General features: G+C 53.4%; 3 protein-coding genes, 1 long non-coding RNA gene and 1 pseudogene across 21 annotated transcripts in view; 2 read left to right on the top strand and 3 right to left on the bottom strand.

Moving 5' to 3' along the window:
- Window positions 1–124,703, top strand: part of SHANK2 (SH3 and multiple ankyrin repeat domains 2) — a 469,020-nt gene extending 344,317 nt beyond the window's left edge. For both annotated transcript variants that reach the window (XM_067037810.1, XM_067037811.1), the window contains 9 exons: window positions 94,780–94,915; window positions 95,516–95,597; window positions 95,873–95,892; window positions 97,283–97,303; window positions 103,064–103,194; window positions 104,601–104,712; window positions 105,542–105,562; window positions 106,996–109,405; window positions 119,195–124,703. In XM_067037810.1, coding sequence (XP_066893911.1) covers window positions 94,780–94,915; window positions 95,516–95,597; window positions 95,873–95,892; window positions 97,283–97,303; window positions 103,064–103,194; window positions 104,601–104,712; window positions 105,542–105,562; window positions 106,996–109,405; window positions 119,195–119,765 — 3,504 coding nt within the window. In that variant the 3' untranslated portion in view covers window positions 119,766–124,703. The remainder of the gene's footprint in view (window positions 1–94,779; window positions 94,916–95,515; window positions 95,598–95,872; window positions 95,893–97,282; window positions 97,304–103,063; window positions 103,195–104,600; window positions 104,713–105,541; window positions 105,563–106,995; window positions 109,406–119,194) is intronic.
- Window positions 111,636–112,523, bottom strand: LOC131759165 (ferritin heavy chain pseudogene; annotated as a pseudogene).
- Window positions 124,704–140,929: 16,226 nt separating the features above from the next.
- CTTN (cortactin) lies at window positions 140,930–174,102 on the bottom strand. Of its 4 annotated transcripts, none has more exons than XM_059067869.2 (18): window positions 173,979–174,100; window positions 170,136–170,232; window positions 167,692–167,778; window positions 167,482–167,555; window positions 165,336–165,465; window positions 161,589–161,699; window positions 160,484–160,538; window positions 159,367–159,477; window positions 157,081–157,191; window positions 156,424–156,534; window positions 155,565–155,675; window positions 154,277–154,332; window positions 150,546–150,615; window positions 148,332–148,471; window positions 145,590–145,679; window positions 143,512–143,653; window positions 142,630–142,701; window positions 140,930–142,180 (listed from the first exon to the last, which is right to left on the bottom strand). In XM_059067869.2, the coding sequence occupies exons 3-18, from the start codon at window positions 167,776–167,778 to the stop codon at window positions 142,044–142,046; spliced, it is 1,608 nt and encodes a 535-aa protein (XP_058923852.1). In that variant the 5' UTR covers window positions 170,136–170,232; window positions 173,979–174,100; the 3' UTR covers window positions 140,930–142,043. The 4 variants fall into 4 exon arrangements, with proteins under 4 accessions (XP_058923852.1, XP_066893909.1, XP_058923850.1 ...); XM_067037808.1 differs by lacking the exon at window positions 173,979–174,100 and adding an exon at window positions 173,801–173,889; XM_059067867.2 differs by lacking the exon at window positions 155,565–155,675 and having other exon boundaries at window positions 173,979–174,102.
- Window positions 174,103–174,152: 50 nt separating this feature from the next.
- LOC136794479 (uncharacterized) lies at window positions 174,153–181,010 on the top strand. Its single transcript, XR_010841313.1, has 4 exons — window positions 174,153–174,499; window positions 176,745–176,880; window positions 179,235–179,446; window positions 180,905–181,010. It is a non-coding gene; the product is annotated as an uncharacterized lncRNA (long non-coding RNA).
- Window positions 181,011–187,072: 6,062 nt separating this feature from the next.
- PPFIA1 (PTPRF interacting protein alpha 1) lies at window positions 187,073–272,290 on the bottom strand. Of its 14 annotated transcripts, XM_067037807.1 has the most exons (32): window positions 272,173–272,290; window positions 270,655–270,918; window positions 237,555–237,656; window positions 236,872–237,036; window positions 236,373–236,447; window positions 235,917–236,018; window positions 235,482–235,703; window positions 233,009–233,155; window positions 231,475–231,609; window positions 230,559–230,633; window positions 230,102–230,185; window positions 227,872–228,003; window positions 226,607–226,669; window positions 225,449–225,528; window positions 222,580–222,715; window positions 219,557–219,780; window positions 217,177–217,453; window positions 214,550–214,579; window positions 211,780–211,916; window positions 210,703–210,875; window positions 210,197–210,290; window positions 203,231–203,312; window positions 202,938–203,138; window positions 201,416–201,478; window positions 200,880–200,906; window positions 196,123–196,298; window positions 195,927–196,024; window positions 193,831–194,006; window positions 193,044–193,112; window positions 191,653–191,818; window positions 189,151–189,219; window positions 187,073–188,477 (listed from the first exon to the last, which is right to left on the bottom strand). In XM_067037807.1, the coding sequence occupies exons 2-31, from the start codon at window positions 270,916–270,918 to the stop codon at window positions 189,161–189,163; spliced, it is 3,834 nt and encodes a 1,277-aa protein (XP_066893908.1). In that variant the 5' UTR covers window positions 272,173–272,290; the 3' UTR covers window positions 187,073–188,477; window positions 189,151–189,160. The 14 variants fall into 14 exon arrangements, with proteins under 14 accessions (XP_066893908.1, XP_066893896.1, XP_066893898.1 ...); XM_067037795.1 differs by lacking the exon at window positions 230,559–230,633 and having other exon boundaries at window positions 196,123–196,301; window positions 272,173–272,289; XM_067037797.1 differs by lacking the exon at window positions 230,559–230,633 and having other exon boundaries at window positions 272,173–272,289.
- Window positions 272,291–284,349: the final 12,059 nt, after the last annotated feature.

Here is a 284,349-nt window from a genome sequence, read left to right as displayed (position 1 = left end):
TGGTCCTTTCCCCGCGTCCCCCGGGAGAGCGGTAGGACGTGCACCCACCTCACGGAGACTCGGGGCCGGAGAGAGAGATGCTGCAAGTGACGGGCCGCCCCCCGCCACGTCCATCCATCCATCCGTTCTCAGCGCTGGCGGCTGCACGTCCTCCCGCGAATGCCCCCAGCCTCGGCCCCTCCTGAAGCCGGGAAGCCTCCTGGAGGGGGTTGGGGGCCGCCTGCAGGTCCCGGGGTGTTGGGTCCCGGGAGGTCCTGGGCAGGCTGAGGCCGGCCTCTCCTGTCCCACACCCCCAGGGCACACCAGGGCCTCCTGCTCTGAGGTGACCACACTCGAAACGGCTCCTCCCCTTGCAGGGCCAGAGGTCCCGGCAGTTCCCACTTCCAGGATGTCTTCTGCGTTCTCGGCATCGGGTCCCGCTGTACAGCCGCTTAGGACCGAGGCTGGGGACCGTCCCCCCTCCCAGCCGTGTCTTCCCCACGTCCAGCCTGGGAGGGATCTCCTTGCTACCCTGACAGCCTCTACTTCTCTCTGGTTCATTGATCCGGAACAATGTGGTCCAGCAGAACTTTCTAGAAATGTCCCATCCGCCCCATATGGTACCACTGGCCACACATAACTGTTGACCACGTAAACTGTGGCCAGGTGACTAAGGAACTGAATTTTTATTCAGTCTTTAGCAGTTTAAACTTAAGCATCCACAGGTGGCTGGGTCATCATATTAGACTGCCATCGCCATCCACTTAGAAGACTCCCCAGCGGCTCCTCCCTTCCTCCCTTTCTCCCTCCCTTCCTTCCTTCATTCCCTCCTTCCTTCCTGTCAGTCTCTTCCCAGCACCTGCACGTGCCCCGTCCACACCTAGGCCTGCCGGGCTTCTGGGCCGGGAGGTGGGTCGGGCAGTAATAAATGAACAAGAGCACATGCTCCGAAGGACCTAAGCCAGAGGGACATGGTAGAGGCCAGCCAGGGGGTCAGGGCCACCTCTCTGAGGAGGTGAGCGGGGAGCTGGGAGCAGAGAAGCCGAGGCTGGCAGCACCCCCCCCCACCCCCTGGCAGTGGGAATGGCTGCAGGAAGGCCCAGAGGTGGAGACTGGCAAGAGCCTTGGGGACAGGAGGTCCAAGTGATGGGACAGAGGTAGGGCGGGTGGGAGAGGCAGGCACAGGCCCCAGAGGACGCGGTGCGGAATTCAGATTTTATTTCCAGGGCCACGGGGTTTGGGCTAGGCAGGAACACGGCGGTGGGGGAGTGCGACCCCTCCTGTCTGGCTTCCACGGGAAAAATGCATTGGAGGGTGCAGTGGGTTACATCGTGCCCCCGTCCAAATCTCACTCCATCAGCAGCCTCGTCTGGAACTAGGGTCTTTGCAGGTGTAATTATAAGGATCTTGAGATGAAATCATCCTGCATTCGGGGCCCCAAATCCAATGACCAGTGTCCTTCCGGCAGGAGGGGAGACACAGGAAGTTGGGAGGAACCCCCCGGCAGAGCTGGGAGGGAGGCTGCAACAGATGCTTCTCTGCGCCTTCAGGAGCTTCGGTTTGGGGCTTCTGGCCCCCTGAACTGTGAGAGAATAGGTTTCTGTTGGTTGCAGCCGCCAGTGTGTGGTACTCAGTTGTGCGGGCCCAGGAAATTCACTCAGGGGACAGGAAGACCCAGAGGAGGCCCAGGGTCCATCCAGACGTTGGGGTGGAGAGAAAGAGTCAGACCGGGGGTGTGTTCCGAGGCTAGAGCTCACAGATGGGGGGATTCTGGTTTTCTTCACATCCAGTGGGGCGGCCGTGGGGCCCTCTGGGATAGACAGCTGGGGTTGGGGTGGATGGAGAGCCCCGCTGTGCCCTGGGAAGGTGAGATGCCCGCTAGACCCCCCCACCTCTGGGTCCAGAAGGTGCCAAGGAGCCGTCGGCCAGCTGTTCTTGTCGGCTGGCCCACTGACAGCCCCAGTGACATGCTTTTACCCTGACTCACCTCAGGGACAGCCCGACAGAGCAGCCAGGGCCCCTCCTTGTGGGGGACCGGGCTCAGCTCTGGGAGCTCCCAGCAAGGTGTGGACAGAACCGGGAGGTTTGTTTTAGCTCAGAGAAACCAGAGCTCAGAAGCCTGTCTTCTCCTGGGTTGAGGGAAGGGGCCGCAGGTGGCCTTGGGCATGGGGTCCCACCCCTCAAAGTCCTTCCCCCTGCCTTGAAGCCATAAATCATGTGTTTCTCAGCTTAGTTTACCGATGTCGCCGGGAAAGATTCATAGCGGTGGTCCTCATCCATCTCCATCCTACCTCTTAAATTCTCCTTGCCCATGTGCACCGGCGAAGTCTCCTCCCTCCGAGATGTTCACCAGCCCGGGCTGCTTGGGGACGCCGCAGTCCAGACCCGCCCCGGGCTGGAGCCGGGTCTCTGGATTCAGAAGGCCTGGGTTTGAGCCCCACTCCTCCACATATTCCCGCTTGTCAGCTCCTGCCTCAGTTTCCTCGGCTGTAAAATGGGGATCAGGACAGAGGGACATTGTGAGAATAGGTGCCTCAGTGTGAGTAAAGCATTTAAAACTCCTGTTGGACGTGCAGAGCCCCAGAAATGGGGCCACCCGGGGAGGTCATCAGCAGACTCTTTCGCTCCACCCCAGTATTTGCATGGAAGCTTCCTATGGGTCTCCCTGCCCTGCTGTGTGGTCACTCAGAGGGGAGACTGGAAGGTTTAATGCCCCTGTAGCCTTGGAGCAGGTGCTGTTCCCATCCCCCTTACAGATGGGGAACTGAGGCCCGGTGGGTGTCACACTTGCCCCTACAAATGTCTTCGTCAGCACAGGTTGCCATAGGCTGGCAGCTTAAACAACAGACATTTATTTCTCCATGTCCTGGAGGCCGGACGTCCAAGATCAAGGTGCAGGTAGATTCAGTTCCTGGTGAGGGGGCCTCTTCCTGGTTTGCGTCCTCGAATGACAGGGAGAAACGGGGAGAACACGGCACTGGTGTCTCTTCTTATAAGGACGCTGACCCTATCAGATCAGGGCTCCACCCTCATGACCTCACTTAACCTTGATTACCTCCTTAAGTGTTCCACCTGCAAAGGCAGGCACATTGGGGGTTGGGACTTCAACACATGAATTTGGGGTGGGGGGGACACACGTATTCAGTCCGTAACAACAGACTTTGCACTTGGCCTGCGGGCAAGGCAAGCATGGATGAACAGCCCAGCTAGTGATTTCAGAGCAGATGGGAAGGAAGGACCCCACGATGGAGTCTCTGGAGGGAAGGAGGACAGGAAGGGGCATCACCTCTGTGCCCACAGGTAGCAGCCGCTTTGACCAGAAGAGTCAGCTCTCCGAGTTCCTGGTGATCCTGATGGGGTTACCTGATCTATCTACTTAATTAAGTCCTTCACTGACAGCCCCTGAAATCTGCATTTCTCCCAATCCAGTACAGGCTTTTTTTTTTTTTTTTTTTTTGTGGTACACGGGCCTCTCACTGTTGTGGCCTCTCCCTTTGCGGAGCACAGGCTCCGGACGCGCAGGCCCCAGCGGCCATGGCTCATGGGCCCAGCCGCTCCGCGGCATGTGGGATCTTCCCGGACCGGGGCACGAACCCGCGTCCCCTGTATCGGCAGGCGGACTCCCAACCACTGAGCCACCAGGGAAGCCCAGTGCAGGCTTCTTAAAGGCAGAACAATTATGTTTTTGTTACGATGAGGCTGCAGCAGGGAGATGCTGCTTCTGCCGTGGGAAATATTGAACCATGTCTCAATTAGGCTAATATGTTAGGCTCCCGGGGTGCCAGGCACCGTGGGAAGAGCTTAACTTGCATTCTCACCCTGAAACTCCACACCCGCCCCATGGCACCTCTGGGGAAGCCCAAGTAGAGAGGTGGGCGTGGAGTGGATGCACCTGTGACCCTAGGGGGGTGAGTACCCGTTTCCACCCAAGTGTGGAGACCAGGGCAGAGCAAAGCGAAGGCACACGTGTTCTGGACCAGGCAGATCCTCACAGTAGGGAGTGTGTTGACATCCATGGACCAGGGCCAGCCCAAGGGTGAGTCCCCGCCAAGATCAGCAGCCTGGGCCAGCGCCGTGGGGTCCCTGGGCTGTGACCTCCCCTCCAGGCCCAGGGTCCTCCTGATGGAAGGGCAGCGTCTCCCTGTGCTCGGCTGAACCACAGTCCCCAAGACATCCACATCCTACTCCTCCCGACCTGTGTGTGTGTTGCCCACCACAGCAGAAGGAACTCTGCAGATGTGATGGAGCCAAGGATGTTGAGTCGGGAAACTATCCCGGATGATCCAGGTGGGCCCGGTCTCACGGCAAAGCATCCTTACGAGAGGGAAGCGGAGGCAGATTTGCATACAGGTGGGGAGCAGGCAGAGGTCGAGGTGTTGCAGCCACAGCCAAGGGACAGCTGGAGCCCCCAGAAGCTGGAAGAGGCAGGAAGGGTCCTCCCTCCGCTGGAGCTTCCAGAAGGAGCACGGGCCCTGCCCACACCCTGACTTCACCCGACAGTTGAACCCGCAGAGCTGTGAGATAAGTTGGTGTTAAGCCACTGAATTTGTGGTCATCTGTTACAGCCGTAATAAGAAGTCTAATACACTCGCATCTGGGTCTTCAGGCTTAAGTGATTAAAACACAGGAAGTGCTTAGAACGGTGCCTGGGGGCGGGGCTGGGGGCTGCCCTGAGGGAAGCCTGAAGAGGCAGGATAACGGATGATGAGCAGGTGGGCGGAGACTCCCCCTCATTCATCTCCTGGCTGCTTTTGGGGTGTCCCTGGTCCCCACGGAGCTCACCACCCTTTGACGTAACTCTCACGATCGGTGGCTCTGCTCCACTGTCACGTGTAGGTCCTGGAGAGCCAGCCTCCGCATTTGCAGACCTTCCCTGCCCAATTTCCCAGGCCCGGGTTTGTTTTCAGCACATTCCGCGTGGTGTCGGCCTTTAGCCGTGGGCTCGTGTAACCCAGAAGTTTGGTCCTGCCCTCCGAGTCGGTGTGAATCGCCCCAGATCACGGTATTCATAAGCCACGTGCTTTGCAGTTCTCTAGGCAGCCAGCCTTGTGCTGGGACTGACTTACTGAGGGCCAGCCGCACACCTGGGGCTGGGTCACGGGTCCTGCTGCTTATGGGATTCTAGTGGGGGGACTGCCGAGGAATCGTGCGCCTCTGTCCTTGCAGAGGGAGGCGGGGGCGTGAGTACCTGTTAACACGGGACTTGGGTCCGAAGGCCCAAGGACTTTTCCCTCTGGGTTCATTTTCACCTTCTGAAATGGCCTCCTCCGTGCATTACGCTGTGAACACAGGAGTTAAAATAGCCCTGTCATCTAGGAAGTCAAACTTACACGTGCCTGACACGGTCGGCATCCCTCAGGAGTCCCGTTTTCAAACTTAGGTCGTGTTTACTGGCGGCAGACCCCACCCTGCTACTGATCATCTGGTCTCCATTCCTGCCACCCTCTCAGTTTCCAAGTCCATCCTGAACTTGAACTTGCTCCGGGGCTGGTGGGTCCGGGAAACCCGAGGGGCTACTGTGTTGCCTCTGGTTGTAGATGCTATGTCTCCCTTTTTACCCAGCCCCCCAGGAAGCCCGGAACTAAATTTGCATCCTAACCAGAGTACACTTGTGGTCTGTCCCGGCAACCCCTGGTTTTGACAATCCACTCAGGGTCTTCTTACACCCAGCTCTTTGACGATTTTCTCTTTTATAGCAAGTCTGGCAAACTATGGCCAAATTTGACCCACCAACTGTTTTGATGCACCCTGCAAGCAGACAGGTTCTTACCTTTTTAAAGGGTTATACACACACACGCACATGCACGCGCACACACACGGGAGAATCTGTGACCTTGACCCTAAAATCTCTAAACTCTGGCCTTCACAGGTGACGTTTGCCATCCCTCTTGCATGACGGCAGGTGCATGTTCAGGAGGTTGGCTGCTCACCTGTGGGCCGTGTTAGGTGGCGGGCTTGACAGAAGGCCTGCCTGGGATGCAGCCAGGCTCTGGGCCTTCTTGGGCCTGGAAACGCAGCCTCAGCCTCCCTCCTGCCAGCCCAGCACCCTCCTCAGGTGTCAGGTCCCTACCTGGAAAGACTTGCCCAGGACCCAGAGCTGGGCGCTGGAGACCAGGTCCTGGGCCTGGAGGAAGCGGCGCCCAGCTCCACCCCGGGGCCTGGTCCTGCCTCCTGTCCCTTCTCCCTCCACCCCAGCCTCTCCCGCTAGTACTCAGATACTGTTCCTCTTCTGAGCTCACCCTCCAGGGCTGTGGACGGCCTCCTCTTGGGGTCCCCCGAACTCACTCACCCTCACGTCACCACTGACCCGAGGGCGAGCCAGACCAGGGAGCAGGAGAGGTGGGGACAGAGACCTCCCTGACTGCTCCCAAAGCCAGCGCTGGTCCATGAAGCTGAGCTCTGTGGGCGGGGCGGGCTGCTGGTACCGAGCCCAGAACTGGACCAACCAGTCGAACAGCTGCCACCCAAGGAGCCAGTGCCCGCCACGGAGGGCAGATGGGGGCTGCCACAGGCAGAGGTGCTCCGGCCCCACTTCCCCTCTGAGCCCACCTGGTGGTGGGCCATTCCTCGCCCGCCCCTCGGGCTCTGGGCCCGGAGAGAGGCTGAGGGCATCAGGCCCTCTGAAGGCCTCATCTGCAAAGTGCTGCGGGTAGCACGTGGTTAACGGGTCCGCGCACAGTGTGGATTAAAGGAGGTCGTCTTTCTTTCCTCCCCTCAGCCTCACCAGACCTCCGGGAGCACAGTCGCCCAGACACAGGAGCAGAAGGCTGCCCCTTCCCTCTCCCATCTTAGAAGCATCTAAACACAGGGGTGGGAAGTGCAGTCCTTCCTGTTGCTAAGATGAAGTGGTGGAATCGGGCGGCTGCAGGGCTGTGTTGAGGAGTCCAGTGTTCACCCCGTGCTCGGGGGACGTGCACACAGCCTCGTGGATCTGTGGAGGGCTTTGGCCGCCCTTGTTCTCACAGTGATGAACTGAAGACCTGTTTGGTCACGAGACAGTGGCTGGGCTGGAGGGCGGGCGGGGGAGGACCTGGAATGCTGCTTGTATTAGTGTCTTAGCGGCTATAAGAAAGTACCACAGCTGGGGGCTTAGAACAACGGAAATGTATTGTCTCATGGCTCTGGATGCTACAAGTTCCACATCAGGGTGTCAGCAGGGCCTCGCTCTGCTGAGGCTCTAGGTAAAGATGCCTCCTTGACTCTTCCAGCTTCTGGGGGCTGCCAGCAAATCCTTAGCTGGCAGCTGCTTCCCTCCAACTCCACCTCTCTTGTTGCATGGCCTTGCCCCTCTGTCTGTATCTGTGTCCACATTCCCGTCTTCTTATAAGAAGAGTCGTTTTGGATTAAGGACCCACCCTAACCCAGTACAGCCTCATCTTAACTTACATCCTAATTATATCTGCTAAGACCCTATTTCCAAAGAAGGCCACATTGACAGGTGCCCGGAGGTAGGACTTCAGCGTAGCTTTCCAGGTGGGACGCACCTCCAGCTATAGCACTGCTGCACAAAGCCAGGCCTTCCAGAGCCTTTTCCAGTTTCAACACTTGGTTTTTGGAAGGATACATTGAAAAAAACCCCAAGTTGCAATTTCGTTGGAAAACAATTATCATTGTCCACAAAAACTGAAAATGCACCAACTGTAAAAGCAGCGGTTCACTCTGGGACACGCACCCCCCCCACTGCCACCCCTTGCCAGACTCACGAGCGCTGGGGACACATACAAGAAGGTTCCGAGCCGCTCTTCTCCCAGTGGCAAGAAACTGGGAATGACACGAGTAAGTACCTATTAACAAGAGAAATGATCAGGAAACTGTGACGCGTTCGAAGAAGGGATGCTATCCAGCAGCGGGAAAATGAACGAATGTCAGCCACGCACATCAGCGCGGATAAATGTCAGAAGGGGTGTGGAGGGAAAACTGTAAGCTGTAGAGGAAGGCATAAAGTGTGGTTACAATTTATGTCAAGTTCCCTAAGAAGGAGGCAGAGTGAATCAATGGATTGTTTAGGGGTGTGAACGTGTAATAAAACACAAATGCAGGATCCCAGTTACTTTGGGATAGAGGTGGGGTTGGCACCTGGTGGCCTCGGCAGTGTCGTAGCCCTCTGATATATATATATATATATATATATATATATACACTCCTGGGATGATGCTTCATTAAAAGTATGATTCATCTAAATACACTTATATAAAGAAGGAGAGAAATATTCGAGAGGACATTTGCATGTGTGTGCATAAGCGAAGAAAAACATTTGAGGGGCCACGGACAGCCCCTGCAGGCATCAGAACAAAGACCAGGCTGGCCTTTCCTTGGACACCTGGGAACTGAAGCGATGGCCCGAGCCCTGGTGGTGGCGAGGCAAGCAGGGTCCCCGGAGCCGGGGTCCTGAGCTCACTGGGGCTTTTGATTTGCACCCATTTCGTCGCGCTTTTCCACGGGCATGTGCCCAGGCAGCAGCCATGTCCCGGGAGTGTGGAAGCTGCAGCTGAGCTGTTTGGTCCTTTTCCTCGTCACCTGAGCTCCCACTTGGGGCCTTGTCCTTGGGGAGACCACCCCCCGCCCCTGCCCCGGCCAGGGCTGCTGCCTGGGCTTCTTGCAGTGAGAGGCTGGGAAACCCGCAGAGCTGGCCCGTGAAGCACACCTGGGAACACCTGAGCGGGGCCCGCATCAGGACACCCCATGTGCAAGACGTACGGCGGGGGCGGGGGGGGTGTCCAGGGCTCTGTGTGGGGGCGGCCCCGGGACCCAGCTGCCCCAGGCTCCCCTGGCTCCAGGCCTGTTCTTGGTGAGAAGGTGCATCTTCCAGACCCTTCTTGCTCTGGCCTGAAGCCCCACCTGGAGACACGGGCCTGGTCAGCTGGATGCCAGGCGTTCACCTGTCCTGCGGCAGTCTTGAGCTGTACCACCGACGTCAGAGGCGGGGTGTTGTAGGTGGGCTTCCGTGGCTCTCTGGGTGGTCCTCGCCAGCCCCGCCTTGCCTGCTCTCGCGCTCAGAGCCCGTGTGTGCAGGCAGGAGGGGGCACCTTCAGGGCCCTTATTAGAACACGCACCTCCACAGGTGACCCTCAAAGGCCCCCCTGACCCGGCACGGAGCCCGGGGTCCCCAGGCTCCCCCTACGACGGTCTCAGTGCTCACGACCCCCAAGGGCTGCCGTCCTTGGCAGCTTGCAGACATATTTGGGATGAGGCTTTTGGGTCCCTCTCAGCAGCAGCGTAGTTTCATGATCCTAAGTGCCTGGGAGAAGAACTTAGGCAATAAAATTGCCTCTTATTGCCATTTTCAGTAGAAATGAAGACAATTCTCTAAACTCCTTTGTTCATCCTGGAAGGCCCATCCTGAGGGCCTGGCTACCTAGAAATTCTCCCTAAACAGTTAAAGGAACAAAGAATTCTCAGATGACACCTCCCCCAGGACGCCCTCCTGGATTGCCCCTGGCCAACAGGTCCCTGCCCTCTGTGAGTTTTTAACCTTTCCAAGACCATGGTTTGATGCAGGGCTGAGGTGAAGCACGGGAAGATAAACAAATGCAGAAATGCCCTCAGACCTGAACTCCTCTGTCTCTGTCCCATGTCACTCTGCCCTGTGATATAGCCCAGGGGTGGGGGGATCCATGAAGGATGAGATATAGGTGGTAGGTGGTGACCAAGTGCCTGGGGCTGCTGGGGGACCGATGCAGGAATGATAAAGGAAGGGGAGGTGGGGAGCAGCCAGGGGCTCCAGTCGGACCTGTGGAGTCGGGGGTGACGATTCTGTCTGGACCCGCCTTGGCCTGCCTCACCGTCCCCTCCGAGAGCAGGACCCCAGCTGACCGGCACCTGTGAACTTGCTCTTTGCAACCTTCGTGAAGTTTCCATCGGGGACTTCTGTGAGAGAACCCTTTCCTGCACTGTTTTAGCACCAGCCCTGGGAAGTGGCATCTTTGATTTGAGAACCTCAGAGCTCTTTTTAAAAGGATGCCGCTTCTAATAAATTCCAAAGCCTCGGCATTTGTGGGTAAGCACGTCTTGGGTTATAGAAATCTGGAAAGCCTAATAAGTTTGCCTATCAGTCACTATGGCGACAGGTTCAACATCCTCAGGGTGCCCAAAGGTTCCATCCGGAAGCGTTCATCTTTAAAGGACCATTTGTTTTTCAAAATCAAGGCATTTCAAGATGAGAGAGATTTCCGTCGTTCTTGGCACAAGTCCTGTGGATCCCCACGGGTCCTCTCGCCTGACACTGGGATATAAGAGCCGCTTTAAATATTCAGAAAGCCTAAAGGAGCTGGAAGCACTGCCTGGGTACCCCGTGCACGCCAGCACTGTGTCACATTTACGTCTGGGCTAAAATCACATCCGCTAACTCACAATTCTCCGGACCTGTTCTGTCCGCTGGCACCAATCAACAGCTCTGTCTGGCAGTTACATTCATCTTTCATTAATATAAAATGGAAAATTAATTGTTACTTCACAAATGCAGGCTGCCTAGAAGACCACCATCCTCAGAATCAGTGAACAAAGGGAATCCTCGGAGCCCAGTTCCAGCTTCCGTGTTTGCCTTTGAGAAGCCCAAGGCTTCGAGCCGGACGGGGACTGGCCCGAGGTTACAGGGCGTGACTTCTGCCACCCCCCGGACCCTCTGGCAGAGTGGCAGCAAACCAGACTCAGGCATGAAGTAATTCTTTGCCGGTCAGGCCGCAGGCGGGGCCTGGAAGCTGAGCACAGAGGCCATCGGTGTTAGAGGCAAACGTGCCCACTTTCCAAATCTAAGAATGGGTTAAGCGGATGGAATTTCAGGGGGCACTGAAGCACCCCTCTGAGGCCCTCGTTGGTCCTGTAACTGTTTTTCACTTGTGATAAAATACATATAACATAAAATTTACCATCTTAACCATTTAAAAGTGAACAACTCGGTGGTACCAAGTGCATTCACAATGTGATACCGCCATCAGCACCATTCAGCTCCAGAACCTTTTCATCCCCACAAAAGGAAACCCCATTCCCATTAAGCAACTCCCCCGCCCCTCCCCCTAGGCCCCAGCAACCACCAATCTGATCTCTGTCTCTGGATTTACCTATTCTGGACATTTCGTATAAATGGAGCCGTGCACTGTGGGACCTTCTGTGTCTGGCTTCCGTCACCAAGCAGAATGTTTTCAAGGTTCGTCTGCATGGTAGCGTGTATCAGTGCCTCGTTCCTTTTTTTTTTTTAATATATATATTCCCATCTTATTCTTTTATTTATTTATTTATTTATTTTATTTATTTATTTTTTGCGGTACGCGTACCTCTCACTGTTGTGGCCTCTCCCGTTGCGGAGCGCAGGCTCCGGACGCGCAGGCTCAGCGGCCATGGCTCACGGGCCCAGCCACTCCGCGGCACGTGGCATCTTCCCAGACCGGGGCACGAACCCGCGTCCCCTGCATCGGCAGGCGGACTCTCAACCACTGTGCCACCAGGGAAGCCCTTTTTTTTTTTTTTTTTTTTTTAATTTTTAATTGAAGTAGAATTGATTTACAGTGTTGTGTCCATCTCTGCTATACAGCAAAGTGACTCAGTTATACACGCCTATATGTTCTTTTTTATATGCTTTTCCATGATGGTTTATCCCAGGCTACTGAATAGAGTTCCCTGTGCTCTACAGTAGGACCTTGTTGTTTATCCACTCTCAGTGTAATAGTTTGCATCTACCAACCCCAAACTCCCAGTCCATCCCTCCCTCTCCCCCTGCCTTGGCAGCCACAAGTCTGTTCTCTGTGTCTGTGAGTCTGTTTCTGTTTTGTAGGTAAGTTCATCTGTGCCTTGTTCCTTTTTATGGCCAAATAACGTTCCGCTGTGTGGACGGACCCCCTTCTGGCTTCTCCGTTCTTCTGGTGACATGTGGGTTGCTTCTCCCTTTTGGCAGTTGTGAATCATGCAGTTCTGAACATGGGGGTACACGTGTGGGGACGCCCATTTTGGGTTCTTTGGGGTGCATCCCCCAGGGGTGGGGTCCTGGGTCCTAGGGTGACTCTGCAGTAAACTTATGGAAGCCTTGCCAGACTGTCTCTGTACCCATCGCCGGGTCCCATGCCCTCGGTTACGTCTCTCTGGGGGCCCGACTTGAATAGATAGGGCAGCCTTCTGGGAACTCACATCCTCTCTGCCGCCGGGTCTCCCAGGTTCCTCTTCTCTTCTTCCACTCAGAAAATATCTGCCTTCGAAGGCACTCCAGATGCCCTTTCATTTCTTTATGTGCATGTGTGTGCGGCAAATGCTCTCTGAGCCTCTCCTCCTCCCGGGGCCGAGGGCTGAGGAGTGAGCAGACGGCCCGGGCCCTCTCAAGCTGGTCCAGCGGCCGGGCCCTCGCACAGGCAGGGTCTTCTTGATTGAGACCCACTGCCCCACAGCTGCCCAGGCAAGCGTCCTCTCCAAACAGTGAACTTCATTGGCATCAGTTTGTGTTTCCATTATCTCATATTCAAAACCAGGCAGCATCCTTCCAGAGAATTCCTGGGGTCTGTGTTGTGAGGGTTATTTATAGCCATCCAAGTGAGGTTCTGCGTAATAAACCGCATTGAGCCGAGTGGCTTGTAACTTGAGATCAAGTTCTATCATCTGCTGTAGACACACGAGACTAAATAGGACTTTCCGTCGTGAATGGGCCTCTGTGTGGCGGGGGCCCGTGCCCAGGTGGTTGTGTGGGGAGCTGAGTCCTGCAGCGAGAGGCCGGGACAGAGAAGTGCCCCGTTGCTGACCACTGAGGACACGGCCAGAAGGAAGAGGCAGAGCAGCCCTCACTGGGGCCCTCTGCTGAGCGTGGGCTGGACGCTAACCCTTCCATTAACCCATTTTCCAGATGAAGAAACTGAGGCTCAGAGAAAGCATGGGTGGTGTCGACTGACATAAAAACCAGACGGCGTGAGAGCTGTGAGTTTCAGTGTTACTCAGGGACGTACTGAGGACTATAGCCCGGGAGGCAGCCTCTCAGAAAGCTCGGAGGAACTGCTCCAAAGAGGTCGGGGGAGAGGCCGGTATAGATGTGATTTTGGCCAAGGGGATACGTGCCATCAAGCACAAGTCTCCGTAGAAGGTTGCTGCTGGTCACGAGGAACAGACATCTCAGTTAATTATTTTAGTGCTTTTCCAAGTATGGGTAGATGCAAGAATTCGGGTTCGTAAAAACTTTTTCCTGAAATGTAATTATCTAAGGGGCTCTTTTGCCTGTTTTCCCAAAGCACAGAGTCCCCCGTCCTGCCCTTCATCCGGAACTCCCTTCAGGGTGTATCGTAGGTCAGTGACTTGATCCTTGCAGAACCAGACGGGAAGTGACGTTCCTTGCTTTGCACTGACCTGCCTGGACTCCCAGGTCTCAGAGCTACAGGGCTGTGATTGAACCCAGCCTGCCTCTCAGGCCCATGGGCCCACTCCCCAGGGGCTGAGATTTCCCTGGGGGCCCCCTACCTGTCCGACTAAGTCAGTCCCCACGCATCCCAACCAGTGACTGAAAAACTTCTCACAAACAGAGGCAAGAAAAAGACCCTCCTTGCATGTCAGGAAACATTTCCAGCAAAAGCGTCTCGGGAAACCTGCCTGTTTCTTCTGCAGAAAACTTGATGGGAAGTGGTCCGGAGACCTGGTGCTGCCTTTCCTGTGTGACCCTGGGGGAGTCACTCAGCCTCTCTGGTCAGAGTCAAGCAGATGACAGGCAGCTGCTCACCCTGCCCCACAAGGACAGACCGGAAGTAGATTCTTCTCGCTACGAGAGGGTGGGGAAGAAGGGGTTCAGCCCTGTCCAACAACAAGAACACTGGGTGACCTCCTCTCCACCCCAGCTGGCCGGGACCTCTTGCCCTCACCCCTGGCCCTCTCTCTCTGGACAGCACACTGGCTTGCTAAGGGACAAGCCAGCCTGGAGCCAGACAGCACGGCTGCTTCCAAACGATGTACACCGGCCAGTGCCTGGCCGCGGGCGTGGTGGCAGGCCCACATGGGACCCTGGTGCCACTTTCCCCTTGGGCAGGACAGAGGAGTGTGAGAGACACCAGCCCCTCCCTCCTCCAGGCCAATACGCTTGGTCCCCAGCGAGCAAGTGTTTTAGGTTGGGGGTGGGGGGTGGGTAGCACCAGATGGGAGCGCCAGGAGGGGGAGTCTGATGGTGACCAGGACCCTGGGTCCTTGGCTTCTGCTGGTGGGACACCTCTGACCTTCCAGGGAGGCCTGGCCCGGAGTTTAGCCCAGAAACCACTTCACGCGATAAAATCTCCCCAGGCCTGTGGTATGAGGCTTGGGCAAGTTGCAAATACCCCAAGCCTGGACCACTTCTTTTCAGGCTTGAGGAGGGCCCATCACCTTGTTAGTTTCCGGGGGTGAGGCTGGGTGCTTCGTGGCAAGTTGCGTCCCTCTGAGGGGCCTCGGATCCTAGCATGGGTTTGAGGCCCGTCTGACCCCAGCTCTGTGGAGAGGCAGGAGCAAGAGTGCGGCCCTCGCTGCCTGCGACCCCACCCAGGTGCCTCGTCTCGGAGCTGAGACACAGGTATCGTGGCAGGGGCCTGGGGGTCAAAGTGACGGCTGGGACTCGGCATGGCCCTCAAGGACAGGGGGAGGGTCCGTGTGTCACAGGTAACTGTGGTGCAGCGTGGTCTGGGATGCACGAGGATGTTTGCAGGCAGGTCAGTGGAAGAATGGAGTAGTCAGGGCTCTAGAACATCAGACTCCAAACAAGGCTCTGGACCGCCAGCCTCCGCATCACCCGGGAGCCTGTCTGAAGCGCAGGTCTCGTCTCCACCCAGCACCTGCCGAATCCTCCTACTCTGAATCCTAACAAGATCCCAGGCAATTTCCTTGAACGTTAAGGTTGTAAATGCAAACTAGGATTTTAAGAGAGTGGGTAGGAGGAGTCTCTCAGATGGAAAAGGTGGGGGAAAGATGTCCAGAGGAGTCGAGAGCATGTGCAAAGGCACCGAGGCAGGAAGTAGCTGGACTTGCTAAAAGGCTGTTTCTATGAGATCCTCAGTCCCAGTGGAGAATAAGGAGACGGTTTCCAAGTAATGGGATGGGCTGATTTTCAGATGGGTCTTTGATGGTGATGGGGTAGCTCAGAACATTCTTTGGGTGCTCTGGACCAAGAATACTCCCAGGCAGTGGGGCTCTGAGAAACAGCCCCAACTTGCTGTGGCCCATCTGGGGGCCCAAAGCCCTCTGGTGGTTTTTCCCCAGAGTTCCTGCGTGATGATATTTCGCAGCATCTTTTTATTCCAGGGAGGGAGGGAACAATAAATTATTTCAGAGGGATCATTTCAATCCTGTGTGTCCTCCTGGTGTCTCCATGCTTCCTGCAGAGGACGTGGAGAGAGGTGAAATCACTGAAGCAGCAGCTGCATTTCTCTTCAGTCCTGTTCCAAATAGGAATGTGGCTTTGGTGCCAGGCTTACAGCTCGGCTGCCGTGGTGACCGCGGACCAGAGCCAGCCTGCCTGCCGTCTTGGGGCTGGTTGCCATCAAATTTCCCAGGTTCCCTTTGCTCTGGCACCAGGAGGAGAAACATAAGAAATGGGTTGGAAATTTATATCTGTAACTCGCTTTTGTGCAATGGGTCCAGGGAACTGTTGGGTGCAGTTTTGTACCCCTTGCCTCCATCCGCCTCTGGAAGAAAGTATGAGATGGAAAAAGTTCCTGATATGTTTGCACTTTCACTGAGCAGTAACTGGAGTGGAAATTGCTAAAAATAAGGTGACTGAAGGCCTCGGGCCATTAAGAACTTGGCAGGAGCTCGCGCCACGCTGGAAGGTGAGGGACCAGCTGCATTAGGAAAACTCAAGGGTCAAAAGTTTGACCTAAAAATGAGTGGTAATGAGAGGCCATCCCAAGAAGGGGCCCTTGCCGGGCAGATGGCAGACACACAGCTCACCCTTGGGGGTGTGCCGAGCTCGGCTGCCCCTGGGGCTGCCCTTCTCACTGTGGGTGTGCCCGCCGCGAGGCGCACGACCGTGTGACCCTGTGACCCTGTGACCCCAGAGCAAGAGCTTCTTCCCAAGGAATCGCTCTCAGTTAAGATCTGGAGTAGCCGGGAGGACTTTTTTTTTTTTTTTAGTGGTACGTGGGCCTCTCACTGCTGTGGCCTCTCCCGTTGCGGAGCACAGGCTCCGGACGCACAGGCTCAGCGGCCATGGCTCACGGGCCCAGCCGCTCTGCGGCACGCGGGATCCTCCCGGACCGGGGCACGAACCCGCGTCCCCTGCATCGGCAGGCGGACTCCCAACCACTGCGCCACCAGGGAAGCCTGGGACATTTTTATACACAAAGAAATGCAGCCTGATGGAAGGGGCCATCTGGGGTGGAAACACTGCTCGTCATTAAATGTGTCCCCTCCATGGAGGGCTGCTGCAGGCCTCCGGCCTGGCCCCACCCAAGGTCAAGCCCCAGCCCCTGGCACCAGGACCGCTCTGTGTGTGTGTGGCTGTGTTGCATCGTGTATCTGTGTGTGTGCACACGTGTGGCAGCTCACGTGGCACACACAGTGCGGGGGAGGGTCTGCCACCCCTGCTGGCAGTGGCGTCATCGTCCTTACGCAGCGACCACTACCCCTTCCCGGGCTGCGGGTCCACGTCCACAAGGTAGGTGTGAGGATGGTGCCCGCCCCGGTCCAGAGTGCGGGCGCCACCTCTCCCAGGCCACCTCCAGCCCAGGGCCCACTGGACTCACCGTCCAGACCATTCAGAGGGCAGAGGGGCCTGTGGGCCCCCGAGTAGCTGTGCATGTCGGGGGTCCCCAGTCGCTGTGTCCAGACTGGACAGGGGTGCAGGGAGGACCCAGGGAGGGCGTTCAGGGCCGGGCGCCAACCGGTGGACAGTCTTCACGAGGCTCCCTCTCCCGGGAGAGCTGGCCGCTCAGCGAGCCCCCCGAGGCCCTGCACGTCCTTCTGTCCCACGACCCCCTCCTCTGGAAGTGACCGCTGCCCTGGGGTCAGGCCGGACAGCCCCCCGGGAACACTCAGAGCCCCACACCCGCCTCCCTGACTGTTAGGTCAGCCAAGGTCACAGATGTGTGCTCGCTCGGTTCACTTTTGTCCGGTTGCTCTGAAGCCCCCTCCCCCCGCCGTGGGTGGGAGAGCCATTTGGGGATATTTATTAAAGGAGGGAGAAGAAGAGTGGAGCAGGAGCCCGGGAGTCCCCACGTAATTATACCGGGTTGTCCTGCTTCCCTGATCCTCTCTGCTGGGCGCTGACCCCCACCTGCTCACATCACTGTGGCCACCAGCATCCAGGTGGGTCACTGCATGCCCCCTGGGTGGGGGGAGGCTCCTTATAAGCGGAGGGCTCCGTGGACATCTCCTCACCTGCCAGTTAAGCTGGGAAAGGGGCACGATGAGGGAGGCAGTCCGGGGTCCGACCCCCACCTGTCCCGTCTTCTTCCAGGGCCTTTTGAGTTTTTGTGAAAGCACCAAAGCTTGTGGGTTAGAGGAGGGGTTGGGAATTGGAGAAGGACTGGCTCAGGAAAGGACTGCCCAGCATGGAGGAGGCCACTTGCCCAGATCCCAGCTCTGTGGCTGTGTGACCTTAGGCAAGTTACTCAACCTCTCTGTTCCCTGGTGTCATTATTATCTTTAGTGGTTCATCTGCTCAAGAGTATTTGTGTTCCTCCTGAGTAAAAGTTCTACTGGACCCTGGGTTCACGACAGAGACAAACATAAATATTTCCCATACTTAGCTTGTCGTTCAAGGAGACAGAAAATAAATAAGGAAGGAAAACTGTTTACAAACTGTGAGAATGCCATAGGTGGCAGGCAGGCTGTGGTGACAGTAATGCAGGGGACCTGGATAATTTGGGCAGGTGATCCTGGGGGCCTTCCTGGAAGAGGTGACACTTCAGCAGTAACCTGGGTAATGGTAGAGCCAGGCGGTACCCAGAGAGGAGCATCGCAGGCGTGGAGGAGGGAGGCCTGGACCCCTGTGCTGTAGGCTGACCTGTGGCCCTGAGAGACCATGAGGTTGCCATGGAGACCGTGGGGGGGGGTGATGCGTGAGGCAGCCACCGCTTTTTGTTTCCAGGGCCATTTTGATGGGGAGTTTGGGAGATGATGTTGGTCTCTGCCATCGTGTGGGTGTCCACTCTCCTGTTGGCGAATGCTGGGCGGCCTCCTGGCTTTTGTGGCTGTATCCAGGGCAGCTGTGGATGGGCCGGACCAGCCGCTGGATTGGATCTGGTGGGGGGGGGGTCAGGTTGAGGAGAGTACACAGGACATAGGTTTCTCCTTCAGGTAGTGTGGTGGGGGTGGGGTGCCTGTACAGAAGAGGGAGGGCAGGAAGAAGCATCTGGAGGGCAGTGAAGGGTGTGGCTAGGCGAAGCTCTCAACGGAAGTTTGCAGCCCCCTGCCTGCTCTTTGCCTGGAGTGACACGTGTGGCCTGAGCTAGGGTCCCTTGCTGTCCAGGACTGGACTAGTCTGGTGGACGTCGCCCGTCAGTGGCAGGTTCTGTCCTACGTGCCTTCATCCTGGAGTCAGCAGGGAGATGCTGGCCTGAGCCCAGGGACCGTTTACGGGGACAGCAGGGCCCTTGGCTATGAGCTGTCTCCCTGCCACTGCTTCTGGGTTCCCTTTGTGGCAGGCTACCTGCGTTTTTTGTTTTTTTTTTAAATTGAAGTATAGTTGATTTACAGTATCGTGTTGGTTTCTGGATGGCTACCTGCGTTTATATCACAGACAGAGCTTACTCTTGCCTGCTTCCCAACTTTACGTAAGTGGAATTTGGGCATCTAGATTCTTGGATGACCTGCTTCTTTGGCTGTCGTGATGCATTTGAGGTTTACCCTCAGAGAAGTATGTGCCTTCTTTATGTGCTTTCCCAGGAAATGTAAAGGATTCCACTTAAGACCAGACTTAGTTCCACTTAGGGCCTCATCCAGAGCCCATGGGGCCAGGTTCGTTTCAGAGCAACGGTGATAAAATAAATATGCATTATGTGTATATTTTATACTATAAACTAAATTTTACAAAATATAAGGTTCTATTATATTTTCTATAATCCCAGTGGGTAGCACCATGTAATCAAGCATATTGATTTTTCCGCATCAGAATATCTGGATGTTCACACAAAGTGGGATAAGTGTAGGTGATTAATGCCTTCTTCGCATCTGTTGTGACCAGGTTTTGCCACCAATCAAACACCCCCAAAAAAAGGAGAAATGCTCTTCGTTTCCAGGGCCATTTTGATGGGGAGTTTGGGAGATGATGGTGGCCTCTGTGGTCGTGTGGGTGTCCACTCGCCTGTTGGCGAACGCTGGATGGCCTCCTGGCTTTTGTGGCTGTAGCCAGGGCAGCTCTCCCAGGGGCTGGCACAGAGCTTTTGGTAGTGGCCGTTCCGGTTGCCACACACACACCCCCCCCACCGCACCCCAGCCCATCACGCTGGGAGGCAGGTCTCAGAGCTTCGCAGCTATTGCCCAGACCTTGTGGTTTTTGCCAGCCTAAGGGCATTCAGTGGTTTTTCATTGGCATTTCAATTCGTATTGCCTGCCTACCAGCCGCACTCTCTGGGGCATCTTTTCATACGTTTAAGAACCATTTGGGGTTCCGTTTCTGGGAAATGCTTGTTTTCCTCTTTTGCCCGGTTTTCCCTGGGGTTGTTTATCTGTTTCTTACTGATTTGTGTTCTTTGTATGTTCCGTTTGCTACTCCTTAGCTTGCCTCTTCCTTCTTTTTGATGAGAAGCAGTTCATAATGTAATATAGATGAATTTATCCAACGTTTCTTTAAGGGCTTGGGCTTTTTTGTGACTTATTTAAGAAATTCTTTTCTACCAAGAGGTCATAAAGATATTTTCCAGTCTTACTTTCTAGGAATTTCATAAGTTTGCCTTTCACATCTAAGTCTTTAATCCAGGAATTTGTGTGTGTGTGTATGGCGTGAGGTAGGGACCCAATTTCATTTCTTCCCCACCCCCACCCCGAGGTGGAAAAACCCTTTCTTCCAGCATCATTTGGGGAGTAAGACACTTTTCTCCAAGTAATGCAGTGCTGGCTCAATCATAAACCAAGCGTCCACGGGGATGCGGGTCTGTTTCTGGGCTGGGCATTGGTGCCTTTGTCCCGAACACTTCTCCCTTCCCCCACCCAACCCACCTGTTCCCCTTTAGGATTATTTTAGCTATTTTTGGATCTTTACTCTCCCATATACTTTTTTTTTCAGTGAATCAAGTTACACCAAATAACAAACAAAAAAACACCCTGTCGGGATTTTTATTAACATCACGTTGACCCAAAATAGACCAATTTGGGGAGAATCCACACCTATGCTGCCATATCATCTTCCTCTCCAAGAACATAACTGTTTCTCCATCTGTTAAGGTCTCCTTTCGTGTCATTCAGAAAGATTTAATAATTGTCTCCATAAAGAGCTTAAAGGCGACGTTTTTAGATTTATTCCTAAGTAGTTTCATCTTTTGTCGTTTCATGGTATGTTTTTTTAAATTACATTTGCTGATTGTTGCAGGAGTGTAGAAATGCAGCTGACTTAAGTATATTGATTTTTTATCCTGCTACCTTGCTAAAATTCTCTTATTAATTCTCATCTTTTATCTGTTGGTTGGATCTTGTATTCTTTTCTCTCTCCGCTGAGTAGGACCCACCCGCCATAAAATATTGAATAGAAGTGGTGATAGAGGGCATACTTGTCTTGATCCTAAAAGAAATGCTTTCAAAATTTCTGTTGACTCCAGGTGTTTTTGGATGCACAGTTTATCAAGTTAAAGTATTTCATTCTCTCCCCAGTGTGCTGAGGGGTTTTGGTTTAATTACAAATGGATATTGAATTTTATCAAGGGCGTTTGCGTAGCACTTGATAAAATCGTGTGGCTTTTCCCCTTTGCTAATTAATTACATGAATCGATTTTCGAAGAGACCCGCCTTAGGTTCCTAGCATAACCCAAGTTGCCATGATGAAGTAATCTTTTTAATACATCGCTAAATTCCATTCGCTAATATTTCATCTAGGCTTTTTGCATCTAAGTTCATGAATGAGATTTCCTGTAATTTTCCTTTCTGATACTGTCCTTTTCTGATCTGAGAGTCAATTCAGGCTCACAAAACAAGCTGGGGAGCGGTGTTCTCTCATTTTACCTCTGGAAGACGTTATTCGGGTTAGAATCATTTGTTCCTTCCGTGCTGGGTTGACAACAGAGAGAGAGCCAACAGAGCCCATATTTTCCTGGTGAAAAGATGTGTAACCGCTGGTGTGATGTCTTTCATGGTTACCGGACTATTCCGGTTTTGACGCCTTCTTGAGTGATTTGTGCTAACGTGGGATCCATTCTAAACCCCTTCCCCAGATATTTAAGGCCCCCGAGCCTACATTTCCAGCCTCTTCCCCTGCCTTCTCCACCTTCAAACACCCTACACTCCAGCCGAGCAAAGCTGTGTGGAGCTCCACGCACGCGCCCTTCATTCATCCGACAGACTCGTATCAAACGCCTGCTGCAGCCTTCCTGCCCCTCCTCCTCCTGCAGCGGCCTCGGGCTCTGCTGGCCCCCGACTCCATGGTTGGGGGGGGAGGTGCGGACGGGAGATGGATAGGGGCTCATTCACTGCCAGATCCCAGCCAGGCCCCGCCGGTGCCGGAGGGAAAGGGCAGGTATCCGGGTGGGCTGCTCCGGGTGGGCTGCTCCCGGATGGGATGCCGGAAGGCATCTCTTGGGAGGTGACATCTCAGGTGGGACCTGCAGGGGCAGGGTGACTGTGACAGGTGAGGAAGCTCTCTCGTCCCGACTGTGGCCAGCTGCCACAGGTGACCTTTCACACGGCTTTTCCAGCAGGCCATGGTGAAGGCTGGGAGGGGCTGGGGCACAGCACGGACACAGTCCTAGAGGTGGAGGGCTGCGGGGAGCTGAGAGAAGATGGAGGGAGACGCGGCCAGACCTCACCCAGACCCATGGTGAGGTCCGGAGAATACTACCCCTGGGCTCCTTGGCCTCCAGGGTCTTCTGGAGCCATAGCTCTCCCGTCTCCCAGTCTGAGTCCTCGAGTCGTGGGTGCTCTGGAAGGGACAAGCCCCAAGAAGGCAGAGGGGCAAGAGTGAAGCCAGAGCAGGGCACGGGGCGGGAGCCAGCAGCCTCGTGCCCCTTGTGTGCCCAAACCTGCCCCCAGCGCCTCACTGCTGCTGCCCACCTGGCCCGAAGGGAACGGCCACACCTGGCAGCAGGTGCATTTCATACTCGGCTTTCTCCAGAGGGCCCTGCGGGGGGGGGGGGGGGGCCTGTTCAGGGCTTTCGAGATGGATATAAAATACAGGTGCAGACAGGTCTCACTGACTGGGGCGTGGGGGGAGCTTGTATACGTCCACGGCCATCAGAAGACTGAAATGAAATAAACTAAAAGATTCACAGAGCGTAGGGGCTGAGTGGTGGCCCCTAAAATTCATGTCCACCCAGAACCTGTGAATGTGACCGTATTTGGGGAAAAGGTCTTTGTAGGTGTAATCAAGGTAAGGATCTCAAGACCAGGTCCTGCTGGATTACCCGGGGTGGGGACGGGGCTCTAAAGCCAGTGAGTGGTGTCCTCATAAGAGACAGAAGATGCCGTGCGACGACGAGGCAGAGGCCGGGCGAGGCGGGGCCTTGACCCCAGATTGCGGAGGCTCCTGGGATAGCCGGGTGGTGGACCCCAGGGTCACGACCACACAGGAGCCCCCTTGTCCCAGGCGGTCCTCCTGTCACGTCACTCTTGAGTGTGAGCTCCCCCAGCAAGACCTCAGAGAAAGGGCCAGGCCCTCCCCGGGCCACCCTCTGGCCGTGGTGGCAGAGGTCAGCGGTTAGCGTCGGTTGCGGGTAGGCGCTCTCCGCCTGTCCCACCGTGGCCGGACGAGACACGCATCGCCCACTGCCCCCGGGATGAAGCCCGTGGCAGGACGGCCGCGTCTCCCTCCATCTTCTCTCAGCTCCCTGCAACCCTCCAGCTCTAGGCCCGTGTCCGTGCTGTGCCCCAGCCCCTCCCAGCCTTCAGGCTGCACTGTGGACCCCACTTCCTCCTCTGAGGAGCCTCCCGTGACTCCCCGAGTCGGGGTGAGGGCCCAGCTCTGGCGCCCCCAGTGCCCTAGACACACCCCATCAAAGCACCCGTGCCCCTGGGCTAGGCGAGTTGTCTGTGGGGCCATGGCACAGGGCGCCTGATGAATGTTTGCCGAGGGGAGGCACGGGGCGGGAGTGGAGAAGCGGTGGCTGCCCGGCGCCGGCCCCTTGACCCACCGGCCCCGCTGCCTGGGCAGCGCCCGCTGGACCCCCAGAGCCAGGACCCAGGTCACGGCTCTGGGTCACGGCGCTTCTCCCGCCCCAGAAGCTAGAACCCCCGAAGGCCCTTGCCCTCGCTCCCACCCAACCCCAGCTCATCTCAGAAGCCCCCCCCTACCCCCCGTGGCCTGTGGTTTCTTCTGGAACCGCCTGGCAGACGTGCCCCCGGCCCTTTGGTCCCCACACACCAGGTCGGCCAGGAGGAGGGCAACGAAGTGTCCAGTTCGGCCGTGCGCGCCTCAGGCCGTCCATAGATTTGCGGCCGGTGCCTCCCGTGTGCCGGGGGCTTTTGTCAGAGCACAGGGCGGGGAGCTGTCCTTGGAGCGGGGGTGGTCCACGTCCCATGGCAGCCGGAACAGGTGACCACACACCGGGCTCCTTTAACCACACAAACTGACCCTCCCACCGTCTGGAGGCCAGAATCCCAAGATTAAGGTGCCAGGAGGCTTGGTCTCTCCAAAGGCTCCAGGGGAGGGTCCCTCCTGCCTCTTGCAGCTTCTGGGGGCTCCATGTTTCCCTGGGCTTGTGGCCGCCTCCCTCCAGGCCCTGCCTCTGGCATCCCATGGCCACCGCCTCCGTGTTTGTGTATTTTCTCCTCCTATAAGGACACCAGCTGTAGGATCAGGGCCCACCCTGACCTCATCTTAACTGATGACATCTGCGGAGACCCCATTTCCAAATGAGGTCACATTCTGAGGCTCTGGGTGGACATGAATCTTGAGGGGACACCATTAAACCCAGTACGGGGTTGGGGGGGACCCTTGGCCTGGGAAGGCCTGCGGGTCCCACCTCTCCTGTGACCAGGGGGTGGAGTCTGGGCCTGGGGCTGGGGGTTTTCTCCTCTGGCTTCATAGACATGTCTGAGGCTGCTGGGTGACAGAGCAAGTGGGCCGGGCGGAGAGAGCTCGGTGCCAGGCTGGGTGCTTCCCTAGGTGGGCACGGCTCCCTCTGGGCCTCCGAAGCCCCATCTCAGAGATGAAAGTTCATCTTTAAAAGAAGTGTCAGGGCTTCCCTGGTGGCGCAGTGGTTGAGAGTCCGCCTGCCGATGCAGGGGACGCGGGGTCGTGCCCCAGTCCGGGAAGATCCCACGTGCCGCGGAGCAGCTGGGCCATGGCCGCTGAGCCTGCGCGTCCGGAGCCTGTGCTCCGCAACGGGAGTAGGCCACAAAAAAGTGAGAGGCCCGCGTACCACAAAAAAATAAATAAATAAATAAAAATTTTTAAAAAAAGAAGTCTCAGTCGCATTATAAAGAAATTTATTCAATTAAATGGTGCTGCACGCGGTGCTGTGGATTTTGAACAAATGGGCACAGACTCCTCTGGCTGCGGGGAAGGCCGGGGAAGGCGGGGCTGGCGCGGGGGCCTCCGGGCCAGCCAGGCCTGCAGCCCTCCCCTGACCCGGCCCCGGGGCTGGTGCCAGGGCCGGCCTGCGGTTCCGCCTGGGCTGTGTGGCCAAGAGCAGGAACAGGAGGGGCCTCAGGCTGCAGTTAACAAAGCTGTAGCAGCCGGGCACCCTCCCTCGGGCACAGCCCGTCCCGGGAGCTGCAGGGGCAGTCGGCCCCTCCCCAGCTGCCCAGGGAGCGGGGAGCGGGAAGTGAGTGGCGTCCACGAGAAATGGGCTCCCTGAGGAGGACCCAGCCCATCAGGCTTGAAGCCTTTCTCACTCATCGTCAGTTCAAGTTCACTTTGAGGTGAAGATTAACTATTTCAAAGTGTCCAATTCGGTGGCATTCACTGCTTCCACAGTGTCCCGCAAGCACCACCTCTAGAAGGTTCCAGAACATTTTCATGCCCCCCCCAAAGGAAGCCCTGCACCATCAGCTGTCACTCCCCTCTCCCTCCCCCCAGCCCGGCAGCCACTCGTGGAGTTTTGGTCTCTGTGGATGCTGGACGCCTGTTCTGGATGTTTCATGCACATGAAACCACACAGGATGTGACCTTCTGAGTCTGGATACATTCACTTAGAGCAGAACGTCATGGAAGGTCATCCACGTGGCGGCGTGTGTCATGGCTTCGTTCCTTCTTGTGGCTGAAAAACATTCCCCTGCATGGGTGGACGTACATGTTTCGTTCACCCATTTGTCCATCAGTGGTGTTTGATGGGTGTCAAACTCCCTCTTTAAAGGGACCTGTTTTCTATTGACACAAAGCGCTCATGGCCCTGAAGAATATTCTTTCTGTCTGGATGGGCAGCGAGGCAGGGCCAAGCCTCTGAGGACGGGGGAATTCGGGTAGGACAGTGTCACGGGGCCTTCCTGGTCTTACCCGGCTGACCACAAGGTGCCAGGGGTGGCCGCGTGTGTCAGGCCCGTGGTCACAGCCAGGGTGGCCTGGGAAGGTCAGCTGCAGGCTGACCTCACTGCCACCAGGTGGGTCCAGACCACGCCTGACACCACAGCCCTGCAAGGGTGTCCTCGTCGCTGTATCAGAGGGGCCAGCGCGGTGTCTGCCGTGTGCTTGTTGAATGAATGAATGAATGAACTAGTGAAGGAATGACGACAGCTGCACAGACCCCCCGCCCTCCAGCTCTGTGTCTGCCCCCTCCCTTCTCGCATCGGCAGTGACCTTGGGCTGCGAGGCTCCGGGGGCCTGCCCCCCCTCCAGGAGGTGGACAGGCTGTGCGGGGACCCCCGTCACGGGGTGCGAGGGGGGAGTGCCCGTTTCCTCTTGGCTTCTCACGTTCTTTCCTTCGCGGCGGGAGCTGGGAGGATGCTTGCGTCTGTTCTCGGCCTGTTGGGGAACCTTGGAGGGAAGCTTGTGTTGGAACGGCCTTTCTGTCTATGGAGGATTGGAAAAGGGGACCCCGGTGGCCCCCACTGTCTCCGTCTGGCCTGGGCGCCTCCCAACAGCCGGGGGAGGGGGACTGCCAGCCAGCAGGCTCGGGGGCTGGTTGAAGGGACAATATCGCCCCTTTGTCCCTTCAGCAGGTGAACACGCTTTGCTTGGTCACCGAGAACCACGTTCCCGAGGCTTCCCGGCCCTTAGCCCTCATTTGCTCGCTCAGTCATTCATTCATTCATTCGACAGATCAGTCGTGGACGCCCGCTGCCTGGCGATGTTGTAGGAGGGCGCCTTCTGAGCACTCCGGTGTTTGCGGAATCTTCTCCTCGGCAGCCCCACGGGGCAGGTGGGCGGAACAGCCACCAGGCCCAGTGAGGAAGCGGAGGCTGGGGGAGGGGGTGGTGGCTCGGCACCGGCATCCTCCAGGACCCCCTTGCCAGGGGCCGAGAGCTCACGAGCTTTGCCGAAGCAAAGAGATGGAGAAAAACCACTCTGAGGCTCCAAAACTTGAAAAGATAAGGAAACCATTTAAATGAGTAAATATTTAATGAAGTTTGTATCCAACGTCATTTACTCTTACGTGGAGTGTTCGCGTTAAACTAATTTGTAGGTGAGATCTCCCAGTGGGCAAGAAATCCCAGAGCCACCTGAGGAAGGAGGGCTGAGCAGGTACGGTCCGTCCCCAGCAGAGGACCCGCCCAGCCAGACGGCCGCAGAAGCAAAAGCGTACAAATGTCTTCCGATATTTCACAGCCAAGAAAAGTTACACTTGCTGGACTGCATATGCACTGATGTTTGAAATAGTGTTGGGGGCAGGGGCTTCACAAGGCAGCAGAGGTGGCCCGGGCCTCCCCTGGGCTGTGGGCACCACGCATGGTCCTGGGCGCGAGCGGTCTGTGATGTGGGGTGAGAGCCCCCTGGCTTCCACTCACGGCCAGCACCCCAGAAAGCCTCCGGCTTCCCGAGTGACTCTGCCTTCCTTTCACCCAGGGCCTGCTGAGCACCTGCTTTGTGGCAGAGGCCGGGCTGGGGGGGGATGGCTGGACGTTGATTGTTACCACAGTGAGGTGGACATGCCCGGGCTCCCTGGGTGGGAAACGGGCGCCCGGAAGGTCCTCGTTTCAGGCAGGTGTGAGTGATCGAGGCTGCAGCCACGTAGTGAGTCCCGGGCAGACGTCAGCCCGTGGGGAGATGGTGTGCAGAAATGCGGGGAGGGGCGTGTGGGAGGACGCCGTGGACCCGGAGACACGGGCCAGGGAGCTTGCCCAGCAGCCTCAGCCAGGGTGCACGTAGCTTCCACTAGAGAGGATGGGTTCCCGGCCACAGGGCTGTCCACGCTTGGTGGAGGGTTCGGAGTGTGTCCCCCCCCCCCCCCCAGCCAGCCAGGCCCTTCTGCCTCATTATCCAGCCCAGGCCTCGTCCCCTCTTGAGGCAGCCGGAGACCAGGGTCCCCAGCGCCCAGCTCTCCCCCCAGTGTCCACCTGACTGGTGGTCTGTGCACGATGAGGGAGACCACCCCTCACTTCTTAGCTGGCACTTATTGGTGTCCCCATGACCCAGCCTGTGCTAACGCCCAACAGGGGTGACAGAGGGACAAGCCATTGAGCACAGGACAGTGTCTGGGAGAGAAAGGGTGATGTGACAGAGGAAGGTGAGCCTTGAGGTTTTTCGGTGGACTGGAGTGTGCCCCCCTAAATTCACATGTCGGAGCCCTGACCCCACGTGAGGGTGTTACAAACTCGGGTCTGGCTGCTCACAGCTCGAAAGCCGATACTCAAGAGACAAGTGCTGGCAGGAAGGAAAGTTTGCTTTGTTCAGGAGGCCGGCAACCTGGGGAGAAGGTAGACTCGTGTCCAAGAACCAGTCGGGGGGCAAGAGCTTTTAGAGGGGAGTTTCAAGGGTGCACAGGCGGAGGGAGGGGCTACGTGCAGAACAGCACAGTCAGCCCTGGCGGTCGTCCTGAAATTGCTCGTGTATGGCCTGATCCGCGTCATCTTGATTGTTTTAAATACAGTTAATCTTCAGTTCCAGGGTCGGTTTGTTGCCATTTCCTGGAGGCCAGTCCTCAGAATTGTGTAAGATGGAGCAGCTTATGTCATGGCTACGATTGGGTTATCGTGCAGTTAACTTCCTCCACCTGGTGGGGATTTCAGTAGCTACATAACAGCTCCAAGGGTACCGCTCAGGATATTAGCTACAGCCCTGGCGGAGGAACTAAAGGTCCTTGACTTTGTCTGATGGCTAAACTATTATTATTTTGTCTTGTTTGACTGCTTTTCTTTACTTCTGCGTTTTTTCAATTCTCTGGATAAGTTTATTCTTTGAGTAAAGTTTTTCTACAGACAAGAGGCAGGCGAAGGACATGGGTGGTTGGGGGAATGGGGTGCATGTGTCCTGGGAAAGCCCTGTAGGCTCCTGCTTAGTTCCAAGGGTATTTGGAGGTGGGGTCTTTGGGAGGTAGTTAGGGTTAGACGAGGGGGGAGCCCCCATGATGGGATCAGTGTCCTTACAGGAAGAGGAAGAGACCAGAGCTCTTTCTGCCCTGTGGGGGCACAGAGAGAAGGCAGCTGTCTGCAAGCCAGGGGAGAGGGTCCTCCGCAGAGCCTGACTCTGCTGACACCCTGACTTCTAGCCTCCAGACTGTGAGATGATCGACTCCTGTTGTTGAAGCCCCAGTCTAGTGTTTTGTTACAGCCATCCGAGCTGACTTATACGAGGTCTGAAAGAGCCGGGTTCAAAGCCCAGCTCTGCAGGGGCCTAGTCAATGACTTGCCAATGACTCCTGACCACACATCTGGTGTGGAATCCCAGATGGGTATAGATCCTGCCTCGCCCTCCGGGTGGGGACTGGTGATGGCATCCCCTCCCCAACTGGCCGAGAATGGGTTCCCTTCACCTGCGCTGCTAGCTCACCTGTGATCACCGGTGCCGGCATGCCCCGGGGTTGGGCCCCCTTTCCCACCCTTGCTTCTTTCTTCTCTGTCTTCTGGTTCCCATCCCATCCTAGTTCTGGACCTTCTCTTTCCCTCCAGCTCCCTGGCTTTTCCTTCTTAAGACTTAACATCTGTCAGGGGCAGAGACACGACTTAAAAGAGGGATTATTCAAAGGGCAAGGGTCCTGCACCCGAGACCACCCCCATCAGCCCCAGATGCCCCTGGCTCTTGTTTTCTCCACAAACACCTTTTCTCTCTGAAATATGGACTCGTCACATTCTCCACTGTAACCTGCCCTTTTTCAGACAACGCAGGGAGACCATTTTTCTGCATCAGTTAAATACCGACGTCTGTGATCTTGATGGCTGCACAGAATCCCCCAAACCAATGTCGTCTCCCTGGCTCTCACTGCTAGGAACGTTCCTGCGACGATGGTGCCGTTTCGGGGCATTTCCCTAGGGTCTCCTCGCCTCCCCTCCTGCCGCCCGGTCTCTGGCCTGGTAGGACTTGCCTACTGGGGGGGGTTTCGATGGCCAGTCTGCCTTTAGAGGGCGTTTACAAGAGGGGCAGGGAGGTGTGCTGTTTGATCCTCTGGGTGATTTGTGCGGTGTGATGTCCCTGGACGGCTGAGGGAACTGCCTTCATAAACCCCAGCACAATGCTCCGTGGAATACGGTGCAGCCGTGAAACACAATGCCAGAAATCCAGCGTCCCAGCCAAGACAGCCAGGTGATGGGAGCACGCTGCAGGAGCCACAGACTCGGGAGTGACCCCATTTTATTAAAAAGGACACCTACGTGTTTCTGTAGTTGTACAAGCGTCTGAAGAGGCATGTTTGCAGTGCTCCCGGGAAGGGTATGATGCCGTTGGCGGGGTGGGGGGAGGGGGGACTTTTACTTTTCTATGATATTCAGTAGCAAAGCATTCTGGGACAACGTAGCTTAAGCACCACCCCCACTCTGATAGGTGAGGCTCTCACCTGTCCCAGGTGGAAGCCTCCAGAACACACTCCCACAGACAGCACCGGCTATGAGCTGTGCTCCCTGCATCATTCTCCTGGAAGAAGGGAGTCCGGCAAAATAAACAAGAGGAGGGAGATGCCTTGTTCAAACATTCAGGTGCCTTGTGACCAGTCCTGCCAGCTGGTTTTCAGGAGATGGTGCTCCAGCCCAGCAGCGGATGCTAAGGGTCCACACGTGTCCCCTCCACGTGCCACTTGGCCAGCCGCACAAGATCCCCATGGAGATCCGTGTGTCACACTGCCTGGCTCTGAGTGACCCGCTGGGCGCCAGGACCACCTGTGCTGCTGGTTCCTGGCTCTTCCCTAAGAGAAGCAAAACCGACAGACAAACACAGTGACCTTCTAACAGCATCCCCACCCCGGGTGCTTGCCCCCCGCCCCCCATGCCTGCAGGGGTCTCTCTAAGATACCCAGCTGATTGTGCCCCAGACGCTTCCACCGAGGACGAGCCCCTCTCCTCTGGCTCTCCGGCGTCCCATATTCTGCCCAGAATGCTTCGTTACTGCACACGTAAATAAGGCAGAAAAGTAAAAGACCCCCTTTTCGCTGCCCCAGTCTCACCTGCCAGCCCCGGGCACCAGCCAGGTCTGGTGGACGCGTGCTTAGAAAAGGCTTTTCTGACCTTGCTTGATTAGAATAGCCCTCACTGTGTTACTCACCCCCAGGGCAGGCACCTGTGCCACCCTCCGTGATCCTTCGCACTCTGGTTAATTGTTCGTTCAGTGCTCCTGCAGGCTGGGAGCTCCATGGGCCAGGGTCAAATCTGTCTTATTCCTTACTGTCTCACTAGGGGAGGTAGTTCAAATCGCTGTTGGAGGGAAGGATGGATGGATGGCTGAATAGATTGATGGATGGATGGAGTGCTGGATGGATGGAAGGATGGATGAAAGCACACCTGTACTTATTAGCAACAAAGAACAGGGACAGAGTCTGGCCAATTTTTTAATGACACTTAGGGTTGGGCGGGTGGAGCGTATTGTAGGACAGTGTCCTTTGGGAGTCGGAGCCTGGGGGCCTGGGGCAGCTTTACAGACTGGATACTGTCCCTGTCCCTCCCTCAAGCTGTCCCAGCTCCTCTCTGCTAGTCTGTTCTACTACCACTGGCCCCGAATTCTCTGATTCTAAAAGTAGCCAGTCCATCCGGCTCTACAGGTCATCTCCACTCCACTGGGCAATGACTTCTGCATCAGACCTTGACAGTGGCCCCTGGCCAGACAGTGGATGAGCCATGCCTGGGTCAAGTCCACTCTTGGGTCAGTGGGGCTGCCAACGCACAGAGTATGGTGCACTGTCCGAGCTGAGGTGGGGTGGGGTGGCCTGGGTAGATCCAGCGAGGAGGGGCTGTGAGGTGGCATTCACCATGCCTCCCGCACAAAATCCAGGACAACCTCTACAGCACCTAAATCAAGACCCAGGCCCAATGCTGCCCCAGGGGTGGTGGCAGTGAGGCTCCAGGGCTTGTCCTCCAACCCTCTGACCTCCACGTCTCTGCTGACCGTCTGGACAGGCACCAGCTCGAGTTGCAAATGGGCGGAGCCACGAAGTGGATGGTCTGGGCAGTAAGCCGGCGATGATTGATTGCTAGAGGGCGATGATTGCTAGAGGGCGGCCGGGAGAGGGGCGGTGGTGGCATTCAGTGCGGTGGTCAGGGCTGCTCAGCACGAGGGGAGAGAGGGAGCTGTGTGGGTGTCTGGACAACATCCGTCCAGACCCCGCGAGCCGTGCCTAGAAGCTGGAGGAGAGCAGGGGGCGCTTGAGGCTGGGCTGAGTGAGCCGGGAGAATGGCTGGTGGTGACATAAAGGGCATGGCTGGGCCAGGCCGCAGGGACCTCATTGGCCACTGTGCAGGGTTTAACTGCCTACGTTTTGTGCGCTGGGCAGGCAGATCTTCTTCGGCCGCCTGGTTGAGAATAGACTGCAGGGGGGCGAGGGCAGCTCAGAGGACCAGTTCTGAGGTCCCTGCCCGAATGCATGTGAGAGGGTCCTGGCAGTGGGCGTGTGGGGTGGGCGGACTCAAGGTCGACGTTGGAGAAGGTGGGTGCTGGTTTGCTGGCGGTGGGGTGGAGGGCCGAGGAGGGCCCCCAGGAGGACTCCAGGGTTTTATCCTGAGCGACTCAGCACAGAGGAGGCCAACGCTGGGGACCTGGGGATGCGAGTATCCGAAGCGTCCGTCCCCTGCTCCGTTTGCCTGGGCCCCCTGGCGCTGCCCCTCTGTAGCCCGGAAGTCAGCTGGCCCCTGGCAATTGCTTGACCTGGCTGAAGGAGACCCCTGCTGGTATTTGCCAAGCACTCACTCGGTGGCGTGACTTAACACAACCTGGGGGTCTCTGAGCACTGCCTTCCCTCCCCATCACCGGCTCCCGTGCTCCCGAGCACCCCCCCTGCCCGGAAGGCGTCCTTCCCACTCCTTGCATCAGTTGGGGTGACACTGCTGGGCCATCCGGAGTCCCCCGGGGGTCCCCTCCTCCAGAGACGCCCCTGTCCCCTGGTCTCCACGGCTCCCACACACCCCGCAGAGGAAGCCCCTCGTCCCTCCCCCAGGGCCAGGCAGAATTCGGAACCCCCCACTGTCCCCTGCCAGACGGCCCCCCAGGTCGGCACCCAGCACCAGCCCTGACCGGCCAGCAGGTCCTTCCCCGGCACCGAGCACCAGCCCGTCCACACGGCAGCACCCGTATCCGACACGCACACCCCGCTCACTGACCCCAGCCCAGACCCACCAGCTCGGATCGTCTGGGGACAGGGCCCAGGGTTCCACATTTCTCCAAAGCCCCCCTCCCCACTGGCTCCGAAGAGCCACCGGCTCCCTGCACGGCAGACTCAGTGACCCCTCTGGCTGTGACCTCTGGGCAAAGCCTCTTCAGGAACCCCCGCTGCATCCAACACCAGGCTGGGGGTCCTCAGGACCAGTAGCACTCAGGGGGCCACCCTTGATTTGCCAGGAACGTGGGGACGCGTTTGCCTGGCCTCCAGCTCCTCCAGCCTCATCAGACCAGAGTGGGGTCCTGTCCGTATCGTCTGTGTTGTCTGCTGCTTCTGTGCAGAGCACAGGGGTTCCAGACGTGAAGGAGGAGGAGAGGCTGAGTGTGGCGAGCAGATAAAGTCTCACCCCAATGCTCGCCGTGTTCAGACCTGTGTTCACACGCTAACTGGATCTGGGGCCGGGCGTGGCGGGCTCCGCGGAGATCAGCACAGATGGAGTTGAGCGGCTTGGGGGGACGGGATGCCGAGGGTGCCACCTGGGGGCTGACCCCCACCCAGGCCCCTCCCATCGCACGGACGCCGGCACTGGGTGTTGCCTTCCCTTTGTTTGGCACGAGCTCTCTGGACGCCTCAGGAAGCAGCCCGGGCGGCTGCCCCGTCCCCATCTGCTCTCTCCTTGGGCCGAGCCCTCCCCTGGCGCCGGCTCTTTGGCTGAAAGGAGAGACTGGGCCGGGAGAGACATTGCAACCCCACCCGCCTCAGCCCGAGAGATGGCGTGGGGACCTTCTCTGTATGGGAGATGAAGCGAAAGCCCAGAGAGGTCAGATGGTTTCCGAGGGTCACACGGCTCGGAGATGGCACAGCAAGGATGGAGGCAGGTTCCTTCCGTGAAGACGCCGGGCTTGTTATACTTCCCGTGCTGCCTCTGAGCTCCAGCCAGCCCCCAGATTCGTTCTTTGCCCTCAGCTTAAAAAATACAGTGGGGCTTCCCTGGTGGCGCAGTGGTCGAGAGTCCGCCTGCCGATGCAGGGGATGCGGGTTCGTGCCCCGGTCTGGGAAGATCCCACATGCCCCGGAGCTGCTGGGCCTGTGAGCCATGGCCGCTGAGCCTGCGCGTCCGGAGCCTGTGCTCCACAACGGGAGAGGCCACAACAGTGAGAGGCCCGCGTACCACAAAAAAAAAAAAAAAAAATACAGTGAACTGGTGCTGTCAGTCAGAAGTAAAACTATACAAATAAATGAAAAGAAAGCCCAAGCAGCCCTAATGTAACGCATAATGTGTTCTTCAGATAGAAAGGTGACCTCTGTGGCTCGACAACAGGCCTTTCCTAATTTAGAGGAATAACTGATTAGTTGGTGGTTTTATTTCAGTGACCACAAAAGCTTTTCCTCCCCTGCCCCCCGTGCAAAGGAACTGATTTCCCCACTGCGTCCCTCCCCCCCAAGGTCCCCGTGGACGACTCGTCTGCAGGAAAGGGAGGACCGTGAGCCTGTGTTGACCCCTTAATTCAGGCTCCTCTTGTCCCTGGCCTAGCATCTTCCTCCCTGAGGCAGTTTAACCCAGGACGGACGGGGGCTGATGACAGCAGAAAGGGGTTGGGGGCCCCACGAGTGCCCTGGACACGGCGGGCTCTGTGACAAGGCAGGGCGACGGGGGGGGGGGGCGGGCGCTCCTGGGGTTTACAGAGGGGCTCAAAAACCAGCAGACCAGCCCCCAGGCCCGTCCTCGCCTGCCCTGCGTGTGTCGGCCGCTGCAGGCAGCACGGTGCCGAAGGCTCCTGCCGGCACACAGACTTGGTGCTGCAACCAGGCCCGCCGGCCTCGCTCCTGCCCGTGCCAGGTTCTCTCTGGCTGTCTCGGGAAGCCAGGCCGGGCGGCCGCCGGTGGGGCTGCAGGTGGACTGGGGCCCGGAGAGTGGGGAGGCCGCTCGCGTGCATGGTCTCGAGGCGCCACGGCTGAGGAGCTGTCCTTGGTCCCGGCGGGGGGCCGGCCCCCTCCTCTCCATCTTGAGCCCCCGTTGGCGGCCACAGTGAGCGAACCCCAGCGTGCCCAGAGCGAGGCTGTGTCACCAGCAGCCCAGCCTGCTGACCCTCGCCGCACACCAGCGGCTGGACTTCCTTTTGCGGGTGGGCGATGGATGGGGTTGAGCGTTCTGGAGGCTGTGACAGCGAGGGCTGCTCGGAGACGGCCCGCTGGTGCCACGTGGACACGGGGGGAGTTTCGGGGAGCAGAGCTGAGTGCCGCCGCCTGCCTGTGGAGAGGCATTCAAGCACAGTCGGTCCCCGCCAGCGTGCAGCCCCACAACCGGGAGGGGAGGAGCTGGTCTGGGAAGACACCCCCTGCTCCGCCGTCAGCCCTCAGCCCGGTCCCCTGCGGCTCACCCCGCCCCGGCCTCTGCAGAAGCCAGCTGGACCTGCGTATGTGTTCCCTGCGGCTGCTGTAACACATGACCTTGTATGTAGTGGCTTAAAACAGCCCACGTTTATTATCTTGGAGTTCTGGAGGTGAGAAGTCCAAAGTGGTCTCACAGGGCTAGAACCGAGGTACCGGCAGGGCTGGTTCTTTCTGGAAGCTCCAGGGGAGGATCCATTCTTCGTATGTTCTTGCTGGGTCTTCGGGGAGGTGATGCGGCGTGGGGAGCCGTCAGGACAGACGGCACACACCGTGGCTCTCAGCCAGTGACTGCTCCCCGTCCCCCCGATTCTGTCCGCACTCCAGACGCCCAGGTGCCCCCCATCCCCATAGCTCTGGCCCCCCTGCCCCCCAGTGGAGCTGTTCTTCGCTCTCCTCCTTCCCGGCGCCAACGCCCCTGCCCCCACTCCCCAGGATCCGCTTTGCTGCTCTACGCGCTGTGCCCGCCCAACCCCTAGCACATATCACCAGGTGCACGCGGCTGTCCCCCCTGCCGCGGTGCGGCCGTGGCCCTCTCCTTCCCCATCGTGTCCCGGCCTGGACACAAGTCTGGCACAGAGGCCCCGAGGAGAACGTGTGGAATGAACGTTGACAGCAGAGGGTCCCGGGCCACAGGCCAGGCCGCAGAGGTGGGTATCACATCGTACTTCGAAGCCCTCTGCATCTTTCTGGGCGACTCTGGGGGTCTCCTCTGTCTGGCACAGGCTGGGGCTGGTTGTGAGGTTTTGCCAAGGGAGCCGCAGCGCCCGGGTGCAAGCCTTCGCCTTGCAGGGCTCGGGGGTCCCCCAGACGCCGCCTTTTACACAGGACAGTCGGCTCAGCAGCAGATCCTGGTCACGGCCACGCAGCACCGTTGAAGGGCCAGCCCAGGTGCCCTTCAGCCCAGCTGCCACGTGGCGGAGGCGGGTCTGTGCCGACAGGTGGCCGTCACGGATCAGTCTCCAGGCAGTGAGCAGGGCCGATCGAGTCTAGGTTGGGGTGCCCGGGCCTGGCACGGAACCTACGCATCCCTGCTGCCCCGTACAGGCCAGTTCCTTCCCTCCAGGGCTCTGCTCGGTGGGCTCACCCGGGTTCCCTGGGATTGTAGACACGGGCCAGGGTCTCGCAGGGGCCTCCTTCAAGTAAGCCGCATTTAAAGCCTGCCCAGCCGTGGATGCCCCCGGGCAACGGCTCCCACCCATCTGTCCTCTCCGAGCTGTGTGGGGGCCGTCACGGGGACCACGCCGGGGCTGCTTCTGTTTCAGCAGGAAGTCGCACCACTGTTGTTCGTTTAGACGCTTGGTCATGCCTCATGGGCTCACTGGCTGGGAATTATGGTCCTGAACGGTAGAAAGACCTCACCACAACTGGTACGGAGCGGGGCCGGGCCGGGGCAATGTCCACACCCTCTGTGTCTTCACGCAGCAGTGATGGGGCGGGTGCAGAAGTTACAGAAGGACCTACTTTTTTTTCTTTTCCATGATGGTTTATACAAGATAGTGAATAGAGTTCCCCGTGCTATGCAGTAGGACCTTGTTGCTTATCCGTTTTACATATAGTAGTTTTTACCTGCTAATCCCAAACTCCTAATTTATCCCTCTCTCCACCCTTTCTACTTCGGTAACCATAAGTTTGTTTTCTATGACTACTGTGATTCTGTTTCCGTTTTGTAAATAAGATCTTTTGTATCATATTATATTCCACATGTAAGTGATATCATATGATTTTTGTCTTTCTCTGCCTGACATACTTCACTCAGTATGATAATCTCTAGGTCCATCTATGTCGCTGCAAATGGCATTATTTCATTCTTTATTTCATTCTTTTTTTGAATCCATTTATTTATTTTATTTATTTTTGGCTGTGTTGGGTCTTCTTTGCCGCGCGCGGGCTTTCTCTAGTTGCGGTGAGCGGGGGCCACTCTTCGTTGCGGCGCGCGGGCTTCTCATTGCGGTGGCTTCTCTTGTTGCGGAGCACGGGCTCTAGGCGTATGGGCTTCAGTAGTTGTGGCTCGCGGGCTCTAGAGCGCAGGCTCAGTAGTTGTGGCGCACGGGCTTAGGTGCTCCGTGGCACATGGGATCTTCCCGGACCAGGGCTCAAACCCGTGTCCCCCGCATTGGCAGGTGGATTCTTAACCACTGCGCCACCAGGGAAGCCCCTTCGTTCTTTTTTGTGGCTAGTACTGCATTATATTTCTATATATTATACATACATATATATATATTGCCACATCTTCTTTATCCCATTCATCTGTCGATGGACAGTTAGGTTGTTTCCATGTCTTGGCTATTGTGAATAGTGCTGCTATGAACATAGGGGTGCATGTATCTTTTTGAATTAGAGTTTTGTCCTGATATATGCCCAGGAGTGGGACTGCAGGATGATATGGTAGCTCTAGTTTTAGTTTTTTAAGAAACCTCAATAACGTTCTCCATAGTGGCTGCACCAATTTACACTCCCACCAACAGTGCAAGAGGGTTCCCTTTTCTCCACACCCTCTCCAGCATTTGTTATTTGTAGACTTTTTAATGATGGCCATTCTGACCGGTGTGAGCTGGTACCTCACTGTAGTTCTGATTTGCATTTCTCTAGTAATTAGTGATGTTGAGCATCTCTTCATGTGTCTGTTGGCCACCTGTATGTCTTCTTCGGAGAAATATCTATTTAGATCTTCTGCCCATTTTTTGATTGGGTTGTTTGGGTTTTTGTTATTGAGTTGTATGAGCTGTTTGTATATTTTGGACCTCGTCGGTCACATCATTTGCTCTTAGGTTGTCTTTTTGGTTTGTTTGTGGTTCAGTCCATAGGTTGTCTTTTTGTTTTGTTTGTGGTTTCCTTCGGTGTGCAAAAGCTTATAAATTTGATTAGGTCCCATTTGTTTATTTTTGCTTTTATTTCTATTGCCCTAGGAGACTGAACTAAGAAAACATTGGTACAGTTTATGTCAGAGAATGTTTTGCCTGTGTTCTCACCTAGGAGAGATGTTGTATGGCGTCATGTCTTACATTTAAGCAGGACTTAACTTTGAATAAATCAGAGTAAGAAGGATATTTAACCTAGTGTTTACACTCGCCTGTATTCGGCAAAGGCTGGAAAGAAACGGCGGATGTGAGACCCCCGCTGACACTGCTGTGGGCATGGGAATGCCACCCATCCTGGGTCAAGGCAAGAAACAGGCTGAGAATCGCCACAGTAGATGATGTCTGAGCTCATGGCATCCCAAGGGTCTAAACCATCACCAATGAGCAAGCTTTTCTTGGAAGGAACAGTCATTTCCACTTGAGAAGAAAATCAGTTCCTTAGTTATCTCTGAGCTGGGCTAAGATCCTTTGGCTGGCTGTTCTGATTGTTCCAATACTGTGGAAATCAGCAGGTGGAATCATGTAACCACGTCGCCTGCCTTCAGGCACGAGGCCACCCCTTGGCTGGTAAGCCCTGGTGTGTGAAATAACGGCTCAGCCTGTGACCCACCCGGGCCCCTCGGGCCGTGGCCACCATACCCTCCACCTTCCTGGGGACACGCTGTTGCCATCACTGTGGCCAGACCACCGTTGTCGCCCCATGGGAGTGAGCACATGGGGGCCCTGGGACGTAGGCCAGGAAGTCTGTGTCCTCTCTGTGCATCTCCCGTGCCCGCTGTGGGAAAGGATGGTGTGTGCCACCTGCGACCTCGTGGGCTGTGTGTGATGTCACCATCCTCGGGTGAGCAGAGAGTGAAGCCTCCTGGAAACTGGCTCGTGTGGAGATGAGGTACAAGGTCAAGAGCAGTACCTATCCCTCCTTCCCTCAGGAGGCAGGGGCCCCGGCCCTGGCAGCCTGTTGTCATTCTGAGAATCACGAATGCATTCTGCAGACAGAGGAAGGTGGGGCCTTGCAGGGTGAGGTGGGGCTCTGGGCGCCAGCCTGCCAGGTGCCATACACCTCTGTGCGTCCGTTTCCTGCTCTGTGAAATGGGTACAGAGCGTCTAAGCATCGACAGGACAGTGCACTTACCACGTGTATAAGTTTGCTCAGGCTGCTGCCACAGGGTGCCAGAGACAGGGTGGCTTAAACAGCAGAAATTATTGTCTCCAGTCCTGAGGCTGGAATCCGAGGTCCAGGAGCGGGCAGGGCTGGGTCCTCCTGAGGCCTCTCTCCTCGGCGTGTAGACGGCCGTCTTCTCCCTGTGTCCTCACGGGGTCGTCTCTCTGTGTGTGTCTGTGTCCTGACCTCCTCTTATAAGGACACCAGTCCTGTGGGATTAGGGCCCACCCTAGTGATCTCGTTTTACCTTCATCACCTCTTCAAAGACCCCATCTCCAAACATAGCCACATCCTGAGGTGCTGGGGCCAGCCTGTAAGTGTATTCTGGGCACACCGGTCAAGTACTTCACATCCCAGCCGTGAAGCTCCCACAGCCCTGGGAGGGTGAACTGGTTGGAGGCCTGGGCAGCTGACCTCTGACCTCTTCTCCTCCAGACCTGCCCAGCCCCCAACCTGTGCACTCTCCGCCCCCTACCAGGCCCTCCCCAGACCTGATGTCCTCCTCGTTCTCAGAGGGGCCGCCCTGAGCCCACCGCCCCTGGCCCTTCCCCAGCATCCTGAGCCCTTGCAGTCCTGACATTCCCTCCACCCTCCCCACCCCTACCCCGAGGCAAGAACCCACGCCGCTCAGGCATCGAGATCCAAGTCCAGGCACCACTTAGGTTGCTGCTTGTCGCTGGCCCCAAACTTCTCTTCCTCTTGGTTTGGGGTCTCTGCCAGGGTCAGAGGAAGGACCCTGGTGACACAGGCCGTGTGGAGGCCCATCTGTGTCTCTGGGGCAGCCACCGAAACAGCAGGTCCTGCGGAGCTTCGGGGTGGGGGCTGCGAAGAGAGCCTTCTGGGAGATGGAAGGTTCTGGAACAGAGCTCCTGACCGTGGATGGGCCACCGAGGGGAGTTGGGCCCGGAGCCCCATCGCCGTCCTCGCCGACCACTTGTCCTGAGATGCGGTGCTGGTCAGGGCTCCCGGGGGCTGCGGCGCTGGCCGCGAGCGGGCGGGGGGTGCTGGGCTCCTGTGCGCACGTGCCCTGTGCCGGGAGCGGAGTGGCGGGTCGGCGTCCGTGCTGCCGGCCACGGCCCAGGTCCCACACGCCCGTCACCCGGCTTCATTCTCGAAACTGGCCTGTGCACTTTGGGTCCCTGTTTATGATGAAGTGGGGGCTCTGGGAGGCTGTGTGGCCCCCTCCCCCCGAGCCTCAGTGGTACTGCCCGGGGGTCCGAGCCTGGCCCGTCCACCGTGGCCATCCTGCAGGGAGCCGGACAGCCACAGCAGGGGTCTGGGACACTGACAACCCCCTCGTCGTGCTTCAGAATGTCAGTGGTCACCCCAGGCGTGGTTTTTTCCTTTTTCTAATGGGGTGGGAACTACCAGTGCCCCGGGGGCTTCTGGGCTCTGCTTTGTCACGGTTTCCAGACTGAGGGAAGAGGGTCCTTGGTGACACAGGCACGGGGACGGGGCGGGCAAGCACTGCTCATGCTGCCCCGAGAGAGGGGGAGCGGGGAAGGGGCCTGCAGTCTAGGCCGCTGAGCAGCAGGTAGAGGACCAGCGTACCTGGGCAGCCGTGTCTTGGGCCCATGTAGCGATAATGACCGTCCCATCCGCGAGCTGCATGACTGTGCTTACTTCTAGGGGGCTGACGTTTGCTGGGTGTCCACGGCCTGTGGACTGTGTCCTGGTCCGAGTCATCAACCATCCCTCTGGGGTAGCGGCTCTGCTGCCCTGTTTCCCAGTGAGGCCTCAAGAGAGGATGGCTCACAGGTGCTTTCAGGGACCTCCGCTGAGCCTCCCAGCGGCCGTGGGCATCCCGATCGTGTAAAGGAGAAAGTGAGGCTCGGGGAGGCTGTGGCCCCTCACTCAAGGGGCTAAGAGCAGAGCTAGGCTGGGAGTGTGCTTTCCCGACCCCGGGGCCGCTGCTTCTTCCACTGGCGGGGCCGCCTCCCAGGAAGTGCGGGGCCCACACACCGCCCACTTTCCCTCTCAGGCAGGGCTCAGCGCTGGACCCGCACCCCACCCCCCCGGGAATGAGAATTCTCGTCCAGCCTCACCCCACCCCATCCCCACCCCATCCCCACCCCCACCCCGCCCCGCCCCATCCCCACCCCACCCCACCCCACCTCACCCCATGAGGAGCTCTCGGTGGGAACAAATGGCTCAGAGATTCCACACGCCTGTTCTCAGACTCCATGCCCCACGAGACACTCCACCAAACGCCTGCCTTCCCAGGCTGGGGAGGGCGCCTAGTGTACCGACCCCGGACACCCTGAATGCCCCACGGAGTCAGTCAACAGCTACTGAGCCCCCGACACCACCAGGCTGCACACAGCCAAGCTCCGGGGATCTGATGTGGGCGCTGGGAAAGAAACGCCCGGCCCCAGCTCTCAGGAGCCTGCCTTCCATCACTCTGTCCAGCCCGTGTTCCCGATCCCCTGCACTCGCCACTCAGCCACGGGCCAGGTTTTCTAGAAACATGTCCGGCAGTGCTCTGAAGCCCTCAAACCCCTGACCTTCTCCGACCTTGCACCCCCAGTGTCTGTGTGTCTGTTTATGTATCCACACACTGGGGTGCACGCACCCCTTATCAAGCCAGCCCCCCCCACACACACACACTCCCTGCCCGGGGTGGGGGCCAGGAGCGCATGCTGAGTGGGGGAAGGGCAGGGGGTCCCGTGAGCCAAGCCCCCCTCGAGAGCAGAGACGATGACCAGAAGCTCCTGTTAGTGCAAACGTGTGAGCATGGGAGGAACCAGGGCCCAGGAGTCAAGTACTTGATTGATGAGTGAGTGAATGAATGAATGAATGGAGATGTCAGGCGACGGGTCCAAAGATGCAGCGTGAGGGAGGGGCAGAGGTAGGCACCAAACCAGCCTGTCCTGCCTCCAATGGCCCCCCACCCTCCTAGTACCGTCCACCGTGGGGAGGTGGGGCTTTGACATCCTACGATGTTAGTTCCAGAGGGGTGTGTGTGGAGCACCCAGCCCCGTGCGCCAAGATGTTCCCAAGAGGCCGGCACAGCCTGGGACCTGTGACACCGCCCCAGCAGAAAGGCCCCAAACAAAACGTGAGCTGGAGATTGATCGGCTGGGGTAAACCCAGGCAGGATCTAGCGGGATGGGGCCGGGGGCTGCTGTGGGTACCGTGGGCCGTGAGGTCATACACAAGGGGGGCACTTGCTGGGTTCTCCGTCCGTGCCAAGCTGGGGGGCACGGCTGCGCCTGGGCCCTGGCCCAAGCAGACCAGACTGGGCAGAACTGGGAGATCTGGGCTGGGCGCAGAGCTTTGGGCGGGAAAAGGGAAGCGCTGATGGCCAGAGAGAGCCTGGCGTAGCAGGGCCAGCCCCGGGGAGCGTGCAGAGACCAGGGCTCTGCCGGGACACCATCGAGGTCGGCCCAGGCCCTGCGGCAGGACGAGGAGCGGCCCCACTGTCACGGGGGGGGGGGGTGCGCCCCCAAATCCTCAGGCTGAGAAGCACTTTGCAGCCGCGAGGACAGCATATAGAAATGGTCTTTCCTGAACTGACGTGCGGGGTTTGGGGCAGGAGTGTCAGTTAGGGCCCCATTTCCTGTCCTCACCGCAGGAGCGGTAGGGCTGGCGGAGGACATGGGTTCGGACAGCATCTCCCAGAAATTTGAAACGTTGGAGGGGCCGTGGCGAGGTCACGTTCGCGTCTTGGTCACCCTCTTCAGTATTTTCTTCACACTGAATGCCGTTTCCCCACGCGGGGCAGCCTCTCTGGTGACCTCCCGCAATATGGTGTGAGGATTTTTTTTCCCAAAGAGCTTGACTGAGGTATCGATATAATCAATTTACAAGAAACTTCAGATATTTAAAGTGTACAGTTTTCTGAATCTTGACCTATGTGTACCCTGGTGAAGCCGTCACCGAGTTCAGGGTAATAAACACATCCGTCATTCCAGAAGTTTCCCATGGCCCTGTGTCACCCCGCCTCCTACCGGCCACCGTCACCCAGCTTGCTGCTTCTGCAGAGTAGTTTGCTTTTTCTAGAGTTTTACATAAGTGGGATCACACCGTCTATGCTCTCCTTTCGGTTTCTTTCGCTCAGCGTAATTATTTCAAGATTTGCTTGTGCCGGCCGTTCCTTGCCCCGTGTTGCCGAGGGAGGGTCCCGTCTAGGATGGCCCCCTGTGCGCTTGTGTACTCACCTGCTGATGGGCATTGGACGGTTTCCACTCGGCTGCAGATAACACTGCTGTGAATATTCACGTTCAGGTCTTTGCTCAGATATGTGTTTTTGTCTCTTGCATAAATACTCAGAAGGGGAAAGGGCTGGGTCACGTGGTAGATAAATGTGTAACTTTTTAAGAAATTCACAAACTGTCTTCCAAAGCGCCTGCACCATTTTGTGTTCCCGCCAGCCACGTGTAAGGGTTCCGGTTCCTCCACACCCTCACCTACGCTTGCTGTGGTCGGTCCTTTTCATTCTCGTTGTGGTTTTAACTTGCATTTCTCTTACGACCCACAATACTGCACTTACTGGCCAGCTATGTGTCTTCTTTGGGACCAGAACTAGGAAGTTGTGGGCAGCACACCAGGCTGGGGGCGTCTCCTTGTCCTATTCTCTCTCTCTCTTTTCCTCTCTCCCTACCCCTTCGCTTGGCACCTACATCTTTGGTTGTGTGACAGGCAGGGTCTGTGTCCCTGGAACCACACCGATAGCTCCAAAAAGGGCGCTGCATTTGAGGCCCCGATGGATGTGGGCCTGAGTGGGCACGAGTTTCTGGGTGCCCCCACCACCCTGGTCCCCACTCCAGGCCTCCCCACGTCCTACAGCCCCTCGGCTGAGAGAGGCCCCCTCGGTGTTCCCTCTCAAGAAGCCAGCCTGGAAGGAGGCTTGGATCCAGGAAGGAGGCGGCACTGTCTGAATCTGGGCCCACAGGCGGCATTAGGCTTTCAGCAGAGCAGGCGAGGTGCCAGCCCTGCCCACAGAGAGGCGTGGGGTGCAGGCTGCTTCCAGGGTAAGGCCTCCACGAGGAGGCGGGTGATGGGACGGGGGTCCGTATCCCCAGAAGCAGGCTCGGGGGTGCCCTCGGGGGTCCCCAGCTTCTAAAGAGAACCAGACAGCGCCCCTGCTGGGTCAGGGCCACCTAGAGAGCATACCCCAGGGAGGTTCTAACATTAGGAATTTGAAATACCTTTTTTTTTAGACAGCTCGTCAAGGACAGGAGTGCTCTGTGCCCCTCATGAACCCCATAAGATCTAAAAGAAGGAAGGGCTTCAAAGGGCCAGGGCAGAGTGCAGTTCAGCATAGCAACCAGCTGAATCCATTTTTATTCTGGGCTCTTTCAACTTTGAGTGATACAAGTCCCCTCTCAATAGTGGAAGCTGCCATTTTTTTAGGTCAAAAAACAGTCAGATAGCGACAGCTTACATGGTCCAACTGAATAGCTGAGGTTCAGTTGGCAACTAACGTGCAGGTGACTGAACAGTTAGGAGGTGGGTCCCCAGGTGCTTGGCTGGATGCAGAGGTCCACAGTGGTACCCCACTCTCTCTCTCTCTCTGTATCTCTGTCTCTTTCCTCTCTCTTTGTCTCTCTGTTTTTCTGTCCCGGTCTGTCTCTGTCTCATGCTCTGTATCTCTGTCTCTGTCTCTCTGTGCCTCTCTATCTCTCTCTGTCTCTGTTTCTGTCTCTCTATCTGTATCTCTCTGGCTCTGTCTCTATCTCCCTCTCTCTCTGTCTCTCTTCTGTTGACCTGCTGCCCTTCCAGGGGCTGGCCTGTCTTTCCCACTGCTGAGGACCCCCTTCCCCGTTCACACACCCTCTCAGCACTGCCCCCCCCCAAAAAAAAAACCAGACCACCTTCCCCAGGAGATCTGGCAGAATCCAGGTAGGATTCTGATTGGCCCGACTCGGGTCACATGACCCTCCCTAAACCAGTCACTGCGGCCTGGGAAATGGGGAGCTCTGATTGGCCAGGACTAGATCATGTGGGTGTTCCCATGACCAGAGAGGGCTGTCCTCCCATTGACAGTGTGTGGGGACCACATGGGGAGGCCGGGGAAAGAAAAGGGCTGCAGTTACCAGCAGAAGGGAACTGGGGAGCCACTGGACGAACAGAGCTAGGACCCCCATCACCAGCACCTAGGCCTCTTCTCCCTCCGGGGGTCTCCTCCCTGTGTCAGCCCACCAGCCACCCCTGCCCAGGGCAGGGACCAGGGACTTTCCTCCTGGGCCTTCACAGGGATCCAGGCCCTGCTGCTCCAGCCTCCGTAGCCCTGGGACCAGTCAGGCTGAATTCCCTGCCACACCCTGCCTGGAGACCAGGGAACAGGACGTCCCACTGGGGAGACAAGCAGAAGAGAAACCAGGCACAGCTGAGCAGCCCCGCCCCCCAGGCCCCCCGCAGGCATCCACCACGGAGGCTCAGCGGGGTAGCCCTGCGCACCCTCACTCGGCACTGATGTCTGCTCAGAGGGCAGGGACCCCAGAGCTGGACTCACCTTCCCCTGGCCATTCTAGGGTAAGAGGAGGCAGTGGAGGCCATGCCGTGTGTGCCCAAAGCTGAAGAAAGGGCAGACGGGGAGCTTAGAGCTTCCTCGGGGAACGGGAACCGTGGCCTGGCTGTGGCTCTGTCACTCACCATCCAGGGCTTCCCAGGCATCTGGTAACCAGCTGGCATGGGAGTACCAGGGGCTCGAGTCCCCAGGAAGGAAGGGAGGAAGGGCGGGGGGAGGGCACTCTACAATGAGGATGATGTCAAGAACAAAAGCCTTGGAGGCCGCACTTTGCCAACAAACCCGGCTTTGCGCCCGCTTAATTGCCTCCAGACCAACACTCCACCTGGATGAACCACACCCAGACCGCTCCGTTCTGCCTTTCATTCACTGCTTTCCCGAAGAGAACAAAGCCCTCCCCTCCCGGAAGAAGTGGGCAGGCCAGCAACAATGTGCTGCCCACACGGGGAAGGAGGTGCCGAGTGGCCCCGTCCTCCAGGAGGAAAGCTGGCTGTCTTCCACAGTAAGGTGGCTTTGGGGAAATGCAGGCACTTTCCCTCCAGCCAGAGGTTCTACCCAGAATGAGAAGTTCCCCAGCTCCCCGAAGCTCTGAGAATTTCAGCCGCCTCCAAGAATCCATCAGGTGCGGTCTCCAGGATCATTTTTAGTGCTTTTTCTGGGTTATGAGGCTGAGGAATTCCCGCAAGGGCCTTTCGGGGAACTGAGAGGGGGAAGGGGACTTAGCTCTCTGCGTTTCTTTCATGGCACTACCTTTTACTGAATTCTTAAGCTCTTGGCCGGGATGTTTTCAACGAGGAAGTCGGGATCCGTCCTGGGGCTGGAGACAGCTCCTCCTCTAGCAGGGTCCCCACCTCCAGCTTCCCCCGGTGACTGTCTCCGTGTAAGGGGTGACAGTTGCAGTTACCAGAGGAAGCTGACCTCTAGATTCCTACTGTTGGGAAGTCTCCTCTGACCCCTTAGCGGAAAACACCCCAGCCAGGATGGAGGCCAAATTCCAGCCACCTACCCCAGCCTCGCAGCCCTCCGTGAATGCACCCCCAGACCGCTGTTGACCATGAACTAACTGCCTGGACATCTCACTTCTAGGGTCATTATTCAGTCTTCTGGGGCCTCTCTCTTCACTGTGTTTAGGTTTGAATTACCCCGTCCATTTTAAGCTGCTTACGTCGGAAGATACTCACTCAGCATCCGCAGTCTCCCGGCCATCTCTCCGGCCAGCACAGGGCTTAGCACCTGTCTTAGCTCGAAATGCCATAGGCAGACACCACAGACTGGGTGCCTTAAACAACAGAAATTCATTTTCTCACAGTTCCGGAGGCCGGAAGGGCCAGTTTCCTCTGAGGTGTCACTCCCTGTCTTGCGCACGGCCGCCCTCTTCACACGGCCATCTCTCTGTGCGGGCACAGCCCTGGGGTCTCTTGGGGTGTCCCAGTTTCCTCTTACAAGGACACCAGTCAGGTTGGATTAGGGCTTTTACCCGACCAGCCTCACTGTCACCTCTTTAAAGGCCCAGTTTCCAAAAACAGTCACGCTCTGAGGCACTGGGGGTCAAGACTTTAAAATATGAATTTGGAGGGGACACAATTTAGCCCATCACAGCGGCCCTATAAAAGATGCTCTGCAGACCACCTTTTCCTCAGTCGTAGCCAAGCGTGCCTGGCGTAAGGTGGAAGGGCGGCGCCCCTTGCAAGAGGGGTGGCACTCAGAAGCCTTGTGCCTCTATGAAGGGGACCGTGCATCCTGCTAACAGAGGAATCGAGGAGTCAATCAAGCCAGGCGGGGCTGCTTCGATCGTGGTTAGCAGATGTGTGGCTGAGTAGAGATACTTCCTTCCTTCTGTCCAGGTAATTAGCGAGCAATTTCAAAAGCTGGAGGCTTTCCTGCTCAAATCAATTATTCAGACTGATGCATCCAAAGGTCCCCAAACAGGAAATAGAGAGAAGAGAGGTTGCTAAGTGGTTATGATAGAGACTAAATGACTTACTTGTCAGTGGCCCGCGCCAGATCTCACAGCATCTGTGAGCTGCTGTAGCAGCTAGGTGCCCGCAGCCTGCCAGTGCTGGAGGGGCAGGGCGAGTGGGGGTAGGCTCGGGCTCTCAGGAGTACCAGTAATTTCTTCCTTTATCCAGATCAGTGTTCACCTGTGTCTTCATCGGTTGTGATCACGGACCCCAGGATGAGCCCAAGTGGATATAACCTCGGCGTTCATTCTGGCATTCGGGCTGCAGGCGCCCCCTCGCCTGCCTGTGAGCCTGGGGTCAAGGGCTGGTGAGGGTCTTCTCAGCCCTGAGCTGGGGTCAGGGGGTGAACAGTCACTGTCCAGGGCTGGATGGCAGTGTCACTTTTCCACTCCCACTGGGGGTCAGCCTACTACACAGTGAGAAGCAAAGTGGTGTGGATTCAAGGCAGGGAAGTGTGATTTTGCTTCGTGAGAATAATACCATGAATCAGATGATTGTGGAAGTTTCAGGAAAGGCCGTAGGGTTTCCCGTGGTACTCTTCTTTCCTTTTGTTTATGTTTGCAATTTTCAAAAAAGAAACTTAGACATTAAAAAATAATAATCACGCTTACTGCTAAAGCTATTTCTACTTGTGGCCGTGATGGGAAAACAGAGGCCAGATTTACCTTTCCGCAGGAAACAACCAAAGCTCAGAGAATATAGGAAACGATAGATTTAAGACCAGGCATTGGGCAACAAATGACAGTGATCCCTGAAAGGTGGGAAACAAAAGAGATTGTTACTGAACTCAGGTTTGGCTGCTCATCGCTCAAGAATCCAATACTGAGAGACAAGTGTTGGGTAAAAGGAAAGATAGCTTTATTGAGGAAGCCAGCAGTCCTGGGGAGAAAGTGGGCTCATGTCCCAAAGAACCAACTCCCCATTGCTGATCAGGGAGCAAGAGCTTTTAAAGGGGAGTTTCAGGGGTGCACATGCTGGGGACAGAGGGAAGGGGCTACATGCAGAAACAGCACGGTCAGCTCTGACAGCCGTCTTGAAATTGGTCGTGCGGTGGTCTGACCAGCGTCATCTTGATTGTTTTAAGTACAGTTAGTCTTCACTTCCAGGGTCGGTTTGTTCCCAGTTCCTTGAGGCCAGTTCTCGGAATTGTGGCAGCGTATGTCCTGGCTACAGTCTGGTCGTCACATAGTTAACTGCTTCCACCTGGTAGGGGTTTCAGTATCTACAAGACGGCTCACAGGATACGGCTCAGAATATGATCTAGAGCCCTTGAGGAGGAACTAAAGGTCCTTGACTTTGTTTCATGGCTGAACTATTATTATTTTGTCTTGTTTGACTGCCTTCCTTAGTCTCTGCATTTTCTCACTTCTCTGATTAAATTTGTTCTTTGGAACATGGGGAAGGCCTAGGAGGCTAAAGTTTTTCTACAGACAAGAGACAGGCGGAGGACATGTCTCTTGTCCTCAAGGCCCCATAGGGCCCTGTTCCATTACGAGATGAGCCCTCTGACCACCCAGCTTCCTGCACCGAGAATTTCCAGGCTCCGCTCACAGAGTGAGAACCCCAGCAGAGGCTGGAGGGGTACTCCAGGAGAAAAAATGAGCTGAGAGCCAGTGGGTGGTGGTGGGGGGCACGGCAGCTCAGTTTGCAGGCTAGAGTGCCAAAGGAGGCTGCCCTCCAGAATTCAGCAGAGCACTGATTAGCACGTGTGTGAGGAAACTACCAGAAGCTGGAGAGAGTATCGCCCAAAGGATTAGAGAACCAGTATCTGGCACTCACTCAGGATGGGGGCAGTACCTCTTCCCACCCCCCAGACTGAATTCATGGAGCATCAGGAAGAGTCCTCAGAAGGTTCTTGCCTCCATACTGGAGAATAATTAGCCTTAGACTAATCATGGATCTGGTCTCACCTAACAGATCTTAAAATCAAGGCCTGGGGCTTCCCTGGTGGCGCAGTGGTTGAGAGTCCGCCTGCCGATGCAGGGGTCACGGGTTCGTGCCCCGGTCCGGGAAGATCCCACGTGCTGCGGAGCGGCTGGGCCCGTGAGCCATGGCCGCTGAGCCTGTGCGTCCGGAGCCTGCGCTCCGCAATGGGAGAGGCCACAACAGTGAGAGGCCCGCGTACCACAAAAAAAAAAAAAAAAAAAAAATCAAGGCCTGAAAGAATCAAACTCTTTGCAGGTAATTTAGCCACACCCAGAACCAAGCTCAGGAATATCTATAAGAATATAAAAATATCCAGTACCGGGCTTCCCTGGTGGCGCAGTGGTTGAGAGTCCGCCTGCCGATGCAGGGGACGCGGGTTCATGCCCTGGTCCGGGAAGATCCCACATGCCGCGGAGCGGCTGGGCCCGTGAGCCATGGCTGCTGAGCCTGCGCGTCCGGAGCCTGTGCTCCACAACGGGAGAGGCCACAACAGTGAGAAGCCCGCCTAGCACAAAAATAAAAATAAAAATAAAAAATATCCAGTACCCACAAAGTGAAATATGCAATGTCTGACATCCATTCAGAAATTCCTGGATATGCCAAGGGCAGGAAAATACCACCTGTAATGAGGAGAAAGTTCACTTGGTCAAAACAGACCAGGGACACAAATGTTAGAACTGGCAGGCAAGGATGGTAAGGAATCATTATAACTATATTCCATATGCTCAAAACGTTAATATAGACATGGTAGATTTTTTTTTTAACTCACTGAACTGTACACTTAAAAATGCGTAAGGTGACAAATTTTATGTTCTGTGCATTTTACCACAAATAAAACTTTTTAAATTTTAAAACTCAAATCAGACTTCTGGAGGTGAAAATTGCAATCAGTGTCTGAGATGAAAAATACAAAGGGTAGGGAACTTCCCTAGTGGTCCAGTGGTTGAGAATCTGCCATCCAATGCAGGGGAATTGGGTTCCATCCCTGGTCGGGGAGCTAGGATCCCACATGCTGCAGGGCAGCTAAGCCTGCGCGCTCTAGAGCCCGCACACCACAACTGGAGAGAAGCCCACGCGCCACAACAAAAGATCGCACATGCCGCAACTAAGACCCGACACAGCCAAATAAATAAATAATTTTCTTTTAAGAAAAGAAGTTTGTTTAAAAAAAAGAAAGAAAAAGAAAAATACACAGGGTGGGATTCATGGCAGATCAGATGCTGCAGAAGAAAAGAAGAGTGAGCTTGCAGAAGCATTAGAAACTACCCAAAGGAAACACAGAGAGAAAAAGGTAGTGTCATTTTAAAAAATAATAAGAAGAAAAGAACAGAGTTTCAGTGAGCTGTAGAACAACTCCAGGCAGCCTAATATGTACATGTGAGTCCATGAAGTAGAGGGGATTGAGGTGAGCAAGAGAACAAAGAGAATATTTGAAGAAATAATGATGGAAATGTTTCCAAATTTGCAGTGGTCTGTGAACTCCCAGATCCAAGAAGCTCCGTGAATCCCAAGCTCAAGACACATAGGGAAAAAATATACACCAAGGCCCATAGTTTTCAAATTGCTCAAAACCAGGGATAAAGGTAAAAATCTTAAAAGCCACCAGAGAGGGAAAAAAAGATGCATTACCTACAAGAAACAAAGACAAGCATGACAGCAGATACATTTTCAGAAACAATCAAGTGAGAAGACAGGGCAGAAATGTCTTTTAAGAGCTGAAAGGGAAGAAAAAAACAGCTATTTCAAAAACAAAGGTAAAATCAAGACTTCTTCAAAATACGAAAGCTTTGATACTCCATCACCAGCAGACCACACTATAAGAAATGTTAAAGGATGTCTTTCAGGTGAAAGGAGGATGACCGGAGATGGAACTACTCAGAGGAGTGAGGGGCACCAGAAATGTTAATTCTGCATGAATATGTTAAGGGGATTGTCTTACTATTTAAGTCCCTCCAGAAGTCATTGACATGAAACAGAAATGACAACAATGTACTTTGTGGATATAACATGGAAAGGTAATATGTGTGCTCCCAATAGCACAGAGGCTGGGAGGAGAGGAGCGGAAAGGTTCTTACCCTGTATGCAAAGTTGGAAAACATCACTTGATTAAAAGTGAAGGATATACACCATAAACCCTAAGGCAACCACTAAAATAACCAAATAATTACAGCTAATGAGCTGACAGAGGAGATAAAATGGAATCATAAAAAATACTCAACCCAAGAGAAGGCAGAAAAAGAGGGAATGGGGGGTTACACACAGGACAAATAAAAATTAAATGGAAATAAGACAGAGCTAAACCTAGCCATATCAATAATCCTATTAAATATAAATAGTATAAATTCTGCCCAATTAAAAGGCAGAATTATCCAGTTGGATGAAACAGCAAGACGCTTGCCTCCAGGGGACACACTTCAATTACAGAAATGCAAATATGTTAAAAGTAAGAGGGTGAAAAGAATATACCACATTAACACTAATCAAAAGAAAACTGGGATGGCTATGTTAGCATCAAAGTAGATTTCAGAACAAAGACTGTCAACAGAGTTAAAGAAGGTTACTTGGTAATGATAAAAAGGTCAGTTCTGTAGAAGGACATAAGAACCCTAAGCACCTAATAACAGAGCCTCAAAATACAGGAAGCAAAAACTGCAAGGAGAAATAGACAAATCCACAATTATAATCAGATTATTTCAACACCCCCTCTTTCAATAACTGATGGAACAAATAGACAGAAAATCAGTGGATAGAAAATTTGAACAACACCAACTAACTTACCTAACTGATGTATATAGACCTCTTTATGCTTTCTTTTCAAATGCACTTGGAACAGTTATCGGATAAACCATATTCTGATTCATAAAACAAGTGTCAATAAACTCAGAATCATTCAGGTCATACAGATGTGTTCTCTAACCACAAGGGAATCACATTAAGAACCAAATAAGAGAAAGGTCTCTGTAAAATCCCCAAATATTTGGAAACTAACGAATACTATTTTAAATAATGCATGGGTCAAAGTAGAAATCCAGTGGGAAATTAGAAAGTATTCAAGCTGAGTGAAAATGAACACACGACATATCAGCATGTGTAGGGTTGCCACTAATGTGGTTCTTCTTGAGGAATTTATAGCGCAGAATGCGCCTCTATTAGAAAAAGAGAAAGCACTCAAATCAGTGACCTCAGCTCCTATTCTTAGAGGCTAAAAGAAAAAGCAAATTAAAGCCAAGTAAGCAGAAGAAAGGCAGTAATGAAGATTACAACAATTGATGAAATAGAAAAACAATACGGAAAAATGATGACACCAAAAGCTGGTTCTTTGAAAACATCAATAAAATGGATAAACCTCTAGCCAGGCTAACCCAGAAAAAAGAAAGAAAGGAAAAGAAAAAGGTACAATCTACCAGTAGCAGAAGTGAAAGCAGGGGCTACAAGTCCTTTCTCCACTGAATTGCCTTTGTCTTTGTCAAAGACCAGATGTTCACATGTGAATGCAGGTCCAGTTCTGAGCCCTCTTCTGTTCCATTTTCTGTTTGTCTGTCCTGGACCACTGTCTCAATTACTACCTCTCCATGATAAGTCTCCAAATTGGTTGCATTAGTTCTCCAACTTTGTCTTCTTTTTCATGACTGTTTTGGTTATCCTAGATATTCTGCATTTCCGTGTGAATTTCACAATCAGCTCATCATTTTCTATGAAAAGCCTGCTGGGATTTTGACTGGGATCAAGTTGGGGAGAACGGACATCTTAAGACAATACTGAGTCTTCTGCCTCAGAGTCGTGGGGAATCGCTCCTTCAAGTCCAGTCTTTCATATCTCTCAGCAGTGTTTTTGTTTGTTTTTCTGTTTTTTGGTTTTTTTGCAATGTTAATACTCAACTTTATTTCATGTGCACTGGTTGAATATCAGCTGGAGAAGTATTTCATTTACAACAAGAAGTCAGGATTCTGGGTCATAAGACACAGTCTGGGTCATAAAAACACACATCAAAAGAAAAATGTGGCTTAATTTATTACCTCAATTTTGTGCCCAGATCTCCCTTGCTATTGTTCTTTTTATTAATTTTATGATTTTTATGGTTTACTTTTAAGCAGAATGCTGTCCCCAAATGGAAGAACCTGTTTACTAGTAAACTGTAAACACTGCTATAAAATAAAGCAGTGTTTTTAAACTTTACTTTTTAAAAATTTTATTTATTTATTTGTTTGTTTGTTTTGTTTTTGGCTGCATTGAGTCTTTGTTGCTGCACACGGGCTTTCTCTAGTTGCGGTGGGCGGGGGCTACTCTTCGTTGTCATGCATGGGCTTCTCATTGCGGCGGCTTCTCTTGTGGAGCACAGGCTCTAGGCACGTGGGCTTCAACAGTCGTGGCTCACGGGCTCAGTAGTTGTGGCTCGCGGGCTCTAGAGCACAGTCTCAGTAGTTGTGGCGCACGGGCTTCGTTGCTCCGCGGCATGTGGGATCTTCCCGGACCAGGGCTGGAACCCGTGGCCCCCGCATTGGCGGGCGGATTCTTAACCACTGTGCCACCAGGGAAGTCCCTCTCAGCAGTGTTTTAAAGTTTTCAGTGTGCAGGGCTGAACATCTTTTGCCAGATTTGTCCCGAGCTATCGTATTTTTTGAGGATACTGTAAAGGTATTTGTAAATTTCTGTCTTGATTGTTTGTTGCTGTTATACAGAATTACACTGATGGTCCCCACAGGGTCCCACGGTTTTTGCCAACTAGGTACACAGCCCCAGGGCATGGGTGGTCCCCGGTGGGAAGAGAGAGGGCCCATCTGTCTCAAGACCCTTTTATAACGTCCTTCTGTCTACTGTTTGGGCAAGAGCGGGGTGGGCAGAGTTGCTTCCTTACCTTTTGGGGAGAGGTTACCTGGACCCAGGGCCCCTTGGTGGATGGCCGGGCCCTGCGATGTGAGCGCCACAGAGAGTAGACCCCAGCGCCTCTGTGGTGTCGCCCCGTTTCCTAGCTCCATGCGGCATTTCTTTGCTTGAAAGATGAAGGGTGATAGAGTTCCTGGTGGCATTTTGTCTCTATCGGTATTTAATGTATTGGCCAAGCCTGTCATCTTGACGAGGGAAATGTTCAAATAGCAGTGACTCAGACCCCGGCTCCGCATCCTGGTCTACCGGCCTCCGTCTCTCCACGGGGGGGGGGGGGGGGGGGGGGGGAATGTGTGATGGGCACCCTTCCCCCACTGGGAACACAGGCAGCGGGAAGTCCAGCCTCCGGTCCAGGGTGGGTGCTGCTCCCCTTGGAATCACCAGGCAGCTGGGTGGCCACAGGAGCTGCCTGCCCACCTGGGAACTTCCAGGCCCGGCTTCCCTGGCATCACTAGGGACTCGGCACCAGGAGGGGTGCCTGGTCTGAGGGGGGAGGGGGGTGGGCCGGGCGGAGTGGGGCTTTCCGCTTTGGGGGGGCTGTGACGAGTGGGCTGCCAAGCATGTGGGATGTCGGGGGCCATGGCTGGAAGAGCAGGGGCTTCTCACTGCCCCCGTGCCTGCAGCACCGCGGGCCTCCACACCGGCTTCCTGCCCTCATCCCACCAGCACCCCCATACCTCGCCCCTCGTGCTGCTGGCCTGGCCTCTACTCCATAGAGAGCTCACCCACACGCAGCCCCCCAGGGCCGCATCAGGCCTCAGAGCCAAGGCTGCTGACCAGGTCCAGGGCTCCCTCACCCACAGCTCCTCCAGAACAGGCTTCCAGAAGCTTCCACGTGGAACCCCTGAAATGTCAGTCCCTCCCTTCAGGGTGACCAGCAGGGACTTTGGGGCGGGGGCAGGCCTGGGGACTCACTCTATGTCAGTACGTTTGTTCGCTTTCTGTCTGTAACTCACGCGAGCCTGAGACGGGTCAGCTGCCCTGTCCCCAGCCCTCAGACGGACCTGCCTGCAGGAAGCACGCGGTGAATGTAGTGTGAAGAAGGAAAGCTTTTAGTGCAATGCCTGGTATGTGATAAGCAGTTGGAATATGGGAACTGTGAGGACCACAGGAGTCACAGCCGTGATGCCAAGACATTTGTGGCTGTGGCTTTGTATAAATACAGTGAGGCTCCGCGTGAGGATTTATAGCGACTTCATTCATAACCAACCAAAACCTGGAAGCGACCAAGACGTCCTTCAGTAAAAGTGTGGTACATCCATTCAGTAGAATATTATTTGGTGATGAAAAGAAACGAGCCACCAAGCCACAAAAAGACATGGAGGAGCCTTAAGGGAAATAAGCCAATCTGCAAAGGCCTCGCACTGTGTGATTCCAAGGTATGGCATTCTGGAAAAGGCAGAAGTATGGAGACGGTGAGAGCATCAGTGTTTGCCAGGGGCTGGGGAGGAGGGGGGTGAATAGGTGGACCACAGAGGATTCTTAGGGCAGTGACCCTGTTCTGTAGGATGCTGGAACACAGGTGGATACGTGACAGTATTCATTTGTCAAAACCCGTAGAACCTACATCAGCGAGAGTGAACCTTCATGTAAACCGAGGACTTTAGTTAATAATAACGTTTCACTATCGGTTCACCAGTTGTAACAAGTGTAACACGTCAATGCCAGCTGTTAATAGTAGGGGGACTGGGCTGGGGGAAGGGGGTCCATGGGATCTCTTTGTCCTAAATGCTCAATTTTTCTCGAAACCTAAAAATGTTCCAAAATATAAATTCTTAATTAAAAGAAAACGTGACCACACGCACACCCTCCCGAGTTCTTACCTGTGGCGGAGAGAGTGGGATTCTTAGGGAACCCGTCACCCAAAGAGGACAGAAAAGAGAAGCAGCCCTAGAACCTCTGCAGAACCCCACGGGGCTGATGACCAGAGTGTGTCACTGGCCTTCCAGTCTACCTGAGGGGCGACTCCCCGCGATCCCATCAGAGCTGAGGTCCAGGGAGGAGAGCGGGGTGTCCGGAAGTGGCTGGCGGGTCAGGGAGGTGTGTGTGATTTCTGATCGGGGGACTTCGGGGCAGGGTTGCAGATGTGGCGTTTTCTCCTCCCCGGGGAGGCTCCTGTGGAACCAGGAGTCCCTGGCACTCGAGCACAGGCGGATAACGCCCTCCACTTCCTTCCCAAAGAGAAATCATTTTGAGGCCATCACCCACATGGAGGACATCCTGCAGCCAGAGGTCCCCACCCCTCAGTGGCCCCAGGCTGTTTCAGGTTCTCCTGCACAACTTTATTCAAATCACAACCCCCTGCCGTGCACCAGCTTGCGGTCCACTAGGTGCACAGCCTCTTCTTCTGGGGCACACAGCTCGACACCGCTGCCCAGGTGCCCGTGTTCTGCGGTCAGGCTTGCCCGTGGGTCTGAGCTCTCATTCTGTGGCCAGAGCTCCGTGTATCACCTCACACTCTCCATCCGTCCACCTCATGGATGCAGATGGGCCCCAGGCCCAGAAGCTCCCTGTTGACAATGGCATTCCCTGGGGCCCTGAATCACTCCTTGGAAGCGAGCTGCCACTGCTCATCACCTGGATGAGAAATAACTTGCAATGGGACTGAGCTCTCTTACTCATTAGGGAGCGTTGGTTTTAGCAATGGGTGTGAACTAGTTCAAGGACACAGCACACATCCTGACTTCGAACCCAAGTCACCCAGATGACCCCTGAAACCCAACTGCAGCAGAGGCAGAAGCGACCTTAATATTGTCCAGTTTAGCCCACTCAGTTCCCCAGAGAGGGGACATGTCTTTCCAAAGATCACAAAGCCATGTGTAAAAGGGCAGGGTGCCGGGGGTCCCGACCCTGATTCACTGCCCTTCCCCACACATCACTTGGATGTGACCTCCAGCACCGAGGGGTCAAGAGAGGAGCTAGGGTGAGCAGTCAGGATGAGAAAAAAATTGTTGCGACTTCCCTGGTGGTCCAGTGGTTAAAACTCCATGTTCCCAGTGCAGGGGGCGGGGGTTCCCATCCCTGGTGGGGAGCTAAGATACTGCATGCCGTGAAGTGCAGCCAAAAAAAAAAAAAACTGGGGACTGTCATAGGCTGAACTGTGTCCCCCAAATTCATATACTGAAGCCTTAACCCCCAGCACCTCGGGATGTGGCTGTATTTAGAGGTGGGGCCTTTAAAGAGGTGATTAACATAAAATGAGGTCACGAGGGTGGGTCCTCATCACGCAGGACTGGTGTCCTTATAGGAAGAGGAGGTCGGGACACAGACACACACACAGAGGAACGACCCCGTGAGGACACAGGGAGGAGACGGCCGTCTGCACGCCGAGGAGAGAAAAGAAATTACCCTCCTGGCACCGTGATCTCAGATTCCAGCCTCCGGGACTGGGAGAGACGTTCCTGTAGTTTAAGCCGCCCGGACTGTGGGACTTTGTTCTGGCAGCTGGGCTGACTCACCCAGAGATTGTTGGAACTGGGTCCAGGTCGAGGTCAGGTGGGCCCCTGATCATCCTCTGTCTTAAAACCCGTGCGTAATGGAAAAAACATCCCAGTCCTCGGGCACTTGGCTGGCCCCTCGCTTGTCTTGCATTATGAGGGCGTCCGCTCTCTGGCCGCTCATCCAACGGGACCCTTGGGGCCACAGGTTTAATTAACACCCAGCGATGGGCCCTGGGGCCGCCCAAGTGACCTACTGTTTGCCCAGAGGCAGCCGCCACCCTCGTGGGCCCGGGTGGGAAGTGATGAACTGCCTTCCGGGACGTGCGCCCGGAGACCGGTACCTCGGAAACGAGGCACCTCATCCCCTTTGAGAGTTGATCGTTTGCTTCGGGGATTAGTTTTTCAGTTGCTGCCTTCAAGTTGACAAACTCGATAAATCACTCGTCGTGATGTGGGACACGCAGGAGCTCAGCTGAGCTATAAATCTCCTGGGTGCCAGAGCCCAGCCTCCGCCCACGTTCCTTCCAGGAGGTCCTCACGCGCGCACGCAGCTGGGACACCGGCCGACAGATGACGCCTGTCCGGGGCTCTGCTGGGCCAGCCCGAGCCGGCCTCATGCCCTCGGCCTGGGCTGGATACCCCCGGCGGGTTTTACTGCATCCCCTTGTCCTGGGAAAGGCCAGCACAAAACAGCCAGGTTAGGGGGCCGAGTGGTGGGCGGCACCGTGTACCTTACAACACCAAGAAAGCAGGAGGTACCACGGCCTTAGGACCTGTGGGCCAGCCGGCTCCTGCCCACGCCCAGGCAGGTGAGGGCAAGGGGGTCTTAATCCCCTGACAAAGGCTGCATTTTCCATCACTGGTCCCCCCTTCCCCAGGCCTTGCCGGGGTCCTTCCGCTAAAGACCGCGAGTGTTTTCCACCACCTTAGCTGTGAGCCCGTGTCAGCCTCCAGTCGGCGGGTGAAGCCTTCTCTTAGAAAAGGAAAAGTCAAGTCCCGGGTTTGGGCTCATCTTCGGCCACCCCCGTACCCCATCAGCCAATGGGCTGAGAACTGAGCGATGTGGGTGGCCCTGGTCCCAAATCAGGGACAGATTTGGGGAGGGGCTCAGCAGAGATCAGGGAGCCCAGGTCCTGCGTCCTGGGTGCACCCCCACAAAGGAGGGGCAGCTGCCACTGTAATCAGAGGCAGAGGCGAGCCCGAACGCTGGCGGCGATAGGTATTCTACTGTCTCCCCGGCCGAGATTGCGTGCGGTTCCATGAGCCTGTGTCCCGGGTCTCGGTGGGCGGGTCCTAAGAATGTAATCTGCAGGTGCCATCAGGAGAGGCCGGCTTCGCTCTCCTGCCAGAATCGGCTGAGAGCCGGACTGGGGCTTCTGGGTCTTTGCAAGCCTGTACCTGCTGGGGAGCCTGGATTTCGAAATGTCGTGAGAAAAACGCATAAAATGCAGCGCTGTGTCCTTGACCCGTGCCTGTTGGTGTTGACAATGGTGGAAATGGATGGCCTTCCAGAGGCATGATTTTCTAAGGAACTCCTGGAGGGTCAACCACTCTGAGACCGTTCCCCTGTTCGCCTTGGTTGAAGCAGCCCTGTGCTAGGGGTTCCATGGCATGGGGGTCCCATTCACGCCGCCCCACTCCCCGGCCGGCGACCACGGGCGGCTCTCGCCCCGGCGGAGCCCCGGCTCCTGAGACGGAGTGACAGCCCCAGCTGCCCTCCACCCAGGGGACAGCGGCCACGGACTCGCTTTGTGGCGTCAGCAAGGGTCATCCTCGCGGCCTGGTGTCCGGCACCTCAGAGGGGCGGGCGGCTTCCAGGTCGTGAGTAAACAGGGCGCCTTTCTGGGCCATCGAGTCCCCGGTTTTCAGGGGCACACGTTGTGGACTTGGTGTGAGAGAACCCCCCGAATAAAGTCGAAAGGGCAAGTGAGGGCTCAGTCCTCTGAAGCTGCCGGCTAGGAAGAGTTTTCCTCCGCCTTCTAGGGACCCTGGCTGGGTCTGAAAATTAAACTGACAAAGATTAACAGGAGGAAAGTATACAGATCGTACGGAATTCTTACAAGCACGTGGGAGCCTTCCCGAGAGAACGAAGACCCGAAAGAAGTGACCGGAGCCGGAAGGTTTTATATCTTTTAGACAAAGAAACAATGAATGTGTGAAGAATTGACAAGACAAAGGGTTTGGGGTAGAGTCAGTGGTGAAGGAGTAACTGGGAGATAAGGGTTAGTTTGACAAGGTTGGTTTGTCCAGATTTCTCGGCCAGAGGCTCTGGGGGAGCGTCCTTCCTGCCTCTTCCAGCTTCTGGGCTCCAGGTGTCCCTGGGATGTGGCCGCATCACCCCAGGCTCTGCCTCTGTGGTCACACAACCTTCTTCCCTGTGTGTGTCCAAGTTTCCCTCTTCTTATGAGGACATCAGTCATTGGATTAGGACCCGTCGCAATGCCCTCATCCTGACCCAACTGCATCTGCAAAGACCCTGTTTCCAAGTAAGCTGTAGTTAGAACGGGGACACACCTTTTTGGAGACACGCTTTTCACCCACAATGACCCCTGATCCCAGAACCCAGGGTACAGCACCGTAAGCCCCTCCTGTGGGCCACACCCAGAGCCCTGCAGGGACACAGCTCATCTGGACGCTGGGAGTCCCCACCTGCCACCGCTGCAGGGAGAGCAGCGTGAGAGGACTGTCCACGCTGGTTGGAGGCCAGGCCCTGAGGACGCTGCCACCAGCCCCGCTGAGTCCTCTGAGGCCAGCAGGAGAGGGCAGGCGTGTCCACTTCTAGGAGTGCATCCCGGCCTGAGTCGATAACAAACTGTCTCCCCTCTAGTGCCTCGGAGCTCAGACCTGGGCTCCCAGGGGCTTGATGAGAGCTTCTGAATTCTCTGTTTTCATTCTCATTGTCCGCGTAAACCGTTAGGAGGACAAAGCTTCCCTCTAGCAGAGATCATTTGCAGCAGGAAGACAGTTACCTCCAATAAGCGCTGTCTTTCAAGTCGCTTATGCCAGCTGGGGTCTCCTGGAAGTTTTTCTTTTCCAGGTGGGTCCGTTCCTTCCTCATGGCTGAGGAGTAGCGGTAAAACGCAGGCGTGCACTCCGGCCAGGCCCCGTGTGGGACAGGGGCCGGCGCAGAACCAGCTGAGGCAGATTTGAGCAGAAGGTTCCAGAGCTGCAGGGACCTCAGGGCCTGCAGGAGAGGTACCTGCTCTGTGCTCACTTGGCCGGACCAGGGAGGGGCCTGGAGCAGCCCACCGGCTGCAGAGGCCGGCGGCGCAGCGGGCGGACCCCAGGCGGACTCCGCCTGGTCCAGCAAGGGTCTCTGCCAGCCCCGCCCCAGGGAGGGGCTCAGACAGAGTCACCCAAACATGGAGTGATGGGGGGCCGAGAGGGGTTCATTCTGAAGGAAGGACTGCAGAAGGGGGCAGCGTATCTTGGGCAGGTGACAGCTGTGACGTGATAAAAAATAAACTTGGTCTATGTCCTCAGTTCCCGGCACAGAGCTCCTGAAAGCCTTGGGATTTACTGTCTTTTGTACGCTAAGGAGACGACTCTGGTGTGCGTGGCAGGAGGAGGGTTCCTAGAAGGCTTCAGGACGGGGGGCGGGGGCTGGTGCCAGAAAAACCCTCCTCTGGGGAGGGTGGGGCGAGCGGAGATGGGCTCAGTCACCATGGGCCAGTGATTCCGTGTCATCCCTGCATAATGAAGCTCCCTCTAAAACTGAAACAGCAGGCTGGGGGAGCTTTGGGATTCTGGGAGGGTGGGCCCCAAGAGGGTATGGAAACAGCCCCCGTACTATGTCCTGTGCATTTTTTCCATCTGGCTGTTCCTGAGTCAGGTCCTTTAAAATAAACAGGGGCTTCTCCGGTGGTGCAGTGGTTAAGAATCCGCCTGACAATGCGGGGGACACGGGTTCGAGCCCTGGTCCGGGAAGATCCCACATGCCGCGGGGCGGCTGGGCCCGTGCGCCACAACTACTGAGCCTGCGCTCTAGAGCTCACGAGCCGCAACTACTGAGCCCGCGTGCCACAGCTACTGAAGCCCGTGCGCCTAGAGCCCGTGCTTCGCAACAAGAGAAGACACCGCAGTGAGAAGCCCGCGCACTGCAACGAAGAGCAGCCCGCGATCGCCGCAACTAGAGAAAAGCCTGCGTGCAGCAACGAAGACCCAATGCAGCCAAAAATAAATAAATAACAATTTTTAAAAAAACTTTAAAATAAACAGGTAGTCTATTATAGTAAGTAAAGCACTTTCTTGAGTTCTGTGAACCATTCTGTCTAATTACTGAACCCGAGAAGGGGACCATGTGAACCCCTAATTCCTAGCCAGTGGGTCAGAAGTGCGTGGGGCCCGGTCGGGCGATGTCAGAGCTGGGAGGGGCCGTCCGTGGGACCGAGCCCTCCCCCGTGCGGTCTGCGCTGACTTGGGATTGAGTTATAGTGTGTGGGGGGCTGGTGCAGGAATGATGGATGTATTTGGTGTCAGAAAAAACACAGAAGAACACTAATGGCTGCTCCTGGAGCACCTGCCTCGCGCCAGGTGCTAAGGTGTTCTGTGCATGGTCCCCTCTCGGCCCCCCGGCAGCCTTGCGAGGTGGACACAGACACTAAGCCTCGTCGGGGGGTCGGAGGGGAGGGGGACTGAGGCCGAGAGGTTGGGACTCAGCTCTGCAATGGGCTTCAGGCAGAGGCTGCACAGGAGGGCAGCGCAGGGCTTCTGGGGCCCATCCGTGCCCAGGGTCTGTGCCCGGGACGCCGCAGAGACCGAGGCCCCAGGCCAGCAAAGGCCGCAGGGGAGCGGGGGCGGCGAACGGCCTCTGGCGCGGGAGCAGGGAGCTCATTAAGAGGATGACACACGCGGGGAGAAGCCCATCAGCCACGCGGGGCGGCGCGAGACGAGCCGGATTAGTAACGCAGACGGCGCGCTCGGGGACCTGGGAGGCCGCGTCCAGCCCCGTGCCAGGCACCCTGATCGGGGAAGCACAGCACACGGACCCGCCTGCAGCACCCATCACCGCAGACTCTGCTTGCCCTCCGCCCGCTAAGGCTCGCCATCCGGGATCGGCCTTTGCTCCGCTGGTGCTGGAGAAGCTCCTCCAGCCCTGCGGCCCCCTTCCTCTTGGGGCCACTGCCATCCTGGAAGCAACCCCGTGGCAGCTCTTAGGCTAGGCAGCCCCGCGGCGCCTGGCATGCCCGTGCCCGCTCCCCTTGGTCTCCAGGGCTCAGAAGGGCACAGCCCCTGCAGGGCTCCGGCAGGGACACGGACCAACAGAGGTGACGGCCTTGCCCATGACTCACCCACACCTGTGCCTCGAGGGCTCCCTCTGGACTCAGAAGCCAGGTCGCGGTCTTGGGCCGGGGCCCCCGTGGCACTCGATCCTTTGTTGCCGAACAAGCTCAGGGCAGGCTGAGGTCACCCTTTCAGGCAGGATGAAGCCTAAGTGCTTGGTCCTTGTCCTCAGTGACTGGCACAGGGCTCCTAAAACTCCTGGAATGTAGGTCACTGGGGCAGTTGGCGCCCAAGTCACTGCAGGGGTGGTCTGTTTGAGCCCTTGACATAGACCCCGCCTGTAGGGCCGTCCTGACTCCAGCGGCTGCCTTGCCGGTCCCGGCGAGGGGCGGAGGCCCCAGGGGGCCTTGTCCACCGTGGACTCAGGTGGAGGCAGCCCCCTCCTGCCCTTGCCTGGGGAGGGCCTCTTCCCGGCTTGCAGATGCCGCCTTCTTTCTCACCGTGTGCTCAGGTGGCAGGCGGGACACGGCGACATGCTACTCCTGTCCGGTCGGGGCCCCGCCCGCGTGACACCCTGTAACGCTGATCACCTCTCGAAGGCCTCGCCTCTAAGCGCCGTCCCGCCGGGGGTTAGGGCTTCAACCCGTGAGTTTGGGGCACACAAACGTTCCGTCTGTAACTAGCGGCGGTCGTCGCCAGCTGGCGCAGGAAGGTCCCCAACGTGAGGGCTCCGCCTCCGGGGCTCGTTCTGCCCTCACGGCAGCTCTGAGATACGGGCTCCGGGGTCGCCCCATCTTACAGGCGAGGAAACCGAGGCCCGGAGCCGTACCACGGCCCCAGGCCTCTCCACTGGACGTGGAGGGTGTGGACTTGAACTGGCCTCTAGTCCTCAGCCTGGGCGCCCCTCTTGGGCTGCTGCAGAGTGGGTACCAGGCTGGATTTCCCTATGGGCTTGTTTCTAGGCTTCTTCCAAGAAGGGGTCCTGCCAGGCGGAGACTTGTTTGCTAACTGCCTCCCTCTGACTACGAATTGGGCACCCAGTCCCTCTGCGCCTTCCTCTGATCTAAGAGTCTCCCCACGTCACACGCTGCGGTTCCCCATCCGACCGCCCTGGGGGAGCTGGGCCGGCATCCCCACCGGGCCAGTTGAGGGGTCTGGACGGGGTCCAGCGCAGGCTCCCTGCCCACCCGCCCACCTGGCTCCAGTATTACAAAGGGGACTGGTCAGCCGTCCTCGGGAAGCCCCCTCCCAGCTGATCCTGGAGGACAGTCAGCCCAGGAGACACTGGAGAAGGCCCTCCCCAGAACATCCCCTCCCACTCTCCCTGGCAGCAGGGAAGCTGAGTCCCGGGTGCACGGGGGAAGTAGCGAGAAGGCTCGCTGGACGTGCCGACGGGTTCGGTCCGTGTGATCAGAGTTCATCATACGGAACGGCTTCCGTAGGAAATGGTTTTCCGGGGGTGATGGTCCTGGGCCACTGTCGTGGTGGGAGAGGGTCCTGCTCCAGGGAGCATCCAGGAGCTGCAGGGCAGAGCGGAGGTGCTGGGGAGGGTTTTCACAGACGCTGGAGGGGGCGGGGGTCAGGAGCGCCCCGGCCTGTGCACTGCGCCCCACCCCCGGAGGCAGCGCTGAGTGAAGAGTCTGTACGAGTCTCCTGGGGCGAGTTTCCTGGGGCGGCCGTAACAGAGGGTCACCAGCTGAGTGGCTTCAAACAACAGACATCCCTTCCCTCCCAGTCCTGGAGGCAGGAAGTCTGTGATCAAGGTGCGGGCAGGGGCCCCGCTCCCTCTGGAGGCTCGAGGGGAGGGTCCTTCCTGCCCCTTCCAGCTTCTGGGGCGCCAGGTGTTCCTGGCTCGCGGCCACATCCCTCCGTCGTCACACGGCCTCTCCTCTCCCTGTGTCTCTTCTCTTCTCCCTTATAAGGACACCGATCATTGGATTTAGGACCCATCCCGATAATCCAGGATGGTCTCATCTTAAGATCTTTACCTTCATTACATCCACAGAGACCCTATTTCCAGATAAGGTCACGTTCACAGGTAACTGGGTTAGGACGTGGACAGATCTTTTTGAAGGCCACCATTCAACTCACCCCATCACAGTCTGTCCTCATAACCTCCCTGCCTCCACCACCCACCGAGGGAGGCCCGGGCATCCAGTGGTGCTCAGAGGCTGCCCCGTGACACTGCCCTGGACTCGGCGGCCCTTGCACAGAGGAGCTGGATGGATCCCGGGTGGTAAATCCCCTCGGCCGCCGTCACCAGGGCGGGCGGGGGCCTCTCTCTGTGCAGCTGCCTCGGGGACTGCCAGGTGCCTTCCAGCATGGCCGCCCTCAGCCCCAGAGTGGCGGCAGCCTCAGCACCGGGGCGCTCAGGGCCAGAAAATGCTCTGCTGCGGGGCCGTCTTGTGTGTTGTAGGATGCGCTTAGCGGCATCCGTGGCCTCTACCCGCTAGATGCCCGCAGCACCCCCCCCAACTGTAAATACCGCAGGTGTCTCCAGACATCACCAAATGGCCCCAGGGGTGGAGGCACGGTTGCCCCTGCTGAAAACCACTGCCTTAGACTACAAACTGGGCTCTTGAAGCCGCCCGTGGACAGCAAACCCAGAGCCCTGGACCAGCCTGCCGCCCCCATCCCTGCCAACCCAGAAACCTCTCAGGCTTAGTCCGCAGCTGCCCTGCAGTACTACTCCTCAGCTGACCCTACGTTGGCCCACTCGCAGCCTGCCGGCCCACCCCCTCGGGTGCAGAGGTGACCAGGTCAGAGGGCATGCCGGGGACCCGCCCGGAGGACCAGAGCCACCGTCAGTTTTCTTGACGAAGCCAAGGACCGCTGGTCTGGGGCAGGTGGATATTGATTCCTGCCCTCCGGTGATGGAGTGCAGGAGATTGAGGGCTGCAGTCAGGCTCGATGGGAAGGACAGGTGTCCTCAAATAAAGAGCCGGCCCTGGCCTGAGTGTCCATCCACAGGTGAATGGACAATTAAGATGTGGTCTGTTCATACAGTGGACTATATAATTCAGCCTTAGAAGGGAAGGAAATTCTGGCACTCGCTACAACAGAGGTGAACCCTGAGAACACTTACTGAGTGAAAGAAGCCAGTCACAAAAGGACAGATACTGTACGATTCCACTTCTAGGAAGTCCCTGGAGTCACCAAGTTCACAGATACAGACAGTAGGACGGTGGGGACCAGGGACTGGGGAGGGGGAGGGGGGGCGAGTGTTTAATGGAGACGGAGTTTCAGTTATTCAAGATGAAAAGTTCTGGAGATCTGTTTCACAACAATGTGAATATACTTTAACACAATAGAACTATAGATTTAAAAATTGCTAAAGTGGTCAATTTTAGGTTCTATGTATTTTTACCACAATAAGGAATCAACAAATGAAAGCGCCGGCTCTGGGATATGTCTGCAGGGGTGAGTGGAACCGTGTCAGGGCCTCTGCAGCATTTGCTTCTCCTCCGGTTACGACTTGTAAAGCTTGTGTGAGCCGTGTGTCAGACTCTGCACTGAGCACAGCACGCGTGTGAGGTGGGTGCCCCGCAGCCTATAAGGAGAGTCTTAGGGTGTCACCCTCCTCACCCCGACTTCACGGAGACGGGAGCCCACCATCTGAAAGCAGCAGAGCTGGGAGCTGACCCAGTCTCTCCGGTGCCAGAGCCCCATCCATGCCCTCGTACCACCTTGGCCGAACCGTTCCCCGAGGCCGTGGTGTCCCCTGGCTGGTCTCGTCCTCCCCCTTCTCACCGAGAAGGAGGAGACCGGCCCTGCCCTTCGGGGGGGTGTTGAGACAAGCACGTCCACACCTCACTGAGGCGGGCTGAACAGTGTCCCCCAGATTTGTGCATCAAAATCCTAGCTCCCCCAGAACCTCAGACCGTGACCTTGTTTGGAGATGTGATCAGTCATGGTGAGGTCCCAGTGGAACCGTGCGGTTGGGGGGGGGGGTCCTTAATCCGATAAGACTGTGTCCTTATAAAAAAGGGAAATTTGGACACAGACACGGGGAGGGCGCTGAGATCAGCTGATGCCTCTACCAGCCTATGAATACCAGCAACGGCCAGAAAGCACCAGAAGCTGGGGGAGGGGCCTGGACCACATCCTGCCCTGAAGCCCCTGGAAGGAACCAGCCCTGCCGACACCTTGACTTTGGGCTTCTGGCCTCCAGGCCCCACAGTGCTGCTGGGTAAGCCGCCCGGGCCGTGAGCTCTGTTTCCCAGTCCTGGAAACTCAAATCCTGGAGCCAGAACAGGGCCCTGACTCAGGCCCACACTCTCCGGGTCTAGCTCCGGGTCCTCGTGGGCCCTCTGTGTTTTTGGCCTCCTGCCCGTGGGCTTGACCGCCCAGCCTTTCCTCCCGCTTGGTTTCCTGCCTCTCCCCTGTGATCAGGGACCCGGGAGAGCGCGTAGGCTCTGAGGCGGGGACGGAGCCGGCTGCTAGGCAGGCGTGTGCATCGGCCTTGGTGACGTGGCGGGCGGCTCAGGACCTTCCTGGCTGGCAGAGGAGTGGCTTGCTGGGGCGGGCGGGGCTGAGCAGCCCCCGGGACGGCCCCCACACTCAGGTGGACGGTTCTGCTCCAGTCCGGCTTCTGCCTAGAGTCCGGCTGTGCCCAGGTGGCTGTCCTCACGGGGGCTGACGGGTCTCATTCCCACGGCCCCCACCCCCACCCCCATCGCCGGAACCGAAGTGGCCTGGCTTCCTGCTCCTCCGTCTGTTTCTTGCTTTGGAAATGCCGCTCCGGGTCCCTCTTTCTGTCCCGGCTCAACGCCGACTAGGGCCAGGAGCCCGGTCATCTCATGGGAGAGTAAGGGGGCCGGGTCGGCTCCCCCAGGGCCCCAGTGAGCTGCCCACCGTGCTCGCCCCGTCCTGACCCGGGCACAGCGGCCCCACGTGCCGTCCGGGAGAGGCCTGAGCCGGTGGCTCTGCGCCCCTGGGTGTCCCGGGCCCGGCGCCTCGGGACAGACTGTGGCCCCGGACGCCCCGACCCCTCGGGCCACAGCCGAGCGTCCCGGGAAAGGATGGGAGAGGCCGTTTGGGGCCTGCTGGCTGTGTCCACAGGTGGAACCATCGGATCCTGTGGGGCGGGGGCTGACACTGGACCCCGGCCCAAGCCCAGGCCTCCGCCCAGTGGAGACGAGGGGTGGGGGGAACACACTGATCCCTGCCCCCCACCTTTGCGCTGTCCTTCTCCTGCTCGTGGGTGGCTGCACGCGGGACCAGATGGCTGAATGAGCGCTGGGGGGCAGCGCAAACCTGAAGTGAGTCAGCCACTTGGAAATATCCCTCTTTCAGGAGCCTCTGGAGCCCTTCACTTGCCCTCTAAGCTTAAAATCCAACTGAGCAGGTAACTCACCTGAGAGTCACACGGTGGCTCCCGGACCCGGGGTTGGGACCCAGCGCGCCGGCCCCACCCCTCCCCAGTCCCTGCTGCCCAGGGAGCCCCCTCCCTGCCCCGAGCTGGCCGGGGTCTCTGCGGGAGCCCGTTTCTTCGCTTCATTCGGCGTTAATGTGTATGAGTGTCCTGGAGCTGCCCCAGCAAAGGACCACAAACCGGGCAGGCCGCTACAGACAACAGGAGTTTATTCTCTCCCAATCCTGGAGGCCGGAAGTCCCAAATCAGTTTCACTGGGCTGAAATCTAGGTGTCGCAGGGCTGTCTCCCTCCAGAGGCTCCAGGGGAGGCTCCTTCCTGCCTCTTCCAGCCTCTGGGGGCTCCAGGCGTCCCTGGGCTGCGGCCGCCTCCCTCCAGCCTCTGCCTCCGCCTTCACACGGCCTCCTCCCCTGCGTCTTCTGTCTCAGAGTACTTCCGCGAGTAGATTTAGGGTCCACCCGAGATCCAGGGTCCTCTCATCTTGAGATCCTTATCTTAGTTACATCTGCAAAGACTCTTTTTCCAAATAAGGTCCCGTTCACGGGTTCTCCCGTTAGGGCACAGATGTGTCTTCTGGGGAGACCCCTGCAAGGGGCTTCCAAGCAGGGATGCTCGGGGGACACCCGGGGGCAGGGCTGCTGCCTGCTGAGGTTGGAGAGCTCAGACTAGAAAGAAGCTCAGGGAACCTGCTGCTCTCCTTCCTGGTCTACTGCATTGGTCCTAGTTCCGTTCTTCTTCCTCGGGCCCCCTCCTTGTCCACTCTGCTGTCACCCTGTCTGCCCTGGAAACGCTGCCCATCTGCCTGCCGCCCCCAGGACAAGCGTCCAGGCTCCTCGTCCCCAGCTTCTGAGGGACCTGGCTGCCCCAGTCCAACTGCTTCTGGCCCTGCTGAGGCTTGGTCTTCACTCGGAATGCTGCCCCACTCTCCCCAGCAAGGCTCCCCCTCCAGTGCCCACTCTTCCCCGCCAGGCTGCCCCTCTGGCCTTCTGTGTCTTCATTGCCTTCCCCTGGCACTGGGCACACATCTTGTCTGCTTCCCCCATGGACCAAGTTGCAAGCAGGTCCCTCCTGGGCAGTCACTTAGCAAATGTGTCCAGTGTGGAACACCTGGCCCAGCTGTGCCGGCCGCATCCTGGGGGGCTGCAGAGAAGGGAATGTGTCCGCACGGAGCCATCACTTGGTTTTCCTAATGGAGGAAGCGGGAGAGAGATGCAGACAGACTGGCCCCAGCTTACACCTCATGTCCCCACCTATCCCGAAGGGCTGGGTTTCCTCTCCTGGCTGAGGAGAAGAGAGAGCCCAGCGTTCCTGAAGAGCTGGGTTTCGTAGTGATTGATCCTTCTGGCTCCTTATCGGGGCTATGGGCATAATGTCACAAGAGAGCAGGACCCAAGGGCACAGGGACGTGGAACCTCTGAGTGGGACAACACTTTATTATCAAGTTTCTCAGTTAGGGACTGGCTTCCACTTTAAAGGTAACCAAATTAAACAGCAGCTTTAAAAGAAACTGAAGGTTATTTGATCTTTAAATCTGTAGGTCAGTAGTTACAGGCATTAGTTCAACAGGCCAAGGATCCAATAGTTCAAATTATCTTGGTCATCACCTCATTGTCACAAAATGGCTGCTGAAGGTCCAGCCTTAGCAGCCACATTCCAGTCAAGAAGGCCAATGGCAATGACAGATTAGCACCTATATTAGAAAAGCCAAACTTTCCTAGAATTCCCAGGAGATTCGCACCTGCATCTCATTGGCTAGAACTCTGCTGCACATCTCCCGCAGTTTCAAGGGAGACCGGGAAATTATTCACTTCAGAATCTGGGAGCATTGCTGCCCCAAACAACATCAGGATTACAGCAAGATGGAAGAATGGGGCCCCCTGATGGAGGGAGAAGAGGGTGAACAGACCAAGCTGCAGCCCCTCCCCAGCCTCATCTGGGGAGCGCCTCTTCTTGCTGGGGCACAGCCCGGAGCCCCACACTCAAAGGGGCTCAGGAAGGGCCATGTTTGTCTCCTTGTGGGAGAAAGCAGCCTCTGCTCTGTTCTGCCCCCGTGGCTCCCTGGCACAAGAAGTCAGAGCCAAGTCAGGGGTGCCTGCTGGCTCCCAAGCCACGCAGAGAGGCATCCACAGGCTCCAGCCCCAGTGCTCGTGGGGGAGACTGTGTATGGGAACCAGGCCCCGAGCAGGGCATCCTTGCGTCCACCGGACACATGGCCTCCGGGCTTGGGGCCGGCTTCTCTGCCCTCAGGCTCCCAGGAAGTGGCACCTGGGCTCCAGGGGGACCGCTCAGCTGGCCTGGTGGCGACTGGCCCGGGGCCACACAGCAGCACACCGCCTGTAGCCCCCAGCCGCTGTGCAGCGGCCTGCAGCCTGAAGCACCAGCCCACACACTGACGCAGCTCCGGTTTTATTTTAGACCAAGTCTCAAGCTCAGCACAGTCCAACAGATTTGAACTTTAACAAAAAAAGAAGAAGTATGACGGGCCCAGCCACGCCCTGCCATTTACAGCTGGCCCAGCCCCCCGGCTTCCGGCCACGTGGGGACGGCTCATCATGACGCCCGGCGGAGGCAGGGACACCGGGAGGTCTCCTAGGCTGATGTCCAGGCATGGGTGGCCTTCAGCCCAGGTGACCAGCCCCGGGAGGGCAGGTGTGGCGATGTCTGATGGCCTGGAGCTGGGGGTGCTGGGTGTGTCCGCATGGCCCCAGAGGGCGTGAGGGTGTGTGTCTGCAGAATCGGGCCCAGCGCCCCCCAGCCCACCTCGGTCACGCAGCCTCATTCTGGTCCACACTCCTTTCCTTGGGTCCCTGGCTAGTATCCTTGTCCTCCCCTGGCTTTCCAGGGCCCGAGATCCCTGTCCATTCTTCTCAGGCTTTGAAGCTCTTTGAGTACCAGGGCCCTGCCCCCTGCCAGCAGGCGGCCCTGGGCTGCTGCCTGGATCTCCCTACAGGATTCAGGGACCTCCCCCAGCCCTGCAGGGGGCACCGCCCTGCTGCAGCGCCGGCCCAGGCTGCTGCTGGTTGGCCATCCTCATACGGTATACGTTTACAGTGTGTCACACAGTGCTTGACCGAACAGACCTCAGCTGGACCAGTGGATGGAAGGATGGATGGATGGGAGTTAGGGTGGACGGATGCGGGGACAGAGGGAGAACAGGAGGACAGGTAGATGGATGGACACTGCATAGGTGGACTGACGGATGGATAGTGGGAGGGAGGGAAGGAGGGAGGAAGCATGTTTGAGGGAACTTTCTCCGGCTGTAGCATCGCTCGGGGACCCTGCCTTTTGTGTGGTGAAGCTGGTCTTCCCCCGTTCAGCGAGCCAGGGAAGGGAGGGTGTGGGCGCCGAGGACCACCCTGCCTATAGGGCCCTGGAGTCACTCGTCTGTATGTCACCCGGCCCCCTGCCCCCATGCACAGGGGTCCAGCTCCCCTTCCTGTAGGTGTGAAACCTGGCAGCCCCGGCCCCGTCGGCTCCCATACACGAACGCGGACGGTGACCGGACCTGCCTCCCGGGCACAGCGAGGATCCAGGGGCTCCTGCCCCCCCACCGCCGGCGCAACACCCGGCAAATGCTGGCTCTTCTTTTTCCTTCTCAAAGAGACGGAGCAGGCAGACCAGCCACGCACGGGGGCTCCCGCGAAAGCACATGGGGAGTCCCCGTGGTGGAATATTACTCGCCCGTAAACAGGAACAAGGCACGGCCACACACTGCAGTGTGGATGAACTGTGAAAAACATGGTGCTGGTGAAACAAGACAGGTACAAAAGACCACATTTTGTATGATTTCATTGGTGTGAGATGTCCCGGAATGAGCAAATCCAGAGAGACAGAAAGTAAATTAGTGGCTGCCAGGGGCTGGGGCAGGGGAAACGGGTGGGACAATGGGCAGTGAAAATGTTCTGGAAGCAGCCGGGGGCGGTGGTTGTCCAACACCGTGAATGTACTAAATGCCACTAATTAGGAAGGGTGACTTTTACATTATGTGAATTTCACCTCGACTTTGTCTGCATGTTCCAAACCAAAAAGGCTTGTGGGAGCAGGGAGGCGCTGGGGGTGGGGGCTGGTGCAAAGAATCCTGGGGGGCGCGGGGCGGGGGGAGCTGGGCAATGGCGGGGCCAGAGCCCGTGGGCCCCGGGCCCTACGCGGAGCTGGGCAGGAGGCTTGAGGAGCCTGGGCGGCTCTTTCTTTGACTCCCTTGGCTTCAGGGCAGAAGTGGGCCACAGGAGACCAGGGTCCCTCCCTCAAGGTCTCCCCCAGGCAGCTCACCTGGCGTTGACATCTGCTCTCCCGGCCACCCTGGCTCCAGGTGGGCCACCCAGGGCCACGTGCCGGGGGCCGGGGGGTGTCACCAGCGGCTCGGCCCCGGGGTTGAGGCCTGGCTTTGGTGGCAGGAGAGACAGGAGCAGGTGGCGGGAGCTGTGACAGGCGGCCAGACGCTGCCTGACCTGGGGACCAGGGACGCCCCCTCCTACTACCTGATGGAGGCGGCCAGATCGGGGGGTGTTGAAAGCCCACGTTTTTGTTTGTGTGTGTTTTTTAATCCCAAGAAGCACGTGCAGAGCTCCAGAGCGACTGCTCGTGTCGACTTCAGTTTCTTTCTTTTTTCCCCTTTGTCTCCTCCGTGTGACGAGGACCCCAGCGCCGGGAGAGCGTGCCTGGCGCTGGGGTCCTCGGAGGGGCCTGTCCGGGTGCCCTTGATGAGGGACCGGCCGGGGCAGGTGAACAGGCTCTGCTGTGTGTGCTCACAGGGGCCTGGCGTCTGTTCTGTGCTCCTCAGGGAAGCACTTGCCTGAACGTTGTGTCACTTCGCCGCCCTGAGCCGGGGGGTCATGGTGGCTCCACATGTAGGTCAGTACGCAAAACTGTCCCCGAGCCAGCGACTTCCCGGAGACCTTGTGAGGACGAGACAGAACCACGTTCTTACGGGCTGAACGGTGTCCTCCAAAAAGATGCTGGCATCCTGACCCCTGAAACCTCAGAATGTGACTATATTTGGAAAGAGTGTCTTCAAAGAGGTGGCGAAGGTAAAATGAGGTCACTAGGGTGGCCCCTAATCCAATGTGACTGGTGTCCTTATGAGGAGGGGAGAAAAGCACACAGACACCCACAGAGGGACGACCCCGTGAGGACACAGGGAGGAGACGGCCGTCGACACGCTGAGGAGAGAGGCCTCAGGAGGACCCAGCCCTGCCCACGCCTCGGTCTCGGCTTCCAGCCTCCCAGACTGGGAGACAGTGAATGTCTGTTGTTTAAGCTGCCTGTGGGGCTCTGTCACGGCAGCCGGAGCTGACGAACGCACAGGCCTTGACCCCCAGCTCCTGACTTGGGTCCCAAGAGGGAGGCTGTGTGAGCGGCACGTCTGGCCTGGTACTGGACGCACTGCCCCGGAAGTCCTCACACCCCAGGGCCCCGGCTTCCCGGACCCAGGCGGATGAAGTGTCCCCAGGCCCTCCCTCCAGAGCTGAGGGCCCTTCTACGTCAACACAAAAAGCATCAATTCACACTGATAAATTGTAATTTGAAGGTAGCCGTGGCAACCACCCACCGGGGGGCTTGCTGCTTCCTGTGGGGGCTTAGGGTTTGGTCTTTATAAGGCCAGACCCTGCATCTCGCGCCTGTGGGTTCTCCCCAAGGATGAGCGTCTTAGGAGAGACCAGCTTCCCTCTGTCTTCGGGCCCAGGGAAGGATAAGGGTATCTGCCTAAACGCTCACTTTTTTTTTCAAACGAGGTGAAACTCACATAACATAAAATTAGCCATTTTAAAGTGAACCGTTCAGTGCGTTTAGTGCCTTCATCGTGTTGTACAACCGCCACCTCTCTCTAGTTCCAGAACATTCTCACCACCCCCGGGAAGAATCTCTGAGCACTCGCTCCCCGTCTCCCCTCCCCCGGCCCTGCAGCCACTCATCTGCTTTCCGTCTCTGTGGATCAGCCTGTTCTGGACGTTTCATGGAGGTGGAATCACACAATATGAGGTTATTCGTGTCTGCTTCTTTCATGCAGCAGAACGTCTTCAGACCTCGTCCACGCCGTAGCTCGCGCATATCCGCGTGACATTCCTCTTTACGGGTGAATGATGTTCCACCGTGTGGACAGACCACAATCTGTTTCTCCATCCATCGTGCATCTGCTGATGGACGCTTAGGCTGTTTCCACCTCTTGGCTATTGTGAAAACGCTGCCATGGGCGAGGCTGTGCCTATACCTGTGCCAGCCCCAGGCACGTCCTACATACCTAGGGGTGGAATTGCTGGGTCAGGTGGTCCTTCTGTGTTTCACTTTTTAAGGAACCTTCAAACAGTTGTGCACGTCCGCTGCCCATTGTCACATTCCCGTGAAGTGCTCACTTCGTTGCATAGGACGTGGACCGTGTGGGGTGCGGCCTTCGTTAGGACGGGCCTCCTTCCCTCGTGGGGGGCCTCTCCACCTCCATTTTAGAATCTGACGAGGACCGGGGGCCCTCCCCCTAGGAAGACGCACACAGATCCACAGTGCTGCGCACAGCCTCAGGGCAGATTGGAAGAGGCCCCCCTTGGCGGGGCGGGGGCTGGTCGCAGCGAGGCGAGCAGAGGGCAGGCTGGACACGAGCGCCACCCAGCGGGCGCGCTCACGCAGTGAACAGCCCGCACCGTCGTCCAGGGCAGCCCCGACCGCTGACCTGTGGAAGTGCATTCATCCCCTCGTGGAGTGGAGGCGTTCCCGAGAGCAGCACCGCGGTGGAAATGGCTGTTCGGCAAACTCAGTCCTTCTCCGACGGCCAGAGGCGTCCGGGAGCGGCGTTCTCCGCTCTCCTGCCCAAGTGCCGAGAGCTGGAGCGGGGACGCCCGGGAGGGGGAACGTGCTTGGAGGCCCACGCCTGGCCTCCGCCCTAGAGACGGGAGCTCGGGACCCAGCACGGGGCAGCCCGGCTTCCAGGGCTACGAGGCCGGAGAGAGACGCACAGGTGGACGGCAGGGCTGAGGGGCCTCTCGGGTCAGCGTGGCGCCAGCCGGCGAGTGACCGAGAGTGGACGAGCTACTGCCAGCCCCGGGCGACGTGCAGGCGGGGCTCCCTGGGGCTCAGCCTCCTCTTCCGAGCTCTCACCTGAGCACCACACCGGCCAGGAGGCGCTGCCGGCCCCTGCAGGTGGGGGGGGCAGAGCTGCGGCACAGTCCCCGCCGCCCCACGCAGGGCCTGGGGGACGCGGGTGGGATCTCGGCCTCGTACTCATCCCGAAAGCTGTGCTCCATCCCACGGGACCCTGGCCCGCCCTCCAAGGGGCCCCGGCCCTCCCGCTGAGTCAGGGGAGAGAGCGTCCATTCACGGGATGGCAGCCACCAGTCACCCCCGTTGACCACGCCCCTGCCCCAGGCTGGGGCCAGCACTTTGCGGGCATTTACTTGGTCCTCTGGGACCCCGTGAAGTGACCCACCGTGGCCCAGAGAGCGGCTCCCAGTGGCCAGTGCGGGGCATGGAACCAGGACTGGGTTCCTGGACCTCAGGTTAACCCTTTCCCTTTTTTAAAAAATAAAAATAAAAAAATTATTTTTAACTGTGGCAAATACACATAATGTGGAATTTACCGGCCTAACCATTTTTAAGTGTGTAGTTGAGTGGTGTTAAGTGCATTCATCACGTGCAGCCATCCCCAGCATCCATCTCCAGACTCTCTGTGGTCCCAAACTGAAGCTCTGTCCCCATGAAACACTCCCTCCCCTTCCCCTCCCCCAAACCCCGGCCCCCACCACCCTGCTGTCTTTCTCTATAAATGACAACTCTTGGTCCTCTTACGGGGGGAATCACACAAGACTGATCTCTTCACGTCCGGCTTCTTTCACTGAGCACCGCGTCCGCGAGGCTGGTGTCCTCGTGTGGCAGGCGTCGGAATTCCCTCCCTTTCTCAGGCTGAGTGACAGTCCCTTGTATGGATGGCGCACACCTTACCTGTTCATCCATCCGTGGACCCTTGGGCGTTTCCACGGTTTAGCTGTTGTGAATCGTGCCACCACGAATGTTGCACACAGGCATCCGTTCAAGTTCCTGCTTTCAGTTCTGTTGGGCACATACCCAGAAGGGGGGTTGCTGGATCGTTCGGAAATCCCATGTTTAAGTTTTTTTTGTTGGTTTGGGGGTTTGGTGGGGGGGATTTTTGGCCACACCATGCGGCATGTAGGTTCTTAGTTCCCCAATCAGGGATCGAACCCGTGCCCCCATGCACTGGAGGTGCGGAGTCTTAACCCCTGGACCGCCAGGGAAGTCCCCTGTGTGTAAGTCTTTGAACGAGCACTACGCTGTTCTCCACAGCGGCTACCCCGTTTTGCATCCCCACCGAGCCTTTTCCTTTCCATATGAAGTCCGGCCGTGCTCCGTGGACGTTTACTTAAGACCAGGTGACGGGTGAGTTACTGATGGAAGGACAGGTGCGCTAGGTCCTGAGCGTGTGTCTCTGGCCGGAACCTGGAAGCGTTTGCGTGAACTTTTTTTTTTTTTTAATACATTTATTTTATTTATTTAATTTTTGGCTGCGTTGGGTCTTCGTTGCTGCACGCGGGGGCTTTCTCTAGTTGCGGTGAGACGGGGCTGCTCTTCGTTGCGGTGTGCGGGCTTCTCACTGCTGTGGCTTTTCTTGTTGCAGAGCACAGGCTCTAGAGCACAGGCTCAGTAGTTGTGGCCCGCGGGCTCAGTAGTTGTGGCTCGCGGGCTCTAGAGCGCAGGCTCAGCAGCTGTGGCGCATGGGCTTAGCCGCTCCGCGGCATGTGGGGTCTTCCCAGACCAGGGCTCGGACCTGTGTCCCCTGCATTGGCAGGCGGATTCTCAACCACTGCGCCACCAGGGAAGCCCGTTTGCGTGAACTTTAACCCCAAAACTCCACTGCTCCAATGTTGCAGATGCAGATACTTGATATGAAAGGCTTACACACGCTCAACATCATTCGTCGTTAGGGAACCCCAAAGCAACCCACAGCGAGATGCCACCGCTCACCAAGAGGATGACTAAGTAAAAAGACAGTAAGGGGTGTTATTGCAGGGAGACCGGAACCCTCATCCGCTGCTGGGGAGACGGTTTGGAAGATGCTCAAAAGTTAAACTCAGAACCACCATACGACCCAGCAATTCCACTCCTAGGCGTGTACCTGACCACCTGGTTCCACCATGCGCTCGCGGCCACCACTACAGGCGCTGTGGCTTTGGGCAAACTGCTCACCTTCTCTGGGCCCCAGTCGCCCATCTATAAGATGGGGATAATAATAGCGTCTGCTTACCAAGCTGCCCAGAGGATGCAATGCCAGTCCGCACACGACACGCTAGCCCCGTGCTGGCTCGCAGCAGGCGCTGTCATTGTGTTCTTGCGTGACCTGCAGGGTCGGGGGGCCGCCTTGGAGCTCGGATCGCTTGACTCTGAGATGCCAGGCCTGGGGCCCAGGGGCTGCCGTGATGCCAGCCCGGCTCTTCCCCCCCGTGCTGGGCACCCGCCCTGGGACTGGGCAGGTGGCACTGGCGGGCGGACACCTGCACCGTGGGCTTCAGCCGTGGGGCTCAGCCTGACCCGTGGAGGGGGAGGGGCCTGGATTCTGAGGGCTGCCCCCCACCACCCGGAGCGGGCTCAGCTGGTCCTGGAGGTCTGGGGGTCACAGGCCAGTTCTCCCAGGCCGTCCGGCGCCAGCACGGACAGGCAGCCGCAAGGCCAGGCACGCAGCTAGAGGCCCTGCCGGCCTCCTTGTGACACCCTGCAGGGGACTCAAGGTTTCCGGGGAACCTGCACAGGTACTGAACTGCCATCAAGGCTGGTGGGGCAGGTCCTGACCCACGATGATTCTCCTCCCGGGTGTCCCCCGGGGGCCGGCACGCGCCAAGGCCCGGCGCAGACGCTGATGTCCTACCCCCTCGAGTCAGACGTTGATGGGGACCCTGGAGCATAAGAGCCAGGGTGGGATGTCGAGGGGAGGCGGCCGAGGCCCCACCTGAGGGGACCGGCTGCCCAGCCCTCGGAGGTGAGGCGGGCGCTCCGTCCAAGGGGACGAGAGGAAAGGTGGCTTCTGAAAAGAGAGCCGTCCTGCCCAGGGCCCGGGAGTGGAGGAGCCCCTCCCTGCCCCACGTCCTGGCCCCTGGACCTGGTGTGTGCCCAGCCTGTCGCGGTGGGTCCCACCCGGTCCCGCCGGCCCTCTGGACGTGCCTGGTCCCGGGGATCCTGTTTGCATCTGCCAACGAGGCCAACTCCCTTCATTTCTCCACATGCTGTTTTCTCTTGCTGCTGTCTCAGTATAACTAATGCTCCAGACAGAAAGTGGGAAAACAGGAGGAAGCGGCATATCTCCCCCCACCCCCCGCCACACGACCTGCTGGCCTGGGGCTTACAGGGGGGGAGGAGCTGTCCTGGGTGCTGCACAGCCCTAGCTCCCGGGCGGCCCCTTTGCGGGGTTTGGGGCCGGCATGGAACTAACCGAGGCGTCTGATGAAAGGGTGGCACCACTGCCTCCCCGCCGGTGAGTCTTGGCGGGTGGCACCCCCGCTCTGGCCTCAACCCCCCGAGGCCCCTAGTGAGCCAGAGGGTGTTTCCCAAGGGGAGAAGAGTCCTCCGCAGAGAAGGGTGTCGGTCTGCTCCGGGCGCCCGAGCTCTGTGCTCTCGGGATGGCCCATGCAGCCTCCCCTTTGTCACAGGGCCGCTCTCAGCATCACTGGAGCCCCCCGACAGCGCGGCCACGCGGCCGAGGGGCCTGCCCTGCGGCCTGGGACTTGCTGCGGACCGTCCACACTCTCACCCCGGTCCCCGCTCGGCGCCGGCCTCACGGAGGGCTTTGTAGGCATGTGGGGAACACACGCTGCCTCCAGACTCCAGAAGGGCTGCCGGGCCTCGTGCGTGTGCACGCGTGCCCGTGCGTGTGGGGTCCTAACGCGTTCCAGGCCACGGAGGCCCAGAGCGTCTCAGAGATGACGGCCCCTGCGTTTTTGTGGGGCTCACCTCCCGCCCTCCCGTTTGCGTGTAAGGTGTCAGGAGCCCTTGCTGCTTCCCGCTCACCAGACACGATCCCCACGACGTCATCCGCGCAGGGGCCGCGAGACGCTTCGTGGCAAGTCGGGCTGGCCGGCTCTGCAGCCGTGTTTCGGCAGAGTCAGACCCGGCATAGCCCCGAGGCCAGGCCGTGCGTGTGGGCCGCTGGCGTACTGCCTGCGGGATCCAGCGACATAGCCGAGGCAAGTCCCCAGCACAGGGACACTCCACAGGTGCTCACTCGATGTTCGCTCTGGGTTTGGTTTGCTAGCAACGCTGCGGAGACGGCCTGGCCCCTCCGTGTTCCAGGAACCACGCCTGGGCCTCTGGGTCCTCTCGCCTCATGTGGGCCTCGGAGCTGGCCCCCCGGGCCTCTCTGAGCAGGGGCAGTGGGGAGGATACGGGAATGAAGGACACCGTGATGTAAGGTCAGCCTGCTTCCCCACTCGGCCTCCATCCAACACTCCTCCACTGCCTTGACCTGAAATGCTGGATATGCACCTGGAGAAAGACAGTGTAATGGGCGGAGAGCCCCCTCAAGCCTCCGATTCATGCCCAGCTCGGCCCCAGCTTTGCCTCCGACACAGGAAGTGGTGAATGTCTGGATGCCGGCATACGGGGACACGGGTAGAACAGCCGAGAAGGAGAAATGGCTGGAGACAAAGCCTGCCCGAATGAGAAAGGCTGGCCTGCGAGCCTCCCATGAGAGAAGCCATTTAGGGGGTGTCGGGGGGCGGGGAGGAGACCTTTTCCTGGAAGAGCCGAGCCTCAGCTTTGCCGACACTGATGTCACCCACCCACCCACGTCGTGTCCTTGTGGAGACGGGTGGGACTCGCTCTCCCGGTGCTGCCACCGGAGCTTCTGGTCTCGAAGCCCCATCCAGGATCACTGTCTCGCTTGGAAAACAGGAAGCTGGAACTTGAACCCGGCGTTCCGACCCCCAGGTTTTCCCACCTTCCCAAATATTTATTGGGCACCTGCAGTTGTGCGGTGCTGGGAATCTGTATCTGTAACGGCCCCGCCAGCATGCTGCACGCTGAGGTGTGAAGCTCAGCCCAGGACAGGCCCTCCATGCGTGCACAGCCACACGCCAGCCTGAGTGAACGCAGACACATGCCCACGGCACTGCCACGTGCCTCGCTGCTCGGCGAGGGCAGGAAGGAAGCGGCCGGCTCTGAGCCCACGCGGGACGCTGGATCCTTGGGCTCGCTGGTACCAGGAAGCCCTCTGGCCCCCATCTGGGACCCTGCGTGCAGCATCTTTAAAGGGGGTGTGACCGGACCACCGCCGCACGTTGCCAGGAGCCACTGTGGCTGCTGAGAGGCGGGCCATGGCATTTGGGGGCCAAAGCTCCTGACCAGCCTGGGGGCACCTCCTCTTCTCTCGAAGTGGTCCCAGGAGTGATCCACCCGGTCGGGCAAAGCAGACAGTTACCCTGGAGGAGGGGGATGGTGCCTTTCTCCCTCCCCTCTCCGGGTCCCACCACAGTGGTACAGCTGAGGGAACAGCACACGCTCACGGATGCCAAGGGCAAGGTCAGGGCACCCTTGGAAGAACACAGCCGTCGGAGCCTGAGCGGGGGCCACGCCTGGAGCTGGGGGAGGGGCCCAGATCTGGAGGGACCGCGTTCTAATCAAGAGGGAACAAGACCGGGGCTTGAATAAACGGTGGTTTGAGGCAAGCTAGGAATTAATTATGGCCCGAACTCCTGCACAATGCTCACACAGCCCCGCGAAGGACGCACGAGACGTGGCGCGCGGGGAGGGCAACGGCCCGACCGCAGTGGGGAAGTCTGTCCGCTGGCGCCTTGAGAGTTGTGTCCCACGTGCAGCTTTCCCCGTAGAGGACTTTTCAGGGACCTGATTGGCGACGTCCGGTTAGACAGCTGCTGAGGGCCGCACCTGCACTGTTTTCTTCTGAAGTGTAAACCACCCAAAGCAAGGGGGTGAAAAGCCGGCAGGAACAGGATTTTGGAAGCCTGATGGCACGCAGACTTAGAGACCCCAGAGTGTAGGATCCTGGGCTGCGGTGGGGAGAGCCAGCTGAGGTGGAGCTACCCCGCGGGACCCCCTCAGGCCAAGGCCTGGCAGCACCCGGGTCCTCTGGAGACGGAGGTCACCTGGGGCCCCAGCAGATGAGGGAACCCCAGGGATTCCTCCCAGCGGCGGACCAGAGTGCTGGCAGGGATCAGAGCATCTCTGCGCGCTGCCCGGCACTGCCTCCAGGGCTCATTGTCAAGAAGGCGTGAGGGCGAGAGAAGTGTGATCAGAAGAGGGGAGCGGACACACACGTGTACACACCCATGCAAGCGCATATACACGCATACAAACATAGAAATGTACGTATCGCTCGTACACGTGCACACACACGCGCATGTGCGTGGACACGCGTATACAGGCCACACACAGGTATTTTCTCGTTTCTTCTTTTTAATGGAAGGATAATCCACACACAGAAATGTTTTTTTAATTTAATGTTGCCTTGGGGGTAGAGCACAGGAAGAGAAAGAAAAGACTTTTCTGAATACAAATTGTTGTAGATTCGATTATGAAATTGGGTGAATACTTCACAATTAAATCGACGTTGAAAAAAATCAAAACCAAAATAATAGAAATGGACAGAACCACAAATCAAACTAATGGCATTAGCGGAGAAATTATTTCAAGTGACAGTTTGTGTATCACTGCACAATGAAATCTTAAGCTCTTTTCAGTAATTACATTGTTAGTAATGATAATGATATTGTTAGCCTGAAACTATCTAATGATTGTAATGATAGATATGATAGAAGACAGATAAATGATAGATAGATAGATAATAGATAGGTGGTAGATGGACAGATAGATAGGTGATAGGGGATGGATGGATGGATGGGTGGACGGACAGACAGAAAGACAGATAACAGGGCAAGAAAATAAGTCATTACCTTAATGTCAGTCATTAGGAACCCAGATTTTTAGCACAGAGAAAAGGATACAGATATAAAATCAAAGAAGGAAAACCCCTGCTATTCTAACCTCCGGCTAAAATTATCTATAAACTCACAAAGAGCCTTGAACACGTTGTGTCACCAGCAAGCAAGGACGGTATTGAAGACGTTCACAGTCACATAAAAGGGTCTCAGGAGTGGCTGTGAAGGGGCCCCACTGAGCACATGTGGGATAATGGAGCATAAAAGGAACAGGAGCCCAGGGCCTCTTGCGGGGCCGGAAAGAAAGGAAGTGGTGAAAAAACAGAGGAAGGAGGCAGGCCTCGGGGACTCAGCAGCTCCCGACGGCACGAGCCCGAGGAATCTGAGTGACCAAGTAAAGCAGTACTGGCTGCTAATCCACGAGTCCTGCTGACAGAAGTAAACAACTGAATAATACATAAGGAGAAGGGACAACTCTCCCTGCAGAAGAATCCCTAAAACTGATATGGACAGTCAGCCCTCAAAGAGATGGGCCTTAACTGCCCAGCCCTTGGGGGGAGGCTGTGCACGGTGACTTCCTTGCAAAGAGGACCGGTGGGAAGGAGGAGAGAGACTATAGCTTCACAGGAGACAACGTGACAAGCAACCCTCAGCGTGCAGCAACGCAGGGGTCGGCCGTGTGCCCTGACACGACGGGATGAGAAGGCGCTTCCTCCCCGTCGTTGGGGAGAGTCCCCAGCAGACTGGAGAGTCCGCAAGACACCTGACGGGCACTCAGAACGGTCAAGGTGATCAAAAACAAGGAAAGTCTGAGCTGTCACAGCCCAGAGGAGCCTAAAGGTCATGTGCCATCCTGGGGCAGAAAAGGACACTGGGTAACAATTAAGGAAATCTGAATAAAATGTGGGCTTTAGTTAACAACAGTGTATCAACATTGGTTCATTGATTGTGACAAAGGTACCATCTTAACGTAGCGTGTTCCTAATAGGGGAGACCGGGGGCAGGCATATGGGAATTCCCCGTGCTAGCTTCACAATTTTTCTGTAAATCTAAAACTATTCTAAAACTTAAAAGTTTGGGGACTTCCCTGGTGGTGCAGTGGTTAAGAACCCGCCCGCCAATGCAGGGGACACGGGTTCGATCCCTGGTCCGGGAAGATCCCACATGCCACAGAGCAACTAAGCCCACGCGCCACAACTCCTGAGCCCGCGTGCCCTAGAGCCCGCACGCTGCAACTACTGAGCCCGCATGCTGCAACTACCGAAGCCCGCATGCCTAGAGCCCGTGATCCACGACAAGAGAAGCCACCGCAACAAGAAGCCCGCGCACTGCAACGAAGAGCAGCCCCCGATCGCTGCAACTAGAGAAAGCCCGCGCGCAGCAACGAAGACCCAATGCAGCCAAAAATAAATAATAATTTTTTTACATTAGACTCCACATATGAGTGCTGGCATATGATATTTGTCTTTGTCTGACTTACTTCACTTAGTATGATCATCTCTAGGTCCATCCACGTTGCTGCAAATGGCATTATTTCATTCTCTTTATGGCTGAGTAATATTGCATTGTCTATATGTACCACATCTTCTTTATCCATTCATCTGTTGATGGACATTTAGTTTGCTTCCATTTCTTGGCTACTGTAAATGGTGCTGCAGTGAACTCTGGGGTGCGTGTATTCTTTCGGATTATGGTTTGCTGCGGATACATGCCCAGTAGTGGGACTGCTGGATCCTATGGTAGCTCTGTTTTTAGTTTTTTTAGGACCCTCCGTGCTGTTCTCCATAGTGGCTGTTAACAGTTTACATTCAAGAACAGGTCACTCCTGAAGTTTCATTAATCTGAAAGCCGGTGAATCCAAAGAAAGAATGAAGCATGCCTCTTGCTCTTCTTATAGAGACTGTCCCTCAGGGCAACCAAATAATTGAGGAGGGAAAGCTTCTCTTTACAAATTATTCCAAATAATACAAAATGGAGAAGCAACAACAGAAGTAGCATGTCACCAGTTTACAGCCCCCGGGCAGTAAACGACCCAGGCAGCGGCCATCAGTGGTAGCTAACAATGTCAGTGACCGGCTAACGGGTAGCGGTGACCATGCCCGAAGCCCCCCATAAACCTTAACATCGCAGAAAACCACAAGCAGCAGGCACGTGGGGGCTCTGACATGGGGGCACACAGCCCCACCTGTGACGTCCGCCTGCCACAAACCGAACCTGAACCAGGTGCCAGCCTCCAGCCAGCAGCGGATGGCAAAACAGAGGACAGAGGCACCCGGCAAACAAAACCAAGGGGGTGCGATGGCTTTTCTGCTTCAGCAAATGGGCTGCAAGGGAATAAAGGAATGGGGAAGCCCACAGAGTAAAAAAGACGCATGCCAACAGACACCACGCGTGGCTTGTATTCAGGTCCTGATTCCGGTGAACCAGCTGTATACTTGGGGACAGTTACGAGACAGTCAGGAAAACTCCAGCCTGATGGAGTATTTGGTGATATGAGGATTGAGAGTTACCTTTTAGGTGTGATCGTGGTATCGTGACTGTGTTTTTAGTGTGAGACTTTGTCTTTTAATACAGAGCAGCCTGGATTGCTCTCGGACCCATGGCGGGGCGGGGCGGTGGGGTGCGTAGCGGCACCGGAACTGCTCCAGCTGAAGATGCTGGCGCTGGCTGACAAGCCCGCGGTGGTCCAGAATAATGGTCTCTCTGCTCTTGGTTATTTGTGGGACAATTTTCCATAATAAAATACTGCAGAAATGAGCTTCCTTTTTAATGAACAGACTTTATTTTCTGATCGTTTTAATTTACAGGAAAAAAATAGAGTGAAAAGTACAAGAGTTCTCACATACTCCCTAATCCCTCCCCACCTACCCATTTCTGTATTTTTAACATCTTGCTCTTGCGTGGTACATTCGTTACAACTGATGAACCAATACTGATATATTATATAATATTGATAACATTATTATTAACTAAAGTCCACAGTTTACATTAGGGTTCCCTCCTTGCATTGTACATTCTATGGATTTGGACAAATGTATGATGTCATTCATCTACCCACCATTACAGTATCACACAGAATAATAATTTCATGGCTCTAAAAATCTGCTGTGCTCCACCTTTTCCTCCCTCCCTCCCCGCAACCCCTGGGAACCACTGATCTTTTCACGGTCTCCATAGTTTTGCTTTTTCCAGAATATCATGTCGTTGGCATCATACAATGTGTGTCCTTTCCACATTGGCTTCTTTCACTTAGCAGGGTGCACTTAAGGTTCCCTCATGTCCTTCAGTGGCTTGACAGCCCATTTCTTTTTATCGCTGAATAACAGTCCCATTGTCTGGACGTCGCACAGTTTATTTATCCACTCACCTATTGAAAGACATCTTGGTTGTGTCCAAATTTCGGCGATTATGAATGAAGGTGCTGTAAACATTCCACGTGCAGGGTTTTGTGTAGACACAGGTTTTCCCTTACTGGGGTGAATGATCACCAAGGAGCCTGACTGCTGAGTCACACGGAAACAGTATGTTTAGTTTTGTGAGGAACTGCCAAACTGTCCACCAAGTGGCTGTGCCGTTTTAGCGTTTCCACCAGCAACGAATGAGAGTTCCTACTGCTCCGTCCGGGTCCTCGCCAGCACTTGGTGGTGTCAGCGCTCTTGACTTTGGCTACTCTACTAGGTGTACAGTGGTACCTCGTTGTTGTTTTAATTTGCATTTCCTTAATGACATGATATTGATCATCTGTGTATCTTTTTTGGTGAGATATCCAGATCTTTTGCCAAATTTCTATTTGGGTTGTTTTGTTTCCTTATTGTTTTAAAGAGGAGTTCTTTGTGTATTTTGGATGCTGGTCCTTTATCTGATACGTGTTTTGCAAAAACCGTCTCCCCACCTGTGGACTGTCTTCTCATTCTCTTGACAGCGTATTCTGCAGAGCAGTTTTTCATTTTAATGGACTGTTTATCAATTTTTTCTTTTATGGATAGTGCTTCTGGTGTTTTATCTGAGAAGTCATTGCTAAACTCAAGGTCACCTAGATTTTCTTTTACATTATCTTCCAGAAGTCTTATAGTTTTGTGTTTTACCTTTAGGTCTGTGACCCATTTGGGCTTAATTTTTGTGAAAGGTGTAAGGTCTGTGTCTAGTTTCTTTTTTTTTCTTTTTTTTTTTTTTGCATGTGGCTGTCCCATTGTTCCAGCACCGTTGTTGAAAAGATTATCTTTTGTCCATTGAATTGCCTTTGCTCCTTTGTCAAAGATCAGTTACAGTATTTGTGTGGGTCTATTTCTGGGCTATCTGTTCTATTCCGTTGATCTATTTGTCTGTTCTTTCACCAATACTTGATTAGTGAAGTTCTGTAGTCAAGTCTTGAAGTCAGGCAAAGTCAGGCACCTGACTTCGTACTTCTTCAATACTGCATCAGCTATTTTGGGTCTTTTGCCTTTCCATGTGAAGTTTAGGATCAGTTTGTCAGTATTCACAAAATAACTGGCTGGGAAAGAAATCAGCTCTTTAGGGGTCTTCCTTAAATATGACATTGATGAAGGAATTGATATGAAAGAGAAAGCCCAAAAGAAACATACTGTGGAGGAGAAAAAGGAGGAAACATTATGCAGGGAGAGTAAGATTATGAAAAGACATTATTAATATGATCAGTGAGATAAAAGAAGGTATTGCATCCTTGCAACAAGGACAAAATGCTCTTTTTTTAAACTAACAGAGAACAAAATAAGTAAGAGCTCTTGAAATTAAAAATACAGCAGATATGAACATTTTGATAGACAGATTGAAAGATAAATTGAAAAGAATCTCCCAGAAAGAGATGTGGAAAGTTGGAGAGGAAAGATAATTAGAGGGCCAGTCCACAAGGTCCACCATGTGCTAAGTAAGTGTACCTCAAAGAGAAAATGAGGGACTTTCTTGGCGGTCCAGTGGTTAAAACTCCATGCTTCCACTGCAGGGGCGCTGGTTTGATCCCTGGTTGAGGAACTAAGATGCTGCATGCTGCGCAGTGAGGCCAGAATTTTTTTTAAAAGAGAGAAAGAGGGCTTCCCTGGTGGCGCAGTGGTTGAGAGTCCGCCTGCCGAGGCAGGGGACGTGGGTTCGTGCCCCGGTCCGGGAAGATCCCACGTGCCGCGGAGCGGCTGGGCCCGTGAGCCGTGCACGGCCGCTGAGCCTGAGCGTCCGGAGCCTGTGCTCTGCAACGGGAGAGGCCACAACAGTGAGAGGCCCGCGTACCGCAACAAAAAAAAAAAAAAAAAAAAAAAAAAAAAAGGAGAGAGAAAATGAAAGAAATGTTCAGGAAATAACTGAAGGAAACTTTCTAGAATGGAGGAATGCAAGTTTCCTGATGGAAAGGGATTCATGAGTACCCAGTATAAGAGATGAAAACAGAGACACACCAGGGCACATCAGCAAATTTCAGAAAACCTGGACCAAGGAAAACACGTTCCTTCTCCGTCTAGCTGTTTCATCAATTTGAGACAGGGGCATTAAAATTTCCTACTATGTTTGCAGAGTTGCCTATTTCTTTAATTCTGTCGAATTTGGCTTCCTTATATTGAGGCTCTGTTATCAGTTGCATAAATGTTTATGACTGTTATGTCCCCCTTATGAATGACCTCTTGTATCATTATGAAATATCCCATTTTATTTCTGGTAATGCTCTTTTCTTTAAGTCTCTTTTTTTCCAGCTTTGCTGATACATAAATCACATACCATGAAATTTCAAGCTCTTGAATTACACAGTCCAGTGGATTTTAATATAGTCAGGGTTGTGCAACCACCACTCGTCTAACTTGGGAACAGTTTGTCACCCCAGAAAGGCATCTCATGTCCATCAAGGGGCTCAGTCCCTCCAGCCCCCTTTTTGGCTACTCTGAATAATGCCGTTACGAACTCCTGTGTAAAGGTATTTGCGGAAGCATATGTTTTCACTTCTCTTGGGAATATACTTGGAGTGGAGTTTCTGGATCCTAACTCCGTGTTTAACTTTTTGAGGAACTGCCAAACTGTTCTGCAAAGTGGATAAAGTCTATTTCGTCAGATATTAATACAGCCACTCCATCTATGGGAAATCGTTTTTCCATTGATTTACTTTCAGTCTCTCTGTGTCAAGTGCACAAACAGCATATTTAGGTCTTTTTTAAAATCTGTTTTTATAGCTTCTGCTTTTTAACTGGAGCTCTATCCCATGAATTTAATTATTGACGCGGTTCAGCATAGGTGTATCCGTTTGGTTTGTTTCTCTCCAGATTTCCTCTGTTCTCCCTTTTCTGCTTTATTTTGGATTATCTGACTATTGTTAGAACTCCATTTTGTCTGCTTTCAGCTGTAGTTCTTTCCATTCTCTTTAGTGGTGGCTCTAGGGTTACAGTACACATCCTTAACTCTTCCCTCCACTTAGAATTCACACTGCACTCTTCACGTGAAGTATAAAAAACTTGGCACCCGTACACAGGTGTATCTGGCCTCACTCCTGCCTTCCTTTATGCTACATCTGTCTAACGTATTGCATCCATTCACATTATAGACCCCAAAAAACAACAGCATTTCTGCCTAAAACAGTCGTATCTATTTTTTAACGGGAATGAAAATAATCTTTTACATTTTGCCCAGGCATTTATCATTTCTCACATCTTTCATGCCTTCTAAAGATTCTTCATCGTTTTCCTCCAGCTTAAAGAACTTCCTTTAGCGTTATTTTGTAGTGCAGATCTGCTGGCAACAAATTCTCTTGGTTATCATTTATTTCCAGAGGTCTTTATTTTGCCTTCCTTCTTTATATTTTCAGTGGTGATAGAATTCTAGGTTGACGATTATTTTACTCTTAACAGTTTTTTTTTTTTTTTTTTTTTTTTGCGGTATGCGGGCCTCTCACTGTTGTGGTCTCTCCCGTTGCGGAGCACAGGCTCCGGACGCACAGGCTCAGCGGCCATGGCTCACGGGCTTAGTTGCTCCGCGGCATGTGGGATCTTCCCGGACCGGGGCACGAACCCGTGTCTCCTGCATCGGCAGGCGGATTCTCAACCACTGCGCCACCAGGGAAGCCCCTCTTAACAGTTTTAAAACGCTGTCCCAGGCTCTTCTTGTCTCCATGGTTTCTGATGTGAGGTCCACAATAGTTCAAATCACGGTTCCTATGTAAGTAATATGTCCTTCTCTGGCTGCTTTAAGATGTCTCTGGCTTTCAGCAGATTGACTATAATACGCCCAGGCATGATATTCTTGGTGTTTATCATACTTGGGAATCACTGAGCTTCTTGAATCTGTTCATTAAGGTCCTTCACCTAACTGGGGAACTTTTCTCCGCCATCATATTTTCTGACCCATTTTCTCTCTCTCTCTTCTGGGACTCTGATTATTCTCCCCTTCTGGGCCTCTGATTATCGTTATGTTAGACCTTCTGACATTGTCCCGCAAGTCCTTAACACTGTGTTCACTTCTGAAAATCTTTTCTCTCTTCATATTGGATAAGTCCTGTTTCTGTACTGAAGTTCACTCTTTGCGCTGTCATATTATCCATTCTGCTATTAAACCCATCCAGTGCTTTTTTAAAAAATTTCAGATACTGTGTATTTTTAGCTCTAACGTTTCTCATGGTTTTTTCTCCCTTTGCTGAGATTTCCTATTTTTCATGCATTAAGAGTATATTTTCTTTTACCCAGTTGAGTATTGTTGTAATAACTGTTTTAAAGCCCTCGTCTAATAATTCCAACACCTTGGTCATCTGTGGATTCTTCAGGCAAGTTTGTATAGTATCCTGAATATTGTGAATGTTATGCTGTGGCAACTCTAGATTCTGTTGCACTTCTTGCTTGAGTGCGGAAGTTTCTGTGTTAGTTGGCAACTACCTTGGTTAGACTTGAGCTGCAAACTGTCCAGCCTCTACTGCGGCGGCTGCTCAAATATCGGTTCAGGTGTTTCAGCCTTATCTGCACAAGCTACTCTGAGTGGGCCCTTGTGCACACGTAGTTCAGATGTCAACCACAGACTTGGGAAGAGTTTACACACACACAACACGGAACTACTCCTCTCTGGGATTCTCCCCTCACTTTGGCAGCTGTGGACACAAAGGGCTGGCTCTGTCCTCTGATTTCTCAAACCAGAAAGGCTTCGGTTTCTACCAGAGCATCAGGTAACTCACACCACTCTGTGTCCATGGCCCAGAGCTTCCGATTTCCCACTCCCACCCAAAATCTGCCTACCTTTGTTCATGTTCCAGAGCTTTCAGGGAACTGTTTTTGTTGGTTTGGGTTTGAGGATGAGGGACTATATTCTGTCCAGACTTTACAGTTGTTACCTGCAGAAGAGTTAGTCTTAGGAGCTTACTTTACCTCACCCTCCAACCTCAAATTTCATACCCAGGCAAGCTACTATTTAAGTGTGCAGGTAAAGCCATCTTCAAATAGACAATGTCTTAAAAAAAAAAAAATCACCTCCCAAACTCCTTTTATTGGAAAACTACTGGAGAATGTCCTCTACCAAAAATGAGGTTTTGAATCAAATAAATACATACATGTGGTCTAGGGTTCAGACGATCTAACGCAAGACAGAATCCTGAGGGTGGCAGTAATGGGGTCACAGGCCAAGAGAACACTGAACCCACACTGTTAGAGAAGTCTTCAGGAGTGATCTGTTCAAGAAGACAGACTTAACAAGACATCCAATGTACCTGAAGAGTTGGAAAAGAGATTTACATAATTAAGGAAGTGTTTGGACTTGAATTACTGTTAAGTACCCAGAAAATTAAACCAGTCTAAAAACACCAGAAAATTATTTCACTCCAGGGAAAACAGAACGCCCTGGAAAAGGCCAAGTAATCATAGTATACCACGTGGTTTACCTGTAGACAGATGTTACGGTCACGACGTAAACCCTGAATGTTGATCTGGTTAAAACTACTATGTAGGGCTTCCCCGGTGGCGCAGTGGTTGAGAGTCCGCCTGCCAATGCAGGGGACGCAGGTTCGTGCCCCGGTCCGGGAGGATCCCACGTGCCGCGGAGCGGCTGGGCCCGTGAGCCGTGGCCGCCGCGCCTGCGCGTCCGGAGCCTGTGCTCCGCAACGGGAGAGGCCGCAACGGTGAGAGGCCCGCGTACCACAAAAAACGAAACAAAACAACACAACTACCATGTTAACTATCACCCGAGGATGGAAGTCCTGGAAAACTGGTGGTACGGGGAGGCGGGGGTGAAGAGAAAGAGCTAAATTCGTAGTTCTCAGCCTTCGCTGAGGGTGACTTCGACCTCCCAGAGGACAGCTGGCAATGGCTAGAGACACTGCTGGTGGTCACTTTGTGGGGGAGTGGATTGCTGGACCTGGGGGGTAGAACGCAGGAACGCTGCTAAACATCCTGCAGTGCACACGCCAGAACAAAGAATTGATTGGTCCAAGACTGCAGTAGTGCCACAGCTGAGAACGCTGAGCTAGATCATCATTTTCAGTAGTGGTGTGTCAGCAGATGACATCTAAAATTACAGCATCAAGTAGCAGCACGGTGAGAGATGCAGTGATGGATATAGAAAGAATTGGCTGAAGGCTTTGGGGATGAGAAGTGGGGCCTTGTGGTGAGGTCCTGTTGGCTCTGTAACAAGCCTTGTAGAATTCTGCCTCTTTAAACTATGTACACATACACGCTTGATATTTCAAGTTAACAATTTAAGTGGAACTAGAGAATTATTTAGAAAGATACGAAAGTGTGTAAAGGAAGGCAGAAGTTCCCTGAACCAAGGTGGTGGCCAGGCTGATATTCTTGCCCTCTGCCAGGATGTGGCCATGCTTTAGTCCCTGCATGAAGTGCACCGGGTCTGTATGTAAGAATGATGTGATGGAGAGAATAGCACTCTCTCTTACAGGTAAGTAGACCCACTCCAAGGCTGTAATCTTTAGGACCTGGCTTAAGCTGTAAATGTGGTGGGTGATTAAGGCACACACCTCCTGGTGGCGGCATGCCAGAATTGTAGGCCCGGTGGTGTGTGTGTGTGTGTGTGTGTGTTTTTGCTTTTGTTTTTGAGGGACCATGAAAGTTCAGTGGGCAGTTGAGGAAAGAGCAAGCATTTAACTTACTCAGCCTCTGAGGCTCCTGTCACCACATGAGCAATTTGGAGCATCTGCTTGAAGGATGGTAGCTGGCTCCACAGTCCCGTTCTGGTTAAACTGAAGTTTCAGTCTGTTAAAAGGCTGGGAAACTGAAGTGCGGCTCTGCTCTTTGCTCTTCTGTCCCTCTGTGCTGCAAGGAGGATGGAGCCGCGTGTTCCCATCCTGCCTCGCCGGTCACGGGCTTACTGATTCCAGGTTGAATTGTGTCGCTGGTGTTTCTGTGCCTTCGTGGAAGAGGGTATTCATATGCGTCACAGCACAGCCACTTGACACCTCCATGCTGTCACCACTGAAGTGCCACCTGGGCAGCAGCAGCTGATCCACAAAAGCCCACGCAGCCCGCAGCTCTGGCCTTGGTATGCGTCTTGCTCTGGGGGCCGGACTTCATCCAGAGCTTCTTTACTTGCAAAGCAGCGTGTGAACTTAAGTTGGGTGTGGCTGAGCGGAGACAGAAGGGGAAAGAGGAGCAGGAGGGGCCCACGGTCGTGGGGGGGTTGCTCCGTGGCAGGGGCTGCTACCCACTGTGGGCTTGAGAAGCTGATCCTTCTGTCTGGAGCAGGTGTCACACTCGTCCTTGAGGGGAGGGGGTCTTTGAGCACCCCCCATCCATGCCTGCACTGAACCATCACGAATAGGGCAGGGGCCCGCCCGTCGGCGGCGGGGTGCAGTCCTCCTCTTGGCCTGCCCTCCTCGCACCGGGCTGGCCGCCGAGGCCTGGAGGGTGGGCGGCCGGGGGCCATCTGTGCTGCAGGCATCTCACCAGGGCCTCGGGCAGCTCCGTCCCGCACAACCCACGTCGCCGCGCCCCGTGGTTCCAGACCGGAGCGGGTCTCCGTAGCCCTCCTGCCTCCCTCCGGTCCACGCGGGCCCTCCTCCCATCCCGAGTGACTGACGCTCCTGAAACATCAATCCCTCTCTCATGTTCAAAACCTGAGGTCTCAGCTGGCACTCGAGGCTCCTCTGATTGGGCCTTGGGCCTCCCGGAACCCAGGCTTTTCTTCTACCCGCTCCTCGCTGGGTTCACACAGCTCCGGCCCCCTGGCCATCTTGCTGTCCCACGGACGTGCCAGGCTCGCGCTCACCTCAGCGCTCGGCCCTGGCCACGCCGGCTGTCCAGTGCCCCATCACCACGACCCAATGTGTGTGCACAGCGCCTGCCCCTCTCTCTTGTTGGCCCTGCTTTCTCTGGTGGCACTCAGCACAGCTGAGATGACATTTGTTCACTGACTTCCGTGCCGTCCGACTCCCCCATGAGAATGTAAGCCCCCGGAGGGCGGGGACGGGCCGTCCACCCCCGTACCTCCTGGATTTGGTGGGCCCTCAGAGCAAGAGTGGTGGCTGGAATGAACGAATGAGCACTGCTGTCTCGGCGCACTTGTGGGAGGAGAGACGCAGAGGGCGGAGATCAGTGTGCCTCAGGCTGCGTGTCGCGCGCATCTGCGGTCTGGCTGAGCTGGGCCCGTTGCTTCCACCCTGGCGAGCTCGGGGACAGCCGTCCCCTCTCCTGGCCCAGCTCTCCACCGCCCTCTCTTCCTCCACCCAGCTTCTTTACTTCCTGAATTCATCTGGCTCCCTAAGCACACTCGGAGAAAATCAGTGAAAAGGAGAGCCGCTAGGAGTCACTGCAAAGACTGCGGCTGCCGCCCAGACCGCCCTTCCCTGGTGGCCAGCTGTCTGGTTGGCCCACCCAGGCCTGAAGGGGTTCCCGGGCCCCGGGAGAGTCGGGGTGAAGCAGACCGCGCTGGCCTGGCCCGCAGAGGTGATCAGACCCGCTCGCCTGGGTCCTGGTCGTCAGAGCCGGGCACCGGGTGCGTCCGCTGGGGTCTGGTTACATGGGGTGCTGGATGTGTGAAGGCTCACCAAACCTTGCGGACTCTTCTGTTTGTGGCTACACTGCACTCTGACGGTTTTTAAGGAATCCACGGCAGGAGAAAGAAGCACAGCAAAACGTGGACTGGCGATGGCAAGCCTGAGCAGGGTTTCAGGTGCTTCTTCTCAGTTCTCGATCGTTAGGGCAAAGTTTTTCTTTCCTCGAAGACGGTGCTTGCAGCCGTCAGGAACTCCACCTCCTGTGGGTTCGCTCTCTGTGCCACCCTCCGTGCCCGGCACTCACACCAGGGGCTGGGGGGACAGCAGGTACCAGAGCCCACCTGGGAGGGGACAGGGGCCGGGCCATCAAGGGAGGCGTGCGTAGCTCGGGGGAAGCTCGCTCTCCCTGCTCCGAGCCCGGTCCGCCTTTCCCGAGGCAGCCGCGGCGACATTCACTCCCGGAAGGCGGCCCCCGGCCGCCGACCAGCTCTGGGCTGCGGGAGGCCCGGCCTCGCCCTCCAGGCCGCACAGCTTCTGCTCGGTTTCCCCGAAGGCGCCTCCCCTCCTGCGTGGGGCCCCCCCTCCACGGCCGGGCGCTGGGTCCCCCTTAGCTCTCACCGCGCTGCCCCCTCCCCCCACAGGTGAACGACGAGAACGTCGTCAAAGTCGGCCACCGGCAGGTGGTGAACATGATCCGCCAGGGAGGGAACCACCTCGTCCTCAAGGTGGTCACGGTGACCAGGAATCTCGACCCAGACGACACGGCCAGGAAGAAAGGTGCCCTCCCAGCCGCCAGCCCTGCCCGAAGGATGGGTGGGGGGCAGGGCTCCTTCCCCCCAGCCCCCTGTGCTCAGGTGCTTGCGGGGTGTGCCCCATCTCCTGCCACTGGGGGGGGGGGGTCCCGTTCCCCCTGCCCCAGAGTAGGAAACAAGTCAGAAAGGGAGGTTAGGAGGGGACTCGGGCCAGGGCTGTGCTCAGCAGACAGGGGCCTGGGGGCTCCCGCTCCAAACTCACCTGCATCGGTCACTGTGATGGCATGCAGCCCGGGCCCGTGGAACGGAGAGGTCCTCGGGCCCACCCTCCTTCCCAAGGGAGGTCACAGCTGGGGGACACTGGGGCTGAGCAAGGCCTGCAGAGGGGCGCCGGAAGCAGGCCAGAGCCGCTCCCCGGCAGGAAAGAGACTGGAGAAGCACGTCGGGACCTCCGGTATTTCAGCACTGCCGTGACCGCTGCCAGCTTCCCCACCCTGGGGGAGGCCCCATCTCAGCCTTCCCAGCAGGTTCAGGGGCCCCACCTGCCGTTTGTTCTGGAAGGGGCAGGGGGGTGGCGGCACTGGGGCCCGGCTCTCACCTCCATCTCTCCTGTCCGCCCCCCAAGCTCCTCCACCTCCAAAGCGTGCTCCGACCACGGCCCTCACCCTGCGCTCCAAGTCCATGACCTCGGAGCTGGAGGAGCTCGGTAAGTGCCACGTCCGGCCCGCCCCAGCCCTGCGCCGTCGCCGGCACCCGGCACGCCAGCGGGCCGGCCTCGGCGAAGCCCCAGCCTCTGCATGGCCCTCTGCTTGCTTGCTCGCCCCGCTCCTGGCCCCGACACCCGGAAAGGGGTCAGGAAACGCCCCCGTGTGTGGCGCTCCCACGCTGGCCCGCTGGGGCCCTGCCGGCTTCGGGGGTGGTTAGTAGTTTCGCCTAACCTCCTTTTGGTTCGTCTAACATTGTTTTGTTTTGAATTTTTGGGCCTCTCACTAGTGGATAAAGGTAAGCTGCCCCACTGTGCCCCCCGCCCCAAGCAGCCCCCCTTGCCGTCTAGGGTGCCCCCCGAAATCTCTCCCACCGTGTGTGGCTCAGACCAGAAAGCTGCAGCCCTGGCGTCTGGCATAGATAGCAGAGGGGCTGGCGGGCCCGGTGGGCTGCAGGCCAAGTGGAGGGAGTTCCCGGTGCCTTCTCGAAAGGACGGCAAAGGACACAGGGCTGTGGCCACTGGGCCCCACCACATGGCCTGGGGAAGGATGTGCAGAGCAACGTGAGCGTCTAGTGGCCACGTGGCTGATGAAGAGGGAGGACACTCCGGGCGCTGGTCAAGCGTCACACTGGGGTGTCACCATGGCGCCCAGGGAAGCCTCCAGGAGGAGGTCGCTCTGACCACACGGGAGTGGGCGAGTGGACTGATGGCGTACTCCGCTGAGAGGGCTCGGGGGGCAGGGCGGGGAAGCATCTGTGAGCTCTGCCCAGGGCAGGTTAAGGGGGCACAAAACAAATCGTCAGGCCCAGCTGGTCCAGGGGCTGGGAGTCCGGGCATCCTCACTGGTCTGCGACTTGCTGTCGCTGCCACCTGGTCCCAGCCTTCAGGGGGAGACCCTTTCCTTTGGCCCTTCCCACCAAAAGAGTACAGAGCGGCCCCTTCTTCCTTGCAGCTCCTTTGGGAGGGTCTCCCACACTCTGTCCTCCCCAGGCCCAGGCCGTCTCCCAGCGAGGGCCCCCTCGCCTGTCACCGTGTCCTGGGTCTAGAATCTGCAGCTCAGCTGGAGACCTAGGTCTTCTAGGAAAGGGCAGCACTGCTGTGGGGCTCCCCACCTCCACCCAGAGCCACGAGTTCGCCCGGAGCCCCTTTCCTCTGACCCCTCCTTGCCCACACCTTGTCTGTCCAAACAAGACTCTCCAGGAAACGCCCCCTGAACCCCAGGCCTGGCCCAGCCCCCGACAGGGACAACAATGTGAATTATCACCCGTGCTTCTCTAAAGCCAGGCAGCATGTGCCACATGGGCTCCTCCAAGGCGCCTGTGGCGGGCTCCCCCCCCCACCCCCGGAGGGCCCACGGGCAGGTCACCTTTAAGGGGGCTCAGCTCAGGGCGCTGTGAGGGTCCTTCCTAAGAGCTGCCTCAGCTCACACGGTCCAGTTTGGCGGGGTGCCAGGAAGGGGCGGGTGCGAGTGAGAGGAAAGCCCCTCGTCCCCGTGGGAAGCGGGTTTGCCGGAGGGCAAGTCAGAAAAGGCAGGCCACCTGCCGGCAGATCCCAGGAGAGCGTAGACAGTGCCTCCCTGCCCACCCACGTGTGCCCCAGAGCCAGGGGTGCGCGCGGTAGGGCAGCCAGCCCCCAGCGAGGCAGCGGCGCCGCCACGGGACTCACACTCCCCTTTCTGTTTGCAAGCCTCCGTCCGGAAGAAGAAGGGTAAGGGGCGACCCGGTGTCTGTCTCAACCCCCGCACGCACGCCTGTGGCCCTCAGCGTCGAGTCTAGAACGTGCCGTGACCTTGTAACTGTCTCCTCCCTGCTTGGGGTCCTGTAGGGGGCCCGGCCCCAGGACGCGTCCCGTTTCAGTCTGTCACACCTGCCCCACCCCTCCCGTCTGTGGTGCCCCAGCGTGTTCTGCGTCTCCCCAAGTCGTGTCCACGTCACCGTGACTGTGGGGACCCCACACCCTGTCACAGCTGGGCCTGCCCAGGGCGGGGGGGGGGGTGGGCAGGCAGGCAGCCTCCGTGGCTGCTGGCCAGGCTGCAGGCCAGCAGGGCCCCTGGCAAAGGGACCCCTGAGCGCCCTCTGCCATGGGTGGCGGCTGCCGCCTCCCTTCAGCTCCAGAAACCCGCACCACCACCCGCTCTCCAGCAGGCCTGCTCTACATGTGCAGAAAGACTGCCCATGAGCTGGGGGCAGCTGCAAGGCCATGCCACTCCCTGCCCCTGCCCCAGGCCGGCGTGGAGACAGAGGACCCAACCTCTGTGCCGTGACAGCTAAGACACCAGCCCCACAAGCCCAGCAGCCGGGCCCCGATCGGCCCCTCCCGCAGCAGTGCCCACATCTGGGGGGTTTTCCACCTAGTAGCTGGAGACGACTACCCCAGCGACTCAAAGCAGCACTGCCAGTTCGGGGGGCAAGCGGTGACCCTCTCACAGGCCCTAGGCACTACCGCTAAGACAACACGGTACCCGAAACGCTGATGGGGAGGCGGGTCTCGGAACCTGGCAGGGTCGCGGGTCCTGGGGCACCGGGAAGCGCCTCGCGCCTCCTCTCTCACCCACGGTCTCCCTGGAGGCAGGCTAACCCTCGCAGCCTCTCTCTGGAGCAGTCCTGGGCCTCCCCCCCACACCCAGGGGCTGCCCGGGAAATTCCCAGTGGGCTTTCTAGGATGGGTCACTGTGGTGGACGCCCAGGGCACAGGAGGTTCCCCGGGATTACCTCTCCCCCTGAACCCCACTTTGATCCAGCGCCAACGCCAAGGAACAGCCCCCTCCATCCACCGTAACTTCCAGAAGAGGCACCGCACCAGGGGCTGCAGGAGCCCCGTGGCCACAACGGGGCTAGCCGTGAAAGTCTGTTGTCAGGGGGAGCAAGCAGCTCAGACTCGGAGCTGGCCCAGCCTTGGGGGCGCGTGTGGCCTGCCCCCACCGCCGCCAGGGGCCCCAGCAGCCAAACACCCCGGGCTGTGACAAAAGGATGGAAGTCGTGTTCCGCACGGCTAGCCTGGGCCAGGGCAGAGTCGCACAGAGGACAGGCCAGAGTCCTGGAGAGGGGGACCCACCTTCCTTCGGAGAGTGGAGAAAACTGGATCCGAGTTTGAGCTCAGACGCCTCGAGTATTTCCTGAGGACCTGCTCTGGTCCCCAGACACCATGCTCACGGGCACCAGGGGGCGCAGGACCACCACGAGGGCCACGCTGGCCCAGGGCGACTCCAGGCCAGAGCTGGTGGGACTGGCTTCACCACGGCTCCCAGGCCCCGCGGGGACCTCTGGCTGCTCCCGCGGGCCCGTCCCTTGGAAGGCGTGTGACTGGTCAGGGCCCACAGGCTAGGGACAGTCTGCTGGGGTCAGAGCGCCCACCCCCATTCCCACACAGCCTCCTGGGATGATTAAGCAAGAGACAGGCAGCTGGCAACAGCTGCTGCTTCGGCACGAGCAGCCCATCGTGTGTGCCGTCGGTGCCGTCGGCAGTGCCGTTGGCCCTCGGCTTTCCTCTTGGAAGCTGTGTCGTGGAGGAAATCCTGTGCCGTGCCCTCCCACCCCGAGACGGGGCGAGGCTGGCCCTGCCCCCCAGAGATCCCGGCAAAACAAGCTGTTCAAGGTCACGAGGAGGGACAGGCTTGCTGGACGCCTCCGGGATTAGGACACATTCCAGGGAGCCGACTGCCCGAAAAGCTGAAGGGGATGAGAATCCCAAGAGCGGACTTGCCGGAAGTTTCTGGAGCACCTGGGATGCTCTCCCGACGGTTCTGAGGAGCAGGGGTGCTGGGGCCAGCCCAGCACGTGGCCACAGGCGGATGGGGGTGACGGAGTCTCTGCGGCGGGTGCCCCGCTGGCTCCCCTTGCAGCCCAGGGGGCAGCCTCGGCTTCCCCAGCTCGCCCCGATCTCGGGGGTTTTTTTCAGTCCACGATTTGATGCCTCCCTCCTGCAGAGCCGGCGGCGTCTGCCAGACGAGCTGGGATCTCTCCCGCGGGAGGGCTCAGACACGCGGGTGACCCTGCCTGTGGTCAGGGGAAGGCCCCGGGTGGGGGCTCCGGTGATAGGCAGGAGTTCCCCCCCACCTGTGCTCTGGTTCCCAAGAGACACGTGGCTGCACATGACCCACCCATGCTTGACATCCACCACCCGCCCTCCCCACCCAGGAAGTGTGCAGCCTGTGGACAGTGGGCACCAGACTGGTCGTCTGCTTAGAAAGTTAAAATACAGGGGTCACTTCCAGAGTGTTTCCATCAACTCCCTACTAGGTTGTTTCTGAAGAGTTGACAGCTTTCCAGTCGGCCTGCAGGACTGCTTTCGGCCTCCGAGTGCTTCATTTTAAGACCGCAGGGGGCTGGACTCACTAATCCTCTTCATCTGGAATCCTTGAATAGAGACACAACTCCAGGCTTTTACAAACCGTGCATAATAATCCTTATGAGCCCAGAAAGACAAGCAGGAACCCAGTCTCACAGCTTTTCTTAAAAGCCTTCACGTGAAAAAAAAAAAAAAAAAAAAAAAAAAAAAAAAAAAGCCTTCACGTGCAGGCAAACAAACCCTCCAACACAGGGGCTTAGCAGAGTCTCGAGGCAGGCCACCAGGCTTCCTTTGAGACGAGGGCCAGGAGGGGACGCGGGCCCCCGGGAGGGAAGCGACGCACGGTGGCCTTCTGTATACGAACCACACAAAACCGCACTAACTAGCTGTCACTGAGGACAGAACAATAGCCCCTGACACAACCCCACAGACCAAGATGCTCTCAATGCGTGCTGGTTCTAAAGAATGCTTAGGTGGCATGGAGACCAGAGGGCAAAGGCTTAAACAAAGACCAGGACGTCCACTGCGAGGTCGCCGTGGCTCTAGGGGATACACCTTCAATTACACCCCAGACCCGATGTGGATGTGGCGTGACTGTGCGGGCATGGCGCCCTGACTTTTCGGTCAGCTGGACCAGGCGGACCGTTCCGACGGCAACCCATCGGATGGCCGCCGTCCGCCAAGGCTCGGCACCCTGGCCCCGGGGTGGACACGGGGGCCGGGTGACCTGGACTGGAGCCCAAGCTCCCACCTGCTCCCAGAGCTCCACCTGCATGGATGACCTTAGGCACCCCAGATCCCCGGTTGTTCTCTCTGCCTAACGGGAATGACCCCTCCCTCCCCTACGGCCAGGTTCCTGTTAGAATGAGAAGCAGGGTGAAGGTGCCGAGAATTTCCACGGGGTCGGGGACTGCTGTCGCTAACGACGGCACCTTTGCCTCACCTGTGCACACCCACCATCGAGGTGTGTTTGGGGGGGGTGCCTGCCACATGCCTGGGGCCCCAAGCGTGCTGGGGGTGGGGGCAGACCAGACATGGACTCGCAGGGCCCAGCTGGAGATAGGAGCCTCTAGAAGGTCCAGCTGGTGTAACTCTCCATCCCAGGAGAGCCCCTCGGCCCTCGCCCCGTGCTGTGCCCCGACGTGGCCAGCTGCACGGCGGCCGAGCTCCCCACCTGCAGTGCCCCCCATGGGAGAGTCGCCCTTTCCCTAACTCAGTGGCATCCCCTCCAGGCCCACGTTCCTGGAGGCCCCAGGGAAGGGGGGGAGCCTAGCGGAGCTGCACAGGCTGAAGCTAAGGCTGGGCCTGAGAAGACGACCGAACCTGCGGACGAAGGTCCCGACGCGGGAGATGGACCTGACTCCCCGCCGTCGTTGGAGAAAGAGCTGCACCTCGGCCGAAGCAAAGCCGCCGGCCGCCGGGAGGTGCCCAGCTTCCAGGAGCGGGCCAAGGGGACCTGCAGGTCACCATGGGCTCACTGGGGACACCAACCAAGGACCCTGAGTCCTCTAGCCAAGGGGGCGGGGTGGGGGGTGGGCGGGGAGACCAGCACAGGAACAAGTTAACCCCCAGCCTGAAGAGACTCCTGGCCCAGACCCGAGGGGAAGGCTTCCTGAAGGAGGCACGTCGCTGGGACTTGGGGTGTGGGGCAGGGGGCCTGGCAAAGGGAGAAGGCTCAGAGGAGAGGCTGGGCCACGAGGGTGGGCGCTTGGCGGCACCGCGCCGTAGCGGGGCTGGCCAGACACGTGGGTCTTGCCAACCGACTCCCTAAGGGGGCGGGCGCTTACCAGTGTCCCCCCGAGGAGGCCAGGAGCCGGGAGGGCCGCGGGTCCTGGAAGCAGGGAGGATGCCGGGGCGGGGGTGGGGGACCTGGGAGCCCCCGTGCCAGCTGGCGGGTCGGGAAGGGCCTCCTGCGAGCTGCCGTGCCTGAGCTCCTCGGCCTTCCCCGAGCAGGCGACCTGGGACCGTGGGACCCTCACCCTGGTCCAGGATGTGGCTGGGCACTGACCAGGAAGGGGCCCCGAGAAGCCGGAGGCCTGCCTGTTGGGATCTGTGGGGAACCTCTCCAGGGGATGCGCTCTTCCCGGGGGGCCGCGAGCTCCCGCCCGCACTCTCACGCTGGCCTCACAGCTTGGGGCTGCCGAGACCTCAGGGGCCTGGGCCCTTCTGACGGCACGAGCTTCATGGGGCGTCACAAGTCCCCAGAAGGGTGTGGGGTGAGCTAGGAGGAGGCCTCGAGCTGCGGACAGGATGTTCTCGGGGTGGGGGGGGCGTGGGAGAGTGCAGCGCCTCACAGGTGCCAAAGTGGGAGATTCCCGCCAGGCCCGCCTCATGCTGGCTTCTGCCACCCCCGGGCGCCCCTGGTGTCCGCAAACCACGGTCCTGCGCTTTAACAGCCCTGCTCAGACGCCGGTGCCTGAGCTCAGACGGCCTGCAGGCGGAGGCTAGGGTGTCGGGCAGGTCCAGGACATGCTCCAGTTTTCAGGTTTTCCCCCAAGTTTAACATTTTAAATTTAAATTTTAAAAGCATTTCTTAATCTGTAAGCATTACTGATAAATAACCCTTGGCTTTCTTTTTCACAAGGAACTGAGAATGTTCAGCTCTTGGGGGAAGGGGGGACTCCCCCGCACAGCAAGGCACAGACCTCGACTGGCTCCTGAGCGGGGGGCTGCCTCCCCTCCCCACCCCTACCCCTGCCTACACCCACGCTGCCGAGCCACCTCCAGCCCTGGGTGCTGGGTCCTTAGGCCCTGGCAACTGCGCTTAGTTTCAAAGGAGCTACACCTCTTGAGCTCGTAAAAAGAAAAATGTTCGAAACATTGACTTAGCTCCCACCAGCAAGAATAAATCGCGCTAGTGTGAACAAAGCGATGCTCTGAGTGCCAAGGCCTCCGGGGCTGAGGCTGCATTGCCTCTGCGAGGGTCTCCTTCCCCTCCTGTCCACGTGCACCTGGGGGGCGGGGGGCAGGCACGGCTTGCGGCGCAGGTCCTGTCAGTGTCAACGCTTGTGGCCGAGAGGCATGCGTGCTCCACAGCACAGTGACAAACCACTTGTACCATAAAAGCTCTGTGAAAAGGCACAAGGCACTCGGGCATTTTTCAAACCCAGCCCCTTGCCCAATTGTGTTTTGGGGCTTTGGCCACTGACGCCTGTCCTGACGGTCTTGTTCACGTTGCAGATAAACCCGATGAGATAGTCCCAGCCTCCAAGCCATCCCGAACTGCTGAGAGCGTAGCAGTGGAGTCCAGGGTGGCCACCATCAAGCAGCGGCCCACCAGCCGGTGCTTCCCCTCCGTCTCGGACGTGAACGTGAGTGGCCGGGCCGGGGGAGCGGGCGGCAGGCCGGCGTGGGCGGACCTCGCGGTTGCAGTTCACCCTCCCCAGCGTCCAGACCCGGAGCCCCAATCCGTGTGTGCACGGCAGGCACCCCAGTCCAGGGCAGACCCGCAGGGGGGCGGGGGGGCAGGCCACCGCGTGACCGGCTCAGTAACTCGCCCCGAGGGCCTTCCCGTAGGCCACCCGGAGCGAAGCAGCAGCCTTCCGGGGCGGACGAGGCCCGACCCCACCGCCCCCGGGGAGCAGGGCCTCCGCGTATGCCTGGGACCCCGCCCCTCCGAGGTCTCGGGCCACCGTTATTCCCAGGGGGCGGTCAGCAGAGACCACGGGCCACGACGGGCTGGCAGAGCCGCCCGTCGTCCGGGCAGGCTGCTTCTCTCAGGTTCCAGACATGGCCCTCTCTCCACCCCAGCTTAGTGCCTGCTGCCGGTCGCAGAACCACCTGTCACAATTACTTCCTGACTTTGTATCTTCTCTGAATCCGCTTCACATTGACTCACTCTGTTTAACCGCGCCTCTTCCTAATAACGCCCAGAAATATCATCAGTTCGATGCGACGGTTTTGCGTAGTGCATGATACAGGATGCCCCCTGCCTCCCCTCATCTCCAGAAGGCCCGGGCGGCTCCTCCGGGCCCTGCGTCCCGACCCCCCCACCCACCGCGGCCCCCCGTACTCAGCTCGTTCCAGACACCCTCCAAGCCGCGGGCCAGGCAGACGCCCGGAGCCCAGCGAGACTGGGTCTCGCGGGGATAGCCTGGGCGCGCGCATGCGTGTTTCCTTCGGGCTCCGCACCCGGCCGTTCCGAGTGGCCCTCCGACGCCGCGAGGTGAGGCCAGCCAGCAACCTGTCTTCCGGTCGAGGAAGCAGCAGCTTGGGCGGGGGCTGCTCAGGGAAGCTGTTTGCAAAGCGGAAGAGGGACGCGCGAGGCCCCTCCTGGACCAGGCGGAGGAGGGAGGACAGGCAGCCTGCCTGCCGCGGGGCCCACGCGCCCCGAGGCACCGCGTTCGGCTTGTCCCCCGCCCTGGGCCACTGTGGTCAGCCCACTTTGCGGAGTCGGACGCGGCCAAGGTCGGACCCCACTGCCCACGGCCGGGTGCTCTTTCCCACAGGACATCCGTCCTGGCCATTCTCAGTCAATGTCAGGAAGACCATGGCTCCGCTGAGCAGGGCTCATGGGCACCTTGAGGGCAGACAGGGCCCCTTCTGGGTCCTGGACGCTGGTGTGGCCCGTCGGCAGCCCCAGCTGGACACTGAGGTGCTCCCAGAAGCAGCTGGGGGGAAGTGCCGTGACAGGTGTCCACTGCCCAGGGCTTCCGTGTCTGGCTGCTGTGGGTGGCACCGGTCTGACACAGCTCACCCCGGGCTCTCTGGTTTGCAGGCCGCGTACGAACGCCAGGGGATCGCCGTGGTGACGCCCACCGTTCCTGGGAGCCCGAAAGGCCCATTTCTGGGCCTCCCTCGAGGTACGATGCGAAGGCAAAAATCAATAGGTAAGCAGCGCGGCCACACCCGCAAAGGTGCCCCTTGGCTCTCAGCCCCCTTGGCAGTGCCCCTCAGAGGCCCCAGGCCCGCCAACCAGAGGACGGTCACCCGGCCTCAGCCCCAGGGAGGCCTTGGCCACCCGAGCCGTCTCAAACTCTCCCACCCTCTGGGTACCAAGTCCAGGGTGGCTTCCCAGCCTCACAAGCCAAGCATCCGTGACAATACCAGCAGGGTGAGGGGCCGCAGTCCGGAGGGAGGTGGAGGTGGGCAAGTGACGTCCAGGAAGCCCCTCGCCCCCGCCCTGCGTGTTTAGAGTGGGCCGGCGGGGTGGGCCCAGGTCCCCTGCGAACGGCCACTGCCGCGCTCTGTGGATGAGCGCGACGGCCCCACGGTTCTAAGGGCGGCTGGGCCAGGTTCTCGCGCCCTGCGGGTACGACGCACTGTGCGCCGCGGGAAACGGCTACCTTCTTGTTAACGTCACATGGTTCCTGCTGACTCTGCTCCGGGCAAGGTAAACGTGACCCCTCAGACACAGCCCCTTTGTGAGGTAACCCGGCACTGTCTCTCCCGTGTAAATTCTCAGAGAAGCTGAGGCCACTGCCGGACACTGCGGGACGCGGTGCTGCTGCGTGTGTCCAGCACTGCGGTCTCAGGCCTGGCGCCTCTGTCACTAGTTTGAAGGCGTGGCAGGAACTAAACGATAAGGGATGGCGGAGGTGGCGTCTGCCGGTCCCCAAAGTCCCCCCAGGAGCTCGGGGCCACCGCAGAGTAGCGCACACGCCATCTCCTGCCCCTGGCTCTCTAACTGCTTAGTAACAGTCGATTTCCTCCTGTCAGACAGCAGAATCTTTCTATCAGGTTAGTGAACCTTACAGTTTGGCATCTGTAACGTGAATGTAACGATTTACTCCATAAGGCGTATTCTTAAATCATCGCTCCTTGGGAAACATAATTGTCGGGCAGCCGCCCCGTACGCACGCTCAGAGAGGCCTCTGAGCAACCATCTTTGCGAAGCCCAAACGCCCTCCCACAAGGAGTATGTGAAATTTGGAATACCCTTATCGAATGGAAGTTCTCGCTGGAATAAATTATTGTAGTTTGTCCTAGGAGCTTTTTGATTTGAAGTAATTCGTTTTGTTACCTCTTTGAAAAACCTGCATGCCCCCCACGCGAGATCCTCGTACTTGACGTCTGTCAGCGTCCGTGTCTGTGTGCCGCTTCCCGTGTCCGGAGTGCGTTCTGTTGATGTTTTTATATCTTGAACTGTCGGAAAGAATCTGAAGGTCCACCCACTGGACACACCAGAGCTCTGGGGCCCGACGCGGCCAAACGCGGCCCTCGCCCCTGCCGGCCCTCAGCACCCTCTCTCACCCAACACCCGCGGGGCTCCATAGGTCCAGTCCTCCAACTCGGACCGAGGTCAGTGGGGACCATGGTAAACCACCGGGCCCCTCAGCCCAGCCCAGAGGGTTTTAGGACCCAGAGGGGTTCGCTGGGGCAGGCGGCCGAGTGTTTGGTCAGGATCCTGCTCCCGGCTTGGGTTGGGGTCTTGGGTTACAGGGTCTGGGTGTGTTGCAGCACCTCCTCCTGCCAGGGCCGCTCAGCCATCCTCCTGAGGGCCTGGGGAGCTCCAGTACCCTTCGGGGGCCCAGAGAAGTCAGGCAACAAAACGGGTTCCTGTCGAGCGGGCGAGGCCACCCCAGGGTCCCCATACAGAGCCCGAGGGCGCCAGGCCTCCCCGCGTACCTGCAGCACCTGCAGGACGTCAGCGCTCTGACGCCCCCGGGACGGCGGCACCATCCACGTCCCATCAGCCAGTGCCGCCAGCCACTTGCATTCCCTGTGCCCTCGTTTCCGACACGCAGCTTGACAGCCTCAGTCCCAAACCTGCAAACACCCACCGGGGGCCCTGGCCAAGCCCGAAGGGATGGATGCCCCTTGATGCAGACCACCTCTGCCCCCGACACACGCTCACACGTGTGCACACGAACCCCAGGGAGTCAGGCGCTCTCCCCGGCTCACGCCCATCGCTCTGGGCACCATCTCTCTCAACAGCACGCACTCCGTGCCTCCCGGGGCCTTTCCCTTCCTTTTTTTTTTTTTCCCCTCGGCTCAGAACGGGCCGCGTGACCTCTTGGCATTGTGGCTTGTGCTGCATTCTGTGAACCAGTGTGCATCGTGATTCTTTGTGAGTCTGCAGAGACACAGCGTGTCGCACCAACCTAGGAGCTTAGTGGGGTGTGTGTTTGTTATTGCCGTGATTTAAACCTAAACCTGCCTTCTACTTGCAGGAATCACGGGGGAAGAGCGGCAATTTCTGGCCCCTCCGATGCTCAAGTTCACCAGGAGCCTGTCCATGCCGGACACCTCTGAGGACATCCCCCCCCCGCCGCAGTCGGTGCCCCCCTCTCCTCCACCACCCTCCCCCACCGCCTACAACTGCCCCAAGTCCCCGACGCCCAGAGTCTACGGGACGATCAAGCCCGCGTTCAATCAGAACTCCGCCGCCAAGGTGTCCCCGGCAGCTCGCTCCGACACGGTGGCCACCATGATGAGGGAGAAGGGGCTGTACCACAGGAGGGAGCTGGACCGCTACTCCCTGGACTCCGAGGACCTCTACAGCCGCAACGCCGCTGCCCAGGCCAGCTTCCGCGGCAGGAGGGGCCAGATGCCCGAAAACCCGTACTCCGAGGTCGGGAAGATGGCCAGCAAGGCGGTCTACGTGCCCGCCAAGCCCGCCAGGCGGAAGGGCACGCTGGTGAAGCAGCCCAACGTGGAGGACAGCAGCCCCGAGAAGGCGTGCTCCATCCCCGTCCCGACCATCGTCGTCAAGGAGCCCTCCACCAGCAGCAGCGGGAAGAGCAGCCAGGGCAGCAGCGTGGAGATCGACCCCCAGGCCTCCGAGCAGCCGGGCCAGCTGCGGCCCGACGACGGCCTGACCGTCAGCGGCCCCTTCGCCGCCGCCATCGCCGGGGCCGTCCGTGACCGGGAGAAGCGGCTGGAGGCCAGGAGGAACTCGCCGGCCTTCCTGTCCACGGACCTGGGGGACGAGGACGTGGGCCTGGGGCCGCCCGCCCCGCAGGCACGGCCCTCCAAGTTCCCTGAGGAGGGCGGGTTCGGCGAGGAGGACGGCACCGAGCAGCTGTCATCACCCACGCCAGGCGCAGCGACCAGGGAGCCCGAGAACCACTTTGTGGGTGGCGCCGAGGCCGGAGCTCAGGGTGAGGCCGGCAGGCCACTGAATTCCACGTCCAAGGCCAAGGGGCCCGAGAGCAGCCCTGCAGCTCCCCTCAAGAGCAGCAATGCGGCCGGCCCCGAGAATTACGTCCACCCGCTCACAGGGAGGCTGCTGGACCCGAGCTCCCCGCTGGCCCTGGCGCTCTCCGCGAGGGACCGAGCCTTGAAGGAGTCCCAGCAGGGCCCCAAGGGGGAGGCCCCCAAGGCCGACCTCAACAAACCTCTCTACATCGATACCAAAATGCGGCCCAGCGGGGAAGCAGGCTTCCCTCCGGTCACCAGGCAGAACACGCGCGGGCCCCTGAGGCGGCAGGAGACGGAAAACAAGTACGAGACCGACCTGGGCAAGGAGCGGAAGGACGACAGGAAGGGCACACTCGTCAACATTGTGGACGCGTCCCAGCAGAAGTCGGCCGGGCTGCTGATGGTCCACACCGCGGACGCGGCCAGGCCGGACGACTTCCTGCAGGAGGAGGACGAGGGTGCCGACGCAGAGATGAAGTCGGACCGCTCGCCGTCCGAGGTGCCAGAAGGTGTTCCCGAAACTGAAGGTGCTTTAACGATCGCCGCTGGCCCCGAGCCCGCGGCCGCCGCGCCCGGCAGGACCGTCGTGGCGGCGGGCTCCGTGGAGGAGGCGGTGATCTTGCCGTTCCGCATCCCTCCCCCACCTCTGGCATCCGTGGATCTGGATGAGGATTTTATTTTTACAGAGCCACTGCCTCCTCCCCTGGAATTTGCAAACAGTTTTGATATCCCCGATGACCGCGTTGCTTCTGTCCCCGCACTCTCAGACCTGGTCAAGCAGAAGAAGAACGACGCCCCCCAGCCCCCTTCGTTGAACTCCAGCCAGCCCACCAACTCTGCGGACAGTAAGAAGCCAGCTGGCCTTTCAAACTGTCTGCCCGCCTCATTCCTGCCACCCCCCGAAAGCTTTGACGCCGTCACGGACTCTGGGATCGAGGAGGTGGACAGCCGGAGCAGCAGCGACCACCACCTCGAGACGACCAGCACCATCTCCACGGTTTCCAGCATCTCCACCCTGTCCTCCGAGGGCGGGGAGAACGTGGACACCTGCACAGTCTATGCAGATGGGCAAGCATTTACGGTTGACAAACCCCCAGTACCTCCTAAGCCAAAAATGAAGCCCATAATCCACAAAGGCAACGCGCTTTACCACGACGCGCTGCTGGAGGAGGACGTGGACAGCTTTGTGATCCCCCCGCCGGCGCGCCCGCCGCCCCCCGGCGGGGCCCAGCCCGGGACCACGAAGGTTATCCAGCCGAGGACCTCCAGGCTGTGGGGTGACATCTCGGAGGTCAAAAGCCCGATTCTCTCCGGCCCAAAGGCGAACGTGATTAGTGAGTTGAACTCAATCCTGCAGCAAATGAACCGAGAGAAAACGGCAAAGCCGGGGGAAGGACTGGACTCGCCAATGGGATCCAAGCCTGCCAGCCTCGCTCCAAGGTAAGTGCCGCGGCCGGCGTGGGCGCAGACCGTCCCGAGCCGGGCTTTCCTGTCCCGGCCAGGGCTGACCAGGAAATGCCCTTGGGAGCAACGAAGCGGACACGGAGAGGGAGATTCCTAGAGCCTTCTGTGTCGGCCGCCTCTGTCGTGCACTCACGTGCTCCTTTCTCGTCCCCTGGACGCCGGTGCGGCAGAGCTGAGTGCGTCTGGCCCGGCAGGACGTGGCCCCCGCGTAGAGACGCGTAACGAGACACCGCCACACAGGCCATCCCCGCCTTGGCTTCCAGGGAGGAGCCCTGCTCTCTCCTGCGTCCTCCAGGTCTTGGCCAGGACCCCTCAAAGGCCACTCTGGAGCCTCACCCAGGGGTTGCCGGGGAGGGGTGCTCCGGCCGGGGTTGAGTGAGCAGCGTGTGTGCAGTCACGTGTGTGGTCACATGTGCGTGAGGGGCTCTTTTCCCCTCCTCCCGTCACTAACCGGTATGAGGCCTGGGAGGAGCCGGGTTGCAGATCCACTAGAGTGAGCTCAGAGTGAAGAGCAACCCCGAAACCCCTCCTGACCCAGGGCAGACGTCGTGGAAGAAAAGCATCCGGTCACCCCGCGTGGGTGCTCACGACGTCAGGTAGAGCGTAAGGCACTGCCTAGGAGCCGGGGGTCGCACACGGGGGGCCGGTCCTAAAGCCAACCAGGCACACCTGGCTCTGTCCAGGCACACCACGCTGTAGCAGGTCCCCGACCCCCTGCCTGTAGCTGGTGGATGACCCTCGCCAGAGCCCGGGGCCTCCGGCCATCGCTCACGGTTCTCGGTTTCCTTCGCCCAAGACACACACCGCTTCTCGGGTCCCCAGGCAGCAGGGTTCTTCACGTTCCCCCACTGATGTGTACTCTCAGGTTTCATCACCTCAACTAATGAAGTCGTTCTTCATACTCCTGCTGGGCAGGCGTTTGATTCAAACATCTAAGTCCATTAATCAGCAATATCACACTACGGCTGGGTCCTGAGAGCAGGCTGCGAGCCACAATTCTCCCGGCTATCTTTCGGTGTGGGTGCAAGTAAACTACGTGGACAGCCCCCACTACTCCTCGGAGGGATGCTATGGGCCAGTCTCAGTAGAGAGCAGCACACCGACACCACCATCTTTTATTTATTTACTTACTTATTGCGGTACGCGGGCCTCTCACCGCTGTGGCCTCTCCCGTTGTGGAGCACAGGCTCCGGATGCACAGGCCCAGCGGCCATGGCTCACGGGCCCAGCCGCTCCGCGGCACGTGGGATCCTCCCGGACCGGGGCACGAACCTGCATCCCCTGCATCAGCAGGCGGACTCTCAACCACTGCGCCACCAGGGAAGCCCACCACCGTCTTTTAATGGGGCACCCATCATTAGTGGCATTCAAAGAGCACTCCAGCTGACCAGAGATTCCTTACAAATTCCCCGTTTCTGGTGGACGTACGTACACACATACCTACAAGTATCACGTGCTTGAAAGTCTCAAGGAAATGTTTAAAACTGGCTCCGTCATGTAATAGTACAGGTCTTTAGCTGCTAGGTTATGTGGAAGTACAACAATTAAGATGCTTTATCACTGTGTTTCATATTTTACAAAACACTTGGACGTGGGTGAGTAATCTTTCTAACAGCTGCTGGAGAGCATGTATAATTATACCCATTTTTCAGAAGGGGAAATGGAGACCCAGAGAGGCCAAGCGGCTTGTCCATGTGCACAGCCAGCAGAAGATAGAGCCGGGACCAGGCCAAGGTCTTCTGACCGGCACTTCCCACCGCTAGCGATGTCTGAAGTATGGAAGATGCAGAAGGACACCAATTCTAGGGCTGCTCTGGCCAGTGGGGCAGCCTGCACGGCACTGTGCTCCCCGGAGCACTTCCACCCAGGAGTCCAGGGGCCTCTCTGAACGGCCTCAGATTGTAGGCCTCCCCAGCTCCTCTCCTGGCTGGGTGAGCTCCTTGGGGCTCACAGGAGAGGGAGTCTCCGAGTTGCAGGTGTCTCTAGGGTTTCCCTGGGTGGGAGGGGCCTCAGAGCAGGGTCAGCAGGCAGAATCCTGTTGGACTTTTTTGGGGGGGGGTTGGGGGGGAGGTGCCGGTACCAAATTACTTTACTTGAAGGAATGGTACCAAGGAAAGGACTTGTAGATGTTTTGGTACAACTTACAGAAAAGGTAAAGGTAGCCTAAACATGCATGCACTGCCTCGGTGACTGGGGAGGTCACCCCTGTGGCTACGGGAAGCCAGCCTAAGGCTTAGCTCTCATTATCACTATTTCCCAGGGTGTGCTTATCAAAGAGATATACTGTGCCATGCCAGATTCGGGGGCCCCCATCGTGCGCAAGTTGGTTACGTGGCTGCCCAATTCTTTAATGGATTTCACCTCGTTCAGGTAGTGAGTCTCAATGAAGTCACACAAATGGGGGTCATTTTTTCTCAGTGGCCAGTTGGTGCAGTTCCGGTAGTGACGGATTCACACTTTTTTCCAAGTGCTGTGCACATTCTGCTGCATTCAGCCCGCTCTCCCAGTCATCACGGTCTGGTTGCTTGATATCCTGAAGAAGATTCAGCCACCCTGTTGGTTCTGCAGCTTCATCAGTTTCTCAGCATGTTCCCTCTCCTCACAAGACTGGTGAAGAAAGTATTTGGCAAAGTTCTTCAAAGCCACATCATCGCGGTCAAGATAACACGGCGCGGGCCGGCAGACATAGGAGGCGTAGAGCTCCAGGTCGATCTGGCGGCTGATGGTGGCCTCCGAGCCCCGGTGGCAGTTCTGGCGCCACCTGCGAGGGGGACGCGGTCGTCGTGGCGGGCGGCCGAGGTGAAGCGGTGGCGGTGGCTGCGCGGCGCCGTGACGGCGGCGGGGACCTTGGGGCAGTTGGAGGGCGCTGCGGGGTGGTGGCGAGGGCTGGCTCTGAGCAGCCGGCCGGAGCGGGGGACGAGCGCCGGCTTCCGTCCAAGCTCTGCTGAAGCAGGAAACCGCGGCGACTCTCCGCGAGGACTGTGGCCCTGTCGGAGTTCCTGGGAGCGGCTGCGAGGCCGATTCTGTCCGCCCCAAGTTCAGCGGCCAGGAACAGCCACCGCCAGTCTCTTCTATTACTTATGCCCCAGTGCATCACGGTACAAGCATCAGCTGACATCTGTTATGCACTCACCAAATGCCAGGCATCATGCGGAACAGGCACCAGAGGCAGGGCCTGAACCTGCTCCCACGGTGCCGATGAGCGAACCGGGGGTCAGAGAGGTGAAGCCCTTGGCCGTGGGGACTCGGCTGGAAGGCACCGAAGCACTCCGACCTACGGAGCTGCCTCAGGGTTCGACTCCTCCCCTCTCGCTGGAGCCAGGGATTAGCCTGGAAGAAAGGCGCCACTACAGAACCGAACATCCACACGGCCGAGCTCACCGGGGCAGGGCTACTCTCAGGCCTTCGGAACCAGGCGGCCTCCAGCACAGCAGTGTCCCCTCCCCTTCCCTACTCACTGCTAAGGGCTACACTGAGTTGGACCAGGAATAGGTCGGCCTGCGGCCCAGGGACAAGGAGAGAGGTCAGTCACTGACTCCAGGCTCTAAGCCGGACGCTCGCCTGCCCGCTCTGGCTTTTCTGACCTCACGGCCTCACCGGGCAAAGCCCAGCGGACGTGAGCTGCAGCCAGGAGGTGGACTGAGCAGGGTAAGAAGGGGGCGGCTCCTCGGCAGAGCCACCCGAGCGGGTGACCGACCACCGGGCACCAGCTCTTCCTCACGAGCAGGCAGCATTCACCTACATTCTCCTTCTCTCTCTCTCACACACACACACACACACACACACGCTCCCTGGGACAGACCTCCGCTCCGCTGGGTCTGGGTCGTGCCTTCACGGAGAGAGGCCTGGGATTCAGCCGTTCAGGCATCACAGCCCAGGACGCTCCCAGCCAGGGCTCACCTGCTTGGGTGTCTCACTGCTACTTTTAAATGCATCAAGAGCTGTGAATGGCCCTGGGCAAAATGAGGCACGAAACTGGATGAAGGAAATTCCTAGTGAGGGAAGAGAAATGAGTTTTTCTAGGGAAAACTGAAAACCGGCCGTGCTCTGAAATGACAGACGAGCAGCAGCGCAAACACCCCATTTCCACAGAAAGAAGTTTGAGTGCCCAAGAAAGGGACAGTTTTTTGAGCTGCCCCACAATCGATCGTCCGTCTGCTAAGACGGCAGAAACCTCAGGTGAACCTGCCCCTTTGTAAGTTACTTTTGCCCTCGGGTCCTTTCTTAACTCTGAGGTGGCGGTGACCCTGGGCGGCAGGGTCGGGGGGGGGGGGGGGGGGGGGGGGGGGGGGCAGGAAATAAGACACTGAACGACTGGGCCCTTGCTTACTGGGGTGCATTTGACTTACCCTGGGCCATACATGGGTTTCTGCTGCTATCACGTGTTCCCCGAAATCAGGGACGACACGGGCTCTGCCGACATCTTGATTACAGACATGCTGGCGAAAAGAAGACGATCACGTCGTTTTCTTTGCCACCTAGCGTTCGCGGCCGCCCCCCAGGCCTGATCTGGAAACACCTAAGAACTAGGCCTCCGGGGTGATGGGCTGCCTCTCCTACTCGGCACCGCCCCAAGCTACCCCACGGGCTGGAGGCCCAGCACAGGCGCCTGGCTGGCGTCCTGCAGGCCCGGACCTTCCCTGCAAAGCTCAGAGCTCGAGAGGATGCCCACGAGCCGCCAGAGAGGCGCGAGGACACTGCCGACACCCACGAGCGCGGCCTTCCCCTGCAGCCAGCGGGCGGCCGCCGTGCGGAGCCCTTTGGAAATCTAGACACACGAGCAGTGTTCCCCTCGTCTCAGAGCACCTGATGTTTTCCATCAAGTCACAGAGCCGGGAAGCCAAATGAGCCACAGCCCAGCCCCGTGGCCTCCTGAGGGGTTCTCTGTAGGAGCCCAGGGTCAGACCTGAGGGAGGACAGTAACGGAACGGGGGCACAGTCAAGGAGGCCTGGGCCCCGGGAAGCTGGGCGCAGATTTAGTCATGAACTGTTCACTGGGCCAGGGGTCACTGATGACCTCAGTGTCCCAGGCACCGGGCTGGGCCCCAGGGTTCCTCGCTGAACAAGAAAACATTCAAGGTCTCTCCTCCTCTGAAGGGCTACATTCTCAAGGGGGGACGGATAAGAAACAATAAACAAGACGAACCTAAAGCACGCAGGCGCCACAAAGGGGCGAAGATGTCCCAGCGAGTCAGCAACCATGGGCAGGACAGAGGTGGCCCTCCCCAAGGAAGTGGCATTTGAGCCACCTGGAGTGCTACAACGAGCCAGCTGGGCAGCGACGCAGGAGCCGAGCGTCCCGGGCACCAGGACCAGCAAACACAAAGCCCAGGCACTGGAAAGTGCCCTCTACACTGAAGAAACTGGCCAGACCGGAGGGAGGGCCGGCGGGGGAAGGGTCCCACAGGGGTCCCGCGGGCCAAGGGAAGGGCCAGGTTGCATCTGAGTGGTGGCAGCCATCGAGGGCTTGAGCAAAGGCTTGGCGTGAACTTTCATTTCATGAAGCTGACCCAGCAGCTATGCAGTCAGGTGGGTCACAGTGACACAGAGAAGCCCACGAGCAGAGGCCCATGTGGGGTCCCGGGGGCCTCTGCTCCAGAGACAGCGGGTAGATGATGGCGTCTGACACATGCACTTTGACCTAAAACAAAGGGGCTTGACCTAGGAAACCCGGGCGTCATTTTTAAAGCAAGATAAATCTGTTCTTTGTCAGCACTGCCAGGGGAGCGGAAGGTCACTTTGGGTTTGGCTTTCATTCTCCGGCTGTTGGGAGGAGGGTCAGAGCAGTGAGTGGGAGCCTGCGGGGGACCCGCCACTGGCTTCCGTCCAGGGCGCACGGCGTCGGCTCCACCCCCCCAGAGGCCCTCCGATCGCCTCGCTCTCCTCGGTTCATCCAGACTGGCCTGCACTTCGCGGAGGCAGCGACGGCACTCCAGCTCCCCCGCGGGGTTCAGGCTGCTTGCAGGGGAGCACCGGCCGGTTCTCAGGCGACGCCCTCCGGCTTCCGGCTGCCCTGGCCAGTGGCACCAGCTCCTCACTGGCTCTCCACAGTGTTATCCTGAGAGCCTCTTGGTTTTAAAATAAATTTAGCTGGGTTGTTAAAAAATGACCTCTGCCCAGCCGGTCCCAGAGCAAAGACTTTTCACAGCTGACTCGGTAATAGAAGCTGCTTAATGGCACTTTCATCACCTCAGCGCCGTCACGGAGGCTTTACCATTTCACGGCAGCAACTGAAACGTTCAGGTAGTGTCCGTGACCGACGTCGTGGATAAGGCGGTGGACAGAGGGAGGGCAGTCGTGAAGCTCGCTGTGGCCTGTCTCCTCGTACACGGGTTTGTGAAGGGGCTCTTCTGGTTAGGCTGTGGCATTTTATCCTTCAAGTCAAGTCTTATTCTCACACTCTGATTCCCCCGTCTGGACGCCAGGACCACTCAGCCGAAGTGTATCAGAGGATGGATACCTCCCGCTCAAAACTGGGTGCCTTCCCACCTGCTCAGATGTGTCGCAAGGGCTGCTGAAGCCGAGGCAGCCCCCGGCCCCCGCCCAGTCCCGGCCCCGTCTGCTTGGCCGAGTCACATCACTTCCTGATCTGGGAAACCAGCCTCCCACATCCAGCCGCCGTTCCTGCAGGCCAGGCCCGGGACTGCAGACAGACACACAGCAGGGCTCGCGGGGCTCAGGGCCGGGAGCCAGGGCCAGGCTCAGGCCTTGTGCAGATCTGTTAACGCCTCGGGCCACTTTGCCCGTCTTTTGAACGACCGACCTTTGGAGGTGCTATAAAGATAGAAACTAAGAAGAGAGCAGCTTGGAAATAAGTGCCATTTTACATGCAAGACAGGGGTTCCTCATGAAAACCCTACAGCCACTAGAAGGCAGAGGTCCGGCGGGCGTGCTGGAGAGAGGCTTGTGCGGGAAGGGTCCAGAACCCCGGCGCCGGCTCCCTGAGCAGCCCCTGGCCCACAGCCAGTCGCTGCTGGACAGCCGAACCGCATTTGTAAACAAACACAGTGGAAAGGCTACTTGAGTCCTCACTTCCCTGACCCCAGTCAACTCTGGCCGACCGATAAAATAACAGCACATCTCGAGGTGTCAGTTAACCCTCCATTTTTGTTTTAATCCTCATGTTCCCATATGGATTGGATTTAAGAGGCAGGATAGAGAGTAATAGTCCAAGAGAGGGCGTGTGTGTGTGAGAGTGTGTATGTGTCTGTGTTCTAAATCGGGGCAACAGATTCTTGTGTGTTCTACCCGGGAACCCAGTGGTTGCTTAGCAACATAATGATCTCTGCAACCAGGAGATCCAGTGAATGATATCCGCCTGATTAACTGAGAGTCAAGCAAACCACTGAGAAGGGGGGCAGGCCTCCACTCAGCTCCTCAAACACGCTGGTTCTTTTCCACGGCAACATTCCACAGGGCCGTGGGTGGCCCCAAGCATGGGGCCAGATCTGACAACCCCCTTTATTAGCTGCCGGGCTCTCCTCTCTCAGTGTAGACTTGGTGCAAAGCACGGCCTCCCCCAACCAGGAAGGCCGAGCTGTCTTTCCTGAGCTGCAGAAGACAAAGGCAGCCCGGGAACCCCAGACGGTATCAGCAATGAACTGGCTCTCGGGGGACTTCAAGCAGAGGCTGACGTCATTCTCCTCGTTAACATTTTCCTGGATGTTTCTCTCTATATTCACATCATCCCCAGCCAAGGAAGGCACAGTTGTGAGTTGCCCATCCTAAATATGAAAGCGACGCCCCTTTTGACGTTCTCTCCCGGGCAGCCCTGTACACTGCCCGCTCTACTCCGTGGCCAGAAAAGGAGCACGGGTAGACCCTCAGCCAGCGTCTGTGTCCCTGCTTTAATTTCATCCATCGGAAAAAGCTTCTGTTTTTAACTGTAATTAATTTTGCAGTGTTGTCTCAACCCATTCCATTTTGTCATTTCCATTTGCTCCCATGATGGGTGGTAACAGAAGAGGGTCGTGCTGAACAGAAGTAAGTGCCGCGTGCAGAAACCTCTTCTCTCTGGTGTGTTCTCCTGTCCCTCGTTCTCACTGCCCACCCATCTGTTTGCTTCTGACGACACACACAGCTGCCTGCAGAGCCTTCCTTTTCAAAAAACATCCCAACTACCTGGGAATCGCTGGGGCGTTCCCGCAGGGGGGTGGCGCTGACACGCACCCTCTGGCTCACAGAGGCCCGCTGTTAAAGGCTGCCTGGGTTTAAAGCAGTTGCTATCACTCTGGGGGATTCACTGGCCTCTGCTTCATAAAGCCCGACGGACAAGGTCACTTCCCACTGTACTGCCCCAGTCCACCCACTCAGGGCCACAGGCCCCGGCGCCACACAAAGTCATCTTAGAGGAAGTGCCACGTGCTCCTGTGAGATACTGACCCGCTTCACAAAAAAACCCCTCTCTCCCCTGAAGGTCCTAATTAACGACTCAAATCCCCTCTGGGCGGAGCTGCTTTACCATCTCAGCTTAGCTGTCCTACCAAAGTGGTTCACAGGAGCCTTCCCCAGACAGGTGTGCCCACAGCCGGGGGCAGGCACGGAGGGGAGACGGGCCCCGGAGTGGGAACTGGAGAGCATCTTTCAGTCCGACTTACGCACCAGAATTTGGGCCCGCTGTACGCACGGCCCACCTCTCTCTCCAGGACCGAGGTCTGGGGGCCAGAAGGGTGGCTACCGCTCCCTGCGGGTGACGCCCTGGACCAGCAGGGCCCCCGTTTCTTGATTTTGAGTGGCAAGCCTGGCAGCAGTGGCGGAGTCATCCTCAGGGTCTCACCTGGGGCCGCCTTTACCCGCCGGTGCCCAGTACACCAGTACAACCAGTAACCAAGGCCCCTGGAAGTTCTCAACGGGGGTCTCCTCTATGTAATAGATCCGGCCCTGGAGGCCCCGGCCCTCCAGAAAACTGTCTCTGAATGCCCTGGGCGGGGGGGCGCGGGTCCCAGTGCACGCACCCCCTGCCCCCGGAAACGCTCCTCCTGAGGACAAGATCGAAGCCCGAGTCGGCACAGGCTCCCCCCCCAGACCCGCTGCCGCTGCCTCAGGCGGCGATTCCACACTCGACGTCACATCGAGTGGGGAAGTGTCACGAGGCTAAGCGGCACCCCAGTTACCGATGGGTACTTTCACCCAGATACATACCCGCAGCAGAGAAAGCAGACAGCAGCAGCGAGGCAGTCCAGAGCGCAGACAGACTGGGCCCCGGCCCCACCCGTCAATAAAGCCCCTCGTCCCGACCCTGGCCCTGGCCCTTTCCCGCTGACAACGGCGGCGTCCACGAGCGACCCCCGGGAGCGGGGGGCCTCCCCCTCACTGACACAGGGCCAGCCTGCGAGGTGCCCTTCCCGGCGCTTGTCCTTTGAAGCCAGAGAGCCTCAGGTCTGGCAGGCAGTTAAGAGGGAGGGTCTCTCCTCAAGGGCGCCCCTCCTCTGCTTGCTGAAGTGGAGGCAAAAGATGCCCCTTCCTCAGGCGGTACTGGTGTGGCACAGACACGCCCCGGCCAGGGGGCAGGACTTGGTTCGGGCCCGTCTCCGGGTCTCCCTGCCCCCCACCCCCCAGCCTGCCAGGCTCCGGTGAGTGGCCGCCCCGTGTGCTCTGGCGCCTCCCGCTCGTGTCCCCCCGCCCCGCCCCCGGCATGGCAAAGCGTTGGCTTGCTGCCAGCGCACCTGCCGTCAGACGCTCTGCTGTGGCTTGGGTGTCTCCCGCCCCCTCCTCGGGACGTTGTGAGCGGACCTGTGATGGTTTTCTCTGTTGCTGCCGTTTCAGAGGCCCAGAGGTCATGAGCACCGTCTCAGGTACACGGAGCACGACGGTCACCTTCACGGTTCGCCCTGGGACCTCCCAGCCCATCACCCTGCAGAGCCGGCCCCCAGACTATGAGAGCAGGGCCCCAGGACCAAGACGTGCCCCCAGCCCCGTGGCCTCGCCCACAGAGCTGAACAGAGAGATCCTGCCTGCGCCCCCGGCCGCTGCCGCCGCGGCCCCCTCTCCCGCCCTCTCGGATGTCTTCGGCCTCCCAAGCCAGCCCCCTCCCGGGGACCTGTTTGGCTTGAACCCCGCGGGACGCAGCAGGTCGCCATCCCCCTCCATACTGCAACAGCCAATCTCCAATAAGCCTTTTACAACTAAACCTGTCCACCTGTGGACTAAACCAGACGTGGCGGACTGGCTGGAAAGCCTCAACTTGGGCGAGCATAAAGAGGCCTTCATGCACAACGAAATCGACGGCAGCCACCTGCCAAACCTCCAGAAAGAAGACCTCATAGATCTGGGCGTGACTCGAGTCGGGCACAGAATGAACATAGAAAGGGCTCTGAAACAGCTGCTGGACAGATAAGGGTGGCTGCTCGTTACCTTTACAGACTCCTTGTTATAAATAGAGATGGGCTTGCACTGAAGTGTTTGGATGGTGAGCGCCAACCCCGTTCCGCGGGCTGGTCTCGTGCTACCCAGAGAAATGCTGTGTGTCCCTGGCGTGGCTGAGCAGAGGCCTTCAACCCCCCGGCTCTCTGTGTGTGCTCCTTGGGCTGTTTCTGTCAAAGAGGGGACCAGGGGAGGGAGAGCTTCTAAGGTGGAAAGATGTGCAGCTTGCCTCCTGCACGCAGGCGACCTGACCTCACGAGGCCCAGGAGATGGCCGCCGCCGCGCAGGCCCCTTGCTTCTGCAGGCAGACACCACTGCGCTCTAGACACGTACCTCCCGCGGCCTCCTCTGCCGTCCGGCAGCTCCGCCCGGGCCCAGGCGCAAGGCCTTCCTCAGCCTGCGGCCCCTCGAGGGCACTCAAGCCCGCGTGCTCCTTTCTTTCCTGGACTTGGCTCGCAGCGAGACGCCCACGGGTGTGTGTAGCCGGTGCCCCTCTGGAAGGCAGAGAGCCTTTCTTCCCGTGGACCCTTTACCCCGTCTCCTCCAAAGTGCGCCCGTGGTTCTCTGGCCATGAGGCTCTTGGCAGTGGTGGGTTGTCCGAATGGGATCGTGCCCGGCTTTGCTTAGCTTGCTTTCTTTCTTTCTGCAAATCTGTTAGCATAATTCCAAAGTGGCCAAACAGACGTCACGTGGAGTCAGTCAAAGCACAAAGTCACGATTCCATGGAGGAGGGAGACCTGGCCGTGGGAAGCAGCCGGCCAGCATGCAGCTGCTGTGCCCAGAGTGTCCGCAGGAGGGGAGCAGCTGTCTGCCAGGAGCGGCTCCCCAGGAGCGTGGGAAGGGGCTTCTCTGCCTTCCGGCATTTTTTAAAATCAAAAGCGTGTTGAATTCTGCTAAGATCAGAGCAGGCGAGCAACCACTCTGACACGCAGGATGACACAGGGCTCACGGTGGGCGTGTGCCACGGCCACCCCCAGTTCTGAGCCTGGCCAAAGGGAAGCATCACGGCTGAGACAGCCCCTTTGTCCCTCCCCGCCCCGAGGCCAAGGAAGAGGGGACTTAGGGGCTTCTCCCCTTTTCCTCTGAGCATCCAGGAATCCCACCAGCTTGTCTTAACAGTACGGCAGGTTTTTTGAAAACCCAGCGGGTATGGTGCATAGACAGAACCCAGGGTGAGGGTGCAATGCAGGTGAAGGAAGGGCGGGCAGAGCAGAGAGGTCTCGTGGGCTGCCGGTCTGGCCTCTGGCAAGGCTTTCTCGGGCCCTGCCGCATTCTTTCCCCTGGAGCCCCTCCCCTGTAACAGTACCTCGAATTTCCAAGGGAGGTCGCCACCGGCACACGAGCCACAGGACACCCAGTCAGGGGTCAGCATGCTCTCCCACATATGGAAGAAACTCGAGTGTCAGGTTTTTGGCTTTTATTATGATTTCAGAACTAGCCTAGCCCATCTCTAATTATAAAAACATGATTTTTTTTTCCTTTTTTTCTTTATGCTCACAATCAAGTGTCTGATTAGGTCTGGAACAGCTCTAGAATGAATACGTAAAATTTAGCGATTTAAAATCTCTTTCTTTACTGCAAGTTTAAATAGTTGTACAGATAGTTTATAAGCACAATATTTTAAGAAAAAAAAGTGGCTGGTCTACTAGGCAGCCTTTGTGCCACTTCAGTGCTAGAAAGTTAAAGAAAAAAAAAACTTTTGTGATTTAATAATACTATTTCTGTGGAATAATTATAAAAGTATGACCTTTTTAAATCAACCTTATTTGGATGCATCTGAACCAGCAGAGCTGTGTTATATTTTCTATCTTTGCTAGAACTTCGTCATCGAAGGACAATTATTTCTTCAAAAGTGGTTGTAATTCACAAGGCAGCAGTTTCTCCAAAAACAAACACACTCACCACACACCCCGTCTTTCCAGCCACATGCCCCTGAATTGGAAACTGAGTTTTGGACCTTCTGTTCCAAAACCTTCTGCAGGTCCATCTTTGTATCCGAATGATCCATTCCAACTTGAAATCAATTGAATATTAAGGCGCTTTAACTTCCGTGTACTTTCAATGAGATGAACAAATCTTACCCTAGAAAAATTTCAAGCCAAGATACTACAGGTGGCCTGCTGAGGCTGCCCGATAGTACAGAAAATGTAAAATGGTGGTCTGGCCATTATCTGTCTTCCATTTGGTGATACTGCAAAATCCAGTAAGTACACCACCTCACCGTGGCTCTCTTCTCCTTTGCCTACTGTTGGTATTACCTCTCTGCTCGGTGCCAGGCAAAATGCTAGACAGACAGGACGAGAGTAAAGAAGGCCGCGGGTAGACGGTAGCCAACGGCAACTTGGGGGCGTTGGGGTTACCAGAAGGTTGAGAGCTGGCTGCTACTCCCTTTCTTAAAGAGACTTCAAGTCACGTGCAACTGACCGGAAGCAAGCAGACTGAGAGACAAAAGAGCTGATGACATTGGTTGTTTCACACTGTCTTACCGTAGAAAAGTAACAGGACCCATCAGAACCTGCCCTGACCGACAAAATAAACACATTGCCAAGATGATTCAGTCTCTAGCTCTATTCGCCAGGTTTGCTACAGAAAGCAATAGTTCCTCATTTAAACCACCGCCCACTGTTCTCCCCCTTGGGACATGTCAGGACCAGGCCCTACCCTATGCCCCTCTTTAATGGTGAAACAGATGTTAAACTGCTCATATAAAGATCATGTTAATACTATTCCAGGTTTTAAAAAGATCCACTTTTGTTATATACTGTAATTTAAATAAATTGCATTTACATGCCTAGTTTCTGTAATATTGTGTATACAAAACCAAAATTGCTCAAGATGTAAATTATGTATACCTGCCAAGATACCTTCTCCAGGGTGTCTGTGCACATTTTAAGTAAATCCATATAATATAAAAATGACTCAATGTGGCTGTTGATTTGCTGAATTTTACATATCACAAAGTGAATTATTTGTGGTACTTTAGTTAATAAAACGGTGATTTTTTTTTTTTTTTCTGAGTTACTGAACAAGCAAGCATCACCCAGGGTGATCTGGCAATGACTTTTTGCGTGTGGGCCACAAAGATTGATTTTTTTCCCATTAACAAATTTTTTGTTTGTTTTTTTTAGAAACTAATACTTATCACACTATAGTTTGTGTAACATGTGTTCGCATTATCTATGTTTCTGTTACTTTTGTGCTTTTATTCTTTTTAGACCTTATTAAAAACAAAAAGGAAAAACAAGCTCCTGTAATTTGCACTTTCTCCCAATTCTTAAATCTCTTGTATGGCAACCAAAATTACTGTTAAAAAAAAAAAATAAATATACTATTGCACTAAGGTTGTGGTTCTGATTGCAAACAGTGAAAACTTTCTGAATCAAACAAAAAGTTGCCAAGCTTACAATGCAGCCACTTGACCTCTGTGAAGCTGACCAGACGGTAGCTTTCCTCAAAGAGTGAAGATTCTCCTTTCGTTGAGCTAATCTGCCTTGGTTCCACTTCCTTAAAGCTTTCTCAGTGTATGGGTGGAAGCGAGCATTCTTGCAGAACTGGGAAAGCGTCGCGGCGGGCGGACGTCTGCGAACGCTGGCGCTCCGGTTTGTTTGGGACGGAAGCAGAGGGGCCCGGAGGGCGAGTCCGATGCAAGCCTTCCCACCAAGGGCACAGGCTCCCAGGCTCCCGCGCACCCGCGACGGCGGCGGTCTTCTTGCCGTAGGGTCTGCACAACAAGCCAGGCAGCCCCGCCGGCTGACACAGAGCCACAACGTTTCGGTGAACGAGGCAAGAGAATGCGTCTTCTGGCCAAGAACTGAGCCCGGAAGACACGCGCTATCCCTTCTGCTGGAGGGAAGCGTATTTTCAACTTCAATACTGAACCTCTTCCGCCTCACAGCAGTGAAAAGTCACACTGTCTTTAGTTCCTGAACAGTTCCTTCTGTTCTGGCACATTCTCCTCTTGAACGGCAGCCACTCTGTTTCTATGTTCCTGAAAACGTCTCAGCCTCGTACCTTTTGTAGTTTACCCTCCCTGAAGTCCCCCTGCTCCGCCATCCAATGGTTCTTCCCAGACCTTAGGCACCACCCCCATCTTCACTGTCCAGTGGTTTCTTCCAGACCACTTCTTCCTGATGAATGTATCTGTTTGTCTTGTTAAGAAAAAAAGTAGACACTGGAAGACTTTTTCTTTTATCTGTACTTTATTTGATGCATTTTAATAACCAGTGAACTGAAACGTCTTCTGTATTTGTAGATATCCACGTACACACGCAAGTAGGTGACAATTCCACAGTGGCTGGGTGACTACAGCGGCTGCATGCATACGGGCCTGCCCGTGCTTTGTGGGGAAGCGGGTAGTTTCCAGGCTTGTTTCTCAGACTTTAGCAGATCTGATCACTTCAATTTATAATCCACGCTGTATCAGTGGTTTTGTTTCTTTATTGCTCCTGTAACATGTTTCTACATTTCACAGTCTTTACCGTGTTATGTTTAAGATTACAACAGTCACTGTCCGTTGCTTCTACTCCGAAACTCTTTGTTTATAGCAATTCTGAAACTTTAATATGAGCCTTCAAATAAATACAGAAACAAAAAAAAAAAGGAAAAAAAGTAAAGTGTGTGCCTTGGGTGTTTTGAACCTGATCTGCATAAAACCATATTGTACTCAAATGCTGTATATTTAATGAAAGGGTAAATATACCTTCACTGTATTAATGTAGCTGATAAAATAGTTATAGTGCCTTGGTTTCTGAACTGAGAAGCCCATATCAATGCACAACGAAAAGTAAAAAAACAATTCGAGAAATGAAATGTTGAGAAGACCTAGACATGATTCTGGAGCCTTCCTCATCGTAAGACTGTGGGATATACACAGTCATTTAAGTTAAAAAATAAAAAGAAAATTGAAATAAGATTGTGTTATCAATTAATTTTCCATTAAAAGTGCTCTCTACTATATCACTTTCAGTATTCTCATTTAGTTGAAATACAAAACATGGTTGAGAATTTCCAGGGAAAAGAAAATGACATTTTTACCAAGAGTCCTGGGCTTTCAGACCTACTTCCCCGTGTGTTGTGTCGCCCCCCAGTGGTGCTTGTTGGTAATGCTTATCCAAGTCAGGCAGTACCGATCCATCATCTTCCACGTTTTGTGAAAAATAAACAAAATGTTTTGTTTTTGGTGAGTGAGGCCACTCATCACAAAAGAATTACTTCCATTTTTCGTAAGCTATAGGCGTGGCAACACACAGTCTGTTTTTTAAAAGAAAGACGATGTGAGAAGTACATCAGTCTAGTTCTCAAGGCCATCGTCTGCATTTCGCTCAAAGTTAAAATATTATGCTGCCCTGCACAGCCTTCGTCACCGTGCAAGCTGGGTGTGAGGTGTAGAAAGCGGCCGCCCTGCCTGGGGCTACATTAATCATAGCAACAGTGAGGCCCGCGGGCCGGTGCCGCCCACCTTCCGGGGCTGCGCAGCAAGCGGGCCGGACCCTTCCGGAGTCAGGGCAGACGCCACATGCTGTGTGCAGGGCAGACGCCACATGCTGTGTCCACGGCACGTCTCTGGGTTCTTCCGCCAGGTGCCTGTGCCTCTTCACCTCCCAAGACTATCAGTGGTGCTGCTGTTCACCGGGCCAAAGGCAACCAGATACCCAGGCTTTTTCATTTCAGTCAACAAACGTAGCCACCATGGGAGAATCTGAATGGGGTGGCTGGGGAGACACGGCCCGGTTTCCCAGGGGGCGCTACTGCACACGCTGCTGCGGCCTCTGCTGGAGGTATGTACCAGCCCAAGAGCCAAAGGGGTGAGCCACCGACCACAGCCGCTGGGCAAGACAGACGGGCAGGCCAGCCCTGGGCCCCGCGTGAGATGGGGCCCCGGGAAACAGCCAAGTGAGCAGGACTGAGGTCAGAGACATCTGATCACTTGCCTGCATCTGGCGGCCGGCACACCTGTTCTAATGCTCCAACACCTCGAGCTACCCTGCCACTGCCCACTTAAAGTCTTCCTTGCCAAGGAACTTAAACGGAATTAGATGTGTTCTTCAAACCCCAGAACACAGAGAGCAGGAAGGGAACACAGCCCTTAAAGCTCCAGGGAAGAGACCACAGCACAAGGCAGAAATCCATTATTTCTGTGCACAGTCCCGAGAGGGAGTACAGGCTGGAAACAACAGTAAATCTCTCCGCGCCAGGCACCACTCAGAGCACTGCACCCCGAGTGTCTAACAGAACTGCGAGGCAGGAACAAACAGCCCCATTTTACAGATAAGGAGACAAAGTCTGGCCAAGGTCCACAGCGAGCGCAGGACCAGGACGTGCTGTCGAGCTTCCACAGCTATGCCCACTTGTAGGGAAGAACCCCGAGAAGTGCTGCTTGTGTCAGAATCCACCACTGGTGACAAGGACACATCACTCTGCCCCCCTCCAGATGCATTTGCGAAGAGCCAGGGGTCCAGGAGGCTGGGCAAGCTGGAGGCTCCTCCCAGCTGAAACCCCTCAGGGTTGTGAAAAAGGGAAATTTAATTCAGAGGCAACCTGGATACCTCACTTCCCTTGGCTAGAATCAGGGAAGCCTGGACCTCAGGATCCCAGGTTTTCACAGAGCAAAGACATGATATTTGTAAAATGACCCCCGGCTTTGAGCCACGTGATACGTGGCATCTGCTTTTATTCCCATCAGAATTCCCACTCAAAGCTGATTATCTCCTTTACTGACTAGGAAACAGAGGCTCAGAGAGAGCAGATGCCACCTCCCGTGGGGTACAGCAGCTGGAGACTGTGAGTCCTACCGAGGGAGTGGCCCCTGCCCATCCTCCCATTAAACTCTTCCTGCCCTGGCCCTGAGCTACCCAATTCCTCCCAGTGCGTTCCTCTGTGGCCTAAGTCAGTCCAAGCCCGTCTCTCTTGCCTGCAGCTGCAGCTTCCTGGCTGACACACCGCCTGACCCCGATGCCAGTGTGTTTTCTCCCATACCCTGCAGCCTCCTTCTGCAGTGAGAACTGGGGCAGCCCCTTCCTCTCCCTTCACTACCCCCCTCAGTGGCAGAGACAAAGGCCAATTGAAAAGGAGTCACCCAGCTGCAGAATGGGTTTGAAAATGAGTCTAACAGGCCCACACAGCTTTGAAGCTTCACATAAAGCCAAAGGCAGGGAGCAGTGGCTTCCTGCCTTGGCCTTGGAACCTGCCATCTGGGCAAGCTAAAAATAAAGGCTCCTTTTTCAAGCAAGAGTTTATAAATGTGACCACAAAGGCGCTGATGAAGACATCAAGGTCCTGGAGAAAACCACATGGCCTGAAACCTTTAGCACCCCACAGGCTCGCCAGGAAAGCCCAGCTCTCCCTCTCCCACACAGGCACCAGTGACCAGCTTTTTCTGGCAGCGACCAGGAGAACGAAGTGGAGAGTGTGGGGGCTCTTTATGGTGGCAGGGAAGGAGACCATAAAAGGAGAAGACTGGGTATAACACAAAGTACAGGACGCTGTGTATTCACGGCGGCAACACAGAAACAGAAACGGCCACGCCGCTGCCAGCCCTGCCATCCAGCCGCGCGCCCCCAGCGTCCCAGTGACCTGGGCCCGCCCACCTCTCCAAGCCTTTCCTCTTTGCTCACCTTTTGCTCCAGATGCATTCCCACCTTTGGGCCTCCTCCGTGCCTGAACCTGGAATGTTCTTCCCCCTCTCCGCATGGCCTAGACCACCAGATTTCGAGTAGAATCGCCCCCATCACGCGCTCACATCTCCCCATTTTCTCTTTTCATGGCGCTCATTACTACCTCCGATTGGCTTATTAATTTGCTAATTGATTATCTGCCCCCCACAAACACACACACACACTTTTAGAAGATACGCCCCACGAAGACAGGAGCTCTGCCTACCTCATGCCCTGCTGTCTCCCTGGCAAAGGCAATGTCTGCACAGGCCTTCTTCCAGAGGCCCCTAGTTGCCGCTCAACCCTCGGGCCCACCGCAGCCATCCTGCAGCCACTCCGGCTCCGGAAGCTTCCATCTGGTCCTCAGAGACCTGGTAAAGACAGAGACTTCCCTAGTGCCTCCAGGGACTCTTCCCGAGCACTGCCTGCCCCTGTACTGACCCTTCTTGACCCCGGGCCCGGAAAGTTACTGGGAATCCTCCCCCTGGCCCATCCATGTTTCTACAGCCCGCGTCCTAACCGTCTGCGGCCCCGCCACCCCGTGAAACCAGGCACCTCCTGTATCTACAGCTATATGCCTCCCAGGTGCGGCTGCTGGGGCAGAAATCAGAGCCGTTCCCAGGTGGAGGCGGTGGGTCACCAGGTGGGGAGAGAGGCACTTCCCAAATCCCTCACCAGCGAATAAGCAGACGGCACTGGGCCGATGCCCGGGCTCAATCGCATCCTGCCCTCTCCTTCGCCCGCCACGGGCCTGCCACACGGGATGGGCCGCACCAGGCAGGTGGAAAGCACCAGCACCATGGGGGAACTCGGGCGATGGCTGGGGGGACGGAATCTCCCAGGGCCGGGGCTGGGAGCGCAGTGATTCTCCCAGAACCGGGTGTATGGCTAACTTACCTCAATTCCCAGCTTCTGGAAGAAGGCGCCCGTTCTGACGTCCGATGGCAGAGAGCTGCTCCGTGGACCACAAAGGCGCCCGCTGTTGGGGGGGCCCTGTGCCCTCCTTCGGGGCCCCACGTAGCCCCGGGAGCCGCTGCCAGGCTCCGGGTGGAAATGGGCCGGAAAACGGAGTGCAGAGGGGTCACAGGGACCAGCTGGGCATCAAGGGGCCTCATGCGCCATCTCGTCGGCCTCCTCCACCCCGCCCGCCCTGGGCACCGCCGATGTCGGAGCCGCCTCCAGCCCGGGATGCCTGTGCCACCCCAGCCGCCGTCCCCGGGGCCTGCACCGGTGCCCCAGGGTCCCGGCAGAGCCAGCGGAGCCAGTGGGTCCAGCAGGCCCACAGCCTAGCCTCGATGTCCTGCGCTCCTGCCTTGAGCGGGCGCTTGAGAAGAGCGCAGAGAACGCTAGGCCCGCGGGCCACGTGCCCCCTGTGAACCAATCACGACTGGCAAAAAAAGGACCGCGGGGCACTTGCCCCCATGAACCAATCACGACTGGCCAATAAAAGAGAGTGGGGCACGTGCCCCACGGGGACCAATCATGACCGGCAAGGTGTGAATCCATGATTAGCCCACCTGAAGTAGGCCGGGCAGCTTCTGACCAATCCGGAGGCCAGGAGGCGGGCGATGGACGAGGCGGCCCCGCCCACCCGGAACCTCGGCTCTGGAAACGTGGGCGTCTTGGCCTTCCTAGGCGCGGCGCAGCGCAGCGTGGGAGCCACAAGTGCTCTCCAGGAGCCAGCCCTGGGGGAAGCGGGGAGAGCCGCTGCGGAGGAAACCGAACACTCCACCCTGGCTGCCTTTCCTCGGCGAGGCCCATGTTCCCCCAACCCCACCTGTCCCCACGCCCACTCACAGCTGCCAGGCCAAGGAGACTCCTCTATCGTGGGGCTCAGACAGCCGTGCGACCCCCGCTTTTCCATTAGGAGGAGCACACTGTTCAGGGTCATTGTCTTAACAGATTTGTCGTTTTGAGTTTCGGGGCCTCACAACCACAGTGTGTGTATATGGAGAAAGAATTACTGCAGTCCTGCCGCCGGACTTTCAGCACCTAGGCAAACATATATCGCCTTACCTCTCTTCAACACCCATCCCCTTACCTTTCTCCAGTCACGATGCGCTTGCACTGTATTGCTTTCCCTTCCCCCAAGCCTTGTTACAGGGTTGCAGTGTCCCCAGCTCTTCGTGGTAATGGCGGTGAGACGTTCTTCCCTGAAGAATAAACTTACCCGCACCCCTCCAGCTGTGCAGCGTCCGGGTACAGCTGAAGTGCCACAGTGTCCTATTTGGCTGTGTGGCACTGAGTGCATGCCCCCCCCACTCTCTCAGGGGCCGTGGCCCTGCAGTTTGCCGAGCCTGCATGGGGACACCTCTGAGGGCAGCCCATCCCGCCACACCGAACACCCAGAGGCCACCTCCATCCTGAGCAGAGGGGCCGGTGGTTTTGCCCTGGGTGACCCCCCCATCCATGGTTTACTCTCCAGGGTGGGACCTCCTCATCTGGGAACCAGCCGCCCGGTTCCCACCTGCACCAACCACCAATGAACCAAGCCACCTCTGGGCTTCTCAGTGTTTCCATCTGAAATATGGGCTGACAATCCCTGCGGCCCCAGGACCTTTGTGGGGGCAGATGAGGTCCTGCATGGGAAATGCTTTGGCAATGCAAAAGGGAATAAACACACACAGGCTAAACTATTTATTTAACCAGGAGGTAAAAATACATGTGGTACAAAACTCAAATCAGGAAAAGGCATGTCTCCCTGCCCCACTGGGCTCCCCAGACCCGGGGCCCCACCCCAAAGCCTATTAAAGATTCCTTGTGATTCTTTCCTGGCCGGGTGCATACATCTGCAAGCATATGCGTATGAATCATTTAAAAAACCCAAATATATCTCACTCTACACACTGCTGGGTACTAGTCTTGCTCTTTTTAAAATTATTATGAAATATATTGGACATGCCAAAAGGATGGGGAGAAAGGAGCACCCAGGTCCCCACCCAAATGAAGACACCAAACACCACAGGTAGCTCAGGTAGCTGTGGTGTTTGGTGTCCAAGCCCCTTGCACCCTCCCTCCAGAGTCCACCTCCTTTCCTCCCACCCAGAGGTAACCACTGCCCTAAACTTGGCGTTTATCATTTCTATGGATGTGTTTATATGTTTATTGCTTGTGTATGTGTCCATAAACAATATGCAGTATTATTGTGCACATTTTAAAGCCTTATGTAATTGGTCTCTACTTCACGCATGATAAAACCACAATCCTTATAAAGAAAGAGAACGGTGCCCGGCACTCATTCACCACGCAGCTGTGTCCGCTGCCATCATCAGCGATAGTATCCTGATTATTGGCTTTCATGAACTCTGCAGCTGCTCCAATACGACTTTTGAGATTCATCTAAGATGACAGATGCATCTCTAAATCATTTGTGGTTACAGTTGAGTAGCATTTTATTATATGCATATATCAAAATTTATCCATTCGTTTGTTGATCCATCTTATAGAGTATTTCCTTTTTTTTTTTCTGCTATAAAAAAAATGCTTTTCAGGCTTCCCTGGTGGCGCAGTGGTTAAGAATCCGCCTGCCAATGCAGGGGACGTGGGTTCGAGCCCTGGTCTGGGAAGATCCCACATACCGTGGAGCAACTAAGCCCGTGTGCCACAACTACTGAGCCTGTGCTCTAGAGCCTTCGAGCCACGGCTACTGAAGCCCGTGCGCCTAGAGCCCCTGCTCCACAACAAAGAGAAACCACCGCAACAAGAAGCCTGCGCACCACAACGAAGAGTAGCCCCCGCTCGCCACAACTAGAGAAAGCCGACGCGCAACAACGAAGACCCAACGCAGCCAAAAATAAATAAATGAATAAATTAAAACAAAACAAAAACAATGCTTTTCAACATTATGCTCAGTGAAAGAAGCCAGTCACAAATGACCACATATTGCATGATTCCATTTACATGAAATGTCCAGGACGGGCAGATGATAGGGACAAAAAGCAGATTACTGGTTCCTGGGGCAGGGGAGGGATGGGGTGTGACTGATAATAATATGGGGCTTTTGGGGAGGTGAGGAGAATGTTCTGGAATTATATAGTGGTGATATTTCCATAACACTGTGAATGCACTAAAATCTATGGAATTGTACACTCTAAATAAGTGAATTATATGGTAGGCAAATTATAGCTCAATAAAATGTTTTTGAAGGGAAAAAAATGCTTTTCTAAACGTAATGCGGGATCCCAGAGTGGACCGTGGAACAGAGAAAGGATGTTTATGGAGGAATGCTTTTTTCAAGTCTGTATTAAGTTTGTTACAATATTGCTTGTTTTATGTTTTGGTGTTTTGGCCACGAGGCATGTGGGATCTTAGCTCCCCAACCAGGGATCGAACCCACACCCCCTGCAGTGGAAGGCGAAGTCTCTAACCACTGGAGCAACGGGGAAGTCCCTAAGGAGGAATTTATGAACTCCAAATAAAGACTGTCATTTCAGTAATAGTGTGGCATGAATGCGAATTTCTTAGCTTTAATAAATGGACTGTGGCTAAGTAAGAGGTTAATTTTGAAGGAAATTGGTAGAGAGTACACAGGAATTCTCCATTTTTTTTTTTTTTTTTTTTTTTTTTTTTTTTTTTTTTGGTGGTATGCGGGCCTCTCACTGTTGCGGCCTCTCCCGTTGCGGAGCACAGGCTCCGGACGCGCAGGCTCAGCGGCCATGGCTCACGGGCCCAGCCGCTCCGCGGCATGTGGGATCTTCCCCGACCGGGGCACGAACCCGTGTCCCCTGAATCGGCAGGCGGACTCTCAACCACTGCGCCACCAGGGAAGCCCGGAATTCTCCATTTTTATTTACCACCTTTCTGTAAATCTAAAATTATTCCGAAATTTAAAGTTTATTTAAAAAGTTCAAAAGACAGTGCTGCTGGGAACGGCCGTGTGCGCGTGTGAGTATCCCAGGCGAGCGCTCACCCGGAGGGAGGGGCTCCCCTGCCCTGCCTCCACAGCACTGCGGCGTCCATTCTTTGGTTGCTCTCCGTTCCCCGACACAGATGTGCCACAGTGCATCTGACGGCCCCTGTGCGGGGAAACTTAGGTCATCTCCTTAAGTGCACACGTGTGAGCACAGCCGTGATAACTAACGCCTTGGAAGGAGAACTGTGGGGTTAGAGGACATCTTATACATTTCGGTTAATATCTGAAATGCTGGCCCCTCCCAGATGGTATCAGCGCATGCCCATCAGCATAGCAACATTCTCCAAGAGGGAGGTCAGGCCCATTCTTTGCTGCATACATGCCCTATAAGATACACCAAAATTTAGTGAAAGCTGCAGTAAACACTGATTATCTTGGGGGGCAGGGAATGAATTAGGAGTTTGGGATCAACATATACACACTACTCTATGTAAAACAGATAACCAACAAGGACCTAAACTACAATGGAAAAGAATCTAAAAAATGAATACATATATGTATATATTTAATATATATGTATATATATAAAACATGTGTCTATTTAATATACATGTATATATATAACTGAATCACTTTGCTGTACACCTGAAACTAACACACGTAAATCAACTATATTTCAATAAAAATTTTAAAATATATATATATTATTAAAAACCCATTGATAATCTCACACTGTTTCTCAAGGTAAGGAATGGGGAACAGGTCAGCTGGGTGGTTCTAGCTCAGCGTCTCTCATGAGGTTTCAGTCTTGGTCTTGACCAGGACTGGCTGGGGACAGAGGATTCGTTTCCAAGCCGACACGCACACAGTGGGAGGCCTCAGTTCCTTGCCACCTTGACCTCTCCAAAGGGCTGTCTGAACTTCCTTACGACAGGGTGCTACTGGCTTCTCTCAGAGCAAATGGATCTAAGAGAGCAAGGCAGAAACTTCAGTGTTTCCAAGGCCCTACGTTCGGAAGGGACACTCTGCCATCTTCACAGTACCCTATCGTTAGGCAGGTCAGCCCGATTCTATGTGGGAGGGGGCTGCACAAGGACGTGGTACTAGGAGGCGAGGATCACTGGAAGCCACATCTCGGAGACTGGCTCTGAAAACATCGCTGCACAACTGACGGACGAAGGCAGGACTAGAGAAAACATTTCAGTCAATACTATCATAAAGGGGCAGGGTAAAGGGATGTAAGAAGAGGCAACAGGAGGAATCAACTTCCTCAATGTAATAAAAAGCATCTACAGAATGGATTTTTTAAAATGTGGTACATATATACACTGGAATACTACTCAGCCATAAAAATAACATCATCTATACCGTTTTTCTAGATTCCACATATATGTGTTAATATACGATATTTGTTTTTCTGACTGACTTCACTCTGTATGACAGTCTCTAGGTCCATCCACATCTCTGCAAATGACACAATTTCATTCCTTTTTATGGCTGAGTAATATTCGTGTGTGTGTGTTTATCACATCTTCTCCATCCATTCCTCTGTTGATGGACATTTAGGTTGCTAGGTTTAACGTATCTTCTATCAAAAGTCCCAGCAAGATTTTTTAAATAAATTTATTTGTTTGTTTATTTATTTTTGGCTGCATTGGGTCTTCATTGCTGCACGCAGGCTTTCTCTAGTTGCAGCGAGTGGAGGCTACTCTTCAGTGTGGTGCATGGGCTTCTCACTGCGGCGGCTTCTCTTGTTGCAGAGCACGGGCTCTAGGCATGCGGGCTTCAGTATTTGTGGCTCACGGGCTCTAGAGCGCAGGCTCAGTAGTTGTGGTGCACGGGCTTAGCTGCTCTGCGGCATGTGGGATCTTCCGGGAGCAGGGTTCGAACCCGTGTCCCCTGCAATGGCAGGTGGATTCCTAACCACTGCACCACCAGGGAAGTCCGTTTTTCAGTAATTTAAATATGAGGGCTTTTTTTCTGAGATTACACATGGAAAAGGGTAACCCCAAAATACAGAGGGTTAAATTCCAAAAATTTAGGAACTCAATACTCAATACTCTGTAATAACCTACATGGGAAGAGAATCTGAAAAAGAGTGGATATATGTATATGTATAACTGATTCACTCTACTGTACACCTGAAACTAACACAACATTGTAAATCAATTATACGCCAATATAAAATAAACGTTTAAAAAAAAAACAAGAAAAAATTCCAAAACTTTACTTTTCTTTGTGGCCTTCATCTGGAAGGGCTTTGGTGCTGAGAAGTTAAGTATCGTGTGATGTCCGGTGCCTGAAGGATCCTCCCAGCAAACGTGAAGCCCTTTTTGCTCTGGCCCCGCCTGGGTCTCCGCCTTCAGTGTTCACCGCTCTCCACGAGGGCCTGAGGTTTCCGCGATACTAAAGTCCTGTTCACACAGTCTCTGCCCTGCTGATCCTTATACTCAGAACACCCTGCATCTCTCGAGATGCAGCCCAACGGCGATCTCATCCCCAAATCCTTCCCTGACTCATCTGCCTGCCATCCTCTGGATGCCCAGAGGTCCTGTGGTTTTCACACGTATCAGGATTGTCTGTCTGTCCCCACACCAACAAACTTCAGAACTGAGACTCTATGTCTCTCTCTCTCTCTCTCTCTCTCTCTCTCTCTCTCTCCTTTTTTAAAACCATTCATCATTTTAGTGTACAACTCAATGGCATTTACTACACTCCCAGTGTAGCGTAACCACCACCTCTATCTACTGTCAGAACATCTTCATCAGGACCTCCTCGGTGGCACAGTGGTTAAGAATCCGCCTGCCAATGCAGGGGACACGGGCTCGAGCCCTGGTCCGGCAAGATCCCACATGCCGCGGAGCAACTAAGCCCGTGCGCCACAGCTACTGAGCCTGCGCTCTAGAACCCACGCGCCTAGAGCCCGCGCTCTGCAACAAGAGAAGCCACCGCCATGAGAAGCCCACGCACCGCAACAAAGAGTAGCCCCTGCTCACCACAACAAGAGAAAGCCTGCATGCAGCAACGAAGACCCAGTGCAGCCAAAAATAAATAAATTAAATTAAATTAAAATTTTTTAAAAAATCTTCATCACCCCAAAAGGAAACCCCAGGCCCGTTAGCAGTCACTCCCCACTTGTCGTCGTCCCCCAGCCCCTGGCAACCACTAGTCTGCTTTCTGTCTATGGATTTACTGAGGCTGTCTTTTATCTCTACGTCATCACTTCTTATGCAAAAAGGCAAGACTATATAGTCAGTCAGCCCTCCATATTCATGGGTTCTGTATCCTCAGATTCAACCAACCACAGATTGAACGTATGTGGGGGAAAAAAATTCCAGAAAGTTCCAAAATGCAAAGCTTGACTTTTCCATGCACCCAGCAACTATCTACATAGTATTGACATTGTATTAGGTATTATACGTAATCTACAGAGATTTAAAGTATATGGGAGAACGTGCATGGATTATTTGCAAATACTACGCCACTTTACATAAGGGACTGGAGCATCCACAGATTTTGGTGTCCGTGGGGGTCCCGGAAGCACCCTCCCCCCTCCCTGGGATACTGCAGGACAACTATAGTAGGAAATAAATCACTGCTTTGCTCAGAGAGAGCAACCAAGCTGTACTGAGTTATTGGCACCATCTAGCGGTCAGTTTGAGGAAATGTCTTGCTAAACCTCCTCCCCTTCTCCATTCTATCCACGCCCCTTACAGGGTCCTGCCCAAGCTTGCCCTTCCCAGCTCCTTCCAACAGTGATTAATCTCCTTTAGACAAAATCTCCAGCAAATACCACACAGCCTCTTCCCCCACCCAGAAATGAGGACTAGACAAACAAGTGATGTCAGTATCTCTCTTTGCCAGTGAGCAGATTTTCACAAACGCCGCCACCCTCTCCTTGAGGCAATGTCCCCTTACGGACCCAAGCCCTACTCATGTCCTCTGTTCAGCAGCACACCTTGCTGGACCTAAAGCCTCATCTCCTGCCCCACGTGCCTGGTAACCCCCCTAGGCTCTAGGTGCTGGTACTGACGAATTGAGGACCTCGCGGTCATCAGGATGTCAGGGATAGCTTTCTGTTCTGTGTGCCTGCTCCTTCTTCTGTTTCACCCCTAAACATGTGCTTTACCTTCTTACAGGCTGGACTCTGCAGTAACAAGATGCTTGTTAAAGTTTATCTAACACTCTTGGTGTTTTATGGCAAGAGGGTTTTCATAATGTCTAGTCCCCAATATTTCCAGAATTGAAAGTCCTTATCTGAATTTCCCATGAGCTTGTAGAGAATCATTTGTGTATTTTTAAGAAAGGAAGCAAGCAAAGGAGAAAAGGAAGAAAAAAGGGAGCCATTCACTGGAAGTATAATTAAACACAAGCAACAACAAAAAATATGTTTTCACTTACTAGATTGTCAGAGATTTAAAATTTTTACAATACTCCTATTTGGCAAACATACGAAGAAACGTGCTCTCTTGTGTAAGTTACAGCAAACCTATTTACAGGGCAATTTCCTACTCATTAACCTAGAGAATCAATTGGGAGTTGTGTTTGTACTTACAACGGATACTGAAAATAACAATGGTTTAAAGAGAATAAAAGCTTTATCAAGTTAAAACACACACACACACACACACACACACACACCCCTGAGCTGTGAACACACACACACACACACACACACACACACACACACACACACACACACACACACACACACACACACACACACACACACACACACACACACACACACACACACACACACACACACACACACACACCCCTGAGCTGTGAACCTGCACCGGAGACCACCTCTCAGATAGCTCTGACCATCTGCTCTGAGACGAAGCGGGAGGGGCCAGTCTGTATGTGGCCGGCTACGGAACATGCGCAGCCAAGCATACATCTCAATAAAAGGTCACTGTTGGGACTTCCCTGGCAGTCCAGTGGTTAGGACCCAGCACGTTCACTGCCAGGGGCCCAGGTTCGATCCCTGGTCGGGGAACTAAGATCCCTCAAGCCACGTGGTGCAGCCAAAAAACATTTTTTAAATAAAATCTTTTTAAAAAGTCACTGCTAGTCATGAGCAACAGGTATCCATCTCAGTTAATGGTGTGTGTGTGTGTTTTCTGTGTATGGGAAGATGCAAGAATCTAGGTTCATTAAAATTCTTCTGAGATATCTATCTATATAGGGGGCCTGTCTTTGCAAAGTACAGAGAGCCTCGTCCTGTTCTTTGTCCTGAATTCCTCTCAAGGTGCACTGTCCATCAGCAGCTGCAGTGACTAATGATTTAATCCTTGTAGAACTGGACGGTGGGCATCATTCTTTATTTTACAGTTTATTTCTCTGCCTCATTTAAAAAAAAAGTACTGAAGCAGGCAAGACTAGTATGGCAGCTCCATGACGTCATCGTGAACCCAAGCTCTGTTTCTGCTTCGCCATCCTCAGAGGGGAGCTTCAAAGTGCCTCATAGTCCAAAACAGCTGGCAGAACGCCAGCCATCACACCCATATTCCAGACTATAGAAAGGAGAAACAGGGGAATGGGGACTGGCTGTGAATGGGCACGGAGATCAGGGCCTCACCTCCGAGGAACCCCGGCCGAGGGGAACAACTTTGCTCTGAAGCCGCTTCTCAACATTCACGCCACGGCAGCTTGGGTCACTCGCTCAATCACGACATCAGCTGCAGATCATTGACCCAGCACCTTCTGGGAACCTGATATTGGCCTCGTGGGGGAGGAGAGGGAAAATAGGGACCCTGCTCTTCAATAACAGCCTAAGGACGGGAGATCAGCTCCCCGTGGCAGCTGTCACGAATGACCCCAAACCTGCTGGCCCAGGACGACAGGAGTTCATTACCCCACAGTTCTGTAGGTCAGCATCCAGCGGGGGTCTCTCTGGGCTAAGATCAGGGTGAGGGCGGGGCTCGTGGCTGCAGGAGGCTCCCGGGATGAACCTGTTCCCTTGCCTTTTCTGGCTTTCTAGAGGCGCCCCCAGTCCTTGGCTCGTGGCCCCTCCCTCCTCCTCCCAAGCCAGCACCGACGGGTCGAGTCCTTTCACAGGCCATCACGCTGAGCCCCCTCTGTCTGTCTCCTCCACTCTTAAGGACCCTTGGGATTACATGGCATCCACCAGATAACCCCAAACCAAGGCCAACTGATCAGAGACCCCACTTGCCCTTTGCCATGTAGGGTGACACAGTCACAGGCTCCCGGGACTGTGGCACATGGACATCTTTGGGAGGTCACTATTCTGTCCACCCGAGGGCTATCAGGCCTACAGAACACGTTCACACACACCTCCTCACACAGCCTGCTCGGGAGGTGGTGCTTCCATTTCTTTGGGTTTTTTTTTTTTTTAGTTATTTATTTTATTTATTTATTTTTCACTGCGTTGGGTCTTTGTTGCTGCACACGGGCTTTCCTTAGTCACGGTGAGCGGGCTTCTCGTTGCGGTGGCTTCTCTTGGAGCACGGGCTCTAGGTCTGCAGGCTTCAGCAGTTGTGGCACGCAGGCTCAGTAGTTGTGGCGCATGGGCTTAGCTGCTCCGCGGCATGTGGGATCTTCCCAGACCAGGGCTCAAACCCGTGTCCCCTGCATTGGCAGGCGGATTCTTAACCACTGCGCCACCAGGGAAGCCTGGTGTTTCCATTTCTAATAGAGGTTTAATCAACAGAGAAAATATTGACATTAATCTAGAGATGGCAGATGTTAGTGGGAAATCTCTACAGCTCACAAATGACAACTGAACTGTCCCAGATGGTTTTGAACATCACTGAAAAAGCAATATTATAACTCTGATAGTGGGTAGGAAAAAAGAAGCGTCTCAGCCAACCTATTTCTATTTGCCTACGTTCCCTTCCATTTGTCATTTTCACAATCACAGATGCAGAGTTTGTCTTCCCAGGGTAGAACAGACAGGTCAGAAGAAATATCCAAAGGGATATTGAGAAAAAAAAAACCAAAACAGAATTTAAAACTTGGGTCTGAGAAGATAAGATTAGGGCCTCCTAATGTTTCAGGAAAAACTAGTTCCTCAAACGTATTGTTATGTGTTACTGGTAAGACGCATACACTCTACCCATCAGATCCTTAAGGTGTATCCTGGCAAAACACTCCAAATTCAAGTATGGAGAATGAGTCCTGAAGCCCCTGTCCGGGAGGAAAGAGGACGTCGTTTTTAATCTCTTTTTCAGATGAAGAAATCGGAGCCTAAAGTCAAGCAGGTGGACGCGCTCTACGCGGCACGTCCAGGGCGCGGAGCATCAGAGCAGGACGCATCCTTTCCCGAGGGGCCCCACCTGCCCGCCAGGCTCCACGGCCAGCAGGACACACACAGACACGTCACGCAGACACGGCCGAGACATGGTCACGAGCGGAGACAGGCTGGGCAGACGCTCGGCCAGTGGGGCCTTCCTGCCCCTGCCTTTGTCGCGTTCTGCCCTCACCCCGTCGTGAGGAAACCTCCCCACCCCATTTCTTCAGCAGCAGGGTCCCCGGCAGGCGGCTGCAGGCAGGGCGGCCCGACTCCCAGCACTGGGGCCTCCCATCGGACCCCACACATTGCCGTGGCGGGGAGGGGGCCTCTCAGGCTTGGGTCCCGCGAGCAGAGCTGGCCAAGGGGCAGCACGAGTGTCCAGGGGGCAATGGTGCTACCTCCAGGCTTGAAGGGGCTCAATGGGGCAACTCAGCACCACGAGAAGGTTCCACAGGGGGGTCTGGTGGGAAGGAAATGAGCCCAGGAACTCAGGCTCCCAGATGCCAGGACAGCCCAGGTGACCCAGGTCAGCTCCCACCAGACCCGGGGAGTCAGGAACACGATGCAGGGCAGCCAGGGCCGACTTCCAAATTCCTGAATTTTCGGAGAGCGCCACTGTAACAGTCCTCCAGTTTTAGCTTGAAAACAAAAGGTCACCACCACACCTGCCTGAGGGTCTAGGCAGCCCGCCAGGCCAAGGTCCTCAAGAAGGGTCTGGGGAGAGCACACATTCCAGAAGCTTCGAAGCTCTCGTTCCGCCAGCCAAGCTGCCTGCAAGGGAGCCCTGCCTACCGCCGTGGAAACCGGGGAGCCGGGTCAGCACGCAGCACGCCCCACCCCTCGCCGTTGAAGGCTCCAAAGCAGGAACCTGCACGCCTGGGAGCGGACCACCACTCAGCGGGGCGGCGGCCTGGATGCGCTGGTCCTGACGCTTCTCTGCTGCCGCCCGTGGCCTCCGGTGCTTCTCGGCGGACCCGGCGGCTGCGGCCCCTCTCCCCCCGCCGCCCAAGCGTGCCCATCCTCCGCTCAGTGCCACTGTCTCCTGGACTCGGACTGCTGCGCCCCAGAGGAAAATGATACCTTTGGCTACACTGCAATCACCTCGCAATTTATTCTGAAAACCGTAATTCCAAAATGAGTTTTAAACACAGCATTTTCCGTCTTGCTTGAAATCCTTGCACAAATAATTGATAATTCGAGAGTTAAAACATTTCATCTCCTAAAAAATACCTTTTAAGGAGTGTGCCGCTTCAAAACGGAAGCTAGTTGGACCAGAGCTGATAAATACAAGGCTTTACACCTCGCTGGGTGGTGAGAGCAAAGCCGTCCCCCACTGTAGAATGAGGCGACCAAATGCAGACCAAGTCAGCAGCAAGTGGATCAAAAAAAGTTTATTTTGAATATTTAATTTAAAAAAATCATCCCTATGAGGTGTGCTACAGAAATGCAGATACAAGAATTGCATATAAAACCCGACCTAATCGTGGTAAAGCAAATGCACTTCAGGAAAGAAAACGTGTACCTCATGGTCACTGGCGTCCCAACACCAGAGACACTTCCCCGGGAGGACACTGCCCTGGCCACGTGCGGGAGCTGGGCGGGCCTCCCGGTCCCTCCCGGGGGACAGGCTCCCCGCAGCGGCCACGGGGGCGTCTCGGGCCACAGAGCCCCCTCTTGTTCACCTCACATTCTCAGTCAAGTCAATCCATCCAATTTTGCTGTCACTTAACATGGTATTTTGGCAAAAAGAGCACGGCCTCCTTGACAGGAAGCATTTCTGTGGTTCACCACGGGGAAGGGACCTGCCTTCCCCCAGCAGCGGCTGTTTCCCCACGGGGCAGACACAGGCCAGCTGCCCAGGGCTGGGGACAGCGGGAGGACAGTCTTTAAGGGACTGATGACACTGCAGCGGGCGGGGGGGGAGGCCGGGCGTCGGGGGAGGCGAGAGAACGAGGACAAGACAGACGAGGAGGGAGCCACGGAGAAAGGCGGGGTCTTTGCTGAAACCCAGCAAATACTGTGGGATTTCACAGCGTGACAGGCTTTTCCGACCGACCGAGCCGACAGCTCCCCCCGTACTTTCTAGCAATTGCCCGCAATTCTAACTTCCTACCAGGCCCTTCCCCTCTTCCTCCAAAACCCTGGGCGGGGACTCCTGCCCTCACCTCGTTGGAGCGGAGGGCGAGAGGCAGGCAGGGACAACATGCACTCAGGACCAAAGGTCCCCGAAGTGGCTCCAGGCAACAGTTGATTTGGCAAAAAAAACCAGAAAACAAAACAAAACAAAAAAAACTTAAATGCATAAAAACAATCACCGAGTCCTCCAAGGAGCATGATTACAATATATTAGCAAGTTCTGTGGCGTAAACATTTTCAAAAGCATCAGCAAAAGTATTAAACATAAAAGCAGTACGCATACTCCCCTCGGCACCCTGAAGAAAACACCAGAAGGCAGGCGTGGCCACAGACGGCGAGGGCGTGGCCAGCCACCTACTGCCGCAGCTCCACGTAGTTGGCGGGGAAGAGCCCATACCTGCCCTTGCACAGCCCGCGCCACCAGCCATCGTCAATCATCTCGATGTTGGTGATGATGTCGTCGGGGTCGAAGGAGATCTCATCGTCGCCCGCTAGGGAGGAGGGCACAGAGAGAGCGCAGGGGTCACACTCAGCGTTCCCCGCTCAGCCACCGGAGGAAAGCCCTCCAGCGGCCCCTCGAGCTGGCAACCTCCCACTGACGCTCCACGGGGGTGCAGGGTCCTGGGGGTGGAGGCTCCACGGGGGTGGCAGGTTCGCTGTCTCCCCTACCCTACGAAGGTGGCTTTGCACGCACAGGGGCGGACACAGAGACAGGGCAGAGCCCTTCGAACAAAACCCTAACCCAGAGCAGATGAAGTGTGGTTGAGGGAGATACAGGAATTCCCTGCACTGTATCTGCAACTTTTCTATAACCCTGAAATTGTTTCAAAACAAACTCTTTTTAAAAACCGTAAATAACGCTCTGAGAGTCAGACTCTGAAGAGACGAACCACTGGGAGCCCCGCCACCACCATTTCCGGCCCTCGGGGCAGTGTCTCACCAGCCTGGTAGTCGTAGAGGGCGATGGCTGTGATTCCAAGGTCGTTCTCATATTCTCCATAGGTACCCTCCTCTAGAATAAACCAGAACAGGGCCTGAGAGGGAAGCAGAGCTCCACTCTCACTCGCGTCAGACACCCCCTCCTAAGGTCCGGGTGGAGGAGCCAGTCAGCAGAGAACGCTGCAGGGGTGCCGAGTGTGAATCGGGAGGATGCGCCGTGGGCCGTCGGGCACCTTCTCCCAAGGGGAGGGCCCGGCTCCGAGGAGCAAATCCACGTGTAATGATCTCGATAGAGGCACTGACAGTTTCCAGGGTATCGTTTTTCACATTTTAAAGACTGAGCACTACTTTTAGGAAAGGTCATATCATGCATAAATGAATGGCGAGCAGGAGACAGCTGACCACACCTCACACTGTGCTCAGGGAAGGTGAGAGCCCTGCCCTGGTGTAGATTCTGATACTGATTTTCATGTCACTCCAAACAGGAGAACGGGCTTGTGTTAAATCTGCCCAAACACATTAAAGAAAACCTCATCTCTAGAAGTCAAAGACCAATTTCAGTGTTCATCCATCTACAAAATTTTCAGAGCGAGAAGAAATCACCCTCTTCAGAGAGCTCAACGTACTCTGGCTTCCTGGAAGACCTCACGAGCTTCTACTCTGATACAACAGGAGAAGCCCCTTCCTCCCGCCCCCCGCCCCTCTCAGTGCCCTCAGCACAAGCAGGGAACTCCTGGAACCCCCCGAGAGGCCAGGCCAAGCCCCCTGGGGTCCGGGGCCCGCAGCAGGAGGAGGTGAGCCCCGTGGGCACGGCAGAGGTGGGGCAGGCCGGCCAGCAGCGGGACCGAAGCAGAGGGGGGCGGAATGCAGGCAACCCGTGTACCTGCTTGGTAGTGGCCCGGCGCCTCCGTGCTTTCGTAGACGGCCTCCGGGGCATAGGCCTCCTGGTACTTGGTGGCCTCCGTGCTGTACACCGGCTCAGGCTCACCGGTGTAGCTCGGCTCGGCCTGGAGCGGAGCCGCAGCCTGGGGAGAGTCAAGGAGACGGTTCCCGTGGCCCGTGCTGGGTCACGACCACGGCCACACGGCCAAGAGAGACACGCGGACCACACTCAGCTCCAGCTGAGACGAGACGGACACGGGGATGGGGAGGCGTCAACCTGCTCACACCCCGTGGACGCCTGGGTCCCAACAGGTCCCGCAGTGCCAAGGGCCAGGCTCCCCCTCACAAGCCCGTCCTCACACCCCCGACACCCTGAGTCCTGCTGTCACCAAAGACCTGCCGGCTGCGAGCGCCCCGCTTTCCTGGGGCAGGTCTGACCCGTTTCCCCTTTGGGTCCCAGCCCTCCGAGGCCTCCCAAAGCCTCCGAGGGCGCCCAGCCCTCCCGGGCCTCTGCTGGCAGCTCTGCGGCATCACCCCATCCCACCGCCTAGGGCGGCTGAGCCCGCGGGTGGCGGGTTCCATCCTCACCAAACCCTCCGTGGTGGTGAGGCAAGGGAGTAACCGACAAGTCCCACACAAGAGGACGTCAAGAGCGCTCTGCTGACGGCCACCTGGACCGCGACCCCAGTTCCCAACCATCCACCACCAACAGCGGCTTCAACCAGCGCTTCCGACCAGGGTCCTCCTGAGGGCACCCTCGCAGGTCAGGAAAGGAAAGCGCACGCGGAGAGCCCCAGGGAGAGCCAGTAGTCAGGCCTCGGCTTCCCACAGAGGGTGACAGAGGGGCGCGGCAGGGCTACTCCAGAGGCCACAGGGCGGGGCTCCACCTGGGCCGGGCACCGGGCGCCACTCCAGGGCTAAAAAAGGGAGTGGCTGACTCCTACTGGCAATTGCCCCTGAAGGCGAGGGGAACAGACCAGAGGGTGAGGGGTCAGACGGTGCTACGGGGTCATGCGGAGCCGCTCAGTGGTTGGGGGTCACCCCGAGCAGGTCACTGCGGGGACACTGCACACGGCCACCAGCAACGCCCTAACCTCCTATCGTCCCCGCAGCAGCCCCTCCGCCCACGCCCACACCCCTCCCCGTCACGTGGCTGGTCACGCGGTTGGGCTGGTTGGGCAGACAGGCCTCCCTGCCCCACCCAGGACAACGTGTCATTCCAGCTTTCTCAAAGGACCAACTGCTAGTGATGGAGCCAGCAGCGGGCCACGATGCACGGACGCACGGGGCGCCCCTTCCACGGGATCACAGAGCCTAAGACTGCACCCACCATACCTGCCGCACCTGCCAGGCAGACGGGTGAGCCTACGGACCACCCCGAGGCCCGGGCCCGCCCACGCTGCTCCCGCACCCTCAGCCTCTGCAGGCCTCAGCGGAGCTAAGCCAGTTTCAGCCCCTTGGGACTCTGAGCTCTGAGTGCTGACGTCCAGGTGAGGGAAGACAGGTGAGTGAAAGGGACAGCAGCACAGAGGGGACTCGGGCTGGGCCGCGTGTGGGTGTGGACGGCAGGGGCCGAGCTGCTCTGGGAGGGGGGCCCGCAGAGCCTGTGGAGACCCGGCCATGGGGAGGGGGCAGGCGGCTCAGTGACCCAGGGGTCAAAGGAGCAGGTCCTGGGGACTGAAGACTAAGGAGGAAAGGCCGAGGACAGAGTCTCCGGAGAACAGGGTGCTCGAGAGAGGCCAAGGGAGGAGAGCTGAGGGGTGGCGGCCGGGCGGGGACGAGGGTCCTGGAAGGGAGGGTGGTCCGAGTCGAGTGGAGGGCGGCAGGGAGTGGGTGAGGGAAAGACCCGCAGCGGCTGACCCCTGGAGGCTGACTCGGGAGAGCGCAGCGGGGCCGGCGGAGGCGGGTGAGAAGGCGGGCGGAGAAGTCGAGGCGGCAAGAGGCCCTGCGCTCAGGAGGGCTGCCCTCTGGGCACCGGGCAGTGCAGGGAGGGACCCCGTCCACAGGGCGCTGAGCTGGGAAGGGCGTCTCCGGGGCGTCAGAGACTCACGGGCAAAAGCACCAGATAAAAGCACCAACCTCGTAGACGGGGCTTGAAGGCGGCCTCTCCTGGGCCGGCTGGGGCGTGGGCGACGCGGGCGGCGTGGGCTTCTGGGCCTGGGCTTGCTCCTGGAATGCAGAGACAGTGGCAGTCAGCGCATCACCAGGCCTCCCTGCACTCGCTGCCGCCGCCGGAGGAAGGAGCAGCAACACGGAGCAGAGACGTCAAAGGCACGTCTGCTCTGCAGCCAAGGTCACGCGGTCAAATCTTCTCAAGACACGGCCCCGGTGGCCCACGCGGTCCTGCCCCCAGGGCTGACAGAACCAGCCAGAGGCGGCAGTGCCCCCGCACACCTGATCCGGATGCCAGCACCTGGGCTCCGAGCTGATGCTGTAACGGATTGAGACCTCCGGGGACCTTCTAACGGAGTGAAGGGCTTTTGCATGTAGGATGGATGTGAATCTTGGGGAGGCCAGGGGGTGGACAGCAGTGGACAGACACTGACGTCCCAACCCGCAGGGTCCTGTGAATGTGTGACCTTACAGGGCAAGAGGCTGCAGGCGTGACCAAGGTAAGGACCCGAGACAGGAGGTGACCCTGGATACCCGGGTGGGCCCGGTGTCATCACAGGTCCTTACAAGCGGGAGACAAGACAGTGAAAGCAGAGCTTGGAAGCGGGCACAAGCCAAGGCGGGGGCGGCGGGGGGGGGCTCCAGAAGCTGAAAAAGGCAAGGACGCGATCCCCCTCTGCAGCCTCCAGAAGGAAGCAGCCCCGTCACCACCCCCCCAGGCCTTCCGGCCTCCAGCCTGTGAGGCGGTAACCACGCGCTGTCCTAAGGCACAGCGCGCGGCGGGACCCAACGCGGCCCCGGGAGACCAGTGCTGACGCCTGCGAGGTGGACTTTCTCCACACCACCGATCAGGAAGCCGACGGCCCAGGGAGGGAGGTCGCTCGCCAGGGACATGACGACGGGAGCGCTGCAGAAGCCGGAGCTGCTCCGCCCCCAGCCGCTCCCCATCTGCTCTGCCAGGCCACCTGACAGCGGCCAGCCTAACGCGCGTCGGCGGGGCTGCCCTGTGGAGAGCAACCCCTCCGGGGGCCACGCAGCTCCGGGCCCCAGCATGGCTTTGCCTGACCCGCACCAGCAGGACGGCCACGAGTCCTCACGGCGCTGGCAGCCCGCCCACGAGTTAACTCCCCGAGGCAGCCTGGTTCCCTGAAGGGGCTGTGCCTAGGCCGGGCTGAGCGTGGGCTTCTGGAGACCCGGGCCTACGGCCCGCCACGCAGCAGCAGGAGGATCCGTGACAGCCCCCTCCACACCCCGATCTGGCGGGGAACAGAGACGTTCCTTCCCGGGGTCACGCTCGCTCCCGAGAACGTGCGGTGGGGGGTGCTCGGAGGCGTGCAGGCCGTGTCCTGCCCCAGGAGGGTGCCTCACAACCCAGAGGGCTCCGGTGCGAGCGGTACCATGCCCCTCGATGGGAGTCATGCAGGGGACAGGCGGGCAGGGAGAGGCCGGCAGGGGCTGGACCCAGAGCGGGACGACACGGCGGAAGGGACGGCGAGAGGACCTCAAAGGCAAAGGGGCTGGACAACAGCGACCGAGCGCCTCCTTCTTTCTCAAGCCCTCCACCCCTTCTGCAGTTTTCAGACTGCAAGCCTCCAATTCCGAGCCATAAAACGAGGAAGGCGTTACGTGAAAACGAGGCCAAGTTATCGGAAAAAATGCCCCCTCGTGTGCACGTGTCTGCAACAAAGAAAAACTCACAAGCGCCTAACTAAAAACTTAAAGGAGAGACAGCTTTAAAGGTTCTGGCAATTAAGGAACGGTACGTGGCAATCATACACGTTTGCTATCATCCCGACTTCACCACATGTGATAAAAACGTGTTATCAGGGCTTATTTAATTCCCGGCTCCAGCACCCAGCGTTTCCTGCCCGTCGCACGTTAACTGCCTCAACTGCCCACTCTCCCTTGACGGGCTCTTCTGAGTCCTAACCACTAATTTGAGGAGGAAATGTCCTTAGGTTTACACACAGCTTTACAATCTATAAAGCAACACACACGCTATTTCAGATTCGACTTCCTAGCCACCCGAGTCGTGGCGATTCCACACCCGCTTCACGGGCAAGAACGTGGGCCGCGGGATGGCGCGCTGATCTGCATCAGGCCGCCCGGCTGGCAGGTGGCGCAGCAGGACCCAGGCCATCAGACGCCAGTCCGTCTACAAGAGTTTCAGGAAGGAGCAAGGCCGCACCCTCCTGGCTCGCTCCTCGCAGCCCCTGCTTCCACCTTCTCCAGCGGCAAGACAGTTTGTAAAGGGTCACAGAACCACCTGCAGACCCAAGCTCCAGAAGCAAGAGCTACAAGAGCCAGCGAGGGCCCTCCTCACAGGAATTCCTTCTGTGTCCTCAACCTGCCACCCAAGGGGACAGCGGGTTCCCGGGGGTGGCGGGTGGGAGCAGACCGCGGGGTAGACGTGTGGACGGGGGCTTGGCCACGGGCATGGGGGCCACCAGCCTGATGGGGGAGGACAGGCCCGCAGTCACCCAGCGCTGGAGCAGCACGGCTGGAGCCAGGGAGGGTCAACTGTCTCGTATCTGGTGACAAGAGACAGGATCAGAGTCTGTGCGGCTGAAAGCTAAGTTCCTGAGAGCACAGCCTTCAGCGTGAGCTCAAAACGCTTTCTACTGATAACTTTCTGCAGCAGACGCAGGAATGAGCCAGACACAGGGCCCCTGCGCACGCGAGCGGAGCCCGGGCGCCGCCCACACTCACGTCCAGCTGCCTCCGTGCCGCCGCCCGCGCCTTCGCCGTCCTCTGCGCCCGCTCCGCCTCTGCCTTCCGCCCGTCCTCGTGCTCCTTCTCCTTCGCCAGGTTTTCAAAGTTAGCTCGGATGTTACTGGTTTTGCTGCTCACTACAGAGGAAGGAGAGGTTTACTCAGGGCACCACCATCCCCCCCAGACCGGGCCCACGCCAGGGCGGCCTGTCCCTCAGGAAGCAGGCACCCCAGGTGAAGGCGATGCGCCCCCCTCGGCAGCCGGCTCAGCCCCCCACCAGGAACGGCCTTCCCCGCTGCGTGGGCTGCACCCACAGTGGGAAGGCGGCATAGCCCTGCGTCTGGAATGCTCTTACGTTCCGAACACCGCTGCATTCTTTACCGCCAGACACTCACAAGGAAAAAAAAAATCCCCCTAAGGATGCCCTTGATCAAACAGTAAAAAGTACTGATTGTGAGAAGATCTCAACCCTTTTAACATTTCGTGTGACAAAACGGGAGGGCGGAGCCCGCTGCGGCTGCCCCTGTGGATGTGCCGTGGGGTCTCCAGGGAAAACACGTGCAACTATCTGAGATGCAGGCCTAACTGATTTTTCCTGGAACGTCATTTTCCCTGAAATGACAACGGACAAACTACGGTTACGCCGTCTGGGTACGTGCCAGACCCTTTCTCCGAAAGGAACGAGCTGAGCCTATCCTGTTAAAAAACAACTACAGAATTCGCTGTCAGTGGGAAAACTCAAGTTTTCAAGCAAAATCAGAATTTTGGAAAATCCGTGTCCACTGCCGTGAGTATGACGATTTCCCGGTTTTACTCAGAGACTTCGGGACGAGGTTGATACTGTTAAGGAACGTGGCCTGGGGGGCGCTGTATAATGAAAGGCGTCAGCGTGACTCAGTGATCAATACTCTCCAATGACCCTGACGTGACGTCACAAAGTGTTGCTGCGCAAGGGAGACCAACCTTTAAGAAAACCACTGGACGGCTGCCTGCTGGACTGGGGTACAGAGAACATGACCGGTAACGGCCAGTAAGATACTCTTCCCTTTTCCCACTGCTTATCTGGGGAGTCCAGATTTTCTTCGCCACCCTAACGTGTCACGAGAGACTGAAGGAGTGAGAAGCAGCTAAGAGAGCTCAGCTGGCCGACACGGAGGAGATTCCACAGAAACGTAACACAACGCTACCCTGGAACCTAGCCAGTATCATATAATAACTGTAAACGGAGGATAATCTCTAAAACTTTTGAGTCACTAGGTTGTACATCTGAAACTAATATTGTAAATCAACTAACTATACCTTAATTTAAAGAAATGCTACTCTTCTGCACTTCCTGGTTTTGAAAATATAGTTATTTTTTTCATAAAAAGCATTATGTTAATATGTGATAGTTTCGCTACTTTTAAACGTTTAAGTGAATTAATAAAATGGTAAATTCTTCTCGCCTCTGTTTTAATTCTAACACAGCAAAGATCAGAAAACACAACCCACGTAAACAAAAGCTCTTTGGGGCCTCAGCAATTTCTGCCAGTGTCCTGAGACCAGCGTGTGTGGACTGCTGGCCCACAGGGCGTCCACAGGAAATAAATGGTGATCTCCACTTGCTGCGTTTAACTGACCACTCCTATCATGTGTAATAATCCCCCCAACTAAATGATACTCTCTTAGGCTGGCCCACGATTAACGGTTCCCCAGCAGCCACCGGGACCACAGGACGCCTACGCGCGCAGCAGGCACCGGAAGGGCAGGTTGCGAGCAGCCTGGTCCTCACCCGCGAGTGAGGAAGAAGAGGGCTGCCTTAACGCATGCAGACGCGGTGACACGCTGCTCAGACACGCCACGGCCGGGGGAGCGGCAGGTACTGCAGGAACCTCCCAGGGCCTGGGCCCTGGCAGTGAGCAGGGCCCTCGAGGACGGGCGGTTAACCTAGCTCTGCTTTGGGAAGCACCCCCCAAAACAGATCCCTGCCGCCAGAGAGCTGCAACGCCCATGTCTGAAAAGTGCCTCTGAACCTCTGCAGGAACAAACAGCATCAAATGGGTAATCAACTGCCTTCCCCAAAATACACAGATCAACTGCGGTCTCCGTTAATGCTTCCTCTGCTCCCGCCGACTCTCCTTTCCCCCTTGGCATTGTCCTGGGGACGCCAAACAGCGTGGAATTTCTCCCGGGAAAAACCACGGTGCTGCCAGGGGGTCTGCTAGGACTTACCTGCTTCGACAGGGACAGTCTTCTGATAAGTGGAGGCCACCGTGGCAACGTCCTCAAAGGTGGAAGCGTTCTACCAAGAAAGGGGAGATCAGGAACGCATTTTTCTTTCTTCCTTTCCTCTCCCTGCACAAAGGCCTGCCCCAGATCTTCCCAAAGAACCAACCAGAGAGCCCAAAGATTTCATATCCACCTGTTCTGCACATTAACAGAGCCGTGAAAAGTGTGTTGATAACACACTGGCTGGGGTCAGTGTCAGAGAAGAAACACACGTATGAGGGGGCGGGGGGGTGAATGGGCAGGGCCAAGATGTTCAGGGCAGTGAAAGTACTGTGTAGGAATCGGCAGTGGTAGATACGAGTCACTACACGCCTGTGCAAACCCACAGAATGTACGATCCCAGGAGAGAACCCTAAAGTCGACCTCAGCGTTGGGTGCCTATGATGTAGGCTCAACGTACATTCACAGATCGTAACAAATGGACCACTGAGTGGGGGAGGGGAGGTAGGGAGTATAGGGGAAATCTCTGCACCTTCCTCTCAAATTTGAGCAAACTGCTCAAAAAAGCAGAAAAACCAAAAACCCTACCACGTGCCTCCATTTCACGACCATAAACCAAGCACGTGTTCCTCCCAAGCTCTCGCCACAGACGGAATTTGCAGGAGAGCCCAGAAACCTCTGCTGCGCTGGGAGAGGACCCTGGGACGTACAAAGGCCCCCCGATCGTCCACCTCTCCCAGTGAGCGCGACTCTACCTTGGTTCTGTAGGGACCCAACTCTGTGAGACTAAAGGGACAGCGACGACCGTCCGCGTAAAGGCTGACACGGGCGCGGACTGACAGCTCAGGGAACCACTGGCCACTGGGCACAAACGCCTCCCAGGGAAACTCGCCGGGGGCTCAGGATGGTCACTGCTTTCCTGACACAGGAAACCGGGAGAAAGGATGCGTGGAAGGAAGCCTGTGACTCGCTGACGCCTGAGGCCGCGCGCGAGCAGCAGCCCTGAGAGGCGTGCACGCCCCACGCCAAGTTCAGGCACAGGCCGCTCCACGAGGGCGGCAGTGACCCACAGGGCTCCGGTCGGCACGCCTGGGGGCCGGCCCTGACCCTCCCGCCAAAGCCCCCTTCTCCTCCCTCCTCCTCCTCCATCTCTGGGGCAGCTGCTCGGCTGCCCCAGACCACCCGCCTCCTCTGCTCCCCAAACCTCCCCATCTCTTTCCAGAAAAACCTCTAAGGCCCCGCCCCCACCGGCTCTCCCACGAGGTTCCTGCCTGCCCTGCGGCCTCAGCAGGGAAGGGGTCAGCGCCCTCCCAGCTTCCGGGCCGTGGCTCCTGCACACCCGCTGCCCGGCCCATCCGGCCGGCTCTCCAGCACGACGCTCAGAGCCTCCTCTCTGTCTTCACCCACAGGCTTCCGGCAAACACCACGACCCCAAGCTTCTCGTTTCCAGCTGCGGGGTCCCCACCACACTGCACCCCCGTCACCAAGACCCGCCCGCCGACTACGGCCTTCCCCTCTCCTGCTGGCCACCCTCCTCCACCCGGACCCAGCTCCCCACTCCTCACAGTCCAGCGTGACCGACTCAAGGCCTCGGCCTCTCCTGGGACTCACCTGCCAGGAACCTCTCACCTGTTCCCACCACCCACGGGGACTACGTCAGACCTGAGTCCCTGCGCCACCCGTCCCCAGGGAAGGCTGAGAACTGGGCAGGTGCCTCACCCTTCTAAGCCCCGGGCTTCCCAAGCGCACAGCACAGACCACCAGCTGGCCGCAGGGGCACCCCGCGCTCCCCCGCACGCCCCAGGCTCTCCCCACACCTCCCTGTCTGTGGCCTGGGCTCCTCCCACCTTAAAACAGAACCATCTCCTAGGCTGACCAGTGCCCAGCTCTACCCGATCATGGCCCGAATGTGCCAACGCCACGGCTCCCTCCCTCCCACAGCCCAGACCCCTCCTCTGTGGTGGCCACGCCCAGACAGGACGTGCCAGCAGCGCCTGGGGCAGAGACGGCCCCTCCCCCCTTCTCGCAACTCTCCACCCTCAGACCAGCACCAGTGGACCCTGTGGGCTCCCCGCACCTCGCCAGGTGCCCTGCCCAGTCTCCTCTGACCAGCCTGCCTGCTGCCATCCCACAGGCGTGGCCCGTGGCCCCCTCGCCACTCTGCAGGCTCCCCAACTCCACCTCCGTCTGCAGGCACTCCCCCCACCCCCTCCATCCGAACTACCTGCGCCGCCTGGCAGCCCAACCAGACGTGCCAACGGGGAACTCATCCCACCCAGCCCTTCCCCTCCCCCGGAGTTCCTGAGCTCAGCAGACGGCCCCACCATCCACCTGGGAGGCCCTCTTCCTCACCCCTTAAACGCTGGGGCTTCGGCACCCACGCTGGCTCAAGGAAGTACGTCTCCCCCTCCGCCGCCATCCCCAGCCCGAGCCAGAAGCACCCCGATCAAAGCGCTGACGCCACCTCCTAACTGGGGCCACAGGCTTGCGGCCTCCCCCGCGATCCACTCTCCACTCCGAGGCAGGGGGGCTGCTCGGTGCACGTCCTATTCACGTCATTTGCCTGTCAAACCCTTGCAGGGCCGCCCAGAACCCATCAGACGAAACACAGAACCTCACCGGGGGTCCGCAGGGCTCCCTGAAGCGGGTCGTGACCAGCCACTCGCCCCCACCCCCGCAGCGGGCCCCGCCTGGCTTCCCTCAGACCTTCTGTATCTGCGACAACGCCTGCCCCAGGCCGGCAAGGTCCTCGGTGTCCCTGTCCCCACGCCCACACACACTGGCCCCGTCCTCCCTGGTGAGCTCGCACCACCTGCAAAGCCGAGCTCAGACTCTCGCCCCTCAGGACACTCCCAGCGCCGCGGTCAGAGCCCTGTGCCCTGCCGCTTGCTCCTGGGGCCCACACGCGGTCACGTGACGGGGTCCCCAAGGGGTCAGCTGGGAGCCCGATGGAAGGGGAACTCCACGGGGACCGGCCCTGGCTCCCAGACGCCCGACCGGGCAGGGCGGCCTCAACCTCGGTCCGGCTGAACCAACAGAAACAGGCCACGCCCGGTCCCCGGCGAGGACCATTCCTTGGGCTCGTGGGTCTGCTCCTCTGACGCGGCTGGAATTTAGGCCAGAAACCCAACCACCTGACGCGCTGAGACTCCGAAACCAAGCAGGAGGGACCAGCTGGACAAGGGCACCCCTGGGAGAGCGGAGCGTGGAGCCGTGCGGCCATGTCCCCCTGCCTCTGGCTTGGGGCAGACGCCGCGGGGACTCCCTGCAACGACACGCACCTTCCGGATCCGCCTTCCCCAAGACGGCAGGCCCCGCGACACGGCCAGCGTGACCAAAGAGCTCGGGTTCCAGCTGGGTTCACTGCTAAGGACGATCACAGCCATGTGTCCCAGAGGCGTTCGCGACGGCGGCCCAGCGCTACGCCTGCCTGGCCAGGGACCCCACCCTGCCCTAAAACCTGACAGGGACAGCAACTGCCTCACAGCGTGGCCTCGAGGGGCCCAGGAGAGGACACCCGTGACACGGAGACAAAGCCCAGCATGCGTGTCAGCTACTGGCACCACTGCGGTGCTGACACACACCTGCCTGAAACGTTCGCGCTTCTGCAAACACGTGCCAGGCGCCCACCAGAGACCAGAGACCACCCGGGGAACAGCCATCGGCCCGCCGAGAGTGTCAGATGCCTGACCCTCTCAGCAGAAAACACCGAGCCCCGGACGTGAAGCACTCACCTTATCCATCCGGTCCTTCTGCACCCCGTATTTCCCACCGAAGCCTCTGGAGTAGTCTGCAATGTGACAGCACGGCACTTAGTCCCGGGCTGAGGCCCGCCAGCTGCCGGCAGCAGGCGCATGCAAACAGGTGCGGGAAGAGCCGAGAAAACGCGCCCCGAGCAACAGAACGAGAACACGGAACGATGAGCCTTTGCCTGCGAGGCGAGTCGGGCTTCCCTGCGTGGCGCTCAGTAGCAAGCAGGTGAGAGGCAGCAAAGAGGTGTGGCGTGCCCCCCGCGTGCTCCCGGGGCGCAGGGGGGAGGGTGGCAGGCAGGGCGCCACCTCCTAGCACAGCCTCTGCTCTGCGCTCCTGCTCTACTGAGCGCTAAAAAGAGGCTCAAGTGCAGGAATTCTCTTGTTTTACTTATTTTTTTTCTCTTGCTTTTTAAAGAAAGTTTCCCAGAACTTCTACCAGCCAAATACTTATGTTGCAGCAACACAGGTCTACGTGACACTCACAGTGCCATTCGGTATCAACGCCACGTCCATGCGGTCTGCCGGGTCAGCCTGAGGTGATTCTCTCCCTGAACACTGGGGCTGAGCGCCTAAACTCGGCCCCGTAAAATGAGGACACGACTCTTTGCCAACTGTGGCTCCCGGTCCTAATGACCAAGCCTGACTTTTGACAGACATTAGATAGCTGCTCTGAGCAAAAGCATGTTTGCCATCTGGACTCCCAATATATGCACCCAGAAACCTGTCGAGTTCCAGCTTTGCGTACGTACTGTCTGGCTCTGTGTGAAGGAGTCACACGTAGATGGTGTCATCAAAAAAACTAGCAAAAACCAAAAAACCACCACCACAAATGAGACACAGAAACCACGTGGACATGCCTGCCCCATGCCCCTGATCCAAGACCAGAGATCGGGCTGAACCAGACACGTTTCTCCTGGTCTCGGAGGCAGGGAGGCGGCCTCCTCAACACTCACAAGAGTCCCGGCAACAGCAAGCGCTGCTGCGGAAGGCCACCGCGAGACCAGAGACGGCCCAGTCCAGGGGCAAGGCACGTCACGGGGTTAGAGTGACCTGCACCTCATGCCACCTTTGACCAGACACACACCCCAACGGTCACGGGAGAGAACAAAGTCAACAGGGAAGAAAGGGTGCGAGTGAATTCCGCTCCGGCACAGCACTGGGCTGGAAGCCCCTGCAGGTGACAGCGGGTGACTCGGAGGCTGAGCCCTGAAGTCTGTGCTAGAAGTGGCGGCACTGGGCGGGGCTAGGGGGAACCGGGGAGCAACTGTGCCTTGCTGGGACTCGTGCTTGGCCAGTCTCTCCTTGTAATCAAAGCCCACAGCACAGGGGTCCTGCCTCTCGGACTGAACACCAAATCTGCCTCCGAAACCGGTCTTATAATCTGAAAATCCACAGGTGACAGTGGAGAAAACAACCGAGAGGAAACACAAGTTTGGTTAGACTCAAACACGTCGCCTGGATGAAGCAAGGGCTGCGCCGAGCTCGGGGACGACACAGCCGGCTCCCAGTCTCACCAACAGTCACGACGGGCTCAAAAGGTTAAAGGACAAACAACGTCTGAACACGCAGCCCAGGCCCGAAAGCAGGTTAGCAACTGTATTTGAGCCGATTCGGAAAAGCCGCTCCGTGCTCCGGGACTCTCTCTGCCCACGCTGCAGACAAGAGCACGCGTCTCTGCTCACTTGAAGAAAGAGACACGTTACACACACGGCCCACCCCACAGCTGCGTGGCAGCCCCACTCCCCACCGTGCTGGCTGCGAGCCCGGGGCCCCGGGGGCCACGCTCCCAGGGACGGGGCGCCTCTCGGGCTGGGACCTCCGTGCCGCTCCTGTGGCCGCCCGGAGCGGAGGCAGCAGCCCCTCGGGAACACTGCCGCAGCAGCTGGGGCTTCAGGGCCCGGGCAAGCACAGGCGCCCTGCCCCGCCCAACCACAGCCCCCCAAGGGGGAAGGGGGAATCACTACAGGTGGAGGGGTCCTTCCAAAGCCATGGGGACAAAGGACCCCCTCCCCCACTGACGACAGGACAGCACTGCGACACAAGTACCGTGAGGCCAGGCACACGTGGGCCTGTAAACAGAAATGAACTTCTCGAAGGACCTCGTGGACGAGCAGTCAGCATGACCGTACCTTTTTGGGATTCGTGCAGATGCAGCTTCTCCTGGTGATCCCAGCCAAGGGCACACTTGTCCTGTCTGTCTGTCTGCACACCGAACTTCCCTCCAAAGCCTTTCACGTAGTCTGCGTGGACAATAAAAGGCCATAATCGAGCATTAATGGGCAGCCTGCGTAACGGGGAGAAAGCAGGTTTTCCATGAAGTTCAACATACACAATTCACTAACCATCCTTTCTCTTCCTGACCTTTGGTGAAACTTCAGGTGACATTCATTAAGCAGACCACCTCGCAGTGTGTCGGGAAAATAACCTCATCTACCATCTCGGTACGGTGGATAAACACTGACGGGACCCCCCTACAGGAACCCCCAAGGCATGCAGTGTCACAGCACTGACGCACCATTGGGTCTCACCACTTACACAGACGTGCAACACGTGGCCCCTGCTACAAGCCACGCCGCTGCAGCGTTCAAGCTAAAAGAGGTCTAAGGACTGGATTTCTTAGTTAACAGCTCTGTTTTTGGATTTGCTGTTTCAAAGTTCAATGTTTAGCAGAAAGAGACATACACCCTAAGGGTTCCCGGTTACGTTCTGTTTTCCCATTTCTGTTCTGGTTTTCACCTATCACGTGAATAGCTGCTAGCTGGACAACAAGGTAAAACTGCAGCCACCTTTCTGGGACTCGTGCTTCTCGGTTTTGCCTTGATACTCAAAGCCGACCGCGCTCTTATCCACCTTGTCCTTGTCGATACCATACTTGCCACCAAAACCTTTGGAGTAATCTGAAAATAAGAAAAGTACCATTCATAAACCAGTCACAAGATCAGCAAGCACGCTGTGGATTTTAGCAGTCTTTAAGGAAGTATTTTTATCACTCAATTTAAAAAAACAAACCTAAAATCTCTGAGGCTCACTCTAAGGTCACTTACATAAGAAACATGTAAAAATACTATTTGTACGTAATGATGGAACTATGAAGAGCAGCAAATAGAGCAGACAAACAATTGCAGCACGTCTCCTTCAGCCCAAAGGACAGCACGAGGCAACAGTTGACAGTTTCTGAACTCAGGATGGGCCACAGGAGCAAGCTTTTGGAGGGTCACCAGAGCCAGCAGAGCTGTGCCGGGGGCGCCGCCAAAGGAACAGGATAAACACAGACTACCTTCCAGAAACGTCAGTTCAACTCAAAGCTAAGTTATTATTATACTAAATAGCTATCTTTACACTAAGGCACGACTTCATCACGGACACATTAACAGAGTAGAACACACGCAGAGATCAAATCCCTTCCGGGAACGCCTAGGGCTGCTCCTGGCACTCTGGCCTCTGCTCCACAACTGCCCAAAGGCATATTTATTCTTCTTCAAGGGCATCTCGGGGAGAAAATCTGGTAAAAATGAACAGGCTCCAACAGCAGGTGCTGGCTGGCAGCGGGCATGCGGGGCAAAGGGGTACAGGTGTGTGCCTAGCAGAGAGAGAAGGCAGAGTTTAAAGGAACCCCATGTAGCAGGCCCAGTGGCCTCAGGGCAGGCAGGCCCTGCCAGGTGTAAGGGAAGCGATGCCCTCAGCAAACAGGAGCCCCTCCGGCCCAAAGGCCATCCCCTTGGGGAAATGCCAAGCCAGTGGGGTTTCCCGTGATGGCTTTCATTTTTGTTTCTTAAAAAAATATGGGGTTTTAAAAAGTACGTGAGCTCTCAGTTTATACGCTGTGGCCATTATTCAAATAATTTACATGTGCAGGCCAAACAAAACAAACAATGCAGAACCACCAACAGGTCAGGAGCTCTGCAGCGGGGGTTGAATCCTTAAGTCAAGCTCCATAAACACACACCTCAGCAGGCAGAGGGCCGTAACTGATCACTTACAGGGTACATCACAGTGAAGGGAAAGTCAGGATGGCTTCTAAGGACAATCTAGAAGGCCCTACCAAAATTTTAAATTCAACGTCTTTTGATCCAGCAACTCCACTGCTAGGGATTTATTCTTCTAAATAATCACTTACATATATAACAGAATATTCACTGCAGTCAATTTTTTTTTTTTTGTAATGAATTTACTTTCAGCTGTGTTGGGTCTTTGTTGCTGTGTGCAGGCTTTCTCTAGTTGCGGTGAGCAGGGGCTACTCTTCATTGCAGTGTGCGGGCTTCTCCTTGCAGTGGCTTCTCTTGTTGCAGGGCACGGGCTCTAGGCACGCGGGCTCAGTAGTTGTGCCTCGTGGGCTCTAGAGCGCAGGCTCAGTAGCTGTAGCACACAGGTTTAGCTGCTCCGTGGCATGTGGGATCTTCCCGGACCAGCGCTCGAACCCATGTCCCCTGCATTGGCAGGCAGATTCTTAACCACTCCACCAAGGAAGTCCCTGCAGGCAATTTTTAACATCAAAACTTGGAAATAACCTAAATTCCACATTCCAGAGAGGAACAGAGTGGACCACGGAACAGAGGACTCAGCAGTCATCAAAATTATGACAAACCGCGACTTCGTTGCTGGTCCAGTGGTAAAGAATCTGCCTTACAATGCAGGGGACGTGGGTTCAATCCCCGGTCAGGGAGCTAAGATCCCACATGCCGCGAGTCAACTAAGCTCGCATGCCTCAACTAGAGAGTCCGCGTGCCGCAAACTACAGAGCCCACGGGCTCTAGGAGCCTGCGTGCCACATCTAGAGAAGAGAAAACCCATGCGCCACAACGAAGAGCTCACGTGCCACAACTAAGACCTGACGCAACCAAAAATAAACAAAATGGATAAATAAATAAATCTTTAAAGAAAAGAAACTACGACAAACCACCTACACCATCCAGAAAGTAACAGGGACAACCAAACACTTTAAATCAGAAAAATTATATAAATATAACATAAACCGATTTGCATCAGGGTTCCCTGGGTGTGTGTCGGTGAGTGCATGAGAAGCGACGGGGCCCGGGGTGCCTGACGGGCAGCAGGGCGCCGCTGTGGCCCACCTCTCTGTGACTCGTGCTTCTCCGTCTTGCTCTGGTAGTCGAAGCCCACCGCGCTCTTGTCCACGCGGTCAGACTGCACACCGTACTTGCCACCAAAACCGCTCGAGTAGTCTGGGGAGACAGGGCAGTGGTCAGGGAAGTGCGTTGGGCCAAGTGCCACCTTGGTTAAACAAAGCAAGACTCACCAGGAGGTCAAGCACACAACTTAAAATGTACAGCAAGCTACCCGCTGTCACACACGGGTGACGCTGGACGCGTCTATGTGCCCCTGCAAGTCTGGTCCCTTTCGACTGCTGGAGGGCAGAGGTGAGCTGCAGGCCCACTTTGGGAAGTAACCGTTCAAGTAAAGGTCAGTGTATAAAGACAGCTACGCAGCTGCACGGCTCTTTCTAGAAAAGACCCGACCCCTCCAACACATCGAGCCAGGTGGGCTGGGTGGACCTGCGGGGCCTAGAGCGCTCCCAGGCCGAGCTACTTCCCTGGGTCATCGGATGACCCGCAAGAGGCAAAAGTAAACAAGCTTTTGCAAAAAACACCTCAAGGGACTTGCCCGGCGGCCCAGTGTTCGAGACTCCATGCGTCCACTGCAGGGGGCACAGGTTTGATCCCTGGTCAGGGAATGAGGATCCCATAGGCTTTCGTTTACAAAAGGCTTTACCAGGGAGCACTCCCTCATAAAGATTAGCCTACGCCGTGTGAAAGGCGCACGTACATGCTGAAAACATCGGTAATTTAACGGCTCTGTTTCCATCCTCAGGGGAAAAGTTAGTTTTGCCAACCAAGTTAGAGAGGGAACTGTTCGGGGGCAACGCTGCTCGGATGAGGGGAAGCAGCTTCTGCTGCCACATGGGACATGGCACAGGGACACGAGATGCCAGCGCTTCGTGGGCTGCGTGGCAGAGACCCCACTATCACACCACACCCAGAAGACCATACACCCGAAGGGCGAACTGCCCATGGCGACACCCCTGCCCCCAGGGAGAGGCCCCCAGGGAGTGAACTGCCCATGGCGACACCCCTGCCCCCAGGGAGAGGCCCCCAGGGAGTGACAACGTGCTCCTGCCCTTCAAAAGCAGGCAGGGCTGCCTTCCCATCACCGCCGTCTTTCACATCTCACCTTTCTGCGAGGCGTGTTTCTCAGTTTTCCCCTGGTACTCAAAGCCCACAGCAGACTGCAGTCACAGAGAAAAGGGAAATGCAGTTTTAAATGCCTGGATCCACGATGCATAGGACATTTTTAAAAACATGAACCATGTTATCTTTGCATCTTTGATTTCCTAAGCCATTAACACCCAAAGCCCTGCTGTTTTGAATTCCTACCCATGAAACCCGGGGGCTGCCCGGGCCAAGCTGCGAGCGTAGCGGCCTCTCCCTCCCCACCTGCCCCCAGAGGGCCAACACCCGCGGAGCGAACTCAGCCACAGGACACCGACCTGGGCCGACTCCCATCAGCCCGCTTCTCAAATGGGCTCCCCAAGAGCCACACGAACAGCAGGAACAGGCCCGGCACTGAGGCGGCACCATGCACGCAGCCCGGGGTAAGGGGAAGCGCAGGGCCGCGGCCACACACAGCCAGGCCTGACCCCCAAGCCCGGGCTCTCAATGCTACGGCACAAAACAAAGGGGCTGACGGCCCTGAGCCGGGGACTCGAGAACGGCGGAGCGGCATCCGGACGCTCAGCACGGCGTGGCAAGCGGGAGGCGCTCTGCCAGTCGGCTCTGAACACCCTTGGGGGATCCCTGTCACAGTGACATCCAGGCAGGGACAGTGAAACAGCCCCCGCTGGCATCCCTGGACAAATCTAAGGCTGTCCCAGGGTCATCCAATGAGTAGATACCAACATGGGGGTTTCTACAGCAATCAGTAAAAAAAAAAAAACCCTTACACTTGACTGTCCTCTTGTTCGTTTGTTTGTCTGGCTGCATGGCCTGTGGGATCCTCGTTCCCCGACCAGGGATCGAACCCGGGCCCCTGGCAGTGAGAGTACGGAGTCCTGACCACTGGGCCGCCAAGGAAGTTCCTGCTCTCGCCTCTTAAAGAGCCAATCATCTCAAAGCAACTGGAAAGGGGGGCCCTGTGAGCCCTGTGGTCAGGACGCCCACCCTGCAGTCCCACGGAGTCAAGAGGCCCGGAGCACACACACCTGGCGGTGGGCTCTGACCTACGAGGACTGGCTACCTTGCCCTCCCCGGGCACCAGCTGCCCAGGATGCTTCACTCACCTGATCAACTCTGTCCACCTGGACACCAAACTTGCCTCCAAACCCCCGGACGGAGTCGACCTGCGAGCAGTGCTTGGAAAGCTTCGACTGATACTCATGGCCGACAGCTGACTGGAACAGATTGCAAAAATAAAGTGTCAGACGCCCGCCGGTATCGCCACATTGCCCGCCCCCCAGGCAGGGTCTAAGGGGGCAGCCGCACCTGTGGTCAGCGTGGGTGACCCTAATTGAAACCAGTCAACGTGGAAGTTAGCCTGGGGGGAGCTGCCTCCCAGAGGGCATCGCAAGCCATGGCCACCGGTCAGGTGTTCCCCGAACTCTCTCAGTATCGGCCTCCCCAGAAGCTGCCCAAGAAGCCCGGCCACAAGGGGGGCTTCTGACATGACTGGGCGTGAAGAACCAGGAGGCCAGGCCCCATCTGGAAACCGCAGAGCCAGGAGCCTGCAACAGGACTCCCGAGGTCCAGTTCCGGGAAGACCGCTGGCAACCATCACCCCACTCAAACGGGACATTTTCACGCCAGAGGGCCCAGGAATCAGGACACAACGTGCATTCTGCTAACAAATCGAGACACAGACAGGGGCGCTGGGGTCACACTCCGTGCTCAGAGTCAAGAGCCACCGTGCGCCCAGCCTGTCCGGGCGTGGAGCGGGCCCGTCAGCACACCATCAGCCCCACAGGACGGGAGTCTGGTGGCATCCTCTCAGGGTCACGTGCCGAACAAGCAGTCCACCCCGGGGTTTCCACAGCGTTCCCCACGGTGGGGTCAGCAAACCGTGGCCCAGGACCCACGCCCAGCACTGAGGCTTTTTGTAAATAAAGCTTTTTGGAACATACCACCTCTATGCACTCACAGAACGTCTACGGCTGCCTCTGTGTCTCGACAACGCAGCTAGTTCGGGAACTGCCTGAGATTCCATGGTGGCCGTGAGGCTGAAAACACTCCCCAGATTCTGAGCGGCCCCGTCCTGCTCCAGCCTCCCAGGCCCCTGACCCTCGGTGCTCGGCACCAGGATCCCAGGCTCCCTCAGCAGAATGGACAGGGGTGTCACGGAGCCCTTGGCGGACATCGAGGACACGGGACGCATGCCTGCCACGTGACCCAGCGCGGGGCGAGAAGGTACTCCTAAACCCGGGTTAACTATTACTCCAGTGAGCCACCCGCCTAGGGCCCCTGCTACAGTGAGGGAGCCGCTAGCACCCCGTGGACCCCCTTCCTGTTTATCTAGAACCTCAGCAGCTGGGTTTGGGACCCAACCACTGCAGAGTCGCCACCACACCTGACAGCTCTGCAGGCCACTCAGACTGCGCATTCTTTCCACAGCCCGGGGAGCAAAGCAGGCTCTACTTTAAAGTTCGGAGCTGTTACTTTCTCTCCTGTGCGGGTTGGTTCCGACGCCCGTAGCTAACAGCAGATCCACGGCACCGCAGCCTCAGAAAACCTCTGCGGCAGAGACCACCCACCCGCAGCTTCCGGGGTCTCACCCAGAGAACGCTGGCAGAGTAGCACGGAGGCAGCGGCACACAGAGAGGATCCCCAACTTGATTCTTCATCACAAAGAAGTTATAAGGACACGGCTCTAAAAATATGGCCAGTGACCGCTTATTAATTTTTCCAACTTTTTGATCAAACAGATTTATCCCTCAAATTGCCCTTGATCTTACGTTGACAAGACCGTATTTATTATTGAACCGTCAGCACCGGGCAGAGCGCTGCCAAAAGCAGGAATGTAACTGGTTCCGAGATGTGCCTGGCAAGGAACGAAACCTGCATCATGGACCACAGCCCTCTGAGCCCCGAAAGAGGCGTGCGAGATGCTCAGACCACAGCGCAGATGGGATCCCGATGGCTGCTGCACCTTCCCAGTCCACAATCCTCTCACAAGTAGGTGCCTGCCCAAGATGTGTTTTTTTCTGGAAGTCTCTATCACACAGTCTCAACACGCAGATCTCAGGGCTTTTTTTCAATTTCTGGAAAGGACAAGTTACAAATAACTTCAGGGTTATTTGTTTCGGTTTGGAACCTTAATGATTTCTGATGACAGGCTGGTCCGGTGGTGCTCCCGTGAGCTGCCAGGTGTGCAGGGAGGCGTGGGGGGGGGGAAGCACCCGCCGACCGCGGCGCCCCCGCTGGATCCACCCGAGGGGAACCGCCCGGCTGCAGTGAGAGCCGTCCGGGTGCCGTTAACACACGGCTCCAGGCACTCACACACCGTCCGCTGAGCGCCTTCACGGTGCCGGGCCCAGCACGAGGCGAGCACAGCTCATCCAGGCCTCGACGGCAAGGACAGCACGATGCAGGAGTGACGCTGACGGAGGGCAGCACAGACAAAGCATGGGGAGAGGCAGCCGCGGGCCAGCGGAAAGCCTGCTGGACCAGAGGGGCCTGGGCCGGAGGTGCCGGCGTGGGGGTGAGGCTCAGCCGGCACGGAGCAGTCCAGCAGCAGCCAAAACGACTGTTCCACTGCCCTCATCCAGAGCTTCCTGGATATACAGCTGCAACGTTTTCCCCAACAGGTTTTCCTGAGCCAGAGCTGGGGACCCAGATTTATACTGAACGTCTCTTTGCTTTCAATCCCCGTAACCCTGAGAGCCTGGACTCTGTTGGGTGGGAAAGGCTTCTACCTACATGATGCTTTCATTGCCCGAAAAACATGGGGATTTTGCCCGTCTGTGCTCCTAAAAGCCACCAGACTTTCTAGGATCCAAAGACGGTTTCTGTTCCCCACGCCCCTGCGTGCTGTCCAGATGTCTCTGGGAGTGACGGGGCCACTGGGGGCGTCCCTGTCTCTCTCCTGCAGCCTGCCCTTCATAGGCTCCGTCTCCAGGCTCATTTCAGACCTGGCTTGGTTGGGGTGCCCACAGGTCCCCACGTATCCACTCCGTGGTGACAGAGCTCAGACGGCACACTGTGACACAGCAGTGTCATTCCAGGCCCAGCGCAGATGCCGAGTCCGATCCAGGCACAAGGGCGACAGGGGTGGAATTACAGCCCAGAACCCGACCCAGCTGATACCTCTGCACAGAATAAAGGCAGACATCTCGCATTACCAGCCTGGGAAACCCACCTCTCTGGGGACATCTAAAGACTGCAGACCTGCTTCACTGCAAGTGCACTACGGTCTACCGTCCTCTCTGCAGGACGGACACCAGCCCCGCCAGCTGATCCAGCCCCTTCTCTGAGTGCCAGCAAAGGCGCTGCATTGTCACCAGCTTCAGTCTCCACCTGCTTGGACTTGCCTGCCCCCAGCCTGGTGGGCAGTGGCGTAACGCCAGGGGCCAGCGTCCTCTCTGAAGTTCCCTAAATGTGGGAAGGACGTCAGCACGCCTGGTGGCTGAATTTCCACCTCTGACGCGAAACAAGGCCCGCAGACTCGGCTCCGGTCTGCACATGGGTAGCGTTCAGGCCACAGGCTGAACCGCTGCGGTGACGACCACACCTGCGGTCAGGCCGCTTCCAGGCCTCCGTCCTGGTCACAGAGAGGCCTCTGGCAGAACGTGATCTCCCGCTCCGGGGCTCCCGACACACCACCCACTCCCCAGCAACTCAGCATCTTAAAAGACCTTCCCAAAACGGGAGCCCTTCGCAGGGAAGGTCAATGGAGAGAGGATTACTTCTGGCAAATCCGTCCTCAACAAGTGGACTCCCACCTTCTCACCTAAGGGAGAGGCTCCTGGTGGCCACCCTGCCGACCACGGTGAGGCCAGGCACGCCAGGACCCCCGCACAACGTGGCTGGGCACTTACTTTGTCCATCCTGTCCTGCTCCACACCAAACTTCCCTCCGTAGCCATGCGAGGCTTTGGGTCCCGTTTCAAGCTCCTTCTCCTTGAGGGTCTGGTGTTCTTGAAACACATTCTCTCTCAGCTTGTGTATGCTTGGGGGGAAGAGATCAAACAGGAAGAAACCGGTCAGACAGACGTGCGTCCTTGCTTTCCAGGAGGACAGACGAGGACAGGACGTGTCATCTCGGCAGATCTGCAAGGTTTCACTACTCGGTGGCTCCCCAATCCCTGTCTCCCTTGTGCTTGCTTTACTGTTCCACCAGCTGGTCCCCCAACTTCAGCAGTTCTCAGAGTCAGATGCAAGTTTACAGAAAAAAGAAACTAATCTGAACTCACAGTGAGTCATCCCAACCCCCCCACCTCCGCCGCCGCCCCACTGACAGCTGTGCTGAAATGTGGACTTTCTCCCATAAGGGGAAAAGCTTCTCAGGGTTTATCAGACACCTGACTTGGGAGAGCTAGTTCTGTAAACGTCCCCAGAGGCAGAGGGGAAAAGCAGAGTCAACAGCCCAGCACCCCAGGCAGCCCTAGGACAGAAGCCCGGAGATGCAAAACACTTAGACGGTTGCTCTTTCCTTAGTGCACTCCACATTTTCATTCCAAGGTGAAGTGAGAAGGTCGCGGAATTTATAATGTGAGCGCCATTTTTACTTTAAACACTGGGAACAGTGGGACAGATCACATGATGTGGCCCAAACCGGGCAGGCCAGGAAGCCTCTGCAGCTGGCTCCGTCGGGAGACCCACTGCAACACGACAGCCACCTGATCCGGCGCCTCTCTGCCCGAGGGACAACACGTCCACACCTCAACATCTGGACAACAATCCCAGAAGTTCGGCTACAAAACCACCCAGGCCTGGCTACCTCCCGACCCCCTGACGCGCACGGGAGGAAGATCAGCCTCCCAAGAACATGGAAGGACCAACAGCCGTCCTGTCCCTGTGTGTTCTCTGAACTCTAACCACCTGGAGGCTGCCTGACGAGAGAGAGATCCTTTCTTCTCCAATCCACCCTCCCCAACATGTTCTGAAGCCACGGGGACCAGAAGCGATGAGAGGCCCAGACGACATCACGTCAGAAGGCAGCCTAACACCACAGCAGGTGACCCGAGTCAGCCCCCAGCACCACCTCCTCCGGCCGGTCCCAGGCCCTTCTTCAAGGGCTTGTGGGGAGAGGGTGGGCTCAGCGACTCAGGGAGAGAGGAACACTGGCGTCTAAAACGCCCGAGCTGCACACTTCACCTCCTTTTCGGGACGATCTACTGAGTCTCTCAGCCAAGAACAGCTTCCTTTTACTGCAAAGATCCTAGGGCCAAGCAAGACCAGCTCTCTGCCAATGACCAAAGCGGGTCACCAGTCCGTGAGGACACCTTCACAATCAGGGCACGGGAGCACACACTCTGAAGCCGGCACAGACTGAGCACATTCTAAAAGGCCCCTTTATCTACACCTCCCAACAGGAAAACAAGCTGCCCCAGGGGCGGCCAGTTTCGACAGTGCCGAGTCAGACAATGACACGCTTCAAGTAGCTCTCCTATTTGAGGCTTTTATGAGAACACAATGCTTAGAATTCAGCTCATGGCATCCAACTGATGACAATAAAATAATAAAAGTTTAACAAAATAATAACAATTAAAGAAAGGTGTTCATGGTCTAAAGTATTCAAAGACATCTCACGCTTTAGAAACCTCCCATCAGCAGAGAGAAGAGCTTAGGTAACTGTATTCCTTGATGAAAACCTCAATATTGAAAAACAGACTCTAGAATCAGAAGCACAAAAGTCATTTGCAATGGGAATTTTTAAGTTACTGAGCACGTCCGTATATGTACGTACACAAACACACAGATATATACGTCAGATCTTACGTTCACCTACTGTATAAATATCAAGTCACAGCATGCAGCAACGAAGACCCAATGCAGCCAAACCATACATACATACATACATACATAAAAAGAATAATGCTGCAAAAAATTAGAAAAAAAAAAATCGAGTCACAAAACAAAAGCGATTCCACCATATGAAGCCATGACCTTATCTCTTATCCCTGCCTTATCTCTTCATCTTTCAGAACATCATTGTCACACAAATACTGAGAAAGTCTCTTACTTGATGTGTTCCTGGTGCCCAGACCCCTGGACGGTTTTGGCCCCCCATCGCTGCTCTTTTTCGCTTACGTCATTCTGAAAAGAAAAATAAATGATGCGTGCACCCCACAGCCTGGATTGTAAGACGACCACCCACCCGCTCACCCAAGCCCAAACCCTGGGGAAATCCACTCCGGGAGACGTGAAAGGCAGGCAGACTGGTGACTTGTACCACGAAATCGGGGTCGGTTTCCCAGTCGTCAGCTCCCGCGTCGTCCTGGGTGATCGACACAGTGTGGCCAGCCGAGGCTTTCCACATCTGCAAGAGCAGCGCCACAGTTAGAGGCCTGGGAGAGCCCTGTGCAGAGGCCGACGCAGACACCTTTGCCTGGGACCCCAAAACCCTAGAGGGCACAGGGCAGGCTGGGGGGCTACCAGCTCAAATAGTCACTCATAATCCCCGTGCCTGAGTGACAGCCATAGGAACAAAAGAAACGCAACATTTTTTAGCTCTAATACTGCTGTCAACCGGCATCAGAAACACATAAGAAATGCTCCTGGCTTCAACTCAAGTGAGGAAATTTTCTGGAAAATAAAAAAGTCATGTGTGCACTTACTTCACTCATTGGGAATATCTTCCTCTCCCACTAAGTCTCATGACAACGATACTGTCCAACACTGGGAATGCACCAAATGTCACCAATGCTAAATTTTGTTGTATTTTATCAGAATGTTTTTTAAAAGCACCCATCTTAACTTCAAATTGGAAATCTGGAAATTACTGGAAACCTAATAATGATTTTCTTAACTCGGACTCTGACAAGTCAATAAATATTTCAAGTGTTGCTTTGCCATCTACTTGGGGAAATAGCACATAAATGCCAACCTGTCCTCTACTAGGCAGCTCTGAAGACTGGCCACCTTGCTTCCTCAGTAGAGTCCTGAAATTCTGTGTATTTTATCTAGTGGACAGAACAATGATGCCGCTTCACAACTGAACCAGATCGTTCTTTTCCTAACTGCAAAGGCAAAATCTAGCTGTTAAGGGTTTCAAAAGAAAACTATGTATGAGAAGAATGGATTCATTCTCCCCAAAAGTACTAATAAAATTTCACATAGGCCAGGAAGCAACTGAGAATCCAGACTGGATGAGAGCCCTTCACAAGCTTGAGACTCCCCTGTCCAGGTCTACCACCCGCCGCCAGCTCTGCTGGGTCACAAGTCCAAGGCGGTGGCGGGGGCAAATCAGGGTGCAGAGCTCTCAGAGTCCCAGATGCAACTCCCGCCATGTCACCTGGGCAGGGAATCATGTGCCACCAGGTGGAACAGGACCAGCAATGTCCCTTCACGGCCACTTCAAACCTTGCTCCCCTCTGACCAGGTATGGCAAAGCATGGCAACACTTTCCCAGACGTGGACTTCCCTGGTGGCTTGGTGATTAAGAATCCGCCTGTCAATGCAGGGGACATGGGTTCAAGCCCTGGTCCGGGAAGATCCCACATGCCACAGGGCAACTGAGCCCGTGCCCCACAACTACTGAGCCTGTGCTCTAGAGCCCACGAGCCACAACTACTGAGCCCACGTGCCGCAACTACAGAAAGCCCACGCGCAGGAACAAAGATCCAACGCAGCCAAAGATAAATAAATAAATAAATAAAAGACCAGTTTCTTTTGAGATTAAAGTAAAACATAGAGGGCTTCCCTGGTGGCGCAGTGGTTGAGAATCCACCTGCCGATGCAGGGGACACGGGTTCGTGCCCCGGTTCGGGAAGATCCCGCATGCCGCGGAGCAGCTGGGCCCATGAGTCATGGCCGCTGAGCCTGCGCGTCCGGAGCCTGTGCTCCGCAGCGGGAGAGGCCACAACAGTGAGAGGCCCACGTACCACCAAAAAAAAAAAAAAAAGTAAAACATAGAACTTAACCAAGAAATAGTTTCTTTAAAAAAAAAAAAAGAATTTCCCAGACGTGAACTGCTTTTGACACAATTTTCGAGAGCCGACGGACTAGGTTCAGCACAACTAATGCGCCCATTCGCAGATGGAGAAACAGCTGCCTGAAGCTAAACGGTCTGCCCTCAGCCTCTGACTCCCCAAGCCAAGTGTGCCCCGTGACACCACACTGTCCTGGAGAAGGGGCTGCCCACCTGCAGTACTCTAGCTGCCTAGAGAGTTCCAACCACTGAGGAGACGGTACACAAAAGACGGGGCTCTCCAGCAAGGCTCACTTCCCCCCAAAGGCAAAGGTGAAAGCCGATGTCCCGGCCTGAGACTTCTCCGGACTCCTGGGGCTAACGATAGCAGAGCTCACTCTTCACCCACCTTTCTGGAAGCCGGCTTCACTCGTGCACAGATGAGCATTTCCAGGCTCTCCCTAACATCGTGCCTGCTGCCTCCCCCGCCCACCAAGGGACAGGAAGAAGGTGCCAGGTGGCTGGTCAGACAGGACAGAGATGCTCCAGGCCCTGCACTCCAGAGTTCTGCGGAATCCCCTCCACTTCCTAGACCACAGGCAACACTGAAAATTGACTTTATTTTTCAAACAAGGAAATTTCCTCCCAGACAGTTATCATCCCAATCTCTGCAAACGCAGCAAAAGAACACCCCTCACGTTCCCTGTCAAAGGGGTTTACCTTGCCCACCACGGGAGAGCATAGGAGAATGTTCACAGTGCACAAACCTTTCTTTTCCAAGTAAAGATGAAAGATGCTCACAAAACTCTGTTTAAAACACGAGAATCCAACGAGGACTTTCCAGGCATTTGTTAATGATTCTGTCTGTAAAAAGATTAAGAGTAAAAAGCTCAGAAGGATATGTGCTGGCGGGCACCCAGGGCAAATCTTTACGTGTAGAGATCCTTTTAGAATACCTCTGAAATCCTCCCAAACATAACGAGGTTTTGCAAAGCAATCTGAAAGGAGGGTGGGAAGAGTTGCATTTTACGAACCAAAAAACTCAACAGATTTTCGGCCACAGTGAGAAACTACAGAAAATACAGAAGTTCCAAAAGATTTATAACTGTTTAAAGTTTCTTCTTAATGCAATCAGAAACTATTGCCTCAACTGCTAACATACACTTCCTGTTTGCTAGAATCCTGATTGCTTTCCATTTCTGGTCCATCCTAATTTATGACTCTACTGAAAATCATAAAATTCTATTACCCTGGGTTTTTAAGAAAAAATAACATACGAAAAGCACTCCCTGAAGGAAGGGATCATGATGTGGCTGGAATAAAACCCAGCGTGGCGACAGTTATTGGAACGTGAAGAGGGGCAACTCGGGGAGCAAAGGAGAAGCAGGCTGCATCTCTGATGAACAGGTACGGTTACTGCACAGGACCAAGACTCCAATTCTGCAAGCCACCAGCTCAGCACCTCTTGTCTGGACATTGCACTGCCAGACATTACAGATGAATACAATCCCCTTGTTCTCCAAGAACAAACCAGTCACAGGCACACACCATTTGTATCGGCACACGGCTTGCCATGCTTTAGGAACTAGAGGGGTGATGCTCTGCTGGTCCTCCTCACACTCAATTTCCCCTTTGGAAACCCTAACTTCTGCAGGTTACTTAGTACATTCTGGGTACCGCAGTTATTAGCCAGCATCTATAAAAGTCTACCCAAGGGCAGTTAGTGATAGGCTCAAATCTACAATAATTTATTACCCTCTCAATACCTTAAGTTTCTGAAAAATCATGGAAACAGCTGTTTGAAAAATTAAAAGCCTGGGTTTTTTTGGATCCAGAGGTAATGCCTCTGGACCCCTACCTCACACCATACACAAAAACTAACTGAAAAATGGATCAAAGACCTAAATGTCTGAATTAAAACTATTAAACTCTTAGGAAAAAAAAAACATAAGCATAGATTTTTATAACCTTGAATTTGGCAATAATTCTTAGATATGACACCAAGAGCACAAGTGAAAAGAGAAAAAAATAAATTGGACAAAGTTTTAAACTTTGTGCTTCAAAGGACACCTATCAAGAAAGTGAAAATAATTCACAGAATGAGAGACACATATTATTTTCAAATCATATAGAGAATATATAAAGAACTCGTACAATCCAATAATAAAAAGGACAATTAACCGTATTTTTAAATGGGGAAAGGACCTGAACAGACATGTCTCCAAAGATACAGAAATGCATGATAAGCTCAAGAAAAGACAGTATCATTAACCATCAAGGAAATGCAACTCACAACCAATGAGATACCACTCCACACATTCTAGAATGGCTACTATCCAAAAAACAAACAATAATAAGTTTGCTAAGGGTGTGGAGAAATCAGAACCCTCTTATGTTGCTGGTGGGGAAGTAAAATGAAAAGGTCTGGCAGTTCCTCAAAAGGTTAAACACAGAGGTACCGTATGTCCCAGCAATTCCACTCCTAGGTATATACCCAGAGAAATGAAAACTTCCACAGAAAACCTGTAAAGGAATGTTCATAGCAGCATTCCTCCTAACAGCCCCAGAGTGAAAATAACCTAAATGTCCATGTTATGTAATAGATACACAGCAGGGAGTCTATGCATACAATGGAATATTATTTGGCAATAAAAGGAGTGAAGTACTGACACAGGCTACAACATGGATGACTCTTAGAAACATTACGCTAAGCAAAAGAAGCCAGACACAAAAGACCATATATTATACAGTCCCATTTATATGAATGGCCAGATCTGGCAAATCTACAGAGACCAAAAGTAGATTGGTGGTCGCTTAGTGTTGGGGGGCTGGGGGAGGGGGACAGGATTTCTTTGTGAGGTGAGGAAACCACCCACGCACAATTAGCTTTCCATTAACCTCACCCTCTCCAGGGCAGCAGGAAGCCAAAGGGAATAGAAAGGCATCTGAGCAGCCAAAACAGACGTCAGGAGGCCCACTCTCTGCACCACAATTGCTCAGAGAACTCCCCTCCCACCTGGGCCTCCTGAAAGGTGACTCAAAGAACCGCCTGCCCAGTGAAAGATGAGACCCCAGGACGTGGGCCACTGCAAAACAAGGCAGTTCCCGGGGCTCACCACCATTCTCTCCCTCAACCATGTGCCTCCCCAGGCCCTACTGCGTGCCACGGACCAAAGATCTGCATCACCAATGCCGCTCATCCAACTTAAGTGCTTTATAGATAACGTCCCGCAAAATGATTCAACTAAAAGTCACAGGTAGTGGGGGTAAACTGCCAGTTGGGGGGGGGGGCAGAGCATCAAAGACAGCCCTGCATCTCCGGCTCTTCACTCTTGCGTCCGGAGGGGCCTTTAGGACGCTTCCTTGCTCCTTGGGCTCCGGGAGTACCTTCCATCCGGAAGAGGAGTGGGCCCGCCTGCGGCACCGGCGTGGTGACTCACCCCGCGGTCAGGCCTGGCCCGGCGCCGGCCTGCGGGGCCGCCGGGCCGAGTCACGCGGTCGGGCCCCAGCGGCTTAAGCCCCGACCAAGCTCCGCGGGGCCAAGTCACCGCGAAGCCCCAGCGGGGAGCGCTCGCCCGGGACGCCTCCGAAGCTGCGTCCAGCGGGAAGAAGATTCCTCGCCCCGGAGCCCGACGCGGCCAGATCCCAGGGCGAGGAAGTCCTGTCCCCCTCCACCCGAGACCTTCCGGCGGGGCCATCCAGCTCGCGTCGGAATACTCCCCAAGAGCCCCTTCCAGCTGATTTCCAGCACACCCAGAGAAGGGGCTGCTCCCAACCCACAGCCTCTCAACTCTGCAGCTGCACCGGTCACTGCATTTCCACTGACCTGACTGCAACACCTCCCGCTAGGTGCGGGCCCGGGAGCGGGGTGGGAACTGCCCCGCCCGGCCGCCGGGAGACCCCAGCCCCTCCGCCCCTGACCCCCCGGGTCCCGGACCCCCTTCCTGTAGGGCTCCTCTCCTACCCTAGTCCCCATCAGCCCTCCGCCCCGGCCCCTCCCTCTCGGCTCTCTGCCCCCGTCTCCTAACCCTCCAGGGTCCTGGATCCCCTCTCCATAGAGCCCCTCTCCTCCTAGTTCCCCTTGGCCCTCCGCTCCCTTCCCCTAAATCCTCGGGATCCGACCTCTCCCCCTAAGCCCTCTCTCTGCCCCTTCCCCCGACCTTGCGGGTCCTGCACACCCTCCTGGAGGGCCTCTCCCCTCCCCTAGACCCCCTCGGCCCTCTGGCCCCTTCCTCCTAGGGACCCCGGCACCCTCCCCTCATACCCCGGACCCCTCCGCCTCTGGGCCCTCTCCTCCCCCTTCCTGCCCTTCCCCCTCAGGCCCCGACCCCTTCCCCTTCCCCCAACCCGCCCGCTTTTCTCTGACCTCAGCCTTTCCCTCCGGTCCAGCCCCTCCCTCAGCCCCCAGCCAGCCCATCCCCTTCTCTCCGACCTCAGCCCGCGGCCCCGGGAAGCCTTGCCCGCGCTCCCCCCGCGCCCGAAACCGCGAGCGGAAATGCGGCGAGACCGCCGCGGCCGCCGCTTCCTTCCCGTTTCAGGACCCGGCGGCACCCCGGGACCGCAACTGAGGAACCGGCCCCCCCTGCCTGGCGGAAGGCGCGCTCGCTCACCACCGCTGGGGTCGGTCCGGTACGACCCGGCTCCTCCCTGTCTCCGCCGCGCCCCCCACTCCCGCCGCTCCTGCCGCTCCTAGGCGCCCCTCTCCACTTCCGGTTCCGCGGGCGGGGGCGGGGCCGCATCCGGGTACCCGAGGCCCCGCCCCCGCCGCACGCCCCGCCCCCGCCAGGTCAGAGCCCTACGGCCTTTCTGAGACTGCGGGGTGGGAGCCGTGGTCCAAGCCCGGCTGACCGGCCCGCGGTCCCTGCCTCCTCCCTCGTCCACGTGGCGCCGGAAGCGCCCGACGCTGGCGCAGGCGCGAGCTCCGCCCAGGTGCCAGCCTGCAAAGCATGCTTAAAAGTTAGATGACTGTACAGAGTATATTTAGGCCCACCGTGCGCGGGCCAGACTGTGCTCAGATGCATACAATCCAGGGTGGTCATACTGAATTCATAGCAGCGCCCGAGGGAACAAAGGGAAAATGAGCCGGGAAAGGGGACAATGCCAAGTGCTCTGAGCCCTGAGGACACAGGAGGTAACTGTAACGGCCAGTCACCTGGGAGCAATAGCGCCCTCCTCATCCATCCATCCGACCATCCATTACCCATACGTACATCATGCATCCATCCACCTTCTCCATCCATTTTCCATCCATCATCCATTCACCCACCTGTCCCTCCAATCACCCATCCATCCACCTGTCCATCCAGAGAAGGCCAGATACGGGTCAGGAATAGAGGTCAGCAGAATAAACGTGGTCCTTGCCCTCAGGGACCTTTCAGCCTAGAAGAGGGGTCAGGCATTAATCGAATAGGTATATACTTAGGAAACAAGGTATGTGCTATAGAAGAAGTCAAAGGTCATGACATTATATTGGGGAGAAGATGGGATCCGAGCTCATCCAGGAGATCGGAGGTGTCTGTGAGCGATTCACATTTGTGCTAAGATCTGAAGGCCAAACAAGTAAACAAGGTAAGAAGGGAAAAATTTTCCAGACAAGGAAAGAGCCTGTGCGAAGGCCCTGAGGCAGGAAAGGCCTTGCCACATGGGAACTGAAGGAAGTTCAGTGCAGCAGAAGTGTGGTGATGAAGCAAGGTAGTGGGGCAAAATGGGGCCAGGTCATGTAGAGATTGGGAGGGCAGAGCAAGGACCTTAGTCTTTAGAAGAAACGGGAAGTCCTTGGAGGAGATTAAGCAGAGGGGAGACATCATACAGTTTGAACTGTAATGAAATCCCTCTGGTTGCTGGTTGGAGAGTAGATGGGAAGAGGGCCAGGTAGGATCCTAGTATCCTACTTGCTACCACCAGTTCAGGCAAACTGGTGGCAGCAAGTAAGATGGAGAGAAGTGAGTAGGTACAAGATACGTTTAGGAAGTTAAATTGTCAGGTTTGAGGATGGACTGGGGGTATGGGGTGGGGAAGGAGATGTCAGGGGTCAAAGGATAATTCTTTAAAGATAAAATCATGACTTTCACACACATGTAAAATGAACACATGTCAAAGATCTTATTTCACTTAATAATAAATGAAGCAAAAATGTGTTACAACTTGTTCGGAGGAGAAGTCGAAGGCGTGCTGAAATGAATGTGCAAAAACCGGTCTATCCATAGGGCAATGTCAGTTGTATTTCATTGGACACAGGTAATTTGCCTTTCTGTGGACGCAAATTATTTGCATTGCTGTCTGTTTTCTACAGGTTGACTTCTACCTCTACAGAGGTACGGAATAATGTAGGCAAAAATAACAAAGGCACACATCCTGTAGAATCATGATTATCAGAGGCTCCAGCATCCTGTTAAAAGAATGTCTAAGAATCATTGTTGCCCATTCTAAAGTCTGGAATTTTTCCTCACAAAAGGATGACTCCTAGTATCTGAGTAGATGCTCAGGTGGGGCAGATGGTCAGGGTGGGGAATGAGGGTTGGAGGGTGGGGGAGAAGATGGACCAAGATTGCGGCGGGAGAGTGAGGATACGTTTGTGGACTTGGTACCTTGGAGGGGCCTGTTGCATGTCCAAGTGAGGTCCACGAAGTGATGCTGCAGAGATGACTTTTGAGCAGGAGCTTTAAGACTGAGCAGGATAAGAACGTAAGAAGGTAGGAAGGCTGTCCCAGGAAGAGGGAGGGATTGCAGCAAAGGCACAGAGGTGGGAAAGAACGGGGTCCGCCTAGAAAACCTGGAGGTCAGATGGATAGCATCGAAGCGTTTTCACTTCCATCATTACCACGGACAGTGCAGTGCGGTGTGCAGTCAGGCATCAAGCTAATTGCTTGGTGGTCTAAGGGAAGGCTCCCTTTTGATATAGGACTTTAGGCTCTGGAGGCAGAGGATATGACGATAGATCCCAACTCCAAGGCCTACTAGCTTTGTGACCGTGGCCAGTCACTCTGTCTTTCTGAGCCCCGGTCTCCCAGTTTGCGCAGCTAGCTGTTGTCTCCTGGAGACTGTGATATGCGGGTCCCATGTTGCTTGGTTAGCCCAGGGCCCGGCATACAGTAAGTGCCCAGTGAGTGTTGGCCCTGTTGACTGAAAAAGGATGCACAATGTGAGAGTTGTGGGTTAAGTTTTATTTGGGGCAAAATGAGGACCACAGTCTGAGAGACAGCCTTTCAGATGGCTCTGAGGAACTGCTCCAAAGAGGCGGAGTTGGGGGCGGGGTCAGTATACATATGAGTTTAGTGAAGGGAGGGGTACATGCAGTCAAACACACATTGTCACAGGGGCTTGCTGCTAGTCACAAGGTGCAGATGTCCCTGTTAATAATTTTAGTGCTTTTCTAGGTATGAGAAGATGCAAGAAATTGGGCTCAGAAAATCTTCTCCTGACAATCTCTAACTATCTGAAGACCTGTTCTACCAGTTTTTCCCAGAGTACAGCGCCATCTCCACCCTGACCTCCTTTCAGAGGAGGTTGAAGGTCAGTGACTGCGGTGGCTCATCCTCTTGTAGACGCAGAGGGAAATATCAGACCTGGAAGTAAGGGAACTAACATTTGGGGACAGCCTGGCTTTGTCAGACGCCACTGTGAGATTTTTAAAGTATAAGTGTGATATTGTGATTTATGAGGAATATGGGGGACTTCCCTGGCAGTCCAGTGGCTAGGATTCCACGCTTCCACTGCAGGGGGCACGGGTTTGATCCCCGCTTGGGGAACTAAGATCTGGCAAGCTGCATGTTGCAGCCCCCCCAAAAAAAAAAATTAAAAAGAAATATGTATTTGGGAATTCCCTGGTGGCCTAGTGGTTAGGATTCCGGGCTTTCACTGCTGTGGCCCGGGGTTCAATCCCCGGTTGGGGAGGTGAGATTCCCGCAAGCCACGCAGCACGGCCAAAAAATAAAATTTTTTTTAAAGTATGTATTTATTTGGTCATTCAGATGACCAAATGTATATTTCTTATATATAGTTGATCTTCATTCACAGTTCCTGTTTCACAGCTCCCCAAACCCTTGGAATTTCCTAACTGTTAAGAGCGTAGACGTGTCTCGTTGTGTGAATGAGCTGACTTTGGGAAAGCACCTAAGGGTGGGAGCTGGTTGCCAGGAAAACCAACTAGGTGACTAGAGGGTTGGAAATTTCAGTCCCACCCTTGAGCTCCGGGGAGGGGAGAAGTGAAGAACAGCGGGTTGAATTAATCGCCAATGGCCAATAGTTCATCAGCCGTGCATGTGTAATGAATCCTCAACAGAGACCCACAAGGACGGGGTTCTGGGAGCTCCCGGGTTGGTGAGCGTGTGCAGATTTGGGGAGGGTGCTCCTCGGAAAGCGTGGCAGCTCTGAACCCTTCCTCACACCTTGCCCGGTGCATCTCTTGCATCTGGCTGCTCCTGAGTTCATAACCTTTTAAAATAAACCGGTGATCTAGTAAGTAACAAGGTTCTCTGAGTTCTGTGAGCCGCTCTGGCAAATTCATCAACCCCAAGGAGGGTTGGGAACCTCTGACTTATAGCCAGTGGCACCTGCACTTGGAGCCGATGTCTGAAGTCCAAGGAGGAGGTCATGGGAACCTCCAGTCTGTAGCCGGTGAGTCAGAAGCGCAGGTAGCAACCTAGACTTGCAGTTGCCATCTGAAGTGGGAGTGCGGGAGTTGTGCGGCTGAATCTGTAACCTTCAGGCTCTGACGCCACCTCGGACCAGGGAGCATGAGAGCTGAGCTGAACTCTCAGGCGCCCTGCTGGTGTCTGAGAATTGTTTGTTGGTGGCGGGGGATTACCCTGGCATTAGAAGTGGAGTCTCAGGACACCAATAGGATATTTCATTTTCCCCTCGAAACAGCTTTATTTTGAAATTATTTTTTAAGAGTAGTTTTTATTGAGCTATAATTACATAAAATACAACACACCCACTTAAAGCATACAATTCAGTGGTTTTTTAGTATTGTCACGGGGTGGTGCTGTTACCCTCCAGGGCTCTTGGCCCCCTTAATCAATAGAAATGGATCAGAGGCCAGAGGAGAAATTCAGGCAAGGCTGTACTGGGGCCCCTGCTGCAGCAGGGGGGAGAGAAAACAAGTGACAGCTTCCCTTGCTGGCTCACTCGCCGAGGGGGGGCCAGCTGGTTCCTTCTATGGGTGAGGGGAGGGGTGTGTCCTGGGGTCAGGCCGGAGGGGTGACTTAGGGGGTTCGCCCAGCCCTTTGGTCATGCTGTGTGCAGGGGGCATGCGCAGTGCCCTGCTTTTGCTCCGGGCTCTTCAGAAGTGGCAGTTGGGTTTTTTGGTCTTTTTGTATCTTGTTGTCCATAATTTGCCCCAACTGCACATGCACGCAATTCTTTTTAGTCCCTTGAAGTTTCTTTGTATTTTGTTGCTCAAGGAGATGTTTGTCCAGATGTAAGCACTGCAGCAAAGGGTCCCAGGTCCCAGGTCTCAGCCTGTCTCAGTGCAACCATCGCCACAACTGACCTTTAGAACATTTTCATCCCCCCCCAGAGGAGACCCTGCTTGTCAGTGATCAATTCCTATCCACCCCACCCCACCCCAAGCAACCACTCATCTGCTTTCTCTCGATGAGCTGGAATTATTTTTTTAATATTTATTATATTACATAATTATATAATACATATGCCACATTCGGTGAACTGGAATTACCGCTTCCATTGTCCAGCTTAGAATAACCAAAGCTCACAGGAGACTGGTCAGCAGGAAGGTGGCATGAGCTTTGTGACGCACAGAGACCACTCTGGCTGCTACGGGGAGGACAGACCATGCTTCAGAGTGACTTCTGGGGAAAAGGTGTGGCAGGTTCCCCCGTTGAAGCACTGTTTCTGCCCCGCAGGAGGGTGTGGGAGAGACCAGCTGTCCACCTAGCAACTATAGAACCGATGTAAACTTTGAAAAGCAAAGAGGTACAGCCATGCTCCAAGGTGAATACCTCTGTGGACCAAAAGTGAACAGAAATGCAAAGCAGTGAGCAGGCTGAGGCTGCAGGTCCACTTACACGTGGATTATTTCCCAGCAGTAAATGCGTGAGACCCACACGGTTCAAAGGTAGGTTGAATCTTCGGCTGTGGAGCTGTGGATGTGGAGGAACCACGTCTACAGAGGGCCCACTATAAATCATACTCAGAGTTTTGACTTTGAGGAGGGCTGGCACCCCTAACCCCTGAGTGGCTCAAGAGTCACCTGTGCACCAAGAAATACAGTAAAACTGCAAACTCTCAAGAATCAGAAATCATAAAAGCTACCAGAATGAAAAGACAGATGGTTTGCAAAAGGATGACAATTAGCCCCACTACAGACATGCCCTCTGCCTACAGGGTGTCAGGTGACGGTGGGCTAATATCTTTGAAGTGTTGAGAGAAGATAACCATCAACCTGGAATGTGATAGAGTATTTCCGAGAGTGTGTTGTAGATGTTATAATAATGAGCCTTATTATGGACTGAATGGTGTTCCTGACGCCCAGCACCTCAGAATGTGACTGTATTTGGAGATGAGATAGGGCCCTTAAGGACGTAACTAAGGTCAAATGAGGTCATAAGGGTGAGGCCCTAACCTAATAGGACTGGTGTCCTTATGAGAAGAGGAGAAAAGGACACAGACACACAGAGGGATGTCCCCATGAGGACACAGGGAGAAGACGGCCGTCTACACGCCGAGGAGAGAGGCCTCGGGAGGACCTGGCCCCGCCCACATCTGGATCTGGGATTCCAGCCTCCAGGACTGGGGACAGTGATGTCTGTTGGTTAAAACCCCTCGTGTGTGATATTGTGTTGTAGCAGGCAGTGCAGACTCATACGGCCCTCAGTGTGTCCACACCTCTTTGTTGTGTGACTGACCTAGCCCGTTTGGGCTATAATAACAGAATACCTTAGGCTGGGTGGCTTATAAATTTATTTCTCACAGTTCTAGAGGCTGGGAGTCCCAGATCAAGGTGCCAGCAGAATTGGTGTCTGGTGAGAGCTGGCTTCCTGATCCATAGCCGGCCAGCTTCTCCTTGTGTCTTCACGTGGCGAGGGAGCTCTCTGGGTCTCTTTTATAAGAAAACTAATCCCATTCGTGAGGTCTCCACCCTCAGGACCTAAGCATCTCCCAAAGGCCTCACCTCCAAATACCATCACACTGGGCATTAGGTTTCAACGTATGAATTGGCGGGGGGAACACAAACATTCAGTCCACAGCAGTGACATAACTGTTCCGCTTATCAGGAAACAGATCTATTTCTCCAAGCTTTGGACTCTGGACTGGCACTGTGACACTCTGATCAATAGAACGTGGCAGAAATGACATTGTATGAATTCTGTTTTGGGGGGCGGGGTCCCCCCACACCACACGGCATGCGGGATCTTAGTTCCCTGATCAGGGATCGAACCCGTGGCCCCTGCAGTGGAAGCGCGGAGTCTTAATCACTAGACCACCAGGGACGTCCCATCGTATGCATTCTAAATATGATGTTAAGGATCCTGATGTTAGCCCTTCCGATGCCTTGCTGCTTGTGGTCTTGCAGTTTGGAACTTGAGAGTACACTGCTGTGAAGAAGCTCCTGGAGTGTGAGAGACGCCACATGAAGGAGAACCCAGGCCTCCCAGCCAAAAGCCAGCACCAGCTTCCAGGTACTTGACTGAGACCATCTCGGACTCTCCAGCCCCACAAGAGCCGTCAGGTGACTCTGCCACCACATAAGTGGTTCCAGGAAAGGCCGAGAAGAACCACCCAGATTGCCAGTCCACCGAATCAAGAGAAACAAGAAATCATTGTTTTTACAGCTAAGTTTTGGGGTGGATTTTTACAAAGCAACAGATAAGATAGCAGATGGTGATCTTTCAGGGAATTGTGAAATCAACTTTCTGGGGGAGGAAAACAGCATAAAAAGTATATAAGACGGCCGAGTAGAATATATGAGTTCATTTCATACATAATAGTTGCAATTATCTATTGCTGTGTAATAAGGCACTCCAAAAGTTCACGGTGAAAAACGACCACCATTTTATGCTGAAACTTTCATGGATCGGGAGTTTGGAAAGTGCAGGGGATGTGGCTCATCTTTGTTTTCGATGGAGCCTCGGCTGGGATAGATCAACTTTTTGGCTGTGGCTGGATGAACTGATTAGGGCCGTATGTCTGGGGCCTTGGCTCTGTCTGCTGGGTGCGTTCCTCATTTCTTCTCCCCATCATGTCTTCAGGATGTCCAACTTGGCTTCTTCACTTCCAATAGGCTGGCAGGAGCTCTCCGTGGGGCCAGCTTGGGCTTCCTTACAGCATGGTGGGCCTGGGTAGCTGGACTTCTTACTCGGTGGCTGCTTTCTGCAAGGCTTCTGCTGACCTCGCTTCAGAGGTCCGTGAACATCACACCTGCTACATTCTTTTGGTCAACCAGGTAAGTCACTGAGGCCAGCCCAGGCTTAAGGAGGTCGGGAGGGGGGGATGAAGACCCCACCTCTCAATGAGAGGAGCAGCAAAGAATGCGCAGCCTAGGTGGTACTTTGTCACCTACTGTAGTTCTAAGATGTCATTGCTTGTAAGACACATCCTGACTTCACGGGTAAAAAAAAATATGAAAAAATGGTCGTAATAAAATTGATGAAATGTACTGTATACATGCGGAGCTGTGGTGTAAAATGGTTTCCACTGCGGATTGCTTAAAAGTTCAAAACTAGGCTAAATTACATTCCAAAGTGAGAGCCAAGAAGCAATTTCCAGACATCTAGTCCAGACTAAGACAGTTTATCACGCGGAGGATGTCCCTAAAATAACTATGAAAATTTTTGTTATGCGAAAAAAATTCACACGAATGCAAAAATAGATTAATGTTCCATTGTATGTATGTGCCACATCTTCTTTATCCATTCATCTGTCGATGGACACTTCCATCACCCATCTTTAACAGCTATCTCCCCACAGTGGCAATTTTGTTTGATCCATATCCTGGCTTATCCCTGCCCCAGGATTATTTTAAAGCAAATGCCAGACACTGTATTATTTCATCTGTAAATACTGGGGATACTGTCTTTTCCACGTGCCTTTTTTGTTGTAATCATAGTAATCCATTTGGCTTGGCAATAAATAATATTTACAGCCTTATTAATGGAAACAGGGGACATGGATTTAACCAGCTTTGATTTAACTGTGTTGGGAGAGGAAAGGGCAGGGCAGAGGAATGCTGAAATTCCTATCTACCATAAGGAGTTGCCAATCTGCAAAGTCTAAAATTGGTGAATCAAGGGCTTCCCTGGTGGCGCAGTGGTTAAGAATCTGCCTGCCGGTGCAGGGAACACGGATTCGAGCCCTGGCCCGGGAAGATCCCAGGTGCCGCGGAGCAACTAAGCCCGTGCACCACAACTACTGAGCCCGAGAGCCACAACTACTGAAGCCCACGCGCCTAGAGCCCGTGCTCCACAACAAGAGAAGCCACCGCAACTAGAGAAAGCCCACACACGGCAACAGAGACCCAACGCTGCCAAAAATAAAAACAAATAAATGTATAAAAAATAAATAATAAATAAATAAAATTGGTGAATCAAGAGGCCACATTAAGCACAAATTATTTAGGAGTGAGGAAGCAACTAGAGGAAACAGTTAACCCAGTTGCACATGGACCAGAGAAGGGGAAGTCAGAGAGTGGGGCTGCTGGGGTTTCACTTAAGCGATATATACGTTATTACTTTGATTAAAATAAAACATTATAAAGAAAATAAGGTGGGGACTTTCCTGGTGGTTCAGTGGTTAAGACTCCACACTCCCAATGCAGCGGCCCTGGGTTCGATCCCTGGTCCGGGAACTAGATCCCACATGCATGCCACAACTGAATTTGCATGCCACAGCTAAGGAGCCTGCCTGCCGCAACTAAGGAGCCTGCCTGCCACAACTAAGACCCAATGCAACCAAATAAATAAATATTAAATGAAAAAAAGAAAATAAGATGTTGGAAAATTGATGACTAAAATCTCTTCGGCCCTATAGGTAGTGTAATACTATTCCTCGGTTACTTTTTTTTTTTAAAATAAATTTATTTATTTCATTTATTTTCTTTTTGGCTGCATTGGGTCTTTGTTGCTGCGCATGGGCTTTCTCTAGTCGCAACGAGCGGGGGCTACCGTTCGTTGCAGTGCACGGGCTTCTCATTGCGGGGGCTTCTCTTTGTTGCGGAGCACGGGCTCTAAGTGCACAGGCTTCAGTAGTTGTGGCGTGCAGGCTCAGTAGTTGTGGTGCACGGGCTTAGTTGTTCCGCGGCACGTGGGACCTTCCCGGACCAGGGCCCGAACCCGTGTCCCCTGCATTGGCAGGCAGATTCTTAACCACTGTGCCACCAGGTAAGTCCCCAAATCACTTTTTAATAGAGCAGGGCCTGTCCGTCTACCTTTGCAGCTAGGGACACTCGACGCACTCCAGTTGGAAGAATACCTCTCCTACCAGTCAAACCTGCTTGCACGCCATGGGTCATTCCGATTACTTTAAAGTATTTTCCATGTTCTTCCTGGCCAGTCTCTGCCCGCACCTGCCAGGTCACTGTGAGCCGTCGGGACGCTCCTTCCCCCCACGCCCCAGCCCAGCCCCCTGCTCTCTGCTCACAGCGCCCTTCATGGGATGTCGAGGGCCCAGTCCCCACTAGAGGGCTGTCCCTGGGGAGGGCCAGTTCTACCCATCCCGGCATCTCCAGGGCGGCAGGGTCTTCTCCAGAGTGCCGAATGACGGTGGTCCCACAAAGATACGTCTGTGTACGTCTCTGGAACTGGTGAATGTGACTTTATTTGGCAAAGTGATCTTTGTAGATGTAATTAAGGATCTTGAGATGAGATCGCCTTGGATTACCTGGGTGGGCCAATGACAAGTGTTCTTATAAAGAGACAGAAGGTGAAACACTCAGAGGAGAGGCCACGTGAAGACAGAGCAGACTGGACGGATGCGGCCAAGGCCACGGAAGCCAGCAAGCGCCCAAGACTGCAAGAGAGATGGACCCTCCCCTCGAGCCTCCGCAAGGACCTGGCCCACCCCCTCTCCCACTGCACCTGCACACCTGGCACAGGGCTGCACACGGTGCTGCTCTCTGACAGCAGTACTTGGAAAGGTGCCCTGCAGAGTCCAGGACAGGAAACAGCAAAGGCACCAGCTACCCATTCTCACCAAGGGATTAAGCCAAGGAAATGTAAGAAACAAAAGGATGTGCGATATTCAGAAATGTATTGAGGACTTCCTTGGTGGCACAGCGGTTAAGAATCTGCCTGCCAGTGCAGGGGACACGGGTTCGAGCCCTGGTCTGGGAAGATCCCACATGCCACGGAGCAACTAAGCCCATGGGCCACAGCTGCTGAGCCTGCGCTCTAGAGCCCGCGAGCCACAGCTACTGAGCCCACGTGCCACAACTACTGAGCCCACGTGCCTAGAGCCCGTGCTCCGCAACAAGAGAAGCCACCGCAATGAGAAGCCCACACACCGCAACGAAGAGTAGCCCCCGCTTGCCGCACCTAGAGAAAGCCCGCGCGCAGCAACGAAGACCCAATGCAGCCAAAAATAAAAATAAACAAATTTATAGAAATGTACCGAACGACACATGGGTAGTTACAACAGCAGCTGTGGTAGCACTTGGATATGCACCTACTCATCTATCTGGCAAGAACACAGGAAAGACGGACTGGACTCTTCCGGATACCCTGGAAACCCATCTTGGGTCAGGAGAGGACTTAGCTAGAAAAGGCAAAGAACAAAAACCAAAACCACAGTGACCTCAAAAATGCATGACGTGAAACTTAAAGAGAGCTCCTTAAGGGTAGGATATGTAGCCTAACAAAGAGTTTTTAATGGTGGGAAGAGTCCAGATCCTCTTTAACGTGACCACACCTGGACTGCAGACTGATTTCCCTCCCACCCCCGTGGTGGGCAAGCTCTGGGCACTGGCTGTGAAGGGAGCAGACCTAAGAAGCATGGCTAACGAGTGTTCTAAGAGAAACAAAACTACAGAAACATCTCCTTACTGCTTTCTTTGGGTATTTCTCCATCGACACTTGTTTTTAAAGGCCTAAGTGGAATCAATGAAACAAGTTGTCATAAAACACCTGCAGCTTATGAATCATGCATGAGTCTGTTTCCAGAATCTTTCAGATACTCAAGGCTCGCTTGGCTTCGGTCAGGCAAAAATGGAATGTGAGATGAGAAAAGCACTCTGTGGTTTTAAATCTCACGCTTAAGTTAACCCTGAGAACTAGGAAATGCAGAAAATAAGGCTGCTCCTAAGTTAAACTGGAAGCACAGGTTCTAAAGAGGGAAACACACAATGACCTGACAGCCGTGCCGACAGAAACAAGCCGGAATGCATTCATCCACACGAACAAAACGTGCCATTCAGAAAGGGAGCCCGTCAACCCTGGAGGGACAGTCGGGACAGGAAGGAAAACCGAGGCCATGGTCAGCAGTGCCCACCCAACCGGGCCCAGGTAGGCTGGTGTCAGTCACCAGGCTTCCTGCGTCCCCAGACCTGATGGCAGTAACACCTTCGTGGTGGTGAGGGCGGGAAACGTCACCTAGTGAGCTAAGGCGTCCGTGCTCTCGTCCTAGTGCCGCCTGCAGTGGCCCTTCGTGAGCAGCCACCCGCACCCCCTCTGCCCCCCACTAGTGCCCGGCTGTCCCCCTGGGGATCCACTTTCAGCCCTCCAGCTTGGGTGTTCCCATCCCTGTGCCGTACTGAACCCGGGTGTGACTCAGGACTTGGCTTGAGCTATCACAGAGGCCATGAATCTGGAAGGACACAGCCCTGGGACCCTTGTGTGACCACGTGCGAAGAGCAAGAGACCAAGCCTGCACAGAGGAAGCGGAGCTGAGGAACGCGCACGCGCACAGCGCCGCCAGCACGAGCGCCTCTTCTTTGCCACTCGCTCTGCCCTCTGGCCTCACCTCAGCTTGGAACAGACCCCAGCTGCTCCTGTTCCACCGGTGGCTCCTAAAAACGCACCTCCTGCAAGAGCTGCTGTTCCGGCCGCCCTGAGTGTGCCCAGGGCCGTGGCGGCACAGGGACATTGGACAAGCGTGGCTGCCATGCCTGATGCCAGGGGAGCCTGAAGCGGGGGGGAGCCTGATGCCGGGGGGAGAGCCTGATCCCAGATGCACCCAGAGCTGTGATTAGGAATCTGCGTTAAAAATCTTTTTTTCATACTTCCCTAACTCCCTTGCTACATTCTTGTTTCTATGGAATATGTGAATAAAATTTGCTGACTAAAAAAAAAAAAAAAAATTAAAAAGCACCCACACCCATACACATGCATGTGTGCACACGCACACGCCCGGGCCTCCTCCTTCGGGTCCAGGCCTGGGTTGCCCTCGGCCGCCCCATCCCTGGGACTCCATAGGTGAGCCCACGCAGCTCCACGTTGTTTCCAACAATCGGCCCGGTGCCTGTGGCAGCAGAGGCTTCCAAGGCCCGGCTCCGTAGGTATTGATGAGACGGCGCCTCTGGTCTCCAGAACCGAGGGCATGAACACCTGACCTGGTCACCCTCTGGAGGACACCTGACCCTACACTCCCATCGTCCAGCCTTTTTAGTCTGTCCATCCACTCCTGTAACAGAATTTCCATATGATGACACTGGCTCCAATCAGTCGGCCTGGAGCGGGAGATACAACAGCTGCGGTCAGTTCTCAGCAGGAGTACAGCTTTACCCTCGGTACTCTGTATTGGCAGTGGAAAATTTTGCTTCAGTACTTTATTGAAAGAAAGCAATAAATAATACTGTGATAAAAATAGTTCAAAAGTAGACTGTACATACTTTGTTACATAATCAGGAAGTTCACAAAAGATGAATAGAAAAACAGAACGGTAACAGTGAACTGTACAAGTAAATTAAAGGCAGAGCCCAAATGTAAAAAGACACACCATCTCAGTCTACCGGTACATCAGCTGCGTAATAAATAATGCACCATGATTTGAACACATCTCTTGCTGGCTTTTTAATATGCCATTTCAAAAGTAAAAGTTACATTTGCTACTTATACAATCCAAAATGGCTATATCGTCAAAATCTAAAAATGTACGACTAGGTCCATTCTTTAAACATGTTTACAGACAAATGTAAAAGGATGATTTACAGCAGAAAAATAAGGCCTTGATTAGAGCTGCACTGCATTATTTTCAGGATCTCGTGCCTTCATCGCCCGCGTGCACCAGTGTCTCCTCAGTGAGTGCAGTGCTTCGCGATTGGTCCTCTAAGAGTCGCGCCCTTGACCCGGCTTCCCAGGAGGGGGCGGGGAAGGGGGCGGGCACGGCGGGCTGCGGGGGCCCAGGCCCCAACCCCCCACCGGAGTCGCTCTTCCCCCAGCTCACGGTTTCTGCCCGGCACCCAGGACGAGGTATCCGGATGCACAGAGACCAGGCTATGGAAGAGTTCACCGGTCCTAAGAGATTTTCATAGTGTTCTAATGATCCTTTCAGTCCAAATTTGATTAGAAGCTGATATTTAACACCCCGTATTTTTAATCTCTTCACGCTACAGAGTAAAGCATTTCTTGCTAGAAAAAGTATAGCTAAGGTCAGTCATTAAAATACAACAACAATTGCTTGAAAGTAAGTTGGCTTCTTTCAAAATGATTGTTGTAGGGCTAGGTTACATTTTGTAAAGGATAATGCACACTGTGTCATGATGATTTTACAAACGCGGTAAAATCCTTTTCTCTGTCATGGTTTATCATTAAAAAATTAAACAAGAATAATTACAATAAATGCATAATTTACAAAAGCCCTATATTTGTTCACAGGATTTATACATACAAGCATTACAGTACATTCCTTTGAAAGACTAAAATCGGATATAAGAACATGAATTGATCTGAAAGGATATTTATAGCCTGGATATACATGGAAAAGTAAGTAACTATATAAATGAAGTCATAAGTTTACATAAATATAAGAAACATTAAATTCTAAAATATTTTCTCTATGGTATTCATGAATTTTTCACTAATTAAAAACTCTGTAATAAAATATCTTAGGGCCCATATAACAAGTATTAACAGATTAAAGATTCCATTGAGCTCAAAATGTAGTCTTCGCTGGATTCAAAATGCTGCATAATCATCTGTAGAAGTAGTGTGGGTAAACTGGAAAATAAAATAAAAGCAAACGAGTCAGTCTTGAGACAGCTTCCAGTGCCCAAGCTCCTCCCCCTCCCCCTCCACGACCCGCGCCAAGCCCGACTTTCTGTGCTTTGGCTACTTTTAGAATTTAGGTAAGTATCAAGGACCAAGCAGATCAAGGAGAGAATTCCTTGACTGACTTTCTTTTGACATACATCTAAAAGCTGCTAATAAGAAAACCAATCATGCATTCCAGCTGAGACGTGACAACAGAACCCTGAGAGCAGCGAGGGGAGGGCTGGGCTCCCGGGCCCACACCCACCCAGCGCACAACCTGCAAAGCAAGGGTGGCCCCTCAGCAGCGGCCGACCCCGAGATGCCAGAGCAGTTTCGTTTTAAAGACGGGCCTCTGGACTGAGAGGCACACGGCGTTTGCAGCCTCTCGAACCCTGATGCTTTGGGGCTTGTTCCCTTCCGAGAATGTGCACGCAGGAGACGGTGCTGCAGCACCGCTGACGCCGGAGCGACACCAGCACACACGGCAACGCGAGGGAGACCCGGGCCGTGCACTGACCACTCCCGGCGGCAGCTCAGCGCCAAGGTCACCTTCCGCTCTCCTGCCGCCCCGCCCCAAGACGCTCCGGCGCCAGGGCGTGGCCTCCGCGCACCTGCGGGGCCGGGGCCGCCCTGTACTCACCCGCGGAGGCTCAGCAGGAGTAAGTCCTGACTGCAGCGGAGTCCAGCCTCTGCGCTCCCGCCACGCTGCCTGGTCCGACCAGCACGGGAGGAAGCGTGCAAACACAGCGTGCGGTTAGTGGTGGGACGCCACACAGGGGCACAAGGACGGACACGCACTCACATCCACAGCGGCCACCTCCTGAGGGCTCTGGGGGAAACCTCTAGAGGGGGAGCGGCGGACGAGCCGGAGAAAGGGAGCCTGAGGGCCACCACGTGAGGGTTCCCTTCACCTCCGCCACCCTGGGGGGCACGGGGAGGTCACGCTACAGCAGCAGCCGCAGTCCGATGACAGAGAAACGTCTGCACGGTGGGTGACGACTACTCAGCGTGACCACGTGGGCCCTCCTTAAACCCCCTCGATTCAGAGAGCGCCTGGACTTCCCCTTCGCTGTATCCGCGAGGATGGTAGTCGGGCAGTACTAACAGCGGCCACGTGACGGGCCCCGCCGAGGGGGCTGAAGCCCTGGAGGCCCCGCGCTCTGCCGCCCCAGGGGGACCCGCCTGCTCTCTCTCCCGGGGGAGCCTTCCCCAGCGGCTTCGACAGTGGGCAGAGGACGCGGACTTAGCTAACAAAGCGGAAGCCCAGTGCCAGTTTCCGCCCGAAAGGATGTCACCACTGGCGTTTTTTTTCTTGTCAAGAAACAGGCTGCAGGGCCCAATAGGTAAGCCCTCAGCCCGCTTCAAACTGAGTAAGAAACTTCCGTAACCCCTAGCAGAAATCCGCCGCTCCCAATTCAGCATTTTTCGTTTTCCCACAGGTCCACCAGGAACACATTTTACCAATATTTGGCCATGGTTCCAGAAAGGGCTTAAGACAGCTGGTACTGCTGATCGGCGCAGATCTTTTTTTTTTTTTTTTTTTTTTAAAGCCATTGATTTGGACATTTTATTTTACTTTATTTATTTATATTTGGCCACGCCACGTGGCACACAGGATCTTAGTTCCCGACCAGGGATCGAACCCGCGCCCCCTGTGTTGGAAGCGTGGAGCCTTAACCACTGGACCTCCGGGGAAGCCCTGCAGATCATCTTTCTAAATCCTTCTGATCCTAAGAACCCCAGAGACCTGCTGCATTTTGCCTTCAAAAGCCATGAAAACAAGCCATTTTAATAGTTTATGCCTTCCTTATCACACAAGGGTAAAGAGTCATCTCCCATATATTGCCTACACCTCTTTCTAGGAGTATTTTTAATTTATCAAAACTCTAATGTTAACATCACTGTGAGCATTTAACAGCGAAATGCTATTTATAACGAGAATGGAAATGAAGCAGTGAGGAAAATAAGAAAGCAGTCATTTAGACTATCCAATAAATTGAAGGCCAAGCTACGGATAAAATCCGTAAAAATAAACTGCATGCTCCTTGGAAGACAAATGCTATTTAAAAAAAAAAAAAGTTGCTGGGTTCCCTCCCCGCCCCCCCCACCCACGGGGTTAAGCACATTATTGAATCCTGGCACAGAGATGCAGCTTTTTCATAAAAATGCTGCCCTGTAAGCCACCCTCACTAAAGTGTCCAGCTTGTTTAGCAAAGGCTTCCCCCTAAATGTACTTTGCTCTGATTTTCATACAGGCAAGTGAGAGTAAAACTTACAAACCTACACATGGGAAGGGCTGATAACAGGAGAAAACTGCAAACCCCGTCAGCACGCTTCGAAAACCCCTCGCTCTCCTGCAGCCCCGCCACGGCGTGCCGGGGAGGAGGGCGCCCCAGGACGACCCTTTCCCAGATGGGAAACTGAGGAGCGGTGCCCAAGGCGCCTCCTAGGCCGCAGGGCCAGACTCGGACGCAGGCCGTCTGTCTCTCGACTTTGCTGTCGAGTGGGGACACAGCAGCGCCCCACCCTTCACTAGCGGTGCTCTCTGGCAGAGCAGTTGTCAAAGGGAAGAGCAGAGCTGGGTGTGAAACGACTACGGGCCCAGCCGTGCTCAGGTGCTGGCTTCCCTCGGCCTCACCTTCTTCCTTCCCCGCGGCCTTCTACAGTGTGCGAGGGACAAACAACAGCGAGGACGCAGGGAGGACAGGAAGGTGGAGGTTATTTCAAATGGACTCCGTCATCCTGCTAGAGCGCGGAGAGAAGTCGAGGGGGAACTGGTGTGGTCTGAAAGCTACTACGCTATTTTACGAAACAGCTTCTGAGTGCCGCCTGCCACACACACAGCTTTACGAGCGTGGGGGTCGATCTAACGCTCTGAGAACACACACGATTCTTAGTTTTATTAGTTAGAAGAGTATGCTGATATTCAACCAGACAAGAACTTAAGAATTAAGACTGTATGACTGTTAAACTGTTATAAAGAGACGTTAGGATTAATTTTAAGCATTTACACCTGGGCATGCAACAGTACTCAAGTGCCTTGTCACATATTAAGTAGGCCATTCTAGATCATTATAAACGTTCCAGTCCCAGAGCTGCTCAAGCCGCCTACAAGCGGCTGGGGCAGCACTGCATCACCTACCGTCCAACTGCATCTTCTTTGGCTGTACAGAGGGCGAGGACAGAGAGGACGGGACCCGGAAGTTTGCGGGGAGAGTCTCTGCTGACCCAGCAGCTAAGCCACGAACATCCTTTGGTCTAAATTTTTTTCTCCAAGAAGGTGCTCTCCTAAAGCTTTTATCATCATCCTGGTGAATTAACGGACAGAAAACAAGACAGATTTAAAAATAAAGGACAAAAACGTAAAGTTACCAGCCCTTTAAAATGACTGAGCTTGTTACCGCATCTTTACTTCACCCCGTTCGTGACAACCATGTGATTAGTTGGGAACTGTGGAGAGTGGCCGGGGGCCCGGTACCACTGATGCTGGGACCCTAACTGAGCATCAACCAGAACTGCCTGCGCCGCCCAGGTGTACGTTCCTCCTGACAATTACCAGGCTTCACTTCTTATCTTGAAGGAATCACCTTCTTGCTATATAAGATAACACGTTTTTATTTGTCCTTAAAAACAGTTTTCGAGCTGTAAACAATTCTGTCTCATGCTGGGACAGAGCCAGCAAATGCTGCTTTAGGTGCCCTTCTACTCTCTTGGTCAAACTCAAGTTTCCTTAACGTCCAATGAAGAGAATAACGATAGTGTGGGAATAAATGAGTCACGGTTTTGTGTAAGGGGAAATTAATATTTTGTGTTTTTCATTATACTTATGAAACAGTCCCCCAGAGCACCGGGGCTCTGGATTAGGGTAAGACATCCGGCTGGTCCCCAAAACACAACTTAGACTCCATTCCTAAGCTGAAACCAGTGTTTTACGATATAAAAAAATACTTCTGACGGGTATCAAAAGTTAAATAGTGAAAATTAAAAAAAAATACAAACCCCTATCTTACTGAAGATATTCATTTTTTAAAAATTTATTTATTTATTTATTTATTTTTGGCCATGCTGGGTCTTTGTTGCTGCCCGCGGGCTTTCCCTAGTTGCGGCGAGCAGGGGCTACTCTTCGTTGTGGTGCGTGGGCTTCTCACCGAGGGGGCTTCTTTTGTCGTGGAGCACGGGTTCTAGGCGCACGGGCTTCAGTAGTTGTGGCTCGCGGGCTCTAGAGCGCAGGCTCAGTAGTTGTGGCGCACGGGCTTAGCTGCTCCGTGGCATGAGGGATCTTCCCGGACCAGGGCTCGAACCCGTGTCCCCTGCACTGGCAGGCGGATTCTTAACCACTGTGCCACCAGGGAAGTCCAAAGATGTTAATTTTTTAATAGCTCATTTGTTAATAAATTTTTAAGAGCAAAGCTTAACTTGTAAAGTAAAACTGTCTCCACATTTAGAAGAAATACCCTGACTACGTGTTCATACAAGTATGCTAAGATAATGACTTTTAAAGTTGCATTAATGTAAATTAAGCTGAAAACTTACTTCATCGAACCTTCTGTCAGTCCCCATGACCAAAAGGTTGTTAAACTCTCTTTCCAAGACAGCACGAGCCTGAAATCATAAAACAACACCACCCTACAGCTTTCAACAATCTCATTTGAATATCAGCATATCCAGACTGTTTTTTAAACCAAGACTTTAAAAACAAACCAAAACAGAAAAACTCTAACTATGATAGTATTTTAAATCAGGGGTTTAACATGGAGTCCATGGATGACCTTTTGAGGAGAGGGATCCATGACCTCTTGGAAATTATATACAAAAGTGTGCTCTGTGGGTTGGTGCTGGTGGGAAGATCGGGGTACTGGCAAAAGATATACAATCTTCCGCAGAAGAATAAAAAAATTTCCTCATTCTCAAATGAGCCCACAAGTCAACAAGAAATGTACAGGGCAATTACGCGTAGAAACAAAATTAATAAAACCTTCATCTGACACACACAGAGTATTTCTTCTTCCACGGAAGAACTACATCTTGATACACGTCACTCTTACCAGAGTATTGACTTGAATGAAAGTTCCCCTTATTTTGTTTACCATAAGACTCTCATGCTTCCAACGGAAAATGAAAAGTCAATAGGCAAAAATACTGAGGAATGAAGCATTACAGATTTTGAACTATTACATGATGGATTTGGTATGGAATGAGATTACTAGTGGTCTGAGATGTTGTTAAGTTTGGTCTCCATTCAGACAGGCAGCTACATGTCTGCATGCGGAGAACGGACCACACACTTCGCCCCAGTGAAGGCCCGGCGTCTGGGCTGTACCTGTGTGTTCTGCGTAGGGATCTGTAACAAGAGGGCCAGCGCGTTGAAGTCGAAGGTTTCGTCTAAGGCCAGAAGGGCGCCGTGCACACCACTCTCTACGAGATTGTTTGCGTATTCCTTGAGACCAATGGAGAGGATCCAGCGAATCACTCGATCGTTGCTCCAAACAAGCACATCTGCAGATGAATAGAAACAGTTTTAAAAGTGGCCTCTGAAAGCTGTGCTCATCACGCATACCCTGCAGGCACGGCAGAAAGATCCCTACCGTGAAACTGACCCTTCAGTTCCTGACAAAAGCCACGGATCTCCTCTCCGTGAGGGCTGAGAGACACCACTAGGCGGGCAGCCAACCCCTACTGCACAGAGGCGCTGATGGCTTGGCCCTTCTCCACTCCAGTGGAGACTGTCCCGTTAGAACTCATTCTCCAAGTGAACCCAAGAGGAATGAAGTTATTACGTACACTTAATTTCTAGAGAATAGAAAACGAGGATCCGGGGATCAGAAACAAAAGGACACACAGGGATGTGAATGCCCACTAGGTACAAACACGTTTCAGATACAGACTTGAGAGTCTTTTGATGTACGTTCTTCCCGTCACAAGGAGGAGCTGGCACCATATCTGGACACCTTGCTTAATTCAGCATCAACCTCTCACTTATAATCGTGAAGCCTTTTTTCTTGAAGCCATTTTTGTTGTCTCTCTTTTGTGAAAAAGAGAAACTTAAAGATATTCTCCAGCATATTAAGAGATTTGGGGGGAAGACTTCATATTAAGCCAAGTCATAAATGATTAAATCTGCGCTAGTAGAAGAGCTAAAAGTAGCCACTCTGTACAAACACATCCAGATGATCACCAATTACTTTCAAAGACAGCTTCTGTCAACCGTAAAAAGATTTAAACCATTTAAACCATACAGAAAACAAATGAAACAGATTTACAGATTTCATTTCCACTGCCCTTTTCTGGATAAAGGTATAGAATATATAAATGTTGGCTTCTGGCTTTTCTCATGATTCAAATGAACTCAATCACGACTCAACTATCCTTCAAATGGGCCATCTCCCCAGCCATTTTTTTTTTTTTTTTTTTTTTTTTTTTTGCGGTACGCGGGCCTCTCACTGCTGTGGCCTCTCCCGTTGCGGAGCACAGGCTCCGGACGCGCAGGCTCAGCAGCTGTGGCTCACGGGCCCAGCCGCTCCGCGGCATGTGGGATCTTCCCGGACCGTGGCACGAACCTGCGTCCCCGCATCGGCAGGCGGACATTCAACCACCGCACCACCAGGGAAGCCCCCCAGCCATACTTTTACCTTTCGTTTCCTTCTTAGTAAAAACTGGGGATGAAAACAGCACTTACACTCACAGTGCCATGGTAAGGATTAACGAAAGTAACCTTTGCAAGTGCCTGGATTTGTTCCATAGGTCTTACTATTATTATTACTATTAATATCATTAGATTTATTTTCTGAAAATTCTGGGAGGTTTTACATTGAGCTTAATCACTAACACCTTGTTTAAAAGCACTCTATCAGACTTGATCATCGAGAGGCGCACAGAGTGGGAAGCTCCCCTGCGGAGACAGGCATCTGACCTCTCCCAGGTGGACGGCCCACGGCCTGCCAGGCCCCTGCAGCTCTCACTGCACCTTCAAGGCCCGCGCCCTCCAGCCTGGGAGGAGAGCCACGCGACGCTCTCCTCTGCCCTCCTCCAAGTCCTTTGACAAATGGCCAGAGCAGCATTTCTCACACTTAAGTCAAATGAGTGAACAGCACGTCTTGTTCTTTTCGGCTCTGGAATTATCTACAGTGTGTAGAAGCATTTCTGAGTGAAACAAGACACGTGTCATAGTAACAGGAAATCTCTAGAGTCATGGGAAGAATGTTTACCTTGAGACACTTGACCTATAGACTGAGCACACGGACAGACACAGGCACAAGCGCTCTGGCCACAGAGGAGGGTCTTAAAAAACACTCCCTCCTCTGTAATGATGCCAGACACGTTTTCTCCACTTAAACCATTTCCTGATTTTTTTCTTTAGAACAGGAAATCACTGAGGCTGCTAGTACACTGGGAAGCAAGAAACACGACTGCACTAGCCTTTTAGTTCATTCTGGCTTTCTTCTCTTTTTCTTTCCAGTTCTTTCCGGTCATAATTTAACCTTCGCAGGCACATAATTCCACACTGGAAACTGTTTCTATTTCCAAGAGAAAAAGAAAAAACAGAAAAAATTTAGACCTGGCAACAGTCAAACATCTCTCAGCCCATTCGTGAGAACTACTTGCGGCGACTAACCTGTGAAAACTATCAACCATTTTCAGCTGCCCACGAAGGTCTTTCTTGGTCAAGTGGTCCAGCATCCGCGCGTCCACGAGGCACTCCATGAAGTAGCTCCGGTACTGCGGGAGGCCCAGGCTGGGCAGCCACTCGTTGCCGATCCACTCGTGGTTCATGTCCCCGTATGCCAGTGTCTGCTTTCAATAATCAAGGACGATCAGTTCAGGAAAAAAACCCATGAAAGCAGCCACAAGGGCCGTTTATATCATCTTTAAACTGGATTTTTAATCTGTTACATATTCTCAAAGGCTAATAAGCTAACGACAACGTGGCCGCTTATAATTTCAAAATAACTCGATCTCTTATTTACTACCTTATAAATTTGCTGGCAAAATTTTATACAAAAGGAATTATGCCATTAAAACCCTATGACTCTCTTGGGTGCATAAATTTAACCTATTTAACAACCACCATAAAATTATAACTGACTACACATTACTTCTCTGAAATAGCTTTTATACATAATAATACATCAACAAAGAATGATCACGACTCATGAACAAGTTTGAAGGATTGATCTAACTCTACTCATTAACAATATCTCTGGCTGTCTTTATCTTTAACACTTTGTTTTCCAAATTTCCTTAACAAAATATCTGTTAATTTCCAAGTCAGTCAAGTGAATTAAAAAATAGTTTTAAAACAAGCGATAAGCAAAGCAGTAACTGACAGGCTGAAAGGAGAAAGAGACAAACGCACAATTATAGTCAGAGACCTCAACCTTCCTCTCTCAATTATTCAGTAACTGATTGAACGAGGACGCCAAAACAGACAACCAACCAACCCCAGCAAGGATACAGAAGCCTTAAACAATGCTATCAACCAACCTAACCTAACTGACATTTTATGTAACACTCCATGCAACAGCACGATACATTCTTTTCAAGGGGATATGGAACACTCTTCAAGACAGACAAATCTCAGCATACTTAAAGTGACTGAAATCATACAAAGTATGTTCTCTGACCTCAACAGAATTAAATTAGGAATCAATGAAGCAGAAAGAAGAAAATAAACGAGCAGAAATCAACGAAATGGAAACCAGAAAAACAGAAAATAAAACAATGAAACTAAAATCAGTTTCTTCATAGTTATCAATAAAATTGACTAACCAGAGTGATCAAGAAAAAAGAGAAGACATAAACCACCAATGTCAAGAATGAAAGAGGGGGGCTTCCCTGGTGGCACAGTGGTTGACAGTCCGCCTGCTGATGCAGGGGACACGGGTTCGTGCCCAGGTCCGGGAAGATCCCACATGCCATGGAGTGGCTGGGCCTGTGAGCCATGGCCGCTGGGCCTGCGCGTCCGGAGCCTGTGCTCCACAATGGGAGAGGCCACAGCAGTAAGAGGCCCGCGTACCGCAAAAAAAAAAAAAAAAAAAAAAAAAGAAAGGGGACACCAGTACAGATCCTACAGACATTGAAAGGATAGCAACAACGGTAAACTGTGAACAACTTTAAGCAACTTACATAAAATAGTCTAATTTCTAGAAAGACACAATTTATGAAAGCCACTCAGTAAGAAACAGATAACCTGAATCTATTAAAACTCGAATTTGTAGTTATAAACCTTCCTACCCACCCATACACGCACACACATAAAATCTCTACCCTAAATGGCTTCACTAGTGAATCCTATCAAGCATTTATGAAAAAAAAAAAAACAAAAAACCCAATTCCACACAAACTTCCAAAATAGTGAAGAAAAAAACGCCTAACTCATTCTATGAGACCAGAATTATCTTGATACCTAAACCAGAGAAATATATAATAAGAAAACTACAAACCAATATCCCTCAGAGACACAGATGCAGAATTCCTTAACGAAGTATCAGGAAATCAATAATCAATTAAACGAACAGGATATCATGACAAGTAGGGTTTATCCCAAGAACGTAAGGTTGGGTCAACATTTGAAAAACCAATGAAATTCACTGTATCAAAGGACTTAAAAGAAAAACCACCGTATCATCTCGAAAGACAAAGAAAAGGCATCTGACAATAAATATTCATCATTTATATACGGAAATCTCAGCAATCTAGGAATGGAAGGAAACTGCCTCAACCTCATGTAAAGAGCATCTACAAAAAATGGAGAGCTGACAACATACAATGCATTCTCCTTAAGATCAGGAACAAAGCAAGGATGTCTGCTCTCGCAACTTTTATTCAACACTGTATTGGAACTCCTAGCCACTGTAATAAGACAAGAAAAAAAAATCAAAATCATATGAATTGGAAAAGCAATAAAATGGTATTTGCAGATGACCTGGTTATTAATGTCGAAAATGAATCTGCAAAACAGTTACAAGGATAAAAATGAGTTTATTATCAAAGTTGCAGGATACAAGGTCAACATATAAAAATGCACAATACTTGTAAATACTAAAAATAAACTGGAAATTGAAATTTAAAAAAATACCACTTATTATAACATCATTAAAACCCATGAAATCCTCAGGGATAAATCTAACAGAATATGTGCAAGGTCTGCACAATGAAAAATAAACACATTATATGTATATACACACATACCAAAGAAAGGTACTTGATGTTCTTCAGTCCAAGAAGACTAAGGTATATTCAGAGGAATTCTGTACATTATGGAATCCTTGGAAATAGTATCTCTCGACTACCACCATGGTCTGTCTCAAAAATATGGCCTGTAATCTATTATTTATACCAACGAAGCTGGAAGGAATGACTCAGACTCCAGCAAGAACAGTCAAATTCTAACAGAAAAAAAAATTCTATAAACCGTCATGAGTGGAGATAAACATCAAACATTTTGGGAACATCATCACAATATCATGTTTCTTCACTCTTTCAAACCCAACTCTCATCTCATAAGCCTGACACAGCATGAATATCTGGTATTATTTTCTTGCTTGCGGATTTTGTGTTCTTAAAGAGACACAAGATGCAAAGACATTTCTAAACAGAGAATTCCATGGAAGCAGAAGCTTCTGTATCTCTGTTTACTCCTTAAGTACTCTAGTCACACCTAAATGGTCGATAATATAGGTTTCTGGAAAAATCAGGCTCAATCCCAGGGAGACCCACACCTCCTAGGCTGTCATCACAGCCTCTGAAAAAAAAAGCGCACAGTGGGGCTCTCTCATGATCCGAGAACATTTGGGATAGAAGAGACTCTACAGGGTCTATCTTTCCATCACTGAAATGATCACAAATACAAATCAGTTTTCTGAACTCCGTACAAGGTGAGAGTGATGGCGTCCTGTTCGATCCTGTACCACCAGTGGGCAGTGTAGTCTCGCGCGGACAGCTGGGTGATGCTACTTGCTAAATGAAGGCATCCAAGGCTTTGACAACACCTTGATGTCCTCTTCCCCTGAGTGCCCAAGGGCATCTCAAACTTCCCCTCGGGTTAGGAGCTGGTCACTGTGCTAATACCACAGGGAATACGCACTGTACGCCATCTGCCCCTGGCAGCTTCACGGACACCAGGAAGCCTCTTTGCTTTCCTCTCCTCTAGGAGAGGGGTGGAGTGAAAGTGGTCCTTGCTTACGCTGAGGACTGAACGTTGGCAATTCTGGTGTCATCGGTAGGGCTCATCCTTGTTTATATTTCCGTTGCGAAAAGCAAACGTCCAGCTTATTTAATTTACACTTCGTGCCCCATGACGTAGGGAATTTTATATTCAGGTGCTCACCAAGTTCTGCTTCTTAGTGTAAAATATACTGATGCTTAAGTAATTATGAAACACACTCTTTCAAATTCACTGATAGTCATTAGTGACTAGGTTAAAAAATTAATGAGGATATTTATCTGGAGTAGTGGCACAGAATACCTAAATGGTGGTGGTGGGGGGAGCTCACAGAATCATATTATAGCTTTTCCTCTTCTGTTAAAAAGTGATATAATTGGCTTTATTTCAGGAGTACAAATAGAGGGAAGCAGGTGTTTCAACCAACAACCTGTGATCAGGAAAATTCTGATTTAAAATTCCTTTGCTTTTTGGTTAAACGGTTATCCTCTCAAGGTCCGTGAACAGGTGCCACTAGTGAGCGCCTCAGGGAAACTCCAGCCACACCCAGCAGGCTTCGACTGACTGTCGCGAGTCACAGGGCAATGTCGGTGGGATCGCACGTAGGGAAATCACTGTTCTTAATCAACGGGTTTCAAAGCAAAGCTGCAAAACAGCTGTGACAGAGCTTTTCTAGAGCTGAACTGGGGACCTAACAATTCAACACGTACGTTAAGCGAGAATGGGCTCCATTTCTGAGAATGCCCATCAGTAAGAAAGCCTTTGGAACAACACTGTATTAGGACACTCTATAGTACATGCTGACAGAGGTAGAGTCTCTACGACAACTCCTGTGTTGGAAATTTATTAGAACACGATTTTTCTCATCAGTAGATTTTGTAACTAACGCTACCCCCACCAGGGACTGAAATACATCATCTCAGGAGCTGCGGAAGCCACAGGGCTTTGTAGGAAAGACCATGCATCAAACAAAGTAATTTACGTTAATGAGAATTAACTACCAGGGCACCACACAAGAAATGTTCAAAATTGTCCATGAGACGTACTCTTTAATCCTGTGCTTTCTTTGGCTAATGCTTTCAAATCATTAACAATATTCTATGTCAAGAAGTTAAAAACGCCAAGAAAAGTAAATTACAAGTTTTCATACTCCAATTCTTTTTGTTGCTGTACATATAGTGAAGAATACATTATAGAAAGTCTCCAACCTGAGCCCAGCTTCCCTCCTCATCTTCCTGATGTTACGTGGTTAGGGATGCAAAAGAACATAACTATTAGTATTGGTGAGCTTAGTAATGCAAGCAAATTAACTTTGCAGGGGAGGTGCAGCTTAACTGGGTGAAAAGGGTCAAAGAATCAAAGCATCATGCAAAACTCATGCAAAACCAACAATTCCCACATCTCATGCAAGGAACAGACTTCCCACCACGGCAAGCACACCCAGAAGAGGAGAAAACTAGGGCCAGAGGGCTGAACTGAGGGCTCCCCTAAGAAGACAGCAATTAGTCTACTCTACATGGAGCAAGTCTACCAACTTTAAGTTCCTGAAAAAAATATAAAATAAGATGAAATATGGATTGTGTTTCACACATTTAACTAATACCTAAAGGAAATACTTATCCGGAACAATCGAACGTAAAACGACATTTCTGTTTCCCACAGAAAGGCCAAGAACGGCGCCAGCCTGAGGTGGGGCTGCCCAGGGAGGGGCGGGGGTGGGGGGTGAGCATGGGGCGGGACTGACCGTCTGGGGCGTGGCCGTGAGCGTCTCCATTTCCTCGTGCGTTAACCAGACATTTCCTGTGGTCTAGGGGCACCCCGTGACCGGCCACATCCAGGGCAAGGGCAGCGGTGACAGAGGGGAAAGGCGGCAGACACGTCAGCCAGGGCAAGGGAGGGGAGCGGGTGGGGCAGAGGCCATCCCCACCCACCTCCCTGTCTCAGACGCCCACAGGGAGACATGGGCGGGCGCTCACCGCGCTGGGCCCTTCTCCTGGCAGGACCCCCCGCTTCTTAAGGAGGACAGCCCTAGAGCTTCCTGTGCCACGCTGACACCTGAGCTACGTGGGATCTAAAGAGCAGGGAAAACGCTGCGTGCTTCTGAAAGTGGCGAATGATTCTCGAGGAACTGTTAAGCCATTGTACTTAAGACGGTCTCACCCAGTCAAAGCACAGCAAAGAACAGGACGGAAGTCCGGCTTTGGGCTCTGGGGAGACGCTTCTGAGCAGCCCCGAGACAGCCGAGCCCCTGCAGGCGGTGCCCCTGCCTGACGGCGGGCAGGTTCCTCACGGGAGGCCTGTTCATCTTCACCGTCCATTAAACTCAACTCATAAGACGCTCCCTTTACCGAGATACTTGATAAAAACTGCGGGAAAACCCCCAGCACCTTCATTTCTGAAAAGGCGACTCTGGTGAAACACCTGGGCACAGAGCAGATCAGATACGCTGAGATCACGCGCACCTGTGCAAGAGGTGAGGACACGGGCTACTGTCCTCACCGCGACGCTCCCACTGAGAAATGACGGAAGACAAGCGGACAGAAAAGCTTCCACGCTTTTCGTGTAAGGTAACTGTGAGCCCTGAATCAGGCGTTGATCTGCTACTCAGAGAAGTACGTCTGTGAGGCTTAGTTTCCGCACGGGTTTTTCTATCCGGAGTAGACAGACTGAAAGCAGAGTGGGAACTGAGCCGGTGTACAGAGTCTGCCCTTGAGAAATGGAGAGCTGGCCCGCTCTGATCTCCCGATTACAAGTCACGTTTTCATTACGTTAGTGTTTGACGTTTTCAACTAGGAGGACCCTCTTAAAGGACTTCCAAGATCTCCCCACGTGGCGCAAAACTGGATGAGCACAAAGTCTACCACTTGGAGCACACTTGCAGATTTACGGGCTCTTAAAACCCCAGGGTCTGCAGCTCCCAAAATGGAAAGCGCCAACAGGCCGGACAAGTCACACGAGGGAACCACTGCGTACAATGCAGCCTGGGCTCTAAGCTTTTTCTCCTTCACTTTCTTTAAATCCATATTTAAATTTGTGATGATTACTTTTTTACGTTTTCCAAGACCCCCATTTCTATATTACAACGCCACTGTAGCCAAGCTGTCATGACAGTATTTAATGCTGTATCTTTTAACAACCCAATTGCCGCAAGTTAAAAGTTGTCATGTCTTTGAACGCTAAACCTTTAAACTGCAACACTGGATGTGTTTATAAAGAACTGCGGAAGCAACACGCATAGGGGATGAACTCTTTTTACGGAAACGTACCGTTCTTGACGTAGGAGGGGCTGACGGACTTGTCAGGGACATGATCTCCTGAATCGCCAGCCTCAGCTTCAGCCGGTGCAGAGGGTTGCTGATGCCGATCTCACGCTGGATCTCCGTGTCCGACAGGGCGGACATGATGGCCCCGCTCTTCACGTTGGCTCGGCAAGCAGCCACGTACCAGGCCGGCATCCCGACCCAGAGCTGGAGACCGGAGACACGGGGGCCAGAAGGTTATGCGGGGCGTACGGATGGGCTCGCACGCTCGGCCAGGGTTCGGAGAGGGGCATACGCACCTCCAGCCAGACGACAACAGTCGGCCCGTCCCACTGTGCAAAGGGTAAGCCTTGTCTCCGGGCTTCTTCGAGCAGTTCATGCCTACAGGTGACAGATGTTCAGACCATCAAGAGCCACACTACACAGAGGCAAAGTGTCCTCTTTATAAACCCCCGGAGCGAGATGCCCCTCACCTCATCATTGTCCTTCAACCTTCTCAACCATCCACTGAAAGGTAGTTTGGAACACATCACACTGAACGCCTGAGTAATGAAATGCTGAAAGACCCTCCACGATTCTCTACAGAATCGTCTCATTCCAGGATTAAAGAATTACTACCAACTTTAAAAGGCCCAGCAGAGTCTTAATATCCAAAGTAGGATATTCAACGCAAAACATAATCACTCATCCCTTTCTAAACAAAGAGGACAAATCTGTAGGAAGAGGAAACCATACCTAGGTCTGAACAAAGGAGTCTGCCTCAGAGAGCTTCAGAAACGCCCGACATTTCACAACAAAAACCACAGAGAACAATGCAGACTTTTAACGCTAATAACGTTCTAATACAGCTAGGGAGGAAAGGGCTGGATTTTGGCCGTTTTTATTCTGCACTGCTGTTTAGCTAAGTAGGTATTTGCTGAATTAAGATATTGGGTCATCTTTTTTTTTGGGGGGGGTGTTATTTATTTATTTTTGGCTGCGCTGCGCGGTTTGTGGGATCCCAGTTCTCGGATCAAGGATCAAACCTGGGCCCCCTGCAGTGGAAGGGCAGAGTCCTAACCACTGGACCACCACCGGGGAATTCCCGGGTCATCCTTTGGTTTAACCCACAAGCTTCACATCCAGAAAATTTAAATGCCAACAACCTCTACCAGTGCACACAAGGCAGGCCGTGAGCCTATGATACTGATGGCAATGCCAACTACCCCAGGGCAGGAGGCAGCGAGGAGTCCTGGGATCCTTTACGGCAGGCTCCCCAAGCCCCGCGGTGTGGAGCGGTAGTGGTCCGTGGCCTGTTGGGACCGGCCGCACGGCAGGCGGTGAGTGGTGGGGGAGCTCCCCCCCCCCGCCCCACTCGCACTGCTGCCTGAACCATCCCCCTGCCCGGCCCCCCCAGTCTGTGGAAAAACTGTCTTCCACGAAACCAGTCCCTGGTGCCAAAAAGGTTGGGGACCGCTGCTTTAAAATGGGGTCAGAAATGTTCTGTGTGCCTGACTTTAAAATGCCCAAAGCATAATGTTAACATCTTTTAAAATGATTTTGTCTACGGATAACATACTTATGTAAGAGATAACACAAGAAACTTTATGAACCTTATTGTACTTCTTTGCGTTATGTACTTACAGACCTTTCTGAAAGTCACCAATTAGTTTAAAAATGAAAAGTCTAGGAGAGAAGATGGGACTGGAGTGGAAAGGACACGTCCATTTACCTGACTGGACATCCCTGAGTCACTGCACAATTCCTAGGTCGTTCTTAGTTATTTTTCTGTAATAATTTCTGCAGATCACACCACGGAATCTTTTATTTCTAAAGACACTTAGTGGCTTTTCTTTCTTTCTTTTTCTTTTTTTGGCCACGCTGCACGTCTTGTGGGATCTTAGTCCCCCAACCAGGGACTGAACCTGGCCACCGCAGTGAAAGCGCGGAGCTCTAAACACTGGACCGCCAGGGAACTCCCTAAAGAAACATAGCGGCTTTTCATTATATTCAAGTAGCATTAGACTTAAGACTGTGAAGTCTATGTACAATTAAAGCTCAAAGTGTTTCACATATAATTTCAAGTAAGTGTTCCTTCAAGTCAACCTCAGTTTCCTGGGAATAGTAAATACTGTATTATCCAGGAATAATTATACCAGAGAACACAACACGTATCTTAATAGCTCAAGCAGAGTAAAAAAGAAACCAGTAAACTTTTAAAGTTAAAACAAACAAAACTATTCATAAATTAAAACCAAAAACTGAGTCCACATGAGACTGTGATCATCTTGACACAGGATCCCAACGCTGGAAGGAGTCGTGGGGCCAGAAGGGCCTCATCAGGCAGAATGAGCTCAATCAAACGCTGTGTCCTCTTCCCTAAAGATGCCTCCTCCTCAAAGACGGCAGCCACACCTTATGGAAACATTCACGGGAGCCATACTAGCCTCTGAGCGACGCAGACGGGTCCGGGGCACGTCAGCCGGGGACAGCCCGAGCTCTAGAGTGCGGTCCCTGGACCGCCGGGCCGGCCGGGAGGGGGCGGGGCGGCACCCGCCAGGCCGGGGGCTTTTAGAACCCGGCGCTCTGAAGGGAGCCAAACAGGTGCTGAATCCTTGGCACTCTGCCAGAAACTTCATTTTTTAACATGCAACAGATATTCACTGTAGACAAGAAATTTAGGGTTAAAAAGAGCCCACTGATTCCATTACCTGGAGATTGGTGCACATTGTTCGGACTCTTGTCCAGGCAAGAGACGTTCGTTTTCATGAAAAGCCTCTTCTACTATGGATGTATTTCTGGGATTTTAGAGCTCCGGTCCAGCCAGCGCCCTGAGGACACTGGGATACGGTGACGGAGGCAGGACAACGCGGCTGAGAGACGCGGGAAGCGAGCGAGAGAGGGCGAGGCGGCCCCGGCCACGTGGCCGGCCCAGGTCTCGGTCTGCCGCCCGGGGCCCCTTCCCCTGCGAGGCGGCCCATGGCCTGGGAGCACAAGCCCCCTCCTCCCCGAGGTGCCCATCCCGCGCTGGGGGAGGCACACCCGCAGGCGGGCATCAGCAGCGGGGCCCCCGCCCCCGCCAGCGGGGCACAGGAACAAATTGCTGCTCCTCCCCCACCTCATCTAGGGACCCACTTCTGCCCGCTGCCGACAGGACCTGCGACTGCTCCGCATGAAATGCCACGGGCCCCGGGGCTCTCTGTCTCTCCTCTCTCCTGGTTCCAGTGTTCTTCTCAACTGGAACTGCTCACGCCCCCTCAGTGGAGGCCCACCTGCTCCCACGCCTGCGTTTCTTCGGCACCACAGGGCTCTTGGCTGCCTTACGACCAACTGCTGAAATTTTATCTGTTCAAGATCTGGGGACCGCCATGGCACACACAGTTTTGTCTCCCTCACTGAATCCCATCATATACAGTCTGAGAAGCCAGGAGATGAAAGCAGCTATTTGGAGACTATTTGGGAAGCTATCGATAAATCCTCTGCCGGAAGTAGAACGCCTGGTCTCTGCTAATGGAATATCGGTAACAAAAGGCCAAGAGAAAAAGACTTTATGACGAAAAATGGTATTTTAAAAACTGTTGAGTGGCAGAATAAAATCTTTTCAGTCTTTCACTTAGGAACAAACGTGTTTCTTTAAAAAAAAAAAGTACTGATATCAAGAACGAAGAAATAAATAAATGCGAAGTATACAGCCTACCAACTTGCCCATTCACTCACATGACCACTTTCTAATAATCAACAGGACCGTCTTTTCCTCCTTCTTTACTGCAGCTACGAAAATAAATATGACAGGCATTTAGTCCTCAGCTAAGTTAACTGCAAGGGAAGGAGATATTCCTTCACAGGTCAATCTTCTAGAAAACAAGACATCTTCTGGTCATTAGCTCCCAAGCCTAAAACACGAGCACTAAGGTGACAGGACTCAAAAAGCCTTAAATCTATACCCAAAGCCCCCAGCTCTGTTCTGAAGAAGCTGAGCGACAAGCCAGTACCCTGCGGGAATGAGGCGTAGGCCATCTGCCGGGATCCCGCGGCCCCAAGCCACAGTCCAGAAGCAAATAGAGGACCCGCTCCGTTTCTGCTGGGATTGACTTCCTTCCTCTGCAGCGCTCTCTGCTCTCACTGTCTCACTCTCATCTGTGACCTGGGGACACGAGCCCGAGGGGGCTGCCTCCCCCGCGGCCAACTGGGACGAGGTCAGCACTGTGCCCACCCGGCTCGGGCCACGCGTGCGGGGCTACTCGGCTGGGACTTGCTCTGCCCCCTCAAGGATCAAATGCTAGGCCCCAAGCGGGATTTATGAAACACCCACTCTAGTCGTCGACTGACTACTAGAGCACACTTCGTGACCTCAGAACCAGAGTTGCGGGAGAGAGACGTTCACACATACGCCGAGTTCTATGGGGAACAGGCACGCCTGTGGGAGCAAGGTCATGCCATAGGTGAATGACAACATGCGGTCTAATTGAGCACAGAAGCACCATAATGCTCAAGCTGTCCTTCGTCACAAGACGGCTGTGTGAGCTTCTGCTGCTCAAATGGCACGTGAGTGGCGTCATCCAGACAACAGACAGGGCCTCGTTTCTCTGAGCCTGACACTCTGCACACCCCGGCACCTCCTACAAAGGCCCACTGGGCTCCACTTCACTGACGCAGCCGCCGCGCAGGCCGGCGCAGGGCCGGAGGGAGGACCGGGCGGGAGGACTACGGCGCTGCTTCCCATCAAAAGCAGTGCGGCTCCGAGCCTGTAGCTGGCAACGGGCAACGCGGAAGGTTTCGGGACACACGCAGCACAGCAAACCCGACGACTCAGCTTCCCCTGTGAGCCCACGACAGCGTCAGCCAAGGGGAGGTGGAGAGACAGCATTTAAAGCACCAGGTCCTTATTAACGGGGTCGAGTTCAAACGCCGTCGGGCAAGTGCCCGCACACGGGGAGCCCATCTAGAGCCCAGGCCACCGCGATGACAGTCAGGGACGCCGACTTCCACGACAGCTGCAGCCTCCACGCCTCACCGAGCACGTCCAGCACCAAGTGTGCCCGCCGTGCTCTCTCGTAGCTTTCACGAAACCTGAAGGTCTCATCTTCACCAGATCTTGAAAATTCGCTAAAATGGTGGACGCGCCGGCTGTGTAAATTTAGCAGTTAAAAGAGCACCTCTGAGATAAACTGGGGCTTGATAAAAAGAAAATATTTCTGACAAGTGTATTTTGATTCTCCCATTGATAATGCCATCAACGTTAAACTATATTCAAACAATATTTTTTCTGGAATGCTAAAATATTTTTTTCACATTTATAAATAAAGCACTCTCCCTAAAGTCAACTGTATCTCTGGTTAACTGACAGAACTGAAATTACCCACGGTAGTCAGAAAATCTTCGGACTCTGCATTGTTCTCTGCGTTGCCGGGACATGTTAGAGCTCGCCGCCCGTGACGAAGGAGCGGAGAACAATCTGCCCGTGCACTCTCGGCCATGGTAACACAGGGTCAGAAGTCCAGCCTGAGCACCGTAGCTCCAGAGGAACCTGCCTAGCAGACACACACACCAGTGCACGGAACTTCACCACACGCCGGGCAAGTAACCCGGCGACGCCTGCCACATGCAGCCCACCACTCGAGCTTCCTCCTGAGAGTTACAAGACAAATGGAGAAAACACAGCGGTGCCTTTAGGCCAATTCATGCTACGCTGGACGCTACGTGAAACACCAGCGCTCAGGGGCGCAGGGTGGGAGGGCTGGGCGGCGCAGCCATAACCCCTTACTGGTCTCCAGCAGCTGAGCGGGAGGATGTGAAATGAAACGCCCCAGCAGAATCTAGGGCACAGAAGGGTCCTGGCATGACTCCAGAAGGGCAAAAGGCTCTGACATTAAGTCCCCATAAGCGAATGGCAGTTACCTGAGTTCGGGTACAACACTCTCTACAGTTCAAAGACAGCAACACTCAAGTCAGCTCTTGCTGTTGAGTGGTTTCTACAGATTTCCACTTCCAGGGAACCAAAGACCGAGTATTCCTACGGTGTCGTGAGCAATGACCGCAGGGACAGCATTTCCCCTGGAACGCAATCAACACTACGCCAGGCAAGGTAACTGTGATTTCTGAGAAGAGAGCTAAAATGAGGCAGATTTCACAGAAGAAAAATCAACAGGCAACTTGAGGGGCTAAAGGCAAACTGGCCTCTAGTGGAGAGGGTCCCCGTGGGCTCAAGGGTGGTCCTGGGGTCAGTGCCTGCAGGCCCCGGATTCCAGACCAGTGTTGGTTTCTCAAGGTGCCCGACAGTGGCCGGATGACCTTCCCCATCGTCAGATTTATCACAGAGCCCACTCAGCTTCCCCCTGTCTCAAGGGCCACTATTACCACCTTATCACCACCTTCCCACCATCACTCTCAGGTTCGTGCTCACCCGAGACTACAAAGCGTTCCGTCTTATTTCCCACTTGCCAGTTCACTGGGACAGTCTCCGCCTATCCAGGTCATCTACTTAGCGCTGGTTTGGGATGTGGTCACCTGACACGCAACCTGTCCTGGGTCAGAAAACGTCTCCGGACCCAGAGACACGTGCACACGCTCTGTGCCTCTGTGCCTGATCCTGGGCCATCACAGCGCCCGAGCTCCTTTGTAGAAAACCATCCCTACTGTTATTGCTTATTTTCAGAATCAGGACAACTCAGAATTAAAATTTAATAAGAATGCAAAACTGAGGGTCTGTTTAAGATAAAAATACAAAATCCCCCACAGGAGGGAAAAAAAGGGCAACATGGTAAGTGACAGCTTCCTGACTGATCGCTGGCGTGAGCAGCAAATGGCAAGTCCCCGTAGTGGCTGCAGTTACACGTGCGTCTTCCCCAGCACCGGCACTGTTTAAGGAGCCTCGTGTACGTGTATGTAGATGTATCTGTACAGCTAATGCTCGTAAAAGCCCCATGGGGTATGTAGTACTATGACTCCCATCTCACAGATGAGAAAACGGAAGCACAGGAAAGCAAGTTTCCCAACGCCCCAGAGCTGACTTGTGCAGGAGCCGGCACTCCGATACGAACGCTCCGTGGCTCAGCACGACTCGGCACCAGCCTCCAAAGTGGATGAGGACCACGTGCGAGTCCTTCCCAAATTCACAGGTGTTCTAAGTCCTCCGGGAAGTACAGTTCAACAAAGGCTTTGGGTTAAGCTTTCATAAGACAGTATATATACAGAACTGGATATCACATTTAATCAATAAACATTAGTTAAAAATCAGGAACAACTGAAAACTGTTCAGTGAGATCGACAAAAAACAAAAACCTTACTTTTTTTGAAGTTTACGATTTTTTTCAGCCTGTCCTCCCAATTTGCTGAGTCCCAAGGCATCCTGAGATGAGTTTTCTGCCTCTGAAATAATAGCTACGAGGAAGCAGAGTGGTCGAAATATTGAGAGAAAATCAACACGGCCGAGTTAGATGTTTCTGTAAACAGGTGGAGGAGTTTTTGTAGGGAGAGTGAAGAAAACGCTAAAGGTGAACTTTCCGACCAGACGCGCACCCACACACACGCACACGCGCACCCACACGCACGAAAACGCTCGAGAGGCAGTAAGGCTGACGCCTGGGAGACGCTGAGCTGCTCGAGGCAGGCAGACGTTACCCGTGCTCTCTGGGCCGTGTGTGGACCCACTGGGGAAACAGACCCGGGAGAACACCCAGCTCGTGGGAGAGGAAGCACGCGGTGGCGACGGGGCAGCAGAGGGGCGCGCAGAGGTGCGTGTGCAGCCCCCTGCCTGCTCCGAACACTGATGCGTTGGCTGGAAAGCGCCCACCTTGTCCCGGCGATTCCTTGCCAAGGGCTCCAGGCCGGCCCTTTTCTCTCTTGCCGAACAAGCGGCCGATAGAGGACTTGATGCCCTTCTTCTTGGGGGCTTTGTGCAGCGAGTCCTGGCTGCTGTTGCTACTGCTGGGGTTGCTCGCGGGGCCGTCCTGCGAGCCTGTCGAGCTTTGGGGACAGAAAACGACCTTTAACGAGGCGGGGTGGGGTGGGGCTTGTGCAGCCACATGCCCTACAACGCTCGCTTCTCCCGCCGCGCAACAGACAGGGCTCCTCACGGGCTGCGCTGCGCACAAGAGGTGCAGGCTCCCCGCCACGGACAGCTGCTCCCGAAAGGCCGAGACTCTCTGACGTGAGCTCTCCTCCGAAGAGGGAGGGACCCGACTCTAGACCAACCAGTGCAGAGGGCACTCCGAGCCCCTCAAGGTAACCGCCCGGCAGGTGCAGACACCCCCAGGGAAGGGCAGCTCCTCCCGCTACCCGGAGCGTGACCTTCCTCGCCGGGGCAGGAGAGCGATGGTCACCGTGCGGGCGCGCTGGAGAGATGACCACACGTGCCCTCCATCGAGTGCCGCCTGGCTCGGGACAGGAGCTCAGCAGGTGGTGGTCTGAACAAGGCCGGTGTCTCCTGAGAGGAGGCACTCGGGGAGCATGGAGGGATGGGGTGGGACACTTCCCAGCTCGGGAAGGACAAGAACGCATCCGAGAGCCACGCAGGGCCCTACAGAGGAGTAACGCTCAGAAACACAGCCCGCGCCGGGCAGAGGCTCCAGCCAGAATAGGAAGAAAGTTCCCCAAGGAGTTATTCTGTAGAATCTGAAGAAACGAAGTGTTTCTAGAATTGCTGAGATCACTTAACTCTTTTCCTGCCAAGCTGACTCTGTCCAAACAGAAGGCACCTCCTGCCGGATTTCACTACAGCGCCCAGAGCGGGCGTCGGCACCCTAAGTCTATCACTTAAACAAACACGCTGACCTGAGTGGTATTTCTTTAAAATCATCATTCTGACTTGTTTTTCAAGAGAAGATGAACAGATTTCCTGAAAGTGGACCGAGGAGAGTAGGGCCCTTACTTGCGTGCGTCCCTGATGTCCTCGTGGCTGGCTGTGTGCAGCCGGTCCAGCCGAAGGGACCGCGGGGAGGAGGGGGGCGAGGTTTCACATTTGATGGTCGTCTTGTCGTCCCGCACCTCTTCCCGGGAAGCTGGCAGCTGGGGGATTGAGATAAGTGTAAAATTAGGTGACAACAGACTGTGACGAATAAGGGACATCACGGAGGCTTTACATTATAACCGGAAATTTATCTGAAAGCCTATTAGCTCTGCTTTCTGCCAGTACAAAAAGGCTTGATGTAGCCTAATGGCATCTTAAAGGGCCGTCTCGTCCAGGAGAAGCAAGGCTGTCAGAAGAGGGAGCACAGAGCAGAGCGAGTCCCGCCGGCCGCGCCCGCGTGAGCGTGGGGACCTGGACAGGAGCCTCCCCGTGGCCTCCGTCCCTAGAATCCAGGCCACCCGGGCAGCCCCGCAGGGGCAGCAGAGAGCTGAGCCCCGCCTGAAGCCACCACCATAAACCATGCCTGGCGTTAACCGCCCCGACGAAGAGGACATATTCAACAGAGACACTGGCAAAAGGGTAAGAAACCCCCACGCAAACCTGTCCAGGCCTTTCTGTGCGAGAGGAAAAAAGAAATAGCCTGTTCTAGGTCTTCATCACAAGATGATCTCTTCCAGACTCCCAGCTTTGGGGCTTGTAATGGGATGTGAGTATGGCAAGCAGGGAGGGTGGTGGTTACGGTATGGGGAACAGATTAACCCCTTCAGGGTCCAGGCAGATCTCCCTTATAAATTTGGGTTTTGTGGTTAAGCGAGGTTAGATTTTATGAAACATGCATGGCAAGCGTTTATATAAACAATGAGACTTGAGCAACGGACCTGTGCCTTTTTAATGGGATTCTGTAAAGAACGTTGACCCCCCGAAGCCCCACCGTGGCTTGGTGACAACAAAGTGACCCAGGGCAAAATACAGCTGGACTCATTTAAGCGACGGCTGTATAAACTCTGTGTCCTCTCCTGATTTCTAATTACAATCATCAGAGAGCAAAAGGCCAGAAAGGCTGTGAAACTTAACAGGGATCGATCTCAAATTCAAGTTAAAACAATCCTTTATGAAAATCAAACAGGTCAGGGAACTGACACAGGTCTGAGTTGACTATGGGCTCCATGGAGACAAACAGCTGCTTTGAAGCCCAGTTAACACGACAAGCCCCTTCCCAAGGGCCTCGTCCCAAGGAAGTCCCCCGGGCCCACCCAGGCTGGCTGCCTCTCCCCCTGCACCTCCCCCGGGGTGAGAGCCCGCCCCACTGTGCCCTCGTGACTAGGACGGGCAGCTGCACGCAAGCTGGGCAGGCGTCTCGGCATCCACCAGCGACGTGGAGGAGGAGGCAGGTCCGCCGGTGCCTGGCTCTTGGCGCACACACGCCAAACCTAGAACAAGGCCCTCTCGGTAGCCAGTCAGCGAGCTCAAGCTACCGCACGCAACAGACCAGGCCACCTGGCCGGGACGTAATCGACAGGCCACTACCTTTATTGAGAAAGTCTTGCCACCAAGAAAACGACAAAGGTATGCAGCAGAGCTGTGTCTCACTGCCGATCTGTGGACTGTGCAGGGACGGCACAGCGCGGTCACCCCGAGGGGCACGGGTCTATCACTGTCCTCACTTAACAGCAGGGCAAAGCCGGGCCCAGAGCGGATGAGTGGCTCACCCAGAGCACAACCAATCGGTGACAGAGCCGGGACTTTAAATTGCCGCACTGCTGTGGCCTGGCAGAGGGGCGCTGGCGCACTGGGCGGCTGGGCTGCAGGGCGGCTGCCCGCGTCCTGCAGGGCTGCGCAGTGAGTGCACGCTCGGGGGGTTGTGAGCCTGAGAGGGAGGGAGGCATCGTGGTCAACAGATCTGGCCCTCAGCGCACCGTACTCCCTCCAAGCACAGGGGCTCAGTCCAGGGTTATCTGAGAGGAAGGAGCCCCGAGCACCCTCCGTCAGGAATGCTGGGAAGGAGACAAGAGCTCCTGGTGGAAAAGCGAGTCCGTCCAGGTTGAGAGTCCAGGTTCTGAAATCAGACAAATCCACGCTGCGCTGCTGACTGACTGTGCGAGCCTGGGCACAGAGCTCGGCCTCTCTAAGCCTCGGCGTCCACGTCTGTTGAATGGGGACAACAACAGCACCTGGACCTCACGTGGGTGTTTGTGGGATTAGGAAACAGACCCGTAAAGCATTCAGCACGATGCCTGGCACAAAGTAACAGCCTCCGAACGCTACCACCTGTGACTATTAAAATCGCTTTCCCCCAAATCCAGCATCTAGGGCTCCGCTGCCATCATTCCTCTTTAAAAAACACTATGGGGAATCCCCTGGCGGCAGAGTGGTTAAGGACTCAGCGCTCTCACTGCCTGGGGCCCGAGTTCGATCCCTGGCTGGGGAACTAAGATCCCGCAAGCCTCGCAGCGCAGCCAAAAATAAATAAGTAAACAAACAAATAAATAAAATTTAAAAATGATAACAAAAAATAAAAAACACTATGTCTATTACAAATAAGCATGCAACAATTAGAAGGCAAACAAGCGGGAGCAAGGCAAACTCTTACATTTGTCCCAGTGAACAGCCTATTTCCAGCGGAACCATCAGCACATGTTAAGGGGAGGGTGAGTTTCAACACTTCCGTTAAAACGTCAGTTATTCGCACCAGTACACAACCACACGGTGTTCATTCACGGAAAACGACACACGGACTCTTCAATACTTCACAGAGAAACAAAGGCATGCGCTAAATTACTGAAGATTTTACCTTTCTACGGTGCTTCCTTAAATCACTAGGCTGACAGATGCATGCAAAGAAATGAAGAGAAACCAGATTTACTGCACACTTTGAAGTTAAAAATTCAAGGATCAGTACAGGCAAATATATTAAAAAGAAAATGACAGAACACATGTGAGATGAGATTTAGAGAAAATGTAACTGGAAATAGAACATTTTTTTGACCACAAAAGTTAAATACAATAAGCTATTCAAGATTTCCTAGAGAAACACTATACATTATTCCTCAGGAAGAGACAATTCCATTACAACATACTCAATTTCTTATAATATGGCATTCTGTATAACAAAGGGCCCTAACAGTTGTCTATTCTAAGCCAAACTTCTCTATAACTTAGTTTTTCTTAATAAGAAACATGTTATACTTTAAAATAGCAATCTAACTGATGAGGAAGTAATTGCAATACCTATTTTAACACTGAACAAATCTAACCCCCTGCTGGACATGGACGTAAAATCCTTACCTAGAATTTGATTTAAAACTTCTCAAAATAAATTTATTGATTAAAGCAGGTACCCTGTGAAAATATGTAAGAATAAAAGCTAGCATAATAGCAGATAGAGTCTTTACATTTTATGATTCATAGAAGATAATTTCATTAAAAATAGTCTAGTAAAGACATTAACTGTGCATGTTGAATAAGCTGATGAGATTTACCGTCTTAAATAATACAAGCACCAAAACCAGAAAGTACGTGTGTCAAAGAGTCCATTAATTCTACACTCAGTGGGTCATTTCTTTTATATAAGCAACAGCTCACTTATAAATTACACGTATGCTATACAGTGTGAGCAAAAACACTCTGATCCATCTACACCACGCCTGTAGCCATACCTATTACGCAGCAATACACTGAATAAAACTTACCGCTATGGGGGAAAAACACTGTTTAATGAGAAATGAAGGTAACGCAGAGACCCCACTAACGAGCCACGACCAAGCACAGACACACACTGTGGACCACAGCACCGCTGTGGAAGGGACTTAGAGGGGGCGGACGGGGAGGGGAGCTGGATGGTAAACTACAGACTCGGCAGTGGGGAGGCTGGGGTCTGGATTAACAACGATAAAACAAAGGATGATACAGGGAATCAAGAGCAATGACAGAAGCAGACACACCGTCAGCCAGTACAGAGAACCATATAACAAGGAAAAAAATACACTGAACTGTTTTTACAAATTCTCTGAAGGAAGCTAAGCATGAAACCACAAATGAAATCATCAAAGAGTTTTAAATATCAGCTAATTAGCTAATGATGTAAATTATAAAAACAGTATGCCAAAATACCACAAAATGGACTAGTTACCACTTCACGTCACTAAAATGATTCATAGTTGATTGAATTATACACTGGCTAACAGTGCAGCTAACAGGAAAATGGGTGGTAACAGAAAAAAATTATAATACAAGTGCAGTTAAAAAGCAGAATACTGTAAATATGATTTCACGTGGTAAACAGCACTGCACTCACAAAACCTAAGTACACAAGAAAGTTATAACGTGTGCTGTGGAGCTGCACACTCTCACCACACGGTCATCGCATTTCCCGATGACGAAGAGTGAGGAAGCCCCTGTGCTTCCCTGGGAGCCGCAGGGCACCGGCTTTTTTCTTTTTTAATTTTTAAATTTTTAACATCTTTATTGGAGTATAAATGCATTACAATGGTGTGTTAGTTTCTGCTTTATAACAAAGTGTATCAGTTATACATATACATATGTCCCCATATCTCCTCCCTCTTGTGTCTCCCTCCCTCCCACCCCTCTAGGTGGTCACAGAGCACCGAGCTGTTCCAGCCTGATCTCCCTGTGCTATGCAGCAGCTTCCCACTAGCTGTCTATTTTACGTTTGGTAGTGTATATATGTCCATGCCACTCTCTCACTTCGTCCCAGCTTACCCTTCCCCCTCTCCGTATCCTCAAGTCGGTGCTCTAGTAGGTCTGCATCTTTATTCCCGTCTTGCCCCTAGGTTCTTCTGACCGTTTTCTTTTTTTTCCCTTAGATTCCATATACATGTGTTAGCATACGGTATTTGTTTTTCTCCTTCTGACTTAACTTCACTCTGTATGACAGACTCCAGGCACCGGCTTTTAACCTGGTTTTTCACATGCAGAGCCAGCATGAGTGCGAGGCCAGGTGCCTCAGCAAGAGGACCAGTTTAGCTTTTTTGGTTTTGTTTTTTGACGCATGCCCTGCCCCCTCCAGTGAGGCATCGCTGGTGTAAAGGAAGACAGCACTGACTCTCTGTACGGTTTTCGAGATGCCATTAGGGCTGCCTACGTTTACTCTCGCTAAGCTGTGTCTATTCCTGAAAAATAAACACTTTCCTGTAGCTGCTGTGCCTTGCTGAGGCAATGCCTGATGTTACACAAAGGAGAACTTTGGATGAGTGCATGATGACATGCTAAGCTGGTGGTCCAAACATTAAAATTAATTTGTCATTAACTGGGGGACTGATTAAATACTAGCTGGCTTTAAACATCTTGAACCTCTGGGCATAGCAAATGCACCTGATTTTCTTCTAGGTCAACAAAGCAAGCAAGCAAGCAAGGCAGGTGTGCTGGGGGGTGTGCAGCAGGGAGAAGGCAGACACTTACCAGAGTCATGACGCCTAGCCTGTCCGCTTCCCTCGCCGCCGCCGGGCTGCGTGGGGCCCTCCGAGGGGCGGGGCGCCCGACGCCGCCACCACCGCCGCCGCCGCTGCCGCCGCCGCCCCCACCGGGAGGGGAAGAGCTGGCCCGAGAGGAAGCGGGGTACGGGGGGACGGAGCTCGCTGATCGGAAGCGACCGAGGCCGTCTAAACTCCCGCCACCCACCCTGCTCTCAATCTCCTCCGCCCGCTGCTCCGTGCTCTCCTTCTCTTCTTGTATCAACCTAAAACAGAGCAAAGGCACCCGTCACCTGCCTTCCTTGGAAAACAGAGGAGCACGTCTAGATAACAGATCCGGCTTTGTGTTCTGTATTACGATTAACGACTTACCACTGAATCTCACAAAGCTGCTTCCGATCATTCGCGTTTGATTTTGCTTATTTACACTAAAATTCTGATGGGGGCTGGGTGGCCACTCTCACTGCATCATGCGATATTTAAAATGTACAATTTTTACCTCCCCTGTTGTTACAGCAAAGCTGCATACCTGTCTCTCAATTTTTTTCAACTGGAAATTGGGAACTCTGATATAATCAAAAAAGCAATTCATAAAGCAATTTGGAGTTTCTAATCTCAAGTGTCTAGACCAGATGAAAATGCTGAGTTGATTTTTATTTTAAGGTTGAATTTGAACAAAAGTATTATTTCATAAAGTGCTCTACCAGCCTCAAGTGAGTTTCTTTCTTTCTGTTTGTTTTTTGGGTTTTTGTTGTTGTTGTTGTTCCCCGACCAGGGATTGAACCTGTGCCCCGTGCAGTGGAAGGGCAGAGTCTTAACCACTGGACCGCCAGGGAAGTCCCTCCTGTGAGTTTCTGGATTTATGTCAACCATGCTGCATTACTCTGGAATTCAAGGTTAACATTCTTCTCCCTGAATGTGTACTGGATGGTTAAACAGCAGTCTGAATATTTGATTATGCAAATACAATTATTTTGATATTAAAATACCGGATCCTGGTCATAACCTTTCCAATTTAAGTTCTACTTATATATCCTGAAAGTATTTTCTCATTTTTGATAAGTCGATGGGCAGAATTTACCATTTATAACAGGTCAAAACCTGTTGCATAAGGAAAACATCACTTTTACCTGGCAACACGCTATAAAAATAAAAGTATATAATTGTTTCATAGTTCCCGCAGGGATGGGGAAAGACAGTCTTTCAGAGCTCATCTGGGTTCAAACACGGCACACGAAGAAGTCAGTCTATGAAGTCAAAAGTGCAAGCAGGGCTTCCCTGGTGGCGCAGTGGTTGAGAATCCGCCTGCCGATGCAGGAGACACGGGTTTGTGCCCTGGTCCGGGAAGATCCCACATGCCGCGGAGCAACTAAGCCCGTGAGCCATGGCCGCTGAGCCTGCGCGTCCGGAGCCTGTGCTCCGCAACGGGAGAGGCCACAAAAAAAAAAAGTGCAGGCAGCACAACCTACTTTTGCCATTTTTGCCGTTTATTCTGCGGCCTTTCCTCTCTGGCCCCCGTTCTCTGCAGGTGGGAATGGGCACCTCTGCCTGTGTTAATGTGACAAGAGCTATCTGAGCAGCAACTCTGACCGGGTCCACCACAGGGTCACCGGCCTGGGGCTGCTCTGCGCGTGGACCTGGGACAGGAGGTGTGGCCATGGCAGACCTGACACGGGGCAGGCCTCAGGGTACCCGGTCACACTGCCGCCCCCAGACCTCAGGCCTCCCGATCACTACAAGGCAGTCCTTGGGAGTCTATTCCCTGTTTTGCAAAGTAACTATTACAATTGCTATGACAGTTTCTAAAGAAAACATCTTAAATACACTGATGAGACTAAGAAATACCCAAACACACATCCTTTGACCACTGCCTTTCAAGAACCAATTTTCACATTATGTTAATTTAAAAGCAAAACGCAAGTCCGAGTGGGAGTCTGCCGACCCGGAAACCCCAGCTCTTCTGCTCCCGGTGTCTCTGGGCCACACCCCGCAGAGCATGCGAGGCTCTGAGGGACCCACAAGAGGGCGACCCCTCTGTGCCCGAGGACGCACGGGCCGCCGGGGGCATCACCTCGGGGCTCAGAGCTGGGGGGACACGCCGGCTGGCAGAGGCTGATGAAGGGTGCCCTCACTTCCTGCGGCACGCCCACCCTCACCTGCCCCTGCGCCGAGCTTTGGCCTTTCTCCCGGTCGGCCACCCCACCACCCGGCCCTGCCCCGGGAAAGGAATCCGGGGAGCAGGACTTAAAATTCTTAGAACAGAACCGAAGTAAGTTTTCTTATCGTGGGACACCTAGGCTTGTCTAAGCAGCGAGCAGCCCTCATCAGAGACACCGTGTCTCCGGGGAGCCAGGCACGGGCACACGCACCGGATCTCCTTGTTGATGGCGTCTAACTGCTCCTGCAGCATCATGGCCAGGGTCTGGGCGTCGGCCTGCCCGCCGGGCGACAGCAGAGTGGCCGGGCTGAAGAGGCTGTCCCCGTCGCCTTCGCCGTCAGACGCGTCCACGTCGCTCTCGAATGCCTGGGCCACGTTTGCCAGCACGCTGGCTTGCTGGGCGCGTTCCCAGTCCTGCTCGTTCAGCGTCTGCACCTGTGCACCAGAGGCCACGTCTCAACAGCCACAGTCACGGCAACTTCAACCTACCAGCAACTTAAAACAATTTCACACAGAAACCCAGAAGACTTTGGAAAAATGGGTCACGCTGAGAAGACACTGCCATCTGTTAAGTGAGCAGCGTTTAAGAAATGGGCAGGAGGAGAATCTATTTCTGAGACGGCCTGGCAACATTCACGTCCTAGCCTGGACCGGAGGCAATTCTATGACGTTACTCACGAGGCTGAGGCGACCGAGTCGGAAACAAAAACCGGAAATTAAAAAAATTAATTCCGTGCCACCATCAGCTCGGCTGAAGAGAAGTAAAAAAAACAAATCCATCAGATCCAAAGCCACTGGGTTCACCTCAGTTGCCATAACTTTTACCAGCGTCACCAAGGAACACGGTTCTCAGAGGTTCCTTGGTCCCCCCTCTTCTGCAGCAGGCGGCAGGAGGGAGGAGGGAGAGCCGCCCCCCCACCAGCCCTCAGGGTGCAGGGAGCCGGCAGCCTAGCGGACTGCCACTCACCTTGCAAGGGCACCTCTGTGCTGAGCCCAGACCCCTCTGTGCAAGGAGAGGGGGGCGCTGTCATCAGAGCATGCACAGAAGAAGCGTGCTCGCTGGGGCTCTGTGCCGCCTCTCCTCTGGAGCTGTCTCACATCCCTTCCCTCCCCAGACCTCCTCCCGCCCCCCACCCCCACCTTCACGCTCAGCCCAGGGTCCTGCCTCCTGTTTCCCAGCCATGACCTCAGAGTAACCGTAACCGCGGGGCAGCCTCCCCAGCCCCCTGCCCCTGGGGCCTGTGCCCACGCACTCCATCTTCCTCCCAACCCTCCCCTGGGCCCCTTCAGCTGGTCCAGGATCACCTGCCATCACTCCTCCTTCCCTGTGGCTAATCCTCGTCCTAGGGGCTCATTCCCAACAGCCTCAGGATGTCCACTCCCTCCTCTCTCCTTAAAAGCACGCAACAGGACCACAGAACTCTCCCTCCACGGCTCCTTCCAGCAACCACTGCGTCTCCCTGAAAGCTCCCCAGGGCAGCCTCTCCTCCGCCCCTTCCCTCCTCCCCGTCTCCCACTCTCTGCAAGCGGGTGTGGCTCCAGGGGGCTCCGTGGAGCCCGCAGGACTAAGTCCCCTCCCCCACGCTGCCCGAGCAGAGCATCGGAGCATCTGGCTCACCGGGCCCCGCCCTCCCGGGCTACACCTCACCCTCCTGCAGCCCTTTCTCAATCTCCCAACCTCTGAATCTGGGGTGCCCCACGGCTCTACCTTGGACCTCATCTCTCTCTCCACAGGCACCCACCGGGTGACTCTATCTGGCTCATGCCTTTAAATACCACCTGTACGCCCATGACCCCAAGTCTACCTCGAGTTGAGAGCTCTCCCGGGTCCAGGCTGGAACACCCAGCTGCCGACCTGACACATCCCCTTGGACATGTGCTGGGCCTGTCCACCTGAACAGGACCGAGGCCCAGATCCCAGCCTCCCCCGACCCGGCTATCTTCCTCACAGCAGGAAACAGACCCCAGCCTTGAGCTGCTCCCGGACCGCCCCCAGGACTGCCCCCACCCCCGTAGCCTACATCCAGTGCACCAACCCCTTCTGGCTGGCACGACTGTTACCTCCGAATGGCTACTTCCCCTCCCTTCCTCAGGTCTTTGCTCGAACGCCACCCTCCTGGAGACCCTCGCTGGCCACCCTGTTTAAAAAGTATTATTCCCCTCCTTGTTTGGCAACTCGGGTACCCTTGGTTTCCTTTCCCTACTTATCACCATCTGACAGGCTGTGGTGATTGAAAAATCCGTCCATGAATTCTTTAATTCCCCCTCCCTTCAAGAGACAGAGGGCAATTCTTCCCCGACCCCCGTGAGTGAGGCCAGGGCTTCGCAGCTCACTCTAACGATCAGAACGCAGTGGAGGCGAAGGTGTGCAGCTTGCGAGACTGCGTCATGGAAGGGCTCCCCCCCGCTCTCTCTCAGAGGGAGTTCTGAGGGAAGCCAGCCCCATGAAGAGGTCCACACGGCAAGGACCGGGGCCCTCTCGCCAACAGCCAGGTGAGGGAGTCTGAAAGCGTGCCGCCCAGCCCAGGGGGAGCCTGCCGGTGGCGGCGACCTCAGGAGGCCCTGAGCAGGGCCCATCCCACTAAGATGCTCCCACATGCACACGAACTGTGGACTATTAAATGTTCACTGTGAAGCCACTAAGCTTTGTAGTGATCGGCTATGTAGCAGTAGATAAAGAATACACACAGCATATTTTATTTTACTTTCCATTCACTGCTGCGTCTCTCTTCTCACTAGGGTGTGCATGTTGGGGGGGGGTGCAGGCATTTTGTCTGTTTTTAATTCTCTGCTGGAGCCCCAGGTCTGAGGATGCCTGGCCCAAACTAGCTGCTCACTGAATATGGGAGTTCAAAATACAGAGACGTGTATTAAAAATATATGCCGTGAAACGCACAAAAATATGAAGGCAGTTGAACTTCCAAATGAGAATTCTTCTCACTACAAGAGGATGAATATGTGTATTCATTTACTCTCAAGGACCTCAAACCTGTGCTAATCAGAACTGTGCCGTGCCTTACAGTAGGTCACGTGTTACCAAAACTTGTTCTTAAAAAAAAAGCTTGCCTTAAAAGTAAACTCTTAGCCAGAAAAAGGAAAATGGGGGGAGGGGAAGAGAGAAAGCGACCCATCAAGCTTTGTTTCAAAACAGTCTCAGAACCGTAGGGTGAGGAGGCAAGTATCTCACAGAGCGCTCGCCCAGGGATAGGGGGCGGGGCGGGGCGGGGGCCTTGCCTTGGAAGGCTCGTCGCGCAGCGCTGCCAGCCGGCCTTTCTGGGGGCGTCGCAACACCGCGCTGCTGCTGAAGGAGTCCGAGGGCCCGTCTGCCACGGGGAACCTGAAATCTGGGACGCTGCCCAAGTGGGGTCGGCTGAAACACGGGGGAAGAAAAAGGTCATTATTAGGAGAAAAGTGACCTCACTTTGTTGGCCAAGCCAGAACCTGTCAACTTGGAAAATAAGTGATGTCACAGGAAAAGGTCGCCCAGGAGGGCACCGCTCTCCTGCTCCAACAGCAACCCGCCGCTTGCCCCACCAGCTGGAAAACTTCCACATCCGGGAAAACCAGTGCAGACACGAGGACATGCAGGTGACGGGGACGGAATCCAGCTGTCTGCGGTGTGCAGGGGTCTGTGGTCCGCCTGGGACCCTGCCCTCAGGTCAAGGTGTTGGGCCCGGCACCTGCTCTGCTTTTTCCTTGGCATCGCGCCTCCCCTCTGGCCTTCAGCTGCTCCCTCCTCTCCTGTCTGGGTCGGGATCCCCAGCGTGAAGCCTATCAGTCACACACCCCTCCGCCTGGAACACCGGCTACACCGCTCACAGCGCCTCGGACAAAGCAGCAGCAGAAACCCCTCTGAACCACGGCTTAGAGCTCGGAAGGACTGGTGTTTCCGAATCGAAAGCAGAGTCCTGGGTGTAATGAGATTAACGATCAAGACTCTAGGCTGAGGAAGTCCCAGAACAGGTGGTTGGGGCCCTGAGCATGACGACAGAAACCCGGTCAGCGTCAGCGGAGGCGAGGCCCAGCCTTGACGGTGGGCCCACCTGCACTGCAGGCCCAGCGCAGGAGCTGCTCAGCCCTTGTCTCTGGGAGGAAGGGTGGCGCCTTCACGTGCAGGAGTCCTGAAATCTGGGAAACAGACCCTACTCCCTACTCCCCCGAGGAGGGTAAGCATTCCTCACACCCTCTGCAGAGCGGCCAGGACCACGTGCTAGCTCAGCCTCCTCTGGCTCAGCACTGCTCGACATTTTTAAAAGAAATGCCTCCAAGTGTTGCATAGGATTTATCCCTTGTTTGCAGGAGATCAAAGTCTGGAATCTCCCTTGAACCGCACCATCTCTCCCTTCCCCTCCGGCCTCATTCCGAAGGAAACTGCTCCTTCTTTCTCAGCATGACTTCTACCAAATTGCTTGGGGGCCACAGCACACTTTGAAATCAGGTGAAAGCTACGACACAAAATCCCGCACGTGCTTTTGGTGGCTGGCAGATCCTCTGAAGTCCAGACACCCCTGGGTTCTGTCGCCCCGCGGCAGTCATTTCCCAGTCTCCTTACGGAGGAGCCCAGCCACCATCTTTCTCCCCCACTCGTCAACAGAGGCTGGCTTTCCTCCCAGAAGATCTCAGAGACAAGGTGACCGATCTCACTGTGAAGTCCTGCCGAACAAGCCGAGCCTGCCGTGCCTACGAGCCATCTTTTCAGTCCTCCCTCTGCACCCCGAGGCCCCACTCCCTGCCTGCTGTGATCTGTCTTTGCCCATTTCTACCGCTCCCGACCACCTCTCTGCTAAGCCACTTGACATTACACCTCTAGAACTGCCTCCTTGAAACATCCCCTCCCGCAGTACCCAGCCCCTCCAGCCCACTGTCTTCAGAGCACAGGGTCCGCCTACAGCCCCCACTGCGCCATCAGAGCACGGAGCCCACCCCGCCCCCCTGCGCCACCAGAGCACGGAGCCCCCACCGCCCCCCCTGCGCCACCAGAGCACAGAGCCCCCCCCCGCCCCCCTGCGCCATCAGAGCAAGAGCTGCTTCCTCGTCCTTCACTTTCACTGTCACACATGGCTCTGGTGACCATGCCCAAGGCTTTTCCATTGAAAACCCCCACAACTGTGCCAGCCCTTCGGTTCTGGCACCCGCACCCCCTTCCTCACTCAAACTCCCCAAAGCGTAACAGGCTGTGTCCACCTCCTCCTCCTCCAGGTACCCGCAGGGTCCCCCTCACACTCACCTCACCTACCCTGTGAGCAGGGCTCTGCCCCATCTTCCTCCAACCCTCACCCCTCTGTCGGTAAGCACGCACACACACTCCTTGAAATTCTACCTCCCAGTGGTTTGGGAGACAGGGAAAGTCTCTGGCTCTGCCTCTATCTTCCTTGATTTCTCTTTTTTTCTAAGAGGTTCAGCAAGAACCCTAGACCCTGACGGTCCCCAACGTTTGCAAATGCTGAAATATGTGTATAGGCTCTGAACTGTCTCCTAAATCACCATTCAAGGAGGAGTCTCTTTCCTACGGACGAATGAATGTCACCAGTTAAGCTCTTCAATAACTTTTGCTAAAGTTTAACTCTCACTTGATGACCATTTTCCACAAAGAAAGCAAAGAAAAATTTAAATAGCTTAATAAGAATTACTGCCCCTGTAATGACAAGTAAGAAAAAAATCAGGATGCTGAGTAATTTGCTCAACTCATTCACAAGCCAGGTGATTCCTCCCACGGCAGCCAACGCCAAGTCATGTCTCAATAAATTTTAAAATGACTACAAGTCATTAACCTTCTGCGATTCTTAAGAAACATCAGTGTCACAGTCTGTCAGGTCCCTCAAATGAATACACCCAAATATTAACAAGCCACCACCCTCCTTCCAAACCGCCTCCTGTGGTTTTGAGTCTTGTCAGTAATGTGACTGCCACTGTCCTAGGTACTGAGCTCTAACCTTAGGAAGGCTGTTTTACTCTTGCCCCTAGCCTGCCACCGAGCTACAGGCTCCTTGAGGCGCGACCATGAGCTATACCCACCCAGTCATACTGTCCACGCAGCCGTGACGCCCTTGTATACACACGACAGTGCTGAGCAGAGCTGTGTGCGACCTGGGGAACGTCCTACCTGTGGTGTAGGGGAGCCCCTCTCAGCCCCGTCTGGTCCAGTTCAGCTCTCAAGGCTTCCAGGGTTAGTACGAGCTGATCCTACAAAACAGCAAATGACATAACACTGCACCTGTTGCTTTCAGGATATAAAATGACTTGTATCAAAATGTGCTCAAATGCTGAACAAAACCATAACAGGTTACATCAGCAGTTATAAATTCCAAACATTTTAATTCTGAGAAAATCTTCTCCAAGAGTCCTACAGCAAACATAAACGCTCAGACCAGTATTAACTTTATAAACCGTAGTGAACAAAAGGTTACATCTTGGTCGTAGAAAAGCTCCCAGAAGAGAAACACTAAGCCATTAACAATAATGAATTCTGAGACAAGCTGCACTTGGGGCAGGGGTGGGGGACACGGGCGTGGGATTCACTCTCCGTCGCACTCGCTCCTCTGCATTGCTTTTAGCTGTCTACACCAAGCACACATCCACTCGCGTGCCATCTCCACTCGCAACGTCGCTTCCTCACCGGGCAAAGCGACAGGCAGACTGCCAGAGTCTCTGAGTCAACGGGCAGCCTTCCTGCTCTGCGCCATGGGCCACAGCTGCCACTCGCCTCGCGTGGCCACTGAGCGCCTGAGACGCGCCACCCCAAAGCGCCAAGTGCCGCGACCAGGAGCCACACGGCAGGTTTCAAAGACTCCAGGTGGACAGAAGAACGTAAAGTAGCTCGTTCGTTTTTAGAGCAATTATACGATAAGATAACATTCTGACTACATTAGGTAAAATACAATAAAATTAACTTCACCTGTTTCTCTTTATTGTTTTAAATGTGGCTACTAGGAAATTTTAGATTACACACGTGGCTCTTATTATCTTTCTGATGGACGGCCCTGTTCCAGATGAAAGGCTCCTGCTTTGTTTCAGCTTTCAAATGAACCCAGAAAGGACTCAGAACTCTGAACCACACGCACCTGCTGGAATCTAAATCCATCTAAAATGCTAACGCGTTCAACACACAAATCCAGGAGTGCTGTGTGTGTTATAGCAGTGGACTAGCCATAAAGAAAATGTAACTCAACTTCTGCTAAACAGCTGTAGTAATTATAATAACAATGAACCCAGCTCAATTCAGCTCTTAACAGATTTCTAAACAATCTAGAGATTGAAGCACCTTATCATGTTGCATTTCTTCTAACTGCTTTTTTGCATTTTCAACTTCTCGCAGGAGGGAATTCTGAAAAAGATATAAATAGCCTTTTAGTGTTAATCCTTAAAAATGTTCCACGCACTACAGGACGGCTACAGTTCTGTTTGAAACGGTAAAGCACCGCAGGAAGGAATGGGCCACGTGAACATACTAATGGACAGATCAGGCTCCCAGAGTAAAACGCCGGCCACGAGGCCAGATGACACCTTTTAATAATAACTTGTACATAGAAAATTTCCTTCTTCACCGACTGATTCTCTAGATATAAGGAGGTCAAGTTCATGGGGTAAGTTAAACTGGTTTATACCGGCTTTCAGCTTTTGCAGTTCAGTGGTCACTCGGGAAACCGGCCCAAGTTTCACATGCAAAATTCAAATCTGAGACAAAAATATTCCTAGCTTAGGGCCGGCCCGCAGATCAGGGAGGAAGTGAGGTAACTGCCCTGCGCGGTCTCTAGTAATGCGTTTCATCATGGGTTTTGTGTAAAATAAAATGTGCCCCATAATTAGTGGTCATCACTGGTCTCTCCCAAACAAGCATCACCCCAGGTGCCAATCTCAGGGAAGATTCTTGGGCCTCATCTTTAGAGCACTGGTGCAGTCGGGACAGGTTTTCTTTTTTATCAAACCTGAACCAAAGTGTCGCCCATCAGAGCTTCTCTGACATAGATTCTAGGCTACTCCTTTACTCTGGTTACAGCTAAAGTAGTTCCATGAGGAGAGTAGCAAGAGTCCAGGCTTAGACATTTTCCAAACCAAATGAAAAGAGAGAAGGCTGGAGCTGGAATATGAGAACGCTTGTTTTTAGATGGTTAAATCTTTTATATTACATCACACAAAAGAGACAGAAATAAACCTCTAACACAAGAGCAACGAAGGGGTGAGGGTGGACCTAGAAAATTCTGGCGCAGGGGCTGATAAACTCGGCCCGTCAGCCAGGTCCGGCTCACTGCCGGCGGCACACGACCACGTCCATTCCCTTACGGATTGCCAGTGGCTGCTTTCGTGCTACTTAACGGAGCAGCATGAACTTCTTCTACTCAGCTACTCACAACTGGTAAACGCCTAAGATATTTACTGCGTGGTTGGCCCGCTAGGGAAACAGTTCTCCAGCTCTTGCTCTGGAGAGTAAGAACGATAGGCAAGTTCCCGTAGGCACAGCCTGGGCAAGGACATAACCGCTGGCGCCCCTTTTGCAAAGGGGCCTCCAGGGACGTTGCGTTAGCGCACCTTATCTTCCAGAGCTGCCATTCTCTCTTTAAGATGAAGCTGAAGCCTCTCGTTAGATTCTGAAAGAAGCTTGTCAACAGTGTCTGATAAACGTTTATTGTGTTCTTCATTCATTTTTTCTCTCTGCCTTGCCTAAAATAGGAGAAACAAACACTTATAAACTTCAGGAACAAGTATGGTCGTTATTTTTAAAGTGCCACGGAACGGACCACATGACTGGCCTATGCCCTGGCTCCCCACGCTGCCCCTCCCCCGCACTGCCGTCTCCGGTGGACTCTGCACTGTCGCCAGAACCCACTGGATCATTGCCAGAGTGGGCTGCGGGTGCGGAGAAAGGTCCCTCCCACTGCTCCTGTTGACAGAGCTCCCAGGGGGCCTCATTAGCGTGCCAGCCATGAACTGTCAGACGACTCAGGGAGCAGATTTACGTGCAGAAAACAAGCATCTTTTAAAGGGGACCAGCCTACACAAACACTGGAGCGGGAACTTCCCAGCGTGTTAACAGAAGCTTGAATCTGGATTAAGGGGGTAAAATGAATTCAACTTATAAAGCAAAAGGTAAAAAATTTCATTTTGGGGAAAAAAAAAACCCAGTGGAGATAGACTTTCACATGTTTTTCTTTATACTCTTAACGTCACCTGAATTCTTTGTAACGATAATTTATACTAAAAAACTAGAAATAATTACTGCAAGTAATTTTTAAATGTAAGAAAATTGCTAAGTCTGTGTTCTATAAAACTAGCATCAACTTCATGGTTTCAAAAGCTTATTTTCACCCCACAGCCTGAACGAACACAGAAGAAAAGTGGAGGGGACAGAAAGTGCTGACAGGCAGCACACGTCAGGGCGGGGCCCCTCGGCAGGTCTCCCTACGTTGCTGGAAGCACTAAGTACAAAGTGCTCAGAATCATGCCCAAAACACAGCAACCACCATCATCTAGAAGAGACCTAGCTCGCCGTACGCTAAGGCTGTCAGCGTTCAAATTTTAAAAAAGAAAAAAAATTGATTTATTTATTCATGTTTGGCTGTGTTGGGTCTTTGTTGCGGCGCGCGGGCTTTCTCTAGCTGTGGTGAGCGGGGGCTGCTCTTGCTTGTGGTGCGCGGGCTTCTCACTGCGATGGCTCCTCTTGTTGCGGAGCGCGGGCTTCAGTAGTTGTGGCTCGCAGGCTCCAGAGCGCAGGCTCAGTAGTTGTAGCGCAAGGGCTTAGTTGCTCCGCGCCATGTGGGATCTTCCCGGACCAGGGCTCGAACCCGCGTCCCACTGCACTGGCAGGCGGGTTCTTAACCACTGCGCCACGGGGGAAGCCCCCTCAAATATTTTTAAAGCAAAACCACTTAAAAGTTTGCTTTGAATTGCCTTAGTCATAAATAGCATCCCTATCTCAACGAGTTCTGGAAGTAATGAAGCGCACCCCTCAAGCGGTGAGAGTCGAATTCTCTGCCCAAGAGGGGAGGGCGCGTGCCTGTGTCGGGGGCAGGGGTGCCTGGCATGCGGATCTCTTGATGGGAGGCAGACGCTTTCCTTCCCAGAAGCTCACGTTTGATGCTCCGCAGTCCAGGCCCAGGAACGCCGCTCTCTGGTGGTGACAATACTGATGTCGCACGCCTGGACCTGGGGCCACCACTCACTTAATTTCCTGGATGTTCCATCTTGCCGTGTGACCAACCCTTCCAGGAAAACTCTCTCAGGACTCAGCTGATGTGAGCCTCCACCGCCACACTTTCCTGATGCTCCTTTTCATCCCAGCTCAACTATAGTTTTTCTCCTGCTCAGGAACGGCCATCCCTACGTCTACCTTTGTGTCTGGAACGATACTTCGGGATTCAGGACAAAGATCAGGCCCGCGACCTGAATCTGGGACTCCGGTGCCACAGCCCAGGCAAGCAGACCCAACACCCAGGACGCTGTGCCTGGAGTTTCATGGGCACCCCGGGCTGGCACCTCAGGCTTGTCCGAGGGGGGCCTGTAAGGCCCCACCTGTACCTGGCGCAGCTCCCGCACCAGGCTGGTCGGAGCGGCGAGCGGCCTCCTCCCCGCTACACGCCGCCCGCGCGCGGCCGTGCGTGCGGTGGGCACGCCGATCAGCAGACGGCACGCACACGAGGCCGCGCACTGAGCGCGCACGGCAGGCGGGGGTGCGGCGAGGCGGAGAAAGGGGCGCCGTGCCCTGCCCGCGCCGCGTGCCCAGGGCCGGCTCGGCGCTCGGCCCCTCGGCCCGGACACGTACCCGCTGCAGCTCCTGATGCTTCTCCTCCAGCTGGGCTTCCATCTGGCGCAGCCTCTCCTCGATGTTGCCGTGTCTCTCTTCGGCCTGCCGGCAAAGAATGGTGTCAGCTCGGCTCACAGGCGCCCTTCCTGACAACACGCGGGGTGCGACGGCAGTAGCAACAAGCAGGGCGTGCTCCGCGCGGACCGCGCGCCCCGTGCTCAGCGCAAGGCACGCGCTGACGTCTGCTCGCACGTCCTGCGTGCCGTGCGCGACACCGGGAGGCAGTTCACCCTCTCGGGCAGGTGACTGAGGCGTGACAGGCGCCGGCGGTCGACTTGAGAGAGAAGATGGGCTCCCCCCGCCCCGGGTCCCACAGCCGTGGGCTGTGTTTTCGGCCCGGCCTCAGGCTGCTCTGGGCGGGGCAGCGTGGGAAGCAGGAAGCGGCAAGCACACAAGAGCAATGTGCACATTCTACCTTCCTAAGCTGGGAGGTAAGTTCAAACAGTTTAGCTTCCTTAGTGGCAGAGTTTCCAGAAGACAAAAGGTCAGACTACAAGGCCGACCAGGGACAGGAGAGAGGACAGGGGAGAAAAGAAACCGAGACTTTAAATGCAGATCACGAAGGAAAAGGAGCGCTTCTGTTACAGCTGTTAGCGGTGAACTTGCTCTAAGGAAGGTCTGCGAGCACCTGACGCCATTTGCCCACCCGGGTCTGTCCGGCCCCCTCAGCAGCTCGCTGAGCTCCGGGCAGGCAACACAAGACTCCTGACGGATGCACCAGCACAGGCCAGGGCCCGCTCCTCTGGGCCTGGCCAGCGCCTACTGGCAGTGCAGGGCCAGGCCTTAAAGACTGGGCCGTCGGCTGGTTGGGCGCTTCCTCCCCCACGTGTGGACGAGCCGCCCCCAGCGCCGCTGCATCACCCGGACACCCCCTCTCACCTGCCGGCTCTCCAGGGATGGTGAGGCTGTGAGGGCAGGGACCGGGTCTTGCACAGGCCCCACCATGATTTGTGGAGCCAGTGAACGGATAAAGACTCAAAGACTTGTTTATTACGAAGTTACTTTGGCAGTCTTCAAAGGAGAATGGGATTTTCCTATTTCTGAGAAAAACTACCCTGCTCTTACACAAAGCTTCTATCCTAAGCTTGGAGTCGCCGACCTAAGTAGCTCCGAGCAGCAGTGACTCCGAGCTGACGCGCCCTGGGGACACACAGAACACATGTGACAGAACGGGACGGAAAACAATGCGGAGGCGACACAGAAGCAGGGTCATGTCTGGCACTCAAACTCGTTCCAGTCTCAGACAGCACAGCGCGGAAGACAAGTCTGAGCTGCTTGGGGGGCGACAGGACCACAGGGCTAAGGCGGCCGCAAGGAGGCCCGGGCAGCACCTTGGAGAGCGCGGCCGCGCGCTGGGCCAGCTCCGCCTCCACCTCGGGGAGGGTCTCAGCTCGCCGCAGGGTCTGGTGCAGCTTCTGCTCCGCCAGCTCCAGGCGCTCCTGCAACTGGCGGTTTTTATCCTCCGTCTACAGGATGAGAGCGAAGCGTCAAAACGGGGCAAACGGTTCGGCCATTTCCATTTCTAATAGTCTACTAAATTCGTTCTGATGGAAGCACAGCTGTTTTGGCAGCTGCTTCATTCACAGTGAAGTTTTTCTTTCTGTGAAGAGCGCACACCCATTTTCTCGGGCTTGATTTCAATGTGCAAAACACCTCTTGCCAAAGTATTTGCTCTTCCTAAATACCTCCAAAGGAGTCTTAAAACACACACACACACACACACACACAAGTTCCTATACATTAAAGCAAACCCGTTTTCTGTAGGAAGCTTATTTATTCTTATTGACAAGTTAAGGAAAGAAGGGTTCAGTACTAACCCTTCTCAAAACATCATCAGAATCATCGTTTAGAGGGAACCCTACTGACAACAGGCTGCCACGGGCATGTAAGCCAAAACACAGCTTTCATCTCCTTTGAAATCCAGACTTGCTAAGAGTGTGCCTAAAGGAATACTGGTCAAGTTTTAGCTTTGGAAACGTAGGGTCATTCTTTTAGAAAATCCTCTTACTCCGAAAAATTTAGACAGATATTTCTTTCTTTAAAAAAGGGAAAATGTTAAATCATCTATAAGCTCAGTTCCTGAGAGGTTACTTGTTTCTATGCAGCTTTCTTCTTTTATCTGTGTGCATATTATCTCTACGTACATATACAAACAACAGATTATGCTTTAAAACCCTCAGAAAATAACAGCACACGGGACGTAGTATTTTCTGATCTGCCTGTTAAAGTCATTATTTTGAGCATTTTAATGCTCTTAATTAGCATTCCACACCGTAAGTTTTAATGGCTTCCCAGTATTTTATTTTTATTTTGGGGCCACTGATACACTTTATAATACACCAGACAAACTCACTTTGTTTTTCAGAAGCCAGGTTTGGTTTCCCTGGTTAACTCTTGGTTACCGGAGGCCACACAGAAACAGCAGCAAGTGAGGCTAACCAAACCACAGGAGGTACAAACCTCACTACTCAGACTGCGTCTCTCAATCTGCCATTTACCACACTGACCCCAGTTACCAACAGGCAGCCAGATGCCTTGAAGTTCCTTGCCGCTCTCTGCTCTTTTGGTAAAAATGCTAACAAGCAACAAAAGAGCCAGGAGTGCAGCTCCACAAAATGGTTATACCAGATCCTAAAAAATGAAAACCTGTAAGTTGCAGAGTCACCCACAATTTTTTGAAAATTTATTTTATTCTAGTACAGTTGATTTACAATGTACACCACACTTCTGAACATAATATTCTAAGATCATAAAAACTTTACACTGGGACTTGTTTTCCAACATGGAAGTCACAGGAAAAGGTCTTCCCCCCTTCATTAGTAATTAATTAATAAAAGCCAGACAAAATTCGAGAAAAACCACTACCTGTCGATGCATAGACTCCTTATTCGCAATTTCATTTTCCAGTTTATCGTTGAGGTCGTGCACAGAGGTGGCTTCACGCTGTGCTGCGAGGTAGCGTTTCTCGAGAGTAGTGACTCTCTCTTCCATGTCTTCCTTCTGGGCCATGGCCTATGTCGGGCATTTCAGAGGGAGAGAAGGGAAGTAACCAATACGTGACAGACGGGTGCACTAGGAGAGAGGACAAACTGGGCTGAATCCTAAGTTTCAAATCAAATACAAAATTACTGTCCTCAAAATTAAATTGATAGACATGCCAGTTTTCTCCGATGTGAATGAAAACGCACCTACCTCAAAGATCATAAATATTCACCAAGTAATCAGCACTCATCTGTCTTTTAAATTTATTTTTTAAATATTTATTTATTTTGACTGCACTGGGTTTAAGCTGCGAAACGCAGGATCTTTGTTGCAGCCTGTGAACTCTGAGTTGCGGCGTGTGGGATCCAGTTCCCCGACCAGGGATCGAGCCCGGGCCCCCTGCGCTGGGAGCGCAGAGTCTTCCCCGCCGGCCCACCAGGGACGTCCTAGCACTCTATCTGTCTTAATACTATGTCTGGCCACTCAGTTTACCAAGCTTATTCTTTTCTACATAATATTACCAAAAAAAAAAAAAGGAAAAAGTATAATAAAGTATCCTGTTATTGCAAGAATTCCAGGAGGGGGAACGTATCTGCCATGAAGACAGGACCTCTGTTTGCCTCACGATACAGGTGGAGATACAACAGTGAGATATGTGTCTCATTTTCTTGGGTAAAAGTTGGATGAAATCTCATCCAATTACCACAGAATTAAAGTAATAATATTAACAAATGGAAACAGAACTCAAAGTTTAATACAACTGGGGACTTCCCTGGTGGCCCAGTGGTTAGGAATATGCCTGCCAGTGCAGGGGACGTCGGTTTGATCCCTGGTCTGGGAACATCCCACGTGCCGTGGAACAACTAAGCCCATGCACCACAACTACCGAGCCTGCGCTCTAGAGCCCGTGAGCCACAACTACTGAGCCTGTGTGCCACAACTATTGAGCCTGCAAGCCACAGTACCACAACTACTGAGCCTGCACTCTAGAGCCTGCGAGCCACAACTATTGAGCCCATGCTCCACAACTACTGAAGCCCACGCACCTAGAGCCCGTGCTCCGCAACGAGAGAAGCCAACTCAATGAGAAGCCCGCACACCGCAGCGAAGAGTAACCCCTGCTCGCCGCAACTAGAGAAAAGCCCGCGCGCAGCAACGAAGACTCAACGCAGCCAAAAATAAATAAAATTGAAAACAAACAAAAAAAGTTTAAAACAACTGGAAGCAGCCTTCTAAAGCCTAATTCTCCTGAAGCAAAATTATATTACATGGTATGAAATGCTGAAAGTAGGACCTGAACTTTCTGCTACTGCAATTCCTGTCCCCCAGCTAAAAATCCGCTTCAGGTCCCTCCCTGTTCACTAAGTAACCAATATTAGCAAAGTCTTAATATTATAAGTGGCAAAAGTTTTGAAAATTTTTTTTCAAAATTCTCTGCATATTAAACTCTGCCACCTCACCTCCTCCTGTTGCCAAAGAATAATGTAAATAGGTTATATAAATACATGCAAATATTTTTTTGAATTCTTACATAAAATCACTCACACCAAGCTACTAAACAGAATGTACACCTGTTCTACATACACGTGAAAGGGGTTCTCTCTGCAGTGGTCTCACGGGGTGGGGGGGAAGGGGGTAAGAGCTGTCTGTTGACAGAGGAGAGGTTAACGCTAACGGGGGAGGCGCCCGAGAAGACACCCAGCGCTCATCTGTTTTTACAGTGACAGCTAATAGCTAGTTTCTCATAAATCATGACACATGCAGAAACGTCTGCCAGAAACGCACACATTTCTACGTATTTTTACAGCCTGAGCCTGATGACCCAAGTGTGAACAAATGCCGCTCTGTCTGAGCACCAATATCAATATCGTACATTCCCCTCAAGGAGCGCAACATCAGAAAACTGGAAACGCAGCCAGTAATGCTGCCCTGGCAGAGCCCGCAGCCCGTGCTCAGGTCTCCCCGAGAGAACCAGCGCCGCAGATGTCACCACACTCACTCAAGTGCATCAGAAGGAAATCTGAGCATAATCAGGAATGTATTCGACAGCCCAGAACTTATAGAAGGGAGGAGTCCACACCCAGGGCACTGCAGTCACAGCAGCACAGTAGGAAGGGCCGGCTTCATGTCCGTTCCGCTGCCGATGGACCAGCCAGACCGGGCCTCCCCTACCTTTAAAGACCTTGACACAGAAACGGGGAGGGAGCCCGTCAAAGCCTCAGGGCACCGTTCTGTTTTGCTCTTACTTACACAGTCACCCAGAGGTTGAAGTAGCTGGGAGAATAAGAGACAACCAAACCACAACAGCCCACACATTCAATGCCATGACAACACTGACACGGCGACTGTCACTCACTTCGCGAACATCCCGTTGCAATTTCGTGTTCACTTCCTCAGATTTGATGAGGTCTTTTCTGGCCGTGTCCAGGCCCTCCTCCAGCTCTGTCACGTGACTAGACAGGGCGGCCAGGCGCTCCTTCATCTGGCCCTGCTCTCTTGACTGCTTGTCTATGATTTCCTGGAGCTCAATCACTTTAGCCAGGTCTTCCTCGTGGCTTAGAGAACCATCAGAAGATCTCTAATGGGGGGAAAGAGCCCTTAAAAAGCCTTGTTTGCTGAGGGAGGAAAGCAACTGCTTCTGGGAAATGGGTAAGGTCAAAGCTGCCATCTACACGCTGTGGGTTCACGTGGCTCTCGCGGCCGCTCAGGCCGAAGCGCCACGTTGGCGACAGGCTCCCAACACGCGCGCACAGACTGGACGGGAACCAGACGGAGGGGCCCAGGGACTTGCCTCTCCGTCCGCGCGCGGCGCGCTCTCCTGCTCGTGGTTTACGTCAAGCGCCCCGTCCGTGAGTGTCTTCTTCTCGTTATTCTGCTCTTTAAGAATCATTAGCTAAGACCAAAACATTGAATGAGAGTAAAGAAATAAGTAAAGGCAGCAAAACTCCGTTTGGAAAAACACAACTGAAAAGAAAATACACAGTGATGTTATCCATCCTGAATATAACCAGGTCATTAAAGTCAGAATTTACCTTCTACTGGAGACATGGGTACTTAAGAGATTCTGCAACTCTGAAATAAAAGTCTAGTTTACTAATCATTAAAATGACCCAGATGGGCTGGTCCTCAATCAGAAAGATAAATAACATCTGATATCTGCTACTACAGTCCTCATACTTTTTTAAAATGAAGGGATTAAGAATTGGGAACCCTCAGTTGAAACTGGATGACGATTTATCAAGCTTACCTCTTTATGTGTGGCACCTAATTCTTCTTCTAACAAACTACACCTTTCAAGTGCTACTCGTAACCGTTCTCTCACCTGAAAACAAAAGGGATTTGGTTAGTGTGTGTGTGTAAATGTGGGTATATGTTAATTTAATTCTTATTGCATAGCTATCCTAGTAGACTATTAGTGTAATATAACATCATAGAATACCTTGAATGTCTTTCGTGGATCTTAACGTCAAGAAAACCTGCTTGCTCAGAGCTTTAAAATTTCACCCTAAATAGATTCTACTACCCAATTCCTAACAGCCAGTTGATACACAGAATATAATAAATCTTGAGACATTTATGCCAACTAATACTTTTTAACCATACAGAACTCTGGCTTCTTACAGAAAAACTGTGTTTACAAGAATTCAAGAAGCTCAAAAGTCAACTGAAGTCGCACAAACGCCCGCGCCGTCTGCCGAAGAATGCAGCATGTGCACAAACGCAGAGCGGCCGTGCAGCGGCGGTACCTTCTCGTCCAGGGCTTTGTGGTGCTCGAAGAGCGACTTCAGTGCTTTAAGCACTTCCACCTCGCTGGACACGCCTGCCGGGGACTGCGCCTGCCGCTTCACCACCGTCATCCTGAGGGACCGCTCGTGCCGCGAGACCAGGCACTCCAGATGTTCCAGCAGCAGCTGCACGGCAAGGCCAAGGTGAGCACCGTTGCCAGAGCACTTGCAATCTCATATTTGAATCTGGGGCAAATAACTCCTTTCAATCTCACACGAAAGCCAAAACCGTGCGAAAACAGGTCTGAATCCCTCCGGCTCTGTCTAAAGTCAGAGAGAACTTCCCCGGAGGTCCAGGGGTTAGGACTCCACGCTTCCACAGCAGGGAGTGCGGGTTCGATCCCCGTTCAGGGAACTATAAGACCCCCCACCCCCACCTTGCCGTGTGGCGTGGCCAAAAAATAATAAATAAATAAAGTTAGAGAAATTCCCCCTCGAATGTATTAAAATTGCGTTAACTCTCATCATAAATTTCTAGCAAGGTATGAGAACCCTGAACCAAGCAACCCCAGTCCACTCAGTGGGAAAATGTCAAAAATGTGTTTAAAAACAGACAGAGTGGATCATCTTTTGAGTTTAAAGACGCAACACGAGCCCAGTCGTGACCCCGAGGCAAATGTTAACACAGAGAATCCCCTACTAACCCTGGTGTTGTTCCTTTCCGCTTTCAGTTCAGCGATTTCTTCTTCTCTTTCAAGGAGCTGTTCCCTGCATACATTTAGTTCTTTAGTAAGTGCTGCAAACTCCTAGAAAACAGTTAAATAAGTAAATAGATATAAATATAAATACAAAAGAGAGCGAGAGAGAGTCTCTAAAGACTAATTCCTGTCAAGCCTCTCCAGGCTTCACACAAAGGCAACTCCTGCCCTAGGATAAGCAGGACCTCTCTGACCCTCCAGAGAGCGAGGGGTCCACCGACCAGCCCAAGACCACACAGAACACCATAACTCAGACCAACCTTCACCCCTCCACCCCTGACCCTGGCACGCACACGGTGGGGAAGGGAATCCAAGCCTGCCTTCTCAAGATCCAGGGAAGTCCAAGATATTTTCCTGACCATAAATCCTAATACCAAGGTGGATAAAGATATTTTTAAGTGACTCACAGGCATGTGACCTAGAACCACTGGGGAGAGTAAAGAAAAAAGGTCTAGAAGGCAACCAGGCTTTGGAGTGTCCCCCGGGCAAAAGGCTAATGGTACCCCAAGGCCAGGCTGTTAGCCTGACCCCATTGAAGTCATCCAGGCAGTCAATAAGCCGGTTAAAATGGTAAATGTATGTTATATATATTTAGCACAATTTACACAGGTGCGCGCGTGCGCACACACGTATACACGGTGCTCTTTGGAGACAAGGCTGCTCCTGGGAGCGTCAATCAGCTACAGAATGTGAACAACTCTTTACTTCAGTACTTCAGCGCAGACCTGCAAACACGAACACATCCCAGTAACGCTGGAGAGAAATAATCCAATGTGTCTTCAAACCTGACCAAGATTCTGAAGATACATCTTCTGAGAGCTGGCCGGAAGCACTGGCACTGGGCTTTATGGCTGGGAAGCAGGGAGGGCAGGGCAGCCACGTGGACTATGTCTCCTGTCCATGTCCTCCCAACAAGCTCGTTTCCCTTCCTGAGTTTCTGAGATTTCTTTCAGATGTGCCCATGTTAATCACACTGAATAGCGGATTCCTCTGGTAAATAACTGGCTGACTGTCAGATCATCTAATGTCTAACATCAGAGAGAGGTTTCCATCTAATTACTAAGATCCTGTATGAGAAGCACTCTTCCTGCTACAGGTGAGAGAAAGCCTGACTCAGATTAGCCTAGGCTGAGAGGCAGTTACTACACGTGAGGGTCAAAGGCAGGGCTGGCTCTAAGCTCATCTGAATTCAGGGCCCTGGATTTTTCTCTGATCACACTGTCCCCCTTTGCACTGTAATCTGAGTCAGTTTCATGAAGAAAATGCCAATTCACTAAATCTGTCTTTGATTATGTCCAGTCCAAAGCTCATCGTCCTGACATTTTTTTCACTGACTAGATTTCAAATTGTTTTTTGGCCAGGCCCTCCTGCTCTTGTTTCATTTTTGTCTCTTCTTGTCTTATGATTTCTAGTTGCTTTTCATGGATGTTAGCTCAGGTTTGAAGCATCTGACGCACACTTCTTTGACAGTTTTGCCAGGCCCTATCGTGAATCTCAGATGGAGTAGAGGCACGGCTGCGTAAGGAGCTGGCTCTGGGAGGGTCTCTCAGTGTGAGATCTCCGTGTTTGTGGGACCTGGGTTCCAGCTCCCCTCGAGTAGGAGGTGATGTTGTTGGTGCCGACCTCCCCCCACTCGGCCTAGGTCCTATGTTTGCCCCTCTAAGCCTCCCAAGGCCTCAGGCCAGAACTACGTTTCCATGGTGACCGAGGGCCCCTGCTGCCTGCTTCCATCACAGACAGTGCAGATCCTCTTAGAGAACCAACCACCAGACAGGGCCGTGCCTTCCAGGTACTGCTTTCTACCCTCCCTGGGCCCACAACTTCCTATAAAGCCCCAATGTAGAGAGGGCAGTTGGCCTCTATACACTGAGGCCAACCCCAGCCTCAGAAAGTGAGTCTGAATCTAGTTCTAATTCACCTCAACGCTTTGGCTCCCATCACCATGACCCACGGGAGCCACGTCTCCCGTGCCGCCGCCAGCGCAGGGCCTGGAGCACCGCAGGCCAGGGTACCAAGCCAGCTCAAGCTCCCGCTTCTTTCCTTAAGGGTATTTTTCTCTTTGGGGGGCCTGGCCATATTTTCTGGTTTATGTTTCCACTGCTGGGGCTGGAGAAGAGATATGTCAAGGCATGAGTTTATGCTGCCATCCTAACTGGAAGCCACAACGCGTCCAAGAAATGGCTGCGCACCGAGCCTGGCTGAACACCGGGAGGTGAGCCTGGCCGCTACCCGGGCGCTCCTACAGAGCAGACAGGCAAGCGAGCAACGACCCCCGGGCAGTCCGTGCTCTGCATGAGAGTCACCCAGGCCACCGTGGGAGCAGAGTGGAAGCCATCTCTGATGGGAGGCGGGCGCACGTGTCCAGAGGTTTGCTGCCGGGATGGCACCTGCACTGGATGGTAAGCAGGACCCAGCTGTCCAGCTGGCAAGAGCCTCGTCACGAAAGTACAGCACCGAAGGTGGAGAAGGGCATCCGCAGGCAGAGTAAGGTGAGGCCGGAGGCGGGCAGAGGCTAGACCGTGAAGGTCCCGCGTACCCCGTAAGGAGTCTGTGCTTCATCCTGAAGGCTCTGGGAGCTGTCTATTTACAGACTTTGTGGGCCCTGAACAGGAAGGGGCAAAACTGTTCAAAGTTCCAGGCAGCGCCTGACACAAAGGATGTGCTCAAAATGGGTTTGCTGGGTAAACAAAAGTCCCTGGGAGCAGGGCCGAAGCTGGGCTGGAGGAGGTTAAGAGTGAGAAACCAGCTGAGGCCACAGCAAGAACCCCGGGGAGAAGTGAGGGTCTGACCCAAGACCAAGACTAGAGAGACGCATGGGCTTCCCTGGTGGCGCAGTGGTTGAGAATCTGCCTACCGATGCAGGGGACACGGGCTCGAGCCCTGGTCTGGGAGGATCCCACATGCCGTGGAGCAACTGGGCCCATGAGCCACAACTACTGAGCCTGCGCGTCTGGAGCCTGTGCTCCGCAACAAGAGAGGCCGCGATAGTGAGAGGCTCGCGCACCGCGATGAGGAGTGGCCCCCGCTTGCCACAACTGGAGAAAGCCCTCGCACAGAAACGAAGACACAAAACAGCAAAAATAAATAAATTAATTAATAAACTCCTACCCACAACATCTTCTTAAAAAAAAAAAAAGACTAGAGAGACGCAGAACATAAAAGAATTCTCAGGGCAAAATGCAAGGATCCCATGTGCCCCTTGCTGCAGCCGTCATCAGCTTTCAAAGGGTCCTCTGGATGCTGTGTTCAGAAGAGCCTGTAAGAGGGTGAGGCCAGATGTGGGGAGGCAGCCTGGCGTCGGGACAGTGCAGGAAAGGCCAGGCGAGTGAGCACACCGCGGGGGGCCGGGGGGCAAGGCGCGCTGGAGAGTAGAGCCAGCAGGATGTGCGGACAGATCCAACAAACCTGAGAGAAAGAAGGGTCCAGGATGATTCCAAGGATTCTGGCAGGAGCGAGGGAAGGATGGAGGCCCCATTCTCTGAGAAGGGAATGAATACGGGAAGAGCAGGCTTTGAAGGGAGGTCTAAAAGTCCCGTTTCGGACAAGCTTAATTGGAGAGGTTCTACGGCATTCAAGCGGAGCTGCACCTCCTGGCCGGGACTTCTCGGGGATGCTGGCTGAGGTGGGAGAGTGATCTCATTCCACTCAGACCAACAAGGCACCGAGTGTGGGCGATAAAAGATGAGGCTTGAGCCCTGTGAGAAGCCAACGCTGGATGGCTTGGAAACGAGAGGTGTCAGCAAGGGTGGCCGGGGAGGGAAGGGGAACACCTCCGAGTCCAGTGCTCCAGAAGCAATGGTCACCAGGGTCAACAGCTGCTGGGAGCGGGAGTCATCTGACTGGTCCCTGTTGGGTGGAGGCCAGCGGTGACCATGACCATAGTGGGTCGGGAGCCCTGGCAGGGCCGAAGGCCTGGGTGGACAGAGGGCATCAGAGGATGGGAGGAGGAGGACGGCAGTGAGCACACACTCCTTCTTTTGAGGGACTAGGAGTTAAGAGTAGAAGAGAAATAGGGCAGTGGTTAAAGGAGACACGAGGTCAAGAAAGCCCTGCTGCAGGAGGGGACAGGGGCTCGCACGCTGATGGCCAGGATCCCAGGGAGAGGTGGGAGCCAATGGCCACTACCCGAGCAGCCGAGAGCAGATCAGTCAGCTGGGTCCGTGCAGAGGGTGCCTTTCCCGGGGGCGCCCAGTTCACACACAGTCAAGGGAGAAAGGCAGTAGAATACGTAGGCACAGAGCCAGACACACAGGGAGATGTGTGGTGGGAATTTCTGGAAGTCCTCTTCTAATTTCTTCCAATCTCTCTGAGAAAACAGATGCCTTTGCATTGAGTGGAAGGGTGCATGCGGTGCACTGGGGAGGGGAAGAGGGGAGGGCACCAAGTAGCCAATGAGCAGAGAGGGGGTCGGATACCAGTGCCATGACCATGGGCATTTGGGTCCACTGCAGGCTGCCCGCGACACCCACGGACAGGGAACGGACTAACAGGAGCAGGTTTCCGAGTACGGGGTGTGTGGGGGGGGGGGGGGTGTGGGGGGGTGTGTGGGTGTGTGGGTGTGGGTGTGTGGGTGTGTGGTGCGTGTGCGATAACGGACCATGGCATTTCCACGGGTAAGGAAGACAAGGGAGACGTGGCAAGGGCGAAGGACCACAACAAGGTGATAGGGTCACGGCCTGTAGGCCCCAGCAGGGTTGAATTTCGGTGTTTTCTTTTTCAAAGTCCTACTATCTATCATGAGTACATTTCACTGCCTTTAAATGAAATATGGAGTCAAAGCATAACAAGTACACACTGCAAGGCTATGGGGTGGCGGGGGTGGGAGGAGCTTGAAAGCTCCTATACAAGCTGGCTACAAGGAATTAGCGATTCACAGATTCACCCACCTTGGAAATAAAAGGGACCACCATCTAGCCCCACTTCCATATGCAAGCCTTTTTCCATATTCACTTTTCCTTTAACTCTTTCATCACCAGAAGCAAGCCTATGTCTTTTACATACAAAGTTTCCTTAAGTTTTTCCTAATAGCTCCAAACTGTCTTCATTCACCTATTAAGAGAATATTTAATTCCCATCATTTTGGCTAAATGTAAGTGTTTTTTTACAATAAATTCAACAGCTAAAACCATTCTATGATATACTGCTTTGAATATAGAAAACAAATTTATAGAACTTCACAACTATTTTTACTCCTTAAAGAAAAACCTTTCTCTTTGCTCAAAAGAATTCAACTGAAAAAGTATCAAAGCAAATTTAAACTTAGGAGTTTAGATAAACATTAGACAGGAAATTCCAAAGTTTAAGATTCCAAAAGCATGTTCATATGTGCACTTTGTATTATCATTGCAGAAAAAACTAGTAGAGCCTGAATAAATCCCAAATATGTGCAATAAACGATCTACTCTATTACCATGATAGGAACTTAACTGTCAGCATGTACATTTTTTTCTCTTTAGAAAAAAAATGTCTGTTTAAAAAGTACTGTAAGCCAGTTAAAAGTGACATTCTTTTTACTGTAATTAAAGTTTGAAGTATTCTTTGAAACTGAACAGATACAACAATCACTGGAATATTTTCAGTTTAAAATATAAGTCTGCACAATACAGATTTGTATTTCCATTTGCCATTTTCTAGGACTGAGACGAGGGAAAATAACATTCAACCACTAAAATCAATTTAAGAACATGATTTCACATAACGTGTGAAAATGCTGATACTTATCATTTCTGGATCTAGATAATAGGATCAGATTACATGAACCAGACATGACTGATCAACGTCCATGATCAAGAGACTTTCCTGGTGGCGCAGTGGTTAAGAATCCACCTGCCAATGGACACGGGTTCAAGCCCTGCTCCAGGAAGATCCCACATGCCGCAGAGCAACTAAGCCCGCGTCCCACCTACTGAGCCTGCGCTCTAGAGCCCTCGAGCCATAACTACTGAGCCCGTGCACCACAACTACTGAGCCTGTGCTCTAGAGCCCGCAAGCCACACCTACTGAGCCCACACGCCTAAAGCCCGTGCTCCACAACAAGAGAAGCCACCGCAATGAGAAGCCTGCACGCTGCAATGAAGAGTAGCCCCCGCTCGATGCAACTAGAGAAAGCCCATGTGCAGCAACAAAGACTCAACACAGCCAAAAATAAATAAATCAATTTATTTAAAAAAAAAAAAAGTCAGTCCTATGGATCAGATGCAACATTTGGTTCTAGAAGCGATGACCATTCTCTCTTCCCAGACACCAAGGGAAGCGGGAAGCAGCAGGGTCTGGCCACTTCCTACTCTCACGTGGTCCCCACCCCCTTCCCGTGTTCTTTACCTGATCATCCGCGTTATGGTTCTACATCTTCTATTCTCTATAATCTCCACAAATAGCTCTGTCTTACTTTTAAATTACGTTTCATTATTTTTGCTAACCTGCTGAAACAAGACTAAAGCTTCGCTGGAGGCAAAAAGTATATGTCCTCTTACTGGAGGGACACGGAGTATAATAAAGAATGGAAATGGGGTCTAATTTTTAGCAAACCAAAATGAACACCTGAAAAACCGACTTGCAGAACTGACGTAGTTTATCTTCTTACAGAAGCTACTGATATTTGCCACAGTCTTAGGTTTGAAAGCATGTCAAATTTTGAACTGAAAGGAAATTAGAAGTTTATACATTAAAATGAATCAGCAAATCATATTTGGAACTCTAATGTGTTGACTAAAATACGCTTGGAAAGGTTATGTATAACTATCTATTTATACTGCGACCTAGTGATGGGAGAGGGAGGACACAGGGACACTTAGAAGGAAAAAAGACAAACTTTACACCTTTGCAAAATCTGAGTAATGAGCTCACTAGAGATATTTAAAGCCGTGAATGCAAGAGCACTGGATTTTCAATCACTGATTATTTGCAAGCAACAGAGCAAAATGCATAAGCAGTTCAAAAGTCCCAATATATCTGATTATTTTTTCTCATTTCTAAGAATAGATACTGACAAAATTTATGCTCATACTTAGCATTTGGCAATTAAGCAATCGAGACTATATTCTGAACCTAACAAAACATGGTGCAGAGCAGTATTGCAATGCGATCGCCATTTGGTTAAAAGCAAACACAAACTTGTATTTCTTATATAAAATATAGATGGACACCCACCAAACTGCTAATGCAGATTATCCACTATGGATGGGAAAGTAGGTTGGAAATGAGTCTTTCTTTTTAACTTATATTCCTGTTTAACTTCAATTAAGTAGTACTCGCTTTGTTTTAAGAAAAAAAAAAAAACCAGGAACTTCCCTGACAGTCCTATTTAATTTCAATTAAGTACGTACTCGCTTTGTTTTTTTTTTTAAAAAAAAAAAAAAAAAAAAAAACCAAACAGGGCCTTCCCTGACAGTCCAGTGGTTAGGACTCTGCTTTCACTGCCAGGACCTGGGTTCAATCCCTGGTCAGGGAACTAAGATCCCACAAGCCGTGCGGCGCAGCCAAAAAAAAATAATAATAATAAATTTAACAATTAAAATAAAAAGAATGAAATCATTATTAGCCCAACTTACTAAAAAAAAAAAACAGGCCATTCTTCACTTCCTTTTTCCTTTCTAAACCATGTTAAAACTACAGGCACGAGCGGATTACAGGCCCCGCCTATGCGGACAGAACTTGTCCAGACACTTTCTCCCTAAGTGGCCGCATCTCAATCGCTAATCCTTTCTTCTGCTCTCTACTCAGCCTCCAGCCTCACTGAAGGAGCTCTGGCTGACACACCAGCACCACCCTTGTCTCCACTGAACCCAGCCTGGCTTCAGTGCTCACCTACCCCGCCCTATGGGGGAGCATCTGACCCCTCCTTCCCACTTTCCTCCCCCTTGTCCTGGTCCCTTGTTCTCTGCTCGTCTCATAACCGCTGGTGCTCCTGGGGCTCTGCTCGAGGTCCCCTGTTCACCCTACACACCAAGCCTGTCTGACCTGTGTCAGGCTTCTACCCCCCACGATGGGTCACTGTCCAACTGCCCACCATGCACCTCCAATCGGCTGTCTTCCAGGACTTCACCACCTTCCTCCTAGCCCCCAGAGTAGAGGGGGCCTCTACATGGCCTCCCTCCCTCCTTTTCCTCCATGTCTGCCAACTGCTGGGCCTGCTAATTCGACCTCACACTTGCATCTCCTAGACTGGCCGCTGCCGCCGCCTCCCCCGCGCCTGGGCTGCCGTGCCTCTCTGCCCCAAAGAAACCCGGACCCATTAGGAGTCACTCCGAGTTACCCCTTGCCTCCGACCTCCGGCAGCCACCAGCCTGCTTTCTGTCTCTAGGCACTTGCCTATTCCGGACATTCCACATATATGGACTTGTACGATACCTGTCCTCTTGCGTCTGGATTCCTTCACTCAGTGTAACGTTTGCAAGGCCCACCCATGTTGTAGTGTGTGTCAGAGCTTCATTCATTCTTGCGCCTCAATAATAATTCCATTAGGTGGATGTAGCACATTCTGTTTATCCATTCACTGGTTAATGGACATTCGGGTTGCTTGTGCTTTCTAACTATCATGAATAATGCTACTATGAACATTCCTGCACAAGTTTTTATGTGGATTTTATACTTTGGTTTTTGGGCATGCCGAGCAGGAGACATATTTCTTCACAATGTGAATGAGTGAATTGTTCCATTTCTGTTTCTAAATTCCAATTTAAATAGCCAGCTAGCTTAGCCATCACTCCTTTCTTCTCTGGAATGTACTTTCTTTTAGGCAAAAATTGGGATTTCCTCATGGACAGTAATTATAAGTTTTGTTTCACATATTTTTATATTTCTGCTAAAGAGCAAACCAAAATGCTTTTGGTTGTTACTAGCATTTCAGTATTTAAACACACATAATTTCTTACAATTAGTCAAGATAATCTGAAAAATAAATGCACGTGTGTATTTCAAAACCACCTGAATATAAGTATGAATGCATATTTTGTATGTCTTAGAAACAAGTGTATAATGTCAGGGACATATCACAGGCGAAAACATTCTAATTAAATTTTAAAAACTGAGCCTGGGGGTTAAGGGAGAATCAAACCAATGAAGTAAAAAAACCAAGGGCCGAAATCCTTCATTCAAACAGGAATGAGTACCTTCTGAGTTCTTAAACACTGGAAAATAACAAAGCGAGAGCACAACATGAAGTATGTTAACATCCAGTTTATATTTACATAATGTTTCAAATTTCCCAATAAAGCCGGTTATGTGGTTTTTAGCACTACTCATGCTTACTAGAGTATAAAGCAGTTTTCATCTTCAAATATTTCATTTCACAGATCTATGCATGTGCCAAGACATTACTGAATCATAAAGAAACTGTCTTCAAAGTATGAGACCAGAAACTGCCTGTCTGACCTTGACTGTCTAAACCATCATTAGGAACAGCGTAAAGTCCATATTTCCACAGAGACGGTGGTCCTGCTGCAGCCTCCTGGCAATGGTGGCACCATCAAAACATGTCTGGGAGTGATGGGAGGGTGCCATCAGGGTTTGAGGCACGCTGAATTTGAGAAGGAAGCCAATGCCATCCTGAGGGAAGGACAGCACACCTGAGGAACATCCCCACTCCTCTAGTAAGATGACATCATGCTGCTCTCACTGGCACTGCTCGGGAAGTGCCGTACAGTTTACAACTTACCAAGTCTCCTGAAAAACCTTATGGTGTGCTCCTGGTTTTTCTGATTTAGTCACAATTTTAGAATATTTAAGGCTTGTCATTAGCTCCTAGTAGCACCTCTATTTTGCAAAAAAAAACAAAAAACAAAAGAAAAACAAACCCAAAAAGCCACAATCAACTCTTTTACATGTGATTAAGCATTCTGTGAAATTACTTCATGACCTTTATTAATGTAAAACATCCTAGATGTGTTAAATTAGGTATGGGAGCCTTCGGACCCCACCTTCCAGAGCCCTCATAGTATCAGCAAACACAACTGCACAGAAAGGGTTATAAGACAGAACCTACTCTGTTGCCCTGTGAGACTGCACTGTCGACAGGAAGAGAAATTTCCACCAAATTCCCAGCAGGTACTATGGAAGAGCAGCTCTCTGACGTGCAACAGGGTCAGCTAACGTTGCACCGGACTGCTCTAAAGCTACAATGTGACTCTGAAAGAACTCAAGAAACAATTATGGGCAATCGTGGCCACCTTTTAGCAGACACGGGGGACCGCGACTGAAAGCTCAAGCCTCAGCACACAGAAGACCAAGGACAACCGAGCGGGCTGCTTTCCTGATACACCAGATGGAAGACAGATATCTCGGAGTGAATCAAAGGTCTCGGTATAAAACCATAACTGAAAGTACTTTATTAGGGGTTTCCTCTTGCGGCTCCACTCTGCCTGGTCAATAGAAATACAAGTTTAAGAATAAGCGGTCTCAGAGTATCTACGGCTACATTTATAGCATTTCCTGAAATTCTGCTGACAAGTCGAAGAAACACAAATGCTGCCGTGTTTAAGGTCATAGAGCTGAGGCTGAAAGTAATAAGTACAAATGAATTTGAAAAAGGCTTTTGATTCTCTGTCACGCAGTTTTCATAACAAGAATGACACTGCCTACTAGAAGACCACAAAGCTGATTGGTGGAACTGATACAGATAAAGGGTTGATTGTCAACAAAATGTCTCGACTGCCTGCAGGGCCGCCCCTCTGCCTGTCCAGTCTGCCCGTCCATCACCATCCTCCCCCAGAAGCTGTCAGACAACCAGCTCTGCTCCTGGTCACCACTTCCCCGGGAGCCACACCCTCAAGGCCTTTGTCAACCGTTCTCCTCCCACCCCACGCTAAGGACCATCCCCACACTGTCAGGGCTGCACCCCCAACACCGTCCTCCTTCCCCACCTGCTGACCTGCCGGCCCCGCCCCACACCCTCCCGCAGGCTGCACACGGGGTCGCGGACTGGGCTTGACCACCCATCTCCTGCTTAGGATCCCCCAGGCCTCCGCCACCACTTCACTGCGCAGACCCCAGTCTACTCGGGGGAAAGACGTGCCCCCTCACTACTGAAACCCCCGCCCCCCAAAGGGTCTAGCAACACACCAGCATTCAGGCAATAGCTATGTACGGAAACAAATCAGTAACATACTACCTCTGACAGCAAATGTTACTACTTTGTAACCTTGTGGGTCTGTGTATTCATGTCTTGCAAACCAGTCTGACAAGAGCCCCCTTACCCTCTAATTTCACAAGAAGACACCTGAGAATGAATCAAAGGCCAGCTACAAAACCATAACTGAAGGTACTTTATTAGGGTTCCTCTGTGGCTCTAGTAAGCTTAGTAGGGTAGAAACTCAGGCTTAAGGATGAGTAGCCCTGGACAACACCAGCTGGACAACACCAGCAATTTCTAAGGTGCTATTCTAAGTACATGTAGATGTAAATATTAATGGCAATAGTGCTATTTTTGTTTGCTGCTTTATGGTTTTCGAAGTATTTTCACATATTTTATCACATTTTATTTTCAGCCACCCAGTAAGGTACTCATAATTACCTCATTTTACAAATTATAATACAGGCCCAGGCAGGTTAGTGAAGTGCAAAGGTCACTCGGTTAATAAATGGCTTGGGACTGAGAACTCAATACAGACGAGATGTTATCTTCAGGGGAAGATAACACAGTAAGTATCATAACCAAGGCCACATGTTAGTAAGCAAAGGATTGAAGACTTGAAACAGGTGTGGAGGGGGGTGGAGAGAAGGAAAGACTGGGTGGACAAGAAAAAAATCACTCAGCAGTTAGAGAAAAGGAAGGGACTGTTACAGTCAACCAATAACTTCACCACCATCACCACATGGAAAGAAAGAGGGCATATCCCCCAGGATATCTTTCTGTGATTTCTTTTGCCCCCCTCAAGGATGACCCTGATATATACCCAATCCTACTACTTTATCTATGTTTTTCTTCAAGCTGATGACATTTTTAAAAGCTGAAGAAAAGGTGAAAGGAATAAAAAGTAAAACCAGCATCAGACTCCATCTTCTCCTAGAGATGGGACGGACCCTGAATCCCAGTAGGAACTGGAGGTGTGAGAACAGACCTCACAGGGTTGATTGACCTCGGCCTTGAGAGACAGGTGGGGTTTTGAATAAAGGGAGCGGGAAAGGGACTCCACGAGAAGGGAATTGTGTAGGCCAAGGTGTGAGGGAAGGGGAGCAAAAAGACTGGTGTGGCTAGAATGAAGGGGTATTTATAGAGGGAGATGGCGTGGGAAAGCTGAAGAAAGCCAGAACGTGGAGTTGCGAGTGCCAAACACAAGAGTTTAGGTTTTGCCTCTGCCGCCAGGGACGGGTGCTGCAGAAACCTGTGCACAGCAAAGGTTCGGGTTAACCTGGGAGCTGTGTGGAGTGTGCTGGACGGACTGGAAAAAGGGGAGAGGGTGCATCACGGAGGCTCGAGGCATGAAAGGCCCGAACAGCGATACCAGAATACAGAAGAGAAGAAACACAACATTAGGAAAGAAAAACCGAACCAGCACTGAGTGGTCCTGGAGGGTGAGAAAGGAGGGAAGGGCGATGCGGGGAAAGCTGGGAGGGGAGGCTGGAAGGCGAAGGCTGAGCGAGGAGGAAGCATAGCGCAACTCTGGACATGACATGCAGCAGGAGAGCCTGGTCGCATCTGAAGGGTGTGACAAGCTTGGGGCTGGGGCGTAAAAAGTGCATCACAAACCTGGGGATGAAGACACAACCGTGGCACTCACCTTCCAAAGGGGGATGCCGAGCCCACAGAAGTGAACGAATCTGCACGATGACTGCAGAAAAGGGGCAGTAGGCTAGGACTTTAGTGTATTTCCTAGTCACGAGCACATGACTAGGATAAAATGAAAATAATTATCCAACTATCTTTGGGTAGCAAGTGCTTCCTTTCCCTCAATTCTTTGCACAGAGGTTTTCTGAACATGAAAAAAAAAGAACCTAACGCCTGCAGGTGAGCACAGAAAATACACAAAGACGAGAACGCGAGCTCCCTCTATATTACTGACATTTTTTTTTTTTTTTTTTTTTTTTTTTGTGGTACGCAGGCCTCTCACTGCTGTGGCCTCTCCCGTTGCGGAGCACAGGCTCCAGACGCGCAGGCTCAGTGGCCACGGCTCACGGGCCCAGCCGCTCCGCGGCACGTGGGATCCTCCCGGACCGGGGTTACGAACCCGCGTCTCCCGCATCGGCAGGCGGACTCTCAACCACTGCGCCACCAGGGAAGCCCCATTACTGACAATTTTAAAAGTTACTTTAAATTAGGATTCTGTGTGTCAGATTGTTTTTCTGTAGTATGACTATAAAACTTCCAATGAGAGAATCTTAAGATGAAGCTAACTGAAGCAGCACCAGCAGTGTTTCAAAGCCCGGGAAGTCAACACCAGAGAACTCCATCTCCCCGTGGAGTGTGTGATGGAGCCGTTTGCACAGCAGGACGAGGTGCCGGCTGGAGGTCACTTACTGAACAGGCTGCAGCCTGAGCACTCGCAGACTCACCAGAGAACACGTCGCTTCCCGGCAGCACCGGCCCTTTCAACAACAGTCATTAATAGTGAAAACACAGCGGGGAAACAACGAGGAAAGCACCGGACATTCAAGGATGCGTACAAAGCACGCAGAACCTATCAGCAGGAACGTGCTTTCAAGCAATCGCTTAATTCATCGTTAAACTTTTTGGGGACCAAGAATTTCTCTGGTTTGCACAAGAAAACAACCTTGGAATGTACATTCTTTCCAACTTAAACCCTTTGTTCTAACCACCCACCACTTCCCCCACCGTGGACCTTTCTACCGCTCAGGTCATCTTCAGGCACCCTGCTAGACACACCAAAAAGGCAGCACTTCTGGTTTGTGAAACTTTCTCCTTGAAATGGAGCAAAGATAATCAGGAACAGGAATAAAAACAACAAAAGACTGTGATAACATAGATGAGTTGCCGGGAGGAACACCTAATTTCAATCTCTATTTACTGTATTCTTTTCTCTCTCCAGCAGGAGGTCAGGGCAGAGGAGAGACGGACGTGGCGACTGTCCCTGAAAATCCCAGCCAGGCAGAGTCTTTGCTGTCTGCCACCTGCAAACGCTGCACTGCTTTCTTACACTGTCAACACGCATGGTCATACTGTTGCCACATGGCATCTATTTTAGCCACCCAGTCTCGGAGCCCCCTTCCTACGGCTGGGAAGTGGTGTGTCCTTGAGGAACGGCATGGGACCCAGAGGAGGGGCAGAAGCACCAGCCACCTGCTCTCCCGGCCTCTCCCACATCTGGGGACAGTGCAGAACAGCGCCAGGCCCACCAACCACAGGCCTGGAGCCCAGACGCCGAACGGGAAGCCACAAGCAGCGTCCAGAGGTGGTCATTCACCCGAGGCTCCGGGCAATGATGTGGGCAGTGCAGGTGAGTTTCCGGACAAGCAGCTTCACCAGAGCCTCGCACAGCAGGACAGGGCTCATGGCCTCCAGGCCCGGTCCCCCCACCTTCCCCGAGACGCTGGGAACTACTCCGAGTGTACAGTCACTTACAGTTCTGCGCATGGATCACCCAGGCAGTCTGTAACTAGGCCCCTCAACTTAGCATATGCTTATTTTACTCAACGCAGAACTTCACCTATTTTCCTCAGTGAGAAGTGTGAATGAGCATTAAAAACGCCACTGCCTTTCTGATATCACCCCACACCGTGGGCACACTGGACGGAGGCAGAGACTGGTACTGTGTGCGTCTTACAGTTTATATTGTTTGAACTTTTTTTTCACCTTCCTCCTCTTTTCCCCTATTAACTTTGGGAATCCAGAAGGAAAGGGCCCCTCATCATCACCACACCCCCTGACGCTACTCGTCGGAACACCGGCTAACGCCTCCCGCGCTCCTCGGAGCCCAGGCACTCCTGGGGGGGCTTCTCGGACGCGCTCAGGGTGGTGTCACCGCAGCCTGGGAAGCAGCTCTCAGCGCAGGTGTCAGTGTGAGGGCCCAGCCCCAGAGCCCATGCTCTTAGTTAAGCACGGCCTCCCACTCACACAGTAAGAAAAAGCAGCTCCATCCACACAGGCAAAAACAAAAGCAGTGAACAAAGTCCTTGCAATTTCCCTCCCATCATTTGATTCCTTGCCCTTCTCACAAAAACTCCGTTCTCACACTCACGGTAGGAACCCCATCGCATCCAAACGCACCAGGATGTTTCTCGTGAGTGGCTAAAGGATGCGGCCTCGGCCCAGGGAGAGAGATGTCCGGAGGCGCAGAGCGTCTGCTCAGGACCAGCTGTGCCCCCAGCATCACTCCTCACTCTTCGGCCCCAGCTGCGGTGAAAACCACAGCCAAATGTCGACCTTTCCTTCCCACTGACAGTAAAGGGCCGTGCAGGAGCTACAGAACACCAACAGTCACAGCGCCCAAAGGGACATGGAGCTCATCTAGCTCCCCGGGCTTCCCAACTGTCCTCCCTGGACCCCCGTGTGGCCGCAGGGTCTCGGCACAGGAGGCTCCAGGTGGCACTGCGCTCCCTGGGGAGCCGGCCCCTCGGAGACCCTCCAGAGACAGGCTTCTTTCCATAAGGCTTTGAACTACAGGGTCGGGTCCCCCCCCCACTCCCCATTCTATAGAGATGAGACCAGAGGCTCCAAGAGGTGACCCGGTGACGGAACCAGATCAGAAGCTGTCTCAGGGCTCTGCCGCACTGCCACCCAGCTCCCTGCATCACAGACAGTGACAGAAGACGGGCCTTGCACACCCTGACATGCAAATTGCCGGCTGATCAGTTGCATTCCAAAGCCACAGCTCTTTCCTTACTTACTGTTGCAGTGATCCACCCAGGCTTGGCGCAGTTCAGTGCATGTGCATCTCACCAGGGGCTGAGGGTTGGCTGAGGGACACGCGTGCTCCGGGGCCGCCGTCCACAGCACACGCAGACCCCTGGGGACATACTGCGGGCAAGAGCTTCTGGGGAAAGTGATGAAGAACAAGGGAGAAACTCTAAACGTCCTGGATTCGTCAAGTGAAAGAGCCGCAAGAATAGTCAGAAACCGAATTAGACAAGGCATCTAGGAACGGATGACTTTAAAGATTCTGGGCATTAGAGAAACCAACTGGCGGTGTCAGGAAACCATCGTATTCGCTCCACGAGGCTCTGCAGGGCGACAGGTGCCTTGGGGACCACCAGAGGACTCCCGTTCTGGGCGTCTGCCCGCCACCCACAGGCAGAGCCGACGGGGATAGAGACCCTTTGCTGAAGAAGCAAACCCTGGCACTCACAGGACCACCCCCACGGGCACTGGGGGCATCCTGCCGGCCCCATCTCCTCCTGCAGGGAGGAACCCTGGAGTCAGACTGCCTGGGTGCAAACACTGACCACCACTTGTGATCTACGGGGCTCTGGGGAGCTCCCCAACCTCAATTTCTGCATCTATAAAATGGGGTACATAATAGCATCCTGCTTTCTAGTACTGTTTAAAGTATACTCTATAGGCGACTTCCCTGGTGGTGCAGTGGTTAAGAATCCGCCTGCCAGTGCAGGGGACATGAGTTCGAGCCCTGGTCTGGGAAGATCCCACATGCTGAAGAACAACTGAGCCCATGCGCCACAACCACTGAGCCCGCGCGCCACAACTACTGAGCCTGCGTGCCGCAACTACTAAAGCCTGTGTGCCTAGAGCCCGTGCTCCGCAACAAGAGAAGCCACCGCAGTGAGAAGCCCGTGCACTGCGATGAAGAGCAGCCCCCGCTCGCTGCGACTAGAGAAAGCCCGCGTGCAGCAATGAAGACCCAACGCAGCCAAAAATAAATAAATAAGTAAAGTATACTCTAGAGTATCATTCTGAGGCTTCAGTGAGATAATTCACATAAAGAGGCTTAGAGGCTATCATGTATTTCTTATATGCGGAATCTAAAAACAAATGATACAGAAATTTCTTGGTGGTCCGGTGGTGAGGACTCCGTGCTTCCACTGCAGGGGGAACAGGTTCAATCCCTGGTCGGGGATCTAAGATCCCACAGGCTGCTTGGCGCAGCCCAAAAAAGAAAAAAAAGAAAGAAAGAAAGAAACAAATGAACTTATCTACAAAACAGAAACAGACCCACAGACATAGAAAACAAACCTATGGTTACCAAAGGGGAAGATGGGGGAGGGATAAATTAGGAGGTTGGGATTAACAGATACACACTAGTATATGTAAAATAGATAACCAACAAGGACCTACAGTATAGCACAGGGAACTATGCTCAATATTTTGTAATAACCTACATGGGAAAAGAATCTGAAAAAGAATATATATGTGTGTGTGTATAACTGAATCATTTTGCTGTACACCTGCAACTAACACAGCATTGTAAACCAACTATACTTCACTTAAAAAAAAAAGGCTTAGAGGCAATACATGTTGGCTATTATCTCATTTAATCCCCCTAAACACCCATCCACACAGCCCCTGGACAGTGCCTAACACACGGCAGACACTGAGTATAATACTTGCTAAATAAAAACAAATAGTTACTGTCCCTCACTGACTGACGAGAACGCTGAAGGCTCACTTCCAAGGAAACTGACAAAAGTAACCAGGGAAGGAAGGCTGGCCCACAAGTCCGCCGACTCGGCCTGAACAGACTGCTTTCCTCGAAAATGCACCCACCTTGACCTGGGATCCGTGGTGCGGCAGGCGTGGGATGGAATCTACCCAGAGAGACAGGCCCGTGAGTGAGAGATGCAGTGCACACCCGCAGGCCTGCTTTAAGCTCTTCGTTTAAGTCACTGTCGGCTTGAGGACGGAGCTGCGCTATTTTTTTGTAAAATGCCTTCAGACAGCGCCGGGGTGAAATGCCAGTGTGCTGACAGTCTCCAGTCAGCATGTGTCTGCGGTGGAGGGAAAGGAGCTGGGCCACAAAGCAGCAAAGTGCGATACAGAACTTCTTTAACCCTTGGCCTCAACTGGATTTCACACTTAGTCACAAATAAAGTCCTTAGATTTTAATTTGCATGAAAATAAATACCACATCAGACTATTCATATTAATACTCAGACTATTTGAAACACTTGTCCCCTGCCACACCTGTTTCTGTTTTGGGGTACAGAGGATGCCTGACCTTACCCGGCATTCTCGATTTCCCATGAAAGACGGTCAAGGTGGGGAGAAGAGCGGGCCCTAGCTTCTAACAGCACCTTCCGATTTCAAGAGAGATCAATGGCTCAGAAATATCGATTAGTCTCAAGTAGAACTTAAACTTTTATACCAACATGCCACCACATGAAATCAATGATTATGTTACTACTGACAAGGGTTTAAAATTACACAGGCAGAAGGGATAATTAGCCCATTTGCAAAGCAGAAAAACTTGGAAATGCAAGATATGCTTTAAGCTCCCAAATTTATTTTCAGAGCAAAATGAAATTCCCCCTCAGAATAACATTGAGACTCTGCAAGCCAAGCGTAAGAACTCTCTGGGTGGACCTTCCCTGCCAAGGACCTGCTATCCAAGCCTGCAGAACTGGGCCAAGAGCTCACTTCCAGCTACAGGGAAAACCTACGAAGTGGAAACATTTTGTCACATCCCTAATTAGCATTAGCAAGCAACAAACCTTCAGCTGTGCTTCATTTCTGAGTGAAAGGGAACACTTGCTAACAAGCAAAACCCAGGACCATCTCACGCAAACCAGGAGACATGGTCACCCCACCTGTGAGGGTTGGGTGGGACAGAGACAGGAGAAGCAAGATTTCTGAGAATTCCTTTTCCTATAGTTCTGATTTTTGAACCATGTAAATGCTTTATGTATTCGAAAAAAGTTAACTCCAAAAGAAAATGCAAACCCTAAAATTAAGGATAAACAGAGGGGCTTCCCTGGCGGTGCAGTGGTTGAGAATCCGCCTGCCGATGCAGGGGACACAGGTTCGTGCCCCGGTGCGGGAAGATCCCACATGCCACGGAGCAGCTGGGCCTGTGGGCCATGGCCACTGAGCCTGTGCGTCCAGAGCCTGTGCTCCGCAACGGGAGAAGCCACAACAGTGAGAGGCCCATGTATCACACACACACACAAAAATTTTTAAAAAATAAAAAATAAATACAGGGCTTCCCTGGTGGCGCAGTGGTTAAGAATCTGCATGCCAATGCAGGGGACACGGGTTCAAGCCCTACTCCGGGAAGATCCCACATGCCACGGAGCAAGTAAGCCCGTGCACCACAACTACTGAGCCCACATGCCACAACTACTGGAGCCCGCGTGCTTAGATCCCGTGCTCTGCAACAAGAGATGCCACTGCAATGAGAAGCCCGCGCACTGCAACGAAGAGTAGCCCCTGCTCCCGCAACTAGAGAAAGCCCACACGCAGCAACGAAGACCCAAGGAAGCCAAAAATAAATAAATAAAATAAATAAATTTATTTTTTAAAAAAAGAATAAACAGAAACAAATGAACTTAACTGTATATCAAATTTTATTTGCGCGGTTATGTTACTTCACATTGCTTTAAAACCCATTATTCTAACTATATATTCTTAACATACATTTATTTATGCTAAGACCCAAAAGAATTGCAAAGAAATTATAAAACTTCATACAGTAGGATGATTATAATAAAATGGTATTAAAATGTTGAAAATATTTCATGTATATCATAAGATAAAGAAAATAATGCTAATATCATTAGAAATCAAAACAGTGTAAGACAAGAATTATAAATATAAAATAAATTAAGGGGAAAGACTTCATTTTAATTTGTTAAGGAAATATCAATATGAAATCCACGGTTTTTAAAAAATGAAAATTTTTGTCTAGCTCTGTTCCCCAGGAGGACCTAAAAGATGCTAACCCCTGTGACATGAACACACCTGGCCCCCAGACACTGATTTCTAAATACTTCCCCACGAAAAGGAACCAGGGCTCCTCAGAGGAATGATTTCAGATCTGAGGCAGGAAAAACACAAAGTGGGCCTGGGACAAATTTTTGTTCCAGAAAACAAGGAAACATTCAGACTAATAGGGCCTTGGCAAAGGCCACAGGAGCCAATCCAAGGGGGACAATATAAGCATCTAAGGAATAATGATAACTGACTATAATACACCAAATAAATACCAATCCAGTGTCCACAGTGACTGAGAGAGAAAGAGAATAAAAAGGGATGCTCTTTACAGAGGAGTATCAATCAATAAACGAAGGAGGACCGAGAGTCGGAGAAATCATCACTTTGCAACTTCCAATGAAAGAAGTGATTTGGCAGGAACACCAAATGGACGCTAAGGTCCTAGGAAGTCCCCTAGTGACCGGGAAGGTCCCTGGGGAGCAGGAGGAAGTGCAGAGAGAGAGACAAAGAGGGGTCAGAAATCACCGCCTCAGCCCAGGGAGCCCACCTCCCACCACAAGAACAGGACCACCAGAAATCATTCCCTCTCAAAGTGAGGGCAAAAATGGGGGAAATGAGGTAAGGCTGGGAGGTAAAGTGGGAGACGTTAAATCCCTGTGGAATGTGAACTACACATCATTTATACTTTAAAATGGTTTCTAACTGGTATATTGCTCTTATAATTTTCTAATCAGTAAAAAATGTAAATCATATTTAAAGCTGTTATGGTGAATATCATTATGCATAAGTTTCCTCCAGATAAGAACCATTTCTTTGGGATTCCCTGGTGGTGCAGTAGATAAGAGTCTGCCTGGTAATGCAGGGGACACAGGTTTGATCCCTGGTCCAGGAAGATCCCACATGCCGCGGAGCAACTAAGGCCGTGCACCACAACTACTGAGCCTGCATTCTAGAGCTCGTGAGCCACAACTACTGAAGCCCGCGCGCCTAGAGCCCGTGCTCCACAACAAGAGAAGCCACTGCAACGAGAAGCCTGTGCACCGCAACAAAGAGTAGCCCCCGCCCGTCGCAGCTAGAGAAAGCTCATGCACAGCAATGAAGACCCAACACAGACAAAAAATCAATTCAAAAAAAAAACCAAACCTGCTGTATAAAAAATAAATTTAGGGCTTCCCTGGTGGCGCAGTGGTTGAGAATCCGCCTGCCGATGCAGGAGACACGGGTTCGTGCCCTGGTCCGGGAAGATCCCACATGCCGCGGAGCGGCTGGGCCCGTGAGCCATGGCCGCTGAGCCTGTGCGTCCGGAGCCTGTGCTCCGCAACGGGAGAGGCCACAACAGTGAGAGGCCCGCATACCGCAAAAAAAAAAAAAAAAAAAAAAAATTTAATTTTTTTTTAAAAAGAGATAAGCAACTGGCCTAACAGCAGGCAGTTGATTTGTAGTCAGAAGTAAAATGCAGACCTGTCTAGTTCCAAAATCCATGTTAAAAAATAAATAAATGAAAGAGTAATTTGGAAAAAAAAAAAAGAAGAATATGAGCATTTTTGAGGATCTTTATACACAGGGCAAAACTGGTTCCCCAAAAGAGTTAGTTACCAAATTACTTAGCAGTAGTTAGCGCTAAGAGCTAGCAAGCAGAAGACAGGGTAAGAAGTAGGGCCTTCTTCTCTGAGAGAACAGCATATTTACAAAGAAACTGCAGGAGAATAAAACATCTCCTGTGAGGAATGACCTACAACCCAGTATGGCTGGTGCAGGACAGAGAGGGGGCGGGGGACAGAGAGGTCGCTGGGGTCAACCCCTCCTTGAACCAACCTGGTGGAAGAAGAGGGTCCAGATCTCGCCAGCGGACCTCAGAGGCGGCGTCCAAGAGACAGGAAAGGTGTCTCCTACAAGGCCTGGAGACTAGGAGGGTGATACAAGCGGTCTCCTCGCTTTCTGACCTCCTGACTAGGTAGAAAACTGTATCATCTCAGGAGGAGGGACAGACGTGGGGAAAAGCTTGTTTGGGCCCACGCTGAATTCAAGAGGCCCGAAGTCCACCCAAATAGAGGTGCGCCAGGCGAGGATGGGCAAGCTCAAGCAGTAGAGTGGGGAGGACAGAGGGTCGTGGAAACGTGAGGAAAGCCGCCAGGCCGAGTCCTCCTGTGCAGACACCCAGCATCGGCCGCTGGTTCAGCTGCAGTTCTGTCCACGCATCAAACTTAGTCAAACTGAACGACACAAGTCTTTCATTCCATTTCTCTTTGCACAAATAAAGAGATCTTGGGCCCCGTGACCCTTCCTACATACTGAGTATGCAGCACCTAGAACAGTGCCTGACACAGAACAGGCGCTCAGTGAATATTTGAAGATATTAGTGTATACATTATACACATAAGCAGTATGTATACTTCATTAAAATATTACATACATTGTTCTGTGCTTTGTAAGATGGGTGATGTTAAGGGGTTTAAAACTTTTGCCTGAAGTACTGACTCTACAGCTCAACCCATGTCCCTCCATGACTCCTCCGCCAGTGGTTTCTTCCCCATCCCTTCTGGCCCCGCCCCACCCATCCTCCATGCAGCACCAGCACAACCTCTTACAACCTTCAACCAGATGGTGTCAATCCTTCCCCACTGAGGCCAAAACTATCCCTACTATCCCCACTATGACCACCATCACCACTACCCCACTATGACCACTATCCCACTATCACCACTAGGACCACTATCACCGCTATCCTGAGACGAAATGGTTGCATAGCTCTGCCTCCACCACTGTCTCCCGGAACCAACTCAGTCACAAGGGGCTCCACGGAGACCGGGGGGCTCTGCCCAATGGTACAGTGTGTGCCGAAGAGGGAAGGTGCCCGTGCTCAAACACGACTTTGAAAGGACACTGCTTCAAAGTAGTACTGAACAGCAGTAACTGTTTCAGAAACCAAAAACACTAGAAATACCCAGGGTCTTCTGAGAGGGGTTTTGCCACCTCCTCCTACTGAAAAAGCCGCCAGTGACGCTCACTGGAAGGGCCCCACCTAAAGTCAAGGGCATCCCTAGAATCTACCCTGGATGAGGAGTCACTGAGCTAATTTTACCTCACTCTGATTCCGAGGTCAGTTCTCCCTAACTGACTCACTCACTTAAGCTCAGCAGTGCTGATCCAACCGTGGTAAGGGCAGACAGTGAACCCCCAGTGGAGTGCTGGCCCCCCGCTGTGAACTCAGCGGTACCTGAGACAGGCTGGGGCTTCTTCCCACCAAAGCCCCTCGACCTCGGCCCCTGGTTGCCAGATAACTGGTGCCGTGGAGCGGGCATCGCATACGCCCAGGAGCATCCCTGCCCGGGCCTCGACAGCCATGGCCCCTCAGACCCCGCCAGGTGTCACCCCTTCCTCTGTCCCGCATCGTCCCCCGTCCCCTCTGACCCTCCTGGCCGGGCTCCATCTCCACCCTCCTTGCACTCCGATCCCCAGCACAGGCGGCACTGCTCCCCGCTCAGCCCAAACCTCTGCTGTGACAACCAACACTCCTGACACAGGCAGACTAAGCGGTGATTTTAGGACCTTAGTCCTTAGGGTGTTTGGAGTCCTGTATCCACCAGTCTCAGGAATTAGCAGACTCTGGGAGAGACAGCGGCACAGTTTGGGGTCCTGCCCACAATTCAGCCTGAACGCATTCTCTTTTCTCGGTTCTATATATTGGAGTTCTCTGAGATGTCTTTTAAAAATCTCAACTGTTGCTGTCAAAAGACTGTAAAATCACTGCACGCAACTTTAAGAATAAAATCTTCATTTTCAACTTTAAAATGAAATTGGAAGGAAGACTAAAAGCAGTAATTTTTTTAAACACTGAAAAAGAAAACCCACATGTGATCAATTCACAGAACAAAGGTCACATAACCCCTCCCACCTCCTCAGCCTTCTCCTCGGCCGCCGCCAGCCCGTCATCACCACCAGACTGGCACAGGGCAAGGGGAAGAGGGGAGACCAGTGCGGGGCTGGGACAATGGCCGCGAGAGGAGCCAGAGTGCAGGTCCTCTGTCTCCAGGGGGAGTGGGCCGCTTGCTCCATCCTCTTTCCAAGTTCAAGTGGCCGAGCATGGGCAAACTGGGAATTCTGATTAGAAACAGAAGAGTAGGGCTAAGCAAGGATCAGTGGTTCTTGCTCTCCTGCATCAAATAAAGATGATCAAGGGCTTCCCTGGTGGCGCAGTGGTTGGGGGTCCGCCTGCCGATGCAGGGGACGCGGGTTCGTGCCCTGGTCCGGGAAGATCCCACGTGCTGCAGAGCGGCTGAGCCCGTGAGCCATGGCCGCTGGGCCTGCGCGTCCGGAGCCTGTGCTCCGCAACGGGAGAGGCCACAACAGTGAGAGGCCCGCGTACCGCAAAAAAATAAAATAAAATAATAAAGATGATCAAATATATTTACTATTACGTGTTGCTTCAGATGGAGAGAACACACCAGTTTTTCCCCACTTCCAGTTACGTATGTGAGCAACTTGTAGGTCAGCCCGCCAAGAACTAGAAAAGCTAAATAAAATACATTTTTTAAGTCTGTCTGAAGGCATCAAAGAGGCACTGAGGCAGCCAAAACTGGAGGGTCCAAGACTCCAAAGAAAAGGGAAGCCCAGTGAGGGAGCAGGAGACTGAGAGGGGCGCTCCTTCCCTCGGGGAATCTGACCATGCTGATTCTGGGAAGAAAACGCAGTGAAAAGTCAAGCAGGGGGTACTAGCTAACAGAGCTCTGGACAGTTCCATAAGGCTGGGAAGACAAAAATTCTAGTACAGGCCTGACGAGTCAGCCAGGACTTTAGGGACTAAGCTCCCCGAGAAAAGGGAGGCACAGAAGATGAGCCCAACACTCTGCACAAACTGGCTGAGCAGCTGAGTTGCAGTAAAACCTCATGGTGCTCAGGAGGCAAACACTGGGCTTCTGCACCTGCCAAGGAGGGGCCCTGGGAAGCTTCCAGATGGAGACCCTGGAGGGCTCCACCCTGGGGTGGGGGGGAAGGTGGGTGAAGGCAGCTGAGACTGAGGCTTACAAGGACTCCCAGCCTCCAGTCACTCAGTCCCCGACTGAACTGAGAGCTGTGACCCTACTCTGGGTCTGCATCAGAGGAAACTCTGAAGCAAGACAGCATCACCCAGAACCTCTACAGCTTTTCATACATAATGTCCAACACTCAACTAAAAAAACAAAAACAGGAGTAACAACAAATAGGACCAAGAGAAAAAAAGAACAGAAATAGAAACAGATCTGGAGGGGACCCATACACTAGAGTTATCAGATGCAAACTTCAACTGTTCAAAAATATACTTGACAAAAGGAAAATTTTCCAAGAATCAAAACGGATTCTAGAACTTGAAAATAACAGTGATTGAATTTAAGAACCCAATCTATGGGCTTAACATCAAATCGGACACAGCTGAAGAGAGGATCAATGAACTGAAGGATGGATTCGTTTAAAAAAAAAAATACAAGTTAGAGGAAAAAAAGTCTATCCAAGGAGCCCAAAAGACACCGCAGGACACTGTTAAAAAGATCTAATGTACATATAAATGGGGCTCCTCACAGCGGAGGAAAGACAGGAAGGGGGATAAGAAATACCTATAAAGATAATGGTCAAAGTTGGTTGAAGAATCAAGCCATTGACTCAACAAAGAAAACCACACATTGGTTTTCAGCAGCTCTTCTGGTGTCTAAGGCAAAAAGAAAATGTTAAAGTGCCCAGAGGAAAAACGGCACTGCCTTTAATGGCACAACACTGAGAGCTGACTTTTCCAGAAAAAGGAAGTCAGAAGATAAGGGATTGGCATCTATAAAATGCTGAAAAACAAATAACCACCAACCTGGAATTCTATACCCAACAAAAACATTCTTCAAAAGTGAAGGCAAGGGCTTTCCTGGTGGCACAGAGGTTGAGAGTCCGCCTGCCAACACAGGGGACACGGGTTCATGCCCCGGTCTGAGAAGATCCCACATGCTACAGAGCAGCTGGGCCCATAAGCCATGGCCGCTGAGCCTGCGCGTCCAGAGCCTGTGCTCCGCAATGGGAGAGGCCACAACAGTGAGAGGCCCGCGTACCGCCCCCCCAAAAAAAAAAAAAAATAGGGGCTTTCCTGGTGGCGCAGTGGTTAAGAATCCGCCTGCCAATGCAGAGAACACAGGTTCGAGCCCTGGTCCGGGAAGATCCCACATGCCGTGGAGCAACTAAGCCCATGCGCCACAACTACTGAGTCCGTGAGCCACAACTACTGAAGCCCTCACGCCTAGAGCCCGCGCTCCGCAACAGGAGAAGCCACCGCAATGAGCCCGTGCACCACAGGGAAGAGCAGCCCCCGCTCGCCACAGCTAGAGAAAAGCCCGCACGCAGCAACCAAGACCCAACTCAGCCAAAAATAAAAATAAATAAATTTATTTTTAAAAAGTGAAGGCAAAATAAAGACTTTTCAGGCAAATGAAAATGAGACAACTCATCACTCACAGACATCAACTAAAAAAATATTAAAGTAGTTTTTCGAGAGAAAGAAGTCTCTGACAGAAATATGAAAAAACAAGTGAAAAGCAACAAAAGGGGTAACTATGAGAATAAATCACAATATTAACTGTACAAAACAATGATGATAATGCCAAAAATATATCTAAAATTTTAAAGTATGATAGCAGTGACACAGGAGGTGGGAGGGCGTTCAGTGCAGTTTTAGTGTCAAAGAAAACAGCAGTGTCAGGGGGGCAGTAAAGACAGGCACGAATCTAGGCTGAACTGTAAAACACACCCTGTGTCTGCGAGTGTATATCCGACCACCGACACGGGAAAACAGAGTTAAAAACACTTCATACTTCTCAAAGAAGGCAAGAGAGAAAGGACACAGAATAGGTGGGACAAACAGAACACAAATAGTAACACTGTACCTATAAACTGAAATATTGCAATTACATTTAAGTAGAGCAAATACTCTAATTAAAAGATAAAAACTGTCAAACTGATCAAAATAAAAACTATACACTATTCACAGAGGTACATGTTAAGATATAAGACCACAATCAGGCGAAAGGAAAAGATACCCAGGCAAACACTAACAGCAAACTGATGTGGCAGATATCGCTGTCAAATAGTGTCTGAAGTAAGAAGCGTTACTAGACATAAAAAGGAACATTTCATAATGATACAAGTTCAATCTAGTGAAGAGAATTCTAAATTTGAATGTACCTAATAACATAATCTCAAAATATCAACACATAAAAACGGATAGAAGTAGAAAAGGAGAAACAGCCAAATTCATCATCACAGTGGGAGCCTTTAAGATGCATCTCTCAGTAGAAGGGGGCTGTCTAGTATGCAGTCACATGCAGCTATGAGGTAGTGATACTTGAAGCGTGGCTGCTCCACACTGAGATGTGCTGCAAGCAGGAAACGCACAGCGGATTTTAAAGACTTAGTATGAAAAAAAGAGCGTAAAATATTTCATTAGTTTTTTTCATGTTGATTACACACTGAAATGATAATATTTTGGATATCTGTGTTAAATAAAATATATTAAAATTAATTTCACCTATTTCTACGTTATTTAATGTGGCTACCAGAATCTGAATTACATGATTAACAAACCTCATCTAACTGATACACACAGAATACTGCATTCCTGCTGATATGCATTGCTTTCAAGTGCCCAAGGAACACTTTCCAAAATGAATGTCTATTGGGCCATTAGGAAAGCTCAACTCATTTCAAAGGATTGAAATAATGCAGGGTATCTTTAGGGATTGCAGTAGATAAGACAGTTCATGCCCCCTCAAAATTCATCCCCGCCAAGGTGATGGTATTAGGAGGATGGACTCTGGGAGGGATTAGGTCCTAAGTGCAATGAGCTCCCTTGCCCCCTTCCGCCCAGTGAGAAGAAGCTGGACATCTAGGAACCAGGAAACAGGACTCACCAAACATGGAATCTGCCGGCACCTTGATCTTGGGACTTCCCAGCCTCCAGTACTATGAGAAATAAATTTCTATTGTTTATAAGTCAGCTAGTCTATGGTATTTTATAACAGCAGCCCAAAAAGACTAAGATAGGGATCTTCACGGAATTAAGCCAGATATCCACAAAAAGATAACGAGAAAAACCTCCCCAAACATTGGGAAGTTAAATGACATACTTCTTTTAAAAACTTTATAAATAATAATGTTTAAAAACACAATGAAAATTAGAAAATACTTTTACATAAAAGATAAATGGAAATTTGGCTTATTCAAATTTGTGGGATGCAGCTAATGGTGTTTAGAGGGTAACTTATAGCCTTAAACACATATACTGGAAAAGAAAGAAGGCTAAAAATCAATTAAGCATCTATCCCAAGAAACCAGAAAAAAGAATAGCAAATGAAATACAAAGCAGATGGAAGAAAAGGGAGCAGAAAATAAGGAAATAGAAAACAAATATGAAATTTTTAAAAAAAATCAATAAAGCCAAAAGTTGGTTCTTTGAAAGGACTGATAAAATTGATAAACCCCTAGAGAGACTGATTAAGAAAAAGAGACAAAGCACAAATTACCAGTATCAAGAATTTTAAAAAGGGGATATTATGAACCACTTTACACTTACTAATTAGAAAGTTTGGGTGGCCTGAATAAATTCCTAGCAGGGGGGAAATGCTTTACCTAAACAGACACAGGAAGACATATAAAATCAGAAAAATTCTATTTCCATGTAAAAAATTAAATCTGAAATTAAAAGCCATCCCATAATGAAAATCCTACGCCAGCTGGTTTTGCCAATCAATTCTTCCAAAAATCTGAGTAACAAAACACCAATCTCACAGGAACTCTTCTGGGGGTAAAAAAAAGAACACTTTCCACCTTGTTTTATAAGACAAGCATAACCTTGATACCAAAATCCAACAAGGACAAGAAGTATAAGAAAGTAAAATTACAGACCTTGAATACAGGTGCAACAATAATCCTAAACAAAATTAACAAATAAAATCCAACGAAAGGAGAATACATCAAGATCAGGTTGGGATTATTCTAGAATCACAAAATTTTTTAAAAAGTTAAATCACCACATAAAAGAAAAATCACTTGATTGTTTTAAAATTTGCAGAAAATATACTTAAGAAAATTTAATGTAATAATTTTAATTCATGATTTTAAAAAACTCTTAGCAAACTAAGAATAGAGGAAATTTTTCATATTTTGATAAAAATATCTACAAAAAAGCCACAGTAGGGCTTCCCTGGTGGCGCAGTGGTTAAGAATCCGCCTGCCAATGCAGGCGACATGGGTTCGAGCCCTGGTCCGGGAAGATTCCACATGCCGCAGAGCAACTACTGAGCCTGCACTCTAGAGCCCGCAAGCCACAACTACTGAGCCCGCGTGCCACAACTACTGAAGCCCGTGCGCCTGGAGCCTGTGCTCCACAACAAGAGAAGCCACTGCAGTGAGAAGCCTGCAATGAAGAGTAGGCCTTGCTCACCACAACTAGAGAAAGCCCACACACAACAACAAAGACCCAAAGTAGCCAAAGAAATAAATTTTTTTTAAAACTTAAAGAAAAGTTACAGTAAATATCATATGTAATGGTGAAATAGTGAAAGCTTTTCCTCTGATACTGGGAATGAGACAAGGATATTTATTCTCATTATTTCTTTTCACCACTGTATTGGAGATCCTAGCCAGTACAACAAGGCAAGAAAAAGAAAAAGGGTTATAGCAACTGGAAAGAAAAAAAAGAAACTTATTTGCAGACATAATTGTGTATACATAGAAAATACAAGAATTATTACTAGAAATAAATGGATTTAGCAAGTGAACACAGAAAAATTAATTCTATCTCTACATACTAGTAATTTATAATGGCATCAAAAATATGAGATATCTAATTAAACATGCATAAGACATACAGAAAACTGTAAAATTTTAAGACAAATTAAAGAAGATCTAAATAAATGGAGGACTATATATACTGTGTTCATGGATTATAAGAGCAATAATAAAAAAGACGTCATTTTTCCCCGCACTGGTCTACAAATTAAATTCAACCTCAATTAAAATCCCAGGGCTTCCCTGGTGGCGCAGTGGTTGAGAGTCCGCCTGCCGATGCGGGGGACACGGGTTCATGCCCCGGTCCGGGAAGATCCCACATGCCACAGAGCGGCTAGGCCCATGAGCCATGGCCGCTGAGCCTGCGTGTCCAGAGCCTGTGCTCCGCAACGGGAGAGGCCACAACAGTGAGAGGCCCGCGTACCGCAAAAAAAAAAAAAAAAAAAAAATCCCGGCACATTTTCTGGGGAAAGACAGCCTAGTGGATTCTAAAATTTATCTGAAAATGCAAAGGGTTAAGATTGGCCAAGGTAATACTGAATAATGACTCAGGTGTAGGATTTAAATTACCAGATATGAAGACTAACTAAATCTACAGTAATTTAGATAGCGTTGCATTTGTGCAAAAGAGACAAAAAGATCAATGGAGCAGAGGGGAGTCCAGAAACAGACCCATACACTTACAGTCACTTGATTTACAACAGAGGTGACACTGCAGCACGCTGGGGAAAGGATGCTTTTTTTACTAAGTACAACTGGATAGCCATACATTTAAAGGGAAAAAAAAGGAACCCTGGCCCCTGTCTCACACAATAAACAAAAATCAGTTTCAGACAGATTACAGATCTAAATGTAAAAGATAAAAAACAGTAAAGCTTTTACAGGGTAACATCTTCATACAACTTCGTGATGATATCTTTCAATGGACACAAAGCGCATTCACTATTACTGAAAAGATTGATCGCCTGGGGTACATTAAAATTAAAAATTATGCTTTTTAAAGACACCACTGAGAAAGTGAAAAGGCAAACACACCCCAAAAAAACCCTGCCATACATATATGTACTCAGAATATATAAAAAGAACTCCTTCAAATCAGTAAGAAACAAAAGAGACAACCCAATCAAAAAATGGGCAAAAGACAATTGTTTCATCAAAGAAGGTAAGCAAATGGCCAACATACGCCCGGGATGCTTCCTGGCCATCAGGGAGCAAGTTTCCACCCCACTGAGCTCCTACCGCTCAACACCACCAGAGAGCTACAACCAAAGAACCAGCAATACCGAGGGTCAGAACCACCAACGGCTCACACTCTGTGGGGGGCAGGACAACGGTCACGACCACCACCCTGGATGGAGCCTACCAAGGCAGACATACTCCATCACCTGGCAGTGCTACTCCTTTGAACACACCCAACAGAAACACAAACACATCTGTACCAGAAAGCAAGTAAGAACATTCAGGGCAGCATTTGTAAAAACTAGAAACAACCCAGATACCCATGAACGATAGGAAGCATAAATTATGGTACATTCATACACTGGGTTATTAAATAGCAGATGAGAACGAACAAACCTACACGGATAGAGCTTGCAAAGATAATGCTGAATGAAGGAATCAAGAAATAAAATATACACATTACTGTATTTCATTTACATAAAGTCAAGAACGTGCCAAATTAATCAACGGCAGAAAGTCGAGACCACAGTTAGCTTTGGGAGACAATTACTGGGAGTGGGTGGAAGGGGGCTTCTGGGAAGCCTGGTAATGTTCTATTTCTTGGTCTGGGCAGTGGTTACAAGAGTGTGTTCGCTTAATGAAAAATTCACTGTGATGTACACTTATGATTTGTGAATTTTTCTGATGTATGTTCTGTTACAGTTAAGTTTTTTTTAAGTACACTATTACTTGCCTACATAATCTGGCAGGAGTTTATTCACACGCCTACCTGGTCACACAATTAGCCACCAAACAGAAGACAAATGCCAAGAAAGGGAAGGATCCAAAAAATGTTTACTTAATGGTTCCTGTGTTTCTAAAACACTGGACTCAGGTGCTCAGGTGGTGAGGTAAGCTGGGGACGTCATCACATTTTCCACTCAACAAGGCATTTCCAGGCTACAACACGGAGCAGCAGCTAGCAACAAACCACTGAGCAACTGCCCCACTGGCTGGTGTGACAACCTCCACTGCATGAGACTGGACTTTACAAAACTCCTGTCCCCTACTTGTTACATTCCTTGTGCTCATCCTTTCAAAAAACTACACTTCAGTGTATGTACCTCAAATTACAAGAAGACAAATACAGTTTACAAAAGAAAGAAACAAACAAAAAAAACCCCCCAAAGTATTGAAAAGACTTACAAATACTACAATAAAATCCCAGTAAAACATAATTTGGCCAACCCTTCTAAGCTTGTGGTAATAAAATCTGACCCAAACAAACTTGGTAATTTACAAGATTCAAATGAGAAAAAACTTAATGATTCTCAAATTGACAAAGACAGAACATTACAGCACTGACATCAAATTATTATTGCTAAGAAGGAAATCCAAACGTTTAGCTTATCAATCTTTTAGGAGAATTGACTAAAGCCCAGAAATGCATTAAGGCTAGTAATTATTCATTTACTAATTTACCACTGCAGACGCATCATGAGAGAATAAATGCATGCTTATTCAGGTCTACCTGAAAAAACCATACAGCCACCTATTATGAATAGGTAAAATGGCACCTACACAGCTCACACACACCCAAGTAACATGCACATCTCCCACTGTGCTCTGCGCCCCCCAGTGCACACTCTTCTAGCTGACACCCTCTCCCTGCTGCTGTCATTAGATCCTCACTCAGCTCCACAAGAAAAGGCCTGAGACACTGCTCCAAACACAAGATCCTTAGGTGAAAAACTTCAGTGTGACTGTAAGCTTTATAATTCTCATCTGCCAAAGAGAAAGTTCCAAAGGAATCCATCTTCAGTCTTCTATCCCCTAAAACAAACCTGACTTACAAAACACCCGTGTTCTGAGAAAGGTGGACTGTAAAAATATTTTTCCTGTGAAATCAATCCTATTTGTCCAGTAAATTTCATTAGGAAATTGGAAACACATAATACAACCCATGGAAATACACATTTAGGCGAGGAATAGCTTAAGACAGCAAAACGGAAGGCACCACGGAGCTTGGTTACTTCATGGCCCTTTTTCAAAAACTCTGGAGCGCTATTCCAAATCTAGGCAGTGCCTTCTGCCGCCCCAAAGGGGAACCAGAGCAATAAGGTGTTTTTACAGAACGTTATGGTACACTAGAGTTTGTTCTCACTAAGAAGTTTAATCCTCAGGAATTTTATCTATATGGGACTTACAAATAACAGAACCACCATTTCACAAGTGATTGCGCAAAATACACATCTAAAAATTGCAACATCGTAAAAAAGCGTTTAGAAGAAACTCTCCAGTGAAAATCACGCATACCTGTGGAAGTGCAGTATTGAGCTGCCTCTGCAAGGAGTCTCTTTCGTGACCAACCTCGTGTAATTTCCCCTGGGTTAATGCCAGCGTTTCTTGGGTCTCTCTCAGAGTGTCAAGGAGACGGTCCCTCTCTTCCAGCATGGAGACCATCAACTGTTCAAAATGCGAATCTGCATCTGGCTGTGAAGGGGAGCTGGACCCATGGCTTCCACTTCCTCCTGGGGGGCCTTCTGCTTCACTGATGGTCGGCATGACCTCGCACATCATCTTGAAATGAAAGACCCAGACCACAGTCATCAGGTGCAAAACAAAGGCTCCCACAAAGCTGCAGCTTTACCGCTATCTGCAGCTGATAAATGAAAGGCTGACAGACAGCCTCATTACTCCCAGATCTGACTGCTATGCTCTGTACAGGAAAAAACTGGGAAAACATACACATGCATATCCAAAGTGTCCAGAACACACAAGATGAAGATATTTAATACTGACAGTAACCCAGGGAAGGGGTAAAGACCAAAGAAGACTACCCTCACATAAAGAACAAACCCTGTGGCATTTTCTCTGCAAAGCTGTACTTTCTAGTTGTTGAAAACAAGTGTGCTTCTGTAACCTTTTTTTTTTCCTTTCTATTTCCCGGTGGGGGAGAGAAAATCAAAACACGTGCCACCCAATCATTTTTCAGGAAAAGCACAGAAGGAGCATACAGCCAGTAAAACTGACAAGTACAAAATCCATCAGGCATCTTAGAGGAATGTGTGCAGTCAGCTCCTGGGAAGGAGTGACGGCTCCCTGAATTCTTGGGCTGGATTTGGTGAGCGACAAACGGAACTGGACTCGTTAAGGGCGCGAGAGGTGTTTTTCAACGGCTGCAATGGTTGGTCAGTCAACCTAACATACGTAAATTAACAGACCCCCCCCCAAAAAAAAAATTCCACAATGGAAATATAGCAGGTCGAGACAGACGTGCACGGCTAGGAAGGAAGGAAAAGTGAAAGGGGAGATTACGAGAGGCTAAGTGTCTCAAACATAATGACGGGGCGAGGGGCAGCGGGCCGGTTCCCGAGGCTGCCGCCGGTGTTCCGGGCTCGGCGGACCCCCAGAACGGAGATGCCCAGGACCGCGTACCACGCACCTGACAGTGACAACGGCTCTACCCCGCTTGCACCCGCAGCCGGTGCTGCAGCAGCCCAGACACCAGGGTGGCGAGAACGATTCACCACGGGAATCCAGCCTGGCTCGGGACTTCCTGCGGCCACAGGTCCTCGCCCCCGCGCCCAACGCTGGGGTCCCCGAGGGTGCGGGTCACCTGGCGCTGGGGTCCGGGAGGGGGGGCGTACGGTCCCGAGAGCCCATTCGCCGGGGGTCCCGCGGGCAGCGCCCCCTGCCCCCGCGACCCCGGGCCCCGCTGCGCACCCTTCCCCCGGGGCTGACACTCACCAGCCGCGCGGCCCCCGCGGGGAGCGCGCCGGCGCCCGGGGCCCCGCTCCGCCCCAACCCTGTTTCAGTCCCCCTATCCCTTACCTTGCTCGCCGGCGGGAGCGGGCGAGGAGGCTCCGCGGCGGCTCGCGGGCGGCTGCTCGCTCCAGGCGAGCTCGGGGCCAGACGAAGGCAGCCCGCGCCCGCCGCCCGCCCCGCGCCCGCGGCCCCGGGCCCGCCGCCACCAGTCACTAAGGCCGGCCTGCGGCCGGACACTGGCAGAGCACAGGAGGAGCGGGCCCGGCTGCGCGTCGCCGGCGTCAACGTGCCCGACGTCGGGCGCGTCAGCGCAGCGTCAGCGCCGAGCGCCGCTGGCACGCCCCGCCCCGTCCCCCGGGGGAGGAGCCCAGGAGGCGGCCGAGTGTGCAAGCACCGCCTCCTCAGGGGGGCGGGCTCGCCTCTCGGACGCCGATTGACTGGATACAGTAGAAGCCCCGCCCCCGGCCCCGCCCAGGTGGGTGAACCTCGGTCGAGTCTCCGATCCTGATTTCCGGCACCAGGCTCCGGGCTTTGGTCGTCTTTCTGAGCGTCTTCCAACTCTCCGCTTACAGCCGTGGAGGACACCGAAGGCCGTTATCGAGCATCTACTGGGTGCCAGGTTCTGAGCACGACACTCCCCGAAGGTCACGGCTATACACCTTACGCCGGAGCGCAACCCAGTGCAAGTCACCTGTTCGCAGCCGGTCAGAGCCTGCGGTGTGGCCTCCTAGGAACCGGTCCTTGCACGACTCGGAAGGACGCGGTTTCTACGCAAGACCCATTACCGAGCTTTACCTGCAGTACCTGGGGAGGCAGAGATGGGCAGCGTTTGATGTTGAGGCTCCTGGGCGCTGTGTCGAGAAGGCAGGCTTTGGAGCCGGGCACACCTGGTTCAACTTACAGCAGATACTTCTTTCTCCCTGCGGTGTGGGCCTGGGCACCGCGGGGGAACCCACTTGTAAGATGGGAGAGTGATACAGACCTACCCCAGGGCTGTTATAAGAAACAGAATGTGTAAGAAGCACCTAGGCAAGGACCTGGTTGGGGAGGTACTCAGCGAATGGTGGTCATTTTTATCTTTCTCAACATTGTTATCCTTATTCATATCCATATTTCATCCTTGCTCAAACTTATAAAAAAAACCCTGCTGTGTGCCAAGTCCTGTGCTATATCTTGCAGATGCAGAGATTAATAAGTACACCTTTAATAACTTAAAGCAGATGCTCCCCACTCAAGGTCTGACTCCTGGATCACAAACTCTTGGCCAAACAAAATGTCCAGGCATTGTTGCCAACTGACACTGGCCGCTGTCTGGCTAAGTCTAAGTAAAGGCTGCATGGCGGGGGAGGGGTGGGGGGTGGGTGAAGCCTTCCAAGGTAGATTCCTTGATTCCCAGTTGTGAGCTCACCAAGAACAGGTGCTATGTCTGATTGGCTTTCTTACCTCCCAAGTCCAGGACCACACCTTTCATCCACGTATTTGTTCATTCAATAAATATTTGAATGACTCCACGTAAATATGAATTTGCATCCCTGATCCAGGGTCTGTAACAGAGGAAAACATCCAGCTCTCCTCAAGTGTACCAGCTTAATTCATCCAGCCCATATTGGCACCATGCTCAGAAAGTACCTGCCTCCTAAAAAATCAGCACAACAGTAAAATTGTGTTCAACAGAGTAGAATGTTCATTCATTTCATGAACATTTATAGAACACCGTGAGCCAGGCATGGCCTAGGTTTGGGGAACACAGGACCGTGAAAGACGTCAACTTGCCCCAATTCACAGCCTGGAGGGGAGAAGAGAAACAGACTATTACAATGTCTGTCCTATAAACAGCGTGTGACTTGGTGCCTTGGGACCACAGAGGAAGGAGGAACCAACTCTCCATTGGCATCACAGGGGCTTCACAGAGGGGTAACATCTGAGCTGGGTCTCAGGATGAGCAGTTTTCCAAGCAGAGAAGGGAGAAGCCCATCTGGTGTAGCGGCAGGAAAATGAGAATCCCAGATTTCACTCATTTTCATGCGTTCATTTCATTCCCTCAGATTGCAGAGTCAGTTAAAAGGAAAATTGTAAGCAACCTCAAATGGCCAACAAAAAAGACTGGTTAAATCATTGCACTGCAAATGACAGAAAGCTTGATGACATTCAGAGGTATATTTTAGACGACTGGCAAAATTCTTTATCCTCACTGTGGTGGTCGGTACATGACTGCATGCATTTGTCAAATCTAACAGAACAGGGCATTAATGTGTAAATTGTGTCCTAACTTTAAAAAATTGAAGTGTAGTTGATTTACAATATTGTGTTAGTTTCAGGTGTACAGCAAAGTGATTCGGTTATGCATACATATATATCTATTTTTCTTCAGATTCTTTTCCCTTATAGGTTATTACAAAATGATTGAGTGTAGTTCCCTGTGCTATACAGTAGGTCCTTGTTGGTTATTTAGTTTATCAACATATACCTAATTTTTTTAATGGGAAAAAAAACTTTTAAAAATACCAAGTTACGCACAAGTATATAGAGTGTGAGCCCTAATTCAAAAAAGAAAAGTTTGTGTTTAGATGAAGTCTGTATTATCTAAAATTTATTATCTTGTATCTGAAAAGTTCTAAATATTATTGATATTCATCAAAGTGATACAATTTTAATAAAATGAGTTTTCCATGAAATATTTTTGAAAAGTGAAATTCAATTTTAAATCTCAAATTTGTAAAACAAAACATGTATGTCTACATGTGAAAACGTTGTTACTGAGTTCAATTAGTTTCTTACATTTCTCTGTATATGTATGTACAGAGATACTCCTAGAAAGAGTTAATGTCAGCCTGTTGGCAGGGGTTGTCTTTGAGGGGGACAATGGGTTGTTTTCATCTGTGTAAGTTTATTTATTTACTTTTGGCTGCGTTGGGTCTTCATTGCTGCGCGCGGGCTTTCTCTAGTTGCAGTGAGCGGGGGGTGGGGGGGTGGCTATTCTTTGTTGTGGTGCGTGGGCTTCTCATTGCAGTGCCTTCTTGTTGCAGAGCGTGGGCTCTAAGCGCATGGGCTTCAGTAGCTGTGGCACGCAGGCTCAGTAGTTTCACTTTCTTCTTTGTGCTAGTTTGTGCTTTCCAGATACTTTATCATGAATGTGCATGCTTTTTATCATTGGAGGAAAAAACCCCACCAATGTTACTTTAATAAAACCGAGGCAAGAACAAACCATGGCACATTGCTCTCAGGAAGCTAAGATGACATTTTGATGTAGTTATCTATATCACTCAACTAAACTCTTTCCCAGAAGTATTCACCTGAAAAATATTTCAGAGGCTCAGTCAGGAAAACAATGAACATGAGAAACGCTTTCCCTCCAATTCTTCTATTAAAGGCTAGATAAAATATGGGAGTACAGGTGGGGGGTAGAGTGTTTTCTACTGTGCCCAAGGTTGTGTTTTCACAAATGTGCCCACCAGCGTTGACTCTCCAGATGATGTAGCTGTCAACCTTGAGCGTGGCCTGGGCCACGTCCCCTTTCTAGAGAGGTAAGGGGTCCGGGAGGAGATCAGAATGTGGCCTGGCCTCTATCACAGAGATCTGGGTGTGTCCCAAGTCTACTGGAATATGTAAAGCAACCTAATGAATGATGGTGGGACAATATTATTCAGGCTGGGGTGGGGTGGGGTGGAGAGGTCTGAGCTGGGGGTGGGTGATGGAGGATGTGGCTCTCCGTTTAAGAGGAGGAAACTGAAGCCCAGAGATGCAAAGAGCCTTTGCCCAGCAGCACCCAGCTAATTTGGGAAGAGCTGGGACTGGAGCCTTGGCCGAACGGGGGTCCTAATTGCTGATCTCGTCACTATGCTTGTGAGCAAGGAATGGTCTCTTAAAGGGACCCCCAGAGACTAAGCACTTTATCAGTGGGTCTCAGCGCTGCCCCCGTAATCCAGTCCCCTGCAGAGGAGGTGAGGCCCCGGGCTTCATTAGCTTGATGACTTTAGCCATTAGAACCAACCCTGTCTGGGTTTCCCATGTATCCCTGCCAAGGTGAGGAGGGGTTGACAGACAAGGAGAAAGGGAAAGAAAGAAGACTATTCGTCTCATTTAGTTCTTAAGATAATTCGCCACACGGCTGTTCCTGTATCCTCCCCACTATACACATGAGGAAACTGAGGTTCCAGTGGCCACTAAGCAGGGAAGATCATCAGACTGCGTGGTCCAGTTTCCATGGCAGTTCTGTTTCCCACAGTTGACCAATTAGCTGAAGTTTTGGCCCATGACCGAGCCTGTCCGGAGCTTGGTTGGTGCATGTCCGTCCGCAAGAGCAGGAAGGAGAAAAAGCATTTACAGAGAACCCCTAACTCCTATAGCCTCGCTCAAGCCTCACAAGTGTATCTTCCATCCTTTTATGGATGCGAACGCTGAGATGCGGAGAGATCAGATTACCTGTCCAAGGCCCACAGTTTATGATTTGGTAGAAGCTGGGGATCTTGAACCCAAGACTGCCTCCAAAGCCAGTTTTCATGCTGCTACAACAGAACGAGTCCCCAGGCCGCCAAAGCTGGGTGTCCCCAGCTGGATTTGTCAATCCCATAGACCAGTGCATCAAGGCACTAAACCTGATGCCCACTGAGGGTCTACGTGCCTCTCCACCTCTTGGTCTGAAACACGCCCCATTGTCGCAACACAGTGCCGGGCACAGGGAGTTACCGGCTCCTAGAGGACCTCAGAGCCTCCCACATGGACATGAAGACATCCATCCCTTTCATCTGTGTAAGTTTATTTATTTATTTTTGGCTGCATTGGGTCTTTGTTGCTGCGCGTGGGCTTTCTCTAGTTGCAGTGAGCGGGGGCTATTCTTCATTGGGGTGCACGGGCTTCTCATTGCAGTGCCTTCTTGTTGCAGAGCATGGGCTCTAAGCGCGTGGGCTTCAGTAGCTGTGGCACGCAGGCTCAGTAGTTGTAGCTCGCAGGCTCTAGAGCACGGACTCAGTAGTTGTGGTGCATGGGCTTAGTTGCTCTGCAGCATGTGGGATCTTCCCAGAGCAGCACTCGAACCCGTGTCTCCTGCATTGGCAGGCGGATTCTTAACCACTGCGCCACCAGGGAAGTCCCTGTGCACTTATATTTAAAAGCAAGTCATAAGCTCCTTGCAACTTGCTTCTCTTGACAACTTCATTATGCTCTTCAGATAGAGGCAATCTAATAAAAACGCCCAGCAATTGGAGGAAGAAGGGCCTGGGCAGGTAGTTCAGACTCTCTGAGGGCTCAGCTGGGGCCCCAGCCCTGACCTTTACCTTGACCTCGGGTGGGGTCCATACCCATACGAAGCCTTGATCTCTTCATCTGTAGACAGGGATAATAACACCCACACCAACTATCACACTGGGATGTTGTGAGACTCATGGCTGGACATGAGAAGTGACCACCCTGGAAGCCCTGCTGGTTCACTGCTGAGTCTGGTCATCAGGCCCCTCTTTGAAAGGCACTTTCGCACAGTAGTTATAATGGTAGGCTCTGGAGCCCAGTGGCCTAGTTCAAGTCTTGGTTCTGCTTCTTTTTGACACGGCTGTGTATTCTTAGGCGAATCCTCTCTGGGCCTCAGTTTCCTCATTCCTGAAGTGAGGATGATAGAACCGCCTCATGGGGATGGCTGTGAGGGTTATGCTAGTTGGGAAGGGTGATATAGAAGATCTCTGTTATCACCCGAGGGGGTCCCTTTCATCCAGGCCATGCCCATCCACCCTGGAGAGAATTGGGATTGAGCTGAGTCCTCTGGTATCTCATTGCCCTTTGCCCCCAAAAGGCTAAGAGAGGGGCTGGACCCCGATGTTGTCAATTCCACGTAAGGGACGGTGCAGGGGCTTGTGGGGTTTTCCTCTCTGTCAGAAGAGAGGACAACATGAGAGAAAGCCTTGTGGCTCTTCTTCCTATTTGCCTCCTGACCTTCAGGACATGCAGCCAGGAGCTGTGTCAGTGTGTCCCGAGGCCACAAGGGGAGACACTGCCCATCGGGTTTCTAGGCAGGAATTCTTTCCCACCATTTCTCATGAAAGTTATGTTTTTCCTAATCCCAAATAGAGATATCAGTCAAGACATCGAGACAAAGGGAAAAGCATTAACATGCTCTTTGGAGAATGAAATAGTCAACACGAAGAGGCTACTGGTTGGAAAGAATCCATCGGTCAGGTCAAAAGCGAGGTCAGGATGCGCTCTCACGTGGAGTTGAAGGATAAGGTTGAGATTTTGGGAACCAGGACAGAAGGACAGGGGCAAGAACCAGCCACTACAGAACCAGTCTGGCTTGCGGCTGCAGCACATTGTAACTGCCTGCTCAGGGCCCTGCCTGTGCCAGGGGTGAGTCATTCATGTGAATAAAATAAACATGAATGAGTTTATACACACAGGATACTTCACACAAATCCGATGAGTGGTATTCTAAGGAATAAACAAAAAAAAGTCCTTCAGTTGGCGAGTTTGTGATTCTGGGTAGTGCTATTAAACTTGCTCAGGGATCTCAATGTTACATGATTTGAATCCCACTCAGCAGTACTTGCTGATACTTCTCAGTGCTTGAATATTCACTGTAGGTTATGGTTCTGTGAAGCAGATGCAATAGTTTCACCACTAAAAAAGTGACCTCGTGGGGATGGAAAAAGGTATTCCATGCAAATAGAAATCAAAAGAAAGCTGGGGTAGCAGTACTCATATCAGAAAAATAGGCTTTAAAATTAAGGCTGTCACAAGAGACAAAGAAGGACACTGCATAACAATCAATGGATCCATCCAAGAAGAAGACATAACAATTGTAAATATATATTCACCCAACACAGGAGCACCTAAACATACAAGGCAAATGTTAACAGATATAAAAGGAGAAATTGACAGTAACGCAATAATAGTCAGGGACTTTAACACCCCACTTACATCAATGGACAGACCTTCCAGACAGAAAATCAATAAGGAAACACAGGCCTTAAGTGACACATTAGGTCAGACGGACTTAATTGATATCCCTAGAGTGTTCCATCCAAAACCAGGAAAATACACATTCTTTTCAAGTGCACATGGAATATTCTCCAGGATAGATCACATGGCGGGCCACAAAGCAAGCCTCAGTAAAGTTAAGAAAATTGAAATCATCTCAAGCATCTTTTCTGACCACAATGCTATGAGATTAGAAATCAACCACAAGAAAAAACTGCAAAAAAAGTGACCTTGAGGATGAACCTGGAGGACGTGATGCTAAGTGAAACATGCCTGCCAGGAAAGGACAAATTCCACATACAGGAGGTCCCTAGAGGAGTCAAATCCATAAAGACACAAAGTAGGACGTGGGGGCCAGGGGTAGGGGGAGGAGGATGGGGAGTGAGAGTTTAATGGGGATAGAATTTCAGTCTAGGAAGACGAAAAAGTTCTGGAGATGGAGAGTGGGGATGGTTGTACAGCAATGTGAATGTACTTAATGCCACTTAGCTATATACTTAGAACTGGTTAAGATGGTAACTTTTATATTCTATATATTTTACCATAATAATAAAAAAAAAGCAATCTGTACTTTCCTATTGCCCAACTCGAAGAATGCTTTGGACTCCTAAAAATCTGACCAACATCATTGTCAAGTGAAAAGTTTTTCTACAACTGGCATATTTGTCATGAAACAAAGGCTCAAGACTATCAGACAGGGCAATTAATCTTTTTAATATCATATATTTGTGGAATTATCTTTAAATTTTTAATAATTTATTTTTTATCAAAGAATAGTTGATTTACAATGTTGTATTAGTTTCTGGTGTATAGCAAAGGAATTCAGATATATACAGAGAGACAGATAGATAGATAGATACAGATATAGATATAGATTCTTTTTCAGATTCTTTTCCATTATAGGTTATTACAAGGTATTGAGTGTAGTTCTCTGTGCTATAGAGAGTAGGTCCTACAAGAGTAGGTCCTTGTTGTTTATTTATTTTATACAGAGTAGTGTGTATATGTTAATCCCAAACTCCTAATTTATTCCTCCCCCCCCTTCCCCTTTGGTAACCATAAATATGTTTTCTAAGTCTGTGAGCCTCTTCCTGTTTTGTAAATAAGTTCATTTGTATCCTTTTTTTTAGATTCCACATATAAGTGATATCATATGATATTTGTCTTTCTCTGTCTGACTTACTTCACTTAGCATGATAATCTCTAGGTCCATACATGTTAAAATGATTTTTAATTGGCATTTGTCTTTTGCTAATAGTCCCTTCTTTTTATGTTTTCTGTTATCCAATATCTACATCAGGTAGAGATCCTTCCCACATGTTATTAAAATATGTAATATTGTCAAAATATATTAGTTTATAATAATAAGCCACGAGTGTATGATTTCTTTTTTTTTACAGAAAACCTCTGAACCTGCTTACTAGGGTCCATCATTATTGAAATCATATAAATACAGTGTTTTGAAAAATAATTGGGGTTTGGGGAATTCTGATACCTCATTCCCAAGTCTCAAAGATGACTGTCTGTTGGGAATTTGGAAACCGTGATTGCTGACTTACTGAGGAACGAGGATCACACTGAGAGGCTGTGCCACCCAGCGCCCGCGCCCAGGGCCCTGGGAGTCAGAACAAGAAACGAGCGTGTTATTTGAGCCCTTTCCTTGAATGAATGAATGATCTCACTGCAGCTGGCAAAGCCTTTTCTTTCTCCCTGACACTTCCTTAAAATCACTTTAACCTTGATAGGTGACATGACAACTGTGGGGCGTGGCTATTTTTATCTATTTCATTCATTTGTTCAACAGACGTGATCATGTCGGGCCACTTGATGCCTGACCGGGCCAGGCGCTAGAAATCAGACAGTAAATCGGGACGGCAGAGCTGAGTGTCCAGCGTCAAAACAGACAAGCAAACAAAAACTGCATCTGGTTTAAAAATCACACGTGCTGCGGCCATGAATGGCTCTGGAGACGGGCTCGCATCAGTTGGATCCCCTACATCGAAAAGTAGTGTTGAGGTCGCCCCGTGGCTGAGAGCTCCTCTCTGCCCTTCTCCTCCCCACCGTTCAGCGGGAAGGGACATGAGTTTCCCCAGGGAGAAGCCAGAGAGAGGTGGACGGACGTGAACTCAGCATCAATTAACTAATGAATCTGTGTGTCAAGCTAAGAGCTCTTGTGTGCATTTTGGATCTTTGCCTTGGAGGGTCTGGTTGGCCATCTTCACTGCAAACACCAAGTTAATTTGGAATCAAAGGCTTAGCATTTCATGCACAAAAACCACAAAGAACAAAAAAGAACAATAAAAAACCTGAAAAACTTTTTCTTGGAGACTGGCATGTGTTTTAGTTTGCTAGAGCTGCTGTAACAAAGTTCCACACCCTGGGGGGCTTAAACAGCAGACACTCACTGTCTCCAGTCCTGGAGGCTGGAATCTGAGATCCAGGTGTGGGCAGGGCTGGGTCTTCCTGAGGCCTCTCTCCTCGGCGTGTAGACGGCCGTCTCCTCCCTGTGTCCTCACGGGGTCGTCCCTCTGTGTGTGTCTGTGTCCTTTTCTCCTCTTCTCATAAGGACACCAGTCCTATGGGATTAGGGCCCCACCCTTGTGACCTCATTTCACCTTAATTACCTCTTTAAAGATCCCATCTCCAAATACAGTCACATTCTGAAATGCTGGGGGTCAGAACTCTGACACATGAATTTGGGGAACACAGATCTGTCCGTGACAGCCTGCCTCAGCAGCGTCCTTGGCTATGATGTAGATACACCAGTAATCTCCCCCCACCTTCAGTGTTAACTTCCTGCCTATCACATTTCCATTTACAAGGTCTGACCATTGATTATGTGTAGCTTCTGGCAGATTTCTTCAACCTGGCTACTGACTGTCTAATTGTGTGTGTGTGGTTTTTATTGTTGCTGTTGTTGTTTTGGGGGTTTTTTTTGGCTGTGCTGCGTGGCTTGTGGGATCTTAGTTCCCCAACCAGGGATCGAACCCGGGGTCCCAGCAGTGGAAGCACCGAGTCCTAACTGCTGGACCACCAGGGAATTCCCATAATCCTGTGTGTTTATACCATGTTTAGGGAGGCGCCTGTGATTTTCTTGTGCAGTATAGATTTTCACACATCTGAGGCTCATTACCGGCCGCTTCTCTAGATAGCATGTAAGTTTAGGTCAAAAGAGCAGATTTTAGCAGGTGAGTCAGATCCAATGTGAAAGGAAAAGCATCCCCACATATGAGGCAAACTTACTTCCCACAAATGGAGCCTTGACCGCCTGCTCCAACCCCACGGCGCCCCTGCCCCATCCCACCCTCCTCAGCCGACCGACCCTGCCTCAACTCCACTGCTGCCCGCCGCCCAGGCAGCCCTCTGGCCGTACCTCCTCTTGGCCCGGGTGACAAGATGCAGATGGCAGGGGTGGCTCACAGCCTGCCAGGGACTGACGGGGAGCGCTGTCACTGTCCCCTCCGGCCCAGCATTCTCAGGGCCTGCTGGCTGCGGATCAGGACGAAGAAAGGGAAACGAGGCCCATTTCTTGGGCAGTGGGTGTGGGGATTTCTTTTTCTTTTTCTTTTTTTTGGGGGGGGGAGCGGATCAAAATATGCAGACCTGAGTAATGCCTTCCTTGACCGGGGCGGCAGCAGAGTGTGTGAGCACCGGTGAAGGAAGGCTCCAGGCAGGGTGCAAGGAGCAGGGCTGTGAAAAGCAGTTTGCGGATTCCGGGAAGAAGCCGGACAACTGGAACGCAAATCCACCCACGCTGTGCTGGGAGCTGCTGCCCCAAGGGATTTCTAAGAGCTGATCGCCAAAGAAAAGCCGGGCGGGCTCACAGCCAGAGTTCTGGGAACTGCCTATCTCAGGGCCTGCCGGCCCGCCCGCCCGCGGTAATTCACGGCGCTGGCTGGCCTGGGCTTTCACACCGGGCAGGATGGGGACACGTGGGATCTCTTTACCAGGCTTCCCAGCGTGGAAGTTGTAGGCAGAGGCTTCGCACAGGGAGGATGCCGGAGGCATGGGGGAGGGCCCAGGGCAGGGTCTGCTCTCGGCCAGGAGGCGGGGCCTGGCAGCCCTCTGTCTCTCTGCCTTGATCTCCAGCACCGGGCAGGTGGGCAGTCGTCACCTATGGAACAACTGCTGTCCCCCGAAGGGTCCCAGGGAGCCCACGTGGAGCAGTTCCTTCCTCCTGGACGGGTCGGGTGCCTCCCCGTGATGCAGCCCACCCTACAGGCTCCCTCGGACCAGGGCGGGAAGGGTCCGGATCACTCACACCCGACCTCATTCATTCAGGGCACAGTGATCTCTCGAGGGCCTACAGGGAAGGAAGAAACCAGACAGACAGGATCCTGGGAGGAGATAAGCCTTAAAGAAGCAACTACCCCAGCATTTCTTCAATCACATGGTGAGACATGCCCCACTGGAAAGGATGGGAGCAAGGAGGCCTGACCGCAGTGGCAGTGCTGCTCTAACCCAGTCTGATGGGGGAGGGTGGTGGGCGAGATGGTGGTGCTGTGGCCGCCAGGTGTGGGCGGGAAGACATGCTGCCCCTCCGTGCTTGGTCCATCTTACTAGGCCTGAGAGGGCTCCTGAGTGAGCTTCCAGCAGCCCCGACCAGACCCCATCTCCTCCATCCCATTCAGCAGCTGGGGGACCTCAGGGCGTAAGATGTGGTCCCGCGCCGAAGGAGAGGCCATGCCAGAAACATTCCCACTCTACGAGGTGTCCTAGACTTTTGGATCAACACCTCCATCGCTAAGTAAATTTTGAGTGCCTTCCTCTATGTAACGGTGGCTGGGTAGATATGTCCGCGTCCTACTCCTGGTCCCTGTGAATGCAATCTTACTTAGAATAAGGGTCTTTGCAGATGTCATCAAGTTAAGGATGTCAAGATGAGACCATCCTGGATTTAGGGTGGGCCCCACATAGAACGACTGTGTCCTTATAGAAAGAGGAGAGGACGCAGACACACAGGGGAGAAGGCGTGTGAAGACGGGGCAGAGATTGGAGGGATGCAGCCGTAGGCCCAGGAGCACCGAGGGGTTCTGGCCACCACAGGGAGCTCGAGGAGTGGCGGATTTAGCGAAGGAGAGGGACGGGTTCTCCCTGTGAGCCTCGAGAAGGAACCAACCCTGCCCACACCTTCATTTTGGATTTCTGGCCTCATTTCTGGTCTTCATTTTGGATTTCTGGTGTTGGAGGTGCTTGATCAAAAAGTCTAGGGCCAGGACTTCCCTGGTGGTGCAGTGGTTAAGAATCCGCCTGCCAGTGCAGGGGACACGGGTTCGAGCC

The sequence above is a fragment of the Kogia breviceps genome, chromosome 7, assembly GCF_026419965.1.
Source record: "Kogia breviceps isolate mKogBre1 chromosome 7, mKogBre1 haplotype 1, whole genome shotgun sequence".
NCBI lineage: Eukaryota > Metazoa > Chordata > Mammalia > Artiodactyla > Physeteridae > Kogia > Kogia breviceps.
The sequence above is the reverse complement of the archived record's forward strand: the minus strand, read 5'-3'. Positions and strand labels throughout refer to the sequence as shown.

Bases quoted from the DNA above. Each gene is read 5' to 3' on its own strand.
- CTTN (XM_059067869.2), bottom strand. From the start codon at position 167,778: ATGTGGAAAGCCTCGGCTGGCCACACTGTGTCGATCACCCAGGACGAC. The intron at 157,192-159,366 runs GTGGGCCACAGC...TCTTATTTTCAG, and splicing joins GAAGCACGAGTCACAGAGAG to ATTACTCCAAAGGTTTTGGT. The intron at 150,616-154,276 runs GTGAGTGCTTCA...CTTTCTTGGTAG, and splicing joins AGAAGGACCGGATGGATAAG to AACGCTTCCACCTTTGAGGA.
- PPFIA1 (XM_067037807.1), bottom strand. From the start codon at position 270,918: ATGATGTGCGAGGTCATGCCGACCATCAGTGAAGCAGAAGGCCCCCCA. The intron at 196,299-200,879 runs GTTGGAGACTTT...TATTGAAAGCAG, and splicing joins AGGAGGGAAGCTGGGCTCAG to ACACTGGCATACGGGGACAT. The intron at 196,025-196,122 runs GTTAGTCGCCGC...TCTTGGAAATAG, and splicing joins ATGGTTGATAGTTTTCACAG to AAACAGTTTCCAGTGTGGAA.